General features: G+C 48.6%; 3 protein-coding genes and 3 long non-coding RNA genes across 12 annotated transcripts; 3 read left to right on the top strand and 3 right to left on the bottom strand.

Annotated features, from left to right (window-relative positions):
* Positions 1-5639: 5639 nt before the first annotated feature.
* INKA2 (inka box actin regulator 2) lies at positions 5640-19004 on the bottom strand. The gene is made up of 2 exons (XM_019956830.2): positions 18783-19004; positions 5640-6974 (listed from the first exon to the last, which is right to left on the bottom strand). The coding sequence occupies exons 1-2, from the start codon at positions 18816-18818 to the stop codon at positions 6126-6128; spliced, it is 885 nt and encodes a 294-aa protein (XP_019812389.2). The 5' UTR covers positions 18819-19004; the 3' UTR covers positions 5640-6125.
* On the top strand, positions 18347-31546 carry LOC109555930 (uncharacterized). 6 transcript variants are annotated; one of them, XR_011565758.1, is made up of 6 exons: positions 22732-23041; positions 24394-24487; positions 25946-27864; positions 28106-28162; positions 29415-29465; positions 30551-31546. It is a non-coding gene; the product is annotated as an uncharacterized lncRNA (long non-coding RNA). The 6 variants fall into 6 exon arrangements; XR_002180324.2 differs by lacking the exons at positions 22732-23041; positions 28106-28162; positions 29415-29465 and adding exons at positions 18347-18723; positions 20199-20355; XR_011565757.1 differs by lacking the exons at positions 28106-28162; positions 29415-29465 and adding an exon at positions 23167-23518.
* LOC139182170 (uncharacterized) lies at positions 20347-22769 on the bottom strand. Its single transcript, XR_011565759.1, has 4 exons — positions 22659-22769; positions 22280-22452; positions 22006-22099; positions 20347-20866 (listed from the first exon to the last, which is right to left on the bottom strand). It is a non-coding gene; the product is annotated as an uncharacterized lncRNA (long non-coding RNA).
* A 2192-nt stretch (positions 31547-33738) lies between the features above and the next one.
* On the top strand, positions 33739-44397 carry DDX20 (DEAD-box helicase 20). The gene is made up of 11 exons (XM_019956829.2): positions 33739-34211; positions 34847-34941; positions 35587-35755; positions 36350-36464; positions 36587-36729; positions 36870-37008; positions 37107-37165; positions 38449-38531; positions 38856-38961; positions 39083-39184; positions 42865-44397. Exons 1-11 carry the CDS (start codon positions 33911-33913, stop codon positions 44028-44030), a joined length of 2478 nt encoding a protein of 825 aa, XP_019812388.1. The 5' UTR covers positions 33739-33910; the 3' UTR covers positions 44031-44397.
* A 3739-nt stretch (positions 44398-48136) lies between these two features.
* KCND3 (potassium voltage-gated channel subfamily D member 3) lies at positions 48137-279709 on the bottom strand. 2 transcript variants are annotated; one of them, XM_019956828.2, is made up of 8 exons: positions 279434-279709; positions 271373-272550; positions 66750-66912; positions 58117-58218; positions 57696-57785; positions 56134-56190; positions 54508-54755; positions 48137-53593 (listed from the first exon to the last, which is right to left on the bottom strand). In XM_019956828.2, exons 2-8 carry the CDS (start codon positions 272476-272478, stop codon positions 53392-53394), a joined length of 1968 nt encoding a protein of 655 aa, XP_019812387.1. In that variant the 5' UTR covers positions 272479-272550; positions 279434-279709; the 3' UTR covers positions 48137-53391. The 2 variants fall into 2 exon arrangements, with proteins under 2 accessions (XP_019812387.1, XP_070642020.1); XM_070785919.1 differs by lacking the exon at positions 56134-56190.
* On the top strand, positions 90821-111356 carry LOC139182169 (uncharacterized). Its single transcript, XR_011565754.1, has 3 exons — positions 90821-90966; positions 102333-102421; positions 111262-111356. It is a non-coding gene; the product is annotated as an uncharacterized lncRNA (long non-coding RNA).
* Positions 279710-287188: the final 7479 nt, after the last annotated feature.

Genomic DNA, 287188 nt, shown 5'->3' with positions numbered 1-287188 from the left:
GCACAGGAGATGCCCTTTAAACTAGCGTGAAAGATGAATAACAAGTCAGCCAGTCTGAGGCAGTGGGTAAGGTAACAACAGGTCAAAGACCTAAAGGCATAAAAAAGCCCAAGCTTGGAACAAAGTGCTCACCTCCCTGGAGCATCAAGTGGGGGGATGAGAAGTGCACAGAAATAAGGCTAAGCAAGTCCGTTGGGGCCTGTAGGGCAGGGCTGGGCCTGTGAACGACCACAGGAGACAGGCCAAGTGAGGATGAAGTCACAGGATCCCAACGCTTCCTTCAGATCCCAGGCAGCGTTTCCTCCCAGCTGTGTGCTCCAGCACCCCCACCTTCCCACCCCACCCCCCCCACACACACACACCCTGCCCTGTCAGCAGCAGGAGGTGAGGAAGGGGGCTGAGGGAGGCACAGGAGGAAGGGGAGAGCAGCCAGGGGAGTGACATGTGCAAAGCGGAGGAAGCAAGAAAACAAAACCTGATTCTTCCCTTGGATGGGGACACCCACCCCCGCAAACCAGGTGCCATCTGCTCTGCCCAAACGCCCTCTCCCTGGCCAGTGGGAGGAACTCGAGGGCAGGACCAAGGGCCCGGGTGGTGGTTGGGAAAAGGCAGAGGTGCAGAGCATGCAGGAGGTTGTTCTGGGCAATGATTTCTGGAACAGGGTGGTTATCTTGAGGGGTGGGCCAAAGAACAGGCAGATGGGGAATGGAATCTGTGGAGAGGAAGCCAGGGAGCGTGGCCACTGTGGCCTGAGACCTGTGGTTCAGAGATCCCGCTCCCTCCTTGGCCCTGGGCCCAGCTTGGCCCACAAGAAGGCCAAGTGGGAGGTGCAGTCATGGTCCCTTGTCAGATTATTCTGGCCCCAAGCACTGTGTGGAGGAATAGGTGCCCAAGAAAGTCTCCCTCCCACTTTGTTCCTTGGAGACCTTTCTCTGACCAGTAACAAAGATGCTTTCACAGAGTTATGGGGGCGGAGTGTGGGGTAAGGACACTTAGAGGGCCAGGAAGAAAGAGGAAGACTCCAGTGGGGGACAAGAATGTGGACTCTGTTTTAGGGATGTTGGAGAGACTGACTGAATTGTGATGCCCTTGTGTGCATGTATGTGTGCGTGTCCTGGGCTTGGGGGCTGTATTGAATACATCTGGGGCTTGGTGGTGGTGGGTGGAGGGAAGTGCCGGAACTGATTGAAGGGCACAGGGAGAGGAGCAGGAAATAGGTCCTCTGTCAACCTCAGAGGGAACCTGGGAACGAGGTTTCATCATCCTGTTTGTTTTAAATGCTGGGTAGAGGAGTCAGGGCTTCCCTGGTGGCTCAGTGGTAAAGGATCTAACTGCCAGTGTAGGAGACTCGGGTTTGATCCGTGGATCAGGAAGATCCATCCCCTGGAGAAGAATACCCGCTTCAGTATTCTTGCCTGGGAAATCCCATGGACAGAGGAGGCTGGAGGGCTACAGTCCTTGGGGTCACAAAAGAGTCAGACATGATTTAGCAACTAACAACAACGAGGGGAGTCGGGCATCCTGATAATAGTAGGAAGAGGGGACTGCAGTCTGGGGTCCTGGACCCCTGCTTTGTTCTCTGCCAGGCCCTTCTAGGCCAGCACCCTTCCCCTGGTGGCACCAGCCTGAGCTTCTCATGATGGGTAGGACTCGAGGAAGCCTCCCTCTCACCCTGTCAGAGGTAGTGGATTCTCGGAAGGCAGCCACAGCCAGGACTGTGAAACCCTCAGGGGGGTGGGGGTAGGGGGGAAGCAGAGCTGTGGGGCCAGGCAGGGACTCTGGCAACTAAGACCTTAAAGAGCACACAGATGGGGGCCTGACTTCCTCAAACCATCAGAACTTGGCGCGTTCACCTCTCTAGTCCTTGCCAGGAATTCGAGGGCCCTGAGGGTTTACAGTGAGGGAGAGCTGGGGTGTGGAGGGGGTGAGTGCACCCTCCAGCTCGGCCTCAGGCAGTGGGGGGTTTTCAGGCACCATTTCTGAGCTCAGCCTGTGCTGGGTACCCACTCTGTACCCAGCCTCCACCCCACCCCAACACACACACACACGCACACATATCCTTCCACGGAAAAGTGTAAATTGTTTGCTGTTTGGCCAACAGCCCATCTGGGTAACATTTTTACAATGTACAACATGTTTGCACTTAGGTCTTCTCTGATCCTTGCTATAATCCCGTGGGGTAATAGGGCCAGAAGAGGAGACCAGGGCTCAGACAAGGCTGTTTCCTATCTTTCAGCTTTTTTACCCTGTTTCACATGGTCAGTGCCTGAAGTGAAGGTCGGTCATCTGATACATAGCTGCTCTGCTCAGGGTTCTAGACCTGGAGGTGCCTCACGCCCTCACATCTCCCAGCAGCCCTGCATGATCTGTTTCACACTGAGGACAGTGAGGCTCAGGGAGGTCAGGCAACCCCATCGAGCTTACCCAGTGACGAGCTTACCCAGTGACGAGCTTACCCAGTGACGGGCAGACAGTCTCCTAGCCCTGCTCCCCAGAGAGACAGGCTGTGCTTCTGTCTCATGGAGACGCTATAGGAAATGTTGCTGTGACTTGGCAAAGATGAAGGGTCCCCCTTTCTCAGGGATGTGTGGTGGGGACAGAGCTGAACGAGGCCTCTAGTCCTCAGGGCAAGTTTGAGTTCAGATCTCACCCTGAGGGGTGGTGCAGGGGAAGTGCTGGAGGGAGGGAGACCTTCTGGGAAAGAAGGGTCCCAGGCCTAAAGAGATGGGAAGACGAAGGAGACCAATCAGCCCTCTGGCCACACCAGCAGGGCCTCTTTTAGCTCCTGCTTGTGGTCAGGGATAACCTATAGACACACTCTGGTCCCAGGGCCACAGAGTGGCCATGTGGGGCCCCGAGCAGATGCCTGAGCCAGTCAGGGGACCCCTACACCTGCCCAGGGAAGTGAGCCAGGTGTGAGGCAGGCCCCATGCCAGGGAGGGTATTAAATGAGTTTCCAACTAATTTGCATGTCCTAATTTCCCATAAAATGAGCCCCAGGGGCAGCATTAAGCTGTCAGTTTCTACTTCCTTCCACTACTGCCACAAGGGTGCACACGGCCCCCCACATTCCTGTATCGCTTAGGCTCCACGAGTTCCCATTTACCTGTCCCCTCACTATCAGTAAAACACAGTCTCCATCATTTCCCCAGCAGGAGCCCAGAAGGGGAGGGAGAAAGAAAAACAATGGGGCAGCAGGGGGACACAAATGAATCGACCCTAGTCTTTCATCAGCAAAGCACGGGATGGGGTGCGAGCTACATGAGCCCTGTCAAGACCCAGGCGAAATTCCGCCACAGGCAGCCAGCATTCCATTTATTCTCCATGCGTGGATAATGCGGGGAGGACGGGTTTTGTTGTTGTTCCTCTTGACTTGGCTTTGGAGTAAATACGGGCAGTTTGTGGGGCGGTGTGAAAGCTCTAGCCTGCAAGTCAGTTGGAACTGCTTCAATCCCAGCTCTGGCACCTGGACCCTGGGCAAGTCGCTCACCTTCTCTGAGCCTTCTCCGTGTAGAGTCAAGAGTAACAGCAGCCACTTCCTGAATGTGGTCAGAAGGAAATAAGAGCATGAAGATGCCAGTGCCCAGCACTTGTGAATTTGTGGCAGCAAATGTCACTAACTGCTTTGTCCTGGTCCAAGTTACACTGAGTTTTCATTCCCTCGGATCCTTTCTGGCTCACTGATGGGTTATGAGTTGCTTCTTCCTGCTGGATCCCTTGAGTCAGGAATACTGGGTCCTTGTCATTGGTCTGTTGTTAGTTCCGACTGCAGTACCTGGCATGGGGAGCTGTTGAAAAAGTTTTGTTCAGTTGGTCTGCATTGCAGTGACTGGTCTACAAAGCAGATGAATGGCCAAGAAGTGACTTGGTTTCCTGTATGATCATAGCTGAATCAGAGCTGGTACCTTCTTGAGTAACTGCTGGGTAGCTTCTGCCCCAGGCTTTCGTGATAGCTCAGATGGTAAAGACAGCTCTGCCTTCAGTGTGGGAGACCTGGGTTCGATCCCTGGGGAGGGAAGATCCTCTGAAGAAAGGAAATGGCTCCCCACTCCAGTATTCTTGCCTGGAGAATTCCAAGGACAGAGGAGCCTGGTGAACTATACAGTCCATGGAGTTGCCAAGAGTCGGACGCGACTGAGCGCCTAAGCACACAGCAAAATTTCTCCTTCACCTAGCAGCCCATCTCTCCCTATCTCAGGACTTAACAAATCAGTAGGTGGAATCTCTACACACACACCACCCTCCACCGCCCAAGGCAGCCACGGCCAATGAGCCTTCACCTAGGTTGGATTTCGGATCTCTGTGGAGACAGAAAGGATGGGTGGGGGCTTGCTCCTTCAGAAGGGGCTGGCTTGGCTGGCAAACTCCAAGGATAAGAGAGGAGAGGACAGAGGTTTTGGATCCAGTCGGCCCTGTTTCGAATTCTGGTTCTTTCATTTGTTGGTAATATGATACGGGCAGCTTACATGACTCCTGAGAGCCTCCATTGAATGACCAGGTATTAACAATACCTTCTAGGGTTATTTTGAAGTTTGAACTGATGTGCACCACTGCCTGGCAAATAGCCAGCTCTAAAAAAAAAGGGGGAGGGAGAGGGAGAAGCACTTTTCCTCTTGTAGCCTCCACCACCCAGAACTATACATCTACCATGTGATTGCGTGGGAATTTGAGGGTGACCCTAACCACCTCCTAAATAGAGCTGTGGGGCTGCTCATGCTAAGCCCCCTCCCTCCATCTCTCCCCTGGGGGTCCAGGATTCAGGAAGAGCCTTTTTTTCCTCCACAGTTTGCTATTAAATGCTCTGAGGGCAGGAAGGCGTCTTGCCTCTAATTGCAGCTGTCACCCCCACCCCCATCAGGCAGAGGGGAGTTCAGCCAGGAGAAGGCAAAGGAGGAGGAAGGGAGTGCCCTCCTGGGCAGGCTCGGCCCAAACAGGGACCCACATTGTCTTTTCCCAGCCCGTGGGTGTTCCCCACCCGAGTGGGCGGGCCCTGGATCTGGCAGCAGGCTCTCCGGGCCACGTGCCCAGCGAGGCTTTAGGTGCAGCCTCGGTGCTAGAGCGGAGCCCCTGCCCCTCCACCGTGGATTATTCTGGATGAGCGGAAGATGAAGCCCGAGTGTGCATTTCTTCTTGGCTCACCCTCACCTCGCCGGTGAATTTACAGTTTCCGGTGCCCTGGGTGAGGGTTGTGCCCCGGGAACAGGGTGTTGCGGGAGGAGTATGTGGGGTTCTAGAGCCCAGCATCTGCTCTTTAGTCAGCCACTGCCTGCAGCCCATCCTTGGATGGGATAGCATATCCAGGCTTGCTTCCTCATCTGGAAATTGGGAATATTACCTGCCTTTCTTGCCCATTTACAAGGGAGATCATAGATATGAAAAGGATTCCAAACATTTAGCGCGCCATACAAATACTGGCTTTCTTTCCTGTGCTTGTGGAAAGGCGTGGGCTTCCCCATGCACTCCTTATACACACACTCCTTATTCAGCTGTGGCCCAGGGTCTGGAGATGGGGTGAAATCTCAAAGGCAACAGAAGGCGGTGGGGTGGGAATTTGCCACTCTGCTCCCACTCCCAGCAGGGCTGGGCTTCAATACCTGTGCCTGGAGCAGTGCTTTGCCAAGGAAGCACACAAGCCTGGGGACACGAGAAACAAGGTCTTTATTGGCGGCATCTCTGGGGAACCTGAGGCCCCAGTGCCAGATCCATGCAGAATGTTCAAGTGAGGTCTTTGGGAATGTCAGACGGATTTCCTGGTCTCCTCCCTCAGGCCCTCCCCTGCTGTTACCTCCAGCCCGGTTGCAACACACACACACACACACACACACACACACACACACACACACACACACACACACACACACACACACACACACACACACACTGTCTCTCTCTCTCTCTCTCTCTCTCTCTCTCTCTCTCTCTCTCTGTCTAGGAGCTCTGCCCTCCCCTGCCAGCCAGCGCCTGCTATGGCCTCTCCCAACTACAGGCCTGTCAACCCAGCTCCAGACCCTTTTGCTTCTTCTTCATCCTTTCTTGCGGGAAGGGACCCCGCCTGGCCTCTTTCCCAGGGGCCCAGCACTGGGACCTGGCCCTTTTGGGTTCAGTCATATTTCTGTCTCTAGGATTCAGACCCAAACAGCTGTGTTAATATCAAAGCCAGAGGGCGAGGATTCCAGGGCCTTGGGGCAGCCGGTGGAAGCATTCTCTCCTCTTCTGGGCTCCGAGGCACCTGGGAAGGGGCAATGTCCAGAGCCCTTGGAGTGGCTCCGCTTCTTGACCTTCTGGGAGCGTCCAGCTCGGGGCTCAGAGGCCGTGGGTGTCACCCAGCCTGGTTTCTCCTTCAGCAGCCGGTCGCGGTCAGGCCTCACGCTACGTAAGAACTTCCTGAAGATGTTTGCTGTCAGGGCGAACCTGCGGCCCAGCTCCCGAGGCTGGCCCCTCCCTCCTTTGGGCTCTCCCGCCTCCCCTGTCTCACCCTTCTCGCCACCCTTCTCCAGTTCTGGCAAGTCCAGCCAGTTGCCCACCAAGTCCGCAAAAACGTTGTCGCCTAACACCAGAGGCTGTCGATTCCGGCCCCGGGACATCAACGTGGAGGTCCAGTCATCAGGTTCTGCCAGCTCTGGCCCCTGCTGGGCAGAGGGCTGGGGCTCTGGCAGCGGTGTCCTGGGCGGGGTGGCCAGCTCCCTCCCACACACACTCCTATGCGATGGAAACTTGCCGCTGCTGGTGCTGCCAAGAGAAGCTTGGTTGGAGGGGGAGCAGGCCCCAGGTCTGACAGGACCTCTGCTGCCCTCCCACTGAGGGGGCTCGAGCTGTGTCCGGGGGCTTTCGGGAGAACCTGGGGCAGGACCCCCTCCAGAGATCTCCAGCTGCTCCAGGGCCGTCTGTACCTGCAGGAGCTTCAGTTCTTGCAGCGCCCCCATCATACAGTTCATCTGATCCTGCAAGCCATCACCCACTTCCTTCATGGACATCTGCAGGGGAGAGAGCACAGGGCCCATGAGCCAGGGCAAGGGTTGCTCCCCAAACATACACCTCCAGGGTCACTCCAGCCTGCCGCTGACCCCGCCTCTGTATGGCCTACATAGTGCAGATCAGGACTGGGAGAGGAGGAGTTTTAACACAGATAAGGCTGGATTAAGGAAATAATATTGATGGCAGCTGACTTGCTAAGACAGGCACTGTCCTAAGCTACATATAGGTATACACATATGCATATGTATAAATTAATCAAAATTTAATCTCTCCAACTACTCCATGAAAAGTCAAAGTATTCGTCGCTCAGTCATGTCTGATTCTTTGCGACCCCACGGACTGTAGTCTGCCAGGATCCTCTGTCCACGTGATTCTCCGGGCAAGAATACTGGAGTGGGTTGCCATTTCCTCCTCCGGGGAATCTTCCCAACCCAGGGATTGAATCCAGGTCTCCTGCACTGCAGGCAGATTCTTTATTGTCTGAGCCACCGGGAAGCCCACTCTGTGAAAGTGAAATCGTTCAGTCGTGTCCGACTCTTTGCGACCCCATGGACTGTAGCCCACCAGGCTCCTCTGTCCATGGGATTTTTCCAAGCAAGAGTACTGGAGTGGGTTGTCATTTCCTTCTCCAGGGGATCTTCCCAACCCAGGGATCGAACTTGGGTCTCCCATATTGCAGGCAGACGCTTTACCGTCTGAGCCAGTAGTGACTAATACTGTTCTATTTTACAGATGAGGAAACTGAGGCACATAAGTAACTTGCTCAAGATGACATAGATAGTAAGAGGTGGGGCCGAGATCAGTTTGAGGGTACAAAAACTTCTGTGTCCATCTGTGTCCTCTGTGTCTCTGCCTGCTTCTCTTTAGCCTCCACAAGATGAGGATGACGATGACAATAACAGTTTGTGAGCAGTTACTGTGAACAGGACTTGAGCTAAGTATTTTGTGCACACCATCTCGTTTCATCTTTATATAAGCCCTAGGAAGTTGGTATTATAATTCTCATGTTAACAGATCCATTAACCACAATGCAGTGTGAAGTAACTTGCCCAAGGTCACCCAGCTCATGTTGCTGGGATTCAAACCCAGGACATCTTACTCCCAATGCTAGAGTCCTAACCACCAAGCACCACCTCAGGAGGGCTAGGCAGTGGAAGAGGGTTGAGAGGAATGTTAGGGGAAGAGGATGAGCTCAGAGAGTAGGCCTGGGGTTTCATTTTACTGCTGTTCACATTTGGCTGGTCAGGAGAGAGATAAGGAGCCAGGAAGCTTCTGTTTGCTGAGACCCCTGCCCAGCTCTGGGGCTTCCCAAGGGGCACAGTGGTAAAGAAACTACCTGCTAATGCAGGAGACAAGGGTTCAGTCCCTGGATCGGGAAGATCCCCTGGAGAAGGAATGGCAACCCACTCCAGAATTCTTGCCTGGAAGATTCCATGGACAGAGGAGCCTGGTGGGCTGCAGGACATGGAGTCACAAAGGGCTAGACACAACTGGGCAACTGAGCACGCACGCATGCTGCTCAGCTCTGCCTGGCCCTTCTCGCCCTTCCAAACACCTGTTCTCTCTCAGCTGCTCTGACTTAGCTCCAGCGCTCTTCCTGTCTTCTTGGCCCAACTGGCTACACTGCCCTCGCCAAGAGTGGGGACAGGGTCCCCAGCCCCGTTGTGGGTGTCTAAGGCCAGAGCCCCAGGTGCCAGCTGGAAGGGGCTGAGAGACTGACTTGGGTGAGGGCCCAGTTTGGAGGCTGGGCAGGGGATGTTGCGTCTGATAACATTCACAAGGTTCCCGTCCCCGGGGCCCAAGCTGCCTTGGTCCTGCCAGCTCCCTCTCCAGATCTGCTCAAGTTACAACAGCAAACCTCATGTGAGGGGACCATCTGTTTCTTAAGCCCCCTGGAGACCCACAGGGATCATTTTACCTCCTGGCCTTGTCCTAAGGCAAAAGGCCCAGCCCATGGGGTGCAGGGCTGGAGGGGCTCAGAGCGGGGGTGCAGAGGCTCTGCAGCACTGATCCTCTTGGGCTTTGGGGTCAGACCCGCTCCTGCCAACTTTGGCTTTGGTAGGGGTTTGGGGCCCTGGCCAGGCTTCCCTGGTGGCCAGGCTCTCCAGAGCCAGCAGTGCTAACGGACAGTGGAAGACTGACCGACCGTCCCTGAAGCCAAGGAGGCCTTGGCTGAGTAAAGAACTTCCCACACTCAGCACCTTGCCCAAGAAAGAGCAAGAAGTGGTGGTCAGGCCTGACAGCCTGGGGTCTGCCAGGCTGCTGGGCAAGCATGCTCCATCTGAGTGGTGGCAGCAGTAGCTAGAGACACAGCCTGTGGTGTGCCCGCATGTGCAGGCAGCCCCTTGCTCTGTCTCCTGCAGCTGCCACCTTCCTGACTCCTTCCTTTGGGGGCAGCTTGGCTACAACTGGAAGACCCAGAGCAGAGTCAGGAGACTCTAAGCCCTGAACCAAACTCCTCAGGGTCCCTTCCTGGCAAACTTCTGCTCTGACTCTTCTATTTTTGTCCCCTCCCTTGTACACTCACCCCAACCTGGAGCCTTGGGGTCAAGTTTGGCTTTTCCACCCCGGCTTCTGTCCCCGGATGCCGCACATCTGTCCTTCTACTCTCTGCAGTGCAGCAGGAGCCTCCTCGCCGGCCTTCTGGCCACCAAACCACAGACATCCAACCCTCAGAAGCATAATCTGCTCCCATATACACCCCAAGCTCTCGTCAGAACCTCTTCCATGATACTTAAAATGCTCACCCCTCTCAGAACTGCCCCAGCTCTTCTGTGCATGTAAGTGGTGTGTCGTTCATGAAACATTCATTGAGCATCTACTTCTTGGGGGCAGAGACTGAGGTCTGCACATCAGTGTGTTACCCCAGAACCCAGCCAGCACCGCTGCACTTGCTACATATCCATAAAATGGACACAGAGTACCCCGAAGTCACCCCTCCTGGACTGCTTGCTATCCTCTGACGATCAGTCACTACCCAGGGAGAAAGAGTCAGGGACGCTTCTCAAGGTTTCATTTCACCAAGAGGCACGGAGTCGGAGCTCGAAGGTTTCCTTCCAGAAGGCTGAACACAATCCAGATCAGAGGTGGTGGGAGGAATGAAATGACCCCATTCAATTTCTTCCAGTATGGAAAAATCCTTAAGAAATAACTCTGACATTTTGTACCTTTTTTTCCAGTGACAATGAATGTGTGGGTAATGTATGAACTCAGGGCTGCCCATTAAAAAGAGGCCCCATTTAAGTAAATAAGAGCTGAAGTTACAGCCCTATGGAGATCTTGGGTACTGGAGACAGACAGAACAGGGTTCAAATCCCAGCTCTGCCATGTAATCTGGGAAGGCTCTTTAAAGTCTGTCTTTTAATTTCTGAGCTCCTTCCTGGCCCAGCTTTGAACAGATGACATGATGTAATGTGTGTTTGTATGTGGCTGTTTTCTTAGTTTAAGACTTCCCAAGAACTTCCGCCCATTTCTTCCTCAGTGAACCTTAACACAGAGTAGGGACAAAATTCTGTCCATCTAACTGGCCCAATCAGGGAGAAACGTCTTGTCCGGTCCCTTCTCCCACCCTGGCCCCACACAGAGGAAGGAGAGGGGAAGGAAAAGGAAGCCTCAGCACCCCCCTGCCCACTGTCCAGCCGGATTCAGTCAGCTGGGCATGGAACGCTGACACTGGAGGGCAAGAGGCAGCTGTCAGGGGGCTGAGAATGGAAGAAAGAAGGCCGAGTCTGGGAAACAGGGAGGCCAGGGGGTGTTGGGGAGGTCAGAGCATCCGCTGGGGCCTGACTGGGAGGTGAGCTGCCGTTCCCTGCAGCCCCAGGGGAGTGATGTCACCCAAGCAAAAAGAGCCAGAGGGCAGGCTGCTGTCTTCCCCAGAGCGTGGGACATGATCAGATCCCAGGGTGTCTCTTGCCGAAGAGCGACAAGAGAGAGCGGTGCTGGGTGGCTGTAAAGGAAAGGGGCCGAGTCTGAGAGAATCCTGAGCTAGAAATGAACAGTCAGTCCCCATCTCCAGGCTGCAGGTGCTGAGCTCCTCTCTGGCTTTCTGTTGCCGAATCACACCCGACTTCCCCAGGGCTCAGCCAAAGAAGTCACATGCATGTGTGGACCCAGTCGTGCCCAACTCTTTGTGACCCCTTGGACTGTAGCCCACCAGGCTCCTCTGTCCATGGGATTCTCCAGGCAAGAGTACTGGAGTGGGGTGCCATTTCCTCCTCCAGGGGATCTTTCTGACCCAGGGATCAAACCTGGGTCTCTTGCATTTCCTGCATTGGCAGGCGGATTCTTTACCACTATGACACCCTGGGAACCCCTGGAAAAGTTGCAAGAGGGTCTAATTAGTTCTGATTGGTGGGAATGGCTTGAGTGGGAATGGCTCTAACAATCACTATTCTCTTTCTCCACCCCAGCTCACACACACTCATACATGCCTATACACACGTGTATGCACACGTGCACAGAGGTAGCCTGCTCCCCCACCCGGCACAATACCCATGACAAGTGTATCCTGTGTGAATCCTTTCTGAGAAAGGTCTCACTGCCTCCTCGCATCCATACCACCCCACAGTCCATCTCCCGTCCCCAGCACTTCCTCTAAAAATTTCTTTCTTGTCAAACTTTAGTCTCTCCCGCTGCAGTCTAAACTGGCCCTGGCTTCCTCCCTGTGTCAGAGGTGGATGCCTGCAGGGAACCCCGGTGTGTGCAAGGAGCCCCATGCTGTCCTGTGGGGACCTGGGTGCTCCAGCTGACTGACTCGGCCACTCAACATGACGTGGACTCACCAACCTTCTGTGCTCTGGTCTGAGTGTAAAATGATAACCCCTCACGTGCGTGCAGCACTTGCTCTGTCTTCTATGTGACCGTGACCACAATTACTAGGAGGCTGTCGAGGCAGGTGGTGTTACCCCCACCTAACGGATTAGGAAACTTGGGATCTGGGAGGTTTGTTTTCTCCCTCAGTGTTTGCCCGAACACAATCCCCTAGACTTTACGTCATGATTTCATCATATCTATAAATGACCTAGGCTCCTATTTAATACTTTAATCTGTTCATGTGAATAAATGTTTTTATATGGAAATTTATATGAAACGTATATCACTTTCCATAAATAGATGGTAACACTTTCTCTATTCAAAACTAAGTTTTTCATCTGAGTATCTCCTGATTATCTTGACCACCTCCAGTGGAAACACTGATCCATAGATTGAGGTTCCGAGGTGGATTAGGGGGAGGACTGGGATGCCACGCCTGGCCTGAGCTTTCCATGTCATCATAATCCCTGAGTTTGCAGCCTCGTGGGATTGTTGTGAGAAGAAACCAGGACTGTCAGTGTGATATGTGAGGGCAATTTTATCATCATACAGGGAGGAAGAGCATGAAGTCTTGGAGGGACTCCAAGACCCAATTCAGTTCATTTTCAGGAAGGCATCTCTTTACTGACTCATCTGAAAGGGGAAAAGAGGAACTGCCTGCCTGGGGCTGAAGGGGAAGATGCTGCTGGGAGGCCAGACCCCACCATCCCGGCCCTCCAGCCCCGAGCGCTCAATGCGGTAGTGTGGTGTCAGCTGTCCATGGACAGCTCCCCCCACTCCTTGGCACTTGCTGGGCCTTTTGTGGTGTGGGAGGAGTGAGGATGGGAAAATGTGACACCAGCATCCTCGGCAACCTTCCCAAGCCCTCTCCTAGGCCCCTGACTGATCCCACAGCTGTGCCCTGCATCTATCCATCTCACGCCCTCTCCCAGCTCAGCCAGAATCCTTTGACACAGGCTCCAGCTCTGCCCATAGACCTGGCAGTGTGCCCTGCTTCGCTCCCCCCACCCCCATTACTCACAAGATCCCCACACAGTTCCTTTCAACCCCTCTGGAAGCTAGAAGAGGGTTCAGGGCCGGAAACGGGAAAAGCCCCACTTTTGCCAAGTGGCCCATTCTGCAGCTCAGTGAATAGGGACCTTCACAACCCCCTGCTCTTGGCTGGAACTCTCAACAGGAAGGTAAAGCAGAAACTGTGCCAAGAGCTGGAGGAGGGAGGGGTGTGAAATGCATGAGCCCACTTTCCAAATGAACAATCTACTGGGGGGCCATGTGCCTGGGCAAGAGGCAGACAGACTGAGAGACGAGCCAGTCTCGCCCCTGTAGGGAGCTCAGCTCCCAGCCTCACTTTTCCCCTGTCCAGCTTTAGCCCCTCTCCACTGCAGCCAATCAACCCAATTCCTTGGGCATCCAAGGAAACCCAAAAAGCTATCTTCCTTTTCTCCTTTCTGGTTTGGGTCTTCATACTCTACTGCGTGGTCTTGTAGTAACCTTCTAACTTATCTTCCTGCCTCAATTTCCTCCCTCTCCTGCCATTTCCACCCCCTACCACCTCCTAGATCCCAAGGTACATCTCTAATTACTCTAATCATGCTGCTCTGTAACACATATGGAAAAGATCAGACCCTTTAGCACGGCATTCAACCCCCCGACCCCTACCACCACTACCACAGTCTGCTCTCAACAGCTCTTTCAGCCCTGTTGCCTTTATTTCTCTACATATACCCTATTTTCTAGCCAAACTCATGTGAGTCTTCAAACCTCCCCTTTAGACAGTCTTCAAACACCCCTATGCTTTCCATCTCTGCATCTTTTGGTCACATCACTTCATCCTCTGCCTGAAATGCTGTTTTTTCTCCTGTTCCTGTCCCTATTTATCCCTCAAGGTCTGATTCAAATGTCACCTCTTCCATGAAGCCTTCCCTGATCCACTAGCTGGAGGGACTCTCTCTCTCTCAGAGCACTGAATGCATGCCTCTCATCAAGCACGTATCCTCTATTTCTGTGCAAGAGATCTGCATGCATATGCTAGCTCTGAGTGTGAGATCTGCAGCCAGACTGGCTGGGTTTGAGTCCTAGCTCTGCCACCTATCAGCCCTATACTGTGGCCAAGTCACTTCACCTCTCCATGTCTCATTTATCGAATGGGAATAACAGAACTCCAACTTCTCAGGGTTGCTCTGGCAACTGACATAATACATGAGCTATCTGGCATATTATATCAAAAACTGCGAATCGATATTAACAGTTGATAATTATATTAACAGTAACCTCATATATGCAGATGACACCACCCTTATGGCAGAAAGTGAAAGTGGAGAGTGAAAAAGTTGGCTTAAAGCTCAACATTCAGAAAACGAAGATCATGGCATCTGGTCCCATCACTTCATGGGAAATAGATGGGGAAACCGTGGAAACAGTGTCAGACTTTATTTTTTGGGGCTCCAAAATCACTGCAGATGGTGACTGCAGCCATGAAATTAAAAGACGCTCACTCCTTGGAAGAAAAGTTATGACCAACCTAGATAGCATATTGAAAAGCAGAGACATTACTTTGCCAACAAAGGTCCGTCTAGTCAAGGCTATGGTTTTTCCAGTGGTCATGTATGGATATGAGAGTTGGACTGTGAAGAAAGCTGAGCGCTGAAGAATTGATGCTTTTGAGCTGTGGTGTTGGAGAAGACTCTTGAGAGTCCCTTGGACTGCAAGGAGATCCAACCAGTCCATTCTGAAGGAGATCAGCCCTGGGATTTCTTTGGAAGGACTGATGCTAAAACTGAAACTCCAGTACTTTGGCCACCTCATGCAAAGATCTGACTCATTGGAAAAGACTCTGATGCTGGGAGGGATTGGGGGCAGGAGGAGAAGGGGACGACAGAGGATGAGATGGCTGGATGGCATCACTGACTCGATGGACATGAGTTTGAGTGAACTCCAGGAGTTGGTGATGGACAGAGAGGCCTGGCATGCTGGGATTCATGGGGTCACAAAGAGTCGGACACGACTGAGTGACTGAACTGAATATGTTATTATTATCACTCCTATTAAACTCTAAGTTCTCAGAAGGCAAGATCAGTGTCTGTTTATATTTGTAGCCACATTACTAGTGCCTGGCAAAGTACTTTAAACATAGTATGAACTCAGTAAGTGTGTTCTGAGAATGAAAGACACATGCACACCAGTCTGATTAGTTCATCACTGTGCGTTTACCAAGTGCCTACAACACATCAGGTACTGTGTTATATGCTAGGGACATACAGTTGGGGAGGCACTTGACATAATCTTCACAGTAGCTGTATGCAGTAGGTATACTGTTTTTATTTTTATCATTATTTTATCTTAATTCCTTGGGATCTTAATTCCTTGACCAGGGATTGAATGCATACCCACTGCAGTAGAAGCACAAAGTTTTAACCACTGGACCACAGAGAAGTCCCTAAAGTAGGTATTTTTTAAAATAAAAGAAATTTTACAGATGAGAAAGCCAAGGCACAGAGATGTCAAGTAATCTTCTAGGGTCACACAGAGCCAGGATTTGAGTTCAGTTGGACCTGGAGACCCCAAACCCTGTGCTCCACGCTCTTCCCACTGAGCACACCACCCCACATAATCTAGTCCAAAGTCGTCTCACCCTAGATCTAACCATCAAGGGCGATCACACTATGAGATCCTTTGCAGAAACTGTTTTCTGCCTCAGGAAGTTTGCTCTTTTGCCTCAAGGGCTGAAGGCTGTTCCTAAATGTATCTGCTCTATCACCTTCTTATCTCCTCCTTATTCTGCCTTTACGCTCTGGTCCTCCTCCATGTACCAGAACCTCCTAAACTTGTGGCCGCTAGTGGCCAAACAACTGTCTTCTAGGAACAGGTTTTCCTAGAAAGACTTTTCTGGCCCGAGAGTCGTCTCCCTGCTGCTTCGCCATGCTTTGGCTAGGACTGACATTCCAGAAGCTGACTTTATCAACTTCCTCCTCCTCTTCCAGGAAGTCTTCCCAGCCTGACTATACTTGACTCGCCCATTATGCACTCTATTTGCTCTTCTACACTGATCTGAACTCATGAGCGACACCCTGTGAGCATCTTTTATCTGCTTCCTCTGTGTGCCTGTGTCTACCCCATTTGTTGGATGCCCTCAAGGGAGCAGCGTATAAGGAACAGCTGGTTTCAAGGCCCGTGTTCAGGCAGGGCCTCTCTTTGGCTGCTGGAGTGGGGAGAGATATATTCCCTACTGAATAGTTACAGCCTGACCCTCTCATCCTAATGAAGAAGTGTGTCAGCTGCTGCTACTCTCCTGCTACATTTCAGCCCTGAAACCAGATCCCCATCCTCTTCCAAACAGGGGGAAAGGGCTAGTCCTCTGGACATCAACCTAACTAAGCCAGGATCCCCCAGTCCTCAGCCTCCCTCCAGTGCTCACTTGTTACAATGCAAATTTTCTGCCTCAGAAAATTTGGAAATTCTGCTACTTCAGTTTTGCAGAAACAGACTCTTCTTGTCTAGATCTTCCGGGCCAAGGGCAGGGCCAGGATGCAAGAGAGGAGCTCAGAACAGCCTCGACAAAGATAATTTCACAATTTATTCTTCATGTTTCCTTTTCCAGCAGCTTTAACCCACAGCGTCTTCAGGACATATGTTTCTTAAAGGGGATTTAATGGCATAAATGAATGTAGAACTTGACTAGTATTACGTGAGTGCCGTTCTTGGGCACACACTAAGTTAAGGCAAAGCCAAGCAACACACAGTCCCTCCTGGATGGGAGGGGAAGATTCTGTCTGAGATGAACACACACTTTAAGCTCATCACACATACTAACTATAAGCCTTTCCTGCGCCATCACAGACCTTCCTAACCCAGCCACGACCCAGCTGCATTGAATTCAAACCCCCAAATCCTTAGAGGAGCCAAAAGGCTGAGCCTGAGCTAACAGCTTCATTTTCTCCTTCACTCCCATTGGGAAAACAGAGGAACTGCAATTTGGCTTTGTTACCTAAGCCCTGGGCTGAGGCGTCAGGGAGTGAACAAGACTCTGATAGCTCTGCCTGTCACTCTACTTGGTCTCCTTTCTGGGCAAACTGGCACTGGGGAGGGGGCGGAACACCATGGGTGGAGGAGGGTGCAGAGCTCTCCCATCTGAGTGTCATTCTGGGCCCCAGGCCAGGCATTTGGCTTTCTCTCCAAGAGAGGCAAAGGCTGAAGCTGCTCAGACAAAGGGCCAAATGAAAGCTAATGGGGAGTTGGGTGACTTTAGCCTCTCCCCTTCCTCCTCCCGGAGACTGGGGCTCAAGTCCTTGGCAGGAGAGGGTGCAAATCAAGACCTGGAGCTCAGCTCTGTTCAGATTCCTGTTGCCTCTTTTATTCTCCTGGCATCCACAGGCTGTCTTCCTCCCCTCACCACCTCCCACCTAGGGTGCTGTAAAAAATGCAAATCAGTGGGATTTTAAAATTCAAGCCCATGCCAGGAACACCCACAAACCCTCTATTAAGGCAGATCCTGAGGTGGGTGGTGTGGTCCCAGATTCCAAGCAAAAAAGAGAGGATTCTGCTAGATTCTTTTCTTGACTTGAGTCTTGGACTTCAGACATCCTCTTGGTGATCTTGACCTTTCTCTCTGGTACTGGACAAATGAATGGGAAAAGTCAGAACTGTGTATGTGTGGGCTGGGACCAGCCATTCCAAACTGACATGGAAAGCATGAGAAAATGAACATGAGAAGGGACATGATGGAGACTCTTCTGTCCCTCATCTAAGAAGCAATCCTCTGGGTAAAGTTCCCATCCGAGTGTCAGCACAAAAAGGGCTTCAGGAGGAAGTCCCAGAGAAATGGAGTGGGACAGACAGAGTGCCTGGGCCACTTGACCATGAAGAATCAAAAGGGACCCCTCCTACCCAAGCTGGCCCCTGATACAACTGCCAAGCTCCCTCCTCAGTGTGGAGAGTGGGAGAGGCTGTCCTGGACTCTGGAGAGTACGAGCTGACACTTTCTGGATCCAGGTCTGTTGTCGTGAGCCTGGATGACCCTGGCTCTGAAGAGTAAGAAGAAAAGGGACGGGAGAAAAGAGACCGAAAAAAGGTCGACTCCAAGAGAAACGGACTAAAAGGGACAAAAAGAGACGGAGGCAAAGCCCCCGGAGAGCCTGCTTGACAGGGAGGGCGTGGGGGCCCAGGTGCGGGGACGTCTGTAATATCTATCTGAATTCTGGTGGTGGAAAGAACAAGAGAGGTGGCAGGTGTGAGGGGGTGGGATAGAAAGTCGGTGAGAAGCAACGTGCCGCCCCACAACGGAGTTTCAGCGGGGCGCCCCTCTCCCCACTTGCGCGATTTCCATCCCCGCTCCCCACTCCCCCAGACGGTGCCACTTCTCCCAGCCCCCGCAGCCAGTCCTCTGCACGCTCGCTCCGCACTCCCCAGGCCCAGACCTGACATCTGGCTGGGCCTCCGCTCTCCCGCTCGCGAGCTGCCAGGCGGCGCCCCTCCTCCCGCGCCGGGCCCTCCCCCGCGGGTCCAGCTGCCAGCCCCCTCCCCGCTGGCAGGCAAGCCCAGGCAGACAGCCGGCCGGGCCTGCCCCCGCAGCCGCGCCAGCCCTGCCAAGCCCGGCCGCCAGGGCTGGGGGGTGGGGGTGGGGGCGGCGGAGCCAGCTCCCCTCGAGCAAGCAGTCCCCGGCCGACCTCCTGCCCCGGACAGGGTTGGGGCCGCGCACCCTCCTCCCGGCTCCCCGCGGCCCCGTGCGGCTCCCGCAGCCGGGCATCCGCGTCCCGGGTGCGCCCTCTTTGCTCCCTCGGGATCTCAGGACGCACTTCAGTCGGTCCCTCTCACTGGTTCCTGACTACCTCCCTCTCACACAAGTTTGCTCGCGGCCCTTTTCCCTCAGGACAGGTCCTGTCCTCCGCCTGCTAGCCGCGTCCCCTTCTCTCCTCTCAGGACCTCCTCCGCCCCAGCCAGGTAAGTAGCAGTCGGGGCGGAGCAGCCTTCCCGCACCCCGGCGCCCGTTCCGCTCTTACCAGCTCCTGTTTGAGGCGGCGTAAATAGCAGTCCATTTCCCTGTTCTTCTACCTCATGCGCCCATTGGCCGGGCTAGGCTCCACGAGAGTGTCCCGGGGTGGGATCACTGGTCCCACTGAACCCCCGCTCCGAACACCCTGAGCTCCGCGCCTCTCGCAGCGCTGAGCGGAGGCTCCGCTCCCAGGTCTGGACTTCGAGCCACTTCCCCTCCGCTAGCTGCGCGCGGTCCGTGCTGGGGGCGGAGGGAAAAGTGGGACAGCCTATGAGAACTTAGGGGGACGCCTTCAGCCAATGAGGAGAGCGCACAGGGGGCGCGGGCTGGGCAACCGTGGGTGGACCCTGGGGCGGGTGTGTGCACTAGGCGGAGACCTCCGCTCCTGGGGGCCTAAGCTAGCACAGGCGACGCCTACCTGGCCCTGGCCTGCGCAGCGGAGGGGGATATCGTCACGCCAGACTGTACCAACGTCCCCCAACAAATTACGTGACCCTCCCCCCAACAGAGAGCGCCCCGTCTTAGGGATGGGCATTGGGTACCAGTCTCGAAAGAAGCTGAGTGTCTCAGTGTCAATCCAGTTTCCCAAACTCTGATCAGAAAAGCAAGACCCTCCACCCCAAATGCCACTCAGCAGCTCTTTTGAATTCTGAACTGTTCAAAAAAATGGACTTGGGAAGTGTGGGCCTACCTGACCTCCTAGTGAAGGGTCCTCCCCTTCCACTCCTCACTCGGGGGCGGAGGAGCGGCCGCTCGGTCCATTTACGTATTTAACACGAAGCAAAGTAGGCTCTACTTAGTACTCCGGATAGGGTTGGAGGTCTGCGTGCGGATACTGAATAAGACGCGCAAGCTCTCTAGCCTTAAGAACAAACATGGGGCGGCGGGACGGAATGGAATAAGACAAACAGGTTTAAAAAAAAAAAAAAGGCACTGCGATTTCAGGTAATGATTCTTTATGAAAACATAAAATAGGGTCATGGGATAGGGGCTGCTTTCAATAGGATGGGCAGGGGTGGAGGAGCAAGCCTTGCTCTCTCCCAGTTATCCTACTTCTTGCTCTGGCCACTTGCGAAGCTCTCTGTTAAGTCGGAGAAGGGAGAGGAAACTCAAAGATGCCACGATTCTATTCAATAGACGCGGCCCATGCACCGGAGCTGTGAGAGCTCCAGCCACTCCCTGGGCGGTGGAGGTGCCACAGATGAATCGGAGAAGGGCCCGCAGGCAGACCCGGGCGCTACTCCCAGCGGAACCCTGGACTCCCAACACCAGGCTCCGTGCGTGTTGGGGCTGCGGTTTCTACCCTGTGCCCAGGCACCGTGCCACCCGGCCTGGCCCGGGTGTGTGTGTGTTATTGGGGGGGAGAGGGGCGTGTTGCAGGGCACGAGAATAATTAGCTCAATTAGAGACGTGTTGTTTCAAGGTAATTAACGCGGAAAGTGTGCCCCAGGCAGAATTTAGGAGTCTCCGAGTGAGACAACCGTGTGAAGACGCGAGAAACGGAGCAAAGAGAGAAGGCACAAGCTTCCGCCATTCCGATCCTTGCCAACAAGAGCGCCACTTCTGCTTACTATGGAGAGGTGAGAGAGAAAGAGGAGGGAGGTTAGCCAGGAACATCCTTAGAAGTGGAAGACTGCGGAGTCCAGTGGGATGGCCTCCACTTAACCCCGGGTTCTTAGTTACAGTGGACCTTATCTAGGGTTCTCGGCCTAGCCCCGAGTGCCCCCTTTGGATGAAGCTGGGCAGCGGTAGCCGCTGGCTAGAGAAAAGGAAGAAGAGGCACAGGCGGGTCAAAACTCGGTCCGAAGCCTGTGTCTCGGTGGCATCGCCAAGCTCAGATGCCCGCGCTCCCTTCACTGAGGTCGCTACCCAGGATCCCGCGTGAATCTGAGAAGCCGACCGCCGCGGGATGGAGCTGAGAATCTGCTGCCGCGTTTCCAACGCCGGCTGGGAGAGTCCCGAAAATACATTTCCTTCCTCTCTCCCAGGTTGGCCACAGCGAGCGGCCAGAATGGCCCCGCTGGTCCGCTCAGCGTCGCAGCGCCGGCTCCGGCTTCCTTGCAGTTGTGAGTCGAGATACCCCAGGGGGCCCTTTGGAAAAAACCCGAGGAGAGTTCAGAGTGGGAGTCACCTTCAAGGACGGAGCTGAGTACTCCAGCCCAGCTGAACTGGTTCTGAAGTTGAATCCTCTGGGACTGCCGATTAACATTTAGTCCAAGGGGGAAACTTTATGCGGGGGAGAGTGGGAAAGGGGGAGAAACACCACAAATGGTTCTCCAACCCAGAGGGGTGTGCTTTGCTTTCCAGCACCCAACACAGCGGCAACTATGGGAAGCATGGAGTTTGTGCTAGTGGTTGAAATAGTCTTGAGAATCAAGTTTCAGGTCTGATTTTTCTCCATCCCTGTGACCTCATGGATTGGAATCCTCTTGGAAGTTAGTAGGAGGGTGGCTATGGTTAAAACTCCAAGAGATGCAGGCTGATCTTTTGGCAAGAATTCAGGACTGGGTAGTTAGGCCCTCTAGACTATGGACATGAACTTGGGCAAACTTCTGGAGATGGTGAAGGACAGGGAGGCCTGGTGCTACAGTGGGGTTGCAAGGAATCGGAGGAGACTGGGCGAACTGAACAACAACAGCAAACTGTTGACAGCACAGTATGATCTTGAACAAATGCTTTCCTTTGGCCTTAGTTTCCCTCCTGCTAAGTGCTAAGTCACTTCAGTCATGTCCGACTCCGTGCGACCCCATAGATGGCAGCCCACCAGGCTCCGCTGTCCCTGGGATTCTCCAGGCAAGGACACTGGAGTGGGTTGCCATTTCCTTCTCCATAGTTTCCCTTATTTATAGTTTAAACATGTGAATTTAAAACTTTTACATTCATTACAAAACTCTATTTTGATCATCTGTGGTCACAGCAAGAGGAATCCATCTTAGAGATGAAGAATATATTGTTAGCAAAGCCAAAGATTGCACACCACCCACTTTTAAGGTCGAAGCTATGGCTAGACAAAAAAAAAAAAAAAAAATGATGACCATAATCTCACTGCAGTACTCAGAAGTTGCAGGCAAGTCAGAAGTGCTAGTACTGTGGTTCCCACAGGACTCTGGAGGACAATCACTGTCAAGCTCTGGAGTGCTTTTATGATCCTGGTACATTGCAGCCTTCTTGCTCCCCTGTCCCTGAGAAGAACAGCATTACACCAGAGTGCAGGGCTATCTCTGTCTTACCTGATTTCTGAAATGATAGATCTGTCACCTGAGCAGAGCAGGAGACAGGAGTAGGAAAAAGCACTGCCCTCCACTTTTCTTTTTCTTTTTCCTCCTAAGTAGTAGAGAATAAAGCCTGTTGCCATGGTTGTGTAAACAGAGATAAATATTCCTGGGCTGAGGCTGGGGGGTGGGGGATAGGGGACATGATTCATTTTTGTTGAAGAGGAATCAAATGGTTCAGCCTCCTCCCTCCTGCCCCCCAAAACTCAGCCTGGGGGGAAGGTGAGATTACCTCATTTGAAAATAAAGAATAAATCAAAGGTGTTGAGATTGGATGTGAAGGCACTTTCTCAAAGCCGTCCAGAGCTGGGGTGGAACCCTCAGAAGGTATCTCAGTTTTGCCCCCTGCTGGTGGGGATAAGTACTTTTCTTGAGGGAGCGAGTTGCAGCTCCTGGAGACAGTTCCTAAGGGTGTAAAAAACTCCTGTGTTTGCCCAGCCTTTCAGGGAAGGGGGTCTCCTCTGCCCCACTGCCAGAGCCTGAAGGTCCTGGCACTGATGACTGAACTCAAAGGGATAGGTAGAACCTGTTGTGTCCCAACAGAGCTCAGATCCTAAACTAAACAATGGAAACACTGCCATTCTTCTGGCTCCAGATCCTATGGTCCCCACCTGGACGTCTCCACCCACCAAGTCCTAGCCTGCTCTGGATGAGGCACTGCTGAGTGAGGCTGTGCCTATCTCATCTCCACTGGCAACAGAAGAGCTAGGGAGCTCATCCTAATGTGAAGAAGGGCCACACGCAGTCTACAAACCTCATTATGACGTCACCCTCCCAAGGGTGGGGTCTGTGTCCCCATTGCGTTCAAGCCTCCGCCCCTTGTGGCTTGCCAGCACCAGTATCCCAATCCTCCTCCCCAGTCCCCCCATGCCTCCTGAGCATCAACAGGAAAGGCTGACCCTAGAGATAAATGTGCTGTTGGAATGTGTTCAGATATCACTGCGGAACTGTTTCTGTCCAGGCAGAGGACCTCTCCTGGCAGGCAGGCCCGGAGGTGCTGAGCAGAGACTGTGTGTCTGGTGTGAATGCTCGGATGGTGGGGGAGGAACTGGACAGAGGCCTAACTCTTCGTAAAATGAACCTCTCAGTTTTCATGACATCTTCCTCTGTCCACCCTAGACAGAAGCCTCTTCAATTCCAACACCAGGGGAGACAGCAGAGAGACGAAGTGGCCTGTATGTTGGGAGCTCTCTAGGTTCCAAAAGAAAGATTCACTTTGAGATTTAAGTAAAAACTCTTTTGGGTGGCAGAATCAAAGACTCTAGTCATAAGGAGCTCCTTAGCATTTAGTGTCTTCAAACATAGAGTATCATTCTCCCTGCCTACAGACAGAGCAACTGAGGCCCAAAGAGATTCATCTTTATGGTGATATAATAAAGTCTCCCTATTTCCAAGGTAACCGTTTCCTACTGCCCTCCTCTGCAGAAAGCAGGAGACAAGGGGATTACTGGGATGATGAGCCACTGAAGGAGTGAGTCCTGGTACTTCCCCATCTGCAGAAAAGCCATCACTCTTACACAGAGTGCTAACTTAGATGCCACTCCCACAGTCATCACTTCTTTACAAATTCCCTGGGCTCTGAGACCAGGTTCTCAGTTTTACAGGCAGTGAAATTTTGAGGGAGGAACACAGGAAGGTGTTGGAGGAAGCAGTAGTGGGATAGTAGTTTGAGAAAACTCCCACGAATGAATGGATTATGTCACCTGAACAATTCAGAAGGAATTGTAAGTGCAAAATTAGACTAGTCTGAATACTGAGCAGTTAGTCAATGGACTGCTCCCTACCTCTATTTGGAATTATTTTCAGTTATGGGCCTGTGCTTATGGCGCCTAAGTGATGGTCTCATTTCTGTGGGGAAGTAAACATTTCCATTTTGCAAACACTGGCTGGAAAAGCAAATATTTTCCAACTGCAAAGAACACCTGAAGAACGTCAGGGCAGAGCCAAGGGAAGTACTTATGGAATTTGTGCAAACTAACGCTGGTTGATGCAAACTGGGAAGGAAAGTGACCAGCTCCCTGCACTCTCTGGGGGATATTCTGACATGTCTGACTCCCTGGAGGCCCAGCGCTGACTTCCCTATAATTTCATATGGCCTGCAACTCTGGGTGAAAGTTTTATTACACACGACTTGGCCCTCTCCACCAGTTTCTGGAAGTTGTAAGCAAGGACCAGGCATTGGCCCCTTTCCAGGGGGAGATTTGTCAGCAAGAGAGAAAGAAGTCTACTGGCTTCTCCCCCTGAGGCCATGGGGTGAGGAGAAGAAGAGGTCACGTTTCAGGTTTGGCTTACCGAGCATTTGTTTCCACCAGGCTGGCTCCTAAGCCTCTCCTTGGTCTTTTGCAGGTGCTGGAGAACTGTCTTCACCCTGACCAGACATCATCCTGGGCGTCCGGTTGAAATTTCAGCCTTGAGATCCTGGGGGGAACCAGTGCCAAAGGTGACAGCTGCTTCTGTGAGGGGTTCTGCTTGGCCAGAGAGGCTGGGCCATCTCCTAGGGGTTCATGGGGATGCGGGTGGGGTGGGCAGGGACTCAGTCTGTACCAAGAAACAGCCTCTAGTCCCCTGAGTGGAAAGGCAATGAGGCCAAGAAACACTGCCATCACTTAAATGAAGATGCTAATGGGAGAATAGGAGCTGAACATGCAAAGGAGTTTGGGTTTTTTTTTATTGCCCTCCCTCCTCCCTGCATTTGGACAGGTTTTCTTTGCTGTGATTATTCTTCATGAATCATCATCCATAGAAAGTGACTGAGGCAATGGAGAGTGAATAATGAATCCCCTAAATGGTCTTTTGTGTCTCTGCCTGGAGGGTTTTGGAAATAACTTGCATGTTAATCTCTCTGACTTAGAATCATAGAATTGGGGAGCTGAAAAGGATCTTATAGATAATCAGAGAATTGTGACCTTGTGGAAAGACCCAAAATCAAGCTCAATGGGTCCGAATCTCCAGTCTATCACTAAAAATAGAGCTAGCTACCATTTGTTGAAGGCCTTCCTTGTGTCAGGCACTCATCTGTTCTTCCCAAGCCCTAGGAAGCAGGACTTCTATTGCTCCATTCCGCAGATGAGGAAGGGAATGGGGAGCCAGAACTCCCCTCAGGTCACGCAGAGGCTCTGGCTTCAGTTCAGAACCCATGCTCTCTCATCACTCCACTGCCTCACTGTGTGGCCTCGGACAAGTAATTTAACCTCTTTGGGTCTCAGTTTTCTCCTCTGTGACCTCTAAAGTTTGAGAGTCTGCATTTCCCACACAAGCATATGATTTTACACACCAGGAGAGTGCAGCACAGAAATGTTGAGTGATTTGCCCTAGGTCACCCAGCTTGCTGATAGCAAAATTCAGCATAGGAACCCAGGTCCTGTGATCTTCCCTCTTCTTCCCCGACTCTCCCCTCCCCACCCCACCCAAGACCTCTTTTCCTTCCATCACACTTTGGCAGGTATTTCTAGAGGAATCCAACTCCTTGCCTTGGATATCTATGATTTCCGATGGATAGGTTGGAGGTGTTAGATTTGGATGTGGCCAGGAGGAGGTGATGGCATCCCACTCCAGTACTCTTGCCTGGAAAATCCCATGGACGGAGGAGCCTGGTAGGGCGTAGTCCATGGGGTCGAGAAGAGTCAGGCACGACTGAGCGACTTCACTTTCACTTTTCACTTTCATGCATTGGAGAAGGAAATGGCAACCCACTCCAGTGTTCTTGCCTGGAGAATCCCAGGGACAGGGGAGCCTGGTGGGCTGCCGTCTATGGGGTCGCACAGAGTCGGACACGACTGAAGCGACTTAGCAGCAGCAGCAGCAGTCATAATACCAATGATGAATTCAGGAGGCTGGTGATAATTTGTTGGAGTACCTTTGACCTATCTGCCCACCTGCTCTTCGCTATCTTTTTCAGGTCAAGAGTGGTGATGAAAATCATGTGATAACCATGAGAGAAGAGCACAGTGAGGCCTTATCTGGTGTGGCCCATGCACACTCTCCCCTAGTGGGTACTATTGCCAGTTGTCTATCCTCATCAAATAAATGATGTGCCCTCTCTCCTCCAGTTTCCTCTATGGTGGCAGTGGTTGAAAGTCTGCTCCTCTCTCCCCTTCCCTCTGTCCTTTGTTCTCCCTGTCCCAGGTTCTAATCATTAACTGCTGTGTGATGAGCCTGCTTTGGAGGAGGTAGGGATCCAGGGCATCTATGGTAATCACTATGCACCATCTTTGCCAGCATCCCCATCCCAGTGTCTTCCCCACCGAAAATAGATTGGAGAGGGGCGCAGGTGTCAATAAACAAATCATTAGGGTGCATCGGACGTGAGAACAGGGACATCCTGGCTGAGGCATTACTTGGTTCGCAATGGCACTGGGTGGCTCACACACTCTGAAATGAGCTGTCACCCACTGGTGAGTGGAAAATTAGCTTTGGCAGGTGAGGAACTGGGTGACAGTGAGGAAGCCAGCAGGGTATCAGTGTTATCCGTCTCCTATTGCTGTGTACTACTGTTGCTAACATTATATTTATTTCCCACTCTCCACCCCCCAACTTGTAATTAAGGTGGAATGGAAATGACTCAGAAGGGCTTGGGCTGGTGGGAGAGTGATATGAGCACCTTAGGATGGCCTGGTGACCTTTGAAGCCAGCTGTGTGCTTTGCAGGTGGGCTGCACCAAGCCAGGTGGGGACTGGCATTTTCCTGATGGCCCATGAAGCAAGCTGTGTGGTTTATGTTTCTCTGATGGGTGGAAAAAGAGCTGGTGGTCCAGGGATTGAGTCCTGGGAAATTCTGCCATATGGCGTACGTTGGGCCGAGCGGGCCGAGACGGGCAGGCGGGAGACCTGGGGTCCTTGGACTGGCTCTGCTGCTTGTCTCTGCCTACTAGTTGGCTCTGTAATCCCCCTCAACCTCAGTTTCTCTGGCTACAAAGTGAGGAAAATTATCTCACTCTGTCTGCTTGCTGTGCAGATAAAGTGGGTAGAGGCCCTTTGAAATGTCAAGAACACTGTTCCAAATGTGAGGCCTGACTGCCAAGGGAATTCTCAGAGCCTCCTGGGAGGCAGCAGTCTGCCGGTGCGCCACTTTCGCAGCCTGTGCTCAGACAGGTACTTCAGCCTCTCACATCCGTAAATCTCATCTCCTATCTATAGTCAGCAAATAAGGGAAAGGACAGGCCTTGCTCTGCCACCATCTGATGTTCTTCCCAGCCCTGGCCTCCCCTGCCCCCACCCGAGGCGATGATTCCCCTGCCCTCCCTCATCTGCTCCCGACCTGTCAGTTTAATTTAACGATGTTGCAGGAGAGGTTTGATTTAATCAAACCAGTTGCTGTATCCATTCTGCTCAGAGGTCCCTCAGTGTCACCACTGAGGCTCAGATTAGACGGTGACAATTACTCCTTCTTCCCTGGTTATGGCCTCCCCCTTCCTTTCTCTCCCTGGGGAGAACAAGGAGGCAGATCAGTCTCCTGGGACCTAAGAATAGATGCGGAAAGATCAAAGGAGGGAAGCGGACTGGCCTCAGAGAGCCCCTCTCGTGCCTTACATGGCCTTGTTTAAGGCTGAGCAACAGCCCGAGGGATGGGGGGAGCAGAGAATGTGAGCAGAGCTGCTTGGAAAGGCTCAGGGCTGTCTGAGGACGCAGCTGAGCCATCCTCGCTGCCATCAAGGGTGGCCTCGGAGATAAAACCAAGCTCCCTTATTGTCAGGGAACTGGATGGAGGGCGGGCGAAGAGGTAAGGTACTCTCTGCACGCTCCAGACCACGAGAATTTCTTTCCAGTTTCTCAGCTGGGATTCTGGGGTCTCCAGAGCTGGGAAACAACAGTAAAAAAGGTGAGGCACCATCCATTGAGTTTTTGTGACTTTGCCCTTGGTGTGAAAGCAGCAGTGACAGAAGGAGGCTGTGTGGATGTGGGGTACCAGTGGTGTGTGGGGGTGTGTTGTGTACCTGAGTGTCTGTGGCTGGGGAGTCAGGCATGGGGGCCCTGGTGCAAGTAGTTCAGGTTTAGGGAGTTTGGAATTCTGGAACAAATCTCTCTTGCCACTTAACTCTTGCCTTTCCCTCCTTCTCCAGGAAGCAGGTGCTCGGCACCTCTTGCTCTCTTGAGCAGCTCATTGAAGAGAAACAAAGGTGCCTCGAAGGGGACCTCTCTTGGGGGTGATGAAAATCTTTTTTCCCTTCTGCTCATTTGTGTCACATTCTTCCATTGGGCCGGGCGACTGACAGGTGCATCCTTCCCCAGGCCCCTTTCAGAGTCCCCTCCCTGCTGTTTGTGTCTCACCCAGATATCCAGCAGACACCGCCTTTACAGGAGCTAAATATGATTAGTAGAAACCCTTCCTGACAGCTCCAAAGAGAAGCCCTCAAATGCATATTCTATTGAGTGCATCTCATCGCTGCTGACAGTCACTTTATCAATTAAATTCCACCTTCCCAGTCTTCAGAGACGCCACCAACCTCCCTACCTAATAAATCATAGACCCCAGTTATCGTTAAATGTCCCATCAGTCTCTAATAAACCCCTTGCCAACAGGGGCAGGTTATTTATTATGCTGCCTGGACAAAAATGAATTGGGCCCCGTTCTCAGAAGAGCAAACGTGATGCCTTTCTCCCTAAAGACTGAGGCTGTGGTATTAAATGGGGCAATTCATCAATGTGGGCCTTGAGCAGAGGGGAGTCTGGTCGAGAGAGAGAGAGAGAGAGGATGCCTGGGGTCCTTTACTGAAAGCCAGGGAGGCAGGCCCCCGTGGTGGGAGGTGGCTGTGAAGAGAGTGGGAACCCGGGCCTTTGCTGCTTCTCCCCTGCTCCTCATACCTGTCTGAAAACACTAAGGATTTGGTCACCCCACAGGCCAAGGGGCACATGTGAAAATAGTTATTCTCCACATCAAAAGTTCGCTACGTAGGATCCAACAAGGTCATGAAACAAAAATTCTGTCCAGAAGGCCAGATGCTGTTACTTAATAAACTTGACATAACTTAAAGTTATGGATGGTACTAGTCCACTGAGTAGATGAACTGAAGAATACAGGAGGAAGGGTTCCCTTTGCCTGGAAGAGAGAACCAGAAAACACGTGCTCAGTCACTGTTTGTGGGCTAAGCAGCACATAGGTAAGCACTGACTCTCAAAAAGGGGCGTTTAACACCTAAAAGACCCTGTTAGGTGTGAGAAACAGTGTGTAGAGTGGGCCTTGTAGTTACTGCCTCATGTTAGATCCCAAACTGAGAGGATGCTCGATGGTCTGCAAGTGACAATCCAAACTCCTCAGCTTTGTCATCAAGCCCTAGCCTGTATTTCCAATTGCATTTCTCTCTGTTGTGACCTAACACTATCCCACTCTGGGCAAGCATAACATTAATTTGATATTCCTTGTGGTGGCAGGCAAGGCCCTCTACACTCTGGGACCAATACATCTCTGCAACCTTATTCCTGGTAATTGCTGCCATACTTGCCTCCGTTCACGCTGAAGCTCATACCTTCCCTAACTGCTGTGGTTTCTCATGCTTCCACGCCTTTGCACAAACTGTTCCTTCTGCCCAGAATATCTTTCTACGTTGTCTGCCTGGTGAGCTTTCTTTCCACCCCCACTGCCTGATTGAATTCTTATCTATCCTCCAGGATCAGCTCAGAAAATCAGCCCCCAGTGCTTCAAGGCACTAGGACTTTGTCTCCTGGTGCTGCTGTCATGGCAGAAGGACTCGACTCTAGGGAGTAGGAAAAGAGCGATCTGGGCATGGAGGTTTTCTTCTAGTTCTGTGCACGCTTTAAACCACTTTGATTTGAGGTGGGGAGAGAAGATCATAGAGTAAAAAGCTGCTGGTCTCTGAATACCAAAAGCTGTTTTTCTCCATTTCTCAGAAGTTCTCACTGTCTCCCACATGACAGCCACACTTTGAGCAGCTAAGGCTCTGAAAAATGTCAGTGCTGCATATAATTGTACAGCACCTTGTGCTACTTGTATATTTCCTCCTTGGTCAGTGCTGTCTGTTTGCACGTATCTTTCTGCTTGAGGGCAAGTGCTCTGTTTATTTTGTCCCATCTTTGTATCTCCAGCATTTGGCTGATTTACAAATCAGCCTTTAGATTTAGGCCTTTAGATTTCTGTTGCAAGAATGAATAGAGATGTTTGCAGATTGAATGCAAATAATAAGGTTGCCTACCCTTTGTTGCTCTGAGGATCAAATGAGAAAAAGTGGCTATAAAAATCTTAGTTCTTGAAATATACACATTACCGTGTGTAAAATAGTGGGAAGTTGCTGTGTAACAAGGGAGCTCAGCCCAATGCTCTGTGATGGCCTAGAGGGGTGGAATGGGGTAGAGGGGTGGGAGGGAGGTTCAAGAGGGAGGGGATATATGTATGCTTATGGCTGATTCACACTGTTGTATGGCAGAAGCCAACACAACACTGTAAAGCAATTATCCTCCAATTAAAAATAAATCTAAGGACTTCCCTGGTGGTACAGTGGGGAGGAATCTGCCTACCAGTGCAGGTGACGCGGATTCAATCTCTGGTCCAGGAACATTCCGCAGGCTGTGGAGCAACTAAGCCCTTGTGCCACAACTATTGAGCCTGTGCTCTACAGTTGCTACTACCGATCCCCTGTGCTGCCAGTACTGTGAGCCCTAGAGCCTGTGCTCTGCAACGAGAGAAGCCACAGCAACGAGAAACCTGTGCACCGCAACTGGAGAAACCCCCTCGTGCAAAGAACCCATGGAACAAAAAATAATAAATAATTAAAAAGTGCTATTAAAAAAAAAACTTAGTTCCTTCCTTTTTTTCCCACATAGTCCCATGGATCCTCACACCCAGGTGGGCCACCTTATACTCCTGTCTTTATTTACATTATTTACCTTTCCTCTGGGTGCAGAAACTTCCACTGTGAAATGATTGTCTGGGACTGTTTGTTTGAACCTCAAAATCCATTCAGGGTCGATATCTTACTCCCACTTCTTCAGTTCACAGGAATCTATCCCTCCACTAGCTTCCAGGTATATAACATAAGGAAAGACTTTCCAGGTAGACAAAACTGCATAAAAGGAGGCTGGGGTCCCATTGTGATTTTATCCTGGGAGAGGCCAGGAGGTAGACAACAGTCCAACTTTTTTCTGTGTATGTTACTCTCATACCTCCTGATTATTAAATGGTCTCTTACCTTTGTGTTTTATTTTTATGGCACTAAACATTATGAATAACAGCATTCTTCCAATTTTTTAACTACTGAAGAAAAAAATGTATTGATTTGTTGGCAATGGCACCCCACTCCAGAACTCTTGCCTGGAAAATCCCATGGGCAGAGGAGCCTGGTAGGCTGCAGTCCATGGGGTCACGAAGAGTCGGACACGACTGAGTGACTTCACTTTCACTTTTCACTTTCATGCATTGGAGAAGGAAATGGCAACCCACTCCAGTGTTTTTGCCTGGAGAATCCCAGGGACGGGGGAGCCTGGTGGGCTGCCGTCTATGGGGTCGCACAGAGTCGGACGCGACTGAAGCGACTTAGCAGCAGCAGCAGCAGCATAGCAATATAATTTATGCCTAGTAATATAACTGCAATATTTGTGTCCATAAGACTTTGTAAACAACAAATGTAATGACAATGCCTATAAAACTATAAATGTTCTTTTCTGGAAAAATAGTCTTTGTATTTCTTTTGGGATGAGAGCTAATTCTTCATTGGTGATTGGTGTGAGTTCTACACAGCTGCTGCTGAGCATGAAAATTCAGCTTAGATTTTTGAGCAGGAAAAGGTCTGTCATTCAATGTTTATTAGGTCCACCAAGGGCCTGGTGCTGGATTGGACAGCCTAGAGTAAGAAGATTTCCATCCTTGAGAAACTCATAGTTTATTTAGTGTGAAGGACAGATATGTAAATAAACAAACAGAACAAGGTAAGAACTGGACTGGAATCACTTATAGTGAGAAGTGGGACCCTGGGATGGGAAATAAAAAAGGTGGTCAAAAGGCGTAGGATCAGAAGCTGGACCCAAACAACCTAATATATCTACTTAAGAAAGGTCACTCCAGGGCCTGTGGGGTAGGTGCCTGGGAGAGAGAAGAAACTCTGAGCAAGGGCACCACTCAGGAGGCTGTTGAAGTAGGATGATAAAGGGACCTAAAATAGGACAGAGCTATGGAGACTGGAGAAGAGATATGGATGAGATATTCGGAGGCAAAATTACCTGCCCTTGTAACTGTTAGAAAGGGGAGGGACTTCCCTGGCAGTCCAGGGATTAGGATTCGCCACTTTCACTGCTGGCCTAGTATTCAAGGGGTTCACTCCCTGGTTGATCCCGAACTTTGCACCATGTGGTCAAGAAAAAAAAAAGAAAGGGGAAGTATAGTGCAGGATGCAGTCAAGAATAATTCTGAGGTTTGGGATTCAAGGATTAGGTGAATGAAAGAGGTAGGGTACTAGGAGGAAGTCTGAAACCTTTACTGCTCACTCCCAAGGCCCCCTTCTTTCATAGGAACAGTTGATACTTTGTTAGCGTTTTATAAATTTCTAAGAAAAATGCATCTGAGGACCCCTTCCCAATGAGATTACCAAGCCAAAGTCCTCCTACCTCTTTTGGAATCTGAATCATCACTGTGTGTGTGTGTGTGTGTGTGTGTGAGAGAGAGAGAGAGAGAGAGAGAGAGAGAAGGGAAATGTAAACTGGTGAGAGATAATGACCAGAATTATGGTATCAGGACAAAGGCAAAAGTTGGGGTTAGATGCAGGATTATCTTTAGATTTGGAATTGTAAGATTAGGTTCCAGAAACACTTACATTGGAGGTTATGATTCAGACTTCGTTATAGGAACTCATTTGTTCAATAAATATTGAGCACTTACTCTGGGTCGGATTGCTTTTTTCCAACAAGGGATATTGAAGAGAACAAGAGAGATTAGATCTCTGTCCTCATAGAGTCGGGGAGACAGACAATAAACACGATTTCAGCTAGTGATAAGTACTATGAAGAAAAATAAACCAGAACATGGTAATAGAGTGATGAGAAAAGCTGGGGAGCTGCCAGGATGAGGGAGCTATCTCAGGGTGTTCAGGAAAGTCTTCTTTGAAAAGGTTATATTTGAGCTGAGACCTAAAGTTGTTCTTGAAATGGTGTTGGGGAGGGATAGGAGCAACGCGCAGAAAACATTAAATTTGAGCTTAGACATCGAAGTGGATGGAGGTGTTGAGACGGGAGATAGAGGTACAAGTGTGGAGTTCAGAGGTCGGAGGTGGAGATTCGAATGTGGGAGCTGTCAGTGCAGTTGCTGGTTCCTATCCGATTTCTTTTATCAGGGCTAACTGTGTGCCAGGTACTGTGCTAGGGGTTGGGGACACAAAGAGGAAACCACACAGACATATACTACGCAACGTGGTCAATCGTCTCGCTGTACTCCGGGCGCTCTCCGAGAGCGCAGGTCAAGGCAGCGAGTTGGGGCGGGACAGGGTGGGGATCGGGAGGGAGCGACCGCGGACTCAAGGCCCGGAGGCGGGGAGCTTGACGCACAGACCGCATCACAAAGCCAGCTTTGTGAGGCAGCCAACTCTGGGCGCTGGGCGGGGCGGACCCGCCCACAGAGGGCCTTGGGGCGGGGCGGGGCGGGGCGGTGCTCCCATCGCTAGCGCGGCGCCCTCTACAGGTCGCAGGCGGCGATACGCTGGTAACCTCTGTTTTCCTCTCCTCCCTTTTCCCGCCATCCTCTGGTCACATTTTTTGTTGTTGTTGTAGTTGTTTCTGAGTGTTTCTAAGCCTTCAACTTCCCCTCCTTTTCGAGGCCTGGCGTGTCAGTGTCTTCGCGGGAAGAGTGCCAATAAAGTTTTTCCTCTTCTCGCTCTCAGGCTCTCAGCCTCGCCCCAAGTACCGCGAGATCCGGCGGCGCGGCTACCATGGCGGCGGCGTTTGAAGCCCCAGCGGCCTTAGAGACCGTGGAGACGGCTATGCCGGCGGAGCGTGTGGCCACGCATTTCTCGGCCCCGGAGCCAGCCTCCCGGCCGGTGCGGACCCTGCGGACGGCTCACGACATCAGCGGCCCGCGGACCCGCACTGGGGACGTGCTGCTGGCAGAGCCAGCAGACTTCGAGTCGCTGCTGCTGTCGCGCCCGGTGCTGGAGGGCCTTCGGGCGGTTGGCTTCGAGCGGCCGTCGCCCGTGCAGCTGAAGGCCATCCCTCTGGGGCGATGTGGACTCGGTGAGGGAGGGGGCACTAGCGGAGCCAGGAGGGCCGAAGGTGGGGGATGCTGGGGGCTGTCGAGCCATGGCGAAGGCCGGGAAGGGCCCAGGGCGGCTGCCTGCAGGGTCACGACACCGCATTCCGCGAGCCTCTATTTCCTACACTGTCAAACGGAGGCGCAGTACTGAATTTGGAGATATTTAAGGTCCATTCCATTCTGACAAATGATTCTATGTTTGAGAAAAGCAAACAGTAAGGATCTCGGATAAGATCATCCTGGATTAGGGTAGGCCCTAAATCCAGTGACTAAAGCCAGAAATTGTAGTTACACAGCTTCGCGCCAAGAAATATCAGAGCCATCAGAAGCTGGAAGAGACAGGGAAGAATTGTATTGAGACCATAGAGCCTTTGGAGGGAATGTGACCCTACTGATACTTTGATTTCATACTTCAAACCTCTGGTTCTTAAGCCTAAAGAAGAAAAGAAATGGTAGGGGTTCAGGGAGGAGGCCTGTTTCTGGATATGGCTTCATGCTTTTTTAAGAGTTAAGGGTAAAAACCAAAGTGCCAACGATGTGATCTCTGGAGACCCTTCTAGTTCTGGGATTCGTACCTAAGTTTCTTCAGTCCTAGCTAACTTTTTTTTCTTCTCAGATTTAATTGTTCAGGCTAAGTCTGGAACTGGGAAAACCTGTGTCTTCTCCACCATTGCTTTGGACTCTCTTGTTCTTGAGAACCTAAGTACCCAGGTGAGTTTAGCTCAGATGACCCAAAGGAGGGTATGTTATGTAGATTTTACTACACGTCAGATGAAATACCAGTGGCTCCTCAGAGATAGAAGTGAAGTTGGTGAATGATTCCCTTGAGGCATAGATGACAAGTATACGGGGAAAGTAGACATTGAGGCTATTGAGTGGTGGAGGTATGGATGGGATAGTGACCAAATAGAAGTTTAGAGATTTCTGTTATTACTACATGTTAAATAAAACAAGTCTGCCATGTGTATCAATTTTGTCATTTCTTGAGAATACAAATAGGGATTTTTTTTTATGCTTTTATTTGCTCACCAGATTATGGTGAGGTTTAGCATTTTGCCTGATTTGTGGTAATGAGGTAATTGGCTGTTGTCGTAACTAGGTGGTTCTTAACAGTGACTGTATTATACTGATCTCCCATTTTCTAGATTCAGAGTGTGTCTAAGATGGCCTTACCCAAATTAACAGGAGATTTGGGTTTGGGGATCATTTCTTCAACAAAGATATGTTAAAGATAGTATGATTTGCCCATGTTATCTGTAAACAATTATGCCAGGCACTGGGGATATCTTTTTGAGTCCTACCTTATATATTTATTCTGCTGACTTGTTAAAGGTATATTTTATGTTTTGTTTTTAGATTTTGATCTTGGCTCCTACAAGAGAAATTGCTGTACAGATACATTCTGTTATCACAGCCATTGGAATAAAAATGGAAGGGTTAGAATGTCATGTGTTTATTGGAGGGACTCCATTATCTCAAGACAAAACCAGACTTAAAAAGTGTCATATTGCTGTTGGTTCTCCTGGTAAGATATCAGCACCTTTTAATTACTAGGCTTTTAAGTAACTGAGCACTTTAATATAACAATAAGAATATGGCAGTCTTTGATAACTATGGTAATTATTTTGAGTATTAAAGATGAAGAACATTAGATTAGTGAGATATAAACACATGACTGGATTACCAACAGAATGTATAAAATCTCCATTCCTAAGGATAAGTATGGGATAGGCCTTTGAAAAGAAGAGTACTGAGATGACTTTCAGGAAGCCCTTCTAAGCCATGGATTGGGATTATTCTTTGCTTCCGTATTGTCTTTCAGTCATGAATCACTCAGAATCACAATCTAGCATTCAGTGCCTTACAGCTCTTAATAGGAATAGTGTTTATTTTCCATACATATTGGTGGTGAAATGTGAGGGAAGAGTAACAGATTTAGGCAGGATCAGAACTCAAGATTTCTAATTTGTGGGGTTTAGTGTGTAAATAGAGAATAGTGAGGGTTGGCTCAGATCAGCAGTTCCACCTGTTAAGTAGAGTAACAGAATTGGTTGAAATTTCCACAAATTGGTGAATTGTGAATATTTGAATATGTTTTGTTTTGTTTTCTGGAATTTAGGCAGAATTAAACAACTGATAGAACTTGACTACTTGAATCCAGGCAGTATACGTCTCTTTATTCTTGATGAAGCAGATAAGCTCTTAGAAGAAGGCAGCTTCCAAGAGCAAATAAAGTAAGAAAAATAAGTAACTTGATTATTAAAATGGTGCTCCAAAGTATCTGTCTTTGGCTTTTCTAAGTGGTGATTACCATCTGAATAGTTTTCAGAGTGTGTGTTTTTCTTTTATTTTGCAGTTGGATTTATTCTTCCTTGCCTGCAAGTAAACAGATGTTGGCAGTGTCAGCTACTTACCCTGAATTTTTGGCTAATGCTTTGACAAAGTACATGAGGGAGCCCACTTTTGTAAGACTAAATTCCAGTGATCCGAGCCTAATAGGTGTGTATAGATATTGGATTTGTTACTTACTGGGTTTGTTCATGATATTCTGGAGCTTTCTTTTGTTTAGTTGTCTATTGCTTTCATATTTGCTTTATTTAGCAAATAGGTTTGTTTTAACAGAAGACTCTTCTTTATAGGTTTGAAGCAGTATTATAAGATTGTCAATTCATACCCTTTGGCCCATAAGATTTTTGAGGAAAAGACTCAACATTTACAGGAACTGTTCAGCAAAATTCCATTTAATCAAGCCTTAGTCTTTTCTAACTTACACAGCAGGTACTGTACCTTAAAAGTCATCTGGGGAACTTATGAAATACAAAGATAGGTGTGGGCAGTATTTGTAAAATTATAACCCTCTGTGTTATTTTTCATAGAGCACAACACTTGGCTGATATCCTTTCTTCTAAAGGCTTTCCTGCCGAGTACATTTCAGGTAACTTCATCTCTTAACTTTAATCTTTGTTGAGTATCCTGACTTGAAGCTTCTCCCAAGTCAGAAGAGATACCACTTTATGAGTTGACTTGTTAATGTGGGGTTATACTGAGTCTTTAGAGTAAACGGAATTTCAGGTTTATTTTTCACTGAGATTTGGTTATACCAATATCCTTGTTTTTTTAAGAAGTAACATGGTTTATAATATAGTAGAAAACTTGAGTTATATACACAAATAACTGATTTTATAGAAACAAAGTCTTTTTTTTGTCTTAAGATAATCATGTTAAAATTGCTAAGAATTGCTGACTGAATTGACTTTTATGGTCTCTTGGAAGGCAAAACTGATTGATTTTCATTTATTTATTTATGACTGTGGTGGGTCTTCATTGCTGTGAAGGCTTTTTCTCTAGTGTCAGCGACTGGGCTTTTCACTGCAGTGGCTTCTCTTGTTGTGGAGCATGGACTCTAGGCTCGCAGGCTTCAGTAGTTGTGATGCATGGGTTTAGTTGCTCCACAGCATGAAGGATCTTTCCAAACCAGGGATTGAATCCATGTCTCCTGCGTTGGCAGGCAGATTCTTTATCACTGAACTACTACCAAGGAAGACTCAGAACTGATTGATTTTTGACACAAAGGTGAATTATTACTGCTGACCTAGGAATGGAAGATTTAAAGGAATTTTTGATCAGTGAGAGCCTTTTTAGAGCTTTGGTTGCTATCTCAGCTTAGTTTTTAACCTGTTAGTATAGGCTTGTTTGGTAATGATATATCTCGTGGACCAATATTTGGACTGTAGATCACACTTCAATACCAAATTGATAAGCAGCTGATTAAAGCAATTTTATTTTGCTAAGAATTGTTAAACCTTATATGTAACTTTTAGATATAATGTTATATCTGCAGGCATAGCCTAAGTCACCGTTTAAAAATGAATTTTTAGGGACTTCCCTGGTAGTCCAGTGGTTAAGACTCTGTGTTCCCACTGCAGGGAGGCATGAGTTTAATCTCAGGTTGGAAAACTAAGATCCCCACATACTGCAGCTAGGCCAAAAAATAAAAATAAGAAAAAAATTAAAATTGAATTTTGAGTTGATTGCCTAACTATATTTTAAAAGATTCTGACTTTAGGTCATAACCTAGATTTCCATATAATGACAGAATTAACTTTGGTTGTTACATTTTTTAACTGTTAAGACTGGGTATTACTATTTCTGCTTTTTGTGGATTTGATAAATGTATATTAGCTTGTTTTATGTGACTTTATTTCTGGATCTTTTTAGGCAACATGGATCAGAATCGGCGTCTTGATGCTATGGCTAAACTGAAGCAGTTTCATTGCAGAGTCCTCATTTCCACAGATCTGGTAAATTTCCTGTTCAGTTTGGGTGACTAATCCATCTGGACATATGTTATCAAATGTACAGATTTCAACTATTACTTTAGGTGGGTGTATCTGACAGGAATACCAGAAGATAATCATATTCCAGTGCTGGGGAATATGTTTTCCTAAAACTGTCTTTTGTGTTTTTAATATTTATTCTTGAAGGCAGTTATTTATTAGAAACAAATTTTCCTTTGCTCCTAAATATCCTCCTGTTCTTAATTTGGCTCTTGGTTACACTAGAATAATGGTGTGTCCATGCAGTCGTTACTGCAAACAAGCACTTGTTCTTTTCTTCAATTCAAGACTTCCCGTGGAATTGATGCTGAGAAGGTGAACCTAGTTGTAAACCTGGATGTACCATTGGACTGCGAGACATATATGCATCGAATTGGCAGAGCTGGCCGTTTTGGTAAAAAGAAAAAAATTGAGATGCTTTCTTTAAGGGGAGGAAGCTATACTGTGGCAAGTGGACTTGGAATGTCATTTATATGAAAACTGACTTACTACTTAACATTCTTTCGGTGCTTTAGGAACTTTGGGACTGACAGTGACCTACTGCTGCAGGGGAGAAGAAGAAAACATGATGATGAAAATTGCCCAGAAATGTACTATCAATCTTCTGCCTTTACCAGGTATATTTTATCTGTTTCATTTGCTGTTGAAATAATAATGGTAATGATGATAGGCCTAATAAAAATAATAGCAAACATAGAGTATTTATGATGTGTAATGTTCTAAGTATTTATAAATATTTATGTATGTTAACTCATCTAATGCTCACCACAATCCTTTGAGTTATGTGCTATTATTATCTACCTTTTGTAGAAGAGGATATTGAGACAGAGAGAGGTTAACTATTTGCCTAAGGTCTTAAAGTTAATAAGTAGCAGGGAGAAAATTGTAAGCTAACAATATATTTTTCACATGAAAAGTGAAAAATATATTTCTGTTGTATTAACTCCATAGTTTATAGCCTTCAAATTTGATTTTATTCTTTTATATCAAGGATGTATCTTACCTTTTATGTTGTGGTGAAGATAATTCTTCTCATGTTCTCCTTTGTTATTATGAGGAAGTATCTTTAATTTGAACACTTCTGAAAATGTTTAAGTATTTTCTTTTGATTATAATGAATCATTTATCAAGCTTCTTTTTAAAAGTGCCATCTTGGAAACAATGCATGTTTTGAAACTATTAATGATTTCTTGAAAACTTTTTTTAAAAACCCTAAACTCTTGTGTGGAAATATGATTTATATGCTGTACGGCTGACCCTTGAATAACATGGGAGTTGGAGGTGCTGAGCCTCTGCGCAGCATAAGTCCCTGTATAACTCAGAGTCAGCCCTCCATATCTGTATTTCCACATTCACTGATTCGGCCAACAGCAGACTGTGTAGTACTGTCATATATACTGGAAGAAGTCTGTGTATGACTGGACCTTCAAACCCTCAGTTCAAACCTGTGTTATTCAAAGGTCAACTGTATATGTTAATGTATGCATGTTAGTGTGTTCAGTTCAGTTTAGTCGCTCAGTCGTGTCCGACTCTTTGTGACCCCATGGACTGCAGCATGCCAGGCCTCACTGTCCATCACCAGCTCCTGGAGTTTACTCAGACTCATGTCCATTGAGTTGGTGAAGTCATCCAGCCATCTCATCCTCTGTCATCCTCTTCTCCTCCCGCCTGCAATCTTTCCCATCATCAGGGTCTTCAAATGAGTCAGTTCTTTGCATCAGGTGGGCAAAGTATTGGAGTTTCAGCTTCAACATCAATCCTTCAAATGAATATTCAGGACTGATTTCCTTTAGGATGGACTGGTTGGATCTCCTTGCTGTCCAAGGGACTGTCAAGAGTCTTCTCCAACATCACAGTTCAAAAGCATCAATTCTTTGGTGCTCAGCCTTCTTTATAGTCCAACTCTCACATCCATACATGACTACTGGAAAAACCATAGCCTTGACTAGATGGACCTTTGTTGGCAAAGTAATGCCACTGCTTTTAAATATGCTGTCTAGGTTGGTTATAGCTTTTCTTCCAAGGAGCAAGCATCTTTTAATTTCATGGCTGCAGTCGCCATCCACAGTGATTTTGGAGCCCCCCAAAATAAAGTCAGCCACTGTTTCCACTGTTTCCCCATCTATTTCCCATGAAGTGATGGGACCAGATGCCATGATCTTCATTTTCTGAATGTTGAGCTTTAAGCCAACTTTTTCACTCTCCTCTTTCACTTTCATCAAAGGCTCTTCAGTTCCTCTTTGCTTTCTGCCATAAGGGTGGTGTCATCTCCATATCTGAGGTTATTGATATTTCTCCTGACAGTCTTGATTCCAGCTTGTGCTTCATCCAGCCCAGTGTTTCTCATGATGTACTCTGCATGTAAGTTAAATAAGCAGGGTGACAATATACAGCCTTGATGTACTCCTTTTGCTATTTGGAACCAGTCTATTGTTCCATGTCCAGTTCTAACTGTTGCTTCCTGACCTGCATACAGATTTCCCAAGAGACAGGCATATATATATATATATAAAAGCAGGTGTGTATATACACACACACACACACACAAACACACACACATACACACACATCAATCAGTTCAGTCTCTCAGTTCTGTCCGACTCTGTGATCCCATGGATTGCAGCATGCCAGGCTTCCTTGTCCATCACCAATTCCCGGAGCCTACTCAAACTCATGTCCAATGCGTCAGTGATGCCATCCAACCATCTCATCCTCTGTTATCTCCTCCTCCATATATTATATAGATACATATCTATATAATATTGTATATATTATACAATATTGTATATTGTATATATATATTGTATATATATATATACAATATAGATATTGTATAGTTATATAAACATATATATAAGTGATCTTCTAGAAAATGGGATATGTTATTGAATAAATATGGCAGTGAATATTTACCAATATATTTCACTCCTTTAGTGATTTTTACAAAGCTAGATTAAGCACAGGTCTAGGAGTACTGTGAATTTTAGTAGTTCTGGCTTTGTGATAATTCATTTTATGATCTTTTTACAGATTTTTAAAATTACTCTAAGCTTATGTCTGGGTTTACAAAGTATTTGTTTTTAGAGTAGATGGTCTTTAGGTTCTCTGAGACTATATTTTGTTAATTCTCTCTATAAGTATTGATAATCTTTGTAATTATAAATACAGAAAAAAATTGAAGATTGACATATGAGGAGTAGGCCTTGTGGTAGGATTCAGTATCATAACATCTAGTGATAAAAAGTTGTCTTTGGTTACTGGAAAATGACATGTATTTGGATCTTTATGAAGTGTTAACAGAGCCCTGAAATTGTGAGAAAATGATACTCATGGTGTTAGATCTGTATTGGACTAGACACTTGTGTGACCACAGACTGTTCAGGTGAGTATCCAGGAGCAGGATTAGGAGGGAAATTGACCTGAATGATATATCTCTGCAAGCAAGGGATATCATCTTAGCAGGAATCTGAGTTTAGTCAGAGTTTCTATTCAATGAAGAATCAAGAGCCCCAGCTGAAGAATCCAGATCTGAGGGAATGAGTAGTGGGTACACATACATGGAACAGCACCAGCAGTGACAGGTGAGCTCTTTGTAAAGCTGAGGCTCTGTGTACTTGCTCTAAGATGAAAATTGGTCACACTTTGGAAAGACCTGAGTGTAGGTAGAAGCAAATTGTCACACCTGGCTGGAAGAGGAAATTCAGAGGGTTGGAACCAGTACATTTTTTTAGATTTACAAGTGCCATTGATATCACAGGTCTTTTCACAGTCATCTGTCTTTTTTCCCCTGTGGAGGTTTTTTCCCTCCACCATTGAGGGAGTTGATTTTTCCCTGGTAGAATATAATATAGGGTGGCAGATTTACTTGGGTGCAGAGTTGCGGTTGTAATATTTCCCAGTTGGTAAGCTTTAGGGAGCATGGTCTGTTTTCTAATACCTTTGTTTTGCTGCTATGAGTCGTGAGATCACAGGCAGAAGTTGGTGAGAGGGAGATGACGAGGGGTAGGAGAACTGCTACAGAGGCACCTTACTCCTAGAATCAGCTCTTTTCACTGAGAGGTTAGAGGGTGATACTGCTAATGAGTATGGGATGGTCTTGTATATTTGTCACCAAAATTCTTTCCTCTGAGGATTACTTAGGTCTTTTAAAATACTAATATATTAAGCTTCTTAGTATATTGTTAGTGTATTTTGTTTCTTAACTCTTTTGACCATGGAAAGCTTTATTTAAACCATTCAGAAAATGCTGGTCTAAAGCAACTTGAGAATTTAATACTTTTTAATTCCTTTTATGTAGATCCTATTCCTCCTGATCTGATGGAAGAATGTTTGGATTGGGATGTGGAGGTTGAAGCTGCCATGCATACATATGGTTTAGCAAGTGTACCTACCCAGCCTCTAAAAAAGCATATTCAAAAAATAGAGAGAACCTTTCAAACTCAGAAAGCTCATGGTAAACACATGGCTTCATCTAGGAATACTTCTATATCTACAGTATCAGTGAAATCAAAAAGTAATACCAAACAAAAACTTCCTGTGAAAAGCCATTCAGAGTGTGGAATCGTAGAAAAAGTCATATCACCAAAAGAACTGGGCTGTGCAGTACAACCGGAAGAGCAAATGAAGAATTCTGTTCAGACCTCTATTGAAAACCCTACTAACAGTCAGCACCAAGTCAAAGAAGCTTCTGTGTCACTCCCCAAAATTCCTTGTCTGTCTTCCTTTAAAACCCATTTGCCGTGTATTTTGACTTTTGCAGAATTGGTGGAGGATTATGAACACTATATTAAAGAGGGTTTAGAGAAACCTGTGGAAATCATCAGACACTACACAGGTCCTGGGGATCAGTCTGTGAATCCTCAAAATGGTTTTGTGAAAAACAGGATTACTGAAGAGAGAGTGCAGATATTGGCAAGTAGCAGCCAGTCTGGAGACTCCGAGAGTGACAGTGATTCTTACAGCTCAAGGACTTCTTCCCAGAGCAAAGGAAATAAGTCATACTTGGAAGTTTCTTCTGATACTCAGCTGAAAGACTCAGAATCTATTCCTATGGATGGCCATATCTCTTTGGAACAGCCTCTGAATGGAAATGACACCCCTAGCCTAGTAGAGTATCAAGAATCAACTGAAATCCAAGTAAAGACAAGGCATAAGGAGGGCGCTAACCATAACCAGAGAGCTAAGCAGAGCCGGAGAAACCTTCCCAGGCGATCTTCCTATCGATTGCAGACAGAACCCCAGGAAGATGGTTGGTATGACTGCCAGAGGGAAACACATCCAAGTTTTTCTGATACATATCAGGACTATGAGGAGTACTGGAGAGCTTACTATAGGGCATGGCAGGAATACTATGCTGCTGCTTCTCAGTCGTATTATTGGAATGCTCAGAGGCATCCAAGTTGGATGGCAGCCTATCAGATGAATACCGTTTATCTACAAGAAATGATGCACAGCACCCAGTGACAGTAGGCTGTCCCTCACACCATCTGGGCATATCAAGTGATTGCCATCCTCCTTGACCTATCGGGGAGTGGTGTATAGTGGCATTTTTTGAGGAACTGGAGAAGTCTTGAGGCTTTCTGCTGGGACATATCTATTTTTCAGGTTGTTTTGACCTAAATCAACCTGATGTAGGTCAAGTGTATTATCTTTTTAAAGATCTTTTTAAAGAAACTTCCTGGATTAGATTCCTGAAAGAAAATTTGGGGGATGTAAAGCTAAAGGTCCCAGGGTGCCATTTTCTATAAGCCGTTCTGAAAAGAAACACTGAAAAAGACTTATACCACTGCTTACTTTAAAAGAAATAAAAACCTTGAGATTTGAAAGGTAATGCTGGTTTATGTTGTGGAGTTCTTTCCAAAAGTCTTGGGCTGCATTTCCATAGAGGTGTGTTCTTACAGAAATTTGTAGCATGGTAGATAGAAAACTGCTTCTCCTTTTGGGAATAAACATTGATTTAGACTTTCCCAAGGTCCTTGATTTGATGCTATTTGCTTCCAGTGAAAAAAGAAATTCAGCCAAGTGTGCTGACATGTTTATTGTTCATCTTTTGATGATGATGTCTTATTTTTAAGATTATGGGAGCTGTCTGTGTTTTTGATATGCATTAAATAGCTAAGGATCAGTGGCTGTCTTTTGTTTCTCAGGAAAAGGAGCAGCTCTTCATCTTTGTTGATTTTTGGATCCTTCTATGAATCTGATGAAAGCTATAGATTTGTCCCAAAAAGTTTCTCATTCTGTAAACAATTTTTTTTCAAAGGGTTCATAGACCTTTTGAAGCCCATCTCTGGGACCCAGATTAATAGCTGCCTTATTCTGCTAGTTAGTAGGCTAAGGGAAGTTTCTAGCATTTTTCTGAAATTCTGTGTCTATAAATTATGATTTAGAAAAATGTAATTAGAAGTTACATATTCTTTAATTTCTTTATAGCATCCCTTTTATGAATTCATTTTTGGTTCCAAATCCTTTCTGTGAAAGGGATTTGTAGTGAGAGAACCACCTATGAACAGAGATATGTATTTACTTTTTAAAAGGGAAGCTCTCCTTTCCTGTGTACATACTTGTCTAGGCAGTATTAACATTTTCCCCCGGGGCTGTCAGCAAACATCTGCAGCCATTGTCATTAACTGTCCAGCACTCACATAACACAGCCCTAATGGTTTAACTTAGATTCCTGTCATTTTGGGTTGGGCAGTGATAGGCTTTACTTATACATACCAGTACTGTACATGTATTACCAAGTTAGAGTGAATTAACACTGTAAATAGCAAATCCATAATTAGGTCCAGCATGTCATTAAGATGACTTTAATTACACGTTTAAGATCCTGTTGTTACATAATTGAGCTTAGCTCTTTTTTTTTTTCCCTACCCTTTTCCCCCACAGTACAGCCAAGTTCACAGTTTATCATTGCTAGGGGATTTTAATTAGGATACTTCTGTATCTTAATTAGAAATTAGGATACCCATTAGTCTTGAAATTAATTGGATTCTCTTTTAGGGTTGTCTTTTTTGTGTTTGCTTTTTTTTTAAAAAAAAAAAAAAGGAAAATAAGCTGGAGGTAAGCATATACCATAACACATGAAGATACTGATTTCATTTTTCATAAGCATTTTCCTTGGAACATTTCAGCAGTTACCTTTCCCAGATAAGAGGTGTAGTTATTGTGCTGGCTGTGGAAGGAATCTGCTGAAATTATCAGTCTAGGTGCACATCCCCCTAATCTGTTAGGAGCTGTAGGTAGGTTTTAGGCAGATTTACTTGAGAATGTTTTGTGGTGTAGTGGAAGGAGTGTTTGTCTTAGTTGACTCTCTGCTACCAACTTTTTTACCTTGTACTAGTCATTTAACCCAGAGAAGGCACTGGCACCCCACTCCAGTACTCTTGCCTAGAAAATCCCATGGACGGAGGAGCCTGGTAGACTGCAGTCCATGGGGTCGCTAGAGTCGGACACGACTGAGCGACTTGACTTTCACTTCACTTTCATGCATTGGAGAAGGAAATGGCAACCCACTCCAGTGTTCTTGCCTGGAGAATCCCAGGGACGGGAAGCCTGGTGGGCTGCCGTCTATGGGGTCGCACAGAGTCGGACACAACTAAAGCGACGTAGCAGCAGCAGCAGCAGTCATTTAACCTCTCAAAGTCCAATAGTCTCACCAGTAAAAGGAGACAGTTAGACCAAAAGATTTTTAGGGTCCCTTCCAGCTCTAAGATTTAACTGGTACATGACTAATAAGATAATTTCTAGAGAAAAGGAATATCTTTTTATGAGTATAGAGAGCCTTTATACATTTACATACATGACTACTATGAATTGGTTTAATGTCTGACTTCTAGAATACTAAATCCATACATTTATATAGCTGTTCAAGTTAGACATAAATTAGGCTAGCAGCATTAACATGTAGAGAAGTGTTTGGGAAACCTGTTGCTTTGGATGATTCTGACTTAAAGAATATAACTTTGGGTAATTAAAAGTAATCTTTAAAAGTAGTGTAAATATTGCAGTAATAATTGCTAACCTTTTAAACCTAACCTAACCTTAAAAAGGGCTTCCTTGGTGGCTCAGGCCATAAAGACTCCCTGAAGTGTGGGAGACCTGGGTTTGATCCCTGGGTTGAGAAGTTCCCCTGGAGAAGGGAATGGCAACCCATTTTAGTATTCTTGCCTTGAGAATTCGATGGACATAGGAGGCTAGCAGGCTACAGTTCCTGGGGTCACAAAGAGTTGGACATCATGACTAAGCTACTAACACGATCACTAACCTTAAAAAAATGGTTTAAAGGTAAGAGCCCTTGAACACTAAAAATAATTGAACAGAAATTATGATACTTAATGGATCAACTTGTATGAGTCAAGGGAGTAGTTTAAAGTCTTAGGTATTTTTCCCCTCCCTCAAATATAAATAACCCTATCTTAATCTTAAAAAATAAAATTATATTTTTGATAGTCATAACTGACATTGGAACTGCATTACCAGGTTCTCTCATTTTGACAGAATATGTTTATTGCTTTGTGTCTGTGAACAAGCATGTATACCCCAGTTAACATGTGCTTTTTTCATGAAAAAGCACATATTGCTCACCATGCATTTGATTTCATTATTCTGCTCCAGATTGTTTGAACTGTGGATCTGTAGTGACACCTAGTGGATGATAAAGCTATGAACATTAGTGATAGAAAAGAATTTCACAGCCAACTCAGGGCCTTCTGGCATCACACATTTGCTTTACATTTACACACAGCAAACCTTATATTTGCTTTAACCTTACAATTTTCATCGATGGCTGTTGTGGGGAAATCAAAAGAACTCCCATTGTTCTTGCCACATTATGGTGAAATGTGAAAATGCCAGTTCTCACTACCTAAACCAGAATTACTAAGAAGAGATCTTCAAGATATCTAACCCAGTCCCCTCATTTTTAAGATGAGGAAACAAACTGAAGCCAAGAGAGAAGAGACTGGGAGCTTCCCTGGCAGTCCAGTGGTTAAAGACATCTGTGCTTCCACTGCCAGGAACAAGGGTTCAATCCCTGGTCAGGGAACTAAGAATCCTGTAAGCTGCGGGGTGTGACCACATGCACACACACAAACACTAATGTGAAGTCATATAAATGATAGAACCTGAACATGTGCTCTGTCCTCTAATATCCGAGCTTTTTGCTATACACTATATAGCGTTTAATTTTGAGTTTTCCTTTTAGTTTGAGACGTTGGTTTAGATGGTAGATATTCAGTGTATTCTCAGCAGAACCAGTACGGATACATAAAAGCCTATTTTTCTTTCAGTAATGCAGGGCTGAGTCTCAAAATAGAGCTGTTGACAAATGCAATCAAATGCTTTCCCTGTTAGTGAACATCCATGACTAAAGTATACAAGCAGGCAAGAACCATCTCGGATGTCATAAAGGAGTTGCTCGCATTGAGGGAGGATGGGGAAGGGAAGATGAGACCAGAGCTTAAGCACCCTTCTGAGATTCTGTGACTTTCTGGCGAGGGAGAAAGTCTCTGTTCAAATTACCCTTATTTTCTAATGTAGAGCAGGAGAATACAGGTATTAAACAGTCATAATCATTTTGTGGCACGTTGTTTAATCCAGATTGGATACATCGGGTACAGCAGTGGCACATGACTCAATACTGTAAATGATACACATTTTAACATACGCACTACAGTTTCAAAAGAAGACAACAGGAAACTCAAGAGTTGGTTTGTTTTTTGTTGTTGTTTCCATAGAAAGATTTCACATGTTTATCTTTCTGCAGTTTTGTACAGTATTTCTTCTTTGCCATTGTGATGTTGGTAAGCAAAGCCCATTTATTATATGAAAATAGAAAAGAACACACGTGATGTTTTTCACGATAACATTAATGGGGGAGGGTGACCTCTAAGGAAAACATTACATTGGAATGTCTGATTATCAAAAATATACCATCCCTCCCACCACCCAGGTTTGTAAAATAGTCTATTGGTCCAAGGAGCCCCCCAGGACTTGGGTCAGTGCCCTACACTGGTTAGTGTGACATCATCCAGTGTAGTTGAGAAACCTGCTAAGAGAAATTCATTCCCACACTTGATGAGAAAAACATAGAACATTCTGAATTGAAAACAAGACTCAAAAGGAACCCCTTTAAAGCTGTTTCTTTTTCTGATCCACTTTCTCTTAGTTCTAATGATGCTCATCATGATGCTGTTTGGGCTCCAAGGGTGACAGGTCATAACATTTTTCCTTCACTCATTTTAAAGCTTTGCAGAGATTTCATAAGGAACTCAGGGAAAGTAGTCTTTTGGGTCCCTGTTATGGTTACCATGCCAACTAGATGAGAAGGGAAACTAATATTGCCTTAGATTAACAGCGTTAGGATGTTTATGCCTTGTATTTCTCTGGTAATTGAAGTGAGGGAGCCTGGATCACTAGAATTCATTAATAGCCTAAACATCTAGGTTTAGATCAATTCTAAAAAGTGACATGATCCTGAGCTGCAGGAATCATCGTTTGAAAACTGGGTCAGGTCTTCAAGCATATCCATAAATTGATGCTTGTTAATTGTGAATCAGCATTAACTGGCCATTTTAATTTTTGTTCAAATTTTTTATTTTTCTTACTTTCACTTTTCCACTTGCTGACTTTATCCTCCTGTATGATCGTAGACTCACGTGTTCAACTATCATTGAGAATACCTAGTCTTTTGAACAGGATTCTATGCAACTGGTCTTGAGCTTGACACTGGTAATAAAAGGAGGGGATGAAGGAGGAATAGTACAGTGTGTGCTTCTGGAGGTCCTGGCTCAGGATGGTTCTGAAAGTCCAAGTATTAAACATATAAGCAAGCCTCAGAGTAATACAGCATAATGTCAAGGGAAAAGTCCCAGGGCAAGATGTCTAAGCTCTGGATTGCGATCTTAGTTCTGCCACTAGCTTGCCATGTGAATTTGAATGTCACTCAGCTTCTTTCTGCCTGTTTTCCCCTCTGTGAATTAAAGATTTAGTTCTTGACGTACTACCACCAGAGGTTGTAGAAAGGATTAAAGACTACATAAAGTATGCTTTAAAATGTCCTAGCCCTCTCTTCATTAAGGGCATTGGAAAGACAGAATTGGACTGAAAAAACCTGACTGTACACTTACTCACCTGCTTTTGACAGAATTGATAGTCCTTAGCTGATTCTATCTAGTGGATGGTAGTTTCCAAGGTATGGGTTATACTGGTACAGTCAGGTGGTTTCAAAGGGCTTGTGTCCAAGTAATAATTGGCATTCACACATGACTATGTCTGTAGTTATAGCAAGTAATCTCTGATGGGTCTTCTCTGAGCATTGTTGCTGAGAGGCAATGTGTGTAATGGAAAAAGCATTGGACGAATATTCAAGGGACTTGGGTTCTGACTCCAGCCCTGTCATTAAATGACCTCATGACCTTGAGCAGGTCACTTAATTTCTCTGGGCATCAGCCTATACTGTAAAATGACTTAGATAGTCTCTAATCTCTTCTAGTTTGATATACTCTTAATTCCGTGTTTTCTAAGTTTCCATTCATTTGAATGTAGCGTATTGGTTTGCTTTTAACCCTCCCTAATGTTAAGTAGGATCGAATGGGTAGTTTTGTGAATCTTCTATTATGCTGAAGTGATTCATGAAAGAACTATGAAAGCTCAAGCCATTTCCCCAGAAAGCCATGGTCCCCTGGAAACCCTGATAATATCCCATTTCTTCAGTCACTGGCCATTAAGTTAGACATTAAACTGACGTGGCACATTTGGCCTTTTTGTTTACTTACAAATACCCTTTAGCAGTATTGGCCCTTCTGGCTGTATTCCGTTGTGTAGACAAGCCATTTTCTTGAGTGAAGTGGATTTCTCATCTTTGGCTAAGACTACATTGAGGGATGGAGCTGAAGGGGTTAGTCTAATGGTCCTTTGAAATCCAGGTGAAATCCTTCCAGGAGCAAATCCACCCCACTGAGACAACCCAAGCTTTTTATCAGCTGTGAAGTGAAGTCGCTTAGTCATGTCCGACTCCTTGTGACCCCATGGACTATAGCCTACCAGTCTCCTCCGTCCATGGAATTTTCCAGACAAGAGTACTGGAGTGGGTTGCCATTTCCTTCTCCAGGGGATCTTCCCAACCCAGGGATTGAACCCCGGTCTCCTGCACTGCAGGCAGAGGCTTTACCATCTGAGCCACCAGGGAAGCCCCAGTGGTCATTTAGGACCTGGTATAATGTGAGATTTGGAAATGAAGTTTAAGGAATACAAAACATTCAGTTCATTAGGGTCAAAAAACAACAGGAAATTATTTGGGACATGATTTTTAAAATTTCTCCATTAATTTTTATGGGAACCACTAATATGCTCCCCCAGTACACTACCAAACAGGTCCCAGGTTGGAGCAGTCATTATTCTAACCCTGTGATGATCTGTTCTTAAACACAGTTCATTCACATGTATATGTAACCATGCTCCTATTTACCTCTTTATCCTTTACCCCATTCAGTTCTCATGATACATACTTAGAAACTTTAGACCTTCCTAACTTTGTTCCATTATCCATTCTTTCAAGAGAAAAGTTTCTTTTCTAGTCCTTGGCCTGCCATTTAAATGGAGTCCAGCCCAGTCCTCTGCCTTCCCTAATGAGACATATGTATGACATGAATGGGTTGAAGAACTTATTCCCGAGTGTGTTTAGGTTGTTGTGTGTTTGTGTATACACACGAATTCCTCTGTAGTTGTAAAGCCTTTCTGCCTACTTCTACCATGAGCTCAGAGGGCCAGAACCACCCCATTCTCGGGTTAGGGGGAAATCAGAGAAAGGACCCAGTCAGTGACCAATGAGGACAGCGTGAAGTAGAAGGCTCCCTCTCCTCTGCCCTTCTGCTCACCTTCTGGTTAGGTGTCACCTCACAACCCTTTGACTTTCTCCTTCTGCAGGGTCAATAGAGCTGGGGTCATAGGGAAGCCAATGAAGGTAATTTTTAGGTTCCAGGCTAGTGAAACTCCTCTGGATGCCTCTGGTGGGCAGAAAAATTCTCGGCCCATGATTAAACAGCTAATCACTAAGTTGCTGAATGGATAAAGAGTTCTTGAGGAACTCCTATATCTCAGAATCCAGGCTAGAGAGACTGCAATAGGCTAGCTAGGGTTTGGGAAGGGTGGTAAGGGCTTTGTCACTCACCCCAAGGCCCACCTGCTCTGCTAAAAGCAGTGAAAATTGATTGGATTCCAGAAATAGTGTTCCCAGCCCCACGTGGCTACAAACCACTTGCACAGAAATGTGTCTGGGTTTTCCGGAAATAATTACTTCCTCACTTTCAGGGGGGTGATCAGGCTTCTACCCCATTTCAGTTATCTTCAGGGACAGCTGGCCTAAAGACTCTTCGGACCCCAAGGCATCATTCAGACCAGGTAAGTATATCATCTGTGATCTCTCACTTGCTTTCACTCTGGAGAATCCTTCATGAGGCACCCAGGCTTAACCTTCTGCAGCCTCTGTGGGAGTTGCCTCAGGTATGAGATAAGTCAGAGCTTGGTCCCCATACCACTGCCTTCTCGGCAGTTAACTGCTCATGGAGCCTTTTGGCAGAGCTCTGGATGGGCTTTATGGTGGGTCCTGAAAGAAGGGTGCAGAGCAAGGTGCCACAGGGGCCGGCTGCTGCTGGGAGCCCTGGGTTCTTCTGTTCTCTCTCCACTGGCACAGGCCGAAATTTCCTGTGCCTCTCCAGTGTTGGCTGTTTCCTTTTTCAAGATCCCAATGTGATAAATCTGGTCATTCCCTTTCTTCTCCAGAAATGCAAACTTCAAACACCAATGGTTCCAATCACAAGGGAAGCACTCTGCTCTTTAAGGTAGATGTCCCTCATCCCTAAATGCCCATTTTTGCTCTGTTCTGTTCTCTTCCACCACTGCATTCACATAAATAGAACTCCCGGGCATGAGTCTGTGGTTGCTTGGCAGTGGAGAAGGCCTTCTTTAACATGTCTCAGGATCACCGGGGTCCGTGTCGAGACAGATGGCTAGACACAGAGAAAAACACCCAGGGGGTGAAGCAGAGAGGTACAGAGACAAAGCAGACAGGGACAGACAGAGGGTGAGTGTTGCTGTGTGGTCACTTGGCAGCTCTGTGCAGGTCAGCTGGGCAGTGGGGCCCAGACTCATTTGACCTCATCTACCTGGGGGAACGAAGAGAGAACTCAGCAGTAACTGACTTCTTAGCCTAAAAGCTTTTGCTATAAAAGGAGAGAGAGAAAAAAACAAAAACAAAAACCCTCACAAAATGCAGTTTTGGTTCAAAGGTATTGGGTCCATGGAGAAAAACATTTCACAAAACTCCGTTGGTGTTTTTGTTTTCCACCTTTTCCCATGAATAAATATTATCCATTAAGAGCCTTGAAAAAGGTGCTTAAATACACAGTGTTATATTTTCTTCCTGTTTTGCATGTGACAACTCGGCCTCTGTGCTGCTCTTGGTCTTGTATTTTCTTCACTGGGGTCTCCAGAAACATCTGTTATTTGGTCTGAGGCTCCCCCCCCTCCGGGCCCTGGCCTGGCTCACAGCCTGTACCCCCACATCCCATCCCTACCCCCACCCATCCTCCCTTCCTCTGGCCCCAGCAAGATGCGGTAGCTCAGGGCTGTGTCCACGCCAGCAGCAGTGAACCTCACGTGCCCCTTCGCTGCCTCCTTCTCTTCCAGGCACAAGTTTCAGTGCTAGGGGTGCAACAGGGCAGGCAGGAATAGTGGGGAAGGGGGAGGGAGTGGTCCCAGTGGCCACCCACCAACATGCCAGCCCCCTTCACTCCCACTACCTGCACTGGCCCTCCGTCCAGTGGTTTTACAAGGCAGAGACCTTGACAACATTGCTGGCTATGGAAGGAATGTTCGTGTTGGGGCCCGGGCTGGCAGGGGGTGGCCGACTTTCACCTTCTGGGGTTAGTGCTGGGGGAGTGGGGATGCTGATGATGGCTGTGGTGATCTGGGATGTTTTGCAGTTTGGTCTCAGTCCGTCATCTGCTTTCAAATTAAGGCTGGAACGACTGGGATAAAAAAAAGAGTGAGTTGATGATGGTTCATCTTGCTAGTGTCCCAAAGCTTCTGTGACTCTCTACATGTCTAGCTTATAGTAACTAGGAGGTGGTTTGGGTGTCCCTCTATCTCTGCTTTTGGTATTTGGCCTGTAATTATCCATTCTGATGATTATTCCTCAACTACCCCAAATTGCAAAAGTCATGCATATTGGGTTTTGGAATTCAGAGTATACATTTTCCCCTCCATTGTACTATTTCCTGTCATTTGTTTAACTTGATTTTACTTCCCCTGAATTCTTTGCAATTCATTGGAGGTAGTGGGAAGTGGCTTAAATATAAGCAGAATCACTTTGTGATGCACAAACAGCCTGGGATAAGCCATGTCTAATACAATTGTGAAAATTACTTTCTTGAGAAAACAGTCATTCTCTCCACCAGGGAGGTCATTTTTGGATTTTTGTTGTGACTTGTTTCTCATATCTAACCACCACCCCACCCTCCCCCCGCCCCAACCACCACTGGGCCTAAACATGCTATAGTGTCCTAAGCATAGGAGGGACTTCTGGGCTAACTTGCAAGTATGAGAAGGAAGGTGGGGGAGGCCCTTGTATTAGATATGGGGGAGGGAGGGCCAAAGACCCCAGGGTTCTCCTAACGTGGAGATGGCATCACTCTATGAAAGTGAAAGTGAAAGTCTCTCAGTCGTGTCCGATTCCTTGCGACTCCACAGACTATACAGTCCATGGATTTCTCCAGGCCAGAATACTGGAGTGGGTAGCCTTTTCCTTCTCCAGGGGATCTTCCCAACCCAGGGATCAAACCCAGGTCTCCCACATTGCAGGCAGATTCTTTATCAGCTGAGCCACAGGGAAGCCCAGGGAGTGCCTAAAAGCCTCAGGGAGCGATGGACGGGAGCCACCCACCTGGTAGTGAGGGAGGGCTGCTCACTGCCCTGGATGTGGATCGTGCTGAGCTCTTGCATGCTGCGCAGGCGGGTGGCCGGCAAGTTGGAATTGGGCAGGTGTGTGGTTTTCTTACTACGACGGGAGCAGCAGGTGGTCGTGAGGCCCGGGTGGCTGGACAATGAAGGACTCCGTGTGGATGGGTAGTTCTGCATTGAACTCTCCATGCAGTTCTGCTCAAACATCTGCTCATCTATGAACTCGTGGTTCTGTGGGAAGCAGAGGGAGAACAGGTAAGAGAGATAGGAAGTGGGGGCGGGAGGGGGATGAGCTCCAGCACTCTGCCTCTGTTCTGGGCCTTGAGAGGAGGGTGCCCAGCTGCCTGGAGCACCAAGAAGCATTCCGGACCCGGGGGTGTCCCACAGGCATCGAAGGAAGGAAGGAAGAGATTCCCATGGGCGGCCCTGGTCAGCAGACTGAAGGGCGGACACTGCAGTCATGAAATCACAATGTTTCCTGTACTTCATCTACGGCTTTGGCTGAAGGGATATAGAGGGATGTGGAGGAATTTTGTGGCATCCTCAGAGCTGAAGCAAAGACTTGCCGGACTTTGTAGGCTTTGACAGGATTGCCCCCGCAGGGGCAGCAGGCAGGGAGTCCCTGACTGTGAGTAGTGGGTGTGCTAGGTTGTCTTTTTCTGGCTTTACTGGGTGAGGTCCTTATGAATCCTGGGTAAGCATGAGACACAAGATTTTAAAGGCATTGAATTATTCACAGAATTTGGAGAGCTTTGCTCTTGAAGGCCAATGGGGTCACAATGTCAGAGTTATCGTTTCTTTTGATGATTGATTTTTTCCCACCTGGTTATGGGTTGAAGTGAAAGTCAGTTAGTCGTGTCCAACTCTTTGTGACCCCATGGACTGTAGCCTGCTACGTCCATGGGATTCTCCAGGCAAGAATACTGGAGTGGGTTGCCATTCTCTTCTCCAGAGGATCTTTCCAACCCAGGGTTTGAACCTGGATCTCCTACGTTGCAGGCAGACTCTGTACCGACTGAGCTGCCAGGGAAGCTGGTTATGGAGTATGGCTCCTTAATACACCTAAAGGCACAGGATTCCCTAGGTCAAGTGTCAGCATGGGGAGGGGATGCTAACAGACTGTCAGTGGAGGCCATCAGGATAGGGTGGAGTGCAACACAGGATGACTATAATGTGGTTGTTTGGCCAAGGTGACTAAACATCTATGGCATGAACAGCCTGGCCAAGGCTGCCAGAGTGAGGAGAAGTAGCATGAGAACAGAGTTCAGAGAGAGAGAGACCAGCCCCGACATTCGATACCAGCAGTTCCCATGGAGTTGGGGGGTGGGGGCATATACAGACGTGGCACATGGACACTCACAGGATACCAACACTAGTTCCATGTCCCACCACCCCTCCAAGCCCCTGGGGAGGTCAAAAAAGGGAATCAGAAAGGCACAAGAAAACTGGAAGCCTGAGCTGGTCCTGGGTGTGACAGCAGAGGTGGAGTAAGCCCCAGAAGAATCAACAGCGCATGCAGAGAACCAGACCAGGGGGTAAAAAGAGGAGACTCCACAGACTCAGAGGAATCAGAGAGAGAAACATCAATCAAAGTTTTAAAAAGTTATACCTTGATGGTGGAGGTTCGTACAGATAACAGGGGATCATCCACAAGATAGGACAACCCCTACAGGACAACATGCCAACAGAAGATAAAAACACCATTGATTGTACATTCCAGCATTCCCAAGCTCAGTTCTGACATTCAGTCTCTCAATCCCAGCATTTCACCCTCGCTCGCTCCCCACATTCTTCCTCCTTTGTCCCAGCATTCCACCCCTGGAGTCCAACATTCCTCCCCTAAAACCCAGCATTCCATCTTTTAATCCCAATATCCCCCCACCCCCAATCCGACATTCTTTCCCCCAAATTCGGCATTCCACCCCTTCAATGCCAGCATTCCATCCCTCAATTCCAAGATCTCATTTCTTCAATGCCAACATTCCATCCCTTCAAACCCAGTATTAAATTTCACCCATATCCTTTCAACTTACACATTCCACCCAGCACATGCAACTTGGAAAGGGCAGTTGGGTCCAGGCCTATTTCTTTGGCAAGCTCTGAATCTTTGAGAAAAATTCTAGATATGCATATACAGTTCTTGACTCTATGAAATATTGGATAAATCCTGGAAACTAGGGTTTTCAGAGTACCTTCCCACCTTGGAAGTCCTCATTGGGTTCAACTGCCATCCAATGTCTCCCTTTGTCTCATCTAAGAGTCATCTAATATCTGTTCCCCCCACATCTGGGAGGCCAAGATATGGAATATAGAGAATTAGAAAGTTCCCTCTTTAGTGTGCTGAGCCCTGACTTTGGGCTTTTTGGGGAGGGAGATCCTAGAAAGAAACAGCAAAGTTTCCCTTTGTCCCTCTTTGGTTGTCCAGCCTGACTTCTCCTCCCTCCCCACTATTTCTAACACTTTTGCCAAGGGTCCAGGGTTGGCCCCACTGCCCTTCCTTTCAGCCTGTTGGTGAGGCACAAGCATCATTCCACATTCCAGCTGGGGTACCCTAAGCCATGACTCTATTTTAACAATAAGCCTTTCAGAATCTGAATTCCCTGAGAATCGCAGGGTGGCTAAGACGGGGTGGCACTGGTAAAATCCCTGGCTAGAGCAACATATGCACTGCCTCTTTCATTCACTGTCTCCTGTTTCAAGTGGAGTGGAGGGAGCAGAGGGACCCACAAGTTCCATCCGTCTAGCCCCAGGGTTGGGACAGAAGTTGACATTCTTCTCTGCTGTCTTGTAGCAATCTATTATAAATTCAGCCCTACTTTTGAAGAGTGATGCCCATCAGAACTGAGAAACTATAGACATAGCCCTTAGGCCTCAGTAACTAAGAAATGGGCCATGGGGATGGGGATAGAGGGGTTGTGTGAGAAGTCCAGGGGAATGGCCTCCTCTGTGCCACTGCAGGACAGAGCTGGCCTCCGACCCTTGGGGTCTTCCTTCTGAGGGTTGGTAGAGACCTCATTGCTACTCTTTTGATCTAAGGGGACAGACTTTGACTTCTGAAGCTTGGCCCAAGGTGAGGATGTGGGCACAGAGTTCACACTCGGTAAGTTCTGACCTTAGACAAGGGTCAGGGGTCGGGGATGAGAAAGGAGGTGGCACTGGGCTGGGACTCACAGTGGTTTTTTCCAGGCAGTGCAGCAGGTGATGGTGCTGGCTCTCGATGAGTGAGGTTGTCTTGCCCATGTTCTCCTCTTCTGGGGTGCCCTAGGAAGAAAAGATGAGAGACTGAGTGTAAAGCTGGTGGCTCTCCTTCTCTCCATCTCCTTCATTTCTCCACAGAAGGGAGGAGGGACCAGAAAAATCTGGATGAACCAAATTTTAGGGTCACCCTAGAACATGTTAGCCTTTGGCTAGGGGCACCTAAGCTAAAGCTGGCTTAGGGATACAATGATAACCCTAAGGAAGAGGTATGTGGAGAGGGCTGCTACTGGGGGAAAGTCTGGGGCTTTGGGGCAGAAGTGCTGGTGCCCCTGGGAGGAGAAACCAAGTTCATCCTCCCTTCCACCTCCCGGCCCCAGGTCCTCTGGGCACCTACCAGAAGCTCCAGCGCTTCGTTGAGGAGTCCGTTGCGCTTGCTGTGCAGGTAGGCGTTGGAGCTGCCAGTTTTGGCCACACGGATCCTGGCCAGGCGGGCCTTCTGTGATTGACAGAGATGATAAAAGAGTGAGGGGGACTATTACTCATCAAAGTCCTCCCTCCTTCCCCCAAATTTCATGACCTCTATCCACTCAGTATTGCATCAGGGTATTTCTCATCGCCAGACTGCAGGCCCTTGCAAGGAGCACATGTTAGAGCTCCCTGATTCTCCCCTAGGTTCCAGTGCTTCTCCCTACATTCAGCAGGTTCCCAAATACCAGTTAATTAGGAGAAAATCAGGGAGTGTGTACATGTGGCCTTCAACTCCTCCCCATCTTTCTATTTTTTCCTTAGCATTCATTACTAAGGTAGTATATGTTTTATATAGTTATCTTGTTACTGTCTCTCTCCCCCACCAGAATGTTAAGCTCCTCAAGGTCTGGTTATACATGTGGAATCTAGAAAAATGGTACAGATAAACCTATTTGCAAAGCAGAAATAAAGACACAGACGTAGAGAACAAACGTATGGACCTCAAGCAGGGAAACAAGAGGGTGGGATGAATTGGGAGATTTAGGAGTGACATGTGTACACTGCTGTGCCTGGAATAGATAACTAGTAAGAGCCTGTGGGGGCTTCCCAGATGGTGCTAGTAGGAAAGAACCCGCCTCCAATACAGGCAACATAGAGGGTTCTATCCCTGGGTCGGGGAGAGCCCCTGGAGGAGGGTACGGCAACCCATTCTGATACTCTCGCCTGGAGAATCCCATGGACAGAGGAGCCTGGTGGGCTACAGTCCATAGGGTCACAAAGAGTCAGACATGACTGAAGCGACTTAGCACGCATGCATACAAGAGCCTATGGTACAGAGTGGGGAACTCTACTCAGTGCAATGTGGTGACCTAGATGGGAGGGGCATTCATAAGGGAGAGGAAATGTGTATACAAATGGGTGATTCACTACACTCTACAGCAGAAACTAGTTACAATGTTGTAAAGCAACTATACCCCAATAAATAAAAAAACAAAGTCCTCGAAGGTAGCGGTTTTTGTTTTGTTCACTGGTATCTCTCCAGTGCCTAGCAAGTTGTAAATCAATAGATGAATTTACAATTTCATGTCTGTCTTTGGGGTATGTCTCTATATGTCTGTTTTGTCGTGCATGTCTATGGGAATGAATGTAGATTCATGTATGTGTGACAAGGGGCCCAATGTGGGTGACAGAGGGGAAGACGGAACATATTTCCATACACCACCCTGGCTTGAGCTATGTTAGTTGCTCAGTCGTGTTTGACTCTTTGCAACCCCATGGACTGTAGCCTGCTGGGCTCTTCTGTCCCTGGAAGTCTCCAGGCAAGAATACTGCAGTGGGTAGCCATTCCCTTCTTCAAAGGATCTTCCTGACCCAGGGATCAAACCTGGGTCTCCCCCATTACAGACAGATTCCTTACTGTCTGAGCTGCCAGGGAAGCCCCGGCCTTAGCTATGGCACCAGAAATCTCCTCAGCTCCATCCTGGGAGGCCTGTAGCAGTATCCCACAGGAAGACTGCATGGGACCTCAGCCATGCATGCTCATCTCTCCTGCTTGCAGAAGCCATGGGAGAGGCGGGACATGCTGCATAGGTTGGCTTCTTGTCTCCTTCCCAATAAACATAATCGGTGTCACCATGACAGCAGCACTATCGCGGAGTGAGGCCTAACAGGAAAGAGGCTTCGGGAGGGAGAAGGGATGGGTAGAGGGCTTCCTGCTGGTTTAAAAACATGCAGCTTCACGTTTGGGCTCTTGTGGATCTAGACCCAGCTCCAGGAAGCAGAGGAGCCCACGTGGACTAACAGCCCTCTTTTAGGCCAGAGGGGTCCTTCCTCCTGCCTCAGGGAAAATCCACACTTAACTTCAGCATAGACTCTGAACAGAGGCGTCCTTGAAAAATTGTGGTGATTTTCATTTCTTGTCGCCTTCTCCCCAGCATGGGCAAGTGTCCTCCCCAAGTGCCCTGCTGGTCTGGCTCATCTGTTGGGGGCCAGAGTGAGGTACTCTGCCCATGACAAAGGTCATAAGGAAGGAGGCTCGACGTACGCAAAGGCGGGATCGAGCCTCAGGAGTCCCCCTGGAAATCCTCGAGCATCTACCCCCATAACCAGAGCCTGCCTACTTTGCTACTTTGTGCTCTCACCTACACCTCTGACTTTACGGGGGGCTGTCCCCCACCACCTCTTTCGGAGAAGGAGTTGACTTAGAGCTCCAGTTAATAAAAACTCCTGGGTGTGACAAGAGTGTTTTAACCTACAAACTCCTCTGAAGGTTCTCTGGCCTGCCTGACAGGCTTGTCCGGCCACATGTGATCGCTCACAGCCTCCCAACCGTGAGAGGCACAAGATGCTTTAAACCTTCTAAAAACAGGTTCCTTAGAAAAGTTAGAAAACTATTAGTATAAGTATAATGGGCTGATTAGAAATTGTATTGGTGAAGGGTTTTTCATTTGTTGAGCCAATGTTTGTTGCTAAGTCTCCACATCCCCTGCCCTTACACATGTTAATGAGTATATAGAAGACATAAGTATTAACCTTTGATATTAATCACGTTAGACCTTAGGCTAAGTAAATTCTTTCCTTAACTAAAACCCACTACACCCTCACCCCATAGGAATGTAACTTTATTTGGGTGGCGTCTGTTTTAAGAATAATCACCTCTGGAGAAATAAGTGTCCTGGTTGACTGACCGTTGTCACAAGGAGAGGGTCGTAAATTGTCAGCAGGCCCCCCTGGCCAGAAGATGATGTAACACCCCTAAGACCTCTGTATACATTTGTATGAAGCACCTGACTTTAATAAAAGTCAGGACTGCTGTCCCCACGTGACTTTTGTATAACATCTCAGTGTATAAAAACAGACTCTGGAAAATAAAGAATTGGGATCAGTTTCTCGAAATACTGGTCTCCCCATGTCGCTCTCTCTCTCATTCTGGCTGAGTCTCCATCTGGAGCGCGGAACCCGCCATGCTTACTAATTATGCCTGGGCTTCTAAGATCCGACTGGGGAGGCCTCAGTGTCTCCTCTCCTTCGGGAGAACAGAAGGACGCCTGTGGCCTACGTAAGTGGTGCAAACTTCTTGTCTTGAAGTTTTATTGGTCTCCTGCGTAAACCAAGCCACTCAGCCTCTTTTCTCCACTGAATTTTCCTACTGAGCTATCCTTATTCTATTACTCTTTATATCTTTAATTAATATCTAATTGAAGCTATTGTATCCTGACCCTCGCTGACGCCGTCCCCGCTTCGAATACCCTGGATCAGCTGGGGCTGGACCCCAGCACTCATCCACTAAAAGGAGGCCAGGGACTTGGCTTCTGGCTCTCAACAGAAGCGCAAAGAACACATGATACCTATCGTGTTCTGGGAAACCCCACTGTGGCCAGGATGTCCTTGCAGGGACAAGTCAGCGACCTTCCCTGGTTTCTAAATATGGGGAAGAGGTCAGCACTTGAGCCTGGAAGATCTGCCTGTATATCTGAGAAAGAACTCTCCTCTAGATCGAGAATGAAAAGAGGAAGCTGGGAGAGAAAGGGTGGTAAGCAAGCCCCTCATTCCTCCTCTCTCTGAGCAAAGAACATACATTCAAGTTGCAGGACAGTTCTCCTCCCAGGGATGCAGCTCCACCTCTCCCCTCCATTCCATGTCTGCATTCACACAAGTCCTCCATCATTTGAGGATGTGCTGTTATTGTTTGGGGTGAGTGCTGGGTGTTGAGAGCTGCATATGGAAATCCAATTGTGTCAAGCTCATTATAGCCTTATATAATTTGATTGCACCACTTAGAGCCAGACCTTTCTTGTATCTGGGCTCTGTCTTCATTACTTTCTTGAGATGAAAGATTCTCCTGCTCTCCTCTGTGGCACTTCTTTTAATCTTATCTTACCCTGGGCTCTATTAAGGCAACAGATTGTCATATCAAATGCACTATATCGTTTAATCATTTCTCACACAGGATAAAGAGGTCTGCAATGTATTCACAGAACCCTACCCAGCACATGTAATTTGGTGAGGACTTTTGGCTTGACTTTGAGCTCCTGAGGGCCAGAGTCTGTGGTTTATGCACATTTTCATCTTAAGCACCTAGCACAGAGCTTTGCACTGAATGTTTGCTCAAGTGAGGCTTGTGATGGCCCAGGAAGGAAGATGATCCTACACAGTTGGCCAGAAATCCACGTTAAAAAAGCCACTGTGATGCACTCAGTCCTTGTGTGGGCTGGTTAGCCTCCCTCTCTTCTATGGCCAGAAGTACAGTGTAAGAGTTAAAGGAATGTGGATATCATCTAGGCTGTTTTAAAGACAAAGAAATGAAAAAAAAAAAAAAAAGATAAAGACAAAGAAATGGAGGATGTGAGGGGAAGGGACTTTTTCAGGGCAAGACTTCAGCTCAGATCTTCCAACCTTCAGGCCAATGCTGCTTCCATAACATCCCTCTTCTTCCCTACATTTAAGCTCCATTCGGGCAAGTTTTAACCTGATGAACAAAGCCCAAAACTTGCATTTTCAACAGCTGTGGAGATTCCAGGTTTGGAGGAGAGGTCAGGATGGAGGATTCTGCCACCCTGGGGACAGTTCCTGGTACAGGCTAATAAGCCCAAGAATTCTGGGGGCCCCTAGGAGCCTTTCACGATGAAGCACTTCCTGGCTGGCTGGCTGCCAGGTGTCCTTGGAGCGTGAGTATCGACATCTCTGCCCTGGGAGAGGCAGAGGAAGGAGAAAGGGAGAGAACTGGAAAAGCCGAAAGAGACCATGGGCAATTGCACTCTTAAGCATTCATCTCAGAGAAAAGAAAAGTTTTATTCGCACACAAACCTGCAAGTGGCTGTTAACAGCAGCTTTACTTGTAATAACTCAATGTCCCTCAACATGCAAATTGGTAATCATAACTGGGATGCACCCATACCAGGGAATACTACTCAGGAAGGAAAAGGAACAGACTACTAATTCACCTGACTTGGGTGAATCTCGAGGAAATTACAACAAAATGGGAAAAGCCAGTCTCCAAAGGTTACCTACTATATAAGCCCATTGATATACCATTTAAAAGATGAAAACATTTTATAAAGGGAGGACAGATAAATGGCTTCCAGGGTTTAGAGACAGGGTGGAGGGGTATTGGGGGGAGTGGTTGTAAGAGATACAGTGGAAGGGATCCTTGTGGTGTTGAAACTGTGTTGTATCTTGACTGAGGTGGGGGATGTGTGATCTTGCATAGGTGATAAAACGGTATCAAACATCACACAGAGGCACACATGGGCACAAGCAAAACCGGGCAAGTCTGAACAGGCTTGGTGGGTTGTAGCTATGTCAATGCCCATGCATTGGATATGGTAATTTTATAGCTACATGTGTACCTATAATTATTTCAATGAAAATCCCCACTCAGATGTCCCCCTCTCTCTGTCCACTGCCTCCTTACTCGATCTCCAGCTCACCTGGCTTAGAGGAGCCAGTCTCTGTAGCAAAGAGTCATGGAATCATTTCAGCAATAAGTAAGTAAATAAGTAAGTGATAGTCACTCAGTCATGCCCGACTCTTTGCGACCCCATGAACTGCAGCCCACCAGGCTCCGCTGTCCATGAGATTTTCCAGGCCAAGGATACTGGAGTGGGTTGCCATTTCCTTCTCCAGGAGATCTTCCCAACCCAGGGATTGAACCCGGGTCTCCTGCACTGCAGGCAGATTCTTTACCAACTGAGCTACAAAGGAGGCCCTAATCCCAAGCAAATCAGTCATAATGGGAAAGGATGACAAGTTTTTGGTCCTTTCCTTTCCACCCGAGGCACATGGGCTAGTGCTTACCCTCATGACTCCTGAGTATGTGGTCTCATCAGCTCCCCTGACCTCCTTCCTGGCCCATCTCTCCACTCCCCACTGTCCTCTGACCTGCCTGCCTTACCTCACTACTGTGGTAGACCTGGGGCTGGAAGCAAGCAGTATGCTTGTGTTGTCTTTTTTCCCTTCTCACAAGAAGCCCAAGGTGAAAAAGACAGAGCTGAGTGGACCATGAGGAGGGACAGTATCCAGGCAACATGAAAACACTATGAATATTTACTTTGATTCACTCCCTCTTTGAGGGAGAGCAAAGAGGGAGTGGGAGGAGGGAAGCAGAGGGAGGAACTCTTGTCCTGGGGGGCTAGAAGGAGGAAGACGCCCAAGCTGATTCCTCGTGTATCTTAATCACATGGGATGAACTCTGTGAAGTTGTGTGGAGAAATGGCTCCCACAGCATTCTTTGCAGAGGGCAAAATGACAGCGGACGTGATGCTCTAAGAAGCAGGTAAGGGCATGAGCACAGAAGGGAAGGGAGTGCAGGGGTGGGTGAAGCCCTGCTCGAGTAGGGCTGCTGTGGGCTGATGTGAGAGCTGAGGATTCCAGGAACATTTACTGCTCTTCAAAAACCCTGTGTCAGCCCTGGAGGGTATGGTAGGCAGTGGGGGATGGGGTTGCCATTGCTATAGGACCCCTGGCCCTTCAGGGCTTTGCTGCTGCTGCTGCTAAGTCGCTTCAGTTGTGTCCGACTCTGTGCGACCCCTTAGACGGCAACCCACAAGGCTCCCCTGTCCCTGGGATTCTCCAGGCAAGAACACTGGAGTGGGTTGCCATTTCCTTCTCCAATGCATGGAAGTGAAAAGTGAAAGTGAAGTTGCTCAGTCGTGTCTGACTCTTAGCAATCCTATGGACTGCAGCCTACCAGGCTCCTCTGTCCGTGGGATTTTCCAGGCAAGAGTACAGGAGTGGATTGCCATTGCCTTCTCCGCTTCAGGGCTTTAGGCTCTTTGATTTGGAAAGGAGATCCCAGTTTCTTCCTGCCCCTTTTTAAGGACAGCATAATGAATGTAGATATTGTTTCACACTTGCCAGGTGACTTGAATGGGGAAAGAGATAAGACTTCTATTTTGGGGCTGGCTCGCAGGGGATGGGGGTGGGGAAGCCCTGACCTTGAGTAAAGAGGTAGAAACTGGTGCTGGAAGGGATGGAGAGGACTGCAGATCAACCCAAGGCAGGCTGACAACATCACAGACCCCAGTCAGGATAAGTCAAAGTATGTCACTCCACAGGCAGAGGGAGACAGTAGGGCAAGGAGATGACCACCGGGGCACACAAAAGGGGAGATGTTGGAAGTGGGGACAAACTGGATTTATTACATAACTATGTGATATATATTATCAAGTATGGTGGTGGTTTAGTCGCTAAGTTGTGTCTAACTCTTGCTATCTCATAGACTATAGCCTGCCAGACCCCTTTGTCCATGGGATTTTCCCAGGCAAGAATACTGGAGTGGGTTGCCTGGATTGTCATCTCCTTCTCCAGTGGATCTTCCCAACCCAGAGGTCAAACGTGGGTCTCCTGCATTACATGTAGATTCTTGACCAGTGAGACACCAGGGAAACCCCCATTAAGTATTTTTGCATGCAAATTATTATACATTTCAGAGCTAACTTTCATGAACTTTGAGACTTCGTTTCAGTCAGCATACACAGACGTGTTCTGAAATTCTGGATCCCTCTGATATGTCAAGGATGCTCTGCCACTGGGGAGTTATCTCTGCAAAAGCAAGGCCAGGAGAGAGGCTCACATGGTGAGGAAGTAACCCAGCTGCACAGCATGGGGCCTGGCACAGAGTAGGTGCTCAGTAAACATGTGTGGAATGAATGAATGAAGAAAGAATACAATAAGGACATAATGTTTCAGACCTCCCTAAGCAACTCTTTCAGGTCCCCCTGTTCCATTGTATCCAGAAAGGCTTTGACAGTACCCTCCTGGAGGTTGAGATGCTGCTGAAGGGGAAGTATTTCAGCCTAGATCAGAAGAGAAAGGAAAAACTGCTCCCTGGGTCCAAGAACCTTCACCAGCCAAAAACACAGGTGAACTGGCTCAGAGGGTGAGGTGGAGGCCCGTCAGGAAAGGAGGCTTCTCTCTGGGCACCAAAACCTTCAGGCATTTTTCCTCATCCTGTTTGCCCTGCCCGGCCTCCCTAAGGCGTGCTCACTGGACATCGCTGGAAACCTTTCCAGGACCCATGCTTAGTCTCCCGACTGTCAAGGGCAGTTCTATGCCCTATCCTACAATACCCTGAGGTGACTAAAGCCCGCTGTGCAATTTGTCCCTGAACTCAATGGCCTCAGAATGTTCTCCTTTCAGAGTATTCATTTTTCTTTTTAGCAAATTTATTTTTGTCACTCTATTTGGTATAGGCTATTACAGGGTACTGAAAAGCGATCATGCTCCCCAGCAAGCTCTTGGCTGTGGAAGGGAGGAGCCCAGGCACTGCCCAGTGTTAGTAGCTGTGGTCTAGGAGGGGTGGACAGGGCCCAAGGAAACTGCACAGAATATTCACAAGGAGAACATTGGCTTGTGGGTAATTGAGAGTTTGCGGCCTTGCGCACCTGACCGTGGTTGGCGTGCAGGACACTGGTAGGTGGGAAGGCACCTAGGCTTGCTTACCTTCCAAAGCCAGAGGCCATCTGTACAGGGATTCTCCCAGGAGCTCAGTGTGACAGAGACACAAGGCCAAGGGCACCCTCTCGGTGTGGCCTACCCCCTGCCAGGTCTGAGGCTTACCTTCTGTGCCCTGCGTTTATCTGCTCTCTGATTCTGGTGGTAAATCCGGCTGAAGTTGGAAACGATCACAGGGACCGGCAGGGCAATGACGAGGACACCGCTCAGCGAGCAGATGGAACCGAAGATCTTTCCTGCAATCGTCTTGGGCACCATGTCTCCATATCTGCAAGACGAAGACAAGCAGGTGTAAGGAGGAGGGGGCATTTGGGAAACAATCAGGCTCCCCTGCTAATCATTCACCCATTTATTCATTCATTCATCGGACAGTTCTTTAGGTGCCTGCTATGTGTCAGGTACTATGATACCCTCTGCGAGTGAACAAAACAGACAAGGTCCGTATGTTCACAGAGCCAGCCTCCTTCCAGGGGAAGACCATAACACTTAAGTGAATATATAAAAATACTGTAACTTCTGGCTCTTTCCAGGGAGAGAATAGAGATAGTGCAGTTCAGGGTTGAGGGAGAGTGGTCAGAAAGGCCTCCCTGAGGAGGTAACATTTAAGCTAAGACCTGAAGGTAAAGAATCCAGTCGTGCCACACACTTGGGGCAGAGCGTACCAGGCAGAGGGAACAGACTGGACGGAGGCCCTGAGGCAGGAAGGGGCTTGCCCTGTCCTAGAAACAGTGAAAGGGCCATCAGGACCGGCACACAGGGCAGGTGGGGAGTTCTACAAAAGGAGACTGAGGCAGCAGGTGGGGGCCAGGCAGGGCCGACCATGCGGGGTCCATCCCAAGTGCAAAGAGGAGCCATGGACAAGCTTCAAGCAGAACAACACGATTTCTCTTATGGTAATAAAAATAACAAAGAGTAAACCGCCTTCTATTTATGTGAAAACTTATAATTTACAAAGCACATTTATACATTTGACTCACAGAAGCTCCACGAACCCTGTGAACTTGGAACCCCGATCATCACTGGGCAGATGCAGGAATCGAGGCTCAGAGGCATGAAGTGGATTGCTCGTGTTTGGGTACAGCTGGGAGCAAAACCCACACCTCCTGCTTTCTCCTCTTTTCACCTCATCCCACTGTCTTAAAGGGGTCTATGAGTTCCAAAACTCAGCCCCTTAAACTGTGAAGCCACTTTGGGACAGTGCCAGCCCCTCTCAGAGCTCAGAGAAACTCTCCTAAGTACTTCACACCTTGGCAGCCACCCCCTGGGACCGGCTTGGCCTGGCTCCTACTCAGCCCCAGGCAAACAGGCCAGAGCCTTCTCCTCCAATCAATAAGATATGCTCAGCTGCAGTTAAGTGTTTAGCCTCTTCTTTATTGAGATCATTTAAAGGCCACGTTAAGTAAAGAACTGTGACAACTCCTTTGGCCAAAGCCAGAACCACAACCTCTCCCCACCTCTGTGCCCTCTGGGTGTCCGAAGCAGAAACAGCCTTAGGGTGACCTGGAATTGTTGCTACTGAAATTGTGAGGCTCCAAGTCACTTGTCCTGAAGGACCCAGGTGTCCTGGGGTCCAGAAAGACTGTGGAAGGCGATGGGGGAGCCATTGCAGAACTGTGAAGTTCTCACCCCTAACCCTAAGGGCTTGGTCAAAGGTGTGCCATGGTTGACACATACTTGGATGAATGACCACATTTAAGCTTCTCAACACCCTTCTTCCTTCTTCTTCAGTGTCGAGGCCCTTTGTTCTGGCTCAAGCTGTCTCAGTCACACCACTGAGAGCTCCTTTGGAAGCACTGATGCTAGGTTTGCCTTCTCTGCCAAGATGCTCAGGAGTGGCTTCCAGTGAAGCGGTCCAGATCCTGGCTCTGATAAGACTCCCCTAGCTCCGCCTGAAATCACAGGGTGACCTTGGGGGAATGTGACTATGGGCCTCAGTTTCCTTGTCTCAAAAATGAAGATAATAACTAACCTAGGTCATAATTCTATTGTGACATAATTCTATTGTATTTTTTGTTGTTGTTTAGTTGGTGAGTCGTGTCTGACTCTTTTGTGACCCCATAGACTGTAGCCTGGCAGGCTCCTCTGTCCATAGCATTTCCCAGGCAAGAATATCGGAGTAGGTTGCCAGTTCCTTCTCCAGGGGATCTTCCTGACTCAGAGATTGAACACATGTCTCCTGCATGGTAGGCAGATTCCTAACCACTGGGCCACCTGGGAAGCCCCACTGTGACGTGTACAGCTCTACAAACAATAAGTACTTTTACTTTTACTTAGGCATTCTAAAAACCATGGTCTCTGTTACTGATGAGCTGATTGTTCCAAGTTCTAACCATCCAAGTGATGAAGAAATTCTTAGATAACATGATTGAAAGGTGGACATTGGGTACGTGACCATGGGTGAAAATGAGGCATGGTAGGAGTTTGTAAGAACAGTGTCAGGAAGGCTACATTTCAGTGATTGAGGTTGTGAAAAGTGCTAAGAACAACAGGGAGGTTGTTTTCGCCACTGGAAGGAAAGTTACTCATCTGCTGGGCAGATGGTCTGCTGGAAACAGACGATAGAGAGAAAGCTGACCAATGCAACTCCCATGCACTTTCTGCCTTCTCCATGAAGAAGAACCTGCTTTATCTTGGGAAGGCAGGGACAAATGTGGAAAAAAAGTATCCAGAGCTTGAAGCAGGGGAGAGGAGAGCAGGCAAGTGGCCAGCTGTCTTCAGTGGCTTCCCATCACAGGCCCACCTGGATCCTAACCCAGGAGACAGGAGGAATGTGCAGATGGTGTTATAGAACCACTGCTCATGGTGGCTGAGAAATCATGATGTTGCAGAGAAATACCAGGAGGCTAAAGTATCAGTATCTTTAAAGAAGGGGAAAGGAGGTCTAAGGAACCACAGACCAGCAGGCTTGGCATCCATGGATTCTGTCAACCAGTTGCTGGCAGAATTTGAGAGTGGATTATTAAGCAGACAGCTTTCGAGCACTTGGAAAATAAGCTGCATTGGTTCACTAAGCACATATCTTGCCAGATGACCCTTATCTCCTGTTTGGAGAGGGTTAACCGGCTACAGACGTACTGCATCGTGACTGCAGCAAGGTGTGTTCCTGCCCAGTTCTCTACACACTGGGTGAGCTGGAGGCATGGGGAGGGGACAGCAGCGTGGCTAGCAGGCGCTAAGCAACCGTCTTGAGTCTTCCGGCCCTTCTCAAAGATGACCAACAACGGTCCCAGGACAACAAAGGAAGTTCCTGGTTTTCATGTTAGAAGGGTGTCCTTCAGTGAGAGAGTAATAAGCAAATGAAATGAAGATGGGATCTAAATTCAGGTCTCCTTTGGTGCATTCCAGAATTTTTTACCAACTCATTTCAGGCCAGAAGGAGGCAGTGTGGCCTAATGATTGAGAGAGGAAACTGGCTTCAGATCTGGGGTTGAACTAGAGCCAAATGTTACTTCCTAAATAGTTAAATGTCCTTGGGGAAGTTACGTAACCTGAGCCTCTACCAATATAAATGGGTTTTATAAACCTAACTTACAAGGTTGTTGTGAAAATTAATGAGATAATTCAGAAGAAGCCCTCGATGCTTTATCTGGGTAAATGTAAATTCTCTATGAATAGCCAGTGCGGAGGGCATCCAATATTTCATCTGCTAATATCTTACTCACTCCTAGGAACTGAACCCTTCCCCTCCCCATTATGACATAAACTCTGTTCAGAAGAACAGGGTCTCAGAGGAGCTGCTATATTATTACAAGCCTTCCCCAATATCCCTGCTTCCACTGGGAAGCTTTTTAGAGCATTTTCAACACCTCTAATAGAAACTTAGTACTCATCTTGCAGTAATCATTCCACACTCCACCCTTTAGCCCTGCTGCTGCTGCTGCTAAGTCGCTTCAGTCGTGTCCAACTCTGTGTGACCCCATAGACGGCAGCCCATCGGGCTCCACCGTCCCTGGGATACTCCAGGCAGGAACACTGGAGTGGGTTGCCATTTCCTTCTCCAATGCATGAAAGTGAAAAGTGAACGTGAAGTCACTGTCATGTCCGACTCTTAGCGATCCCATGGACTGCAGCCTAGCAGGCTCCTCCGTCCATGGGATTTTCCAGGCAAGAGTACTGGAGTGGGGTGCCTTTGCCCTTCAGCCCTAGGCAACCACTAATCTACTTTTTGCCTCCATGGATTTCCTTATTTTGGACATGTGGTTACTATGTTTAGCAGTTGGAGGAATTGTACCATTTTACATCCCCACTACCAATAAATCAGTGTTCCAATTTCTCCATATCTTCACCAATACTTGTTACCCTTTGTCTTTTGATTCTAGCTGCCCTAGTGGGTGTGATGTGGTATCTCATGGTTTTTTCCTTTTTTACCCATTTTTTAAAATGGTAAAGTTAATTTACAATGAGGTATAGTTAAGGTTGGGCTTCCCTAGTGGCTCAGACAGTAAAGCGTCTTGTCTGCAATGCAGGAGACCCAGGTTCAATCCCTGGGTTGGGAAGATCCCCTGGAGAAGGAAATGGTAGCCCACTCCAGTATTCTTGCCTGGAAAATCCCATGGACCGTGGAGCCTGGTAGGCTACCGTCCATGGGGTCACGAAGAGTCAGACACGACTAAGCGACTTCACTTCACTCACATAGTTCAAGTATAGTTAATTTACAATGTTGTATTAGTTTCAGATGTATAACAAAGTGATTCAATTATATGTGTGTGTGTGTGTGTGTGTGTATATATAAAACATACATATTTCTTTTCAGATTCTTTTCTCTTATAGGATATTACAAGATATTGAATGTAGTTCTCTGTATTATGCAGTAGGTCCTTGTTTTTTTAATCTATTTTATGCATAGTAGTATGTATATGTTAATCCCAAACTCCTAGTTTGTCTTTTCCTCTTCACCCTCCACTATCTTCTCTATTAACCATAAGTTTGCTTTCCATGTCTGGGAGTCTATTTCTGTTTTATTAATAAATTCTTTTGTATCATTTTTTAGATTCCACATATAAGTGGTATTACATGATATTTGTCTTTCTCTGTTTGACTTACTTCACTTACTATGTTGATCTCTAGGTCCATCTGTGTTGCTGCCAGTGACATTATTTCATTCATTTTTATGACTGAATATATATATATATATTTCATTATATATATATACACACACCACATCTTCTTTACCCATTCATCTATCAATGGACACTTAGGTTGCTTCCATGCCTTGGCTATTGTGAATAGTTCTGCTATGGACACTGGAGTGTGTGCATCTTTTTGAATTAGCGTTTTCTCCAGATACATGCCCAGGAGTGAAATTGCAGGATCACATGGTAACCCTCGTTTTAGTCTCTCACTGTGAGTTTGATTGGCATTTATACTGTTGGCTGATGGTGTTGGTCAACTTTTTCCCTCCCCTGGATTTTTACCCTTGAGACTAGATCAATCTCTTTCAAAGAAGTTGAAACTCAACTTAAAAAGCTCTGGAGTTATTGGCTGCTTTCTGTGTGTATGTGGTGTGTATATGTATATGCTTTCTGCCATGGGGAAAAGCCAGATTGTAGTTAGAAATGAAGCAGGCTGACAGTTGAAAGGGATGAGAGATGAAAAGGGAAATCTGGTGGAGGTCTGAGTTCCTGTTCTAATTCTTGGAGAGGATCAGCTTTACTTTTGCCTTTCCTGTAGTTAAGTTGTGCAAGCCTTCTTTTGACTCTGCACACCAGCAAATTATTGCTTTTGTTTAACCTTCTTCCATTTGGATCCTGAGACAATGACAATGATGATGATGCTGATGTGGTTAGGAAAGTGAAAGTGAAAAGTCACCCAGTTGTGTTCGACTCTTTGTGACCCCATGGATTCAGTCCATGGGATTCTCCAGGCCAGAAAACTGGAGTGGGTAAGCTGGTCCCTTCTCCAGGGGATCTTCCCAACTCAGTGATCGAACCCAGGTCTCCTGTATTGCAGGAGGATTCTTTACCAGCTGAGCCACTAGGGAAGCCCAAGAACACTGGAGTGGGTAGCTGATCTCTTCTCCAGCGAATCTTCCTGACCCAGGAATTGAACAGGGGTCTCCTGCTTTGCAGGTGGATTCTTTACCAGCTGAGCTACCAGGGTTGATTATTTTTAATCAAGCCATTTGAATTTCTAAATGACAGCACTACTATGAATTGAGGTCTTTAGGAGTCAAAAGGATTTTTAGCAGATTGCAATCATGGGTGAAATCATCCAGATTAATTTCAACAAAGATAAATGACAACACCAGCATTTTGGTTCAAATAATCAATGACTTGTATAGCTGATGAGAGAGAGCAGCTTAAAAGCCATCCAAGTTAAAAATCACTGAGGGAATTGACTTTAACACAGCCACCAGTATAAACACAGCGGCTAAAGACCCAATGCTGCCTTGAGCTGGACTGAAGGGAATGCACTGACCACAAAAAAGGAGTGGGTGCTCGGTTTCTGCTCCTTGGTGCAGACTGCTTCTCGGCTGCTGTGTGGAGTTCTGGGCAGTACATATTCTATAGGGCATTGATTAACTGGGTCATGTCCAGAAAGGAGAGGGAGAGATGATAAATTTTCTGGAATTCATAGGGGAAACAATCAAAGAAATGGGATCGTTTGGCTTCAAGAAGTAGGGATGGAGAATGGAAAGATGAGAGGGAACAGTGTTCTGGGGCATATATTAGGAACTTTGGCATCACTGGATCACACGAAAGCCCCACCAAGTAAGGTTAACCCTCCTTAGAGATGAGAGGACAGTGAACTGTTCAAGGTCTTCAGGTAGTCAGAGGCAAGACTGCCTGGGTTAAAACCCAGGCTGGTCTGTATACATTGTCCTGCTCTGTCCGTCAGATCCTGCTTCTCCAGGGGAGCGGATGAGGCTGTTGAGGGGGAGGGGGTGGTGGCGGGAGAAGCTCTGAAGAGTCAGCTGGAGCCTACCCGCTTCTCAGCCATCTCTGCTCCCTCAGAGGTAGCGGCATCGCATGGTGGTTAAAAGTGTAGACTCTGAGCAGCAGCCTATCTGGGGCAAGTCCTGGTTCTACCACTTGTGAGCTGGGTGAATTTTGTGCAAATTACTTTATCTTGTTTCCTGGGACTGATAATATAATAGTACCTACTTCACAGGGCTGTTGTGAGGGATTAGATGAGTTACCATTTGTAAAAGGCTCGATTCTGGCACATATTAAGAACTTTATAAACATTTATTAAATAAACCCTGGGTCCAGGCCACTGTGGTTTCTAGACTGAACTTCTGTGAAAGCCCCTTAATCAGACACCTCACTTAAGCTTTGTTCTCCTTTAATTCACAAAGAACTATAGTCTTAAAATGCACATCTAAGTGTGTCATTCCCTTGCTCAAATCACTTCAATAAATGTTGATCGAATGTGTGAGTTAATGAAGAAAACATTCCTTGCAATATGGTTGCAAAGATGAAATTCCTGTTACATAGTAAACACTCATTATGTAACAGCTATTAGGACTGTAATGATCCTGATGGGCAGTGGCCTTTGTCCCGCCTGCAGACCCTCCTGGGGCCCCCTGGGCAGGAACACTGAGGTGCTGGAGCTGATAGTGATTCTCTAAGTCCTTATGGCCATGATGGCCTATTTTCTCTGTGGAATTTCGAGGAAGGAAAGGGTGAAGAAAGAAAAAAACAGAAAATGTCGTGGCCTAGAAAAAATTTTTCTAAGCCATAGCCTTATTTTCTTTCTGTCTTTCAGGCAAATAAGGACTCCCCTCCTCCACCCCCCACCCTGGCTCTGAGGGTGGAGAAAAAAAAGGGACAAGAAAAGCTTCTCCTGGAGGGGACACATCAGATACAGGGGGAGCTGTGGTGCTCACCCCAGACTTAGGACCCTCACACAGCCTTCAGCTGGGGCCAAGGTGGAGCCAGCGGTCTGCCACTGACCTGGTGGGGCTCTGGGCTTGCTGCTTCCCCCCGCAGTACATCCTCGGTAATCCACAGTGATGTCTGGGCTGTGGCAAGAGCAGGGAAGCTTACCCTCCTAATATGGAAGGCTAATTAATTTGTATTAGGGCTTAGGGATAATTAAACTTTTTATCTGAACTTAAGCTGCGAAAACCACCCGCCTTGTACAATTAATTGCTGCCTTCATTTCCTCCTCCAGGAGCCGAGAGATAAGTGCAAGCCAAGCTCCCCTGTCTGATTCTGCCTTCCTCTCAGGTAGGGGCAAGGCTGCCCATCTTGTGGGGAGTCTGTTCTTTCCTGGAGGCCAGGCCACTGCCCATCCTGGCCGCGGGGAGCTCAGTTGAGGAGGCACATCCTTGATGAGTTTCTGCCGGAGGAAGTCTCCATCTCACAGTAACACCCACTGCTACACCTACCTTCTCCACCAGGATGACCCTGAACTTGGCTTCTGCCTCTGTTCACCTGTGCTGGGTGCAGATGGGGGATGAAAGCTGTCCTGGGGGCTGGAGTCAGGCTGAGGACAGGGGATAGAGCAGGGTGGGCTCCAGTGTGAGTTCCAGGCACTTATACCCCTGGGGCTGCCTCCCTGTCCGGAGGTGAAGGACACTGGCAGGCAACCCTGGAAGACACTAATGACACAGCCTGGCTGATAAGCTCTCCCCTTGACAAACATCTGGTCAGCCTCTTTTCAAGTCCAAATCCCTGCCTGTGGAGCAGCACAGCTGTAACTTTTTTATTTGGCTCTTAAATCATGTCAGGTCCTGCAAATCCATGATCTCATTTGTTCCTCCCAGCAGCCCTAAGCAATAGATGCAACGATCACTCTCATTTTATAGATGAGGAAACTGAGGCACAGAGTGATGAAGTAATATGCTGGTAGTCATTTAGCCAGGGGCTTCCCAGGTGGTGCTAGTGATAAAGAATCTGCCTGCCAATGCAGAAGATCTAAGAGGTGCGGGTTCGATCCCTCAGTTGGGAAGATCCTCTGGAGGAAGGCACGGCAACCCACTCCAGTATTCTTGCCTAGAGAATCCCATGGACAGAGGAGCCGGTGGGCTAGTCCATAGGGTTGCAAAGAGTCGGACATGACTGAAGCAACAGAAAACACACAGTGGTAAAGAACCCGCCTGCCAATGCAAGAGACTTAAGAGGCCTGGGTGCCATCCCTGGGTTGGGAAGATCCCCTGGAAGAGGGCATGGAAACCCCACTCCAGTATTCTTGCCTGGAGAGTCCCATGGACTGAGGAGCCTGGTGGGCTACAGTCCATGGGGTCGAAGAGTCGGACATGACTGAAGCAACTTAGCATGCACGTACGCATTTAGCTAGCCGGTTGCAGAACCGGGACATGGATCAAGCCTCTCCCCCTCCCACTATCCTCCCCACCCCCCACCACTACAAGTTACTACAGCCCAAAGTCGCAGTCCTTGAGGAGTCAACATGGCAGTCAGCGGTCCAGTTGGAGAGTAAGGGTGGGACTTTAGAGGTGACCAGATCCAGGGCATGGGCCTAACCATACCATGCCCTGTGCCACCGATTCTTGAGGAAGGGGACTTGGGAAATGACATGAAAGCCCCATATTACTCCTCCTTCCAACCGCGTGTCCCTCCTCCCCCAGAATAAAACCACCACCTCTCTGATTATGACCCTACGGCTCAGCACTCTCCTGGGCTCACCTGCCAAATGAGCCCCAGCGGCAAGCCCAGAGCCAAAAGGATGGGCTGGCATTTTGGAACCTTGAGGTTCCTCTGAAGACCTCGGGGAAGTGGGGTGGGGGTGTGGATGCAGAGAGGAGGGCTGAGGCTTGGAGCAGCAGGCTTCAGTAACAGTTTAGTTTTACTTAGCATCAATATGTGCCATTCAATCTTCGTAACAACCTTATAAAGTATAATTAGACTCCTTTTTGAGATGAGGAAACTGGAGCTCAGAGAGATTAAGTTAACATGCTGAAAGGATCATCAGCCAATCCAAGCCAGTATTCCAAATCGGGCTGGTCTGACTGCAGAGCACCCTCTTCCTTACTATGCCTATTGCAGGAGAAGAGAGGTAAGTCAAAGGACTTGGCTAGTTCACATGAAAAAATAACTTCAAGAAAATGGAGACACTTTCAAGGTGGTGTGAGCCCAGAACCCTGCTGGGACACTCTCGGGTGCCAAGGGAGGTATTTCTGGGTTCTGCCAGCAAAGAATCCCAGGAAAGGGGTGTGTGTGACCTCTCCAGGCCTTGCTGTGATGGGTCTGCCCTGCAGGGTCATGGCCAGTCACGGCTGCAGGCTCCTGACCACTGCGGAGGCTGTGGTGATAACCTCCTTGTCTTACCACCTCAACAGCAATTGCGCTGGGGTGACAAAGTTGTTCTTCTAAGTCAGCCTTCTCAAACTTCAGTGTGCATTGGAATTGCCTACAAGGCTCGTTAAAACATAGACCGCTGGGTCCCAGCCTCACACTTCTGACTCTGTAGGTGTAGAATATGACCTGAGAATCTACATTCTAAGCAAGCTCCTAAGTGACACTCATGCTGGTGATCCAGGGCCAAGTTTAGAGAACCGCTGCTCTAAACCATCGTCTCTCCGGAGATCACAGACCTGTCAGAACTAGAAAGTGGTGGCAGAACCAGACTCAGACCAGTCACTGCACCTTTACGCCTTCCTTAATAAACCTCTCAAGATGGCTGCTTTTGCCATTGGCATAAGTGTCCTCTGAGCACATCTCTCTCTGCATCCCTGGTGCCTGGCATGTTGTGTGATGCACAGTAGGGACTCAACACATAAGAGTGAATAAGAGGTAAAACAACCCCTCTGGTGTGTATTCCATGGACTGTCGGGGACTCCCGGACTTGATCCTTCTGGAATCAGATTGCAAGCTCCAGGAGGGTGGCGGCTGCTCCCTCAGTACCTGTAAACATGCCCAGCACATGGTGAGCACTCACATATCTATTGAATGGGTGGATGGGCTATGAACAGATTAGTAATAGAACCGCTGACCTCAGGGAGCCCTTTGGCTGCAAAATCTCTAAATCCTGGATAAAATACACTTTTGATGCATTGCTGAGTTCACTTGAAGCCGGGGAAATGTATTTTACCCCCAGTAGAAAGGATCAAAACAAAAGGGAAAATCACAGCTGGGAGGAGGGTGCAGTGGCAGAGGGAGGAGCACTGATGCTCTGAGGACGTGTGCCAATAAGACCTGGCGATCAGCGACCCGCCACCGGGAAACCGAGCCTTGGGCCAGTGACAGAGGGAACTCAGAGTGTTCAAGTGAACCCAGCTCTGCACGTGGGCTGAAGTGCTCCCCAAATGGTAGAACTAGCTGGCTTACGGGCAAACAAAATTTAAATCCTGTCCTGAGAAAAGCTTCTTTAATCCAGGCCTTTAGGATTCCTGCAGATTAAGATCACGTAAATATGAGTTTGTGTTAAAAAAAAAATCATAAGGAAGCAAACAACCATGAGTGAGAGTCAAAGGAGGAGAAAAACCCCATAGATTTAGCCCCCTCCCTCCCACCCCAAAAACTTCAGATACTGGAATTGATAAATGCAGAAGAGTTACACATGGAAATGACTTTTTTTCAAAATAAAGGATGGAATCACAAAGATGAACTACAATAGAACACTATCAGAAATGACAGATACGAGAAAGAACCAAATGGAGCTTCAAGAAGTGAAAAAGCGAAATGCCAAAATTAACTATGTCTGAACACAGTGCCTTAATCCAACTGGTTGTCCCTGATGGGCTCAGCTTCTGGAGTAGACCTCCTCTCCTCAAGCTTATCCTCGAAGACCTTCATGCTGTCACTTGGTCAAAAGGCCCTTGTACCCCGGTCTATTCCTGGACAGTAAAGACCAAGGAGAGGCTGGCAGCAGCCTCGTCACCAAAAGAGGCGATCGCTGTGGTCTATCATGGTGCTGAGTGAGGCTTGGTTCCTGTACAGACACAATCCATTTTGCTCACACAGCTCCCAGGAAAGACACACTAACTCAGATGAGAATACACAGGATAAGCAGACAGCAAACCGGTGTTATCACCAGATGGGAATGGTGCCAGCCACCTTTGTATAAAAACCAGGGAAGGAGATATAATCACATTCACTATAGGTCTCCTGTCAATGGGAAAATATTCAAATGAAAATTGGAATTTGGTTATTTCTTGTGGCATTTCCTAAATCCCCAGTCAGTGGTTCCCTGAACTGGGAGTGGGCTTTCTCTGAGTATGTGCTGCAAGGGCATTTACTCTTTGGAAGGAAGAAGCTGAGGGCTGAGGCCCCACCCCACCCTGACTGAACCTAGGCCTGGGACGAGCCTTGTCAGACTTAGAGGGGGCCCATGCCCTGACTCGGGGTGCCTGTGGGCCAGGAGTCATGTCAGCATGGCCAGAGTTCCAGTCCCAATCTTGACAGGCATGCTCTCCCGGAAATTAGGCCTTGCTCATCCATCCTCCCTGGTCTCAGCGCCCCAGAGACTCGTCCCCATTTACCCCCTCTGCACCCTTGGGAGCAGAGGTTGATAAGAAAGAGCAGCACATGCATCTGGTCAAACCATGGTGCTCCCTCAGAGACCCTGTCCCGCAGGCTCATGCCATCTGCTTCTCTTTCTCCACATGGCCATCCAACAGCCTTTCTCCCTGGGGCAGTTTCTCAGCCTTCTGCCACCCTGGACTGTGGTTCTCCCCCACAAAGGGGAGCCCTAGCACAATAAACCTTTGGTTGGCACCGGGGTGGGCTAGTATGGCAGAAAGTTGGGCTGACCTTGGGAGAAAGCGGGGTAACAAAGAGCAGGGGAGAGGTGGGGGTGTGGCTGAGTCAGACTCCAGCTGGCCCTCCTAAAGAGGGTAAGCGCTCAGGTCAAAGTCCACAGAGGTGGTGACATGCCAGGATAAAGAAGCTGTGGTGGGTACTTGGTGAAGCAGACAAATTATTTTTGGGGGCCTGCACCAGGCAGTAGGTGGGAATCTTAGTTCCCCAACCAGGGTTTGAACCTGTGCCTCCTGCAGTGGAAGCATGGAGTCCTAACCACCAGACCGCTGGGGAAGTCCCAAAGCAGACAAATGCTCGAGCATAGAGTATCTGCGATTGTGCAGAACTTCTCTGAAGGTCCAGTCTTTTTTGGTTTGTTTTTAGGACAGCATATGGGATCTTGTCTTCCCTGACCAGGGATGGAACCTGCGTCCCCTGCAGTGGAAACACAGACTTAACCACTGGACTAGGGAAGTCCCTGAAGGCCCAGTCTCGTCTCTGCCAGCAGACCTCTGATTCTTTCCCCTATAGCTCCATCTGGCATGGTGGCAGGGGTAGTGACCGGGGAGGATTGGGGACTGCAGGACTGAGGGAAATTTAAGCCCCAGGCCAGGTCAGATTGAGGTGCTGAGTGATTTAGCCACTTGCCCCTGTATAACCATCACCAGGCTTCCCTACTCATCATAGCACTCTGCCCTCTGTGACCCATTGGGTAAATCTATTCTATTTCAACTGCCCTTCCCAAGTCTTATCTGGCCCTCCTCCCCGCTACCCTGTACTGTCTAATAGCACCTTCTTTCATCTTGGGTGTTCTCCCTTCACCTTTTCACCCATCCCCACCCTCTGAAGACCAGGAGACATTGTCTCCCATTAAGCCTCATCTGAACCACACATCTTTCTGCTCGTTAGATGGGAAACTCCATGAGAGCAGGCCTGGCAGTATCTGGACACACACAGCTGGTGTCTCACCAACCTGACATCACCATCTCGTAGATCGGGTTTTCCTTCTGTGTTAGCACAGTACTTCTGCCTGGTGGACACGCGGTGGACTGTTCAAAGGTACTTTTGGGAGTCGTGGACTAAATTCAGTCATCATTTCTAGGGCAACTTTCACCTTGAACCTGTGTGTGTGTGTGTGTGTGTGTGTGTGTGTGTGTGTCGTGTGTGTTAGTCGCTCAGTCATGTCCGACTTTTTGCAACCCTATGGACAGTAGCCCTCCAGGCTCCCCTGTCCACCACGGGATTCTCCAGACCAGAATACTGGAGTGGGTAGCCATTTCCTCCTCCAGGGGATCTTCCTGACCCAGAGATCGAACGCAGGTCTCCTTCATTGCAGGCAGATTCTTTGCCATCTGAGTCAAATTCAGTCATTTCTAAGGCAACTTTCCCCTCGAGCCTGTACCAGGACTAAATTCTTGTGTCCTCAAGACATCTCATCTGAGGTGCTTGAAATCCTGCTCCATGGCTTGAGGCTAATTTACATTTCCACTGAGCTATAGAAAACCCAGAAGCATTCTTCCACATTTTACATGCTGCCAGCTCCAGGCTCAGAGCTTCTGGGTTTGGTTCAGTTTGGTGCATTCACTGAGCCTTGATCACCCGCCTTGAAGTATGTGTTTTGCTTTGGAAGGTGGAAATGAGCCACAGGCTGGACTCTGCCTCATCTGATGGCACCCCCTCAGCCCCCTGCCACCCTGGAAACCTGACTGGGGAAGGGAATAGTGAGGAGGCCCTCAGCAAGGTGGCCTGTGACACCTGCCCGGCGGGGAGCCTGGGCCCTCTGGACTCAATCTCTGGTCTCTGGGCCTTTGCCTCACTCTGTCTCTCTCTCTCTGTCTTACCCTCATGTCTATGAGAGGCTTCTGGTGTGTGACACCCTTGAACAGCATCCCCACGGCACACCCTGGCCCGTTTGCTCTCTGCTTCTAGCCCCATGTCCCCATATAAGCTGGTGACAGCAGAGGCCTCACCTGCCTGGGTTGCCTCTGCTCCTTCAGTGAGAGTGAGCACAGTGGCTGCCAGGGCGTAGGGTTCCTGACACATTTTATGAAGAAATGGCCATTTAGCTGATTCTCTTTCAGTCTCTGCCTCTTTTGGATCCTCGTGTCCAAGCCGTTCCAAACCAGCCTTTTCCGGGCTGAGATCTGCTAGCATCAGTCACGATAGTTTTGAAATGATTAGAGGTGGTACTCAGGGCAGCTGGTGGGGTGTGTGTGTAAAATAGCATTTCCCACATACAACCAGACCCCAAATAGACATATCACTTTCCCCTCGCCCCTTCAGAGAACCATTCTGACATTCGCCAGCACACATACACTCACACCAGGTCAGAGATGGAAGAAACCTTAAAAACCATCTGTTTCACGCATACTGAAATATTTATGGGTGAAATGACACATATCTGGAAAGTGCTTTAAAATACTCCAGGAAAAAAGACCGAGTGAGGAGAAGCAAGATAGAGCCAGGTAGCTAGTGGCATGAAGTTTCATTTACCATGCTCTCCTTTGTGTAAATGCTTCAAATTATCCATAATAAAAAGCTGGGGGTGGGGGTGAAGACAAATAATTTAAAAAGAACCGTCTACTCCAAACCCCTCACTTTCAGAGTTATCTGAAGCCACTGCTCATTTTTCACCTATGACAACCAGTCCTGCAAAATCCCTTGTTGTTTATTTAATTTTGTTTCTTTTGTGTGAGGCTCCTGCTGCCAACCAGATTCTTGTTCCTTGAGGGCAGGGCTATTTTGCTATTTTATATCCTCCTGCGGAGCTTCCTTGATGACTCAGTTGGTAAAGAATCTGCAGGCAATGCAGGATACCAGGGTTTGATCCCTAGGTTGGGAAGATGCCCTGGAGAAGGAAACGGCAACCTACTTCAGTAATCTTGCCTGGAGAATCCCATGGACAGAGGAGGCTGGTGAGCTACAGTCCATGGGGTTGCAAAGAGTCAGACACGACTAAGCAACTAAATCACCACCACCATGGAGCTTAAGGGCTGGAACATATGGGAAAGCATTAAATAAATACTCTTTGGAGGGAGCTGCCTGGTCCTTGACTGTGGACTGAGACCTTCTTTCCCATCCCCATGTCCATGGCATTTCACTCCTTCTCCGCCTCACCCATCCCAGATACTCTCTGGCTTTTGCCAAGGTTATAGGTGATGCTCTGGTCAAGAGCGCCCCCGTTTCCTAGTTAATCAGAGCCTTCCTTCAGCACTGGCAGCCCACTCTTCTTGTTACTATCTAATTCAGTTAAATCTGAATGGAGGAAGGCAGGTGGGCTTGGGGTTGCTACAGGGCTGGCAGGACCCGTCTCCCAGGCTCCTCCCAAATTCCCACATGACCACACACATTACACGATAATGGAGCCCCTGTACTCTGGACCCTCCTTTATAACATTTCTGCCCTCTCTCCTTCAATTAACCTCCAGAGCTGTGGGCTCCCCGTTGCTGCAGCGTGCTGGGAAGGGAACACGTCAGGTCAGTCCCACGGCTCCACATGGCCTCCACGACGCTGTCAGCCCCCTCGGGAGACACAACGGCTGCTCCAAGGGAAGGTGATGTAATATAACTTGTTCTAATGTGTGGACGCTTAGCGTGTGCCCGGTACTGGTCCAAGTAATTTTCAAATCTTCGTCTATTTAATTCTCCCAACAACCCCAGGAGACAGGGTCTATGGTTATCCCCATTTTGCAGATTAGGAAACTAACCGCTCAGAGAGGTTGAGAAATAATCCCCAAATCACACAGGTAATAATACAGCAAGTGTTTGAGCCCAGGCCGTCCGCCTCCAGAGCCTGTACTCTTGACCACGACCTCTCAGCGAGGGGGGAATGCTGGGCCCAGAAGTTCAGGCCCAGGTGTCTAGGCTTCTCAGCTACCTCCCTGTGCTCCTTCCCCAGCCTTGGTCCTTCCAGGGCCCCGTGCACAGCTGCTGGTGGGTAAGCTTGCCGCAGAGGATGGTATATCCAACTGAGGGCAGAGGGCTTCTTGGCTACAAAGCAGAACCGGTGGCATGAGGAGAGGGTGGCCTAAGCTGTCAGGCAGGGCTTATTGATGTGCTGTTTCTTCATCAAAGGGTCCCTTTAAAAATGACTCAATCGACTATTAATCTTGGTGAAACATCAACCCCAACAGGGAGAAAAACAGTTAGAAAATCTGCAAGAAGAGAAGGCTTGCGTTTCAGCCTCAGTCCACTGGTGAGGTGACACCTGGGGAGACTGCAGGAGCACGTCTTCCAGGGCCATGACCTGGGTGCGCACCCAGCACCAGGCTCGGTTCCCCCCACCCCTTCCCAGCCCACCCTCACCGGCTCCCAGCTGGTGGGACCCCACTGAGCCCCGGCACAGCCAGAGGACACACACCTGTGTGTGTTCATGAGCCTCCTGTGCGGATGGCATGAAAATCAAATTTAGAAATATTGTCAAGTGCAAAAAGAAAGTCCTGGAGGGGCATAAATCTCTCCCCTCTCACCTGCAGCCTCGTTTGGCAGAGACCCTAAACTTTAGGGAAGAAGCAGACTTGACTTGAGAGCAAGGTCAGAGTTAGGAGGGCAGGGAGGTGGACGGCTCGAGCCTGCTGTTGGCTTGGCTTGGGGAAAGTGACTGGAGAAAATTCCCTTGTGCTGCAGAGAGGCAGCAACTGGCCTGTGGGGGAGGGAACGTAATTACAGAATGTGTTTATGTTTTCATAAACTCAGAGATCCCGAACCAAGGTGTTCTAGAGGGGCTGCTGAGTGACTTCCTGGTGGCAGGAAGAGGACAAGGAGGGCAGGACAAGAAGAGAGAGGAATGGGAGTTAGCAAGTGCTGTGTAGGTCCCGTCAGGTCAGGCGGAGTCTGAGAGCCCTGGGCTGGCCTAGCTCCCAGGTCCTTCCACGAGCGGCAGTCTCGGGGATCATCTGCTTCAACGGGGGCTCCCAGCTGCTGGGACACTCACCTGCTCTCCGTACATTCCAGCTCCAGTGGGGAGCATCTGTGTCCCCTGGAGCAGGGCCACTCAAGGGAGCACATCTGTCTCAACAGGGACTCCCGCTCCAGCAGAGGGCACCTGCTCAGCACGGCTTGCCCTTTCCATCTGAGGACTTTAAAACATTTTTTTATTTATGTATTTTTTGGCTGTGCTGGGTCTTTGTTGCTGTGCACAGGCTTTCTCTAGTTGTGGCGAGTGGGGGATACTCATTGCAGTGGCTTATTGCAGTGCGCGGACTCTAGAGCGCAGACTCAGTAGTTGTGGTGCATGGGCTTAATTGCTTCAAGGCAAGTGGATCTTCCCTGACCACGTGTGTCCCCTGCAATGACAGGCAAATTCTTAACCTCTGGGCCACCAGGGAAGTCCTGAGAGTTATTCTTTTGACACTGAAGGTCTGCTTTGCAGATACCTCTGCTTGTGATACTCACTGCCCAGCTCTCCCAGTTTCCTCTGATTTCTTGCATGTGCCTTTCACGGACGCTTCAAACAGCTTTCCTGTTCCTCTTCCCATTCCTAAGCATGGTAGGGTGGGAAAACTATGGGCTGTGGACTTGGGACAGTCTTGATTCAACCCTTGCATCCTCCACTTGGGAACCACTGATTTGGGCAAAGTTTCTAGCCCTCACTTTCTCATCTATAAAAGGGGAATGTCCATATCTACTCACCTCACTGAATCACTGTAAGGACAAATGAGATAAGGACATCTACTTGCAGTAATGGAAAGCTAATTGATTTGAGTAAACCCTTCTGCTGAGGACAAATAAAAAGCTGGATGAAACACAACAAACATTTTCTTAGGATCTCCAAAGAGGTACCAATGTGATGAGGAATCACTGGGCCACAGTCTCTGATGAAGTGAGAGTTCAGACAGGTATAGTCCAGCACACCCTTGCTTTTGAAAAATAAATTAATCTAGAAGCAACAATGACACAAAGGAGCCCCAGTTTCTGCAGTCCCCACCCCATCCCCAGCGTGGGAGGCATGAGTAAGTACTCTCTACCTCTCTCAGAGGTGGGGTCCTGAGGGGCCTCACGCTCAAGGTAAAAATGAATTGGAAGTAAACATTCTGTCTTATGGATGTGCAGCCTTGAATTTGGGCTAAGGAATTCAGAGGAAGGTGGCCCTGGACTGGTAGCATCCTGGGTCTCTGGCAGAAGCCTGAGATAACCCCTTCATGTCTGCCTTTCATGGGAGCAACAGGGAGAGAGACGCCTTGAATAAACCCACCCTCGTCTGGGCTACCTCAGACTCCTGGCCTCAAGGATATAAGCACACCAGGGCCAGTGGCCTGTCTCCCCCTCAACAGGCTGTGACTTAAGGAAGCAGGACTGGAAAGGCTCTGGGAGAGAAAGAGAAGACAGGGCTTTGGGGACTTGGCTGTGTTGGGTCTGAGGGAGGTTGCTGCAGAAGCCACGCAGGGGCCTGCATGTGGGAGGCCTGGGACGTGCCTTGGGTAGGGGCTGAGGAGAAATGTGCTTTGATTAGTAAAGAGCCCAAGGGGACTACAGCATCCAATGCCCTGGCCTCAATCTTCTGTTTCAACAGCAGAAAATTATCTTCCTAGAGTTAGAACAAACTGTGTCACACTTCCTCTGGTGCGTGTGTGTTTTGCACGCACATGCACTGACCTCCTCATTTGCTCAAGGGTTCTCCAAGAGTAAGGGCCCATGTCTCAGTTAGAACAATATTGCTACAGTAATCAAGATAGAATGGTACTGGCATAAAAACAGAAATATAGATCAATGGCATGGGATAGAAAGCCCAGAGACAAATCCATGCAAGTGGCCACATAAAAATATACAATGGAGAAAAGACAGGCTCTTCAATAGATGGTGCTGGGAAAACTGCTACATGTCAAAGAATGAAATTAGAACACTCCCTAACACCATACACAAAAGTAAACTCAAAATAAAGACCTAAATGTAAGACTGGACACTATAAAACTTTTAGAGGAAAACATAATCAGAACACTCTTTGACATAAATCACAGCAAGATCTTTTTTGATCCACCTCCCAGAGTAATGAAAATAAAAACAAAAATAAACAAATGGGACCTAATTAAATTTAAAAGCTTTTGCACAGCAAAGGAGACCATAAACAAGATGAAAAGACAACCCTCAGAATGGGAGAAAATATTTGCAAAGGAGGCAACTGACAAGGGATTCATCTCCAAAATATACAAACAGCTCAATATCAAAAAAACAAACAACCCGATCAAAAAATGGGCAGAAGACCTAAACGGATATTTCTCCAAGGAAGACGTACAGATGACCAAGAGGGACATGAAAGATGTTCAACATCATGAATTATTATTGAGAAATGCAAATCAAAACTATAATGAGGGAGGGATCACCTCACACTGGTCAGATGGCTATGATCAAAAAGTCTGCAAACAATAAACGCTGAAGAGAGTGTGGAGAAAGGGGAACCTTCCTACACTGTTGATCAGAATATGAATTGGTCCAGCCACTATGGAGAATAGTATGAAGGTTCCTTAAAAAACTAAAAATAGAACTATCATATGACCCAGCAATCCCACTAGAAAATCATATTCTCCCAAAAAAGACACTGGACCCCAGTGTTCATTGCAGCACTATTTACAATAGCCAGGACACGGAAGCAAACTCAATGTCCATCGATGAATGGATAAAGAAGATATGATATGTACTACAAAATGGAGTATTACTCAGCCACTAAAAGGAATGAAATTGGCTCATTTGTAGAGATGTCGTTTGTAGAGATGTAATGGACTTAGAGATGTAATTGACTTATGTCTCTGAACTAAGTCAGAGAAAAAGAAATATCATATATTAACACATATATGTGGAATTAAAAAAAATGATACAGATGAACCTACTTGCAAAGCAGAAACAGACACAGACATAGAGATCAAACGTATGGACACCAAAACGGGAAAGGGGAAGTGGGATGAATTGGGGGATTGGGATTCCATGCATACACTGCTATGCATGGAATAGATAACCAGTGAGAGCCTGCTGTATAGCGCGGGGAACTCTACTTGATGCTCCATGGTGACCTAGATGGAAAATTCCATCTAGGGAGGGGTTATATGTATACATATGGCTGATTTGCTTCGTTGTACAGCAGAAACTAGCACAACATTGTGAAGCAACTATCCCCCAATAAACAAAACCCCGAAAAACAACGATGATTGATGGTCTTTGTGTGTCAGGCACTGGGCTGCGTGCCGGGAGCACAAAGATGATCACGATAAGGCCCCCACCCTGCACTTGGGTTGCTCATGGGCCCTGGGGAGATGCAGGCACTCGATGGTGAGCTGCTGTGTGCGGCCTGCTTTCTGGGTCTCTGTATTCACTGACTGGTATCTGGTTGGGCCAAAATGCTTTCCCAAGCCCCTCCTGGGTTCCAAAGGCAGCACCGGAAATTTCAAGCAAGAAGCCACTTCCTGGTCCAGCATTACCCAGTGTGGACAGGATATTACTGAGATCGAGGATGGATGAGCTGCTCTGGTTCTTGCCTGCCTCTCTGCCCCTGATCATGGAGCAGAAGATAACTGGGAGGTCAGCACAGGAGGGACCTCCTGAATTGATTTGTGGCTCTGTCTTGAATAAACCGGGTGAGTGGTGTCTTTTGTTTCCCCCTCTAGCTTTTATTTCCCTTTTCTGATTCAGGGCTGGGTTGGGTGCCTGGACTCAGTGACTGTCTCTTCCTGTTCTCTGTCCAGAATGGACTTCACCTTGCTGGGGGAGAGCAGGCCCCTCATGCTGAGACCAAACACCTTGAAAGGAAGCAGTTCCCGTTGCCCTGAGACCCATGGGGCAGAGAAAGGAACTGTGCTCTGGGGCTCCATCCACCCACTTTGCCCGAAGGCTGTATCCAGCCATCCACATCAGGCACAGGCTGACAGACCCTGAATTTCTCTCACAGCATCCTTCCTGGCTGGAGAGAAGGCAGGTGTCTGAGAACTGTCCCTTCTCTTCTCCATAATGATCTACAGCCAATTAGCTGTACCCATGAAGGTGGAGAATGCCTCTTTCTATCCCCAGAGCTAACAGCAAATCCAATGTTTCCTGCAGACATCTCTGTGAAGGGCGAGGTTGGGGTAACCCTCCAGGACCCCGTGAGCTGGTTTGCAGCTGTCAGCCCAAGGCTTTAATAACAGAAAAGACAAAGGAACACTCCACTGAGTGACTTAAAATAAGAGTAAAACTTGGCCATATCTTTTCCAGACTGTGTCTGGTTTTTGTGTGTGTGTGTGTGTGTGTGTGTGTGTGTATGTATGTGTACAAAGAACAGGGGCTCTCCCTGGGGTATAACAAATTGGGGACTTTGCTGCGAAGGGCTGTGGCAGCTGTAAGAGCAGGCAAGCTAATGACGGGGCTAAAATAATTGGTCTCAGCCTGTGCTCTCCCTCCAGCCTACACCTACGTGGGCCTCAGGCAGGCTGATGCGCACCTTCCCAACACCACAATCAATAGTCAATTTAAACAGATTTTATCTGTATAAAACTGTCGAGTAAGGGGAGAGGGCATCTGGACAGCACGATTCATGGAGGAGGGGTCCTGGCTCTCACTGCCCTGTGAATTTCAGCAATCTGTGCTTTACGTTTCCTCCTTTGCTCAGTAAGTTTGGTGACCCGTGTGCTATTTGGACACAGGAGAAAAAGAGGATTCACGCTCGTGGAGTGGGACAACAGTGTGCTGCATTCCAGGCGTGTGTTTTATATACATTGTTCCACTGGCAGCGTATGGTGAGGGTCAAAAGGAGATGTCAAGGAACTTGGACAAAACCAGGTAACACTATACAAATATAGAAGCCAATGTATTTTTGGCTGCCTTGACCCAGACAGCTCTAACTGTACCTGGGATATAGAAGGTGCTCAGAAAACAGGCTAAAGAACCCTGGGTTATCTGGGTGGTGTCTGTCCTTATCTGGGTACTGGGCTCAGCTAAGGCAGAATGGATGAGTGATGGGAGATGGAAGGATGGAAGGGTAGCAGATCCACTGGGTTTGGGCATGTGTTTCTGGGTCCCTGGGTAAAGGCCATTATGGAACTCCCGAGTCAAATGCACTCTTAGGACCATCCCCTTTGGGGGTCGATGTTCTGTGCCTCTGTCCACTCCATTAGCTCCAAGCAGTCAGTTTTGGCTGCAAAGGACTAAGGATTGATTGTTTTCAGAAATCATTCAGCTCCATTAAGGTATGACTAAAGTTTCTATTTCAAACTTCCCCTGGAAAGATGTTAATCACCGGGAAGAGGTGAGTAACTGATATTTTTCCTTGAGTCTGGGGTCTAGAGAATTTAGACTTGGACATCTCTTTACCTTCTTCCCACCTACCTGTTCCCAGGCCCAGCACAGAGTGATTCCAAGGGACCAAGAGGCAGTTGGTGCAGTGTGGGGATTAAGAACAGGCAGGAACCGCTCTGGCTGTTACCTGCGGTGTCACATGGGCCAGTCTCTGAGGTTTGGTCTTCTCATTTGACAACTGGGGACAATGTTAATTCCTGGGCAGGGTGATATTCCTGAAGTGCTGACACCCACTAAATGCTCCCTGAGCAGTAGCTGTGCTGGCCAGGGAGGGCAGGGTGGGAAGAGGATGTCAGGACTGGCTCCCTGGCTCTGCTGGTACCACTGGGGGAGCCAGTTTTCACACAGCAGGGTCAGCTACTAAGTTGGTTTTGTCCCTATGCCACACTCTGCAACAGGCATTCTGGAAAATGCAGACATGCCAGTGCGGGTCCCTGGGCGCCCACGACTGTCCACATAGAGCAGTCAGGGCTTAAGTGCTGAGGGTCCGGGTTAAGGAGCTTTCCTCCAAGGTGAGCTGGGGTAGGATCCCTGCGTGAAATAGGCAAGCTATCAAAAATAAGGGCAGTACTTGCTAGTACTTGAGTGCTGACTGTAAGCTAGCACTGTGGTAGCACTTTCTTCCCTTGGACCGTTTACAGTTTAATCTGCCCGAGGGCTCAGTGAAGTAGGTTCTCTTATTCCCACTTCTCAGGTGGTGACACCAGGACTCATTTGTATAACAGCTTCACTGAGGTCACCCAGTTCATATGCAGTAGACCTGGGCCCCACACCCAGTTCTGCGTCACACCAGTATCTGAACCAAAGCCCCATACATCGGCTGCTGGGTGCAGGCTGATAGGAGGCGAGCCTCATACCCTGCGGAACTCACACCTGCACTCCCACTCTTTGGATTTCTTTTGCTTGGCCCCTGGGGCATTCAGACAGGTGTCCTCCCAGCATCCTCTGCCCTCAGCCCCCACCAGGAGAGGCCTTGACGCTTAGAACCAGAGAAGCAGGAACAGCTGGTTCAGCTTCCCAGGTGAAGAAACGGGGTGGAGTGGGCACCCCTAGGCAGGTGAATAACCTCAGGCTCCTGGGAATCTGGCTAGAGAAGAGCAGGGGGGCGTAGCTGAAGGCCCACCAGCTGGGAGTGCCCTCTGCATGGAGTAGGTATGGGGGAGAGATCACTCAGGGTCCCAGGGTGCCCCCAGATCACCCTCTGAACCCTAGCGAGGATGAGAAGCCAGCAGTTTCAATGCCAGCCTTATCAGACCACAGTTCTTCAAATTAATGCACAATCCAATTTATTTTCCCTCTAGGAAATTACGTATTTTTAAAAAATACATGAAGAGTCGGAAAGGAGCCATGGCAACGAGGAGGCTGAGCATCAGAGACGAGGCCATGCCTTTTCTCCTGCAGCTGAGGCACCTGATCTTCCAGGTCAGTACCTCAGCCTGTGCCGTCTTCACATCATGGCGTAATGCACAGTGCGAATATTTGTCCAGGTCCCTGGGGTTAGCAGGGGCTGTTGCCTGTAGCCAGGGTGAGCATCCCGAGGCTCCAGCGAGGGCAGAGGGGCCCATGCCTTGCACACCTGTGCCAGGTGAGGGGGCTCTGCTCTGGGCATCTCCCCTAGCCAGGTGCTGCTCTGTAGCTGAGTCAAAGGGTGCAGATGGTTCAGAAGACACAGGTGAGTGCTTGCTAGGATTCACCCACAATAATCCTGTGGCAAATGGGATTTCTCTCCCATTTTATAGATGAGGAAACTGAGGCCCAGAAGCATTCAGTGACTTGCTCAAGGTAACAATAACCATATTGAGTGAGTGCATATGCTTTTGTCATGCTCCGTGCTGAATGCGTTGTACATATCATCTCCCTCTGTTGAGGGCCCCTACCCTACCTGCATGCTGTAAGTTGTCTGAGTGTTTACCGAATTTGCTGAACACACCAGTCTCTCATCAGATGAGGAGCACTGATGATGTACTTGGCCCAGGGGTAGGTCTCCAGTATAGAGGTAAACAAAGAAGTGGGCCTGCCCTTGGGGAGCCCACTATCTGAGACAGATCTGTAGCATCTGACATGAATAGGCTTCATTCACATATGTCTCATGCCAGGCATTGTCTGGACACTGGGCAGAGAAAGATGTAGCAGTGTCATCATGCCAGTCCTAGGGATGTGCTGACTAGTGGACGAGCCCAAATATCACCCAATCGATTACACTGCAGCAGGGTAAGCTTCAAAATAGAGGCCCCACCGACCCAAGTGGGGCCTGGAGGAGGTGACCCCTGCATTTTCTGGGGAAACCTGGGAGAGCATTGCAGATTCCACAGTGATAAGAGAAAACAACATTTATTGGGCCTCCACTATTGAACATCCATGGGAATAAGACATGGGTGTGTCTTAAGGACAAGAACTGGGTCTGCCCATGGAGCCTGAGTTCTGCATACTGTGCGTGCTGCGTGAGGGATTAGCGAATGATGAGTAATTGAGGTGCTTCTGTCATCTTCTTATTTTCTTATCTCGCCCTAATCTGGCTTTACCAAATGCTCAGAGAAGATAACTTATTACTAGAGAAACCCCTATTGCTGGGATAAAGATCTGCTTTGGGAGCTGGGGGGTTATTGCCAGAGAATGGATGCTAACATTCAGGTCCTGTTTCTTCCAATGTACTGCTGGTGGAGGGGACCCAGGCCCAGCTGCCAAGATGCTGGCTGAATTTCCCCTCATAGTTATCTACCTCTGTAGCTCTTGGCTTTGCTGTCTAAGCCATGTACATATTTATCTTCTCTGCATAAGTCCCTAGGATGTGTCTGCTTAGCCATAATGCCCAATGCCCTAGTATTTGATCAAATAGTGGAAGACCTGACTATATTCGCACCCTGACTCATGTGGTGGTGCCTTTATTCCCAAAAACACAAAGCAGTGGGCAGACTTTTGGTCAGTTTAGCTTCCTCCTGCTTCTGAGAGGAGCCGTCAACTTTCTCTCTTTGGCAGAAGGGACAGCTTAGGCCCAAGGGTGAATCTGAACCCTTAAGGCCTCGGTGGCAGAACAGGGCCAGAGTCTGAGGGGGTGGGGTTCCAGACTGCATTCGGGGAAATGATCCTACCTGCGGTGTGCCAGCTCCAGCTCTCTGTGTGCCAAGCTGCCCTTCAGACCAGCCCCTTGGCCCCTTGGCCAATTTCAGGAATCTGATAGCACAGTGATGCTCCCTCTCTTTCCTCCTTTCCCCTCTTCTTCCTTCCCCTTCCTTCCTCTTCTTTTTGGTCTGTCATTTTGACTAGTTCATAAGCCCCACTCTTTAGAGATGTCAGGCAGAAGGTGAGAAGAAATTTCTGGGCTCTCCTGGATATTCACACATAGAAAAGTCTTCCTCCTTAGAATCCTGCCCAGCCCCTCCTCTACTGCCAGCAGCCCCTCCCAGGACCCAGGGAGAAAGAGAGGGAAAACAAGGCAGGCTGGGATTACAATGGGAATAAAAGCAGCTCACCTTTCTGAGCTTTTCATGAATGATCTCCCTTAATCCTCATGACAGTCTAGGAGGCAGGTGTTATCAGACTCCCATTCTATAGATGAGGAAGTTGAGGCAGAGAGAGTTTAAATGACTTGCCTCAGCCCCATAGCTCAATGCAATGAGGCCAAGATGTGAACCCCAGAGCCTGTACTTGGCCGTTGCTACCTCCTTGGGAAGGGGGCAAGTCCTGAGAATACCTTCTGATGACATCTCCAGCTGTTGGCTGGCCATACTGACTCTGGGGAGGGTTTCCCACATGCCCGCCTGCTAGCGGCCTCTCCCCTCTCTCGTGGGCATACGTGTCTCATTCATGAAACACATCAGATTGAAAAGGGCCACCCCAAGACCTGCCCTGCCCTCAAGAACTTGAGGGAGGTAAGGATGATTAGAGTGGAATTAACTCAGATCCTATTGTTTCTTCCAACAAAGCCCTATATGTGCTTATATAGAGGTTCATCCATTCATTCCACAGACATTTTCAGAGCTTGAAGAGTGACTTGGCTTTTTGCTAGGGACTGCAGGACAGAGAAGAGGCTGCCATGGTTCTCTAGGTTGTTGTCACCTTATGGGTCTCCACCAACATCCAAACATACCCACCTTTACACCCAAACCTGAGGAAAAACAGGGGAACTCTGGGTAGGAGGGCCTCTGTTGTACCTTCGTTGGTTCATGTACTAGTCTCCATAGTTCTATGTTGTAAGTATTATTAGCCCCATTTTACAGATGAGAAAACAAAGACTTAAAGCAAAAGGCCAAGTAACTGGTCCCAACTCATATAATTACCCACTTGGTGACACTAAACTGCAGCCTGAAAGATTCCAAAGCTTACAAAAGGTCTTCCAAAGCTTTTCACCTCCCTGTCGCCCACAGAAGGTGAAAATAACCACACATCACAACTACATGCCATCACACCTGCAAACATACAAGTGGAAGCATCTGGTCTCAGGGATGCTTGTACAGCCTGCAAAGTCACACACACACACACACACACACACACACAGCACGTTCCTCATGTCCACACACACAGTTCATGCACAAATAAACATTTTTCCCTCTAACTTTTGAACTGTGAACACTCCAACTAGTCAATAAGCACATGGAAAAGAATCCAGCTTCATTATACACTAAAAAATGTGAATTAAGGCAGCAAGGAAATACTATCATTTTAGCCCATCGAATCAGCAAAAATTAGGAAAAAAATGAGAAAATAGTCCCAAAGAAGATGCATTGAAATGGGCACTTTCATATACTGCCCATTGGTACATCTCTTTTGGAAAGTGACTTGGCAGTATCCATCAAGAGATACAGAAGTGTCCAGGACCATTGGTCCAGTAATTTCATCTGAGTGTCATTCAGAAGTAAATGCATAAAAATGTTCAACTCTGCATTGTTCATAATAGCACAGACTTGATACTGACCCAATGGCTTACACTAAGGGATTGGCCATTGAGCTAGGCAAAGGGAACAACGGAAGCTATACATAAAAATACAGAAATGTTAAGAGTGGTTGGGTTTGAGCAACCAGAAGTCACAGTTACTTTTTTCCTCCTACCTTATCCACCTTCTTTCTTCTCAGGCAGAGAGAGGTGGAGGGTCTCCAACAGCTGAAAGGCTGAGCAAGAAACAACCCAGTGTTTTAGCACGGAGGGGTTTTCACCCTTCTGGGACCTCTTCTGTTTTTCTACTAATTTATCAAATATGCAATGGCCAGGCTTTCATATCCCTTAGAGACTGGGCTAAAACCCAAGGGCAACAGGACTGATGTTCTCCAAATTTTCTGGGTGCAGGTGAGAATGTGCATTTTTCCCCTAAGCTTGCCTTCTGGCTCCAAGCCCCAGGCTGGTTGTTCTGAGCAGCCTCCTTGACCCTCCCCCGGGTCTGCAGGGCAGATCTGGGCCTCGTTCAGCCTTCCAGGCTCACACGGGCAGGTGCACAGGCCTCGGGCTCTGTCCCATTTTGAGGAGATCTCAGGGCAGGGCCCTTGATGCTGGGCCCAGGGGAGGCCCAGCCCCACACCTCAGCTACCTAAGAAGACCCTCGGAAAGATAGAAGGCCCTGCCTCACTTTTCCTCTCATCTCTGAGAGGCCCAACTCAAGAAGAGAAGCAATTTGGGGTTCTCATTTGAACATGGGCAGGCCTTCTTCAATTTCAGGGGAGCTCACACATCCCCATGTGTGGCCACACATAAGCACACACCGTCTTTCACTGGCACACACACATGCGTGCACACACGGGTACACACACATTGCCCCTCCACCTTCGTGTGCTTAGATTCTGCCTGGATGGCGGCCATGAAAAGGGTCTCACACGTCTCACCCCTGAGGATCCAGGAGGAAAAAAGTACAGCGCAGCTAGAATTCAGCTTAGAGATATGCAACAAACAAAAAAATTCCCCAAGCCCAACAGGGATAAAAAGCTCATTAATGTCTCTGTTCCCCTACTCATTAAGCAAGAGCGCACTCATAAATATTCACAGAATTCTAAAGTAAGACCGAGGTGAAAGTTAAGTTAATGTGCAGCAATTAAGCCTGCTCACAGCTCTTGAGCAGCCTGACTGGGCTCTGGCCTCCCTCAAACTGCCAGTCTCCCAGCGGGGAGCAGAAGGGGCAGGGCAGGGGGCAGACGCTGAGTGATGAGCCCTCCCCACTCCCACCTCCGTGTACCCTCTTGCTAAGAGAGTAAAACTCAAATGTTCTCGCTAAAAAAGAAAAGATGAAGGCCCTGCTGGTGTCTTCTTATTAATAGATGAGAGCACTCCTCTGGTGGGAGGGTCTTAAAAATCACCAAGTGTCCATCACTTGGTCACCCTGTTTTTTTTTTTTTTAAATTTCAGTGTTATTGAGGTATAATTGACAAATAAAACATATTTATCTTCTCTTTTTGTGAGAACATTTGAGTTTTACTCTCTCAGCAGGGCCTTTGTATGAGCTGCTTTCACAAATAAATTTTACAAATAAAATTGCAAGATATTTGAAGTGTAGATCATGATGACTTGATACATGCATATACTTCTGAAAGGATGCCCCTCATCTAGTTAATTAACATATCCATCACCTCATATATTTACCTCTTCTTTTTTAGTGGGAATATTTGAGCTCTACTTCCTTAGAAAATTTCACTTATACAATACAGCATTATGAACTACAGTCACCATGTTTTATATTAGCTCCTCTGAAAGTTTGTACCCTTTTATTAACCTCTCCCTATTTCCCCTACCCTGCAACCTGGCAACCTCCATTCAACTCTCTATTTCTTGGTTGTTTTATTTTTTTTACTTTTTTTTTTTAGGTTCCACATGTAAGTGATGCCATGCATGACTTATCATTCTCTGGCTTATTTAACTGGGCCAACCACTAACAATGGGGTAACCAGTGTGTGACCTGTCCGAGTGGCCACACCAAGTGACTGAGTCCCAGAGCACATCCTACAATTCACCTTCAGCCTTTAGCCAGGACCAGGAAGGCTGTCACCTCCTGCAGGCATTTCCTCCAGGTTCTGCCCTGATCACTGCCTGCTCCAGGGCTTTCTGACTCTGCTCACTGCAGCCAGATTAATTTTCTTAAATGCAGGTTTAATTGCCTTCCTCCTTCCAAAAAACATTCATGGGCTCCCCATTGACTATGAATTAAGTGCAAACTCCTCGTGTTCTGTGGTCCAAATGCTCCTTTACAATCTTAATTACCATTACTCTTCACTCATTTCCCAAGTTCCAGCCAAATGGAACTCGAAGCTCTTCTTCAAACACACTTTACACTTTCCTGCTTCCAAGGCTTGTTTGTGGAGCTCCTACTTCCTGGGTTTCCTTCCCCTGCAGCTTTGACCTGTCAAAATCCTAGCCATGTTTCCCAGGCTTACTTCATACCATCTCTTCTATTAAACTACTCCTGTTTCCCACACTCTGATCTAGTCTCCCTCCAGGGTATTTTGCTATGTTCCAGTTGTGTGTATGTGTGAAGTTGCCTCAGTCGTATCCGACTCTTTTGTGACCCTCTGGACTGTAGGCTGCCAAGCTCCTCTGTCCATAGCATTCTCCAGGCAAGAATAATGGAGATTCTGTATTGGACTGGATTCTATACTGGATTGTCATGCCCTCCTCCAGGAGATCTGCCTGACCCGGGAATCCAACCTGCATCTCATTGTCTCCTACATTGGCAGGTGGGTTCTTCACTGCTAATGCCACCTGGGAAGCCCTATGCTCCAGTTATGTCTCTGCAGTTAGGCTAAAAATAATAATGAGGATAAGAGTTAGAATAGTATTAGTTCCTACTTACTGAGTGCCTACTGAGTGCTAGCTGCCTTGCACATATTATACCCTGCAAGGTAAACAGTGTTACCCCATTTCACAGGTGGTAACACTGAGGCTCTGAAAGGGTAAGAAGATCAACTTTGACTGGCTCTATGAAGTTTTTGTGGTTTCTTTTTTGCTCCATTATTTCACTCCTACTGTTGGAAGCTCCCTGGGTTGAACTGTGTCTTGTTACAAACATATATATAGAAATCCTAACCCCTGGAACCTGTGGAAGTGCCCTGATCAGGAAGAGGGTCTTTGTGGATGTAATCAAGTTCAGATGGGGCCATATTGCATTAGAGTGGCCTTTAACCCAATGACTAGTGTCCTTATAAGAGGGAGATGTGAACACACACAGAGGGAAGATGGCCATGTAAGGATGCAGGCGGAGATTGCAGTAATGCACGTACAAGTCAAGAACTGCGGGCAACCAGACAAGCCAGCAGAGAGGCAGAGGGCAGGTTCTTCCTCAGAGCCTCTGAAAAGGAACCAGCCCACCGACATCTTGGTTTCTGACTTCCAGCCTCCAGAACTGCAAGGGAATACATTTTGGTCATCCTAAGCATGGAGTTGGTGGTACTTTGTTACAGCAGCCCTAGGAAACAGATTTGTTCTTGTTGCTGTTCAGTCGCTAAGTTGTGTCCGACTCTGTGACCTCATGGACTGCAGCACGCCAGGCTTCTCTGTCCTTAACTATCTTCCGGAATTTGCTCAAATTCATGTCCACTGAGTTGCTGGTACTATAAATATAACACCTCCCTCCAAGGGCAGGATCTGTCCGCATTGTCCTTTCAGGTGCCTAGGGAGGCCTGTGGAGAGGAATGGAGATCTCCCTTCCTTGTGTGCAGAGGTTCCAGGGCTGGGAACAGATCCAGCTTTAGAGGTCTGGAGAGGCCAGTTACCTTACAGCTAGTTGGTAGTGGAGTTGTCCAGGACAGGAGCCCATGGCCTCAGCATCTGGGCAACGGGGCGCCTGGTGTGGACCTGTCTGTACGTGTGAGTTCAGCCCCGCCCGGGGCCTGAAAGTACATTTGGGTTTCTTTGGAGCCCTCATCTGTGGGCCTTTTAGAATGTCCTGGGTCTGTGGTGGTGCTGGCAAGAGGACTTGGGGAGGTCTTTCACCTGTCTGCTCAGGAAGCTGAGGGTGGCCCGCTCCAGGGTCCACCTGGGCCTTAGGATCACTTTGGGATTCCGGGTTTCCAGGGGGCAGCCTGAAGGCTGTGGGACTCAGGACACCTGGAGGTACCCAGTGATGAGCTGCAAGCCCCTCCCATTCCTCCACACCAGCTGGAGGCCCAGCCAGCATCCTCTCCTCCTGCAGTGCTAGTAGCCGGGTACCCCAGGTGCCCCTCACCCTGGGCTCCTGTGCCCTCTGTCAGCAGACAGTGGGCTCCTGGATAGAGAGCCAGGAGCAGTCACTGGGCCAGGGAGCATGCTACAGCCCCACTGCTGTGGGACGTGGTGAGCACAGCTAGCTCTGAGGGGTGTGTGTGTGTGCTGACGTCACAGAAGTCAGGAAGTGGGGTTCATCTCTTCGTTGTTTATCCCACCTTCTGGGACTGTGAGTGGTGGGGGTTCGGATTCTTGTCAGGAATTATAAGCTATACGCTGAGATTTTCCCCGCTATGCCCTTGACAGTGTGCCCTGATGAAATTGTACTTCTACTCTCCTCTTTGTGTGTCTTCTTTCATTTTTTTGAAGTTAAAAATTATATTCTCTTTATTCTAAGATGTACATGACTTTTACATTTTAATATTTCTGAAATAGTGTCATGATCTAGAATTAAGGTATACCTTTTTGTTGTTAGCTTCCCTTGTGGCTCAGATGGTAAAGAATCTGCCTGCAATGTGGGAGCCCTGGGTTCGATCCCTGTGTTGGGAAGATCCCCTGGGGAAGGGAAAGGCCACCCACTCCAGTATTCTGGCCTGGAGAATTCCATGGACTATATAGTCCATGGGGTCACAGAGAGTCGGACTCAACTGAGTGACTTTCACTTTCACTTTCTTTTTCTTGTTATGTAAGCAATTTATTACTGGGGTTAAATATAAATAACGTAAAATTCACCATTTTGACCATTTTTAGGTGTGTCTAGTTCAGTGGCATTAAATGCATTTACACTTTATAACTGTCACACCATCCATCTCCAGAACTTTCTAGTCTTCCCAAACTTAAATGATGCCTATTAAACACTAATTCCCCATTCCCTCCTCCCCATAGTCCCTGGCAGCCACCATTCAGCTTTCTGTCTCTATGAATTCGATTACTCTAAGTACCTCATATGAGTGGAATCATATAGTATTTGTCTTTTCTGTGTCTGGCTTAATCCCTTGGCATAGCATCCTCAAGGTCCATTTATACTGTAGCATGGGACAAAGTTTCCTTCCTTTATAAAGGCTGAATAATATTCCATTGTGTGTACCACATTTTGTCTACCCGTTCATCTGTGGGTGGATATTTGGGTTGCTTCTACCTTTTGGCTGTTGTGAATAACGCTGCTATGAGGGCTGCTGCTGCTAAGTCGCTTCAGTCGTGTCCAACTCTGCGTGACCCCATGGACGGCAGCCCACCAGGCTCCCCCGTCCCCGGGATTCTCCAGGCAAGAACACTGGAGTGGCTTGCTACTATGAGTATGGGTGTACAAACATCTGTTTGAGTCTCTGCTTCCAATTCTTTTGAGTATATACCCAGAAATGGAATTGCTGGATCATTTGGGAGTTTATGTTAATTTTTTTTTGTAGAAGCAATTTCCTCTGTATAATCAGAAATAGGGACATGAGAAGTGGAGAAGGGGAAAAGAACTAATATCTTGTGAATGCACTTTGTGCTAAGAATTTCATGTCATCTTTTCTAAACTTCACAACAAGCCTTTGAGTGAGATACCATTTCCACTTTGTAGATGGGAAAGCCAAGACACAGCCCCCTGTGGCAGGTCATGTGGTTTTTAAGTGTGGAGCAGCCATCTGCACCCAGACAGATGGTGGCGGGGCCCAGCCTGGGGGCTGAGCTGTGGGTGGAATCACAGGAGTCGGGGGTCCCACTGCTCCATGGTCTCTCTCCTTCTTTCCCAGTACCACCAAGTAGGCTGCTGGGGAGATGGTGAACTTTCTTCAGAGAACCCAGAGCGTCCTGCGGGTTGGGCAGGGGAATGTGTGAGTTTGTTGGGAGAATCCCTACCCGAAGCAAGCAGTGGTACGTGTGTCCTCCTTCAGTCTTCTTATCTAAATCTCCCTGCTCCTTTAAATGGGGTCTCACATTTCACAGTGGCCAAAGTCCCCACTGTCCCACTGTTCCCCCTCCGTTGAAGCTACTCTGGTCCCCAGCACAGCATGGCCTTCGCGTCACATCCCAGCCCGTAGATCAGGCCTGATGCTTCTAAGGCATCCAGAGATTGAGCTCATTTAAAGATTGATCCACTCCTTCTCTTTGTTCCCATTTTGAGCTTTGGTTCTTTTTTAATGGTGCTAGTTTTACGCTTTCCAATCTGAAGAACATTTTCCTTGATGGGAAAAGCAAAAGAAAAATAGAAGCTGCATAACGCATTTCATTGTGGGGCGCTTTTGCCCTGCAAAGCACTTCGTGACTAGCAGCTCATTTGGTCCTCCTGTGCGACCCTCACAGTGAAGCGGGGTGGGGTTATGAGCTGGTCAGTGAGGCTGAATGACTCACACAAGGTCCCTCAGCTAGTTAGCAGCCCAGGCAAGACCGGGAGGTACCAACCCACGGCCCGAGATCTTAGGGGAAGTTGATTATACAAGCACGAATAATCCCAATCAGGAGGCATCTAAAGCCACTAATGTAGCCACGCTGGGGACTCTCTGTACAAATTCACATTTGAAAACTGAAACAAAAGGAAAAGGCTGCTTTAGTTGTGAATAGACAAAGCCAGCACTGGGGAGCAGCGTGGCCCCCAGAGAAGGATGTGGAAGATGCTGGCTTCCTAGGGAAAGTGCAGAGGCGCACTAAAAACGTTTTTAGCTGTGCTGCTAGCATGATCCCATGCCCTTCCCAACTCAAAGGAAAAATAGAGTCCAACAAACATAACAAAACCAAACAAGAAATGACGATCACAGCAAAGAACAAGACAGGGTCAATCTGCTGCTTAGAGGAAAGTGGAGAGAGACACTGACCTCGAGGAGACAGCTCTGTGGAAGGCAGGGGAGCGCCGAGCGGGGGCTCCTAGCTGATGGGGGCTGAGGGGAGGTGTCCAGGCTTCGGCAGCCGTTGGCCAGCCGGGTGACTCATAGCCAGCCACCCCGCTTTCCTGCCCCCTCGTGTTCCAGATGCCCAAGTGTTTACCACACTCCACTCCTCCTTCTCCTGCCCTGGCTGTTCTGCTCTGTCCACACACCACCTGCATTATTAAATGCCAGCCAGATGCTGTTGTCTGCTGAAGGTACAGAGCTTGCAGCTTGCACGTGCTTTGTTAGGAAGAGAGATTCACAACAACACTCATCTAACGAGACTAATCTAAGTCATCAAACTAAGGCTTTCTCCTTGGTATGATCGGAAAGATGGACAGAAAACTGAAAAAAAAGCTTAAAAAAATAATTCTGCATCTGTATATACGCCACCAAAATTGCCTCAAGCTTCATTTAGAGTCATTTTGAGGGGTGCCAGTGGTCCAGGCACCACACAATGGGAAACAGTAGAGTACAGTGGGGGTCACTAGTGCCCCAAAACTCTTATGAGTTTTTGACCTATGAGTCTGTGGTCCAGGATCCTCCTCCTTTTCTAGCACAACAGCCCACTGTGTTCAGTTTTTCCTGTCAACTCTCACGTGCTTCCTCACTGTGTGTGCATTCCTGGCAGTATATGGTTTAAGTTCTTTGGGTGGATCACAGCACTTCCCGCAGGCCAGACCCACTTGAAGATTTAAGGTGTAAGGTGACACTGGCCACATGACTGCACTTGTGTGTTGCATTTGTCTTCAATTATGTAACTTTCTTTCTAGTCTTTTCATATTTACTGAACTTTTAAAGTTTCTTTTTTTTTTTCATAATGAAAGTCATGTGTGTTCATTGAAGGAAATCTAACCACCAAGCAGAAATGCAGAAAGAACTAACTGTCCATCGTTCCATTACCCAAAGACACCACGTAAGTATGTTGTTTTCTACCAGTATTTCTTGCTGCTGTTTTAGAAATCTGTGCAATTTTGTCTCCTGCATTTTCCCACACCGCCATGAACTCATCATAAACATGATCCTGGGGACTTCCCTGGTGGTCCACTGGCTAGGACACCAGGCTCCCGATGCAGGGGACCCGGTTAACTCCCTGGTTGGGGAACCAGATCCCACATGTTGCAATTAAGAGTTCGAATGTTGCAACTAAAGATCTTATGGGTTGCAACTAAGACTCAGCACAGTCAAATAAATAAATAAATATTTTTGAAAACATCATTCTATATGGTTGCATTTCAATCACTTCTAACTTTTGCTCTTACAAATAACACTATTAATAACTGTTAATACCACTATTAATACCTTCTGAATTAGCACTATTTCCACAGGATAGATCTAAGAAGTGACTATCCCACCTGCAATGTTTGAATGGGACTATTTGCTGCACACTTAGCAGATTTGGATACTCATTTAAAAAACTAGAAACGTTTGCAAATTTGCAAGGCAAAAATAGCTATCTTGTCTGAATTTTCATTTTGATTACAAGTAAGATTAAAGAATTTTCATCGTTTGGAAAGCTGGCTTTATTTCTTCTTTAGTGAATTGTTTTCTCATCCTTGGCTCACTTTCCCATTGTGCTTTGGGGGTTTTATTATTGATATGTTTGAACTCTTTATATGTTAAAGATATTAACCATTTATCCAATATTTGCCGCAACTGTATTTTTCCCAGTTGGACTTTTAAAACTCCAGGTTCATTAGAGGTATCTCATGTAGCCACACTGATTTTTTTAGATGCCCTATTTTCTTCCTAGTTAGAATTACATGTGATTTTTATTGTTATAATTCTATTCTTAGAGTCTCTCATTCCTTGTGAGATATGTTTTCTTCTAGCAGCCATGGGACCGTAATAACGTTACTCCTGACTTCCCAGGTCTAGGATATGTGTTTGCTGTGACCTGGCATGCTTGCCCATTGCATGCACTGCCCCTCTCTTGATCCCTTGTTAGCACACAGAGACGTTTGGGTCTCAGGCCCTCAGGCATGATGTAGGGTTTTTACTCTTTCTCTTGTTAATGTTTGTTTGAATCAGAAGGTTGCTCACAGGTGGGTTATTTTGTTCATGAATTCTGAACAAAATAGTTTCTGAAAGGTTCCTAAAGCTGAATAATTCATTCAGGGTTTTCATAGGACATGGCAAAGTCCTTACTCATGGGAGATATGGATTTCCTATAATAATAATAACAGCTCACACTGAAGATGTTTTAGTTGCTCACTCATGTCTGACTCAGTGACCCCATAGAATGTAACCCGTCAGGCTCCTCTGTCCATGGAAATCTCCAGGCAAGAATACTGGAGTGGGGTGCCATTCCCTTCTCCAGGGGACCTTCCTGACCCAGGGATTGGTCTCCTATATTGCAGGCAGATTCTTTACCATCTGAGCCACCAGGGAAGCCCATCATTGAACGATCATTTCAAATAGGCCACTCATTCTAAGCACTTCACATGAATTATCTGGTTTAATCTCCAACAATCCTACGAGGATGGCACTATTATTATTGCCAGATTTCAGATGAGAAAACTAAGGCACAGATTGAGTAATTTGCCCAAATGAGGAGCAGAATGGGGAGACATGCGCACATAGTGTGCGCTCCTAGGAGAGCAGATGTGCATGCCGATAGCAGTGGGAATTTCCCTGAGTGGAGTGGGTGAGATATGAGGAAACAGGAAGTGTCCAAAGGGGAGAGAAGGCAACAGGGGCTGAGCCGACCAGAGTGAGTACCCTGTGTACTCTCCTGCTGCGCTCCTTGACGCTCTTGTGGTCACAATGCAGGAATCCTATTTGAATAGGAATCTCAGCACTCCCCAGGGGGCCCAGGACACTGAGCAGGCAGAATTTCATACCTGCTGACTTTGCAAGTCAAGTACTGGGGTTCCTAAGCCCAGTGAGGGCCCAGAACAGATAACTGCAGTGATTACAATGGCAATAGCTCACTTGAAGTGAACACTTAGTACATGCCAAGCACTGAGCTAACAACTATGTATGCATCAGCTTACGCACTCCTGATACCAATCCTAGGAGGCTGGAGCTATTAATATTACTATACCCATTATTTATGTATTTATTTTGGCTGTGCTGGGTCTCTGTTGCTGTGTGGGCTATTTTCTAGTTGGAGTGCGCTGACTTCTCACTGCAGTGGCTTCTCTTGTGGAGCATGGGCTCTAGGCCCATGGGTTTCAGTAGCTGCAGCAGGCAGGCTCAGCAGTTGTGGTGCATGGACTTAAGTTGCTCTGTGCCATGGCATGTGGAATTTTTCCCAGACCAGGGATCAAACTCATGTCCCCTGCATTGGCAGGTGGATTCTTATCTAACTGTACCACCAGGGACGTCCATTATACCCATTTTGTATATGAGGAAACAGACTCAGAGAGATTACAAAGCTTTCGTTAGAAGAGCCTGCATGACTCCAAAGTCTATATATTGTCCCACTCCCCTCTGACACCCCCTCCCCCAGGTGGGTGGTGTTGGTCTCATCTAGCTCCTCCCTCCCTCCTGCTCCAGACACCCTGATGATCAGCCAGGGCTGAGGGGAGGAAGACGAAATGGAGCTTCACTGGTCCAGCAGGAGACCCTGCCATTCTTTCTCTAGAGCCCTGGGATAGAGAGCGAGTAAGAAAGAAGGTTTGCAGCTTCCGGGTTGTTCTATTCCATCTCCGTCCTCTTCTGCTCAGGGGCTTCTCCAAAGGGAGAAGCTCTGCCCCTCCACTGCAAGAAGCGTGGCCTGATGGGGCACATCTGGGCATGGGAAGCCCAGTGACCAGGGTTCCAGCCACTTTTGCTGGGTTCAGGGCTGTGTTCAATGCTGGCATCAAGATCAGACAAAGGCTTTTTCCTTCCTTCACAGAGCCTGACATTCACACAATGTTCCGGGGCTCTGTGAACAAAGCTGGGACCCAGCTTTTCCTTCCATCTACCTGTGGCTGTCTCATAATAACTGTCTTGCTTTATGGGCTTCTGTTTCGGCTTTGAGCTTGTTACTGCTCTTGTACGAAGAGACAAAGAAGAGTGCGTGTATACTCTTCAGCTCCATCTCCCGTTGGTCACAATGTGAACCCTCTCTCCTGGTTGAGCCTGCTCTCTCCCTGTCTCCTCAAGGAACACATGCCCTCTGTGGGCCTCAGGTGCTGCCAGCTGCTGCCTTGACAAGCCCTCTGGTTGGAAGGCTCGGAGGTATTTATTTAGGTCCCCGAGAAGGCTCGGTAGTCCCTAGTTCACAGGCCTTTCCAGGGAGGATGGATTTTCACTGTTACTTCTGGGGGAGCCCTGGGATCTGTTAGGTGCCGCAAGCCTGGTAGGCTGGGGTTTGGAGGGAGCCCACCTGCAAACTCCGCTCAGCTTTCTGTCCTCTGATTTGGACACTCGGCTTTGCCTTTTGCTGTTCGCACCACCCTCTTTGCCTCCGCTTCCCCCCACAACCCCCTCCCCCCTCCCCACCACCCCCAACCCCCACCCCGGCCTTCACCACACCAGTCACTGCTGGGGTCTTTCTCTGAACAAATGAGGTGCCCAGAACCAACGCACCACCTCCTAGCTGCCTTCCAGCCTTGTGATGCTTACAGCCCTCTGCAGCCTTGCTCACACCCCAAGCAGTGCTCCCTTTGGCCTTGATGCTGGGTCTGTCGGGGCCATTTCCCCAGCCCTGGTGCTTGGCAGTCTTTCTTCCCCAGTAAACTCATTAGGTTGAGGTCTCAGCACTCATTCAGGAATCACCCTAGACACCAAGGTGAAGAAGACAAATCAATATATTTCCCACTTCCACTTTAGTCAGGAGCAAGTCACGTGAACAAATGGTTGCACCACTGTGTGAGGAGCACTAGAATGCAGTCAGACGAGGAAGACTGGGAACTGAGGGAGAAGGTGACCAACCGCATCTCTGGTGTGCTTTTGTGTGTGATCAGAGGTGGAGTGGGTGGGAAGACCTAAAATGAAAGTGGGTGCTTGGGCAGTTCTTGAAGGATGAGTAGGAATCCTCTAGGTGGACAAGCTTCTGCTGAGTGTAGAAGGGGGCAGTGAAACTGGGCTTTCCAGACAGAGCAGAGTGGACGAGTGAGGCAGCAGTTTAGGAATGCCGTGGGTAATAGGGGTGTACAGGGTAAGAGAGGATGAGTTGGGCAAACCACGAAGCCATGGTAGGTGAGGGCTGAGCCAGGGGAGCTCCTAAGGTCAACAGCATCATCAGCGAGGCAGAGAACAGTCTTCAGGAGTGGAGAGACGACGTGTCTGCCTTAAGATGTGAAATTTGAGGCAGGTGCGAGAACAGGTAGACACGTTACTGTCCCTTGGCTGTCGTCTCTCCTGACTTTGAGCACTGTCCCTGTGTGACATTATCCGCTCACCACCAGAATAAGTGACAGCTCTTACATTTCAGTCCCTGTCCAGTCCTCCGTTCTGAGATCAGACTCATATAATCCAACAGCTCATTCAACATCACCTAAATGAACCCCCTCTCCCCAGCACTCCAGTCTCAGCATGCTGTGAACTGAGCTGATGAACCAAAGGTAAGTGCTACTCCTCGGATGTGCCGACGGACGTGCCGTCTCAGGGGCAGTGCCCCCTGACTGCCTGAGTTAGCATGCAGGGCAGCATCCTAGACTCCCCACAGTAGGAACATGGCTTAGCATGTCTTTGATGTCAAGCCTGCTCATTTACGCTCCCTCCCCTAATCTCTACTGCTGCTCCCCTGGTCCCCATCATCTCTTCCCTGGACTATAATTACAACTGTCTGCACTCCCCTCCCCTCAGTCCAACTCTCTACCAGTCCATCCTCTATTGCCAGCAGGGTGGATCTCAGTCTATATTTATTTATTTCTGCTTCCCCACTAGAATATAAGTTCCATGAAGGCAGAAACCTTCTCTGTTCACTGTTCCCAGCACCTGGCATATAATAGGAGCTCAATAAATATCAGTTGAACATATGACTAAATGAATCTTAACATTCAAATCTGATCCCTTCATTCCTCCAGACTCCAGTGTGGCTCCTTAGAGGGCTAAAGACAAGAGCCCATTTCTTAGTGTAGCATGCATTATTGCTCGGGTCTGGCCCCAGTTTAGTTCTTAAGCCTCTTGGACTTACTCATGACTCTGTATCTGCCTACATTCCAACTGTGATCACTTCCTTGCAGTTCCTTGAGCATCTCTGAAGCCAGCAGTTTTCAAATTACAGTCTGCAGAGTCCTGTGGGTCGGGTCTTGAGACTCAGAGAGTCAGTGACTATATGGGTAGAGGAGCATTCGGAGTGCAAGAATGAACAATAGATTTTAGTTGTAAATGTGATATGAAAAGCACATTGTATGGTTCAGATTCCACAATGCAACCAACCCACTACCTGCAGGGGGTGTAATGGTAAAGAATCCGTCTGCTAATGCAGGAGACGCACGTGATGCGGGTTTGATTCCTGGGTGGGGAAGATCCCCTGGAGGAGGAAATGGTAACCCACTCCAGTATTCCTGCCTGGGAAATTTCATGGGCAGAGGCGCCTAGCGGGCTGCAATCTATGGGGCTGCAAAGAATCAGATACGACTTGGTGACTGAGCACGAACACATGCACAAAAAATAATATCCGCTACCTGACAAGGCTACAAAAGTACTTCCTGCCTTTCCAACTCCTCATCTTTGTGACAGGGCTGGGACTAACGTGCGGTTCCTAAAGCTCCTAGAATGCCAGATTTAAGGAGGCCCACACTCTCAGGGCCCACCCTGTGCTGGCATGACCTTGGATGAGGGTACGGACTTAAATCTTCTGCCCTAGGTGCCTTGCTTGTCCTGACCCCAGTCCTGGCAGTAAATGCTGTGTGGGTCTGGGTTTTCTTCAGATACCTCAGCTAAAACCTCATAGAACAACAGATTGAAAGCAGAGATAGATGAGAGAATCCAGCTGTTTTCTATTAAGGCAGGCCTTAAAGAGATTTGCAACAAGGTAAAATAATGCCACTCTTCTCACTGGTTTTATTTTGGAAAATACAGCTATTTTTATAAGATTATGTTAACATGCAATGGAATTATTATTTTTAAATAAATTAATGAATGGATATTTTAAATACTCAAAAAATTCCAGTTTTAATTTCTAATACCATATACATCCCACAAAAATAAAGTGCTTTGGGAGTCTCAATAATTTTTCTGAGATCAGAAAGTTTGAGAACTGCTCTATTAAACTAGAAGATGTGGGGAATCACTCTTTTTATATAAAGGTAAACACGGTTTGCATGAATTTTATAATTAAACAGAACTTCAGACAAATTGAGGTAGATCAATTCAGGCAGCACTCCTCCTGGCCTTAAAGTCTGTAATCCCTTTTTCTTTTAATGTGAAATCGAAAAAAAGTGAAAGTGTTAGTTGCTCAGTTGTGTCCAACTCTCTGTGGCCCCGTGGACTGTAGCCATGAGGCTTCGAACTCTGAGACTAGCCTGGGTTGCTGAGTGACAGTACGGATCAGATTTGGCAATTCTTTTTCTGGGTTTGTTTTTTTTCTTTCTGGAGACTTTCTAATTTCCTGAAAAATTTCTAGGGAGGGTTTGGCCAATCAAAGGTATCTTTAATAAACATTAATGGAATTCTCCAATTATCTCTTCTATAATTTTATATCTCTTCCTTCTCTAAACTGTTTTCATCTTTTCTGAAAATGTCTCCTAAAGGTCAGGGCAGCTTGAATTATTTTCAAGACCAGTGCAGGGAAAGGTGAACATGGAGGGGGTCCCCAGGTCCTGCTTGACTTAGACTCACAACTCCTTCATCTGAAAGTTCAATTTTCAGTTTAGATCGAGTTTCTCTCCGTGTGTCTCCCCCAGCTCCCCCTCTCCTGCCCCCCCAATGTTGTGGCAGAGTAACAAATGTGATGCTGGAGATAACTGGGCGGAAGAGAAAGGTAGTTCTAATGAATAAATACACCTTTGGTAAACCTTCCCACCAACATGCCTTCGTAACTAAAAACAGCCACTCTATTCCCCATGGTTGCTGTGAAAGTCGACAGGCTTTGGTATTTCTATGGGAGCCATCTCTCTTCCCTCACCAGCAAACAGACATTATACCAGGTCCAGGAAATAATTAAAGTTTCAGGGGCGGCTGGGAGGCAAGAGGGGAGAGAGCCAGCAAAGCATTAGGACCAAACACTGGCAGTGTTATCAAGCTGGCCGTGGTCCCTAGTTCCTGGTGGCAGCCGAGCTTCCGCATTCATTCATTTTCATGGAGATAGAGAAGAAATGGAGGCTTTGCTTTTTGCCAGTTTTGACACCTCTCTGCTTTGCACATTAACAGGCTTGCCGTTTGACACCATGTCTGATCCATCCACTGCTCTGCAGAGGTGTCAGGCAAACTTGCTGGAGATACTAAAGCCCAATTATGGCGCCCAGTTTACACTTGGATCTTGACAGATGCTGGAAACCTTTTAGACTCTGGGATGATTAGTGCAGACCTTTCTCTTGCTTGCAAGCAGCCCGGAACACTTGCACCTGTTTGGTCGGCATCCAGTGCGTCCCTAATGAGTGGCCTTCCCCAGCACGGCCCAGAGGGGCGGCAAAGGCTCAGTGACAAGGAGCCGGAGGCCCACAAAGGAAAGGTGACTTGCCTGAAATTATACGTCAAGCCTGTAACAAGTCTTCAGCTCCTTAGGAATCATGCTCAAAATGAGAAATTCAGACAGGTCGAAGCAAGAGCATCAAGCCAGCCAGAATTTGTTGGATGAGGAAGAGAATGAATTAAGGGTACTGCTGTCCAAATATTGATGGTGTTGATTTCTGGAATAATTACTCTGCCTTCTGCTGCCCATACACAAAGGCCAGGAGTCTCAGACGGAGTCTCTCAATGTCACTTTCTTTATGAATTTCCTAATCCAGGGGGACATCTCCCTAAATATAGAACTGATAAATGGTACATACATAGATGTTCAGGGAAGGTGGTTTTGGGCAGTTGTAGCTAAAAACCTTTAAGAACAAACTAATCTGACTAAAGCTGAAAAAGAAAGAGTGAAGAAAACCCAATAAGAAGTGGCACTGATTGGGGCTTATTTCAGGAGGAAAATGGACTGTCCAGGGTATGGGTGAAGGGCCCAAACACACAGGCTAAGAGTGGGAAGAAGGCTGGTTTCCCATAGTTAAGAATACATCCTTGACAACACAGGAAGTACGGCTCTGAGTTATCTGAGATGGCCACTTGGGTGAGCCTCACTCCACTCATGCAATTTCACATGGGACCAGACCAAGGAGTTAAGCCATGGAGAGGTTTAGGTATGTTCATCCAGCTCTCTTCCTGTTTCTGGGACCACCTGAAAGTCAGAAGAGGAAAATGCCTGGGAACAGAAGTAGCCTCTGATGCCCGCTAGAACTTGCAGACACTCCTATGAGGGGCAGGTGTCTCTAAATACTACAACAGAAATGAATTCTAATCCTGTTGCTCAGACTCAGATTTACTGCTCCTTCTATTAAAAAGAGCTTGAAAAACAAAACCCAAGAGCTTAAAACCAGAACTCGAGTCTTATCAAACTTAAAAGATATTTTCCCCAGCTTAGGCTTCCCTGGTGGCTCAGAGGTTAAAGTGTCTGCCTGCAATGCAGGAGACCTGGGTTCGATCCCTGGGTCGGGAAGATCCCTTGGAGAAGGAAATGGCAACCCACTCTAGTATTCTTGCCTGGAGAATCCCATGGACGGAGGAGCCTGGTGGGCTACAGTCCACGGGGTCGCAAAGAGTCGGAGCGACTTCGCTTTCACTTTCCCCAGCTTAACATACTCATCTCAGGTCTCTCTGGCTTGCTTTCACTTGCAGGTTGTTATGGTCCTCAGTCTCTACTCTCCCTACTGACTGAGAATGTGATCTGAAGCTTAGAAAGGAATTCCGATCACCTCATCTGATCTTTTATCCAAAATAGAACCTCTCAACAGCAAGCTTGATGGGAGGCCATCCAGTCTTTGAACTCTGGTCACAATGAAGAACTTGATTACTTTTCCGTGCAATTAGATTATCAGAGACACCAACCATGAGAGAGTCTTCCTCAAGATGAAGCCAAAATCTGCTTCCCTCTGACTTGTATGAAAAAGTGAAAGTGATAGTCGCTCAGCCGTGTCTGACTCTTGGTGACTCCATTGACTGTAACTCGCCAGGCTCTCTGTCCATGGAATTCTCCAGGGAAGAATGCTGGAGTGGGTTGCCATTTCCTTCTCCAGGGGATCTTCCCAACCCAGGGATCGAACCTGGGTCTCCTGAATTGCAAGCAGACTCTTTTACTGTCTGAGCCACCAGGGATGCCCCTAACTAGCATGTGTGCATGCTCAGTCGCTTCAGTCATGTATGAATCTTTGTGACTCTATGGACTACAGCCTACCAGGCTCTTCTGTCCATGGAATTCTCTAGGCAAGAATACCGGAGTGGGTTGCCATGCCCTCTTCCAGGGGATCTTCCCAACCCAGGGATTGAATCCACGTCTCCTGCATTGCCAGTGGATTCTTTACCGCTGAGCCACTGGGGAAGCCCCTAACTAGGATACCTGGGTCCTAATTCTGCTTTCTGAGGATACATGAAGCAAGTTTCTTATTTATTTTTTATATGACAGCTCTGCAGGTATTTGAAGACAACCAGCAGATCCCTCTGCATCTTCCTTCAATTTTCCTAGCAGGTCATGGCTCAGGCCCCTCACTAGCCAGATTGCTCAACTGTGGACATGCTTTAGTCTGTCAATATCTTTCTTGAAATGTGGGGACTTGTTCTGAGTACAGATAATTCAACTCATCTGCATCCAGTGAGTTTGAACCACCCTGGAGAGACAGACAGCAACCTGGATCCCAGTGACTTGGAGGGCTCTCCGTCAGCTAAGAGTTAAGCTAGCGCTGTTTTTTGGAAAAACTCCAGGCTGATTATCCTCCAAAGCAACCTGCAGAGGTGGAGGCAGTGCTGGCAGGAGGTCTGGAAGGGAAGCAGCCAAGCCTAATGGGGGGGGGGCGGGGGCGGGGGTTTAACTCTTGACCTTTGGACACTCTGCATCTTCTGCTTGGCCCCTGCTGGGAGCTGTGCTTCTTGGCAGTGGTTGGGTGGGGAACTGTGTGTCTGGGTGATCCATTTTAGTTGTTGATTTTATAAAAAATATTCAGAAAATCAGTGTCTGTGTCATTTTATGTAAATCCAGATCCATCTGTCATTGTCTATTGTACCTCCAGGCACTGTAGGAAAATTTTTTAATACATTGTTGTTTTTCTCCAAAGGCATGTGGTAATATCTTTAGAAATCTCTTGTGTAAGGAGATTTTTTTTTTTTTTTTTTTTGGTATAATGCATGGCTTCATGCCCTGAAAGTTGTTGAAATTCACATGGGTAGATTCAGGACAAGCCTTCTGGTCATCTGAGATATGTGACAAGTCAACAGGAATCCCAAGGGACCAAATCATTGCATTCCTTTTGCTGTGTCCTTGTCTGGGCACTGCCAGCTTGGGCCTCTTGCCTTCTCTCTCTCTCTCTCTTTTTCTCCTAAAGCATAATTACTGCTGGGTAGTTCTGCCGAGACTTCATGTCTCTCTCATCCATCCAATTCTCTTTCCCAGTAATCTGACACCCTTTGGGCCCCAGCTTTACCCAGAACCTTCTTGACAATTAAGAGCTCCACAAAAAGTGGTTCTAATAGATGATTATTCTCAGTCTGCCCTCCAGTGATGTGGATTCCATTGTCATTCTCTCTCAAGTTTATCTCCCATGGGAATGGCTCTTCCCCTCTGAACCCCTAGAGCCACCAAGGGCAGCCACCATTTCACCTGAGAGGCCCTATGGATGGGGTACTCAGAGTACCAGCACTTCCCCAGCCCGGCTGGAGGGGCAGAATAGCAGTCACTGCTGGCTAAATGCTGACTGTGTGTTGGCCCAGGCATGCACGTGATCCCACAGAAACCCTGTGAGATTCATATTGATGATTTCTATTTTATACAAGAGGACACTGAGGTTCACAGAAGTTGGGTAAATTTCCAAAGCTTGTGTATTCTCTCTGAGCTAACCAGGCTCCTCTCTCTATGGGGATTCTCCAGACAAGAACACTGGAGTGGGTTGCCATTCTCTCCTCCAGGGGATCTTCCCAACCCAGGGATCGAATCCTGCATTGCAGGCAGGTGGATTCTTTACTGTCTGAGCCACCAGGGGAGACCAAGAATCCTGGAGTGGGTAGCCTAACCCTTCTCCAGGGGATCTGCCCAACCCAGGAATCGAACTGGGGTCTCCTACATTGCAGGAGGATTCTTTTACCAGCTGAGCTACCAGGGAAGCCTGAACAAGCACAATAGGAAATATACAAATGTCTAGGTATCAATGTAGTTTAATAGAAGCACATGCTTATCAACAACAGTTGCTTTTTTCCCAGGGTACTTCCATATTTATTAATTGATTTATCCTCTCAGTCTCCCTGCAAAATTGACCAAAAGATGCCCTTATCAATACTCTGAGGATAAGGAAGCAAAAATCCAGACAGGCTTAAGGACATACTTAGGGCTTCAATGAATGAATGACAAAGATTGTCACTTCTTCCTGGTGGCCTTTTCTCTGAATTGAAGCAATAACTCTCAGGTCCAGTCTTTTCTCCAAGGTAAATCATGAGTTCCCTGTGACTCCCCCAGCTATTCTCTGAGATGCTGAAGACCCCTTTGAAATAAGGATCTGAAGTAAGGTAAGGGGCTCATAGTGCCCACATCAGACCCTTTGCCCACAAAGATCAACTTCCTATTGTGGACCAGGGGTTAGGGCCACCCAATGGCTCTATCAGGTTATTACCATTAATTGCCCATTTTGCAGATGAGGAAACAGAACTGGAGAGGTTAAATGACTTTACGAGGTTCCTACAGCTAGCAGGTGGCAGAGCCTGGGCTTGAACCCAGGAAATCTGGGCTCCAAGCTGAGACTCCTCTTGTGGTCTGAGCAGTGGAGTCCTGCCAGGCTGCCTGATCTGGACTCTGAGATGTTAGATCAGCACCGGATCACTCTTCCTTTCACAATCACATTGCCCAGAGCTATGTATTAAGATTTGGTCCTTCAAAAGCCCAAGATGTCTTTCCCAAAAGCTGTATTTAATTTGGATGTCCCCCAAGACACACTTACATAATAAGTCACTTTTATGCTAAATGTAGGAGTTTATACTCTTACCCATTATATTTTTTAATCTTACTCATTATATTTTTTAAATAAACTTAAAAAATTTTGGAATAGTTTTAGATTTACAGAAAAATGGTGAAATCAGTACACACAGAGACCCAGTTTCCTCTATTATTAGCATCTTACATGTTAATATGGTAGATTTTCCCACAATGAATGAATATTATTGATATATTATTATCTAAAGACCACACTGTATTCAGAGTTCCTTAGTTTTTACTTAGGATCCCATCTAGAATATCACATTACATTTAGTTGTTAGGTCCTGTTAGGCTCCTCTGGACCATGAAAGCTTCTCAGAATGTCTTTGTTTTTGACAATCTTGACCGTTTTGAAGTGTACTGGCCAGGTAGTTCATAGAAGGTCCCTTGATTGGGATTTGCCTAGTATTTTTCTCACAATGAGACTGGAGTTATAGGTTTTTGGGAGAAAGACCAAAGAGAGAAAGTGTCATTCTCATCACATCACACCACATTGAGGAGTCCTATTATACTAGTAACGTGATTTATCAATGTTGCTGTTGACCTCAGTCACCTGGCTGAGGTCACTTGCCGGGCTTCTCTGCTCTCAGAGTTACTCTCCGCATTCCTTCCTGCTGTTCTTTTGGAAAGAGGTGACTATGCACAGCCTGCCCGGAAGGAGTGGAGGGTTATGTACCACCACCTTGAGGGTGGAGTATCTACAGAAACTGCTTACTATTCTTGTGCATGTCTCCATTACATTTTTGCACTTTTATTTTTATTGAAGTATAGATGATTTATAATGTTATGTTAGTTTTAGGTGTATAGCAAGATGATTCAGTTATATGTGTATATACATATATATTCTTTTGCAGATTCTTTTCCATTATAGGTTATTACAAGAACTGAATACAGTTCCCTGTGCTATACAGTAGATCCTTGTTGCCTATTTTGTATATAGTGGGGTATATCTATTAATCCTAAACTCCTTATTTACTCCTTCTCCCCTCCCTTTGGTAACCATAAGTTTGTTTTATTTGTCCATGAGTCTATGGCTGATTTGTAAATAAGTTTATTTTTATCATTTTTTAGATTCCACATATAAGTGATGTCATATTACATTTGTCTTTGTCTGACTTGCTTCACTTAATATGATAATCCCTAGGTCCACAAGTTGCTGTAAAGGGCATTTTTTACTTAACTGGCTGAGTAATATTCCATTATGTGTATATAGCACATTTTCTCCATTTCTCTGTTGATGGACATTTGGCTTGCTCCCATGTCTTGACCACTGTAAATAGTGCTGCTATTAACATCGTGGTGCATGGATCTTTTCAAATTAGAGTTTTCATCTTTTCTGGACATGCCCAAGAGTAGGACTGCTGGATCATATGGTAACTCTGTTTTTAGTTTTCTGTTACATTTTAGTCAGTGTAAGCCCATCATTTCGGTTGGTGGAGACCTCTTTGGATCCCATCTGATAATTTAACTTTCCCCGGTAGGTAGTATCTATGTATCTATCTAGCATGACTCCTGGGTAACTTGTACAAACATTGGGCAGACCACCTTTTAAGAGATTCTCTTGACACCTAGGGAGAATGATTGGCATTTTCAGGGGAGGTTTTTGAAGTCATATCATTATATTATTGTTCAGATCTACATTTAATCCACAATGTGATAAGGAATGGCTTTATTAAATGTTTTTCTGAAATCAAACTGCATGACAGTTATCTTCCTCTAATAGTCTAGAAAAAAATACCTATTAAAAATCATTTTAATTTTATGATTTATTTACGGTGATCCCATGCTGGCTCTTGGGTCTCTCTTTGTTTTCTAAGTGCCCCCAAGCAATCTACTTTTCACTCTATTCTTGTACAATGTCATCAGTTTGATATCAGGCTGATCAGTCCAGAACTCCTAGAATCTTGTTTTGAGAACAGTGAGTTGCCTCCAGTCTCCGAGCATCTTCTCTGTTCTATGTGGTTCTTAAACAGTTACCAGCAACGTTTCTGTCACTGTATCTGCAAGTTCTCAGTCCCAGGACATCCAGCATCTGGGTCTGGAGTCTTGGCCTCATTTAATGATGAGAGATGCTCTTCCTGACACATCATATCAAAAATTGCTCCCATTAGTAACAAAGATGGGAGAAAAACAAGAGGCAGGCATTTCTTTTTTATGTCTTCTCCAGGGGCCACATAGGCATATGTGTGGTATTCCTCTCCCACTCTTCTGTGCCAGCCCAATTCCCTTCTGTTAGATATTTCTTTCCAACAAAGTTAATGTGATATCATCTCCCCCAAGGAGCAGTCCTTTACCTTGTTCATTTTCCTGCTTCAGGCATTACTTAAAATTAACAAAAACTGCTAAAAGCCAATCTTTATTGAAGGGTTTGATAGTCAGAAAAGGAGAGCCAGGGCATTACAAGCAGAGAATAATGATAATAGTAATGATGGTGAAGATGTATGGAACCAAATCTGCCTGGTACCAGGCCAAGCACTTGACAGGTTTTATAGAATTTATTAGTTACAATAACCCTTTGGGACTAGATAACATCCCCCACTTTACATATAAGGAAACTGAGGCTTGGTGAGGTTAAAGAGCTTGTCTAAGGTCACAAAGCTGAGATTCAAGCAAGGTGGGTCTTATTCCTGAACACTTCCTCTTAGCACAATAACTACAGAAATATTCAAAGTGCCTTCTTATTGTCTGGATTTTTTTTAAAGGTCTATTCTGGGTGTAGACTTCTAGACACCCCGCTTTCAGGGTGTAGGGCCCTCTGGTGCCCTCCCTTGTTACACAGCCTTCCCATCTTCCCTACATCCTTTCCAATCCATAACTTCTCAGAAGCATTCCCTGCACTGTCGTCGTTCCCTTGACGTTAGAGCTTCTTATCATGAGGTCTCTGATGTCTCCTAAGGTTACACACAAAATGATGGCTAGACGTGCTTTTTAAGAAAATCCTTTATTATTTATTGTGGTTGTGCTGGGTCTTCACTGCTTCAAGGGCATTTCTCTAGTCGTGGGGTGTGGCAACTACTCTTTAGGTGTGATGCTCGGGCTTCTCATTGCGGTGACTTATCTTATGGAGCATGGGCTCTAGGCAGCACAGGCTCAGTAGCTGTGGTGCACGGTTTCAGTTGCTCTGTGGTATGTGGGATCTTCCCGGATCAGGGATCAAACCCATGTCTCTTGCCTTGGTAGGTGGATTCTTTAACCACTGAGCCACCAGGGAAGCCCTAGATGTGCTTTCTGTAGATTCTCAGAGTGATTTATTATCCACCCCTTCATTCAAAAATGTATGTCTTTGCTTTTAATGTTTCTTTTTTATTCTTAGAGTTGGTTTGTGTTGTAATACAGACATTTCATTTCTGTAATCTCCCTTTGGCATCCCTGGCCATGGAACTGAACTGACTGTTCCACTGCATTCCCTAGACGTGCCCTTTATAAAACCTCAGGCTTATGTCTGAAATTGCTGGTGCTCCCTTCCCTGGTGATCAGTCATGCTGAGATGATACAGCCATCTCCTCCAGCTCTCCATCCCTGTTGCTTTTGTTCACCAAACAAGTAATTCCACCTCTACAAGTTGCCAGGCACGGCTCGAGGCAGAGGGGACGAAACAAAGTCCTTGTCTGTGGGGAACCAGCACTCTTCACAGCAACAAGTAACTCTGGGCATCACAGCTCTGTCTAGACTCAGTTCCCCTATTTGCCTGTTCTACCTTTTAAGGGATAAAATTATTAGCGGTCAAGTAAAAAATTAATCAGTTCTTCTGCTTTTAGCAGAATGATATTTGCAGTCGTCTAATTAGTCAGAAGGTCCATCGTTATTTCTTTTACGTCCTGTGCTTTTGGGGAATTGTGCCTGGGTCGCCTCTGGCAGGCAGTTCATGGCCTGTTCTCACTGAAATCCTCTCACCTGGGTCACCCCTCTGGCTTACAGGTTTCAGACACACAGGTACCACCTTTTTGGCATGCAGTATTTCCCTCTCCCTGTCTTGTCAGAACTCAACCTTGCTCTACGTTCCAGGCATGCATTCCATCCATCAGGCTGGAGGACCACCGGACTACAAGTTAATGTGACTTCCCCTCTGAGTGTTACTATATAGGTGTCAGAGAATTTCAAGGACTCCCAGATGGTGCCGTGGCAAAGAATATGTCTGCCAGTACAGGTGACACAAGAGCTGTGGCTTTGATCCCTGGGTTGAGAAGATCCCCTGAGTAGGAAATGGCAACCTACTCCAGTATTCTTGCCTGGAAAATTCACGCACAGGGGAAACTGGAAGGCTCCAGTCCACGGGGACACAAAGAGCTGGACACGACTAACCACACACACACACACACACACACACACACACACACACACCAGAGGACCTCGTTGCCCCTGACTCTTCAGCAGCCACTTTCTGAGGCTTCCTGGGCCCCTCTTTCTCTAGAATCAGTGTACTCAATTTCCTCTCCATGCAAGTGTGGGCAGGTTAAATTCTCAGGGGTTTCTTCATTTCTATAGCAAGATTAATACTATTTATCTCTTGAGGCTGACGTGGAGTGTGAATGAGACAGTGGTAAGGAACTATGCTGCCAGATGCAAAATGAGGCCCCCACGTATGGGCGCATCCTATGTCAGCCGCCTGGCTGTTCTGGATCCCTCATGCCTGACTTCCTTCAGGGTACTTGGCTTTTTCTGGGCATTTTACTCCCTCTGCTTTCAATTTGAAGTAGTATTTCAGTGTCTGCTTGTTTGGGGGCTCTTTAGGAGAGAAGAAAGAACTGAGAAGTATGCCCTAAAGTGGTCAGGGTGGCAGCGGGCTGTACCCAAAATGCCCTGAGAACCAGGGCTTAACTCCTGTCTCAGATATGTCCCTTTCCAACAGCTCCTGGTTTCCAGCCCCCTGCATCTAGGCCAGTGCACTCTGGGGCTTTCCACCGTGAAGACACATCCCGGAGAGAGGGAGGGCAGCTGGGAGGCAAAGCACCTGAGAAGCCACAGGGGCATCAGTCTGGGCCCCAAATGCCAGCCAGAAAGGGGCCCTGGCATCCTGGGTTAGCGATTGCTCCTGCTAAGCTGGGCACCCTCAGGGGACTCAGGGCTCAGCAGAAGTGGTGAGGGTGAGCCAATGCTGAGCTCCAACTAGCCCTCAGCTATCCAGACTTCCCACCCACCCCCAGGGGCCCTTCCCTGGCCAGATGACTACCTGATCTTCAGTTCAGCTGCCCCATTTTAGTGTCCCTCCAAGGGATAGGCTTTGGGGCAGGAGAGAAGCCCTGCAGAAGCTAGGGACCAAGAAGGGGAACCAGGTACCATTATCCATGCGGAGGTCCACAAGGCCCTGATCAGGGAGTCAATGCCATTGAGAGGTGTCCAGGCTGCAAAAGACCCAATCAGTCTGGGGAAAAAAATTCAGAGTAGCTCTAGATAACTGCACAGCAGGGGCAGAAAGTGATTCAAAGAAGGATCTTCACTCTGGACAGTAACCATCAGGGGCTCCAAGCAGCAGCCGGTTAAAGCCATGAATCTCTGACAGCCACCTCCATCAATAGGGCTGGTCTGTCTGGCCCTCCCAGCGCAGATGTGTGCAGGGGTTGAGAACACGTGGCAGACACAATGAACCAAGGGGCACTGTCAGAGAAGAGAAAAAGTGGGGAGAAATAATACAAGCCCCAGAATTCTGCTCAGGAATAAGAAATGCCAGGTCTCTCAGCACCACGTCCCACCCCCTCAGCTTTTGGTCCTTGGATCCCGGCAATCGCCGTGATCAGTTATGGGACAGAGAACAGCAGTATCGCATCTTGAGGGCCAAGATTATGTTATGTTCATTTCTGGCATCCTTAGCATCTTTATAGGCATGCAGTCCACCTGTGGCTAAGTGAATGACTTTATTACATTGTCTGGGTTGAGCTCAACTGGGAGCCTCTTTATTGCTTTCATTGTCCTTTACCCTCCGAGTTACAGATTTGTTCCCAATTCCTACAGGAAACTCAAGCTGAGTTCAGAAAAATGCTAGCTGGGGTTTGCGGAGCATTCTGTTCTGCAGAGTCCAAACAGCTCCTGGAATTTGGGGTTCCCATAGCAAAGCCTTTGGAGGCCCTGCCAGAGCCCTGGACGCAGGACCTGTGATTCCAGGAGACCCCAGTCCCATTGGAGCCCCCACTGCGTGGATTTCCTGGCCTGGAAAATGTGGATGAGGAAAGGGCTGTGTGTCCCCCTGGCTTCTGCTCATGAGCGGCAGGAGAAGGCACCGTCCCCACTACTAAGTCCAGATGGTGTTGGGCCCCAAGCCCTCTGTTTTCAGAAAGTGGGGCAGGGCTCAGGGGCCCACAAGGGAGCTAAAAATACAGCCAGTCTGTCTCTGCTCCCTCGGTGGGGGTCTGGGCGGCCACTGGGGATGGATGAACTGCGGTCCTCCTTGCCCGGGGGACATCTCGCTTTGTTTGGCCCTGGGGAGTCAGTAAGGCACCTTATGCCCAGCATTTGAGGGTTCTCTGATCAAGCCATTGGTGCCAGGCTGGGAGGCAAGGAAGAAGGTAATGATGGGGACAAAACGAATCCTACTGAGAAACTAGAACTATGGTTGCAAAAAGCCGAGGCCCCTCAAATCAGCCGCTGCGTTTCCCCCCACACTGTGTCACCACCGCTCTTTTGGCTCCATACTGCAGTATTAGTTACTGAAAAGCCAAGAGTTACTTGACAGACCAGATAGCAATCATTCTACGCGGGCATATAATGGGCCGTGGGCGTGGAGCTGGGGGGGTGGGCGGGTCTCATGCTCTCAGGGTCTACAGTAGACTCTGAGAATGACACCAAACACCCCCTTCTCCCCTTTCTCTACCTTCTAGCCCTCCATATGGCCCCTGAGAGGCACACACAGGCTGGGCAGGCGCTTCTCAGGGACAGGAAGCGGCAATGTCAAAAGGAAGAAAATGGGTACAGGTGGAAGCATCTCCCAGGATGGGAGCAAGGCATTCAGGCATTCATTCAGTCACTCTCAACCAGCCCACATTTTAAAGAAAAGAAAAGAAAGTGAAGTTGCCCAGTTGTGTCCGACTCTTTGCGACCCCATGGACTGTAGCCTACCAGGCTTCTCTGTCCATGGGATTTTCCAGGCAAGAATACTGGAGTGGGTTGCCATTGCCTTCTCCACATTTTAAAACGACCCAGTAACTATGCCAGGTGGGTAGGAAAATGGGACAAAGGCAAACCAGGCCCAGGTTCTGCCTTCATGGTCACCATATCCCTGCAGACTGCTCTAGGAAGAGATGCTCTTTTTTATAGGAGATGGGAGCCCCTCCCTTGTGACTGGGGCCATTTCAAAATTATTCCTCTTTTAATTTTAAAAAACAATCCTTCTTCATTGATACTAGACACACACACTTCTATCCTTTAATTGTTGCTTTTGTTTAGTCACCCAGTCATGTCCGACTCTTTTGCAACCCCATTGGACTGCAGTCTCTCAGGCTCCTCCGTCCATGGGATTCTCCAGGCAAGAATACTGGAGTGAGTTGCCATTTCCTTCTGCAGGGGATCTTCCCAACCCAGGGCTCAAACTTGCCTCTCCTGCATTGGTAGGCAGATACTTTACCACTGAGCCACCTGGGGAGCGTCATCCTTTCATTGGTCTCTGTCATTTATCACCTTTCTGCTCCCTGAACACCATGGCATAGGCTTTCATTCCAGTCCAAGCCCTGCCATCATCCCAGGTTAACAGCATCCATAGGGATGCCCCAACAACAGTGTTCCTCCCAGTTCCTAACTGGGACCTATGTGCCCTCAGGAAACACGTTTTTCATTCCCCACACAGCTTTTTCACAAGGTCACCCTTTCTTCAAGCCTCCTTTACCCATCCTTTCATTGAAGATCTTGCCTCCAACAGTCCAGAGATAATGGTGCCAGCTGCCCACTTGGCACACCCAACCCCCAAGTGATCTGTGTCCCCACACATCTTCATCTCTCTCCTCCGCCTCATGCTAGAAGGCAGCCTTCCTTGTGTCAGGGTGACTCCCGCCAGTAAACCCAGCACCTCATCCCCTCCTGCCTCCTCAAGGACTCTGTTCCATCAATTATGCCTTTATCCGACATCTTCAACCTCTCCATCTCTACCATTCTCTCTCGAGCTCAAGGCTCTGCTCTTTAAAGTTGAACACATCTCTCCTGACTTTGCACGGCACTGTGGCCACTGTCTCTTTCTTCTGCAGCCCAGCTTCTTAAAAGCTGTCTACACATGTTCCTTCTACGTCTTCCTTTTATACTATAATCCTTGCCATTTATGGTGAAAGACAACCACCAAGGCCACCCATGGCCTCCACAGCTAAATGCAGCAAGCTTTCTTCCTCTCTGAGCCTTCCAACCTCACAGCAGCATCTACTGCTGTTGGAGGCTCCATCCTTGTTGAAATTCAATTCTCCCTCAGCTTCTGAGATGCAGGAGACCCAGTTTAATTCCTGGGTTGGGGAGATATGCTGGAGAAGAGATAGGCTACCCATGCCAGTATTCTTGGGCTTACCTGGTGGCTCAGCTGGTAAAGAATCCGCTTGCAATGTGGGAAACCTGGGTTCAATCCCGGGGTTGGGAAGATCCCCTGAAGAAGGGAACAGCTATCCATTTCAGTATTCTGGCCTGGAGAATTCCATGGACTGTATAGTCCATGGGGTCACAAAGAGCTGGACGTGACTGAGCGACTTTCACTTTCTTTCAGCTTCTGGGAAATAAATCTCTCCTGGTTTTCCTCCTGACTTTCTAATCATGTCTCAGATGCCTTCCTGGGTTCCTCCCCTCCCCCAGCAACTTAAAGGCTGGTGCTTCCAGGTTTTTCTGGATTCTTCTCTCCTACTCCAGCCCCTCCTGGCAAGGTGGAGATGATGCCAAGGTTGGAACCGTTAGCCCAGATCTTCCTTGCAGGCTAGGTGTGGCACGCCCAGCTTCCTACGTGGTATCGCCTCTCACCTTGTTCAGTTGTAAGTCGTGTCTGACTCTGTGACCCCATGGACTTCAGTACAACAGGCTTCCTCCCTCTCTTTCACTGTCTTTGGAGTTTGCTCAAGTTCATGTCCATTGAGTCGGTAATGCTATCTAACCATCTCAACCTCTGTTGCCCCCTTCTGCTTTTACCTTCGATCTTGCCCATCATCAGGGTCTTTTCTAATGAGTTGGCTCTTCTCATTAGGTGGCCAAAGTATTGGAGCTTCCACTTCAGCAACAGTCCTTCCAGTGAATATTCAGGGTTGATTTCCTTTAAGATTGACTAGTTTTATCTCCTTGCTGTCCAAGAGTCTGTCAAGAGTCTTCTCCAGCATCACAGTTTGAAAGCTTCATCTCCTCTCATTTCTGACACCTCAAATCCAGCATATCCCAAACGGACTTCACCATCTCTGTGTCCTCCCTGCACCCCCCACCCCACATCTCTTGTTCTCAAGCTCAAGGAATGATTCTATTCCAGGGACCCAAGCTAGAGACCAAGTCATCCCTGGCTTGGTACTGCTTATGACTGCCTTACATATTAACTCTATGTAATGCTCACAATCACCCTGGGAGGTGATGCTATTATGATACCTCATTCAGAGGCAAAGAAAATGAGATACAGAGAGATTAAGTAATTTACCCAAGGTCATATAGCTAATAAGTGGCTGAGCTTGGATTTGAACCCAGAGATCCTGGTGCCAGAATCCTCACCCTCACTCACTAACTCCACAGCCTCTCTGTAACCAAAGTCTATAGATTCTGCTTCCTTAATAACTCAACGTCACTAACCATCTGGACCTCTACCTCCCAAATGTCTGGTCTGCCTCAGGCTTGTTCCCTATAATCCATGCCTCAGTGGGTCTCCCCATCCTTCCGGATAAAATCTGAATCCTTGAGTGGGCTAGCAAAGCCCCGTTTTCATGTCTCCAGGACCCGCACACTAGAATTATGGTGACTATGTAATTTATCACCCCAGCTGGGATTGTCTGAGAAGGAACAGGGACTATTTATAATTAAGTTGAGCCAATAGGTGTAAACCAGGACAGTCCCAGGCAGACTAGGATACATGGTCACCCTAACTATCATCCATTCCGATGGAAATATTGGCTGTTCTCCTAACACACTGGGTTCTTTCACCCCTGGGCCTCTGAACACACAGTTCCCTTCACCAGACAAAGACCATTTATCCTCTTCCAGGAGCCGTTCCCTGATGTCACGTCCCCAGGTTACATAAGACACCTTTCCGTCATGCGTCCATCATATGCTCTGCTGCTGCTGCTAATAAAAGAATGGGAGCCAGTGTCACCTGGGCTGAGGAGTGGGGTGAGGGACACATTGTTGTTCGGTCGCTAAGTCGTGTCCGACTCTCTGTGACTCCATGGACTATAGCATGCCAGGTTCCTCTGTCCAAGAGATTTTTCAGGCAAGAATACTGCAGTGGGTTGCCATTTCCTTCTCCAGGGGGACACATTAGCAGAGTGGTTAAACATATGGGTAAGGGAGTCAAGTGGCTGGGGGTCAGGTCTCAGCTCACTGTGTGATCCCTTTTAAGTTATCTAACCTCTCCATGGCTTCATCTTGTCAGAAGCTTTCATGGGACTTGTATGAGACAGTGCACATGAAATTTGCCTGAAAGTGAAGGTGATAGTCGCTCAGTCGTGCCTGACTCTTTGCAACCCCATGGACTGTAGCCCACCAGGCACCTCTGTTCAAGGAATTCTCCAGGCTAGAATACTGGAGAGGGTAGCCATTCCCTTATCCAGGCCATCTTCCCAACCCAGGGCTCGAACCCAGGTCTCCTGCATTGCAGGCGGATTCTTTACCAGCTGAGCTACCAGGGAAGCCATATCACATAGCAAACACCTGTCACATAGCAAATGTCCATTAAGCATGGCTACAATTGTTTACTGAGAATTCGCTATGTGCCAGGCATGGGCGATCACTTCATATGCAGCTCAGCTCATGTGCTGTCTGCCACAATGGTTCTGCAGAGTGGGGCTTGTTACCATCTTAATCTTACAACTGGGGAGATGAGTCTCAATGAAGTTCCTTGCCTGAGGTAATGAGGCAGCTCTGGCAAGTGCTGGCCTCCAGTTCGTGCCCAGGTCCCCTGGACCCACAGTACAGGAAGTACCTGTGCTGTCCCAGTTGGTCTCCCTCGCTAGGTTGAGGGCAGAGATGGAATCTGTGGCCCATATTCTCAGCCGCCCCATCCCGCACGTGTCTCCTGAGGAAAGGGAGAAGGCATCTACAGGTGACCAGGAGAAGGCATGCTCGTGCTGAAATGAAACACCGAAGGGGAGGCGTGTCATCAGGAGGAGCGGTCCGGGGACCATAAGAGCTGAGGTGGGACGGATGCCTTCCACCAGCCCAGGGCCATCTTCTTATGGGACCTGGGGTTTTTTCCCTCCTAGAATTTAGGTTTTAAAAATAAATCTACTGGGAGGAGGAAGGAAAAGGGTGTGTGAGTGTGTTTGTGTGTGTATTCATGTTTTGCTGCAATTCGGGCTCTACTGTGTCTTATCCAAGGTAAAAGCTGCCAAAAGACAATAAAACTCCTTCAACCATTTCCATGTTCTTTTCTGCAATTAAGCTGCAGGAAGGACAGCTCAGAACGCCATGTGTCTTAGATGCCCATTTACAGTAATTCAGCAACAGTGAAGTTGTGTGTGTGTGTGTGTTTATAGAGGATGATCCAGGTGGAGGCTGGCATATCAGTGCCCATTCCTGAGGCTAAGCAGCAGCAAATTAGCAAAAAAATATTCCTACCAGGCCTCACACTGCTAAAGAGTAAATATAATTATCCTTAATCAATACAGGCCCTTCAGCACTAGCTAATGGCTGTCCTGAGCTTAATTGTTCGCAGCAGCTGGGGAGTGGGGACAGAGTCCTCCCACTTCCCTCGAGCAGGATAAAGTATCTGGGAGCTGTGGGCAGGACCCCAGGGCGTGAGGAGGGGAAGTGGAGGTAGAGAGAGGCCAGGGGAAGCTCATGTGGTTCGCCCCAGATGGACTGAGTGGCTGCCCTGGCATGGCATCCACATGGCCCCCAGCGCCTTGAGAGCCCTTGCCCTGTCCTCCTCCCACCTGTGAAGCCCTCCTCAGGCCCACAGCTCCCCTGCTGCCATCTTAACACCCTTAGTGTGCTGCGTGAGGGCACTGGTTACAGACCGGGGCACGCCTGGCCTCATGCCCAGTCTTGTCCTCTGTGACTTCACCTCCTAGCAGAGTGGGCTCCATCAGGGGTAGGGGGCCCGTCCTGTGGGTCCTGGGTAGGGAGAGGCTGTCTGAGTCTCAGCACTGAGGTCACAGCTTGTGCCAGTGCAGACTGCCTTGTAGATTTCTGGGGTTCCTGACCCAGGGCTCTCGGAGGAGTGAGGCAGTGGGTGGGAGGGGTGGTGGTAATGGTGAGGCTAAGTCAAACGGAGACTCCGCAGAATAAGGCCTTTGCAGGTTGCCTGCTTCCCCCCCTGCGCTGAGTCCCTTCCAGCCCCGACTCCCTGGATGTGGATCTTGGCCCTGAGGTGATTCCCTGCTGCCTGTCAGCAGAACTGCAGGAAACAGGCTCACACACCCTCAAACCCAACTCAGAGGCCTCACAAACCCTAGATTTCCATCCCCTGGGTGCTACACAAGCCCAGGAGACTGGTGCCCAAATTGCCACATACCCTTGCTCACAGGTGTGGCCCTGGGGCTGGCCTGGCATTCCCTTCTTAGTTCTGAGAACTTGGCGGAGTCCCTGTGCCTTTGATGCCTCAGCTTCTGTCTGTAAGACGTGGATCGTAAGACTGGTGGGGTGAGGGTGGGCTGAGGGTGAGGATGAGATGAGGGAAGCATACATACGTGTGGGATCGTCAGTGTGAGTGTGGATGGCACCAGGAGCCCAAGAAGTACTTCCCCCGGGAGGCGCTGGCTGCCCGTGGCTCTCCATGCTCCAGCCTGACCCCTGAGTCCATCTCCAGTTCTGGCCTCCAACCCCTCCCTCCATCTCCTTCCCTCCTCTCCCCCACCCACCACGCCTCTCCATGGCTCCCTGCTCCTCAAGCAGAGGCCACAGGAAGGACAGATGCACACTCCCCTCCTGCCTGTGTCTATTCCTGGCCAGGCGCAGGCGGTCCTCGGAGACTGATGTCCTATTGATCGGGCCAGAACACTGTCTAGACGAGGCAGACCTCCCGAAGTGGACACTGGCCGCAATATCACCCAAACTCCTCGATGACTCTTGGCACATACACCCCCCTCCCCTGGGCAGGCCAAGCAGAAGACCAAAGCTGTGAGCTGGCGAGTTGCCCAGCACCCAGCCTCCAGCCCCTAGCGTGAGTGTGGGAGGGGCCGAGCGGTGAGCACGTGGCTTAGAGTCCCATCCCAGCTCATCTTCCTCTCATCACCCCTGACAGGGGTGGGGGCACTCTTGCTCCCTGAGGACTCATGGAACCTCTCTTCTTAGCAAGGAACTCCCAACTTTAGGCCTGGTCAGGGGGACCCGAGCACTTCTCTTGCGGGTGGTGCAATCTGCTGGGCAGTCCAGGCCAATCTCTGGGAATGACTCTGTTTCTAGGTGAGAGGTAGAGGAATCCGAGGTTAACTGTCGAGGAGGCCGTGTCTTCTCCTGTGCCGGTCCTGTCTGAGAGGCCGCCATCTGTGTGCTGCCTCTGCGGGGGTGGGGAGCAGGAGGAGGGACTTTTTCTAATTCACAAGATGATGCCATTTGGCCTGGCTGGGCACTGCTCAACCCAGAGGCTCTCACAGCATGGTGACTACTTCCTGGCTTGGACTTACTTCCTCTGTGACTAAGCGCTTTTTTGGGTCCCTCTGTCCAATCTTTTGGGGACCAGATTCCCTGTCTGGTGCTCCAGCCTCCACGCTGCCTGTGTGTATGCTCAGTCCCTTCAGTCATGTCCAACTCTCTGACCCCAACTGTAGCCTGCCAGGCTCCTCTGTCTGTGGGATTCTCTAGGCAAGAATACTGGAGTGGGTTGCTGTGCCCTCCTCCAGGGGATCTTCCCAACCCAGGGACTGAACCCATGTCTGTTAGGTCTCCTGCATTGGCAGGTGGGTTCTTTACCACTAGCACCACTGGGGAAGCCCCCAGGCTCCTCTTACAGGAAGCCTGACCCTGCCTGTCTCCTCATCCTGAGCCTTTCTCTCTCTCATCAGACCTTCCTCACAGTTGCCAGAACCTCCTGGATGACTGCACTTGCCTTTTTGAAAGCAAACGAGAGTCAGCTTTCCTAGGGAACCTACCAGAGAGCCTGCTACCTCACTGGTCATCCCACCAGGTTCCTTCCTGCTCAATCTCAGCACCTTTTCCTCTCATCTTTTCCTTTGTGGGGCTAGAAAATATCGGATTCTCCTCCAGCCAATCTCTGCCCAAGAATGTCATCTTTTCTGGTCTAGTCCTAACAGGCTCAGTCTGGAATTCTAAATCTGCTGGCCCCTCAGTAGGCCTATTCCCTGCTCCCTGATTAGAGAAGCCCAAATTGCCTGAGTGCTAAAAATAGCATCTTCATCAGTGACTAAACAACCCAACAAACAGCAGCCCCACTCTCCCCTGCCCAGTTTGCTTGGGGACACGTGTTCTGAGCTTCTGCTCTTTCAGGAATCCTTGGGGACTGCAGCACTATCTGGGGAGCCCTCACAGCCAACCCACAGGCATCACTTCCCCTTGGAACATACCCCTCATATGAAAGGAAGGCTAGTGGAGGGAGGAAGACTTGATCAATGAGTCTCTGGGCACTTTAAATGCACCAGCCCTGGGTCGTGGCCAGGGCACACTGAATGGAGCATGCAAGGAACCATGTGCCAACGGGCCCTCAGAAGACTCTGATGTGACTGGTTCAGTCACTGGTCACTGGGAGCCACAGCACTAGGTGGCTTTTCCATGTTTATTTTCAAAGAATAGGAAGTCCAGAGATGGGGGAAATGACCAGTGATGATGTTACTGGGGGCAGAAGAAGACTGGCTCCACGTTCCAATGCCCCCATGACACATACACATAATGTTCAAGCCACAGTAACTAAGACAAAACTGGGTTTCTGTCTCACGTGCAGAGAAGCCTGCATAGTAGGGTTTATTCTCCATGATGGTCATCTGGCACATAGGAGGCTAGTCTTCAATGTTGGGATGCCTGTGTATTCTCTCATTTGTATTCCTACTTAGTTTATATATATATATATATATTTCAATTTTTTTGTCACGCCATATGTGGCATGTGGGATCTTAGTTCTCTGATCAGGGATTGAACCCTTACCCCCTACAGTGGAAGTGCAGAGTCCTGACCACTGGGCTGCCAGGGAAGTCCTGAGCACCTATATTGTTGAACTGCTTACTTCCTCAAAATCATTCCCTTTGACTTTATAACCCACTGCTTTTAACCTGGAAACTCCTAATCACCCTTCAAAACCCAACTTTGACACAACCATCCCTAGAAAGTCTTCCCTGAGCTGCTATTCCATCCACTCCATGTAAAAAATTGCTCCTCTGTCTCTATACCTTGGAAAGGCTCTCCTTGTGATAGATCTATTCCATTGACTTACAACGTATTTTGTTTGTCTGTCTCCCCTCTGAAACAGGGCAGCAATGATGCCTAATCATCTATGTATCTTCTGAGTCTAGCACAGGCTCTGTTATAGAGTAGGTGCTCAGATGAATGCAGTGAATCTTTCCACTTGGAGTGCAGACTCCTTGAATCTAGGAACCACACATTTTCTACAAGTCAGCATAATGCTTAGTGCAGAAGTATACACATACTTCTGTGGAACAAAGGAAACATTATTGCTCTGGTTCTGCCCCCAAACTCATCTGTACTCAATGAAAATCTCAACAATCTCACCACTGACTCCTGGCAAATTTAGTCGCTCCCTTCCCTGTGTTCAAACGTCTGTAAACATGCCTGCATTATGGTATTTATCCCACTGTATTGAAACCATTTGTTTACATATTTGTCTTCCCCACTAGACATGAGCTCCTTGGGGACTGAGTGTGTTTCTCATTTTTCTTTATATTCCCGTCCCAGCTCAGTGTCTGCATATGGAGTGAGTCACCACCAGGAGTGGGGCTGTGGCTATGGGGGACCAGGAGTGGTTCCCAGCGTGATAGAGACCCTGGAATGAGACTGATATGGCTCTGGCTCCTCACAGGACAGCCTTGACAAGAGCCACTGTCCCTAGTTGAGGGCAGTAAAGTGCTAAGCAAGTTTAGAAAGATGGCCAGTTCCTTGGCTTGCCTCTTGTCCCTGCTCCTAAGTCCTCCAAAACACATGATCCATCAATCTTTATAGCTGTCGCGTCTGGATAAGTGACTGTGGAGGTCACAGGACAGATGGGCCCCAAGTTCAGGTTTCTCTCTTGGAGGATTAATGGAGCATCCCTTTGTCCTCTTGCCATCGGAAGTATCTCACCTCAATAGTAATCAGATGCCCACTTTGTCTGAGTCCCTGTTCCAGGTGCTGAAAGCAATTCTGGAAAGACAGCCTGAGTGGTCAGCGGCTGTCACAGTTGGAGGAAGGAGAAGATGAGGGTGAAGGCTAGTCCAGCAAGGAAAGTTCCAGAAACAATAAATTTCAGATGTCAGAAAAACAGCTTCAACACCTGCAGGGCAGCCCAAAGCTCTGAAGCCGGGCTGCTGGCAGCCCTTCCTGCAAGCTGGCAAGGTCCTCACTCTGCACTGGGCCTCTGGCTTCTGCTTCTAGCCCAGGGCTGGGCTCTGTCCTCAGCACCTCGCTTTAGGGTAATCATTTTAATAGATATGAACTGGGGGCCTCTTGCCTGCGAGTGAAACTGAAATCGAATCCATAATCCAGACAGAGGGGAGCGCAGCTGCAGTGGGTTAATTACGCGCACGCGGAGCATATGGCGCACCGCGCACCTCCAGACCAGCAGGCGGAGAGCGCTCTCTGGGACGCAATTAGCTCCTGCGCATGCATAAAATATGAGCCGGGGCCTCCAAGAGAAAACTAAAATTGCTGAAGTCATAACCTCAAACCAGTGTGATTACAATCACTGAGTCGCGCCACTTAGGTGTAAGCAAAGTTTGCTCAACAGCTTACACGCAGGTGGGCTTGCAGTGTGGTGGCTGTCCATCTTCTTCCTGCCTGGCACTTCCGCCATATCTGCATCCTTTGTTTTCCCACAGCATCCTTTCCTTCCCCAGGTCCTAGGAACCACTCCACTTAACTCGGGTCCTTCAGGGGGATTGTTACACGGGTAGGGCATGACTCAGGATAATACTAACAGTGTGAATGTGCCAAATCTGACACTACATGTGTTACCTACTAATCCTCCCAGCGATGCTATGGGGTAGATATTATTAGCCCCACTTTTCAGATGCAGAAATTGAGGCTAAGGGAGTGAAATAAGTTGTCAAAGCCATCCGCCCAGCCTGACTCGAGAACTTCCCATTCTGCTCTGTGGAGGACTCAGAAGAACCAGGCTTGAGTCCCGGCATTCCAGCACTTTAGGCAAATCATTTCATCTTTCCTCTCTGGAAGAGTATGATAATAAAACTTACCTTCAAGGTTGTTCTGATGTGGGGATTAAATGAAATCATTTATGTGAAGGGGACAGGCAAGAAGCCTCAATCAAGGTCTTGTAGATAGGAATGCATAGTGATTAGGAACCAGGCTGTGAGAATCAGCGCTATGGGGTGGGGCATGGGGGCGGTGAATTTCCACTTCTTCCTCAATGAGCCTGGCTTCCTTTACAGCTTTGCTCTAATGGCTCCTTGTCCAGGGCCTTCCTTGACCACCTGGATTTGAATTTACCGCTCCCACCAGGGACACTCCATACCCTCATTGTCTGCTGTATTTTTCTGGTAACATTCGCCACCTTTTTACATACTATCTTTTATACTGTGTTAACTCCCATTTCCCCCATCCCTGCTCCCCACCAGAGTGCAAGCCCCATGAGGGCAGGGGGGTGTTTATCTGTTTTGTTCATTGTTGTATTTCCACCACCAGGAACACTGCTCGACACCTAGTAGGGGCTCTATAAATATTTGGTGAATGAATAAACAAATGATTAACTTCAGTAATCCTGTTTCCTCATCTGTAAACTACCACCCTCTTAGATGGTTGTGAAGATTCTTTCACATCAATTTCATTTTATTTATTTAATTGAAGTATTGTTTTATACATATATATAAACTTCCAGATGTTCAAGCTGGAGTTAGAAAAGGCAGAGGAACCAGAGATCAAATTGCCAACATCCGCTGGATCATCAAAAAAGCAAGAGAGTTCCATAAAAACATCTACTTCTGCTTTATTGATTATGCCAAAGCTTTTGACTGTGTGGATTACAACAAACTGTGGAAAATTCTTCAAGAGATGGGAATACCAGACCACCTGACCTGCCTCCTGGGAAATCTGTATGCGGGTCAAGAAGCAACAGTTAGAACTGGACATGGAACAACAGACTGGTTCCAAATCAGGAAAGGAGTATGTCAAGGTGTGTATTGTCACCCTGCTTATTTAACTTATATGCAGAGTACATCATGTGAAATTCCAGACTGGATGAAGCACAAGCTGGAATCAAGATTGCAGGGAGAAATACCAATAACCTCAGATATGCAGATGACACCACCCTTATGGCAGAAAGTGAAGAGGAACTAAAAAGCCTCTTGATGAAAGTGAAAGTGGAGAGTGAAAAAGTTGGCTTAAAGCTCAACAGTTAGAAAACTAAAATCATGGCATCTGGTCACATCACTTCATGGCAAATAGATGGAGAAACAATGGAAACAGTGAGAGACTTTATTTTGGGGGGCTCCAAAATCACTGCAGATGGTGACTGCAGCCATGAAATTAAAAGACGTTTGCCCCTTGGAAGGAAAGTTATGACCAACCTAGACAGCATATTAAAAAGCAGAGATATTACTTTGCCAACAAAGGCCTGTCTAGTCAAAGCTATGGTTTTTCCAGTCATAATGTATGGATGTGAGAGTTGGGACTATAAAGAAGGCTGAATGCTGAAGAATTGATGCTTTTGAACTGTGATGCTGGAGAAGACTCTCGAGAGTCCCTTGGACTGCAAGGAGATCCAACCAGTCCACCCTAAAGGAAATCAGTCCTGAATATTCATTGGAAGGACTGATGCTGAAGCTGAAACTCCAATACTTTGGCCATCTGATGAGAAGAACTGACTCATTTGAAAAGACCCTGATGCTAGGAAAGACTGAAGGCAGGAGAAGGGAATGACAGAGGATGAGATGGCTGGATGGCATCACTGACTCCATGGACATGAGTTTGAGTAAGCTTCAGGAGTTAGATGGACAGGGAAGTCTGGTGTGCTACAGTCTATGGGGTTGCAAAGAGTCAGACATGACTGAGTGACTGAACTGAACTGAACTGATATATATATATATATATATACACACATATATATGTGTGCATGTGTGCTTAGTCGCTCAATGTGTCCAACTCTTCGAAACCCCATGGACTGTAGCCAGGTTCCTTTGTCCATGGGGATTTTCCAGGCAAGAATACTGGAGTGGGTTGCCATGCCCTCCTCCAGGGGATCTTCTCAATTGAGGATTCTAACCCAGCTCTCCTGCATTGCAGGGGGATTCTTTACCATCTGAGCCACCAGGGAAGCCCAGGTATACATATACACACATATATATTTTTCACATTCTTTTCCATTTGGTTTATTATAGGACATTGAATATAGTTCCCTTTACTATACAGTAAGACCTTGTTCGTTATCTATTTATATATAGTAGTTTGTATCTGCTAATCTCAAACTTCTACTTTATCCCTCCCCACCTCCTTTCCCCTTTGGTGATGGCTGTGAGGATTACCTGACATAGCTTCTAGGGTGCTTAACACAGAGCTTGACATTTGGTACCTTCTCTAGACATGATGGTTATGAGATGAAACTGTTTACTTTCTGTCACCATTGTAACTTCAGTGCTCAAGAGAGTGATTGGTACAAGATAAATGTTCACTAAACATCTGTTGAATGGATTCTTACTGTTTGAAGTTCTTTGAATCTGAAAAGATGTAGAGGCCTCTTAGAGCCTGAGGCCCCCGATGTTCCCTACTCTAAAGGACAGCTTGTGGTTCCCAGAGGCTTAGGGCTGAGGATGGGATATTGCTCAGAGCGTGGCCACATGTCAGAGCTGGCACCCGGCAGCTGACTGTATTTGGGAGCCTTGTTGGCTGGAGTTGGGTTGCCAAATAAAATACAGGATGTCCAGTTAAATGTGAATGTCAGATAAACAGAGATAATTTATTAGTATGGGTATGTCACAGTATTTTGGTCATCTGATGTGAACAGACAACTCACTGGAAAAGTCCCTGATGCTGGGAAAGATCGAGGGCAGAAGAAGAGGGCATCAGAGAATGAGATGGCTGGGCGGCATCACTGATGCAACAAACATGGTGGTAGCGGTTTAGTTGCTAAGTTGTGTCTTATTATTGCAACCCCACAGACTGTAGCCTGCCAGGCTCCTCTGTCCCTGGGATTCTCCAGGCAAGAATACTGAAGTGGGTTGCCATTTCCTTCTCCATGCAATGAACACGAACTTGGGCAAACTCCGGAGATGGGGAGGGACAGGGAGGCCTGGCGTGCTTCAGTCTGTGGGGTTATGTGGGGTCACAAAGAGTCGGATACAACTGGGTGACTGAACTACAACAACAACAATGTCCCATGCAATATTTGGGACACACTTGAACTGAAAATGCAGAGTTCCAAAGAACAGCAAGAAGAGATAAGAAAGCCTTCCTCAGCGATCAATGCAAAGAAATAGAGGAAAACAACAGAACGGGAAAGACTAGAGATCTCTTCAAGAAAATTAGAGATACCAAGGGAATATTTCATGCAAAGATGGGCTCAATAAAGGACAGAAATGGTATGGACCTAACAGAAGCAGAAGATATCAAGAAGAGGTGGCAAGAATACACAGAAGAACTGTACAAAAAAGATCTTCACGTCCCAGATACTCACGATGGTGTGATCACTGACCTAGAGCCAGACATCCTGGAATGTGAAGTCAAGTGGGCCTTAGAAAGCATTACTACAAAGAAGGCTAGTGGAGGTGATGGAATTCCAGTTGAGCTATTTCAAATCCTGAAAGATGATGCTGTGAAAGTGCTGCACTCAATATGCCAGCAAATTTGGAAAACCCAGCAGTGGCCACAGGACTGGAAAAGGTCAGTTTTCATTCCAATCCCAAAGAAAGGCAATGCCAAAGAATGCTCAAACTACCACACAATTGCACTCATCTCACACGCTAGTAAAGTAATGCTCAAAATTCTCCAAGCTAGGCTTCAGCAATGTGTGAACCAAGAACTTCCTGATGTTCAAGCTGGTTTTAGAAAAGGCAGAGGGACCAGAGATCAAATTGCCAACATTCGCTGGATCATGGAAAAAGCAAGAGAGTTCCAGAAAAACATCTATTTCTGCTTTATTGACTATGCCAAAGCCTTTGACTGTGTGGATCACAAGAAACTGTGGAAAATTCTGAAAGAGATGGGAATACCAGACCACCTGACCTGCCTCTTGAGAAATCTGTATGCAGGTCAGGAAGCAACAGTTAGAACTGGACATGGAAGAACAGACTGGTTCCAAATAGGAAAAGGAGTATGTCAAGGCTGTATACTGTCACCCTGCTTATTTAACTTATATGCAGAGTACATCATGAGAAACGCTGGACTAGAAGAAGCACAAGCTGGAATCAAGATTGCTGGGAGAAATATCAATAACCTCAGATATGCAGATGACACCACCCTTATGGCAGAAAGTGAAGAGAAACTAAAAAGCCTCTTGATAAAAGTGAAAGTGGAGAGTGAAAAAGTTGGCTTAAAGCTCAACATTCAGAAAATGAAGATCATGGCATCTGGTCCCACCACTTCATGGGAAATAGATGGGGAAACAGTGGAAACAGTGTCAGACTTTATTTTTCTGGGCTCCAAAATCACTACAGATGGTGACTGCAGCCATGAAATTAAAAAACGCTTACTCCTTGGAAGGAAAGTTATGACCAACCTAGATAGCATATTCAAAAGCAGAGACATTACTTTGCCAACAAAGGTCCATCTAGTCAAGGCTATGGTTTTTCCTGTGGTCATGTATGGATGTGAGAGTTGGACTGTGAAGAAGGCTGAGCGCCGAAGAATTGATGCTTTTGAACTGTGGTGTTGGAGAAGACTCTTGAGAGTCCCTTGGACTTCAAGGAGATCCAACCAGTCCATTCTGAAAGAGATCAGCCCTGGGATTTCTTTGAAAGGAATGATGCTAAAGCTGAAACTCCAGTACTTTGGCCACCTCATGCGAAGAGTTGACTCATTGGAAAAGACTCTGATGCTGGGAGGGATTGGGGACAGGAGGAGAAGGGGGACGACAGAGGATGAGATGGCTGGATGGCATCACTGACTCGATGGACATGAGTCTGAGTGAACTCCGGGAGTTGGTGATGGACAGGGAGGCCTGGCGTGCTGCGATTCATGGGGTCGCAAAGAGTCAGACATGACTGAGTGACTGAACTGAACTGAAAAATTATGCTTTATCCTTAATTTTCACTTGCTCATCCTTAGCTGAGGGTGTGTTTCCATGACCCTCTGAGAAAATGGAGGTATCAGGAAGATTCCCCTTGGAGACAATCATATCTCCTCCTTGGCTATGGCTGGTGTGCTTAGGTAGGGGCTTCATGAGCTCAGAGGTAGAGAGAGAGGCAGGAGAAGGGGTCAGAGGGACTCGGAAAGGGTGATGCTGACCTCTGTCATTGGGAGGACCATATACCTCAGCTCAGACCTTTTCTTTGGGGAATGGATGTGAAAGGGTGAGCATTCAGGTCTCTCCCTGGATACCTGCTCTTAGGTGCTATTGGCTACGCCTTTTCCATCTGCAAATGCCTCCATCCATTCATCTCAGAGTAGGTATCTCCTCCACCTCAGAGATGAGGAAATTAAGGCCTCAAGCCACTGGAAGCACTGCCTGTGTTACCCAGCTAGTTAGCTGCTGAACTGGGCTTGGACCCCAGCCTCCTGTCGGAGGAGGAGTGAAACCACAGCACACTGTCCAGTCTGTGCCATGACTGAGCTCTGAAGCACCTGGATAATCCCACCAGCATTTCTCAGAAGCCTGTTATATACCTGACACCACGTCACAGGCAGAGGCAGGTGCTTGCAGCTCTGTGGTGTGGGCAGTCCTCCAGCCTTGGTTCCCACCCTGCTGTGCCTAGACTCCATGCTGGCCTGGTGGGCTGCCCTCATTACCTCTGGGGGCCACTGTGTGAAGCTGAGGTCCTTAGGCCTATGGGGGAAGGTAGGCTGAGGTCAAACCTAGACTGAAATCTCACACCAGAGATGCCACCCCCCTCTGCCTCTCCCTTGCCTATCACTATACTCTGGGTTTCCAAGGCCTGGGCTGCTCCCCATCCTTGCCCCAGTGTGTCCCTTTGGCAGCCTCAAGGCCTCTCCCATTCACTGTGTCCTTCTCATCCAGGCAAGTCCACCTGTCTCTCTCTTGAGGGTTAGAGTTCCTGATGCCCGTTATCCAAAAGCTAGCTAATCTCACCCACCCTCCCAGGGTCAGGGAGACATGTTCTAGCAAGTGAGACCCAAGGCGACTCTAATCATCAGTCTATAATTACTTTTCACACCCCAGCTGCATCTTGACGGTCCTCTTTGAGCAAAGAGTCTGTGCCTTAGGCTAATGATCACATACCAGGCAGATGTGGGAGGGCCGTGGAGGGAATATACAAGATCAAGGAGGCTGTTGGTACCTTCTTCCAGACTGCTGGAATTTGGGGGAGCTTTGAGGTATGTATCCCTGTGGTTGAGGCAGCATCAGCATCCTTCTCTCCAGCTGGGTCCAAAAGGATCACGCATCTCACCTTGTACCTTTTCTGATCTTCTTCCATATCCCCACTGCTGAGAGATGGCAGCTCAAATGAGGGGAAGCAGGAAGGCCACTAAAGGGTCTCCCTACACATGCATGGGCCAGGTCTGCTGAAACCACGGCAGTAGCAGAGTGCAGCTGGAGCAAGAAAGCAGGGATGTCACCAACTGAAACGATGAAGGGAGGAAGCAGCACCAAAACTGGGGGAGAGGGGCCTGCAGAAAGGGCTCCCTTGAGAGGAGCTCTGGCCTGCGGTTGTGGCCAGCAGGGGACATTTTCACTTTACCCTCCTTCTTCCCTCCAAGCTGTTGCCAGGACTCCCCGTCGGCAACCCCAGCTGGAAGCAGAAGGCAAGGAGGGGAGGATGGGAGCAGACCAGGAGGGAGACCACTGTCCCACCCTTTCAGGATGAATAACTAAGGGGATGTTTCTTCTCTTTCCATCCCACCCAGGAGAAGAAACAGGAGGGAGCAGAGCAGAGGGTGTCTGTTCCCCTAGAGTCTGTGAGGGAACTGATGTGGTGTGGGTAGATGGGTTTACAAGTTCCAGGGAAATAAACACATGTGTTGGTCGTAGAAGCCTCAGGACCTTGAACTGTGTGTGTGACCTTGGTCACTTACCCACTTTAAGCCTGTGACTTATCTGTAAAGTGTGATGCTGACTACGCTGGCCCACCGTGAGGTTTACCGAGGATAATGTGAGCAAAAACCCTCAGCACAGTGTGGGCCTGCAGTAGATGTGCAATAAGCATAACTGGAGCTAAATGTCTGCAGAAGGTTGCCCGATGACCCGTGCTTGCCCTCCTGTCCTGGGCCTCCTCGCTGCCATCTCGCCCAGCCTCCTTCCATGCAGTCCCCTCTGACACATGTGGATCTGAGTCTCTCCCAGCCTGGGGTCAGCTCCAGGAAACTGGCTGCCAGCCCTACTTGCCAATTTCCACAGCAACACTCGTCAGCACTGAGCCCATCCCAGCTTCCATCTCTGTTTGCTTATGAGTATTGGCTCCATGCCCCCGAGGGACTGCTGTGCATGGAGGCAAGCATGAAGGGGCAGGGGGCCAGGCTGTGGCAGAGGAGGGAGGGGAGGCCCCCCCGCCCAGGGTCTGGTTCCTATTACTCTGGGTGGGCAGCTAAGCAGGGCAGGAATGAGGTGGCCCTCCCTGCCTGGGAGAAACCAGCAGCTGCCTGTCTACCTTGTTAACTGGAACACAATTAGGCAGTTAGGAGTCGGAGGATGTCTCATGTTTATTCATGTACCTTCCACACACTGTCTTTCTGTGTCGGTCACAGTTCCCGGGGCGCTTTGCGGCCACTCCCCCTTCTTTAACTTCCTCTGCCTCCAAGTAGTTCCTGGGCAAGCATCCTGTGCCATCTCCCATCAACTCATTTACAAATTGTAAATGAACATCTGTATAATGTCTTACAGTTTACCAAGCACTTTCCACATCCATTACTCCGTGTAAGTCTCACAGCCGCCCTGCGCAGTTTCTATTATTATCAGTATCCCCATTTTACAGATGCTCCACTCTGCCCGGGGCTCCACGCCCCCAGCAGAGAGGGGAGGCTGTCTGCTGGCGCAGCCCTGGGCCTCCACGGGGTCTCTGCAGGCACCCAGGAGGAGAAGAGAGCCGATGGCACTATTCCTCACCTCACTGGGCGCCTGGGCTGGTTTTGCTGACCCAGGTAGTGTGGATGCGAGACAAAGTGTTCCTGTGGACTGATGCGGGCCCATCATCCTCCCCTCTCCTGGCTGAGCTCTGGGGGGTTCCTTTGCCAACAGTGCAGCAGGGAAAAGTAAATACCCATCCCTTACTGCAGGGGGCTGGGGACATGTGGCAATCCTCCATTGAGGAACAGTGTGGCAATTGTTGCCTCCTCAGCAAACCTCTACCTCTGACAGCTGCTTGGACCCCCCGGGCTCCAGGGCACTCCAACTGCCTTCTCTGCTCTGCTCCATTCAGGGTACCCAGAGCTTGCCCCCCTTTTCAGGGGAAGGGCCGCCCCGGCTCCAGGGGAATTCATTTATCCACACATGCCTTCTTCTGGAGGCTTTCTCTGAGCACCCTATCTATAGAGCCCCCTCCCTGACTCTCCATCTACTTACAAAATTTTTCTTAATAGCACATATTCACCCTGACAATCTAAGACTTTCATTTCTTTACTCTCTGTTGCTTCCACCTAGAATGTAAGTTTCTTAAGGAAAAAGAGTATTAATACTGAGAACCTGAATGTATAAATGAAAGAATTATACTGAACCTTTGGGAAAAGTAAAAGTACTAGTCGCTCAGTCGTGTCTGACTCATTGAGACCCCATGGACTGTAGCACGCCAAGCTCCTCTGCCCATGGAGTTCTCCAAGCCAGAATACTGGAGTGGGTTGTCATTCCGTTCTCCAGGGGATCTTCCTGGTCCAGGGATCGAACCTGGCTCTCGCACACTGCAGGCAGATTCTTTACCGTCTGAGCCACCAGGGAAGCCCCAACCCTTGGGAAGATTCAGTTCATATTTATGAGCACCTACTATGCACCAGGCACTTTGTTGGTTCTTTTTTTTAAACTTTCGATTCTTACAATGATGTCAGGAGATAACTTTTGGTATCCCCATTTTAGTGATAAGGAAACTGATGCTCAGAAGGGCTCCAAGACTTGCCCGGAGTCGCATCCTGGCTGCCCTGGTCCTCATCACAATGAGAGGCACCATCACACATGTGGCTGCCCAAGCTTGTGAATCAGAGTCCTGCTTCCTTCCCCTCTTCACCCTTTCCCATCCCACAGCACACACATATCATCAAGTCATACCAGTTCCACCACTGGAGTATTTCTTGACTCCATCTAATCCCTTTTCTCTTTCCAGTTTCCAAAGCCAACTCACAATCATCTCTCAGAGCTGCCTTACCTTGATCCTTCAAGGCCTCAGTGTTTTTCTCTGCAAAATGGGGGTAAGTTCCACCAACTCTAAGCCAAAGTCCTTCCAAAGGCCTCCCAAGTAGGTTGATAACAGTCCTGGTTTATGTCTGGCATTATGCTATTTGCATAATGTTCTCTCCCTCCATAAAAAGAACCTAAAAATTAACCTTTACATTGGTATATAAAGACAAATATAATTCAGGCTGGATTTATTGTTATATATTCATTATCATCATATTCTTTTTTTCTCATGATTAAAAAAAATAAAATGAAAACATTTTCATGGGCCCCTGAAAGTCTGGTGCGTTCCAGGTCCTATGCTTGTTGTGCCTGATGGATGGGTTGGTTCTTTTGACTTTGGCTCCAAAAGTTCCACATCCCAGGAAACCTCTCAGTCCTGGGCAAACTGGGACAGTTGGTGGCTCTGCTGGGAGACCCCCAACCCTGCACGATCTGGCTCCCCACTGCCTCTCTGACCTCAGTGTCTACTTCTGTGGCTGGTTCTACTCCAGACACACTGATTGCTCTGTTGGTGCTTGGTCAACCTGGGCACACTCCTGCCTCAGAGCGTTTGTACTTACCCCTCCCTCCGCCTGACATAAACACTTGGCTAATTTCATCAAGATCTGTGCCCAAGTGTCACCTTGTCAGTGTAACCCTCTGTGACCACCAGGGCACAGGCCTCTCATGGCCTCCCTTCCTCCCTCCTTTTCATGTCCATATGTTCCTCCACACAGCAGTCAAAGTGACCTTTCAACAAAGAAAATGGATCATGTCTGTCTCCTAACAACAACAAAGAAATGTTTCTTGGTTCTTGCTGCATTCAGAAGATGCAGGTTCCCTCGCCTCACCTACAGGGCCCTGATGAGCTGATGCTATACTCCAGGCTTCCATGGGGAGACATTCTGGAGCTATAGTGCTAACCCTTCTGCAGTTTTTCTCCCAAGGACCTCCCAGTGCACAGCTGCACTGACCACCTTGTGAGAAGCTCTTTGGGGCACCTGAGCCTCAGTTTTACCTCATCTGAGAAGAGAGGAGACCTCAGCATGCCAAAGGAAGGCTTGGGATTGGTGCAAATGGGAAGGACATAGATGGATGGATGGAATGACTCTGAAAAGTAAAATCTGGGCTTTCACTCTCTCCCAAGCCCAGAGGAGACCTCAGCATGCCAAAGGAAGGCTTGGGATTGGTGCAAATGGGAAGGACATAGAAGGATGGATGGAATGACTCTGAAAAGTAAAATCTGGGCTTTCACTCTCGCCCAAGCCCAGCTGGAAGCTCTGGGGAGACCTCGAAAGATACTGGGCCCCACTTGGCCAGGGCAGTAGTGACAGGATTTTACTTGGAAATTTTCAGCTTCTTTTACCTTTGGGCATTGCCAGAGGCTGGGCAGTACTTTCCAGAAGCCACAGAACAGAGAATTGACAGGCTGCAGTGAGGAAGCCTTGTGCCTCCCTGCATGCAGCATACTACGCTTTCCCTCCATGATGGAAACAGAGGGTCAGGAGGTCCTCCTACCATAAAGCCCTTTGTCCTCGTGAGCGCTGAGCCCTACTTCAACAACAAAAATGAGTATTTTAATATCAAACCTTTATCCCGTGCCAATCATCCTCAGCACTTTAATGCCTAAGGTGATTTATTCTCACAATAGCCCTTGGAAGGAGTATTATTTGGTGAGATGAAGGTTTGGAGCTCCTATCTGCCTGACCCTAAGATGCCAGAGTGGTAGGAGGTGTGGGAAGGCTTTTCTCCTCTCCAACTCTTTTTGGAGCAGAAGTCCCTGCATTATCTGGGAAAGCATCCTAAGGCCGATCAGGGCCAATCCTGTGGAGATCATCTCATTGGTGCTATTCTGCTATAGATACAGCTGGAGTTGACACAGTTCTGCCATCTTAGGTACCACCAACAGTAGCGGTGCCTGGAGTATGGTGGTCATTAAAAAATACGTGGTGAATAAATGAATTTATTGAGCATCTACTTAGTACCAGCGCTCGAGAAGGTAATTTGCATGCCTTGTCTCATGTAAACCACACCAAAACCCCAAGTAGTATTGTGAATTCTATTTAACAGATGAGGAAATAGCAGCTCAGAGAGAATAAGTAGCTTAACTGAGGCCAAACAACTAATAAATGTTGAAGCTGGGATTTGTCCCCAGGACTGTTTGACTTGCCTCTAACAGCTTAGGTGCTTGATTAATACTGCTAGGTGGCAAATGAAAACTGGGCTGCTGACAGCTCTTCCTGGGATAAAAACACTAACATCGTGCACCGTGCCCTGGGAAGAGCTGTTCTGGTGGCGGAAGAGAATCTGAAGCGTCGCTACTGCTTGGCTTCTCAGCCCTCCCTGCCCCCCAGCCCTCTGGCTTGGCATTAGCCCTATCCATGCTGCTAATGGATGACCCACGCTCCCGAGTTCCCTCCCAGCCCTGCCCCCCCTTGAGCCGCAGCTGTGAAATCATAGTGACAGATCCAGTTTAGTTCCCTGGATGCGCCTGTGATTATGCCTGCCTCGGCGGGGAGGTCACCGGTTCTCTGTCCTTGCCCTGTGACAAACAAGCTCTCCTTTCTCATGCAGGTTGGTCCGAGACACCACCTCCTCCATCAAGGCTTCCTGGATTGACTAGAAGTCAGCTGTTAGCTGACGGAAGTCCTTCCATCCACTCATTGAAAGCTCTGGACCCAGATCTCAGCCAGCATCTGCCCCTGTCTTCTTGGATTATTGATGGGACATTTCTGTGAAGGTTTAGGTCCCAGCAAGGAAGTCTCCTTATTGATCTTGAGGGAGGCCCTCATTCAAGCATGAGCTGTCTGGCAGAGTGAATTTCACCAGCTCCTATTTCCAAAGGGCTCATGGGGTAAACCCAGTGGTCAAGGTTGCTTTGAACAAAGTGAAGGGGCAGAAGGGAGTGGGGAGGAGTGAGAGAGACAGAGACAAAGAGAAAGAGAGAGTGGGAGGCTGATGGCACAGAGGCACAGATAACTATTGGTGGTGGGGGGTTGCGGTGTAAAAGTTTCCTTTAAAAAGAGAGAAGGAACGTTTCCCAGGGGAGGTTCTGCTGAGGGTCCCTGGAAAACCCCAGAACACCAGAGTCCGCACCCCGGCTTCTGGTGAAGATGTGCCCTAACTCTAGGCTCAGAGGTTTCGGCACATGGAGATTTGGGGATTATGTGTAGACTTGGGGGGGTCTTCCAGACTTTGGTTATGCAAATTACTTTCCCAGCCTCAGTGCAGTCTCAGAAACTTGGAATAATAAGGTTTTGAAGATCATGTTAAAAGCCTTTTCATTTTACAGATTAGAAAACCGAGGCCCAGAGTCTTGCTGCAGGCACACAGGGGGCCCCTCCTTGCAGGCAGCTCCTGCCTTCCCGTGTTCATGGAGGGAGGCCAGCGGCAGAAGGGGGCCGCAGGGACAGGACAGAATGCGTCGTTCCTCTCCTTCCTCACTTCTCGAGGCAGTATTTCCAGGCTGGCAGAGCAGGGTGGGGTGCAGGGAAGGCTCGGCAGGAAGGGGGGCCTGCAGGGCCGGGGCAGACACCAGTGACAAGAGCAATTTATTTCCTGGGCGCAGATTAGACGGCAACTGAGAAATTCTCCCTCCGTCATCCATCAGCGGGCCGCCTCCGGCAGCCTCCATAGGGTCAGGACATTTGTCTTGACTGCACGGCTCTGCTGCTTTATTTGGGCTCCTGTGGCTCAAGCCATGCCAAAGACCCCCAAACCAGCACAAGGAATCAAACTTAAAGATCGTCCACAGAGCTAGGACCTTACAAACTGCACCTGTCTGCTCCCACCCTGGGCTGCACAGACTCCTGGAAGGACATGATGTATTTCCTCGTGGCCTGTGGGAAACAAGGGGGCTTCTCTTAGTGCACTGCACTGTCTGGGAAGGGAGCAGCCCTCAGAGAGTCTGATCAGGTGTGTGGGATCATTGGGGTTTTTCCAGCCTTCTTTGACAGGAGGATGTTGGCTAAAAGAAGGCCTCCATCATAACCACTCAGCTCTGCCACTGTCAGGCAGAGGCAACCATGGACAATATATAAATGAAGAGAGCGGCCACATTCCAACAAATCTTTATTTATAAAACACAGGTGACTGGCCATATGCTAATGGCTCAAACCCTTAGGAATTTGGGGAAACTTCCCCTTCTTAATAGGATATGTCTACTAAGTAACTTCAACCGTATCCAACTCTTTGTAACCTTATGAACTGAGCCCACTAGTCTCTGTCTGTGGGATTCTCCAGGCAAGAATACTGGAGTGGGTTGCCATTTCCTACTTTGGGGAATCTTCCTGACCCAGGGATCAAACTCATGTCTCTTACATCTCCTGAGATGGTAGGCAAGTTCTTTGCCGCTAGCACCACCTAGGATAAGATATATCAACTAATAATTATCATGATAAATTTTACAGTGAAAAGCTGTAAATCAAGCAATGAGGCCATGGTGTTTACCCTAAATTCCAATACAGGGAGCCTGTACGTTGTCTCATCGTCTCAGAAGCCAAAGGGGTCTGCTTTTTCATGATCTGGGGCTATTATCTCTTACAACGTCCTTAATCAGTGTTGGACAGGAGTGTGTAGGAGTTAGGACAACAGGCTCTGGAATCATCAATCCTAATTCTACTACTAACTATATGATCTTAACTTCACTTGTCTCAGTTTTCTCATCTGTACAATGGGGATAATAACAATTCACCCTCGTAGGGTCATTGTGGAACTGAATGAATTATTATAGGTAAAGCATGATGCCTGACTGGTGGTGAGTCCTCAGATGTTGCCAGATCCTAGAAGTGATCCAGATCCTTCACTAAACACTGCCCAGGGCTGGCTGATCTTGGGTGACGTGAGAGGTTGAGGTGTGAGGACACTGTTCCTTTAGATGGGCAAAAGGTGACCATCCCCGTCCAGGTACCTTGGCATCAGGCATCTGAGATTTCTCTTTCACCTTTGTCTATTTGTATTAGAATAGAATTATATCAAGGAGAAGAAGAAAAAGGACATGGAAACTGCATCTGTTGAGTTGCTACAGTGGGTTGTCCAGGATTAAGTGCCTCACACTTTTATATCATAAAATCCACACAATGATCTTGCAAGGTAGACCTTAGTGTTCTCATTTTACAGACAAAGAAAATTAAGTTCCAGAAAGGTATGTGACATGCTCAAGGTCAGCCAGATTGCCTAATTACAAGTTCATTCTTTCATCAAATATTGCTTTTTCACCAACTGTGTGTTGGACAGACATAACTTGTGAAACAGAGATAAAACCAGCTCATGGTCTAGATGGGGGAGATGAGAATTTAAATCAGTCATTTTAAGGTGGGATTGATTACAAAGGAAAGTTTGGGGGAGCGGGAAGTCTTCACCAAGGAGGAGGCACTCAAACTGAGTCTTGAATGGGAGTCTACCAAGAGGACAGGAGAAATAACATCATATGCAAACACACAGGCATTAAATAACATGGTGCTTTTGAGGCCATTCATTGCCCTGGAGGGTTGCACGGAGAAGCAGGTAGCAAAGTGATTGGAGAGTCAAGTTGCAAGGGGTTAGGAGAGGCCCTTATGAATCATGATGAAGAGTTTGAACTTGGTTCTGTATGCAATGGGGAGACATCTATTATAAAGGGTCTTCAGTGGGGCATCAATAGAACCAAATTCTGTTTTGGAAATAAAAAATGAAGGTTGGTCTGGAAGGTGAATGAGGCAGGAAATAGGAAGGTCATCTGAAAGACAACCAAAATAATCCAGGGGAAAAATGATGAAAGGGTTAACTAAAAACTGGCAGTGGGTCTAGGGAGGAGAAGATTGGTTTGAGAGATATTGAGGAGATAAGGTTGGCTGGATTTGATTGACATTAAAGGTGAAGTGGAGAAGAAAGAATGGAGTCTAGGGTGGTTTGGAGCTTTGGGTGATGATAGGAATGGGTCCAACCTTGACTGATATGGGAAAAAGAAGGGCAAAAGGATTTTACAGAAAGAGTTCCACTTTAGACAGGCCAAGACTGGCTAGTGTGGGAGTTAGTTGTGGTGGAGGGTGTGGGAGTCAGATGACTGGATTGGGGAGAAGGGGACATACATTCTTCTCTAATCCCACGTGAGCATCACTGATAAGAGCTGAGAAAGAATACCTTCATTGGGCCCAGATAACCAATTTTGGGAGAACAGCAGAGGGTATCTAGAGGTTTCTGTGGTGCACAGACTCTCTAGTTGTGGTGCTCAGGTTCAGTAGTTGCGGTGGGAGGGCTTAGTTGCTGTGCGGCATATGGGATCTTAGTTTCCCAGCCAGGGATCAAACCTGCATCCCTTACATTGCAAGACAGAGTCTTAACCATACTTAACCACTAGATCACCAAGAAGTCCCTTATTTATATGTTTTCAATTATAAAAATCCTTCATTTTCTAGAAGCAAATTAGTTTTTTGACAAAATACTTTTGACCATTTTATTTTAAACATTTAAAAATAGGTTTTCTGTTTTAGAGCAGTTTTAGGCTCACAGCAAAATTGAGAAGATACCGTTTTAGTTTTCCTTGTTGGTCCTCTAATTTTGTTTGTGTCTTCAAACACACACACACACACACACACACACACACACACACAGTGATTGAAAAGCTGAGCAATGCTATTTCAGGTCAAACACAAGGTGTGATTCTAATGTATTAAGGCTGACTTTCCTATTTAATTCCTAAATTGGTTCTCATGGTTATTTCCAAAGAGGTACCCTACAACCAGTCAGCAATGCCAGCACCATTGAATTAAGTATGCAGCCTCCCAAGGCAACCCTTAAGCCCTTTGAAGGGCACTGCAATCTTTTAAATGCACATCGTGGAAAGATTCCTACTTGTGCTTATTTTTTAAAAACTGTATTAAAGTCCTGGCTCTGCCACTTAGTCATCTGTGTGACCTTGGATAAGTTACCTAGCTTCTCTGTGCCTGGTTCCTTCATCTGTAGAAAGGGGATGGTAATGAGCCAACACAAGTAAACTCTGCTTGGAATAGCGCCTGGCCCATTGGAAGCGTGCAGTAGATGGTCACTTTCAACTGTCCTACAGCACAACCTCTTGCCCTTCATCTTCCAGGAACATCCCCAGGTAGAAAACCCAGTGAGTTAAGGCATGTTAGGTAGTTTGGTCCAAAGTCTGGGGTAAGGTAGGTGTTCAGAGCATGTCTTTTGATCTAACTAGGACTAAACATAGCCCTTCAGGGCTTCCCTGGTGGCTCAGTGGTAAAGAATCTGCCTGCCAGCACAGAAGTAGGTTTGATCTCTTGGTTATGAAGATCCCCTAGAGAAGGGAATGGCGACCCATTCCAGTATTCCTGCCTGAAGAATTCCATGGACAGAGGAGCCTGGTGGGCTACAGTCCATGGGTCACAGAATCAGACATGATGGAACACACACCCACAAACACAGCCCTTTAGGAACTGGCAGGCTTGCATTAGGATTTGCTGAAAACAGAGAACCCTCTTGGATAGATTTCTAAGATCATGTTTTGGATATTTTCTAAATATGTAGAGCATCCCAATCCTGGGTCATAACTGGGTGAGACTGTGAAGTTGGAATGCAAGCAAGACTTAGGGTCCTCAGAATACCCCTGTCCCCTATGGGAACACCCCTCACGGCCATTTCCATGCAGAGGGGATGGTGGAAGGATGGGGTCTGTGCTCTCAACTGGAACTCTTCTCATCATATGGGAAAGCAGGACTTGCTAAAGTGTTAGTTTTTGAGATTTAGTCCTCCCTCTCGTGAGGTAATATGCACCTTTAAGAGTCAAAAAAAAAAAATTTCAAAATCCCTCAAAGAACAGATTTGCCAGAGACAGCATTGCAGGCACCTTGATAAAGGTGAATAGGAGCATTCTGGAAATTTTGTAAGGAACTTTGAAGAAACCCCTTCTGAGCACAGTGAAGACCCTGTTTTAGTGGTAAGAGCGCAGGTTATGATGCAAAATAGACCTCAGTGTCAGTTCAGGCTTTCATATACAAACAGTGTAACCTTGAGAAAGCTATTCATTGCTTTGCCCCCCAGGGCCTCATCTGTCAAATGGGGGTAATCCCAGCATCCATGTCTGTGGGCTGTTAATAGACCTCCATGAGTAAGGTCTGTAAAGCACTCAGCAGAGGGTCTGGTGTAGGAAGCTCTCTGTAAGTTGTGGCTTTTGTTATTTTAAGTGTCTGATTGTAACAACATCTATCATTTATTGAAACTTTACTATAGGCCAAGGGCTTCCCAGGTGGGGCTAGTGGAAAAGAACCTGCCTGCCAATGCAGGAGTTGTAAGAGACGCGGGTTTGATCTCTGGGTCGGGAGGATCCTCTGGAGGAGGGCACAGCAACCCACTCAAGTATTCTTGCCTGGACAATTCCATGGACAGAGGAGGCTGGTGGGCTACAGTCCACAGGGTTGCAAAGAGCTGGACATGACTGAAGTCACTTAGCATGCACGCAAGCACGCATATACCAAACATTCTGCTAAAGTGCTTAATGAACATTATTTTATTTAAACTCTGCAATAACCCTTTAAGGTATCATTCCCATTTTACAGTTTAGGAGACTGAGGCCAGAGAATTTAGGTAGTTTTATTCCAGACCAAACATTAAGCAGGGAGCCAGGATTTAAGCCCAGGATGCCTTAACTCTAAAACCCATGCTTTTAAGCCCCATGCTATTCCCATCCATAAGCCGCCGATTCACCCACAAGCCCTGGCACAGCACAGACACCAGCTGTACCTGACTGAACTCAGAGCCTTACTTTCTCTCTTTTCTGTCTTTCCTTTTCCTTCTTATAATCTTTTCTCTCAAAAAGGTCCATTTAGCATTCACAGAGTGCAGACCTTTTAAAGTGAGCTCATGAGACAGAAATAATGCAAGCTGTAAGAATGATTAGACAGAAGCAGAGTTTCCAGAGCCCCTGGCCAGCCTCTAGGAGCCCTAACCCTCATTTTAAATTTGCCCACCAGCCTGGACTCTCTCCTTTTGCCACAGTGACGCCCCACCCTCTTCCATCCACAGTGTCACTGCAGGATTTCAGATGAGCTGGGGCTATGGCCATATTATGTATACGAGTCCACATGTTCTTCCAGGGGTCTTGTAATCCTTGTTTACAAGCTGAAAACAGGGAAATAGAAGCTAAGACTAAAAATGAACAAGGATCATTGAGTGGTCAGGAAGCAGAGATGGGACCAGAGCTCAAATTTTATGAAGCTAAGTCTTGTCCTGACTGCTCGCAGGTCTCTTTCACCTTGGTCCACAATCCGCGGGATGGTTCTTGTGAGGACCTGTCTGCACACAACGTTGGCCGAGCAGGACAGTGAACAGAGAGCTCCAAGCTCAAGGCTCTAAGAAATGCATGGCCCTGTGTCCTCAGCCAGGAAGGAACAGAGGAGTGAAAACAACCTAGTAACCATCTCCCGTGTGCTGAACCCTGTGCCGGGCAGTTCCACTTAAACCATGTCATGAATAATCCTGCAGGGAGCTACTGTGAGTCTGCTCTTACAGACGAGAAAATCGGAATTCAGAGATTAACCTACAGCCAGTAACCGATGGATCTCAGTTTGCAATTCACATCTGACAAAGTCTGTACTTATTTTGGAAACTTCCTTTCCAAAGAATGAAAACACACACAGGCACACACGTATACACAGAGACAGACACACACACACACAGAGACATGCGTAGATACACAGACACACACACAGGCACACACTCACACACAGACACACACACAGGCACACACTTACACACACACAGGCACACAGTCACACACAGACACACACACACAGGCACACACTCACACACAGACACACACACACACAGGCACACACTCACACACAGACACACACACAGGCACATACACACAGACACACACTCACATACACAGACACACACTCACACAGACACACACACACAGGCACACAGGCACATACACACAGACACACACTCACATACACAGACACACACTCACAGACACACAGGCACACACATAGACACACACAGACACACACTCACACACACACAGACACAGACTCACACAGGGTCAGGAACTGAAATAAAGTGCTTGTATCAAATCAGCATCAAGGATAATTGTATACAGTGTGTTGCTGGGGCAAATGGGATGGGAAGCAAAAGGATGAGCTGAGACGCGTACTGGTAAAATAATAATGGATAAAAATTTTGAGCACTTGCTATGTATTAAGCACTATTCTAAGTGCTTTCTTTGTGTTAGCTCATGTGAGCCTCACAAAGATCCTATGAAGGAGTATGATTATTATTCCCATTTTAAAGATGAGGGAACTGAAGCACAGAGAAGCCATTTGGTGAAGGCTACAGTTGAGCTATTTCAAATCCTGGAAGATGGTGCTGTGAAAGTGCTGCACTCAATATGCCAGCAATTTGGAAAATTCAGCAGTGGCCACAGGACTGGAAAAGGTCAGTTTTCATTCCAATCCCAAAGAAAGGCAGTGCCAAAGAATGCTCAAACTACCACACAATTGCACTCATCTCACACGCTAGTAAAGTAATGCTCAAAATTCTCTAAGCCAGGCTTCAGCAATACGTGAACCATGAACCTCCAGATGTTCAAGTTGGTTTTAGAAAAGGCAGAGGAACCAGAGATCAAATTGCCAACATTCGCTGGATCATGGAAAAAGCAAGAGAGTTCCAGAAAAACATCTATTTCTGCTTTATTGACTATGCCAAAGCCTTTGACTGTGTGGATCACAAGAAACTGTGGAAAATTCTGAAAGAGATGGGAATACCAGACCACCTGACCTGCCTCTTGAGAAACCTGTATGCAGGTCAGGAAGCAACAGTTAGAACTGGACATGGAACAACAGACTGGTTCCAAATAGGAAAAGGAGTATGTCAAGGCTGTATATTGTCACCCTGCTTATTTAATTTATATGCAGAGTACATCATGAGAAACGCTGGGCTGGAAGAAGCACAAGCTGGAATCAAGATTGCCGGGAGAAATATCAGTAACCTCAGATATGCAGATGACACCACCCTTATGGCAGAAAGTGAAGAAGAACTAAAGAGCCTCTTGATGAAAGTGAAAGAGGAGAGTGAAAAAGTTGGCTTAAAGCTCAACATTCAAAAAACGAAGATCATGGCATCTGGTCCCATCACTTCATGGGAAATAGATGGGGAAACAGTGGAAACAGTGTCAGACTTTATTTTTTGGGGCTCCAAAATCACTACAGATGGTGACTGCAGCCATGAAATTAAAAGACGCTTATTCCTTGGAAGGAATGTTATGACCAACCTAGATAGCATATTGAAAAGCAGAGACATTACTTTGCCAACAAAGGTCCGTCTAGTCAAGGCTATGGTTTTTCCAGTGGTCATGTATGGATGTGAGAGTTGGACTGTGAAGAAGGCTGAGCGCCGAAGAATTGATGCTTTTGAACTGTGGTGTTGGAGAAGACTCTTGAGAGTCCCTTGGACTGCAAGGAGATCCAACCAGTCCATTCTGAAAGAGATCAGCCCTGGGTGTTCTTTGGAAGGAATGATGATAAAGCTGAAACTCCAGTACTTTGGCCACCTCATGCGAAGAGTTGACTCATTGGAAAAGACTCTGATGCTGGGAGGGATTGGGGGCAGGAGGAAAAGGGGACGACAGAGGCTGAGATGGCTGGATGTCATCACTGACTCGACGGACATGAGTTTGGGTGAACTCCGGGAGTTGGTGATGGACAGGGAGGCCTGGCGTGCTGCGATTCATGGGGTCCCAAAGAGTCGGACACGACTGAGCAACTGAACTGAACTGAACAGACCTGGGAATAGGGGTGCCAATTATTTACCTACTGCTACATCCTCAGCCATTTCCCCTTCTCTGATCGAAGCTGGACTCTGTGGCCTCCCTTGATAACTGACTTTCTATGAGGCACACTGGCGGCAGGTATTAGGAGGAGACTGGAAAGCAGGCAGAAGGGAGGAGGGCACTTCTCTCCTGTTTCTTTTCTGCTCCTATTGGTGTAGCCCCAACAGTGGCTCCTGACTCCAGCCATTAAGTCTCTGGGGCATTTCAGAACCAGCCTCTTGGGGACCAGCAGCAGCCAGGGGCACTCTCAACCCAGAGGTTTGAGCACCAGATCTTCTGGGCTCCAGGTTCTGGTAACTCTTCCCTCTTGCCCTCTCAATCCTAGAGATGACAGCTATTTCCTGCCTTTATTACCTCTGGGTCACTTCAGTGTTCCCCTCATTCCCTTCCAGCTCTCCTACCAATTCCCTGTATTAAATCTCCTCTATTTGAAATACCTGAGGTGGCTTCTTTTTTCCCTACTGGGCCCTGACTGCTATAGTACTTGGATCTGGAGCTTGTTTCCAGAGCAGGTTCTCTTAACTACTAGTGTCTTACCTGCCACTTGGTAGCTGTGGGAATTTCAAACCCTAGCTGGCAGGATCACAGAAGTCACTTTTATGATTTCATTTTTTTTTTTTTAACCAGATGCTAAATTTACTTCTCAGAAAACAAGCGTCTAAAATCTCCTATCAGACCATAGTCATAGGCTTCTCTGTAAAGATCCTCAGCTATGGGAATTTTGGTTGAGGGGCTCTGGGCATGGTGGACTTTGAGAGTTGCCAGCCTGATTTTGGCTCCCCTCGTTCTGGGGCCAGACACTAATGTCACTCTGCCACAGACTCAGACTGAGTCGGCATTAAGGGGAGAGATGGTCGCTTTGACACTGAAGGAAATTACTGGGGCTTGAATTAGAGGGCCAGCTGGTGTCAGGAGCATTTTGAAGACATGGGTATCAGGCACTCAAAGAGGCACTACTTGGAGAGCCCTCAGCTGTGACCCCTTGTTAAGAGGGCTTCGACTGGGGGACAGGGTGGGGCGATACCACATCCAGGATTTGGAATGGCAGCCATGTATAAGTCAATGAGTATAATGCTACAGGGTCTCTTGCATAAGATGGTGCATGGGATTGCATTTAGTGAAAGAAAAGAAAAACACAAAAAGAGGAAAGAGGTGGTCTCCATCCAACCACTTAAGCATTTTTCCAATCATCAATACACCAATTTATTCATTCATTTAACAAACAGCTATTGGGCTACTATCCTATGCAAAGTGTATATGGACTGGGAGATAGAGCTGAATCAGACGTGGATCCCATCCTGAAGGAACACAGTCGCATACATACAAATGAGTCCTGTTCTGAGAGTGTGTTCATGAGTCCAATTTGTTTGTAAGTCCAACAAAGTTAGTCTATGTACTCAGCTAACACAGTAGTGTACTGTAATAGGGTTATGATACTTTTCACACAAATAAATAAAAACAAGAAAACAAAAGGTAAAGAAAACAGTTTAAATCTTACAGTACAGTACCTTGAAAAGTATAGTAGCACAGTACAATAGCTGGCCTACAGAGGCTGGCACAGTGAACAGACAAGAAGAGTTACTGACTGGAGGAGGGAGAGGAGGTAGGAGATGGTAGAGCTGAAGGATCATCAGCAATAAGAGGCGGAGTAAGAGAGGTGCAATCTCACTCATGCCTGATGTTGATGGCACAGGTTTTGGTTCCTTCCTGGAACCAGATGCATGCGCACATCTTTTGAAAGTTTGCAACTTGAAGGTTCACATGGAGGGGACTTACTGTATAATCTCCAATAGAGCAGATCAGAAGAAGAAAAGGTACCATCTAGCAGGAGCAACTGTGGCTTCATGAAGGAAGCAGCAACTGAGATGGGGAGGAAAGTGTGGGGGCATACATGAACATGTTGAGAGATCCAGTGAGTCATAGAGAAGGTTTTGTGAAGAGATGTCACAGCAGCAAGATCATAAAGAGAGCTGAGACTGTATCATGAAAGGTCTTGGGTCTCAGTTTTGTTCTGTTGGTAGTAAGGAGGAACTGCATGTTTTCAAGCAGGATATGAGATGATGAAAGTTGGTTCATAGATGAGTGTTCTAGAAGCAGTATAAAATGGACTGTGATTGAGACACTAGTTAAGAAGTTGCCATGATAGTCAAGGCAATGAAGGCACAAGGAAGGAGTGAATCGTGGGAGAAGCAGATAAAATGCAGACAAGGAAATGCAGTTCAGAGCAAGATGGTAGGACCTGGCAAGAGACGGGGAGGAATCAAGCTTGAGGGCTGAAGAGGACAGCATGGAAAAAAGGACAAAGTTAAAGGGGTCAGTCTATGAGTTCATCTCTGGACACACCGGAATTTGAGGGGTTGGAGGGAAGTAAGGCTGAAATGTTCAATGAAAGTGAAAGTTGCTCAGTCGTGTCTGACTCTTTGTGACCTTGTGGACTATACAGTCCATGGACTTCTCTAAGCCAGAATACTGGAGTGGGTAGCCTTTCCCTTCTTCAGGGGAACTTCCCAACCCAGGGACTAAACCTGAAATTCAGGTCTCCTGAATTTCAGGCGGATTCTTTACCAGCTGAGCCACAAGGGAAGCCAAAGAATACTGGAGTGGGTAGCTTATTCCTTATCCAGTGGATCTTTCCAACTCAGGAATCAAACTGGTGTCTCCTGCATTGCAGACAGATTCTTTACCAACCAGCCTCCCTGAGCTATCAGGGAAGCCCAAAATGTTTAGTATGTAGTTGAAAAAGATGGGCAGTATGGAGTTCAGGAGAGAAGTTAGGTATGGATAGGAAATTAATTGGAGTACCATATGTCTTCACCAAGGTTAGCAGATCAAGCTCTGAAATTGGATATGATCTTCTAAGGAAAGACTATCAAAAAGAGCAAAAAAGAGCCATTTTTGAGTAAAATCCAAGTTTGTAAAGTGGGAGAAAGGAGGAACCAAGGAAGCAATGGCCAGAAGAGAAGGACAATAGGAGGGAGTGGCTGGAGAGAAGACAAGGAGAGGGGTGAAGCAACAGGGAAAGGAGAACAGAAGGCCAAATGCTCCCAAAGGCCAGGAGAGGAGGAACAGGAAAAGGCCACTGGACTCGGGGGGCTGAGAAGTGATCACGACTATCGGGGTGGAGTTGGGTGGAGTGAAGGAAAGAGCTCGATTAAAAAGAGCCAGAAAGAGTCATTATAAAGATACTGGTTAAAAAAAAATGAAAACTTGCATTTGATGTCTACTAAGGGACTTAGCTGCAGCAGCAGCAGCAGTAAGGGCCAAACACTTTCTAAACACTTTGAAAAGTGAAGTGAAAGTGAAGCTCGATCAGTCATTTATGACTCTTTGCAACCTCATGGACTTTGTAGTTCATGGAATTCTCCAGGCCAGAATACTGGAGTGGGTAGCCTTTTCCTTCTCCAGGGGATCTTCCCAACCCACAGATCAAACCCAGGTCTCCCACATTGCAGGCAGGTTCTTTACCAGCTGAGCGACAAGGGAAGCCCTCTAAACACTTTACCTGAATGAATTAATTTAATCTTCACAGCTACTCTATGAGGTCACTAATATTATTAACTCCCTCTTTACAGATAAGGGAACCAGGGCACTGAAGAAAACAAGAAAAAAGGAAAAAACTGTAGATTTCCAAAGTGCAGAACCCCAGTCCTGCAGGAAGCACCACATAAAAGGGCTCTGAGGTTAAGTAAATTTGGCGTTTCCTCTTTAGGAATGCAGACGAGTTTATTAAAGTCTGAGAAGCCCTTCACTGAAGATACTTGTTTGGTTTTGTGAAATCCAATGTTTTCTAGATTTATCTGACCTACAAACCTTTTGGAGAAGGAAATGGCAACCCACTCCCGTATTCTTGACTGGAGAATTCCATGGACAGAGGACCTGGTGGGCTGCAGTCTATGTGGTCACAAAGAGTCAGAAGCAACTTAGCACGCATCCACAATTCTTTTACCATTATCATTCTATGGAATAATGTTCTACACTTTGGGGAATGCTAGACTGAAGACTCTTATTATATGATGTCATGGACAGAAACTTGAGGAGGTTGGGGCATCCTGTTTTTCTTTTTTGAGCGGGATGGGTGTTTGTTTTTTTGTGATAGGGGAGCAAAATTTTAGGGTGAGCTAAAGGAAGTGAGGGTGAGAGATAATGGGAAACAAGGAATTGTAGTGCCGGACAATAAATCAACAACACATTCATAGAGCTTTGAGCTGGGATTCTTGGAAAAGAGACCACAAAGAGAGCATATTATGACTAACTGCACTTCAGAAAATTGGCCTGTCCACTCCTGTGAACCCACTGACCACACTCACAGCTTCATTAGGGGAGATGCTCCCATAGTTTTTAGGGACGAATTTAAATTATTCTGAATCCTCCTCTTCATTCATTGTTTCACTAATTCATTCAAAAAACACAGATTGAACTTCCTCTGGGCCAGGAGCGTGTCAGGCATGGCTCTTCCTCTGATGTTCTCTCTTCCCAACTCTCAACTCTTGGTTCTGCAGTCTGGATTTTGGTCCTGCCTCTGAGCATTTGGCGGAGAAGGCAATGGCACCCCACTCCAGTACTCTTGCCTGGAAAATCCCATGGACGGAGGAGCCTGGTAGGCTGCAGTCCATGGGTCGCTAAGAGTTGGACATGACTGAGCATCTTCACTTTCACTTTTCACTTTCACACACTGGAGAAGGAAATGGCAACCCACTCCAGTGTTCTTGCCTGGAGAATCCCAGGGACGGCGGAGCCTGGTGGGCTGCGGTCTATGGGGTCGCACAGAGTCGGACACGACTGAAGTGACTTAGCAGCAGCAGCAGCAGCTGAGCATTTGGACTTGAAGCTGTGCTTGTTTCTCCCCGAGTTTGAAGATCATTTTCCCCACTGTGTATTGTGCGCTGTGCTGAGTTGCTTCAGATGTGTCCGACTCTTTGACACCCCATGGGCTGTAGCCTGCCAGGCTCCTCTGTCCAGTGGGATTCTCCAGCCAAGAATACTGGAGTGGGTTGCCATTTCCTACTCCAGGGGATTTTCCCAACCTAGGGATCGAACGTGCCTCTTTTATGTCTCCCGCATTGGCAGGTGGGCTCTTTACCACTTGCATCACCTGGGAAGCCGTTTCTGCACTCGTTTCCGGTTTATCCCTCTTTGCTCCCAGTGTCTCATGAAGCTTCATGTAAGAAAGCTGATCTAGTCCTGGGCCATCCACCCTGACACTGTCCCCTTGTGCAGTGTCCCAGTTAGTCCTGCCCTGATACGTTCTTGCCCTCTGCCAGGAGCTGTGTGTGTTAGGAGGTAGGGCTCTCAAAGGATGCGAGTACTCAGATGAGACTAGAGCCTGTCCTCAAAGAGACATAAGCAGGCAGAGGTAGCAGCGCTCTCCTAAGGAGGGCCTGCCTAGTAGCAAGGGCTTCCCTGGTGGCCCAGACAGTAAAGAATCTGCATGCAATGCAGGAGACCCAGGCTTGATCCCTGGGTCCAGAAGATCCCCTGGAGAAGGGAATGGATACTCAGTCCAGTATTCTTGCCTAGAGAATCCCATGGATAGAGAAGCCTGGTGGACAACAGTCCATGGGGTCTCAAAGCATTGGATATGACTGAGCCTAGTACCATAGAAAGCAGGCATATGTGATATGACAGGTGGCAAGAATTACTAGGTAAAGACTTCTGAAGGAAAGAGTCTTAATCAGTAGCCCTACTCAGGGACAGGAGATTGTGGGCAGAAGGCAGTCTAGCTTAGAAATCCTGCTTTATGAATAAGAAACTGCCTGTTTGTCCTAGATCCATTTCATAGGGACGGAAATGCTGCTCCCTCCACCTGGGAAGACAGGCTCAATGTATTTTAATGTGCAGCTGCTGCCCCAGCCCAGGGTCCCCATTAGTCCAGGGCATCTGGCTGGAGAGGTCTCTTTTAAACAGATGCTTATTATAGACTTGTTCTGAGCACTTACCAAGCCTTCTCTTTCCCAGCTGCCAAATGCCCATTTCCAAGTTATTGAAATTCACTGGGAAGTATGGTTAATATGAGAATATAGATTAGCCCCCTTGCCACTGACGCAAAGCTGCCTGCTTGGCAGCCTCCGGTATTCAAGATTCATGAAATATCTGGCAGGAGCAGGGGAAAAACGGAGACTGGACGGGGATTGGGGTGGGAGAGTAGGTTTAATTCTTGAGCTACTAATGAATCTGATTGCAGCCAACACTCCATTATACCCAGGTGGATTACATACCGGGCCGATTGTCTGTAGAAAGCGTTAAATCCCTTGAGATTTTTGCCATTGTTCCACACACCCAAAAAGCTTCCCAGCAGGCTGACCCAGCCATTAATTGGCTTGTACTCTCAGCCGGTTAGCTCATTGCCATACTGGCTGAAGCAAAACATAATTAAGAAGGCAAACACACAGTAAGATATGTACGCTTTCCATATATTATACCATACATCTGAAGTCAAGCATCCTGAGTTTTCAGTTATCCATTGCTTGGAGTTAATCACCCCGCTGCTCTCCCCACTCCATCAGCATGAACCAGTGAGGAGGAGCCGCAGCCCACGAGGCTTTTTTTTTTCTCAGATGTTTGAACAAACATCTGAGAACACACACGTTCGAGTGTGTTGTTCTTTCAGAATCATCACCTGGAGACTGAACCACTGCCTGGTTTAAGACACTTATGGAAGTTCTTTTGTGGGAGGGGAATCGCCTTTGCAGCTTCTTGCCCATTCTTTAACATGCTGTCTTCTCCCAAGGGGGCAGATCTCCATCTTGGGAGGGCAGGATTGATTTTAGTGACAGCAGGAAGCATTCTGGAGCAAAATGTAGTGAGTCAAGTACAATCTTCTAGTTCTTACTCATAAACATTTGTTTTCCCATTTTCCTTTTTTTTTCCCCCCAGGAAAGTAGTTTAAGGTAAACTCTGCATTTGTGAGCATTGCCTAAGCAAGGGGTGAGTGCAACAGTGCTCCCTGAACAAAATGAGCACGAGAAACCCTACACCCCAGCGATGACACAGGGACCTTTCTTTCCTTCTCCTGAGCACAGAGCTCTCAGTCAGGCACTCGCTGACAGCCATATGGCACACCACCACTTTTTAAATAGCCCCCAGGGCCTCTCCTTCGTGAGCTGCTGAAACATCAGCTTCAAACATCTTGCTGCAGACCAGCTTCCCTCGCCAGGCAACCAACATCTTACCAACCTCCCAGGGCCATTCAACAACCTGTGCCAGGAAAGGCAAATTTGTGTAAATGTCAATGTCTAAGGTAATCAGCAGGATGAAACCATGGCAACAGCCTTTAGAGAGTGAGCCAAAGGTCCCAGAGACATTCTGGTTCCCAAGAGGCAATGTGGGCTTGCAGTGACCCAAGGCTGGACACTTTTCAAAGGAAGGTGTCAAAGCCATCCAAGAGATGTGGCTATAGTGTGTGGATCCCCAAAAGGATCTCTCAGGGGAGGTCAAGCCTCCTACTTGGATTTAGGACTTCTGATATTTTGGTTAAAAAGTAAACTCAGGGGTTCCCCTGGTGGCTCAGTGGTAAAGGATCTGCCTGCAAATGCAGGAGACAGGGATTTGATCCCTGATCTGGGAAGCCCCCACATATCGTGAAGGAACGAAGCCTGTGCACCACAACTATTGAGCCTGTGCTCTAGAGTTCAGGAGCCACAACTACTGAGCTCATGCGCTGCAACAACTGAAGCCTGTGAGCCCCAGAGCCCATGCTCCACAACAGGAGAAGCCACCACAATGAAACGCCAGTGCATTGTAACTGGAGAGAGGCCCATGCAGCAATGAAGACCCAGCACAGCCAAAAAGAAAATAAATAAATAAATAAAAATTCAAAAATTCAAACATTTATGTTTGTAGTCAGAGGGAGTGCTAGGCCAGGTGAGAGGAGCTGAGCAGTCTTGGGGTAAGTCTTGTAAGTCTGGTAAGTCTTGGGGACTTACAAGTCTTATATGCTTGTAAGTCTGCTTTTAATATATCAAGTGAGAGACACTCTAGATCCACCGTCAGGTCTCTAGCAAGACAGGTAAGCTGTTTCTAAGACCTTGCTCCGTATCCCTAAACGCACCTTTTTACCTTTGAAATATCCAGGTTCGAGGTACGACTTTGGGAACAGGCCACTCTGTGCCAATCAAAGAGAGAGGTTCAGAAAGTCAGACCCCAAGGGGAGGGGAGGCCACAGATCAGGGATAATTCTCCGTGGAAGCCACAGTCTGCTGTATTCCTTCCGCGATCCGCAATCTTTGCTGGCACCAGTCCCTGGAGATTCTCCCTGACACCGGGGAGCAGTGAATTCTCCGGCTGTCCCTAGCTTCTCCTCCCCCAGGGATGCTCTACAACCAACTCTGACAATTTCCACGACTTCATTCCCTGGATGTGGAGCCTCCAGATTCAAAGAAACTAGAATCCCATTCTTTCCTCTAAGGAAAACCATTAGACCTGCACTTAGCAACCACCAGGAGGGTATTTTTAGCTCTCTGGCAGAAGGGTAATGTACAAAATGTAATCATCTCGGCCTTGAAGTTCCTCGCAGCCCCATTCAACATAAAATTGTGGCTGATGGATGCTCATAGAGGAAGCAGAGAAACAGGGCCGATGGGCTTGCCTGCTGTTTGCCTTCTCTTCAGGATGTTGTAGGTACCGGGGGTGGCAGGAAGGCTCAGGAACACACAGATTCAGGCAGTTCTCTATTCAACTGGCAGGGAAACCAGCCCCCCGCTGGTGTCCCGTTCTTCCTCAGGTCCAGTCGATAGCCCATGGATTAGAGCTGCTAAGCTGACATTTCCAAGTGCACCAGTCGCCCTTCTCCTGACTTGTTCTGTGCCCTCGGGCAAGTCCCTTTACCAGTCTGAGCCTCAGTTTCCATACCTGCAAAATGGTCCTTTTCGGCCAGGGCATTCCATACTTACAGGAGCCACTACATAGAACTGATTCAGATAAGCCACGTGACTGGGGAGAAGCCCAGAGCCATCACACTGTGTATTTGCTGAGAGCATACGAGGTATCCCACGCTACTTCTCTGGCCCTGACCCAGTAAGTGGCTAACCCACTTCCTAGGCTCTCTTTAGACAAATTTTAATCCCATGATGCAGCCCCACTCTATCTGGCACTTCTGTTTATAGGCTCCTTGCCCTGACTTCAGCTGGAGGAACCCCAGGAACTGTGAGTGGATTTGAACTCCAGCTCAAGCAAAACAAAACCAGGCAGGTTCAGTCTGCTCCAAAATACTCACTGGACTTATTCTGAGGTCAAAGAAAGGTGATTTCAGGAATGAGACCTAGGGACAGAGACAGAGTTTGTTCTCCCTCTTGTGACCATGCTTTTCCCAGGGCAGGAGAGGCAAGAAGAGGGAAGAAGGAAGAAGATTTGGAGCTGTGTTTCCTGCCTGGAAGTGGGGGAGGAAATAAAGATGAGGCGAGTCATTCCCTAGTCCTGACTCGCCCAGCAAGCCTGGCTCCCAGGTCTCCTCACCATCTTTCTGTCTCCAGGTAGGATGGCTCCATACCTACATGGACTGATTGGGATCCTATCTCAGAGCTCCATCATTCACTCATTCATTCATTCATTCAAATGCATCTAGAAAAGAACCTTCTATGTGCCAGGCAGTGTGCTCACCTGCCAAGTTGTCTTGTTTAGAGTATCACTGACATCTGGTGGAGTTGGGAAGAGGTTGCCCTAAGTCTCCATTTTGCCTATATCCAAAAAATGCTTGAAACTGCATCAAACTAGTGTCCCCAACACTTTAGCTCTGGGCACTTATGTGCACACACTGGAGAAGTCGGGGTGGAGCCTGGGGATAGGGAACCAAGGAGAAGATGCTTTGAGTTGCCTGTACCAAGGAAATATATCATGCACTTCTGATGTGATCATAATCAGTGAGGAAGCCCCAAGAAGACAATGCAGGACTCCAGGGCTGGAAGCGGCATGGAGGGAGTGGGAGATCATGAGGAAGACACAGATATTGCTCATCTTGTGTTTTAGAGATCCACAGCCACTCTTCAATTAGCCACACCAGGAGAGAGGTGTGATAATGGAGGATCTTATGGACGATCCCCAAACTCACTCAACCCAGGGCTGTTGACCCTCAGCCTCATGACACGCAGTGGGGCAGTGGGAAAGAGTTATTGACTTTTTTCTTACAGTAAGTTCATTCCCCCAGGGCACACATTTGACTGTGCAGGGAGCCAGGCTAGAACTTGAAATTTGCTGTAGATATTCCACTAGGAGAAAATCGATTTTCCAAATCTCGGGAAGCAAAAGGAAGCTGATGTATATTAATAATAACTAACATGTACTGGGGCCCTACCAAGAAGTTTTTCTTTCTTTTATTGAAGTATAGTTGATTGTCGTGTTTCTGGCGAATAGCAAAGTGATTCGGTTATATTTAGATGTATACATATGTACACATGGGGCTTCCCAGGGGGTGCCAGTGGTAAAGTGGTAAAGAACCTGCCGGCCAATGCAGGAGACATAAGAGACGCTGGTTCGATCCCTGGGTCAGGGGATCCCCTGGAGGAGTGCATGGCAACCCACTCCAGTCCTCTTGGCTGGAGAATCCCATGGAGGAGCCTGGAGAGCTACGGTCCATGGGGTCACAAAGAGCCCGACATGACTGAGCACACACAGTACATTACATACGTACATATGTTCTTTTTCAGATTCTTTTCCGTTATTGTTTATTATAAGATATTGAGTATACTTTCCTATGCTATACAGTAGGACCTTGTTGTTTATTTTATATACATAATTTATATCTGCTAATCCCAAATTCCTAATTTATCCCTCATACCCTTTTCCCCTCTGTTAACATTTGGTAAGTTTGTTTACTCTGTCTGTGCGTCTGTTTGTTCACTTATATAATTTTTTAGATTCCACATATAAGTGATATCATATGATATTTGTCTTTCTCTGTCTGACTTAACTTGGTATGATCATCTCTAGGTCCATCCACGTTGCTACCAAAAGAGCCAGACATTTTTTAAGCCATATGTATATTCATCTATAAATAGAAGAATTCATCTAATTCTCACAAGAACAGTCTTATGAAGTGGGTGTTATTATTCTCTCTCTCTCTTTTTTTTCAAATAAGTAAGCTGACCCAAGGAAACGCTAAGTGACTTGCCCAAGGTCACGCCGCTGGTAGATGGAAGACAAGGTGTTCTGGGACAAAAGCTTCCATATGAACCTCAGTGCTATCTCGCCTCTGGTTACTGGAAAGGGAAGTTTGTACTCATGTCCTCTGGCTGGTCGCCCACTGCCAACTTTCAGACTAGCAGGCAGAGAAGCACGGACATGAAACCTCTTCCTGCCTCTTTGTCGAATTCCATTTCCCAGAGTGTGAAATGAGCTTCCCTCCTGCCAGCCACAATATGGCCTTATTTTGCCTAATAAGATACAAGGTTTGCTAGTCAGCATGAGCTCAGATGCTGAGCAAAGGGGAGACACAGGGACACTGCTTCCACTCCACCACCTGCCCATTCAGGGTGCCCAGGACTGACGCCTGAGGTGACAGGACTCACGCGTGGGCCCTTCTCCCTGTCCCTGGCTTCTCTGGTTTTATGGGGTCCTGGGAGGAAAAGAAGAAGCTGAGGGATGAAGAGAGGCACTCCCACTGTCATATACTGATGCTTGAACCTGCACAGCTGGCTGCTGAGGGCGACAGATGTAGGACACCAGCAGAAAGGGCAGCCTCATTAGTGGAGTTAATAGGAAGCTCTAGGCACTCTCCCCACATTCCTGCCGCCTAGAGTAACAGTTGGAGGGCAAGGGGTGGAGAAGGCAGGGGTGTCCCAGTGGTTAATTTTGTGTGTCTATTTAACTGGGCCACAGGGTGCCCAGAGATTTGGTCAAACATTATTCTGGGTAAGTCTGTAGGGATGTTCTTGGATGAGATTAATATGTGGTTGGCAGAATGAGTAAAGCAGATTGCCCTCCCTAATGTGGGTAGGCTTGATCCAAATCAGTGGAATACCTGAATAGGTACAAAAAGGTTGACCTTTCCACAAATTACGGCAAAACTCCTACCTGATGGCTTGAACTGGGACATGGGTCTTTTTTTTTTAGCCTTTGGATTCCAAATGAAACATCAGTTCTACTATTTGAACTTGTACCTTTGGCTGTCCTGGTCCTTGGGTCTTCCGACTCAGATTGGAACTACACATCCACTCTCCTGGGTCTCCAGCTCGCCAATTGCAGATTTCAGCCTCTATAACTGTGTGCATGTGTGCAAAGTCACTTTAGTCATATCTGATTCTGTGACCCCATAGACTGTAGCCCGCCAGGCTCCTCTGTCCATGGGATTCTCCAGGCAAGAATACTGGAGTGGGTTGCCATGCCTTTCTCCAGGGGATCTTCCTGACCAGGGATTGAACCCACATCTCTTATGTCTCCTGTATTGGCAGGCAGGTTCTTTACCACTAGTGAAACCTGGGAAACCCATAACTATGTGAGCCAATTTCTTATATGAAACATGTATCTCCTATTGGTTCTGTTTCTCCTGAGAGCTCTAATACAAGCACCATAAACATTCATTGATGGGGAGCTGGCTTGGAGTGTGATGGGTTGGGTTTCTATCTGTGAGGGAAGGTTCTGGGTCAAGGTATTTGTATGCTGGCCTCTCAGCTTCTGGGAGTTACTCTTATGACCACTCTCAGATGCTGCCTTGAGCAGGAAACTCAGCATGAAGGCACTTCTCTGGCCAAATACTCCTAGATATGGCCTGTTCTTCAAAAATTTAAATGAAAGTCCATGAGCAGAGCTTTTCATTCTTCCCCAGCTCTGTATGTGTTATAGGGCTGAGAAGAACCATATGGTGTGAGAGTTTGAACATGATTTATCTCAGCCTTGCAAAGAGAAGCTTGCTTGGGTGTCCAGATGCAAGTATAGTGTTGGGAAGACAATGGTTGAATTCAAGGGGGCTGTCTTTATTAGTTTCCTCCTCCAAGAGGAAGGGCTCTTATCTGGGTGTGTGGTCTCTGCACTGCTTCAGGGTCTCTGAGGTAAGTACCTCCACAAGTTTCACCACTCATTTATTCCACTGTTGGCTCCTCCAGAAGATTCCAAATACTTTAATTCTAAGGGAGGCCAATGTTTCCGCAATGCAGACTTGAGGAGGGGAATCTGGGGGCAGGCTGGTAAGGCAGGGTGGCAGTGAAGGGTAGCATTTACACTAGAGCTAAGCTGTCTGGGTCAGTCCCAGCTCTGACATTACCACCTGTGAGATCTTGGGAGAGTTACTTAAGCTCCTTGTACCTCAGCTGGCTTCCCTGGTGGCTCAGAGGTTAAGAATCTGCCTACAATGAGGGAGACCAGGGTTCGATCCCTGGGTCAGGAAGACTCCCCTGGAGAAGGAAATGGTACCTCAGTTTCTTCACCTGAAACCTGAGATGATGATAGTGGAGACCATTGTTACAGTTGCTGTAAGGATTAAATGATTAAATGTACATGTGTATGTATGTGTGTGTGTGTGTATCTTAATAAATTAGCTGCCTGTAATAGCACTATCTATTATTAGATACTTATGGTGGTGGTGGTAATTTAGTAGCTAAGTGTCCAACACTTGCAACCCCATGGACTGTAGCTCACCAGCCTCCTCTGTCCATGGAATTCTCCAGGCGAGAATACTGGAGTGGGTAGAGATTTCCTTCTCCAGGGGATCTTCCCAACCCAAGGATCGAACCCAGGTCTACTGCATTTCAGGTGGATTCTTTACTGACAGACCCACCAGGGGAGTATTAGACATTTATAGGTTGGTAGAGAAGGTGATGGCACCCCACTCCAGTACTCTTGCCTGGAGAATCCCATGGACGGAGGAGCCTGGTAGGCTCCAGTCCATGGGGTCGCTAGGAGTTGGACATGACTGAGTGACTTCACTTTCACTTTCATGCATTGGAGAAGGAAATGGCAACCCACTCCAGTGTTCTTGCCTGGAGAATCCTAGGGATGGCGGAGCCTGGTGGGCTGCCGTCTATGGGGTCGCACAGAGTTGGACACAACTGAAGCGACTTAGCAGCAGCAGCAGAATAAAATCTACCCTTCTTTGTATCCCCCTCTAAGACTAGAACTTGCCTAGTATTCAAAGAATTATCTGTGTGACAATAACACAGGGAGATGTTAAACATTCTGCTTTCAGATATTAGCTACTGCCAGGACCCCAGCCCAATCTGGACTCGAGGGAGGGACACTTGAGACATGGTCTTGATCAAGCTTATCTACTCTCACCAGGTTAAAAGTTGGCAACCACTACTGTCAGAGGGGCAACTGAGGACGTGGGGACCGAGGAGTGTTTGCCAGCCTGGGTGCAGTCTACACAGGGCACCTGTGGGATCTGAGGTGAGAACTCAGTGGCCCCAGGCTCACCCAGCTAAGGTCTCAGGTAGATGGAGGGCACCTAACTCCTCTGGGAAATGGACTGGGTGAGAGGTGCTCAGAATGGTAACAAAGTTTTGAAGTTTCCTGCTAGGACTTCTTTGCTAATGCTATAGAAATGCCGTGTAGGAGCACAATGTCTTAAGCAATAAAGGAGGAGGAGAAAAAATAATCCGGAGAGAAATCAGCTTGCGGTTCATTTAAACCTTATTGAAATTTCTACTGTGGAAACATTTAAATATCATAGTTACTGCCGTGTGTCTTCGCTCCTGCTATTCCCGGGTGGATGTTTCATTGCACATTTGGTTGGTGAGCAGAACAATAAAGCTGCTTGGAAATTGCTTTCCCACTGCTAGGTAATTACAACAGGTTTTTATTCCAAATGTAAAGAATGAACTGTTATTTTTTTAATAAAGGGAGTGCTCGGTTGGTCCCGGCCCCCTCAGCCCTCCTGCCTCCAGCTGTACTGGCCCTTTGCTCCCACATCCTCCACTGCATCCTTCTCTCTCTCCCTCCTTGCTCCTAAGAGGCAGCTGGAAGCAGCTCCCCAGCTGCTGGCTCCTCTGTCTCCCCGCCCAGGAGCCTTGCGTGTCACTGTTTAGAGAAAGAAATGGCCCCCTCCAGGTGTCTGTCAAGAACATTAAATATTTAGCCTGACTCCATCCAGACCAGCAAACATACTCCTGTCTCCCTTTCCTACCCGCCGTGACACATCTCCCCACCTCCATCCCATCTCTCTTTTTTTAATCCCAAGCAAGTGAGCCGGGATTAACTCGGCATTTGTCAGTTCTGTCTGAGCACAGGCGTGAGCTCATCGACTCTCCCACCAGACCGAGCAGAGAAAGTGTCTTTTTTGCTCTCAGAGGCACCGTGTGGCCTGGCAGCCAAGTGAGCACCCGGCCAAGGCTGTGGCGTCTCCAGTTCCTACCACCTGCCCACACATAGCTTCTCTCCTTCGCTCTCTCAAGCGTATTGCAGGTCGGCCTCCCCAGTCACCTGACGCGTTTCTTTCTTTCCTAACCCCCTCTGACTCTGGCTACTTGTCCTGGGAAAACAAATTCTCTTTCTGCTGTCACCTCTGATGTCACCAGGAGGGAGGAATCGTGGGGGCAGCCTCTATAGCTCACGTGACCCAGCAGCAGTCCAGGGTGGCCTCCGCAGCTGGCAGAGGAGGTCAGCTTTGTGGCTCCAAGTGCCCCTTCCCCTCTCTGGGCCTCAGTTACCCTCTCTGGAAGATGAGAGACATGGAGGAGATATCTTTGCATCCCTTTGAACTATGATACCCCAGGACTTGACACTTTGATCATATGCATTTTGATCCACTGTCTGCTGTTTTGCCCTATCCATCCCCACGTGTCCTGCCCTGAGCCTGAACCTCTTTGGCTGGAACCAGACAGAAGCCCTGCACTAGCCTCAAGCTGCCTGGCTCCAAGGGGCAAATGTCTGTTAGATGAAGGTTTATTCTAGTGAGTGGAAGGTGGTGAGGCTGTCACTGGTGCCCTGGTGGACTGATAGGACTGGAGACCCACTAGCTTCAGAGGGAGGCAGGCTGGTGGGTGGGCTCATCAGGACGAACAAGGTACTGCTTTGGAGCTGACTCTGACCTTTGGGGAAGCCACTTAGTCTCTCCAAGCTTTGGTTTCTACATCATTTTAATGGGTGACATAATCCATACCCCCAATTTAGGAGCATCAGTGTTTTGTTGTTATTTAGTCACTCAGTCATGTCTGACTCTTTGTGACTCCACGGACTGCAGCACGCCAGGCTTCCCTGTCCTTCACCATCTCCCGGAGTTTGCTCAAACTCATATGCATTGATTTGGTGATGCTATCCAACCACTGCAACCTCTGCCACCCCCTTCTCCTCCTGCCCTCAATCTTTCCCAACATCAGGGTCTTCTCCAATGAGTTGGATCTTCGCAATTAGGTGGCCAAAGTATTAGAGTTTCAGTGAGGAAATGAAAAAAAAAGGTCTTTGGAAAGGAAAAGAAGCCAGATGACCAATGGGGAAATTGAGAAATGGGGAACTCCACATATGTCTAGAAGAAGTGACCAGCTATCCACACTGGAGGGAGGCAGGGCCTCCAGAATCCAGTTCACAGTCCATCAGGCCAGATCCCTTCACTGCTGGAGGTCAGGGTGAGTGAGGAGGGAGACGTCTCCTGCCAGCCTCCCTCTGCCCCTGCCCAGAACTGTGGGGAAGAAAGCACTGCTGGATCCAGGGCCAAGCAGGAGCCTGGGAGGAAAGGTGTGTTGTCTCCCTGAGTCTGGAGTGTACACAGTGTGACAATGCCAGAAGGCGCCAGGCAGGGCCCCCGGCACCCCCCAGGTGCCTGGAGGCTGGTTTCTGAGGTGTGGCCAGGGAAGGGGTGGGGGGATGGGAGGAGAGCAGCGGCTGTGCTGGGGGCGGACAAAGGGAGAAGACAAAGATTATTTTAAACCTGTATTAATCACTGCTCCAAACAGGGACTGGGGGTGGGAGCGCAGCTGTCACAGGGAGGCTGGTGAGGGTGGTGGAAGAGAGTCCGGCGGGGAGGGGCCAGAACTCCCCACTCTCTCCAGGACCTCAGCCCAGCCCAGCTGTGAGCCTGGGGCCTTGCTGAGTCTCTGGGACTTGCTCAGAGTCCAGAGTAAAAACACGGCAAAAACTAAACCACATCCCAGCTTTCTGGGCCAACTGGCCTCGCTGCCTCTAGCCACCCTCCTCACCAGCCTACCCTCCACATTGGAGCTCAGGGTTGACCTAAAACTCTGTCCTGTCACTCTCGAAAGCTGGAAATGGTTTCCTCTTGCCCCCCAAACTGGCCTCTTCTTTGACCTGGCATGCAAGGCCCTTGGGGACTGGCCCACATGGACCTTCCAGCCCCAAGACCAAGCTCCGAGCCACAGGTCCAACACTGATGGTCCATTAAGCGCTTACTGTGTGCCTGGCACTGAGCTAAGTGCTTTCACATGTTACTCACTGAAGATCACATCCACCTTGCGGGTTACTTCTTACAGATGAATCTGAGGCTTAGAGAGCTTAGATGACTTGATCAAGGTCTGTCTGCTATCCCAAGCTTATGTTCTTAACTTCCTGGAGAGTTCCACAAATATTCATGATTCCCTTCTTAGCTCAGCTCTTATCTCACCCTTGGAGGTCTCACCCAAGAGAAGTCTTCTTGGTCCTTTTGCCCTAGGGAACAGCCTCCTCATTCCTCAGGGCTCAACTCAAATGCTGCCTATTTTAAGAAGTCTCCCTGGTTAAAACTCAAGCATGGGTTGAGCAAGCATCTGAACAGTTTAGGTAGGTCCTATTATCTCTAAATACAGAAGCTTAGAGAAAGGAAGCGAAGCATTCATGTTTGCAGAGCTACTGAGTGACAGAGGAGGGATTCAAAATCAGGTCTTCCACTGGCCCCAAGTTCAGTGTTCTTTACAATCCTTTCAATGACTTCAGGGGCTCTTCATTTATGTGTCCACGGTCCTTTGTGCCTTTTTTAGTGCTTATCAGATTCTGCATGCCACGTATCTGTACTAGGATATTAGTGTATTCAATAATAACTACAACATTGGCTTCTTATTATGTGCACGAGGCATTTCAGATGCTTTTTCTCATTTTGTTTTCATGACCACAAGATAGCTATTGCTGCTCCATCCTTCTAGAGGGGACACAGACACTTGGAGGCATTAAGAATTAGGTCTAATTAACACAATCTCACCGTCTCCGTGGGGTTCACATGCAGATCTGTTCAACATTCATGCTTTTGCACTACACAGGCAGCTTCTTGTCAGTTCCTCAGGAGCCGAGTTCACGCTTTCTTGATCCCTCAATGAATAGTGCCCTAACAGCATTTTGGTTATAGAAGGAGCTCAGTGAATATGTAGGTGGAGCACTGCTGGCTGACAGCTCTGCTGGACACCGACAACTCCTTTAATACTTTAGTTCAATCCTCTTTAGACTTGGTCTTCTAAAGAGGTATGAGAAATGTTTTATTTACTTTTTCATTTGTCAAGGTTTTTGATATTCATCTGGGGACATGTTACCTCCCTAAGTGGGAAATGGGCACCTTTAAAGAGAGAAAGACATTTCCATATGACTTTCTAACTTGCCACAGATTCTGTGTCATTCCAGGCTGGGACGGGAGGTATGGGAGGGACAGAAGGCAGAAGTCATCATCAGGAACATGAGCAGTCCTGGGAAACTGGACAGAAATCACTAGAGAGGAAACTCCTATACAGACATATCTCCATGGAGCAGGGCATCCCAGGAGGAACTTGCTCCCTAAGAGAGAAGCAGCCCCTCAAATCTGGGGACTCTCAATGTGAGACTGGAGAGTCTAAATGAGTTTTCATTCAACCAGGGAATTCTGTCTTGCCAAAAATAAATTTATGTTAATATAAATTTTGGAAAGTGGTGATCATGAAGAATCAGCAAGAATTTGTCAAAACCAGAAGCAGTCAAATCAATCTTTAGAAAAAAATTTTTTTTAAATTTTGATAAGGATTTAGATCTAGATTCATTAGAAAAGACCTTGATGCTGGGAAAGATTGAAGGTTAAAAGAGAAGGGGGCAGCAGAGGATGAGATAGTTAGATAACATCACCGACTCAACAGACATGATTTTGAGCAAACTCTGGGAGATAGGGGAGGACAGGGGAGCCTGGTGTGCTACAGTCCATGGGGTCGCAAAGAGTCAGATACGACTTAGCGATTAAATAATAACAATGAAAGGATATAAGTGTGCATCTAGTATTAAAGAACTAGGATGCTGTTTTAAAACTTGACAACAGAGAGGAATGATTCTGAAGTGGCATCGGTTACAAGGTTCTAGATCAGGATTTCTCAACGTCAGCTCGTTGACATTTAGAACTGCTAATTCTTTACTGTGTGTGTGTGAGGCGGGGGAAAAGGGGGCTACTCTGCACACTGTTGGATGTTCAGCTTCACCCTGGCCCCCACCCACTGGATGCCAGTAGAAGGCCCTTCTCCCCCAGTTCATACACTCAGTTGTGACAACCAAGAACATCTCCAGACATCGCTAAATGTCTCCTAGGGAAAAACCTTTCCTAGTGAAGAACCACTGTTCTAGACTGATAAATCAGGAAGCTTCTATATGCCCAGTTCTTTAGTGAGGCATTCAATATATTTGTGCATTATCCTTGAGAAGAAGAAGGAGAAATAGGCTGAGGATCCGTCTAATTAGTTGTACCACTAGAAGACTGTGCATGGCAGGGTTGATTTATGGATGGGCATCAACTTGGTACAGACTTCCAGGTTCCACACATTTCTGTCAACAACTTGGATGAAGGCATTGATGACATACTTACTTTATATACACATATCACAAGTCTGGTAGATGTGAAACTATGTCAGATAAGGGACTTATGCTGCAAAAGGATCCCAGACATTGTTAGGCGAAAAAAGCAAGCTTTAGAGCAGAGTGCTCCATATGCTACTGTTTGTTCAAAAAGCGGGTGAAATACAAGAACCAGTGTTGGTACTGGCTTGTAACTGCACAAGAAAAGCCTGGAAGGGTGCGTAAGAAACTAAGAACGTGCTCAGTCTCTATGTAGGGAGAGAGAAGGTTAGCAGATGGTTTGGCCTAGGAACTTTTCAGTTTACTCTGTTATATTTTTTGATTTCTAAATGCAGAAGTGTATTATCTATTCAAATAGTGATATTAAAAATAGATCTTCAACCTAAGGTAGGGGTCAGATAAATACAATGCAACTGAAGAGACACAACCTCCACCCTGCATTAGTTCAAAAATTAATTTGGCAAGTATGATGAGGGTGGGCTTAAGAAGTTCCTCTGAAAATCAGGAGCTTTTTGTTGGTCACAGGCTGCCAAGTCAATCAATCAACAAAGAGACACTAATGAAGCTTTGACTGTTGATGACATCGAGGTCAAGGGCATTATAGTCCCATTTGCAACCTGGGCAGGTCAGGGCAACTTCGTAGTCGCACCTTCACTTCCATATGGTGTATTTTTGGGAAAGCATTGATGAGTATGTACAAAGGACAGTGACCTAGATGGCAAGGGGCCTGGAAAGCATGAGAAGTATGAGGACTAGGTGATGAAACTAGGGATGTTTAAATTGGAGAAAAGATTTAGAAGGTACATGAAAGCTGTCCTCAAACATGGAAAGGGTTATCCCATGCAAGAGGGATTAAGAGTCTTTTGTGTAGTTCTAGACTGCACAACCAGGCCCTCTTCAATTTGCTGGGAGGCCTATTTCAGTTCAGAACTGTGCAAAGGATGCCTTGTGAGTTAATAATAAAATAGCTAACACTTACTGAGCATGCACAAAGCATCAGGCCCTGTGATAAGCACTTTCCTTGTGTTACCTCCCTGACTTTTCACAACATTCTGACAAAGGTTTTTTTTTTTTTTTTTTGTCATCCTTTTAATGAAGAGGGAAATGGAGACCCAGAGAAGTTAAGTAAGTGCTGATGTGACACAACCAGTAGATGGTGTCACTGTGTGACCCCCCCAACGCACACATCCTTGACCACTAAGCCTACTGCCAGGGAGCTGTTTATCACAACCAGCATTCAACAGAAATGTAAACACTACCTCGGCATGGTGTGATGGAGAATTCCTGCAGCATTTAGCAGAGACCTCTTCCCTGCCTAACACATTGTAGTCCTTGAAGGAAGTTCTGTGCATGTGAGAATGCCAGGGATGGGGGCGGGGCAGGGGGTGGTGGGCATGTGGAAAGAGAGACCAGCAGGCTCCTGGGGGCAAAATTGAGGTTTTGGGCTGGGGTGGTGTCAGTTAGAAGTCAGGGATAAGAGCCAAGGAGAAACTGTGTGTCTGTGCATGTGCGCTCAGCCATGTTCGACCCTTTGCAACCCCACGATTGTGGCCTGCTAGGCTCCTCTCTGTTCATGGGATTCTCCAGGCAAGAATACTGGAGTGGGTTACCATTTCCTACTCCAGAGGATCTTCCTGACCCAGGTCTCGAACCTGCATCTACTGCATTGGCAGAAGGATTCTTTACCAATGGCCCCACCTGGGAAGCACAAGGAGAAACACTGCCTAGGCAATAAAGACTTGGTTCTTCTGTCCAAGGAGGCTGAGAAGCACTTATAAACCATGAGCTTATGCTTTCCATTATGTTTTCCAGTTTACAAAGCCCCCTCACAGACATGAGGTCATCTGAATGTTCAAAGACCTTCTAACCTTCTACTAAAATACCCTTCTGGCAGGTGGGGGTGAGGAGGGATGGGAAGGCTGTCTGCAGAGACAGAAGGAGAAAATGATAAACGTAGAGAACAATATAATGGCGGTCATGCTAGAGAAAGAGTTAGAGAGGAAGGGGAGAGACGAGGCGGAAAGTACATCTTCCCAAGATCATTTGGGCCCAGTCAGACCTGCTTGCTGCCTTCAAGTACCTAATATTTCCAACTGAAACAAAACCCCCTAAGATAAAGGTCCACTCAAGTGTTCCATCATCTCTCTTTCCTAGGGTAGCAGGAGTGAACACTCACTGGTCGGGAAAAGGAAGAGCCAGAAAGGAAGCCAGATTTAAAACTGGCCAAATCAAAGCAAATAAACCAGAGGCTGGCCCTAAGTTTTATAAAGTTATCTGACATGCTGGCTGTAAAAGAGAGAGATGGGCAGGACTTAAATCTGACAAGGAATCGCTTTGGAGTGCCCTGGGAAGGAAAATTCATGGTCAGTGGGGAGGAACTGAAGAGAAGGATTTGTAATTTGGAGGGAGCTTTCCCAGGGAACCAACCTCATACTTCAGATTGAATGGCAGGGACAGCTCTGGTGAAAGGGGAAAAGTCCCAGGTACTGGCAAAGGCCATGGGCCACCCGACAAGTCCACCCCAGGCAGGTAGACTAGAGCTTTGGCAAGGAGGGCAGGGACTGACAGTAGGCTCTGCTCAGGCTACATACCAAGGTCATGGACAGAAATCCTATCTGTAGGGCGAGAGGGAAGATACGCAGGAATTCTCAGTGGATCTGATGAGGGGAGGCAGAGAACTGTCCCCCACCCCCACCAAAGGCCAGAGACCAAGAGAAGAAGCCAGAATAGGAGGTGGGTGGTGATGACAGGAGGGCAAGGGGAGGATTCAGAGGGAGAGTAAAACAGAAAGAGAGGCTGTGAAGAAGAGATGGGATGGTAATGAAATGGAATGTGTGTGCCCGATCGTGTCCATCTCTTTGCAACCCCATGGACTATAGCCCACCAGGCTCCTCTGTACATGGGATTCTCCAGGCAAGATTACTGGAGGGGGTTGCCATATCCTTCTCCAGGGGATCTTTCTGACCCAGGGATTGAAACCATATCTCCTGCATTGGTAGATGGATTTTTTACCACTGCACTGCCTGGGAAAACCATGAGGTGGGATGAGGTGAGATGCAGGAGGAGGGCAAAGATTAGAGAGAGAGACAGAGGCAAGAGACACACAGAGAGAAAAATGCGGAAAATGAGGGAGATAGAGAGAAACTCAGAGATACAGACAGAAAACTGAGCAGAGGGCTGGAGAGAGAAGGGGCGAGGGAGAAGCAGAATGGAAAGAGGCAAACACACGTAGAGAAAGAAGCGAAGAAACCAGCAGAGAGACTGAGGAACCCGGGAGGCTGTCAGCTGCAGGACGGAAGGCCGCCCGCTGACTTGCGTCCCCTGGAAACCCAGTTCCTATCACTGGCGGGGAGCAAGCTTGCTGGCACAGGTCTTTTCTCTGGTTATGGCTCTCAGGGAAGTGGGAGGCATACAGAGGTGAGCCCTTTAGGCCAGGGCTGTGTGCTTATCTTCATGTAACGGGTCTGTCTGGGTAAACAGTGACGCGGCTGCTGGACTGGAGTTTGCTTGGCTCTGAGTACTGCTGCGCCGCCTGGGCCAGGTCACAGGTGTCACCCCCTACAGGAATGGGGGTCTGCTAGGAGAAGGCAATGGTGCCCCACTCCAGTACTCTTGCCTGGAAAATCCCATAGATGGATGAGCCTGGTAGGCTGCAGTCCATGGGATCGCTAAGAGTCGGACATGACTGAGCAGCTTCACTTTCACTTTTCACTTGCATGCATTGGAGAAGGCAATGGCAGCCCACTCCAGTGTTCTTGCCTGGAGAATCCCAGGGATGGGGGAGCCTGGTGGTCCTGCCGTCTATGGGGTCGCACAGAGTCGGACATGGCTGAAGCAACTTAGCAGCAGCAGGAGATATGGGGCAGACAGCACAGCCTTGCCAGTGGGTCTGCCCTGTGGACAGACTGCTGGCCCTTGACCCCGCTCTACGAGCGAAGGAGGACCTGACGGCACCCTGGTAACCATCTGTCCCCGGCCTGGAAGCCTTCGCCCAGACAATCACCAAATAGGAGTCCACAGAGTGTGGTTCTGGCAGGTTCTGACCTAGTTGCTCAGAATATCCCTGAACAAGACAAAGATTGTGATTCCCGTGGAGCTCACCTTCCAGTGAGGGTCGGTTTACCTCAATAAGTAAAGTTTGCCATATGTTACAAGGTGAAAAGTGCTATGGAGGAAAAACAGCAGAGAAAGAGGAAGTGGGAAGCCTGGGCAGGTGACTCTGAGGGAGCAGGTTGTGAGGGCAGCTGGGAGGGTAAGCCTTTCAGCCGTGGAAACATCCAAAGGCAAAGTCCTAAGGTGGGAGTGTTCCTGAGGAGCTGAGGGACAGGAAACAGCATGATAGGCAGGAAGAGTCCCAGAAGAGGAGCTGTATGAACTCTGAGAGGCAACAGGGGAAGGTCTTGGAGAATCCCATAGAAGCTTTGCCTCTGGATGAAACAGGGAGCCCTCAGAAGATTGTGAGAAGAGGAAAACAGGCTCTGACTTAAGTCTTAAAAGGGTGGCATTGGCCACTGTGATAAGAGTAGATAAGTGGTCAGGGGTACAAGTAGGGGACCAGCTAGGAGGACATTATATAATCCATGGAGGATGGTGGCATGCATTAGCATGGCAGGAGGGGAGATGGAAAGAAGTGGTCAGCTCCTGTGTGGGCTCTGAAGGAAGACGAGTCAGCAAGATTTCTTGACAGATGGAAAGTGGGGTGTGAGACAAACAGAACAGTCAAGGAAGATGCTAAGGCTCTTGGCTTGAGCACCTGCAAGGATGGGGCTCTCTGTCAATAAAGACACATGGGTGAAGCAGGTATAGGGAGGGAGGGGGCAGGAAATCAGTTCAGTTGGACAGGTTGAATTTGAGACATCTATCATATACCCGCATGGAGATGTGAAGAACCCAGATGGATAAATAAGCCTGGAGTTAGAGAAAAGGTCTGCACAGGAATTACAAACATAGGAGTCTTAGCATGTAGAGTATTTACAGCCAGGAGACTAGATGAGATGATCAGGGAGTGAGTGAGTGTAGATGCAGAAAAGGATTAAGGACCCAGCTGTGGCTCTCCCACATGCACAGGTTAGGGAGAAGAAGAGAAGCAGGTAAAGGAGACTGAGAGGGAGTGAAACCGAGGTGAGAGAACTGGGCTAGAGTGCTGTCCAGGAAGCCTGGGGAAGACAGCATGACAAGGAGCATAGTGATCAACTGTGCTAAATGCTGCTGTCTCATGACATCAGGAAAGATGAAGGGTGAGAAATGACCATGGGATCTGGCAATGTGGAGGCCACAGGTGACTGGACAGGAAGAGTTTCAGGACAGTAGGGCTTGAGAATTCCTGAGTGAGGTTGTTTTCAAGGGATGTGATCAGAGGTAGGTATGGAGCAGAGTGATTAAGAGCACATATCTGGGCCCCAGGCCACCAGGGTTCGAGTCCCAGCTCTACCTCTTTCTGGCTGTGTGATGTTAGGCTAATTATTTAACCTCTCTTTGCTTCCTTTTCCCAATCTGAGGCCACCTACCTCAGAGGGCTAATAGGAGGATTAAATCAGTTAGTATTCATAAGGTACCAGGCACAAGGGCAGCACAATGAATGTTTATCAAGTTAAAAAGAAAAGAAGAAAGAGAATGGGAGGAGATGAATCAGAACATTCCTTCAGGGAGTTCTGCTGAAAAGAGAAGCAAAGAAATGGAGAGGGTTTGTTAGCAGGGAGGTGGGGGGAAAAGGAAGGTATTTTAAGAAGGAAGAAATAACAGGATGTCTGAATACCGATGAGAATGGTCCATTAGAGAAGAGCATTCAGAGATTCAGAAGAAAGGGGGAGACTTGCTGGAAGAATGTTCTGCAGGAGGGATGGGACTGAGCTTCAAATGCATGAGCTCCACACAGCACCCTTATCTCCCTCAAGGCATCCCCACCAACACCTCCTTGGGGAACCATTCCTGACACTCCTGCTCATATCGCACGCACGCCCGACACTCGCTGCCCCTTCCTCTGCTCTACTGTCCCCCATGGCATTGTCACCATCGAACTTATTACTTCAGTTACTTCTGTTTTACCTGTCCGTCAGCTAGCGTGTAAACTCCCTGAATGCAGGCAGTCTTTTCTGTCTTATTGACAATTATATCTCCAGAGTCTAGAACAGGACCTGATGCAGAGTAAGCGCTCCATAAATATTTACCAAAGGAACAGATGAATTGAAGGTGTACTTTGGGAGCTCTTTGCCCATCAGGAAAGAATACAAACCCCTTCTTCATTTGTGCTGAGTGTTCTCAGTCACTCAGTCATGTCCGACTCTTGCAACCCCATGGACCGTAGCTCCTCTATCCATGGAATTTTCTAGGCAAGGACACTGGAGCAGGTTGCCATTTCCTACTCCAGGGGATCTTCCCAACCCAGGAATCAAACCCAGAGCTCTTGCATCTCCTGCACTGGCAGGTGGATTTTTTCTACCACTGTGCCACTTGGAAAGCCTTCTTCATTTATTCTGCATGTAATTTCTGAACATCTACTATATTCCAGGAATGGTATTCAATTTTAGGGAATCAGAAGTGAGTCAGACGCTCTCTTTGTCCTCATTGAGTCAACTTTCTTGTGTGTGTGCACAGGTGAATGTGAGTGTATGCTGAAGAAGCCTAAGAAATAAAAGGCCATTTCAAAGCTGTGTGAGCAGCCTTATAAGAGAGGGACATCCAGGGTTCCATGGCTTTGGGCACCTGAGACAAGGAAAAGCTTCCTGGAGAAGGGGCTCCAAACTGGAAGAATGAACCAGAGTCAGCTAAGTGGGATGAAGAGGGTGGGCTCCAGGGTTTCAAGTTGGAGAAGCAACAATCACCAGCAAAGCCCTGGCAGTGGAAACAAGTATCTAAAGCTCCCCTCAGCCCTCATGGCCTCCACGAAGTCCGCCTGGGCCCTTGACTTCCCTCTGCTCCTGCCCTGACAGCACCTGTTGTATCATTTCTTGGGCATTGCTCCAACCTGTGAGCCTACCATCCAAAGTGTGAGTCTCAGGACTTCAGGCAGGTGGTTTGCCTTTGGCCTGAAGGGCCATGGTGCCTTTGGAACACTGTACACACAGGCAGAGCTCAGGAGTCATCACAAAAGAACCCCCAAGGGCCTTCCACAGGCCGGGTGTGGTTCTGGGCACTCGGGAGGCAGCTGTGAGCAGGATAGACCAGGCAGGCCCCGCTTCCTGGAACTTACATTGTATTTGGGGAGATTATACAATAAATAAATAAACAAGCACATAAGTAGAAGATAATAGAGTATCACAAAGAGAATAACAGTGGGTAGGTGGGCGGGGGCTCCTCTACACCATCATCAGGGAAGGTGTTTCTGACATTTAAGCCGAGACTGAATGATAATTATCTACTGAATCAACTACTGAAGAGAAGCAGAACAGGCAGGAAGACCTCTTGAAAACCACATTTTAGGGAAGTATGGATTTGAACCAGGGAGTCCACAGGCTGAGAGAACATGGCAAAGTCTCCTCTAAAATAAAAGAGGAGGTGAGGTTTTCTGGAGGAGGTGAGGTTTTCTCAGGCCTTAGTGTGAATGGTGATTCTTAAATTTATAAACATGGTTAATCAGGTTGACTTTTAGCTTAACCGATGATGGAAAAGGAGGGCTCTGTGTCAATGGATGCTTGTTGAGTAGCCACTCTGGGCCAAGCTGGATGAAAACAGGAAGATGGCCAAAGAAGACAATCCCAGCCCTCTGAGGTTGCAATCCTACACAGAGACAGGCAAATAAATAAATACAACACTGTGACGAGGGCTGCGGCAGACCCACAAGCACAGGGAGGATCTGGACACCGAGGCCTGAGGAGCCTGGGACTCGGCAAGGGGCGGGGCAGACAAGCGGAGTCTAAGTGGGCGGGGCAGACAAGCGGAGTCTCAGCCCCGGCCACTGGCCTCTGCCAGCAGCCTTCTCATTCGGCGCCCCGCCCCGCTCACTCCCTGTAATCCACCCTTCACACACCCCTCAGAGTTAACTGTTAAAGCATAAACCAGATCCCTTCGCCCTCTGCTTAGAACCCTCCAGAGGCTTTCCGTAGCCCTTCCCTTGGCCTTCTGGTGAGTGAGGACCCTGTGGTCTGTGGCTGGCTGCCTCCTCAGGTCAGGGCTTGCTCACTGCTCCCCGCTCCCCTCCGCTCCACAATGGGACTGTGTCCTGCCTTTAAGACATGCCAAGACCATTCCCAATTTTGGCCTCTGCTGGGCTGTGTGTTCTCTTTCTGCCTGGAAGGTTCTTCCCTGGATCTTTGCGAGCGGACTCTTCGCCTCAGGACCCCACCCCTCAGCTACAAGGGGTGGCACCTGGATACTAAAGCTGTCTCTCCCCCCACCTCCTTCACAGCACCTGCTTGAGGTTATCTTAGTCATTTGTGTTTATCTGTTTACATGTTTGTGTGTCCCCCCTCCACCCATCACCAGGACGCAGGGGCAGAAAATGGGCCTTATTTATGGTTCTGCTCCCAGATGCCCACACAGTACCTGGCACATAGTAAACACACGGACGGACTCTCTCCTCAGGAGCCAAGGATGGCAGGAATCGGCATGTCACCAGACTGGGCTGCACGGTGGCAACATGGGGAGCTCCTGGCTGGGGTTCGTGGAGGCTGCCCAGGCAAAGGGCTGGCGGGGGGTCACCAGGCCAGGAGCCACCTGGGTGCTGAGTGAGTGGAGAGGGAAATGCCCTCTGGCTGAGGCTGGGCACTCATGGCATGGCCTGGACTGGCCCGACCTTTCTGAGGATTTCTTTCTCCTAAACAATTTCCAGAAACTCCTCCTCCACAGCACAACAGAGCAGCCGGGCCTGCACAGGTCATGGTGAGGGTGGGGGTGGGGGCCTTGGAGACCTCAGTTCACGATGTGTTCCTTGACTAAGAGACATAGCAGCGGTGTGGTATGGCGTGGCGGGGGTGCAGGGTGCAGGGGCGGGGGGAGAGGAAGAGGAAGGGGAGGGAGAGGAGAGAGAGGAAGCGGGAGCAGAGAGGGGAAGAGGAAAATGAGGAGGAAGAGGAAGAAAGGGGCAGAGAAGAAGAGGGAAGACAAGGAGGGGGAGGGGAGGACGGGGATTCTGTCTCAGCTGTAGACCAGGCCTGGGGACCTCACCTCCTTTCCTTTGAGGGTCACGGCTGGGAGGACACACCTCTGACCTTCCCTTGGCCTCACAGAGCAAAGGGCACACCTACTGGGGAGGTGGAGGAAGGGGTAATAAAAATTAAATTAAAAAAAAATTTTTTTTAAGTTGGAAGAACAAATTATTTGGAGACGAAGCAAAAAATATCTGTGACACACCGAGCACTGTTTTAATGACAGCCCGTGTAGGAGGACAGTTTAGTCATATTTTTTCATTTTCTCTTCCCCGGGGAGCCGCGTTCCAGTGATCAAGCCCTGATATCAAATTGGCATGTTCCCTGAATCAGTCACTTTTCCTCTCGGATTATTCAGCGGCACCGTGAGTCAGGGGGCTGCCGAGTAACCCCTTCTCCATATGCTCAGGATGCTCTAGTGCCCTCCTCGCTTGGGGGAGGGGAGAGGCTGAATGGGGAGCAGGCCGCCTGGTGGGTGAGCAGGAAGCTGGGGGTGGGGGGCGGGTGGAGAAGCTGTCAGCTCCCTCCACTCCCCGAAACTCCAGAGAACTCCCAGGGGTGAGGATGAGCCTGGTCCCCCACCTGGGGTCACAGCCAGGGTGGAAAAGGGTTTCTTCGAAGACAGCTTGGTGAGATGCCAGGAGGAAGGAGTTCATGAAGCAGGGCTGCCAGCCCCTCAGGCACGAGCACTTCCAGGACGAAAGATAAAAATAAGGAGGATAATTTTAAGTGACTGCCACGGGGAGTGCTGACGGCGGGCAACACGCCTCCCGCCACGCCATTCGTCTACCTCACGACAGCCCTAGAGGCAGGCGCTTCCACCCCCAGGACTCTGGGCGAGACAGGAGCTGGAGGCACTCCACCAAGGGTATAGCTGCTCTGGGTCAGGGCCGAATTGGAACCCAGGTCTGCGGGATTCCAGAGCCCAGCCACTTTCCTGCACAGCGAGGTGGTCAAGCCCTTGGTCCTGCTCTGTGTGGGGTGTGGGGAAAAATCCAAGACAGGGACTCTGGGAGGGGACCTATTCGTGGTGCTTTACCCAGAAGATTTCCACTCTCTTTAGCTGCTGGTGGCTCAGAAGGTAAAGAATCCACCTGCAATGTGGGAGACCTGGGTTCGATCCCTGGGTTAGGAAGATCCCCTGCAGGAGGGCATGGCAACCCACTCCAGTATTCTTGCCTAGAGAATCCCCATGAACAGAGGAGCCTGGCGGCCTACAGTCCATAGCGTCGCAAAGAGTCGGATATGACTGAGCGACTAAGCACACATATGAAGGTATGCTCACAGCATTGATCCTTCTTCGGTATTTGCCCTCCAACTCAGGGAGACTTTATTAAGTCCTTGCCAGCATCTGGTACTTATGGGGTTTCTTTGTTTTTTGTTTTGCTTAGTTTTTTTCTGTTTTTTTTTCTTGCACAGCATGTGGGATCTTAGTCCCTGGTAGGATGCCTGGACCTCAGTCCCAAATGTCCTGTTAGACTTTGCCCCTGGTTTTGCGACTTCCTCCTCTGTAGCGGTGGGAGTCCCTGGTGCTATATGTGGGGTAGTCAGCACACAGGCCTCATCTGTGTGTGTACAGGCGGGTGGGTGTGCGGTGGGGGCTTGTGTATCTGCCCATGTGAATGTGGGGGCCCATCTGGAAGCAGAGGGGTGGGATCATGTGGGCCTGGACATGCAGGTCCAGGAGGTGGGCAATGGGATGGGACAAAGATAGATGGGCGCATGTGCAGGTGTCTGGGCCCATCATCTGTGAAGGGGTGACAGAGGTTGGGTGTAGGCTCAGGCTTGTAGGTTTAGGTGCATACATGGAGAGGAGGGGACAGGAGTGAAAGGGCATTGGGTTCTGGTTCCCAGAATCAGGTCTCAAGACAGAGAAATGCACCTAGAATTTTATTTCCATAGTAATCTGAAGGAGAAAATACATTTTGTCTCCAAATATGCCTGAGACTGCCAAATACTCTGGGGCATCCATCAGAGGTCCTCTGTCTCCAAATGCAGCTCTCCTTCCATAAAACATATTCTTTCTCCCGACTCAGCCTCATCAGTCCTTGGGCATTGCACAAGATCAGCCGTGAGGCCAGACTGCCTGGGTTTGTATCTCAGCCCCACGCTTTACCCGTGGCCCTTGGTATCTTATTTATCCTCCCTGGCTCTGTTTCCTCATCTGTTAAATAGAGTTCACAATAGCACACCTCAGGGGGTGGTGAGGATGAATAAATTAATCCACTTGGAGCACTTAGACAGTGAAGGACAATAGCTGTTTTAACTCTTAACATCTTAGTTTTTGGGGCTTCCCTGGTGGCCCCCTGGGTCAGGAAGATCCCCTGGAGAAGGAAATGGTAACCCACTCCAGTATTCTTGCCTGGAGAATCCCATGAACGGAGAAGCCCAGTAGGCTATAGTCCACGGGTCGCAAAGAGTTGGACACGACTGAGCAACTTCACCATACTATCACTATACACTATCTTAGTCTTTACCCTTGGGGTGGGAAATAAAAATGAATTTTAAAAAGCTCAGCCACCTGCTCCGAGAAGACTTCCTTGAATCCACTGAGCTCCGCCTACCCTATCTTTAGAAGAGAGGTACTTATTCTTGTGAGAACAAAATAAAGCAGGAGGATAAAGGCCAAAGTCTAGTTCACAGGATGCCCTCTGCAAATGGTAGACCGTCTCCCTTCCATCCTTTGCCTCCTTTCCTTGCTTTCTGATAAGCATCCATTTGAAAAGGCCTTTATGTTTTGTTTCATAGCCTGAGGCTAGGACTGGGCTGGGGGAGGACAGGGAAGCCATGCCCTCTCCCTCTGGCTCCAAGTGACAGGAGTGACCTGTCTGCAGAAAGGCCTACCAGATTCCACACCAACTGCATGCCTAGCCCTAATGCGTGCAGCTTCCGGCTCCCTCTCCAACCACAGTGGATCCACCATGGCAGGAGACTGAATTCCATAGCTGTACTGACCTGGGATCAAAACCATTCCCAAGAAAAAGAAATGCAAAAAGGCAAAATGGTTGTCTGAGGAGACCTTACAAATAACTGAGAAAAGAAAAGAAGTGAAAGGCAAAGGAGAAAAGGAAAGATATACCCATTTGAATGCAGAGTTCCCCAAAATAGCAAGGAGAGATAAGAAAGCCTTTTAAAATGATCAATGCAAACTGACAGAGGAAAACAATAGAATCAATGGAGAGCTCGTCAAGAAAATTAGACATCAAGGGAACATTTCATGCAAAGATGGGCACAATAAAGGACAGAAACGGTATGAACCTAACAGAAGCAGAAGATTTTAAGAAGAGGTGGCAAGAATATACAGAAGAACTATACAAAAATGATCTTCATGATCCAAATAACCATGATGCTGTGATCACTCACCTAGAGCCAGACATCCTGGAGTGCGAAGTCAAGTGGGCCTTAGGAAGCATTACTACAAACAAAGCTAGTGGAGGTGATGGAATTTCAGCTGAGCTATTTCAAATCCCAAAAGATGCTGCTGCTAAAGTGCTGCACTCCATATGCAGCAAATTTGAAAAACTCAGCAGTGGCCACAGGACTGGAAAAGGACAGTTTTTGTTCCAATCCCAAAGTAAGGCAATGCCAAAGAATGCTCAAACTACCACACAATTGCATCCATTTCTCACCCTAGCAAAGCAATGCTCAAAATTCTCCAAGCTAGGTTTCAACAGTACATGAACCAAGAACTTCCGGATGTTCAAGCTGAATTTAGAAAAGGCAAAGGAACCAGAGATCAAATTGCCAACATCTGTAGGATCATAGAAAAAGCAAGAGAATTCCAGAAAAACACCTACTTCTGCTTTATTGACTATGCCAAAGCCTTTAACTGTGTGAATCACAACAAACTGTGGAAAATTCTGAAACAGATGGGAATACCAGACCACCAGACCTGCCTCCTGAGAAATCTGTATGCAGGTCAAGAAGTAACAGTTAGAACTGTACATGGAACAATGGACTGGTTCCAAATTAGGAAAGGAGTACGTCAAGGTTGTATATTGTCACCCTGCTTATTTAACTTATATGCAGAATACCTCAGGTGAAATGCTGGGCTGGATGAAGCACAAGCTGGAATCAAGATTGCCCGGAGAAATATCAATAACCTCAGATATGCAGATGACACCACCCTTATGGCAGAAAGTGAAGAGGAACTGAAGAGCCTCTTGATGAAAGTGAAAGAAAAGAGTGAAAAAACTGGCTTAAAATTTAACATTCAAAAAACGAAGATTATGGCATCTGGTCCCATCACTTCATGGCAAATAGATGGTGAAACAATGGAAGCAGTGAGAGACTTTATTTTGGGGGGCTCCAAAATCACTGCAAATAGATGGTGACTGCAGCCATGAAATTAAAAGCTGCTTGCTCCTTGGAAGAAGAGCTATGACCAACCTAGACAGAATATTAAAAAGCAGAGACATTACTTTGTCAACAAAGGTCCATCTAGTCAAAGCTATGGTTTTTCCAGTAGTCATGTATGAATGTCCATTGGTTGGACTATAATGAAAGCTGAGTGCTGAAGAATTGATGCTTTTGAACTGTGGTATTGGAAAAGACTCTTGAGAGTCCATTGGACAGCAAGGAGATCAAACCAGTCAATCCTAAAGGAAATCAGTCCTTAATATTCATTGGAAGGACTGATACTGAAGCTGAAGCTCCAATATTTTGGCCACCTGATATGAACAGGTGACTCATTAGAAAAAACCTTGATGCTGGGAAAGGTTGAAGGCAGGAGGAGAAGGGGACGACAGAGTACAAGATGGTTGGATGGCATCACTGACCAATTGACATGAGTTTGAGCAAACTCTGGGAGATGGTAAAGGACAGGGAAGCCTGGCTTGCTGAAATCCATGGGGCCACAAAGAGTCAGACACGACTAAGCGACTGAGCAACAACAACTGACCTGGGAAGAATGTGCGCACACTTGTGCACACATGAGTGCACAAAACAGAACAGAGAAACTGAAAGAGCCTGATATCCCATGGGAGCCACCTGCCTATGTGAGTGAGCACTTAGGTGTGGGTGTGCCCTGGGATAAGGTGGGGCAGGAGTGTTTATGAAGGAGAGTCTGGGGCTACTTCACAGCTTTCATAGGATCCCTGGGGAGACGCCCCCATCCATGCAGTGCCTCCCATTGGCCTGGAGCAGGGGATGGTCAGGGCCATCAGCAACGCTGCTGGGCCCCTCACCCATGACTCCCAAGTCTCTCCCCAGAGACCTCCCCACCCATGCCTTCTCTTCCCTTCCACAGGCTTTCTTTCATTTGTCTGTGTCACCTCTGGCAGGAAAAGAGAGCCTCTTTATGTCCCCTTGAAAGCCCAATGCTGCTCTGTCTGGAGGAGGGTGTTGGGACAGTTCCCCAACACAGTCCCCCCTCCCCATCTGAGAGTGCATTGCAAGGACCGCAGGCAAGTACTTTTACCAGCCAAACACTCATTTTCATAAGGCACCTTCCATTTCTAGAGGAACCAGAGAGCAACCCCTACCCTGCAAAGAGTTACACACTTGAGTTTTGATCAGGGGCACCATTTCCCTGAGGCTTCCCTGGTGACTCAGATGGTAAAGAATCCACCATGGTGCAGGAGACCTGGGTTTGATCCCTGGGTTGGATCCCTGGGTTGGGAATATCCCCTGGAGGAGGGAATGGCTACTGACTCCAGTATTCTTGCCTGGTGAATTCCATGGACAGAGGAGCCTGGCAGGCTACAGTCCACGGGGTCACAAAGAGTCAGATACAACTGAGCAACTAACAGTAACTAATTAACCATTTCTCTGACTCAGTAAAGAAAAAAGGTGATTCAGATGCAGTTTTGCCACTTATTAGCCTGGTGATCACAGGCAAGTCATCGAGAGTCCCTGAATCCATTTCCTCATCTGTAAATCGGGGAAAATAAAACCGTATTTATCTTGTACACCACTGGATGCCTGCTGCTGCTGCTAAGTCACTTCAGTCGTGTCCGACTCTGTGCGACCCCATAGACGGCAGCCCACCAGGCTCCCCCGTCCCTGGGATTCTCCAGGCAAGACACTGGAGTGGGTTGCCATTTCCTTCTCCAAAGCAGGAAAGTGAAAAGTGAAAGTGAAGTCGCTCAGTCGTGTTCGACCCTCAGCAACCCCATGGACTGCAGCCTTCCAGGATCCTCCATCCATGGGATTTTCCAGGCAAGAGTTCTGGAGTGGGGTGCCATTGTCTTCTCCAACTGGATGCCTAGTGCCTTGCAAACAGTGAATGCTCAAAAAGTACTGGCCGACTAGATGAATAAATGAATATAAAAGGATTGTTACTGGGATTAAATGAGAAGAGGGAAGTAAAGCATTTATCACAGTGATGCCATATATTAAGCATGTGATATTAAGTAGTTCTTAGCTATCATCTAGGAGCCAAATCTTATCATTCAGTCAGATTGGTTCCCAGAGCTAATATAAAATCAGGTAATTAAGGCTAACTAGTGACATGCCACAAAGAATTTTGGCAGCTGCCCCTGGAGTCCAAAGGGTGATACACTGTATTCCAGCCCATTTACTTTACAAGTTTGTACCCAGCCCAGAATGGGTGAGATTCTTTGCAAGATATATAATTAAGTCAAGCTCCCCTTTTCCAGGAGTTACTTTCTAGTTGGAGAGGCAAGATCAACACTTATTAGCATAAATGTCTTCCTGTCTTAGCCAAAGACCTAGACTGCATTCTAAGGCCAGCGCCAAACTGTCATTCATTTCTACAACAAATATTCATAGCTCACTTGCTGTGCAGTGGCAGGCCCCTAGTTAGGCACTGGGGAACCTGAGATAAATACGATGAATTAGAGGAGCAGTTCCCAGACTAGGGAAGGAGATGTCATAGAAATTGGTCAGAACAATAAATGCTAAACCAGAGCACAGAAACTGTGTGTGTGTGTGTGTGTGTGTGTCAGAGAGTGGGATGGGGGAGGAGGATGCTCTTTTCCAATACTTCTGGGGAAGGGGTTAGAAACAATGCTTTCTCTTTACTGGGAGACGTGCTTATACAGACCCAGGTCAAACTTTCTGACTGGGGCTCCCAAAGCCCAGCCTGAGCTCACCTTGATCAGAGGCTGGAGAACCAGGCTCTCCATTCAGGTTCCCTATTTGGACCCAGAAAGCAGCATCTCCCACTGTGGCCCTTACTCCTCAGGTTGCAGGGGGTCCTGTGCCCTATGAGAATCCCTGAGTATCAGCACTGTCAGCGAACTTAGAGACCATCCAAATGAAGGTGGAACCCCAAAGAAACCGAGGACCCCAAACCACTCCATTGTTGTTGTTTAGTCAATAAGTCGTGTCTGACTCTTTGCAACCCCATAGACTGTAGCCCTCCAGGCTCCTCTATCCATGGGATTCTCCAGGAAAGAATACTGGAGTGGGTTGTCATTTCCTCCTCCAGGGTGTCTTCCCAACCCAGGATCAAACCCAAGTCTCCTGCACTGGCAGGCGGACCGCTGAGCCACCAAGGAAGCCCAAAGCACTCCATTAGGAAATGACAAAGCTGAGTAAGATTCCATGTGTCCTGATGCCTCAGCCAGCGCTGGACTTTCTAAAGCACTTAGATACTTGAAAGTGAAAGTGAAGTCGCTTAGCCGTATCAGACTCTCTGTGACCCCATGGACTGTAGACTGCCAGGATCCTCCATCCATGGGATTTTCCAGGCAAGAGTACTGGAGTGGGTTGCCATTTCCTTCTCCAGGGGATCTTCCCGGTCCAGGGATCGAACCCAGGTCTCCTCCCACATTGCCCGCAGACTCTTTACCATCTGAACCACAAGGGAAGCTCAAGATGAAGCCCCAAGGGAAGCCACAAGATGCTTGAGGATTCAGAATCTCCCAGAGCCCCCACCTGGCCCTACTCAGGAGCCTAAGGTGTCCAATGGCACCTGTCAGGTGCAGCAGGCATTGAGGAGTGGTGGATCCCTGCTCCCAGTGTCTGGCCAGGGCACCCGAATCAGGCACAGGGTGCATGCTAGCGGTGAGGGGGAGGATGGTCCCAGAGCAGATCCAGGACTCTGGGTCTCTAATATGCATGCACCTTGCACTGTAAGTCAATGAATCTAGGGTGCAGGGAATAAAGAGTTGGAAGAAAGAGCAGATGAGGAATGAGTGACTTAAGAAAACACCTGTTTCCAATAGCAACTGCCCTGCGCTTCGACAGGGCCCTGCAGCAATTGAGAGCAATTTTGTGGGAAAAAAGTCACCTTAGGACAAAGATTGAGTGCAGACAGCAGACAATGAAGTGTGGCTAAAATTCACAGACCCCAGGTAGGACCCTGGACTGAGCATTGCACTCCTGTTCAGACACAAGCTGACAGCACTCCTCCCCGCCTCCTCCCCCTCTGTCATTACAGCAGTTTGTGGATGTGCCTGTTTGTGCTCACTGAGCACCTGCATAAGGCTGCCGAAGGCAGGACCATGTGTAATTCACAGCTAGTGGTTCAGAGTCCAGGGGCCAGGAGATCCTCTGGATTCGAGCCTAAGGTTTGCCAGCTGCTTTCTTGTGTTATACCCCTGGGGGAGTTTAACCTCTCTGATGCTTAGTTTTTCATCTACAAAATGGGGTTAACACTTTAAGGCTGTCATGAGGCGTGAATGAAAGGCACTGGTGTCAAGCACCTAGTACACTGCCTGGACTCCACTGCTGCTGCTAAGTCGCTTCAGTCGTGTCCAACTCTGTGCGATCCTATAGACCGCAGCCCACCAGGCTCCGCCATCCCTGGGATTCTCCAGGCAAGAACACTGGAGTGGGTTGCCATTTCCTTCTCCAATGCATGAAAGTGAAAAGTGAAAGTGAAGTCGCTCAGTCGTGTCCAACTCTTCTCGACCCCATGGACTGCAAGCCCACCAGGCTCCACCGTCCACTGGATTTTCCAGGCAAGACTACTGGAGTGGGTTGCCATTGCCTTCTCCATCTGGACTCGACTAGTGCTCAGCAAATAACATAATTATCTTCATATAAGCTTCACATACATCCCGGCCCATTTTCAATGCACTTTAGACAGTAGCATACATAGTGCTACTACATAATAAATTTATTAAAGATACATAACTGCTTATACATGGAAATATGGATTCATAATAAACATATTCACATATATGTTTAAATGCTTATACACATATAATTGGGCTTCTCTGGTGGCTCAGACTATAAAGAACCTGCCAGCAATGCAGGAGACCTGTGTTTGATCCCTGGGTTGGAAAGATCCCCTGCAGGAGGGCATGGCAACCCACTCCAGTATTCTTGCCTGGAGAATCCCTATGGACAGAGGAGCCTGAGGAGCTAGACATACTTAAGTACAGACTGCAGAAGCTCGGAAACTGATCTCTGAAGGTCAGAAGGAATTCTGGTACTCGATATGCCTTGGGGGTGGGCAGGGCTGTCTGCAGAGGGAGGTAGGACCCTTTCTCTTTGGCTTCAGGCTGTGACATACACTCAGACTTGTTCACTGTCTCTGAGTGTCTGGTGACCATCAGACCAGGGCTACATTCATGAATGTAGGGCGAGGAGGAAGATGTTCCACACATCCCAGTTCACTTAAAAGCCCAGCTGCCTGGGGGCGGCATGCATTCGGTACATCCCCGGCCAACTGTGATTCATGCCTCTGAAGGCCCTTCTCTTCAAGGCTCAGAGTGACAGAGTGAAGGCTCCAGGGGAAAAGCCATTGATTTCTGATATGTCTTTTAAGTTGATCGTTAAGCAACAGGGTTATTTGTAATTGATATCATATTCAAGCAAAACATGAACAATGATGACTAGTACATGAGCTTGGGCAAACTCTGGGAGATGGTGAGGGACAGAAAGGCCTGGCGTGATGCAGTCCATGGGGTAGTAAAGACTTGGACACGACTGAGAGACTGGAGAGCAAAACAATGAACTTGGTATGGAATACCTCACCTGGCATCACTAACATCCCTGAAGATGCCAGGTCGGCTAGATACTGCCCACACAAGTATGGGGGAGGGCTGGGGGAGGGAAGGTGCAAGGTCTGAACCAGGTGGGTTTCTGCTGTAGTCCCGGTTCCCCAGGCCCCCTGACTGATCCTCCCTCAGACCCTGCACTAGTTCACACGACACTCATTTGCACTGATCTCCAGCATCTGATCTCCAGGCCTGTCCTCCAGTTCTTTTCACTGTGTTCCTGGGAGCTCAGGAACCTCAAGGGATCAGAGCCTCAATCTCTCCTGTGCTCATCTCCCTACAAGGCCCCAGGCGGAGGGAGCTTACTTCAGGCCGCTGAATGGGCCACAGCTTGAGCAGCCGAAGCAAAGCAAAGCGAGGGACATGCAATTACCTGGTGAGTTCAGGCAAATAAACAATTTGTCAGTGCTCTGGCTCCCCTACTGTGCTGCATCCCTTTCATGAGTCTTGGAGAGCTTTGGAGGAGAGAAGGGGATCTTAGAGCAAACCCCCAGGCCACCAGGCCATGAGCTGGAATTTCCAGTGACCCAATTTCCTCCTGTACCCCCTCCCACACAAAAGCCCCTCCAAAGGGCCATGATCTAGCTCAGTCGTGTCTGACTGACTCTGTGCAACCCCATGGACTGTAGCCCTCCAGGCTCCTCTGTCCAAAGGATTCTCCAGGCAAGAATACTGGAGTGGGTTGCCATTTCTTACTCCAGGGGATCTTCCGACCTATGGATCAAACCTGCATCTCCTGCATTGGTAGGCAGGTTCTTTACCCCCAGCGCCACGTGGGAGCATGATCTAGGGCCCTGGGCAAATACTCAGGTGTTCTGCCTTTGCCCCGGGCAGCACCTCAGGGGCCAAACTGCTCAGCAACCCAGAGAATCCCTTTCTCTGATGTTTTTGTTCCAATGCCTGCCCTGGCCACCCCTCCTCTAATATCCAGTGGGTCCAGGGATGGGCGTGTAGATCGCTGGATGGAGATGTTTGGGGCCAGTTTCCCCTGTTGCTCTAAATCAACTTAGCTTTGTTGTTCTCTTCCCTCTTGCTTTCCTTTTTATCTATTTTTTAAAAAACCCTCTCAAAACACAACCCCACACAGAGTGTGCCTAATTGAGGAATGTTAAACCTTCCCATGCTGGGCTGGAAGTCAGCCTCTTTCAAAGCTGTCCACCGGGATGTACCAGAGTGGGAGCTAAATATAGAAAGGGCTCCCTCCTCCTCCAGCCTCCCTCATCCTCTGTGGGCCCCAGCACAGGCGAGAATCGATGCTGTGCTTGGTGGCCACAGGTCATCTGACAGCCACCCCTGCTTACAGACCCTTATCCGCACCCGCCGCCAATTGGCTCTGATGGAGCCCTGACATACCGAAGACAGGAAGTCACCGTGGTGACCTCACACAGCGTAGGGGGAGGGGATGGGGGCTTGGCTGTGGGAGGCAGACTTGGGACACACACTCAGCCCACCCTTGTGGCCTTGTCCCTCTGCCTTGGCAGCTCAGGCCGGCAGCTGTGTGTCCGCGCCACCTGCAGAGAGGGCTGCCCTGTTGGCGACAGAGGGGAGAAGGGCAGCGTTATTCATGCCGGAAGTTCACGGCATTCTCAGGGACCTCTGCCGTGTGCCTCCCCAGAACACCGAGAATGGATGAATCAGTCCCGGTTCATCAGAGCCTTTCATGCTAAACTAGCCCAAATGACTGATTTAGAAACTGCGTGGTCTCGTTCTTTCAGTGTATTTCTGAAGCAGGCACACTCCAGAGCGGCCCGGGGCCTTCATTCTCCCCATCCGCGTCCTTTGATTAAGCATCTGTGGCCACGTGGTGCGGGGGGCTGGGGGCTTTACCCGAGGAGACATGGAGCAGGATACACCGATGTAGAAACCTGTACCCGGAACACTCAGGCAGCAGGAAAATCACAAAACCAGCAATACCACTCGATCTCTGTTGATCTTCACAACCCAGTGGTGAATTGCTGTAATTCTATTTGATGTGAGGACGGAGGGAACCAGCGCCTTTCACAAGGACTCCTAGCAGTGACAGAATGGACACATTCAAGTTTTCTTGTTCCAGAACTGGGTACAGACATCCTGTGTTTCCCAAACTTCTGTGCACCTGAAGCATCAGAAATGCCAGAGGAGATTGTTAAATGCAGACCCCTGGGCCTCACCTTGACCTGGAGATCCTGCCTCAGGAGGCAGAGGGGGTGTGCGTCGGTCCCCAGGTGACTGTGCTGTGCAGCCCTCTGGGAGTCACACAGGAAACTGGCAGTGCTTCAAGAGCCCCGGCCTCAAGTCAGATTCCAGGTCTGCTGAAAGGAACCAGAGATGCCCTGGCCTCGGCCCAGGCCCTTAAAGCTGACTCCATCACAGGGAGGCTGGCGTGTCACCCACTTCAGAAAGCTCCCTGGCCAACGCTCATAAACAGCCAGAGTGGAGGAGCACTTTTCGAGGCCCCCTGGCTTTACAGATGAGGACCCCGAAGCTCCGTCGTGAGTTGTCCGCAGTTGTTACTGTGCATACTCTGCTAAGTCGCTTCAGTCATGTCCGACTCTTTGCAACCGTGTGGACTGTAGCCCGCCAGGCTCCCCTGTCCATGGGATTCTCCAGGCAAGAATACTGGAATGGATTGCCATTCGCATCTCCAGGGGATCTTCCTGACCCAGGGATCAAACCTGCATCTCTTATGTCTCCAACGTTGGCAGGTGGGTTCTTTACCATCAGCACCACCTGGGAAGCCCAGAGAACCAGGGGAAAGCCAGGTTTCTCTCCACTCCAAGTTCTGTGTTCTCAGGGCTGTGAGCCGGAAGTGGCCATGGGAGTCCTGTACTCAAGTGGCCATGTCTGGGGCAGATTGTACTTCTCCTTTCCTAGACTCATTAGTTTAAGAGAGAACTGTCAAGCTAGATGAGCAGGTGATGACAAGACATGGAAGTCCCTGCTCTGAAGTGCATGTGGGGTCTGGAGCCCACCCTATCAGTTCCTCTGAGCCGGCACCTGTGTTGGTGAGCACACCTGAATGCCTGTACTGCTCAGGACACGGCACACACCCAGCAGGCACCCCGCCATGCAGTAAGGCCCACAGGCAGTACCAACCTGTCCAGACCACTCTGGAAGGGAGAGCCTCAGCCTCTCTGACCTTACCTGACTTAACGTCAGCATCCCTTATTTGGCAGTTGGTCATTTACTGGTGGCTTGTGACACTTGGCATATCACTGTAACCTGAACAAACATCCATCTTTTCCAGACTTATCAAACCAAGCTCGTGATTTGGTTTGTGAAAGTTGTCCCAGCCTTGACCTGGTTCTCTCTCAGGATGCTGTTCCATGCACCTTGTTTCTCGGCCCTGCCCCGGACTCTAAATAGTCCCTCATCCGAGCTGCTGGGATTGGGGCATATGAGATCCTGCTGACCATTCATTCCTTCCTTATTCCAGATCTACCTGTGCTCAGGGCATCCAGCTCCTTCATCCAGTCTGACCAAGGCCATCAAGATGGATCCAAAGGGAGCTAGAGAATCAGCTGCCTACTTAACTGCCAGGCACCTGTGCTTCTAAAGCCCCTAGTCCTGCCATTCTCCCCAATAACCCCAGAGCTTGTCAACCCCCAACCATGATGCTTTTCTTCCCTCTGAACTTCTGCTTCCTCTGACCTGTGTGTGTTAGTTACTCAGTCATGCCCAACTCTGCGACCCCATGAACTGTAGCCCACCAGGCTCCTCAGTCCATGGAATTCTCCAGACAAGAATACTGGAGTTGGTTGCCATTCCCTTCTCCAGGCCCGACCCAGGGATCAAACCTGGCTCTCCTGCATTGCAGGAGACAGATTCTTTACTGCCTGAGCCACCAGGGAAGCCACTGACCTACCACCTGAAATGTTCACTCCCAACTCCATCTAACATCTCCCTGTCCTTCAGGGCAGTTTAGTTTATCTGTGGGTTGACATCCTCGACTCGTTCCCTCTCTGCTCTCCCTCTCCCCGATGCTGGCTCCTGTTCCCTTGTACTCAGCCATCTGTCATGGTACCCACCACACTTCACAGTGGTCAGTAAAGACTTACGAACGGAATCTTTCTCTACAAGGGAACAAGCTTGCAAAATAAACAAAACACATGTGAAAAGGCCCTTTGGTCCAGCATGCTGGGATTCTCCTTTCTGGTTGTTGGGCTTGGAAGAAAAGCACCCCACATCCTACGTTTGGCAGCCTCTAAGACGACCCCCAGCGGCCCCTGCCTCCTTTTGTTGACACTTCGTGTACCTCCTTTATGCATGGGTTAGACTTGATGAGACTCGCTTCTAACTAACAGAACAGAAGTGACAAGATCTCACTTCCAAGGTTATAAACAGGCTATGCTATCCATCTTGGGTTTTCTCTCTCTCTCTCAGATCATTTGTCTTGGGGGAACCAGTTGCCATGTCCAGAGGCAGGACACATGGTAAGGGACTGAGATGGGCCAGTAACTGCCTGAGTCAGATTTCAGATGCCTGCAGCTCTGGCTGACTGTCAGCCCATGAGTCCTGCGGCCAGAGGCACTCAACTAAGCTGTATCTGCATCCTTGACCCACAGGGAATGTGAGATAATAAATGTTTACTGTTTTAAGTGGCTAAGTTTTGGGGTCCCTGATGTGCAGCAATAGATAACCAGTACATGTCCTTGGTATTCCTCTCATGTGCACATACACTGTGGGCTTGGCAAGGGTAAGGATGCCTAACTGGGTTCAGGGTGGGCCAGTGGACCGAAGGTGGGGGAGCTCGGATCCCTGGCCTCTAGGGACCCGGCGCTCAGACACAGAGATCTGACGAAGACAAGTAGGTGTGGGTGCTCTGCCCATCCTGCTTACATCCCGGTTCCTCCACCTACCTCTCTAACCACTCTAGCACTCACTGGATTCTGCCCCTCCATGATGCCTCTGGCACACACTGCCTGTCTTAGTATTTCATTGTCATTCTACTTGAAATCCACTCCTTCATTTATTGCACACGTGGAATATCTACCATGGACTGTGTACTGTTCACAGCACAGGGGACTCCACAGTGCCCAGGGAACATGACATTGTCTTACCTACACTGTTCCTTTCAAAACCCTCGGCTGCCCTGAAAGCACCTTAAGGCAGGACACGCTCTCTGCATTTTTAAACTCTCCACGGCACCCAGCCCAGTTCAGCACTCTGTAAATACCTGATGATTCAGGAGGAGAAAATGAAGAATTGTCTGCCAGAAGCATTTTAAAGGTGTATGTTTGTGTTCGATGGCACAGAAGAATGGATAGCTGAGAGTTTTAGGTCTCCTGTACTCCCTTCTTCCTTTAGCATAATAGATCAAGGTTTGACTGACATTTATTTAGCACCTATTGCATGCACAGAAATCAGCGGAGGGATGCTCTCTGACACAATAGCTTATTTAATCCTCAAAAATATTTGCCTGTGAGGCAAATATAATTCCCATGTTACTACTACTACTACTACTACTAAGTCGCTTCAGTCGTGTCCGATTCTGTGCGACCCCAGAGACAGCAGCCCACCAGGCTCCCCTGTCCCTGGGATTCTCCAGGCAAGAACACTGGAGTGGGTTGCCATTCCCTTCTCCAATGCATGAAAGTAAAAAGTGAAAGTAAGTCGCTCAGTTGTGTCCGACTCTTAGCGACCCCATGGACTGCAGCCTACCAGGCTCCTCCGTCCATGGGATTTTCCAGGCAAGAGTACTGGAGTGGGGTGCCATCGCACTACACGGAAGCAAATTCTTTTCTGTGCCCAGATGCGTGGAAGACTGCAGAACCTTAGTGACACCATGGTCAAAGCCACCCACTGCCCCCAACCCCAGAAAGAAAAGGAAAAGTTGTATTGTCAAGACCTTCAAAGATGAGAGTAGGTGAAGTGCTGGCTCTGCTAACACACAACTGCCTTGAAGGATTTGCCAGTGAGCAGCTGTGCAGCCTCTGCTGTTAACATCCCTCAGCCCAGTTTTCCCCTTTAGGAGATGGGTATCAAAACATCACATCCCTCACAGGGTTGTTGTGAGGATTAAATGAGGTTACGCAGGGCTAAGTTCTCAACTAGTGTTATTACGAGTACTCACAGACGCTCAGTGCCATCAAGGATGTGGCCACTGCAGCGTCTGCTGTCTCTCCATCTTAGGTTCTAGCTTCTGGTGAATGAGCATAGCAGGATGAATTTTCAGTGATCCACGAGTCACAGGCACAGACTTTCACCACAAAAAGTTCCCAAACCCTCCCTAAGAATCATTTTCTCCTGGGAAGAGAGGAGGTTGACAGTGTGGCATTCCTCTTGACAATGATTATTGACTCTACACCATGAACTGAAAGAAGGCATGTCTGCTCAGTCATGTCTGATTCTTTGCAACCCCATGGACTGTAGCCCGCCAGGCTCCTCTGTCCATGGAATTTCCCAGGCAGGACTGCTGGAGTGAGTTGCCATTTCCTACTCCAGAGGATCTTCTCCACCTAGGGATCCCCCCTTGTGAAGGTCTATGATGAGGAACAAACCTTGCTTTAAAAGTGAAGCACAGCATCCTACCCGGATGCCTCTGCGAGGGCTTGCAGGACATCTCTGAAGGCTCAGATCAAGAAGTCTCCAGCTCATACTCCTGTCCCAATGCCCAGTGCCCAACTCCAAGCCTCTGGGGCTTTCTGATCAAGACTGGGGAAGACAGCCAGCCAGAGAAGGCAGCTGAGGTCGACTGGGGCAATTAATCCTAAAGGTCACTGGAGTCTGTCCTGTCGGGGAGCAGGAATCCAATTACCCACAGTGACAGCAGCTTGGTCCCTGGGGAGACACTTGTCTGCAGGGTGGCCTGACAACCTGTCCACTTGAAAACTTCCTGACAAGCAGTCTCCCACCCCCTCCACATCCTCCATGAGCCCCAGCTGGGCACAGACCTCAGCTGACCAGAACATCACCCAGGTCACAGTGCTGAACTTACAAAGCAAAGGAGTTGAATTCTAGGAGGCTGGATCAGGACCAGCCTGGGGGTCTTCTGAGAAGAACCCATTTTCCCTGCAGAAACAAAGACCAGAAGAACTGGTCATCTTTCCAGGCTGAGCTGGACCTTTATAAAACAACAAAAGCAAACGTAGGAGGGAAAGAGAGGGACAGAGAGAATCCAAATGAGTTTATCTGGCCATAAAATAAAAATGCAAAATTATGCAGATGTGGAAATGGCATATAATTTTCAATCACTAGCTCTGTCATCATCTGAAAGTTCTGGATAAGGGGACCACTGAGAGAGAATTCTGGCTCTCTTTGCATTCTCTGGCTCCACTTTCCCCCAAAATGTAGGGTATTTGGAGGAAGGTGTGGTATGCCAGATGATCTTTTTTTCTGTTTATGTGGCCTAACTCAGATCAAGATGGGGTCTTACTTGTCCGGGATTTACACACTAGACAAAAGCAAAGAAAAAGTCAAATCTTTTGCATGGACACCGCTGGAGAAAGGAATTTGATTTTTTAAAATGCAGATTGGCTTCCTGGCTTGAAAGTGCATGATTAAAATGATACGTTTCAATTCAGGAGCCAGACAGCAGATCTGAACAACAGCTGCTGCTTACACACAGGAGTATATGCAAGGTGCATGCAAAGGAAGCTGAAGAAGTATCCTGGGACTTGGAGATCCCAGGACATGATAATCATCTTGGGCCATTCAGGTGGTATTACATAAACACCACCTGGGTATAAGGGAAACTAACTTCTCTCTCCCTCCTGGGGAGTGCTTCATTCAGTCCAAGATTGGTCAATCAATTATTAATTTTATTTAACAACATATACTGAGTACAAACTCTGTATATCAGGTGCTGTTCTAGGTGCCTAGTACACAGCAGTGACAAGACAGGCAAGGTACTTGACCCCCAAGGAGCTGATAGTTTAGTGGAGACTGCTGTTGTTCAGTCACTAAGTTGTGTCCAACTCTTTGCGACCCTGTGAACTGCAGCACACCAGGCTCCTCTGTCTTCCACTGTCTCCAGAAGTCTGCTCAAATTCATGTCCATTGAGTTCATGATGCTATCTAACAGTCTCATTCTCTTCTTGCCCTCTTCTCCTTTTGCCTTCAATCTTTCCCAGCATCATGGTCTTTTCTGACCTGGACTCAAATCTGGGATCTGTCACCTAAGCATAATGTTATCTTGGGAAAGTTGTTAAATTTCTCTGTGTCTCAGATTCCTTATCTTTTTATTTTAGTTTAATTTTATTTTATATTGGAGTATATACAATGTTGTGTTAGTTTCAGGTATCCAGCAAAAGTGATTAGTTATACATTTACAATATCCCTTCTTTTTCAGATTTCTTCCCCCTCTAGGTTATTACAGAATATTGAGTAGAGTTCCCTGTGCTATACAAAAGGTCCTTGTTGGTTATCTATCTTATAAATAGTAGTGTGTATATGTTAATCCCAAACTCCGAATTAATCCCTCCTCTCTACCTTTCTCCTTTGGTAACCATAAGTCCTTATCTTTAAAACAGGCATAATGAAGGTACATACTGCCTCTTGTGCTTTCAGCCATAATAGAGTGACAGCGACTGGATTTACCTTCCTATCTTAAACAGCTAGAAAATCATATAAAATATACGAATCAAATAATTTCAGACATTGGGCAACAGGCAGTACAGGATTCTCTGAGAGAAAAGAACCAAACAGGGGTGGGGTTAGGGCTATAATTTCCCCACCTCACTGCCTGAATGCAATTCTTAGGTTGCAGTCCAGGGAATGGGAACCCAGACAGAGGCCAGTCCCTCAGAGTCTAAGGAGACTGAGGCAGCTAGAGCTTTCCAAGCAGAAAGAGCTCTAGAAATATGAAAAGGATCCTCTTAAATCTTGGGCTAAATACTGACTTGCACATGCAGGGACTCAAACTCCATGAGGCTAGGGAAAGAATCATCACAAAAAAATCAGGCCAAACAATTTCCAGCTGAATGGGGCTGGATAGTGTTTGTGTTTCCACGAGTTAGAGTGAACAGACCATTTAATAAATGCACAAGGTGTTGGATAGGGTCCTCAGAAAGTGTTGAGCTCTGGACTCATCCTAAGTGAAGTACAAGGGAAAGTCGCTCATTCGTGTCCGACTCTTTGTGACCCCATGGACTATATAAACAGTCCGTGGAATTCTCCAGACCAGAATACTGGAGTGGGTTGCTTTTCCCTTCTCCGGGGGATCTTCCCAGTCCAGGGATTGAAACCAGGTCTCCTGCATTGCAAGTGGATTCTTTACCAGCTGAGCCACAAGGGAAGTGCAAGAATACTGGAATGGGTAGCCTAGCCCTTCACCAGCAGATCTTCCCAACCCAGGAACTGAACCAGGGTCTTCTGCATTGCAGGCTGATTCTTTACCAACTGAGCTCCTAAGAGAGTTTAAAAACAAGCTTTGGAAGGATCAAACTGATCACAAGTGACTAAACTACACGCCAGAATAAAGTCCAACACCATTTAAAGAACACAAAAAGAGAAGAAAAGAATCACTCAATGAAGTAAAATTCACAATGTCTGGAAACTAATAAACAAGCCATTAAAATCTCAGGCAACCAAAAAAGCAGAAAAAATGATCAATAACCAGGAGAAAAACTGATCAGCAGAAAATGACTCAGAAATGACAGAGATGATGAAATAGCATACAAGAATATTAAAACGACTCTAACAAATGTACTGCACATGCTTAGGAATGTTTAAGAAAATATGAACATGCTGAGGATAAAATTGGAAGATATAAAAATGACACAATGAAATTCCTAAAAATGAAAAAATACAATACTAAAATGAAAAATATAATTAATGAGATTAACAGCCAGACACATCAGAAAGTCAGTGAATTTGAAGACATAGCAATATAAATTATCCAAAATAAAGCAAAGAGAGAAAAATGACTAAAAAAAAAAAGAACATAACATCAGTGACCCATAGGACAACATTAAGTGATCTATCAGATCAGATCAGTCGCTCAGTCGTGTTCGACTCTTTGCGACCCCGTGAATCGCAGCATGCCAGGCCTCTCTGTCCATCACCAACTCCCGGAGTTCACTCAGACTCATGTCCATCGAGTCAGTGATGCCATCTAACATATATGTAAATAGAATCCCTCCAGAAAGAAAGGGAGTACAGAAAAAATATTTGAAGAACTGGTCAAAAAATTTTTAAATGTCATGCAACCTGTAAACTCACTGATCCAAGAGGCTCATTGATCTCACAGCAGAGTACATGTAAAAAAACAACAAACAAACAAAAAAACTACACCAAGGCACAGCATAACCACAATGCTGAAAACCAATGATAAAGAGAATAATAAAGGCAAAGTAGCAGACCTCTTGTCATGGAGATGCAAACAAGAAGACAGTGACAACTGTAAGCACTGAAAAGAAAAACTGTCAACCTAGAATTTTATATTCAGCAAAAATATCCTTCAAAATGAAAGCAGAATAAATGCTTTTCAGATTAAAGCTGAGCCAATTCATTGCCAGCAATCCTGCCTATAAGAAATGTTAAAGGAAGTTCCTCAGGATAAATGAAAATGATACTGGAGGGAAATTTGGATCTGCACAAGGGAATGAAAAGCACTGAGGATAGTACATATGTGGGTAAATTGAAATACATTTTTGCTCATCTTGAAATCTCTTTAAAAATTTTGCCTGTTTAGAGCAAAAATTTTTCACTGTATTACGGAATTTATAAAATGTAGAAGTAAAATGTATGGCAATGACATCACAAAGGACAAGGGTCAGAAAATCAAATACAGAGCCATAAGATTCTTTACACTATATGTCAGGTGGTATATTATTTTAAGATAGACTTTGATATGTTAAAATCAATAAAATCTATTTATATTTACAATAAAATATATTATAAACCATAAAGCAATTACTAAAAATAAAACAGTGATATGGCTAGTAAACCAGCACTGGAGATACAATGGAATCATAAAAGTACTCAATTAATACACAATAAGGCAGAGAAAGAAGAAAACAGAAATGAAGTACAGATGGGACAATTAGAAAATAAATAGCAAGATACCATATTGAAATTCAACCAAATCAATAATTACATCAAATAAAAATGGTCTACAAACTTTCATTAAAAAACAGAGACTGTCATATTGGATTAAAAAAATCAAGACAACTGTGTGCTATCTATAAGAAACACAGGTTAAACATGAAGACACAGGTTGGTTAAAGGTAAAAGGATAGAAAAAATATACCAAGCAAACACTGATCAAAACAAAACTGGGGTGATGAGATCACACAAAGTAGACTTTAGAACAGGGACTATTACCAGAGATAAAGAGGGATCCTTTATAATGATAATAGAGTAAATTCATCAAAACGATATAACAACCCTTCAAAATAGATGATAAAAGCAAAAATTGATACATAAAAGGTGAAATAGATAAATCCTCGACTGTAATTGGAAATTAAAACATTCTTCTCTCAGTAATTGATAGAAAAAGTAGAGAAAGTCAGTAGGGATGTAAAAGACTAAATCCCATCAACCTTAATTTAGATGTAATTTAGAACACTCCACCCAATGACAGCACAATACACACTGCCTTCAGATACACGCACACAACTTACCAAGACAGACCATATTCCGGGCCCCAAAACAAACCTCAATATACTGTAAAGGACTGAAATCATAGAAAGTCTTTTCCTTGGCATAATAGAATTAAACTAGAAACTTAAGAAGGAAAATCTTCAAATATTAGGAAATTAAACAATACACTTCTAAATAACCCATAGGCCAAAGAAAAAAAATCATAAGGGAAATTAGAAAATTCTGAACTGAATAAAAATGAACACAACACACCAAACTGTGGTATGCAGTAGCTAAAGCAGTGCTTAGAGGGAAACTTATAACATTAAATGTTTATGCTTAAAAAAAAAAGAGAGAAAAGTCTCAAATTAATGATCTGATCTAAGCTTCCACATAAGAATCTAGAGGGAAAACAGACAATTAAAACCAAAGTAAACAGAAAAAAGAAAACAGTAAAGAAAAGAACATAAATCAATGAAATAGAAAACAATAGCAAAAATAGTTTGCATGAAACTAAAAGCTCTTTCTTTACAAAGATGAATATAATTGAAAAAACATCAGACTGATGAGGACTAAAAGAAATCATCAATATTAGGCCCAAAAGACTGAACGTTACTACAGCTTCTGCATACTTGGAAAAGATACGAGAATATTATAAATAACTTCATGCCCCCAAATTAAAAAATTTAGATGAAATAGAAAAATTCCTTGAAAGACATCAACTAACAGATTCTCAAAACTCAGTTAAGAAGAAAAAGATAAACTGAATAGACTTTTATATCTATTAAATAAATCAAATTCTTAATTTAAAATATTCACACAAATAAAATTTCAGGTACAGATGGCTTCACTGACAAATTCTACCAAACATTTGGGAAAGAAATAATATCAATTCTATACAAACTCTTCAGTGTAATTCACCATATCAATAGACTAAAAAAGGAAGCCCATATGATCATCTCAATAGGTACATAAAGAACTTTTAACATAATACCCATTTATGATTTTTTTTAAACTCTCAGCAAATGTCCTCAACTGGGGGAAAAAAAAAAAAGCACCTATAAGAAACCTACAGTAACATCATACTTAACTGTGAAAGACTGGATCCTGGTCTTAATGCGGAAGACTGGATGTCCTTAAACTGTAACAAGGCAAGGATGTCTGCTTTCACCATTTCTATTCAATGCTTCATTCAACACTGTATTGAAAGTCCAAGCTAAGTACAATAAGGCGAGAACAAGAAATACAAAAGCAACTAAACTGGAAATGAAATAACACTGTCTTTATTCACAGACTGCAGGCTCATCTACATAAAAGTACCCACTTCCTAGGGAAGTTGTCATGATTGAGTTAATCTATGCAGAGTGCTTAGAATAGCTCCTGGCACCTAAGAAATGCTCAGTAAATGTTCACTGTTATTGTTAATTCAAATGATGACAGAGCAGAACTGAGGCCAGATGATGGGGTCTAACCTGGTTGAAGGAGGGGTTGTGAGAAAATGCCTGGTTGCCTCGGAGGCAGCAGACACACACACGTGGGGGGCTGGGGAGGTCCCTGCAGGAGAGGGAAGAGAGGAGCCCTCATACTGGTGTTTCTCTTCACAAAGGCCTCTGGGATGCAAAAGTGTTAGTTGCTCGGACATGTACAACTCTTTGCCACCCCATGGACCAGCCCACTAGGCTCTGTCTATGGAATTCTCCAGGCAAGAATACTGGAGTGTGTTACCATTTCCTTCTCCAGAGATCTTCCTGACCCAGGGTTCAAACTGGGGTCTCCTGCATTACAAGCAGATTCTTTACTGTCTGAGCCACCAGGGAAGTTGTGGGACGCAAAGTCTTATTTAATCCTTTAATGACCTTGGGAAGGGACATGGCAGGTGAATCCTCTTCCTCTTAAGGATGAGGGAGCTGAAAACCGAGGTGGAGAAAAGCAGAGCCAGACCACTGCACCTCCTTCCTTCCTTTCTGCCTGACAAGCCACATCACAGGGTGCTTTCTGCTGCTGCAGAGGGTGTCTGAGTGTTGATAAACCCGGGTGGCACGTTTATGAGAAGGCTGGTCTGGGACACAACAGGTTTACTGGAGTCCTGAGATTATTTTTCTGTGGATGGGTTATACCCTCAAGATTTTGCCACCTCATGTTAAAATGGTTTTTGCATTTCAAGTGGCTGTATGTGCAGAAGGCATCACCGGGGAAGGGCAGCTGAAGGGTGGAAAGGGAAGCTGTCTAAGGTAGGAGAGATGATCAACCAAATGGGAGCATATAATGTTGAGCAGCACTAGCCCCCGAGCTGGAGCTCAAGGAATCACTGGACCATAAGGCCCCATTCATTCATTCATCAAAAATTTCCTGAACAGCCCCTAAGTGTGGGCACTGTTTCAGATAGATGCAGGGGAGGGAACAGTAAACAAAACAGATCCTTTGCCCTCAATATTCTTGCATTAGATGGGGGAGACAGACAGTAGATGAATGTACAGATAATGAATAAGATAAGTGTAGGGAATGACAGGGGAGAAGGGCATAGCAACCCATTCCAGTATTCTTGCCTGGAGAATCCCATGGACAGAGGAGCCTGGTGGGCTACAGTTCATGGAGTCACAGAGTCGGACACGACCGAGCGACTTCACTTTCGCGCATTGGAGAAGGAAATGGCAACCCACTCCAGTGTTCTTGCCTGGAGAATCCCAGGGACGGGGGAGCCTGGTGGGCGGCCGTCTATGGGGTCGCACAGAGTTGGACACGACTGAAGCGACTTCGCAGCAGCAGCAGCAGCGACAGGGAATGACAGGGGAGAGGGCATAGCAACCCACTCCAGTATTCTTGCCTGGAGAATCCCATGGACGGAGGAACCTGGTGAGCTACAGTTCATGGAGTCACAGAGTCAGACATGACTGAAGTGACTTAGCACAACACTAGGTGCTACGAATTAAGTGAAAGAGGGCAATGGGCCAAATACAGGCTGATGGTGGGCTCACTGGTGGGTGGTGCTCAGGGATGACTTCTCCAAGGATGTGATATTTGCCTGAATGATGGACAAGACCTGAATGAGGAGAAGAGGCAGCCCTGTACCAATCTGGGGAAAGCAGAAGCAACTGCCAGAGCAAAGGACCTGAGGCAAGAATGAGACTGTCGTGTACAAGGACAAGAGAGAGGCCAGAGGGGCTAAAGCCTGGAGAACCAGGGGACATGGGAGGGGATGGGTTAGGAGAGGAGGCGGGGGTCTCATCAGACGAGGCCTGGAAGGCCACAGTAAAGGTTTAGATATTATTCCAAGTGTCTCATTTTGTCACTCACCACAGTGGCTCTCATCCTGGTTAGACGATGTCCCTGGAGCGGGCTGGGAATATTGACACATTATCAAATACAGTCTCACAGCTTAAAGTTCTTCTAGTCAAACCTCTGCTGGAGTCCCCTTCGCCACAGTCTTGTGGAAGGATTAACCCAGCCAGAGCTGGTGCCCTCTGCCTCCTGAGATGGCATCTTTGAACTGTTAGGACACAAATGGATTTGAAACAAGAGCCACTCGTTGCCCTGGAATGTAGGCAGTGTCTGAATGACACTGCCTTGAAGGAGCCACCCTGAATGGAGGGTGATGGAGAATATTTCAAGGTTCAAATGAGGTGCTCAGGGTGGGTCTATACCACCATCCCCTCTCTCTGCTTCCCACTCCTTCTTGGGAGCAGGGAACCGAGAGGACAGCTCTGCCCCCAGGCCACTGGACCGATGCCGATGTGATGCTCCAGGGAGGGTGAGGGAGCAGAGGGCCCCGCCACCCCTGCCAACTGGGAACAAAAGCAGAGGCCTTTGCTCCCCTTCGGTGCTCCATCTGGGAAAGGTCACCTGGGCCTGGACTCATAACCGTGGGCAATAACAGACCCTGGGAAAGGGCAGCCTGTGCAGCTGCGTGGGCACCATCTGCACTTGTGAGAGGTGGGGGGTGGGGAGGGAGACAGGGGCTGGTGAGGGGAGGAGAGGTCGTCTTCCCACTGCCCGACCTCACACATTCCTTCAGCATCTCTGGGAAATAATCACACTCCCCACACCGAAGAAACACAGTCAACAGATTCTGGTTTCCTAGATACGCCAGTGGCTTCTAAAAATAGCCAGGCAATGACAAAGCAAATTGGCATATGGACTGCAAATAATTCCAGTACCAGCTTGCTTGGCAGTGCTCGAGCCTACCCGTGCTGGGCGCTCCCTCCTCTTCCCTCTCCTGTTTCTGAAACAGTCTCTGGTTGCTGAACACCCCAGCCCAAGTGTGAGCTGGAGGGGCCATCGGAGCCCCCCGAGTGGGTCCTGTTTGGGGCTGGTGTGTTCTGCTTGGCAACTGCTACTTGACTCCCATGCATCGGTGCCCTCTGCCACTCCATCCTCACACGGAAGACCCACCCCATTGCCACCTGCAGCTGTGTGTGTGCCCCGACCCCCTCCCAGGCAGCAGACCCTTCTGTCTTTGTGACCACATGTGGCTGTCCTGGCACTTCTATCCCAGGGCTCCTCATCTAGGGGAGAGGTCACAGTCCAGACACCTCTGATTCTGACCCCATCCTTCTTCTGGCCCCAGGAGGGAGACTGGAAAGCATCTTCTTATCTAAGCACCTTTATTCCCCAAAGCCTGCATGTTGATGATGCCTACTCATTGCCAGGCCCCGCGTTCACATACCCAGCAGCCAGAATTCCAGGAGGGAAAAGACAGGATCCATGTCCCCAGGAACAAGGGAAAACTAACACGACTAAGCTCCTGCTCTGTGCCACTCTGCTGAGTGCTCTTCACAAGCTGTCTCATTTATTTCTTGTTCAGCCTTTATCATGACTCCACGATGTGAGGAGTCTTATCATCTTCTTATCTCTATTCTTATTCTTAATGCTGTGAACCAATTGAGGAAACAGGCTCAGATGGATTGAGTAAGTTGCCCAAGGCTACAGCTAAAAAAAATTTCCCTGGTATTTGCTTTTATTTTTTTAAAGACTTCCTTTGTATTACAGCCCTATGGCACAAAGGCCTCCATGCGTGCGTTGGTGCTAAGGCGCTTCAGTCATGTCTGACTCTTTGTGACCCCATGGACCATAGCCTGCCAGCCTCCTCTGTCCATGGGATTCTCCAGGCAAGAATACTGGAGTGGGTTGCCATTACCTTCTCCAGGGGATCTTCCCAACCCAGGGATTGAACCCACATCTCTTACATCTCCTGCATTGGCAGGCAGGTTCTTTACCACTAGTGCCACTTGGGAAGCCCTTCATCCCTACCATTAAAACACAACATATCCTCAAGATCATTCAAAGGAGCTCAGTGAGGACTAGGCAGGTACCAGACCCCATCTCACCTGGTTCCAGAGACTCTGATTAAAAAACCATTTACAGAGTTAAGGGCAGGATTACTTGGACCAACAAGGGATGCTGAGGTACTTGGGGACTAGCAATGGCCAGAGGCTGTCACTATTCCCAGGGCCAAGGGACAGGGAGTATTTATTGACTATGCCAAAGCCTTTGACTGTGTGGATCACAATAAACTGTGGAAAATTCTGAAAGAGATGGGAATACCAGACCACCTGATCTGCCTCTTGAGAAACCTATACGCAGGTCAGGAAGCAACAGTTAGAACCGGACATGGAACAACAGACTGGTTCCAAATAGGAAAAGGAGTACGTCAAGGCTGTATATTGTCACCCTGCTTATTTAACTTATATGCAGAGTACATCATGAGAAACGCTGGACTGGAAGAAGCACAAGCTGGAATCAAGATTGCCGGGAGAAATATCAATCACCTCAGATACGCAGATGACACCACCCTTATGGCAGAAAGTGAAGAAGAACTAAAAAGCCCCTTGATGAAAGTGAAAGTGGAGAGTGACAAAGTTGGCTTAAACCTCAACATTCAGAAAATGAAGATCATGGCATCCCGTCCCATCACTTCATGGGAAATAGGTGGGGAAACAGTGGAAACAGTGTCAGACTTTATTTTTTGGGGCTCCAATATCACTGCAGATGGTAACTGCAGCCATGAAATTAAAAGACGCTTACTCCTTGGAAGGAAAGTTATGACCAACCTAGATAGCATATTCAAAAGCAGAGACGTTACTTTGCCAACAAAAGTCCATCTAGTCAAGGCTATGGTTTTTCCAGTGGTCATGTATGGATGTGAGAGTTGGACTGTGAAGAAGGCTGAGCGCCTAAGAATTGATGCTTTTGAACTGTGGTGTTGGAGAAGACTCTTGAGAGTCCCTTGGACTGCAAGGAGATCCAACCGGTCCATTCTGAAGGAGATCAGTCCTGGGATTTCTTTGGAAGGAATGATGCTAAACCTGAAACTCCAGTACTTTGGCCACCTCATACGAAGAGCTGACTCATTGGAAAAGACTCTGATGCTGGGAGGGATTGGGGGCAGGAGGAGAAGGGGACGACAGAGGATGAGATGGCTGGATGGCATCACTGACTCGATGGACGTGAGTCTGAGTGAACGCTGGGAGTTGGTGATGGACAGGGAGGCCTGGCATGCTTCGATTCATGGGGTCGCAAAGAGTCGGACACGACTGAGCGACTGAACTGAACTGAAGGGACAGGGGAGCGAGCATGCAGAGCTGAGCTCTGGCTGAGCTGAGCAGGGGCTGCCTGGTGCACGCACTAATCGTGGAGTGGTGCCCAGAGCAGTGAGGAAGCAGAGGGAATATCCCAACCTCTCTGTGCTCCCACCTGCAGCCCTCCTGGTCTGGGTAGTAACTTAACTGGATGCCACGTGTCAAGGAAGCATGGGGGGTGGTGGGGGAGGTGCAGCCCAGGGCACAGAGCAGGCTGAGAAGGGTGTGGAATCAATCTTCGGGGAACAAACAGAACAAACCACGCATGAAAGAACCATTCAGGACAAACTCAGGCTTGACGCTCAGAGCTCATCAAGCCAGAGAGCAGACAAGGTGGGGAAGTTAGGAGCTGTGTGGCCTAAAAGGAGAAGAACAAAGAAAAGGTAAGCAGGAGAGCTGGGAAACATGAACTGCGGTCTGGGTCTCTTTGGATAAACTCCTTCATCTTGCTAATAATTTAAACATTAATAATAAAAATCATTTGACTGCAAAAAACTACCATTTAATCCACAGTTTATACCTGGTTCATATTTAATTTATTCATCTCTGTCTCCCTTGGGCCTAGCACAGGCTCCATTACTTAGTTTATTGAATGAATGAAAGATCTTTCCCAAAGTTGCCCCAAAAAGATTTGATTCTGAAAATACAACCTCTGCCATGGGACGTGTAGCACTCAGCACGCACACACACACACACACACACACACACACACACACCACACACCCCTAGTCAATTACAAGGGTGGTGGTTTAATCACTCAGTTGTGTCCAACTCTTGTGACCCCATGGACTGCAACCCACCAGGTTCCTCTGTCCATGGGATTTTTCAGGCAAGAATATTGGAGTAGATTGCCATTTCCTTCTCCAGGGAGTCAATTATGAAGGAATGAACTCTTAATAATAGAGTTCTCATCAACTGATTGTTAACATAAATCATCCAGGACTTGACATGCATTATCTCATGTAATCCTCCCAACAACACAGTGAGGTAGGTCATTTTACAGGTGAAGAAACTTGGGCAAGGAGAGCATGCCAGTCCTATACCTTTTGGCCCTCAGAGCCATGCCTTGCATCCTGTATCAACTGGTTTCCAGCTGGATTCAGCCAATGGGAGGCCCTGGCAGGAGACTAGAGGGTGAGAGGAAGCCAGGAGTCAGGGTATTTCTCTCTTCCTCCTCTGCTATGTGCTCCGCAGATAGGGCACCACAACCTCCCTGTGCTGAAGCCAAGGGCTCCCGTACAGCCTCCCTCCAAGAGTGGTGGCTTCCTGGTAATCTCTGGTTACCTCTGGCCCAGTCTGGCTCCTCCCTCTCCATCACCTGGTCACCAGGTCCCTCCATTAAATCCCCCTCTGTTTCCTCGGTTTGCACTTGGGTTCTGATAAGCCAAGTATGGAACACTGTTCAAGGCCACACAGGTAGGAGATGGCACAGTGAGAATTCAAGCCCCAGTTTCTGATTAAAATGCTCCTCACCACTCATATCTGCCACATATTAATGAAGAAATCACTTTAGTCTTAACTTCTCACTATACTGAAGTCCAGAGAGGGTGAGTGACTTGCCCAAGGTAACACAGCTGGTTAATGGCAACGTAAAGATTCAGAGGAGTACATGTCTCCCAAATGTTCCCAGTGATGTTTTCTGTCTATGGCACCATCAACTCCCTAAAGTGTCTGAGGCCTTGGATAGGAGGAGTTACTGTTTATTTTCAGAGCTGGCTTTTCCTTCATGCATTAGACCTAAAAGAGCATCCTTGTTTTGCCTCTTCCAGAGCTGTTAGGATGATCAACAGGATAAACCAGGGCTCTGAGCTCCTGGAGAGATAATGTAGATGCCTAAATATAAGGTTTTATGGTGGTCATGATAGCGGGAAAGTGCTGTGGGTAAGCAATGATTAAAAAAAAATTTAAGTTACTGCAACAGCCATGGGTGTTCTGGTCTCAAGGCAGCTGAAAAACTCATTCTGTAGACATTTCTGTCTCCAACTATTTGTTGCCTTGAAGCCCCAAAGTGCTTCTAGGCAGCCCTAATTTGCCGGAGATGAACACAGAGGAGGTGATGCCATTACGAAGCCATGGCCACAGGCGGCATCTTTAATTCATGAGCAGGGTGGCACTGGCAGGAGGAAAGGAAGAACAGCCTTGAGTCTCTGCCTTGAGGTCAAGTAAAATTGAGATTCCAGCCACTTCCAGCACAGCTAAGTGGTTTTCAATTTGTGTTTTGAGGAGAGGTGATGTGGTGGCTGGGAGAGGAGAGATTATGCTGACCAGCCAGCCCCACCACCCACCACTGTGCTAAGAGCTCAGTTAAAGATTCCACAGCAGTTATTCAGTACTTCTATTCATTCATCCAACAAATGTTTGCTGAGTGTATGTAGAACACTACTAACAGTGAGTTCTTCTGAGTCAGAAAGTCTAGGTTATTGGCTGTATGATTTTGGCAAAGATACTTAACTTTGTATCTTTGTAACAAAGATACTTAAGTATCTCTGTGCCTTTGTGCTGTGCTTAGTCACTCAGTTGTATCTCACTCTTTGCCACTGACCCCACGGAATGTAGCCCACCAGGCTCCTCTGTCCATGGGGATTCTCCAGAATACTGGAGTGGGTTGCCATGCCCTCCTCCAGGGGATCTCCCAAACCCGGGGACTGAACCCAGAGAGCTCCTACATTGCAGGTGGATTCTTTACCATCTGAGCCACAGGGGGATAATAACAGCATTTATCTTATGGACGGTTAGGAGCATTAGTTAAGCTGGAACACACAAGGACTCAAAACAGTATCCAGCAGGCATACAGGAAGAATTTGCTAGATACATTTTGGCTCTGAAGTCAGATCTGGCTGTAAGTTCTGTTTTTAGCTCTTAGAAGCTATGTGGCTTCAGGCAAGTTACCTGACCTCTCGGAACTACAATTTTCTCATCTATAGAGAAGCACAATCCCTGTTTTATATGGAAATTGTGAGGATTCAATGAGATACTGATGTAAAGTATTCAATCAATGCTTATTCAGTGTCTCCTCTGTAAGAAACAGAGACAGAGGTAATGGCCTTATCTTTAAGGCTTATATCTTAGATAGGCACACACTCAGGTCTGATCATCCCCGAATGAAATAGGGACCACAAGTCAACAGGCCTGGCTCCAATCAGGCCCTGCCCACATTAACTAGGTGACCACTAAGAAACTGCCTGACCTCTCAACCTCAGTTTCCCCACCGGCAGGATAAGGGGTTAGAATGTATGGCCTCTAGGTCCCCTTAAAGCTCAGCCATCCCAAGAATCAAGGCTCCAGGACTCCCCAGACCTCTGGCCCAGAGCCCGTCTTGAGAACCAACATGGCAGCCGGCAGAGTGGTCTCAGGGGGATAGATGTGGGCGCGTGAAGCCAAACCTGATGTCAAACACTCAGTGTATGTTCCAAGGTGGTTTTCTGTCTGCTTCCTGTCCCAGCCCAGGCACCACCATCTGATTCCACAGATTCCAACTTTAAAGGCTGAGTCCTTTAAAGTTAGGATGCGCCGCCCTGACCACTCCCCCAGATCGTTCCATATTCTTCCCTCTTTCTGAGCCCTGCCCTCCCAGGCTGCCTTCCTCTGATTCTCCAACAAACTCCAGGCGGCCATCCAACTGAAGCTTCCAGGCCAGGATCTTGATGTGTCATCAGCCCTCAGCTGGCATCCAAGCTGGGTGGCCAGGTTGGTGGGAGTGAGTGTGTGTGTGTGTGTGTGTGTGTGTGTGTGTGTGACCTGTCCACTTTCATATCCAGGATTCTAATCTCCGGCGCTATAACACCTGGGTCAATATCTTGGAAACGTATTTCTGTACTTCCAGTGAAAGAGGCTGTGCATGTTTTCTGTGTCAGTGAAAAACCAGTGGGGGCCTTAATACCTCCTCAGAAGCTCCGAACTCCTCAGTGGGGATGCTGGGCTTGTTTCGCAGGTGGGTACATGCCCCCTCCTTACTCTGCTCCTCCTCCTGAAGGCAGTGAGGGGCGGAGGTGCTGCTATGAGGACCACTGGGTAGTGCTCGTACCTTCACTGATCTTGTCTCCACATTCTGGGCCACCCCACATGTCCAGAGTCAGCATGAAAGGTTCAGGTGATGCTTCAGACCTCACAGATGCTTCAGAGCTCTGGGGCTGCGAGGCAGAGGCCCAGAGTTCAAGATTTCAAACCACAGAGGGATTCATGAGCTGTTGCTGGGACACGTCCATAGGCAAGGACCACCAGCATAGCCCTAACCAAGCTTCAAGTGGCAGGTGGGAAGTCACTGGAAATGGTTCCCTGACCACGGAGGGCTGTGCACCCCGCCTCCCTCCCTTCGTCCTTCCCTGCTCCCACACCTGTTCCACAAACAGTCACCAAGCCCCAAGTGCCTGGCAGTGAGCCTGGGGCTGTAGAAACAGAGGTGAATAACATAAGCACCTCCCTCTGTGGAGCTGGCTGCCTAGAAGAGAGGATTATGGACATATAAACAAATAATTACAATAGTGCGTGCTAAGTGCTATCATGAAGCAATAAATGTGATGCTTAGGGAGCACGGAAGATTCTGGGAAACATTAGGCCCTGTGGATCAGTCAGTTAAGATAGGTGGAGACCAGAGTTCAATCAGGCTGCACCGATTGTCCAAAAGCATTGCCAGTTCACACTTCAGCACCAGAGATTTTCCTTTCTGCCTGTTAACATGTGTGTAGGAAACCAAGCCTCTGGCTGGAAGCTCAGCCCTGGGGCTGCTGCCCAGTGGCCCAGTCATCCCAGGAGAGCAGCCAAGAGCCTCCTGTGCTTAGAAAATGTCACCCTGTGAGGACTCTGCCAGCCCAGAGAGCCAGGGCAAGGGTGCCCTCAGACCATCTCAGTTTAGGAGGAAAAGCTGGGCTGCCATGGCTCTGAGCTATTTCAGGACACCATGCACTTGAGAAATAACAGCCTGACCTGTCTTCCTCCCTGACACAGGCTCCCTTGCACCTGACTCTTTGATTTCCCTGGAGGGGAAAACATATTTTTTCTGGCCATGACCCTGAGAGGGACAACAGTATCTTCTTTCCTGACCGTTGTCTCCTACTGGGAGAGGAGCCAGACCCGGCACACAGATGCACTTGGCACCTGAACACTTCCGAGGCAGAGGTACACGGAGGCAGGTCAGGTTTCTTGAAACCGAGACCTTCACTGATCTTGTCTCCACATCCTGGACCACCCTAATGTCCAGAGTCAGCATGAAAGGTTCAGGTGATGCTTCAGACCTCACATCAAATGCCCCCTTGATTCAGAGCAAGGAAGGCACTGACCAGCCTCACTTCCAGGCCCATGCCCCTTGCTACTTAGGTTGTACAAGCCCTTCCCTCGCTGCACTGGCATTTGGCACCCACAGAATGTGTGCCCACAGCGTGCCGGATACTGAGATGTGGGGAACAAGAGCAGTTGCACACAGCATCTCAGCTCTGGCAGTGTTGGCTGGTCGCTCTGGGGGATGAAGCTGTCTCACCCTTCACAGTGGCAGGCTTCAAACTAGGGGTCTCAGTGATGTTCTGGTGCTCAGAACGGGAGGCTGGAGGGCCCACCTGCTCAAGAGGGGGTGCTTCAACCATAGTCCGGAGGCCAGATTGCAGACCCAGGTCCAGCCTGTATAAGGGGCCCCCAGCAGAGAAAACCCCGGCCAGGCCACCCTTCCCCTGCCTGGGCTCATCCCACACTCCTCCAACAGGTCAGTTGGCTATGTCACCAGAAGGAGGGACTAGGCACCGAAAGTCTTGACTACGTGTCTTGATAATAACAGCTGACACACGCCAGGCTTACTCTGTGCAGGGCACGGTGCCGAGAGCTTTTATAGGGGTTAACTCATTCAAAGCTCACACAGCAGCATGATGAGTTGCTATTACTTCCCCTACAGCATAGAGGAGGCACCGAGAGGCTCTGAAGCTCGCTCAAGGTCACTGAGTCAGTAAGTGGGTGGGTCAGGATTTAAGTCCTGGGAATATGAATTCAGACCCTGTGCTCTTACCCACTACATACATTACTCACTCCGATTCCTCATTTTACACTGGAGACATCACAGTGGCTTGCTTGCTTTTTTTTAACCAGCAGTTTTAGTGGTAAATAGGGGAGACTCTGGAGTCAGACACCAGCAGACACAGGTTCTTACTGTGTGACCTTTGGAAGGTCAGTAAACCTCGCTGGGTCTCTGTTTCATCATCTGCAAAAGGGATAGGAACACCTGCCTTAAAGGAAGTAAAACTGGAGCAATGCACTTATTAGTGTACCGGGTCCTTGACCAGTAAGCACTCCCACAACGTCAACAATTATCATTTCACAAATGTGTTTCCTTAGCCTTACACGGGTGATCTGCCCAATACTTGCTCAGTCACAAGCTATGTGACCTTGGGCTGGTGGCTTGGCACTGGTTTTCCATCTGTAAGTCCCTGGAGCAGTACAACGCATTCCCCAGCAAACTCAGGCTGGGCCACGGGGAGAAAGCGGCTTCCAGGGGCCTGGGATTTGAAACAGTCTCATGGAGAATCCACATAGTAAACATGCACACACACACACACACACATATATATGCAGATGCATAAAGATTATGACATTCCCTGTCCTTTTGTCTAGCTTGGTACCCCTAGTGCTCACACCCAGCTCTTCTTAATCCCTCTCCCTGTTTAATTTTTCTCCATGGCACTTAGCACTGATACACTGTGTATTTGATTCACGTTTATTAACTATCTCCCCCTCCTGTATTGTAAGCTGTAAGAGGGCAGGGACCTTGCCTGTCTTGTTCCCTGCTGGATTGCTAGCTCCTGGGATATGGCCTGGCATGTGAGGTGCTCAGTAATGTAAACGTGTGCTCGTTGAAAGAAAGGATGAATGGGAGACATCCAACTCCTGGTCCCTTCTCTCCACCAAGGTCTCCACATGTCCACGGCTAAGTTTCAGGGAAGACACCCACGTTTATAGAAAAGGCCATAAAAATCGCTAATAAATGGCGTTATTTAGTGCTGACATGTACCCTGCCCTGGGCTGAGCACTTTACATGTATTAACTACATTAAGTCATTTAACCCATATCACAGTCTAACTGTCTCCAGTTTATAGGGCAGAAAAGTGAGGCACAGCTAATTAGGGAATTAAGCTCAAGAGGTCTAGTTTCAGGACCCACACTCCTCATCTCTTTGCTCCCAAGCCTCCTAAAGTTTCACTGCTAGCTCCTCTCACAGCTCCAACTTCCCTTTCTTTCCATTACTTCGCAGTTGCAAACATCTCACTCAAAGGCGTTTCTAAGCATGCCTTCATTCATTCAAGAGACCTGCTGAAAGTTCCAGGCACTGACTCTCCTAATAGAGAAAGGAGTCCCTTCCCACCTGGGCACCCAGAGACTCTCAGGGTCAATGAGTTGTGTTCTTCTCTTGTCATAAAGTCCAGGGTTTGCAGAGTGCCTGGCTGGGTGGTTTGTCAGAGCCTCATATTAGAACCTGAGGCAGGCAGGGGTGGCTAACGGGGTGTGGCCTGGATATGATCTGAAAAAAGGAAGTATCCTCCTCATTTGGGATGAAAAGGACAGGGCCTGGACATCCTTCTGCCTGTCTTATCCTTGTCTCCAATTCTAATACCTTCCCTCCTCCCAGCTGATCACAAAAATGCCTTCTTTGCCTAATTATTACATATACTAATTATTTTCATTTACATGCCTAGCTTACCATTAATGTCTAATTATTGTGTAACTCTGAAACAATTATGCATACCATTAAGAATGTATTAGGGTAACTCTGCAGCAAATTTTATTTAATGTCAATACCAAATGGTTCTTGCGTGACCAGTCTCCAATTTGTGGTTCCCATAGCAGAAAGTTCCCTAAAATGAGTTGGGGCAGGGGGACATTTGGGTGGGTCCCACTGCTCTGTGATGGTGCATAAACAATAACAAGAGTAACAGGAGTAGGGGTAGTTGTAAAAGTTACAATCTGCTGAGCAGTTATAAGCCAGACAACAGACACTGTTTAGCACTTGATACTAAAGAATCTGTCTGCAATGCAGGAGACCGGGTTCAATCCCTGGGTCAGGAAGATCCCCTGGAGAAGGAATGGCAACCCACTCCAGTATTCTTGCCTGGAGAATCCCACAGACAGAGAAGCCTGGTGGGCTGCAGTCTGTGGGGTCACAAAGAGTTGGATACGACTGAGCGACTAACACTTTCACTTCTCACTTTTTCATACATTATATTATTTAAACTTCAAGACCTTTCTTTTTTAAAGATGAGGCAAATAATTCATTCATGGTCAGACAGCTGGGAAGTAGCAGGTCTGGGTTCAAAACCAGATGTGTGTGGTCCAGAGCCTGATCTTTTGTTACCTGCACAGGTGGTAAAGGCCCAGGGAGAGCCCTGGGGGGACCTGGGAAACCAGTCAGTCTACTCACCTCATTCTCCCAAAGAGAAAAATGAGTGGGGCAGGGGCTTGGCCAGCCAGGCCAGACCTGGACAAGGCCCCAGTCCTTCCGATGTTCGGCTTTCCCTCTGCTGCTCTAGGAGGAAGGTGCCCTGGAGACAGAAGCAGCCTCTCTGAGTCCTGTTCATCACTGGGGGCTGATGCAGGCTCACCACTGGATCATCACCCTGGCCAAGAACAGTGTTCGCTCTAATTCTTGAGAGCTGACCTGCTTTAGGAAGTGTTCCGCCTGGAAGGTGCCTGGTCTCCTCCCCCTCCAGCTCCTCTTTTCCAAACATGCATCTCCCTTCACTCCATTTATACTTCCTCAAAAGCAACAAATAGCATTTAGTGAGTACTTACTGAAGGCAGACTTAGCAGCAGGTACTGTAGGCTGGTTATTACACTAAGTGCTTTATGTCTATTTTCTTATTTAATTGTCACAATACCTCTTTGGGATAGAAACTGTCATTATCTCCCCATTTTCCTCTAAGGGCCCCGAGGCCCAGAGAGGTTAGGTGATGCCCTCAGTCACACAGCTAGCGATGCTAGCGCACAGACCCAGGGCCAGGTGTATCCGATTCCAAAGCCTGCTCTCTTAGGTCAGCTCACAGCATAATCTCTTAATATCAACCTGCTGGCTGCCAGATTGGCCTTACACTCTTCTTTGCTAGGCAGCCAAAGCAAACAGCCAAGTATTTTGAGCCCAAAGATTCAAAGTGGCTCCAAAGCTGACTTCCTTCCTCTTCCAGAGTTTTGGTCTCTGCCAAGAGTATGGACATTTCAGGAACCAGACTAGATTCTAAGAAGTGTTTTTAGAAGACACCTGCAGGGTCTCTGATTCTGGGAACCAGGAGACGGAGCTCCATAGACTCTGAAGTGTCTTCTTATTTTTGCCTATTGTTAGAATTATCAACAGGCAGGGAAGAAGAGCAAGGAAACAGCATTCCAATTAGAGCTGGAAGCATTCACAGTTCTAAATAGCACTCCTCAGCTCTCAGGCCTTCTGACCTCTGACCTCAGACCTCAGGCCAGCCACCAGGACTTTTCCCATTCCTGCAGTCAGTTCCAACACTTCTGAGGACTCTCCCCTCCTCAGGAGTCGTGGAGGACTGATGGGACGGGCAGTCTTCTACAGTGGGGCTGCAAGGGAGCCCACAGGCTGTGGAGGTTGGGTTGGGTGCCTCTTCCCTCTGTCTCCACTGTGGAAGGCTGCTGATTCTGCTCTCACTCTGGGTCTTGCCTCCAGACCTCGGCATTTCCACCCACAGGAACCCACATCCACAGGAAGGGTGCAACACTTGATCACCTGCTCTCAGAAACCCATCCCTGAAATGGGCATTCTTCCCGCTTTAGGCGAGAGGTCACAGAAGTACTGAGAGCAGGGCTGGAGTGGGATTGGCAGCCAGTGTTGTGCAGTGTGGCGGATTCAATGACAGGTAGGGTCACTTCTTCCCAGTGAGCAGAGGGAGAGAACACTGGGGCAGACTTTCCAGGGTGAAATGTGGACAGCAGTGCCTATGTTCATTTCGCCCTCTTTCCCTTTCCTCCCTGCCCTCCCCTCATCCATCTATCCAGCAAACATACACTGAACGCTTACCAAATGCCAGGCCCTGTGCTGGGTACCAGAGATGCAGATATAAATGATACCTCTGCCCTAGGGGAGCAAAAGTTCATCAGAAGAGAGACACAGTGAGCCAGAAATTATAATAGTGCTCTAAGCACTACAGCAGGAATGTCGAGGCCAGACCATGGGGACATATGGTGACCTACGTGACCCAGTCCCTCTTACCTTCCTGACTTCCCTTCCTCCCTCTCTCTAAGTACACTGGCCTCACTGATGATGCTCAGACAACCCAGGCCTGGTCCTGATTGCACTTCTGCCCCCTCTGCCGGGAATGTTCCTCCTCCCAGACACCTGCATGGCTTACCCCCTCACTTTTTACTAATTACTGCTTCCTCTCAAGGGGCCTTTCCTGCCTGCCACATGGAAGACTGCCAGACCCCTACCTCTCTCTTCCATCTAATCCAACTGTAGTTTCCTCCATCCAGCTCTGACCACCACCTAAATGGATTTTTTTTTTTTTTTGCTTATGTATCTCTAGGTTTTCAACTCTTCCTAGAATATAAGCTCCATGAGGGTAGGAATTTTATTCTACTTTTTTTGGTGACTAGAATAGTGCCCATCACATAGAAGCTCAACAGGTAACAGGTAATTGAATGAATGGCCCAGTGGGAGGGGCTTATGATGCCCAGGTGATGGAGCCCAGGATGCCTGTCTCCTCCCCCTGAGGCTCAGCTGGCTGGGATCCCCCTGCCCTTAAAGATCTCCAGGACAGCCTCTCCCCAGGTACCTTCTCTATTGCACAGACACACGGAATAATCGGTGCTTAAAGCTCAGCCTTCCTGGAGAGCAGCAGCGGTGAAACTGTCTCCAAGCAGTGAGCAGGTTGAGGGGGTCCACTCCCCTATGGCTAGAAAAGGCATGCCACGACTGGTCCAGGGACAAATTCACCGCCCTGATTGAGGCTGAGATGAGTTCTCACTGTCTGGATGGCATGTGCAGACATGGAGCAGGAAGCCCCAAGGCAGAGCAGGCAGCAGGCAGGGGCCAGCTGGGAATACCATTGCTGTAAGGGGAAACTTCTCAGAAGAGGGGCTGAATCTTGCTCACAGGCCCTGCTGACTGTCCTGGCCCCTAGGCTCAGGGCTGCCCCCCATAAACCTCATGATACTCCCTACACAGCTCTTCCTGGGAGCAATGTCACAGCGGGCTGTAGCAGCTTTCCCTCTCTGGCTTCCAGTGCTGGGGGGTCAGGGGGAGAAGCACACAGCCTGGGGCCAGGGGAGGAAAGCTCAGCTCACAGACGAGACTGATTCAGAGGAGAGATAACAAGCCTGTGATGGCATCAGGGTTAACAGAGCCTTCTGCGATCTTGGAATCCAACAGGCTCCCGGCAGCTGCATTAAAATCTAAACAGTCTTTCCTGTGGATTTTTCCGATTAATGCAAATTTGTTTTGCTTTGCAAATTGAAAATCAGTTGCAAGCACCTGGTGTAAGAATTCCAGCGGGGAGTGGAGAACCCTAAGAGGAAGCCAAACCATTCCCCAACCTTGCCCACCCCTGGTCTCTAGGCAGTCAGGCCTCCTCCGGGTTCTCACTGGGTTCCAACCCCCCAGCTCCTCAGTACAGGGCTCTCGTGGAGCAAGACTGACTACACCCCAGTGGTTTCCAGATGCTGGGACTCCCAGGCCTCTTTCTTTCCTCAACAATGGACAGTGATAGGTACAATCAGGGAAGTCATTCTAGCCCATTGTAAGCAGCCCGCCTCGGCATCTCCTGGTTGGGGGGGTGGCAAGTGGGGGGCGGGGTGGCACCATCATTATGATTACCACAGCTGCATTATTTCATCTTTCAGCACAGGAACTGGCAGGGTGCCTTGGAGATGCACATCATGGTTGAAATGGCTCATGTCTAGTGCCTGTCCCAGTTGCATGGCTACCTAGCTCAGAGCGAGTGCCTTCTCCCATCGGCACCAGAAAGCAAGGGGAACTATTGGGGTCTCCCAGGGAAAGCAGGGTGACAAGGAAGATGCTGCTGGCATCCCAGAGGTGCCTCTCCCTGCAGAGCCTGGCCCATCAGCTTGCGCCTGGCTACCTGTCATAGCCAAGCTCTGGAGCTAAGCAGACAGGAACAGCCCTCTCCCGCCGGTCCCCTCCTCCCCCAGCCGCACATTGTTCATTCAGCTCTGAGATAAGTCGGGAGGGAGGGCAGTTATGAACGGGCCCCATTATGCTCCCCCTTCCTCTGCTACGCAATTTAAAGGCAGGAGACAGAGAGAAACGCTCTGGAAATCCAAATTAAAATGTATTCCTGCAGCAATCCCGCACCCAATTAAAGTAACCCAGAGCCTATTGTCCTTTGCTAAATTTAGAAAACGCTCAGGTGTGTCTGATCCTACTCTGCACAGATATTTTTAATACAGATTTAATCATATTTTGGGTTAAGAGAAGAAGCTAATTAGGTAGGCAGATTTAGAAAGGCTGCCGGAATGCGGGACAAAGAGAGGTGATTTGATGCAATTCACTGTTTTTTTTTTTTTTTTTTAACAGTGAGTTGTGTTAGGCTTGGGTTTTGGATTCACAGCAGATAAGCTTGAAAGCCGAGGTGACAACAAACAGGAGTGCTCCCCACGTTAGTAGTCAATGGATGCTGGGGCAGGGTGGGCGGACCGTGAAAGAGGGTCTCATCCTCTCTCTGCCTCCACTGACAGCTGAACCCAAACATATCAGGGGCAGAGGGCCTCCACTGTTTAACGGGGCACCTAAACTGGCATTCTCCATCCGTAGGTAGAAAGCACCACTCAGGTTTCTCTGCAGGAAGGCACAGGCTGCCAGCAGCTGGGTGAGTGCTAGTGGCAGAGATAACTGAATCAGTGACCAAGCAGATGAGCCTTGAAATCTACCAGCCACAGACCTGAGCGAAGGGCTTTGGGTTCCTGCCCACCTTGTTCTGGGGGCCCTTGCCTACCTGCTCTGGTACTCAGCTGTGGGCTGGGGCTCCACCCCCAACCCAGTAAAGGATCTCCACAAAGCATCACAGACTGCACCCAAGTGTAACAAAGAAACAAGAGTCTCAGCTTGACTCCATGCTGACTCATCATGTGATCCAGTAAATGATACAAAAACACCTCTGAGCCTCAATTTCTCCTCCAGTAACATGGGGTCTGGGGGCTTCTCAGGTGGCGCTAGTGTTAAAGAAACCCCCCTGCCAATGCAGGAGAGGTAAAGGATGAAGGTTTGATCCCTGGGTTGGGAAGATCCCCTGGAGGAGGGCATGGCAACCCACTTCAGTATTCTTGCCTGGAAAATCCCCATGGACAGAGGAGCCTGGTGGGCTACAGTCCATAGGGCCACAAAGAGTCAGACATAACTGAAGCAACTTAACACGCACACACACCCAACATGGGGTCTTGGGTCTCTTCCTTCACTTAATAGGATGACAAAGATCCAATGAGACCTGGGTTTGGCATGCTGGACCGTGACAGGGAGATGGCCATGGCAGGGCACGTGCCCAGTCAAGGAAGGTCATGATACTAGGGGTTCATTTTGTTTTAACCAAAGTGTGAGTGTGTTGTGGGGTGTGGGTCTGTATCCAGGGCCAACCCCAGCCCTCATCCTGAAGATGGAAGCTGAGCCCAGCATACTGTTGCTGAGCTTTCTGACTTCCTGTTGAACACACTGTCAAGCTAAAAGGCAAAGACAAGACTATCCACAGTATGCTAGCCCTCATGTAGGAAAGAAATGGAAGGAAGAAGGTATACGGGCATCCAGTTCATTGGTGCAAGGGGAGTACAGACACTTTAGACTGTTCACCTACAAGAGGTGGATGAGGAAAAGGGGGAAAGGCGAAGGGATGGGAACAGAGGCGGAGATGAGGAGGCGGGACACCCCTCTGAGAATAACTTTCCGTTTGGCTCTAACTCCTTAGTGATGCTTCACGGAGCCTTCTGCTGCTGCTAAGTCGCTTCAGTCGTGTCCGACTCTGTGCGACCCCATAGACGGCAGCCCGCCAGACTCCCCCGTCCCTGGGATTCTCCAGGCAAGAACACTGGAGTGGGTTGCCATTTCCTTCTCCAAAGCATGAAAGTGAAAAGTGAAAGTGAAGTCGCTCAGTCGTGTCCAACTCTTGGCGATCCCATTGACTGCAGCCTACCAGGCTCCTCCGTCCATGGGATTCTCCAGGCAAGAGTACTGGAGTGGGGTGCCATCGCCTTCTCCGTCATGGAGCCTTCACACACACCCCCAAATGAATAAGTAGCCTAAGAGGATGTGGAGGGATCCCCCACCAAAACCCACTAACACAGCCCCCCTTCCTCAAGGAATAGGTCCCACAGCAAGGAGAACCTATTATTTTCACCTTTGCTTAACTGAAAGCAAAGATCAGCCTAGAGGTTAGGTTCAAATTTCACTGTAACACTTACAGGCTGTGTGACCTGGTGGCTCAATCAGTAAAGAATCTGGCTGCAATACAGGAGACCCGGGTTCTATCCCTGGGTCGGGCAGATCCCCTGGAAAAGGAAATGGCAACCCACTCCAGAATTCTTGCCTGGAGAATTCCACGGACAGAGGTGTCTGGCAGGCTATAGACCATGGGGTCGTAAAGAGTCGGACATGACTGCATGACTAATGCTAGGTCCAAATTTTACTATACCACTCACAGGCTGTGTGACTCTAAATAAGTCGTTTAACCTCTCTGGACTTTGGTTTCCTCAGCTGTAAAATGGGGTAAAATGGTAACTACCTCACATAGTTCTTATGACGGTATGTGTCAGCATAAGAGATGGGCTGAGGACAGTGCCTTACAGGGGGATTTGCCACTGTGATTACCACAATTTCAAGGTTTGATGGTTAGAGGCAGTCACACCTTCTGCTTATGGGATAAGAGCTCCCTGCCTCCCCCTAGGACATCTCTCCAGCACTGTGAATGGGTGAGCCTGACACGGATGTTCCCGTGGAGGGCTCACCAAAGTAGCAGGACCGCTGAGCTCTGAATGCTGCTGCTCTGGGACTATAGTCCTTTCCTACTGCTGTTGGAACTAATCAGCACAGACTCAGTGGCTTAAACAACACAGCTGTCTCCCCTTACAGTTCTGGAGGTAAGAAGCCTGAAATGGGTCTCACTGGGTGAAAATCCTTGGCTTACAGTCCCCTCCTCCTCCTCAAAGGCGGCAACAGAGAGTAAGTCCTCATGTGACATCACTCTGACTTCATTTGCCTCCCTCTTCCATTTTTAAGGACCCTGGGACTTAACCAGAATAAGCCTGGACACTCTCCCTTTCTTACGGTCAGCTGATTAACCACCTGCTGTAAATCCCATCTGCTGCCTTAATCCCCTTTATAACATATTCACAGGTTCTGGGGATTAGGACATGGACATCACTGGGCTGTTATTTTGTCTACGGCAAGGACCAGCTCCTGATCCGCTCCACCCTCTACGCTTGTGCTCAAGGCTTGGTCTCTTGGGTTTGTTTGTTTTTTCACCATTTTAACTGACAGCTCAGTGGCACTAAGTACATTCACATGGTTGTACAACTGTCACCACCACCCATTATCCAGAACATTTTTCTTCTTGCAAAACTGAAACTCTGTACCCATTAAACAATAACTATCCATGATTCTGCCTTTTTTTCCCCTCTATGAATTTGACAACTTTAGGTACTTGTTTCACTTAGCACCGTGCCCTCAAAGTTCATCTTTGTTGTCACACGTTGGCCTCTTGCTTTTGTAACAGCTCCTACTCCTGGTTCTACTCGTCCACCCCAAAGCTGTCTCCTCTAGGAGTGGCATTTCTGGCTAAAAGTTTGCAAGTAAGTGTTTCAGAGATTTAAGAAGACCACAGTGCAGTGTGGTGTGATGGTGCTGACTGTGGTTCAGAGTGCTGTTCTGGGATCGCAGGGCACTGGGTTCCAATCCATGCCCAGCTCTTCATTAGCTACGTGACTTCCAATCACCAGCCAGCACTCCTGGAGCTCCAAAGATGTGCCAATTACTGTGGAGGCACACGGGGCTTAGAAGCTGCTCAGCACAGTGCCCATAAGTGTTCAGTGAATGCTAGTTCAAAAAGGGAGTCAAGAGAGGGGCAGAGTCAAGTGGCAAACCCCTAAGGTTCCACATGAACTTCTCATTAGGAGCCTTAGGGAGCTGTGGTCAGGAGTTCTGAATCCTGGCAGAAGAGAATACACAAAATTATAGCAGTGTTTCCTAAGATGTCAGGAGAGGCTGTGCTTGGGAAAAACTTCAAAAGGTATGCCAGAGAGCAGAATCAAGTCAAGAGTGACATGCACGTGGGAAAGGAGGCAGGGAGGCCAAGGTTCACCTTTCAAAGCTGATTTAAAAACAAACAAACAAAAAAACTCCTCCTCCAGGAAGCCTTCCAGGATTAAATCCAAAAAAACTCTATTAACTTTCATAGATTCCTCTCCATACAGCAAGAGGCAGCTGCCCTGACCACCCAAGACTAGGGAGCCCCAGTCCTGAAAACCACAGTCAACAGTGACAGTTATGTCATCAGAGAGGTGTGGATCCTTCAAGTCTCTTTCAATTTGGCTCTGATGTTTATGACACATGTATGGTTTTTTTTACAGGCAAGTTTACCCTTTTGATTATATACTGAAGCCAGCTACTAAGATGAATTTTTATTCTGGACCACATTCTCCTGGACATGTGGGGAGCTGGCCAGGGCCAAATGGGCTACAGAGTATCCCCCCATGGCAGCAGAGAGTGGGTAACACCAGTGAAAAAAGGCTGAGTGAGGAGGGAGAGCAGATTCTGAGGTCAGGGCTGCCCTAGCTGGTCCTGAAAGCTGCTGTGTGGACCTGCCAGGGGGTGCTGGGTGGGACAAGAGGAGGCAGCAGATATCTTGGTCTCTGCTCACTCCACTCCCTGCCACTCAGAGAGGCGGGCAAGGCTGGGGAGTGGTGAGAACAGCCTGGAGGTGCCCTGGACCACTTTCTCTAGGTGGAAGCATCTTTTGTCCTGGTGAGAACATCCCATAATCACAGCTATCTTCCCAAGTAACCAGTGCTTTTTAGCCCTGTAATTGGGCCACTGCTGGGGAGAGAGGGCGGTTTAGAAGTGACTCGAGGAACACAGGAGGGAGGGCTATTTTCCTGGCATTGCAAGGCTGACTCCCACCCATCCCCCATGACTCCCCAGCCCCCATACCCATTCCATCCATCTCTGGCCTGGTGAGAGGCATCTGACTCAAAGGCTTTGCCCGGGCACATGTTTTATTTTCCTTAGAAGCTAGGGTCTGCCAAGGGATCAGGGCGGCTGATGACCAACCACATCAGGGAAACCAGATCTCGGGAGATGCTGTCCCCAACAGAGCCACTGCCTCAGGCAAAGGATGACTGGACAAACCAGGTGGACGAAACTGTCTAACCCCCAGGGAACAATCCCAAACGGCTACCCTACCAGACTTGTATGTGTTCTGGAAATGCCAATATCATTCTTAGAAAGAAAGAGGGATATGAATCTGCCAAAAAATGTGCACATGAGTGTGTTTGTGCACGAATGTGTGCATGAATGTGTGTGTGTCTGCCCTGGGCCTCGTGTGGACACTGCAGGCAGAGGTGCAGTTGGACACATGGGCTCTGGACTCAGGGTCTGTGTCCTTGTTTGGTCAATTTTGATGAACTTGGTTCACCAAACATTGATCGACTTGGACAAGTGCCTCAACCTGCTATGCAGATATGTTAATAGCATCTAACTTATGCAACCACTGTATTTATTAAATAAGCTAATATGTAGAGAACACTTAATGCATGGTATATGAGTCTCACTCAATAAATGTTGCTCTTTTTATTTTTGTTTATTTATCCAGGTCAGCTGGCTGAAAAGGGTCACTTCTTCCTGACTGCAAACTGAGGCAAGCAGGCAGCCTTGGAGGTCTCCAGACTTAAGCCAAATCCAACCATACATTTGGCATAGACACAAGACCTGTGCTTTTAAGTTGATTCTCCAGTGCATAAGAAGGACCTTCAGTGAAACACCATCCCTAGAGTCCATGTACTGGGACCCTTTTACATACTCGACCACCCTATAACAAGATCTTTCAGATACGTCATCAGCCAGAACCTTTAAAACTGGTCCAACCCATTCATCTTACCATGGCTTGACTGCAGGGAGACGGCTGAGTTGACTGTAGAGCCCACAGCTTTAGCTTTTGGATTATTTGTGCAACCACCTGTTTCCCTTACTCCCAGGTAATTGAATTGCCTGTTTTCACTCATTTATGTAGCAAGATACCTACATAAACGAAATCATTTTAATATCTTCTCTTTATTTGGTTGTAATTGCTTGGAGAGAGAAAAAAAACACGTCCTTTCCTCCTGGGAGATGTGAGTCTTTAGTATGATGGATACAACGAGTGGAGGATTTTAGAGATACAATTGGTGGTAATAATAATGAAATACTAAATAATAATTATATCGGCAACAATACTAATGATGATAATGATGAAGCTGGGAGGACTGCTGTCTTTTGCTGGACACTTACACGTGCCAGGCACCGGACTCTGACCTTTGTTGGCACTAGCTCATCTAATTAGGGCACAGGAGCAGAACTGCCTCTTTGCTGCACACTGATGGGCAAACTTTGCCCATCCAGGTGTGCGGAAGAGGTGTGTCCAGAAGGCCTGGCTGAAGAACCAGAGAGCACGTGCACGTCCTCCTGGAACCCCAACCTCATCCCAATCCACAGGGAGAACAGCGAGCCTGCCCTTGGCACAGAACACCCCCAATCCACTTTTCAAATTACCCAGACACACACATGCCCCCTATGTAATTATCCCAACAAATGTGCTAAAGGAAAATAAACTCTGCAAGACTGCCTTACAAAAATAGCAAAATGCACAGCACAGGCCTGCTCTGTATAATTCATGCAGGAAACATGGAAACATCTTATCCTGATAAATTGTGCTTTCTGTGAATTTGCTGATTATACACACACACACACACACACACACATGCTTGCACGCAAGCACAGACTGCCTCTGCAAAGCTTGTATTTGATAAGAAGATGAGGATAGCCCAAGACTGAAGACTGGCTGTGCCCTGGGGAAGCTGTCAGTTGAGGGCCCAGAACCTGAGTGGCTAGATGGGTGACCACTTTCTGGCAGCCTGGGCATGTCTTCCAGTTCAGGCTTTTCAGGTCCATGACTTTAGCAAGTCCCTGTTACATGCCCATACTGGGGGAGCAAAGGGATCACAGAGAGGAGTAGGAGTCTAGTGGAGGAAGCAGGCCCCTGAACAGATGAAAACAGGACCAGATATGCATGATCATGGTGCTGAACTGGAGGATGAGGTGGGCTTCTTGAAGGATGGGTAAGAGTCTTGAAGGATGAGGGTGGCGCCCAGGGGAGGAGAATGGGTGTGGCATTCTAGGTAGAGGGAACAGCTGGAGCAAAGGCTCTGGACACCAGGAAGTGGAGGGTGGACCATGAGCTTGGCATCATGGAGTCATGCAATGGGACAGACAGGAGCTGGAGCTGGAGTGCTAAGGGGCAGGCAGAAAGGAAGAGAAGGCCCCAGCCATCATGCCAGGTGACCTCCCCACTTGGCCACTGCATAAGGCCTGCTCGGATGTCCCCTACTCAAGGAGATCCTCCCTATGCCACACCTCGACTAGATTACAGCTCTCGCCAAAACCCTTGGCCCTCCTTCCCTTTCCATCATGGTGCTTCTAGTTCCACCTGGAGCCATAGAAATTATCCTGTGATATTTGGGTCACTGTCTCCCCAACTAGACACTGTGGGCTTTCTCTTCACCCAGTGCCTTGTGCAGTTGCTGGTACTTATGAGTCACTCAATAAATGCTTATTAAATGAATGAACGGGTAATGAATGGTTATTGCAACCCATTGTGGGATGGCTGGGTGGGGGTGAGATTGGGGACCAGCTGGGAGACTAATGGAATAACTTTGCCTGAAAGATGATAAGGGTCTGAAGCAGAGAGCAGGGAGTGAACAAGTCAACCTGGTGGCAAGGCAAGACCAATAGGCAGGCGTTGCTGGATCTGGGTGTTGGGGGAGAAGCTATCTGCATAAGTCCTAGGCTGGGCTCGCTTCCTGGATAGGGCAGGTGCTGGGCCATTGGCCCAGATGAGGAACAGGGAGAAGGAGCAGGACTGAGGAGAGAAGGGGTGGGTGGATTACATCACGGTCACAGTGAGTCTGAGTTCCCAGATGCTCAGGGCATCCTTTTCCTGGAAATAAGTCCTGTGATGCCTCTGGCCACCTCTGGCACCCCCTCCCCAGGCAGCATTAGCATCCACGCTGACCCTGCTGAAGCCAGAGCAGTCCCTGCGCTTTTCCATTCCATCAGCCCCACCCGGGGTCACCAGACTCCCTGGGGAAGGCGGGTGCAGGCCTGGCCGACAAAGACTGCTGGTCTTAACAGGAGGATGAAAAGGATGTCTGCTGTATAAATGGAATTCAAGCAGACTCCCTGGACAGGCTGGCTGGCTGGCTGTTCCACACCAGTGCTCATCACTTTCAGAAACTTTCTCCTTTGTTATAATCAGTCTGTGCCTGGAGGTGGAGATGGGACTAACGCTGCAACCATCTGTGGGACACACGAGGCAACAGCAGGGTGGAGCTGTTTCTAGCTCCCTCTCCAGCTAGATTCCCAGGAAAATTCAAGGAGAAGGGTGTGTGTGTGCTCAATCATTGACTCTTTGTGACCCCATAGACTGTAACTCAACAGGCTCCTCTGTCCATGGGATTCTCCAGGCAAGAATACTGGAATGGGTTGCCATTTCCTTCTCCAGGGGATCTTCTTGACCCAGGGAGCAAACCAGTATCTCCTGCATTGCAGGCAGATTCTTTACTCATGAGCCACTGGGGAAGCCCAGTGGCTTCTAGAACCTGGGGTGTGACTCCCAGCCTGGAAATGAGTCAGCAGCCTCACTCTCCATGCCCTGGGCCTGCCTGAATACAAACACACACGCACACGCAGCAGAGATGCTGAGATGGAGGGCTGAGATAGGGGTCTAGAGCAATCGCCTCACCCCACTCAGCCTGCTCACCCCGTCGAGTCAGTATTTCTGAAGTTCCACATTAATCATGCTGCCCTCCTACTCAACAACCTTCAATGGCTCCTTATTGCCTTTGGGATGAAGCTGAAGTCCAAAGCCCAGGGTTCAAAGCACCCTTCAGGCTGACCTCTACCCACCTTCCCAACCTTTCAATTTACTCCCTACCTCCCTGCATGAGAGGACTTCACGGCAGCCCAGTTGGTCTCCTCACTGCCTTGAGGTCTCAGAAAAAGACAGAATCATAAATGGTTAGGGTTGCAAGGAACCCTCCATTTGACAGACAAGGACCCAAGAAGGTAAGTGATTTGCCTCCAACTAGGGTGTGTGCTGGAGAAGGCAATGGCACCCCACTCCAGTGCTCCTGCCTGGAAAATCCCATGGATGGAGGAGCCTGGTAGGCTGCAGTCCATGGGGTCGCTAAGAGTCGGACACGACTGAGTGACTTCCCTTTCACTTTTCACTTTCATGCATTGGAGAAGGAAATGGCAACCCACTCCAGTGTTCTTGCCTGGAGAATCCCAGGGACAGCGGAGCCTGGTGGGCTGCGGTCTATGGGGTTGCACAGAGTCGGACACGACTGAAGCGACTTAGCAGCAGCAGCAGCAGCAGGGTGTGTGCTGAGTCTAAAGAGGCTTGTTCATTCATTCATTCAACATGTACTATACGCCCATTCCCTGACAGCCACTATCCTGGTTCACATAAAATTTGGAACCCACCCTTAGCCATTTATTTAGTAGATGTTTTCAAGGCATCTTCTATGTGCCAGGCTGGGCACGGGATGCAACGGCAAACAGTACAGAGAAGTCCCGCATCCTTGGAGAGTTGAGGAACTACACAATCAATAAAGATGTATGACAGGCGGTGATGAGTGCTGTGGAAAAGGACAGCTAAGGGACAGGGACAGAGAGTGATGGCAGAGAGGCACATTTTACTGAGGATGCTTGCAGAAGTGGGTGTTTGAGCAGAAAGCTGAAACTACTGAGAATTCCCTGAGGGAAGAGTGGTCCAGGGAGAGGAAGCGGCGATCAGAGAGGCCCTGAAGCAGGAGAACCTCCACTAGCTGGGAGCTGAGCAGGGAGTGAAGAGCAACACCAACAACCTCAGAGGAGAAGTGGGAGCATTCCAGTTGGGGTAAGGACTTTGGTGCTTACTCTAAGTGGGATGAGATTCTGAGCAGCAGAGAGGTGTGAGCTGACTTGGATGGAGGAAGGAAGAGTCAGACAGATGAAATGCAGAGTGACAAGAGCACAGCAGCAGTGGGGCAGGACCAGGCAAGTTTCCCCAACCAGCTTCCAAGTAGGATGGGCAGGTGTTTAGGCAAGAGAAGTGCGTGTGTGTGTGTGTGTGTGTGTGTGTGCACGTGCGCGTGTGTGCACATGCATGTACATGTGTGTGATTAGTAGGGGAGAAAGAAAAGGAGAAGAGAATAATAACTAAAAATAATAGCCAAGAATTATTAAGGACTCAGTACACACCAGGAACTGCTAAGCATCAATTCATATAAAACTCCATTCTCCCATTTTACAGAAGACAAAATCAAGGCACAGAGAAATGAACCTGTTGAAGACCATGCTACTAGTAATGATCAAATGGCACAGAAATGCAGGCAGTCTGGCTGCAGAGCCTGTGTTGCTAACCCCCACGTGATATACCAGAGTGGGAAGTGTTCCAGGTGGAAATGAGAGGGGCAAGGCAGTGGTGGGGGACAGGCATCTGGAGCAAGGAGGGCTCTGGCACTTTCCCTCGTTTGAACAATGTCCCAGAGTTATGGAAGCTCAGGCCAGGGCATGGGCAGATGGGCTGTGTGTGGGTGGAAGTGGTCATGGCTCAGTCCCAGGTAGGGGGACCTAGAGCCTGAAGGGGCTCCCAACTGCAAGCCTTTAGATCTTGGCTACTCAAAGTGGCCTCCAGATCATCAGAAGTGGCATCGCCAGGGAACTTACTAGAAATGCAGAACCTAAGCCCCTCACCCAGACCTCGGATTCAGAATCTGTGTTTCAGCAAGATCTTCAGGAGATTTATTGCAGACCCAGTAATATCAGTGAAGCCCTGCTCTGATCTCAGGAGAAACATGGTTTCAAGAAATCCTTCTCCGATAGCCCCCTGGCCCACATGATCTCAACCTACAATCTTATTCTCTCAAACCAGCTTCAAATCCTCTTTCACAGCACTGACCACACTGTCATTCAATCGTTCTCAAAGTCACATCGTAAATCACCTTCGGGAAGTGAAATACTCGCAGGGTCAGCTGCTCCCCAGCCCTGGACAATGACGTCAGAACCCAGGTACTAGGTCTGCAGCATTTTCTGTTGCTCTTTGCTGTTGTTTGTTTGTTTTAAAAATATTTACCTATTTGGTTGTAGCAGGTGTTAGTGGCAGCGCTCAGGATTTCCCATCTTCATTGCTGCAGGCAGAATCTTCCGTTGTGGCATAGGAAATCTTAGTTGTGACACGCGGGATCTAGTTCTCCTGACCAGGGTTTGAACCCTCGCCCCTTGCGTTGGAAGCGCAGAGTCTTAACCACTGGACCACCAGGGAATCCCCGGTATTTGTTTTTTTAACGTCCCCTCAGCCCCAACTCCACAGTGTCTCCATCTTACCATCCAGTCTTTGAACCCTTGATGTAACCAAACATTCCATGTCTCTCTCCTTTGATAAAAGTCCCAGGAGACTTTTTACAGGATTACATCTGTCTAAGTTACTGCTGTTCTCAGCTTCTAGAACTCCGCCTGGCACAAGGAAAGCAGGAAGGAGGAGGGGAAGGAGTGGGGAAGGGCAACCCCATCTGACAAACTTACCTACGAAGAGCAGCGCCTGCTGCTATTTCTGATATAAAAGGAAAGCGGAGTCGCTGCCGAGATGCTGACCAACTTCACTCATAAAACCCGACCCATGTGTCTCCCCATCTTACTCGCTATGGAGGCCACCCAGGGAAGGAAGCAGCCCAGCTGGGTGTCGGCTCAGCCTGTCACCAGAGGGCATGGTTAAAGATGAAGAGTGCCGTGGAAACGGGGAGAGGAGGCCTGGTGCTGCTGTCTGTGGGGTTCTCTCCGAGGCCCCTTCTTCTAACCACCCTCACACGCAGTGGGGAGACAGAGGTCCTCTGTGTAAGATGACTTGGGAGCCCCTGGGCCCAAACCCTGACCCACCTCCCAAGGGCTGGGTCATGGCTCCAGATCCACTCAGGTTTCTATATGGAAACAAATCAGGACCTTGTTTGACCCCAGAGTACACATTATTTTCCTCTCTCGCTAGAGCAAACTTCTCTCCCATCCCTTCTGGAGAGGTTCATTTAATAGCGTGTGAAATGAAATGTCAACAAGAATTAGAACAAATGGCATGGTAATCCCCAGCAGATGACGGGCAGCCAGGGGCAGGCTAGCTCCGATGGCCTCGAGCCACAGGGACCAGCCTGGGGGACCCCAGCCCCAGCTCCGGGAGCGGGGACTTCTAGGCACACCACCTCCCTGCTTGCGGCTGGAATACAGTCTTTGAGCTCTGACAGCAGATTAAAAACTGCCTTTGACATTGGAAACAGATTTCCTCTGACACACAATTAGCAAGGACAAGTGTTCCCTGGGGCGGGACCCGAGAGCCCCATTAGTCAGCCCATCAGGGGTCATGTGGATGGGGGGCTATCCGGACCAGAGCCTAGACCTGCTGCCAGGAATCATCAGTTCACTTTGCCTGGCATTGGCCCGCTGCTCTTCACGACCCCAGCATCTGTCGGCTCGCCTGCCCAGGGGGCTCAAAGGTGTGGGAGAAAAGTGCCTCTGCCCTCTGCTCACCTGCACCACAAAGGGCACAAGTCAGGCTCATTTAATTTGACCATGGAAACAATGGCTGCTGATTGGATGCTTACCCCAAGCTGGGTCCTAGGCTTAGAATGTTGCGTACGTTATTCTTTTTAATCGGTTCATTCATTCACATGTATTTACTGTCTACTATGTGAAAGGCGCTGTTCTAGGCACAGCAGTGGACAAATCCCTGCACCTGGGGAGTTTACATCTGTGTGGGCTCAGGGGAGGAAGATGAATAAGGGAAAGGTAAATCAGGGGCTTTCTCTGAAATCTGGGGAAGGCTCTCTGTACTCACAGAGGCACAGTCATCAGGAAGACAGGTTCAAGAGCTCCAGGCTCTGTACATGTCCTTGCGGGACAGCTCTGGATGTGCCTAAATAGTCCCTCCAGGATCCCCATGGGATTGAGCCCAAATTGACCCCAGGAAAACCAGCTCACAAACCTCCATCACCGTCCCTTCTCCCTTCCTTTCTCGATCACACCTGCCCTCTGCAGTTGCTGCCCACATGCTGTGGTACCCAGGTCTTAGGCTGTGTTTTCAGGGGACCCAAGTTTAGACAAGATAATATATAGTAGTGAGGAAACGAAGCAGGGAAGGGAGGGGAGATTCCATTTTAAGTCAGAAAAGATCATCAGCATCTCCATCTTTCTAGATGCAGAAACAAGGCTCTGGCCTCAGCTTTCTTAAGTCGGCTGCAAGGTGGTAGAGCTGGGCCTTCCTGCCTTCTTTCTTGGGTGGAGGTGTGTGCTCTTAAGACCAACTCTGCCAGCTGGAGAAGAGACGGGAGGCACCTCTCAGGAGACTAGGGCAGGAAAACTTTGAGCAGGGATGGGATGCCAGCAGTTGGGAAGAAAGAAGAGCTGGGCAGGGTGCCCTGGGATGGGGAATGAGTGTTGAACATGGGGGAGTGGGGGTCACATTTCAGACTGGCCGGAGGGGAGGCTATTCTACCGGAGAAGGGAGTGGTGAGAAAGCTGTGCCCCAAAGTGGGCTCAGACTCAGCAGAGGATCCTGGTTGAATCCCGGTCCATAAGAATGATAGCAAACAGGGCAGAGGCACCCTGACTCCTGTTTCCACTCAGCTCTTCTCCATGGAGACACCACCATGCCCACTTAACCCACAAGTATGGCCCCAGCACCTCTCCAGCACACAGCACTGGCAGGGAGGCTATAAAGCTGGAGGAAACCTAGATACTGGTTCATGGAGTACTCTCATTTTTCAAGGGAGGCAGCTGAGGCCCAGAGAGGGAAAGCGATTTGTCCAAAGTCACACTGTCAGACAGGAGCAAGGGCCCAACATTTACTCCAGGGCTGTGATGTCCTTTCTTTCTCCAGAGAGGGGTTATATTTGCATGACATGGTGCCTGCTCGAGGCTCCTATGGGCTAGAACCTGGAGGAAGGAGGCTGGTGAGAGCAAGGGGCCATCCAGATGCCTCCACGGCACTTAGAGATGCAGCAGAATTAACAAAGTGCTATCACTCTGCCCATGAAGCAGGCCAGGCAGGCATCACTCACCCCACTTCACAGGGGAAGAGTCAGAGACTCAGGAATTCTACCCAGGCTGGGAAAGGCATGGCCAGGGTCCAAATTTGGGAACTCTTGATTCCAAGTTGCAAGCTCTTTCCAATTACTCTGAGCTAAGCCCAACCGGGGCCTCACAGTGATTACCTTTCATTAGCTTCAGAAAAGCCTCTGCTTTGGCGAGTTTCATAAAGGACTAAATCTGTCAGGAAAACATAAAGACAGGGCCCTCATCCATCTTCTCGACAACTATTTATTAGACTTATTATTATGTAAATACAAAAGAGGAGGGGAAAACTACATTAAAAATCCAATCTGGCTGCCTCTGCAGGCAGGGGGGAGATGGCAAGGGAGGTAGAAGGAGGACTGGGTCCGGCTGTCCCCTGCGGAGGCCCTCCGGGCGGCCTGGCCCAGTGGGTGCCTGGGGGATGGGAAGGTGGGACGCAGAGAAGTAACTGCTGCACCACTCGACACAGGCCATTGTCATTCCACTCGTGGTAAATGAAAGGGTGGGACATAATGAAAAAGCCGAACGTGGCCCTTGATGACAGCAGCAGGAGAGCAGCTTAGTTGGGCCCCAAGAGGCCCTTCCCCAGGGGCCCAAGGCACAGGGGGAGCCCAGCCACTCCTCCTTGGCACCCGTGCCTGGCCCCTGGGGCCGCTCAGTGGCATCTGTGAGGGCACATGCGTGGCAGCCCCGTCATGGATCTGCTCATGAGTTGTCCCTGCCACCCTTTGTTGCCAGTGTCGGTTCACTGGTCTTTGTGTATCCCCCACAGAGTCTGGCATACATAAGGAATCCAGTCAGTGTTCCTTCTTGAACATGTGAATACATTCCCTGGAGGCGACTGTGCTCCAAGGAGAGGGAAAGGAAATCAAATATGGGCATTTCAGCTTTTACCACTGCAGGAGGCCTGGGGTGAGCCCCACAGCATAGGGAATAGCAGCTCCAGGCTCCACAGTGCCCCGAAGCCCACCTCGACCTGGACCCCAGCCTGCCTTTGCCGCTCCACCTGAGTGCTGTGACAACAGGGCTGAGTATACATCCCAGTGCCAGCATTGCAGCAACACACAGTAGGTCTTCAACAGGGGAAGGAAGGCAGGAAGGAGCAGAGGTGGGCTGAGTCCTGAATCACAGCCCCCTAAAACACACACTGGGCACCCCTGATGGCAGCAGGTGTTGGCCTGCAGGGCACCGCCAACAGCACACGATACACAGCAGGGTCACCGCTGGCCTTTCTGCACCAATCAGAATGAGGCAGCTGCCACCAGAGTGGGCACCTGTCCCTGTCTGCACCCCGGGCACAGGGGCTCAACCATTTGTAGTAGTCGTCCTGTGTGGTTCAAGTGACACAGGAGGCATTTCTGGGGGGAACACGCAGAAGACAGGTCCACACTGGATTACTGGAGCAGTCTAGAAAACACAGTTCAACCTTCAAGGTCAGGGGCATAAGCCATGGGTCCTCAGTTATCTCCCACTAATGAAACCCTGCCAGTTCTGACTGTCGTACTGAGAAACTGACATTCATAAGCCACTCCCTTTCATCTTCACAGCTATCTCATGAAGCAGGCACTGTTAATACTCATTCACAGATGAGCCAACTGAGGCTCAGGGAAGGTTGAAAGCATGCCAAAGTCACGACTGGTAAATCCTAAGCTGGAACTTGAGCCCAGGTGGTCTGAGGGCCCTGGCAGCCTTGCTGGTTGACCCAGGGAGGCTGTTTGTACAAAAACAGCTCAGGCCTCAGCCATATCTTAACCTCATCCCTTCTTCAATTCCTCATAACTCTGAGGTTCCAGAGTCCTTGCCTGGACTGGCTTTTGCATTCAAGTAGCAATGGCACCCCACTGCAGTACTCTTGCCTGGAAAATCCCATGGATGGAGGAGCCTGGTAGGCTCCAGTCCATGGGGTCGCTAAGTCAGGCACGACTGAGCGACTTCACTTTGACTTCACTTTCATTTATTGGAGAAGGAAATGGCAACCCACTCCAGTATTCTTGCCTGGAGAATCCCAGGGACAGAGGAGCCTAGTGGGCTGCCGTCTATGGGGTCGCACAGAGTCGGACACAACTGAAGCGACTTAGCAGCAGCAGCAGCAGCTCGGCAGCTGTTTGTCTTGATGGGTAAGAACCTTGAATGAGGTCCCGGGTACTGACCAGTGGTGGGGGTTTAAAACGACATCTGCTAAGAAGTCACCTTTCTGCATTGCCTGATGCCTGCACCAAAAGGGTCCCTCGAGGGCTTAGAGTACTGGCTCCACGGCCTCCCACCATATGGTCAAGAGCATGAATTCTAGTGTCAGCTGGGCTGGGCTTGAGTCCTGGCTCCATCACTTTACTAACTGACCTTGTAGTCTTGGGCAAGCCTCAGTTTCCTCATGTGAGTAAAGTAATATTACCCACCTCACTCGGTATTGTGAGGATTAAATGAGCTAATGTGTACACAGCCCCAGGCCAGTGCTTGGCACATAGTAGGTACTCAATATATAGTAGCTATTCTCTCTTTTGTAATTTTATTTATTTTTGACTGTGCTGGATCTTCAGTGCTGTGCAGGCTTTTCTCTAGTTGCAGCGAGCAGAGACTACTCTCTAGTCGTGATGTGCAGGCTTATCATTGAGATGACTTCTCTTGATGCAAAGCACCAGCTCTAGGCTGTGCGGGCTTCAGTTGTTGCAACATGCGGATTCAGTAGTTGGCTCTCGGGCTCTAGCGCACAGGTTCAATAGTTGTGGTACACAGGCTTAATGGCTGGGCATGTGAACTTCTCAGATCTGGGACTGAACCCCTGTCTCCTGCATTAGCAGGTGGATTCTTTACCACTGAGCCACCAGGGGAGTCCAGTAGCCATTATTCTTAAAAAATTATCAGCTCAGCTGCCCCATGGAGTCTTGTGTGTTATGGGGGCAATAGCAGACTTATGCCCAGTGCAGTGGGGTCACCAGAGATGAAGGGATGTGTGTGTGAGAGAGAAGGGAGGGGAGAGTCTTGGAGAAGGTCAAGAAGAGCTTCCAAATCCCCTGTGTGAGCTGGTGTTCAGGTGGTAGACAAGGAGGAAGGTGTTCCAGAGAAAGTGAACAGGGCAGAGAGCCACATATCCCAGGGGCTGAGCACAGACAGGGCTGGGAGCTGCTTGGCGCTCTCCATGGTACTTGCTGAGTAAACAAGATGGGAGACATGCTGTCTGCATCCTTCTCCCCTTCAGTGGGAGAAGCCAGCCAGACTCTTGTTGACAACAGGTTGAGGCCACCAGCCCAGGCCTGCTGGGGCTCCCCATCCGGGCCCCAGGACCATCTGGTTTAACGCATGCTGTTTCCTCCTTCTCTAACTTCCTTGTAATACTCCCCCAGAGACTTGTAGGTCATTATTAAATACTAAGAAGTGAGAATTCAGAAGGTTGCGCTGCTCTTCATATTTGCAAAGGACTTATCCACATCCCGTCAGAGCTGTTCTTTGTCCCTACACCCCATCCTGCATGGGAAACGAGTCATGGGGGACCCAATGGATGGGCAAGGCGAAGCAGACAGCTGTTTACTGGCAGATTCATAATTCAGTTAACCAGTCAATAACAAGTACATAAGGTAGGACTGTATGAATCTGGAACTCTGTCAGGCTCCATAGATATAATGTCAAATTGAGGGCGAGACCAAGCAGGACTGAGGCTGAGTTGCAGGTAAGTGACGTGCCTTGCCCGGTTTCTGTGTTCTGGATAACCAGTTAGCCATTTGTTAATTTATTCAACATGTGAGTGACTGCCAGGTGTCATGAACTGTTCTAGGTGCTGGGGATTTGGCAGTGAAAAAAACAAGGTTCCTGCCCTCATGGAGCTCATGTTCCAGCAGGGGAGACACACAATGCATAAATAAAACATTTGTCCAGCATGTTGAAGTTTATAATACACTTTTTCCAACATGCGTCAATCCTCCCTTCAGTCCTGTGATGACTGTATTTTTGTTATTTTCATTTAATAGATAAAGAAATGAAGACTCAGAGAGGTTAAGTGACTTGTCCTAAATCACACAGCTAGTAATCAGTGAGACTAGGATTCAAACCCCAGTTTTTAGACACATGAGCTCATGTGTTCTTTAGGCAATACTCTGTCAGGACAATGGTATTACCAGAGGAGCTAAAGGGAGAAGGGGTATTTCTAGTGGGAGCTTTCCTTCATCTGTCTGGAACTTCCAAGGGGGGTGCTGAGGTTCAGAGGAACTCTGCATATTCCCATAATGGTTGACAAATAACCTACGGTAGACCAGATGTCTAAGAATTCACAGGGACTGTGAATTTGTGGCTTGGAGTCATGCTTGTTATTTGGTTAGTTTTTTATTTATTTACTTGTATTATTTTGTTATGCTTTGTATTCCTCGTCTTGTCTACTATGACATTTCTCCAGTGGGGGCTGTGTATGTATGCATGGGAGGGGCAGGTAAGCGGACAGGGAGAAGTGAGGAATGCTAGGCCTGAACTCACTGGAACCTTGTTCCGCCACCCCTCATTCCTTCCACTGACATCAAGCAGGTTCCCAGGGTGCCCCAGTGTCAAGACTGCACAATGTAAGGCCCGTCCACAAGCTCTGGGGAGGCTGCCCACCAGACTCACTGGACATACACATTTGCCTGTGGCCCTGCCACGTGTCTGGCCTGTGCCCTCCCTCGCCTGCTCAGCCTCTACAGAAAGATCTATTTCCAGGCACTGCACTGGTTCTGGGCATGGGGCTCCCCTGCCAGAGATATGCTGTTCCCATCTGTAAATGGCTTCAGTGCCTGGAAAAGTGGCCACAGACGAGTGCTTAGCAGCAAACAGATCACTCCCCACTGAGTCGGTGATTCACCAGGGCAGAGGACCAGCCTCCAGGCACAGGGAGGCAGTAGCCGTGGGAGGTGCCGGGAAGGGGCATGGGACTCTGGCCCACACTTAGGACAGATTTATTTCTTCTCCTGTCCATAGCCTGTCGGGCTATTCTGCTAGTTCTTCAACTTATTTTATTTTTTTCCCCCGAAGGCTGGAGAGAGTTTCCAGCCCAGCTATACAGGGCATTTCCCCAGAGAGGCTTAGAAACCCTCGGACCAATTAGTTGGAAACCTGTGACTAGGGTCTTTTTTACTCTCCCTTCTCAGCAAGCAGACCTCTCTCCTCTGGGAATGGGCCTCCCTACGGCAGGTGCAGGAGAAGAGGGAGGGTGGGTTGAGAGGAAGGGAACGGGGGGAGCAATGAGGGAAAGAGTTTCTGGAAGGGGAGAGCAGGAGGAGGGGAGCAAACAGAGAAGAAAGGCAAGCACACACAGAGAAGAAAACAGAAAGGAGTGGGGTTCGTGCTGTTCCAGTGATCTGTGCCTTGGGGCCTTAATGTCACATTGCGATGCAAGCAGAAAATCAGTAACAAGCATTTCTGGGCCTTGTCTCGGTCATCCAGCACTATGGGAGAGGCACAAGTGTGAAATGCTGCCTTCACCCCGGAGGGGCTTACGGTTATGCGAAAGGGTCGGTCTGATCATCACACGTTCAAGGTCCAACCTGATACAAATAAAAACACTGTCATCTGGGAGTGAAAAATCTGGTGACAGTTCTGACTCCATCGCTCACAGTGGGGTGAGTCTGGGCGTGTGCTGGGCCTCCCTGTGCTGCGGTTTCCCGTCTATAGAGTGGAGATGATACTACCTGTCTCGATGACTCTACACGGCCGTGTTGCTGTTGTTGTTCAGTCACTATGTCCGATGTTCTGTGACCCCATGGACTGCAGCCTGCCAGGTTCCTCTGCCCGTAGGATTCTCCAGGCAAGAATACTGGATTGGGGTGCCATTTCCTTCTCCAGGGGGTATTCCCGACTCAGGGATTGAATCCATGTCTCCTGCTTGGCAGGCATATTCTTTATCACTTTGAGTCACCAGGGAAGCCCCTACATGGCCATGGGATCCCTCAAAGAAAACACTCTGAGTGAAAATAAATAGTAAATTCTAAAGCTGGTCAGAAATGCAGGAAACAGAGCAATCAAGGGCTAGATACTGAGTCACTGAGGCCACTCAGAGGACAGTCAGAGTCCTGGCGGCCAGAGCATTAGGCTGGGCTGGGAAGCAGAAAGTCTTCGAAGAGAACATGGAGACTGGTGAGAGGCGGGCAGAGGACACCAGAAGACAGGTGCGGGGTGCGGATATACTTGCATTTGTGGGGTGATTAACAAACAGTTCTCTGTTTGGTTCCTTCGCTTGTTCTCTCTGCCCTCCTCCTTCTCCTACTCCTGGCATTTTAAAGTGATTCCTTCTCCCTAAAACAGGCTATCTTCCTACCCTTCTATTTGATGAAATTTTATTAATACTTCAGGTCTTTTTTAGATGTCATTCCCTCCAAAAAAGTCTCCCTGATTGCCAAGAATAAGTGCTCCAATATGCCTTGTTATTGTCATTTTTTAGTCACTATATCCGACTCTTTGCAACCCCATGGACTATAGCCTGTCAGGCTCCTCTGTCCATGGGATTCTCCAGGCAGGAATACTGAATGGGTTGCTATTTCCTTCTCCAGGGGATCTTCCTGAGCCAAGGATCAAATTCAAGTCTTCTGTGTTGGCAGGCAGGTTCTTTACCACTGAGCCACCAGGGAAGCATTCCAACATACCTTAGGTTAGTGTTTTCTAAACAGTTTTACTAGCACCCAAAATAAGAAACATATTTTATATCACCAGACACACAAGCAGGTCAATATACAAAATGGAAACAAAAGTTTTAAAGAAATAACACTTTCCCTCATTGTGGCTGTGATCCCATAATATCGTTCTGTGATATTTTTCTTCTACTCTATTTAATTTTTTAAAAATTGCTGGTCATGACCCACTGAGTTAATTTTATAACCCACTAATGGACTGATCACCCGCTATTGACAACACTGACTGCCTGCTGCTCCCCCGTCACCACATTCATGCCTCAGATCACCATGAACATCTGCAGCCCCCAGCTGACTGCAAAACCCCTGAAGACAGGCATTTCTCATGCTCTGTGCTCTCTCTTCGGAGAAGGCAATGGCAACCGACTCCAGTACTCTTGTTTGGACAATCCCATGGACCGAGGAGCCTGGTAGGCTGCGGTCCATGGGATTGCTAAGAGTCAGACACAACTGAACGTCTTCATTTTCAGTTTTCACTTTCATACATTGGAGAAGGAAATGGCAACACACTCCAGTGTTCTTGCCTGGAGGATCCCAGGACAGGGGAGCCTGGTGGGCTGCTGTCTATGGGGTCGCACAGAGTCGGACACGACTGAAGTGACTTAGCAGCAGCAGCAGCATGCTCTCTCTTAGACCCAGCCCTGAGCTCCCTGCCTAGTGCCCAGGAGGTGCTTTAAAAACACTGAATGGATTAGTTATTGGATGGAGGGGTGTCTGGCTGGAGCAGAAGAAAATAAAATAAGACTGGAACAGAATGAGGGCCTTGAAAAGCAGGTGGATAAAGGCGAAATTTAAGAGAACATGTGAGGGCAGAAGTCCCAGGCTGGAGAGGGGGAGGTGCTGGCTGCAGGGACTCACCCTTGAGGGTGTTTGAAGGCAGAGGTAACCAGGCTTTAAGGCAGAGAGCTCTAGAGGTGGCAGAGAAGAAGTGGCAAACAGGAGCCCAAGTCTCTGGCCTGGAGACAAGATGCCTTGTGATGGCTGTCCTGCCCGATCACTACAGCTTAGTAAAGACCCACAGTCACAGCCAATGCAGGGGACACAAGAGATATGGGTTTGATCCTTGGGTCTGGAAGATTCCCTGGAGTAGGGAATGGCAACCCACTCCAGTATTCTTGCCAAGAAAATTCGAAGGACAGAGGAACCTGGTGAGCTGCAGTTCATGGGGTCGAAGAGTCAGACACAACTGAGCACCCACACGTGCACGCATGGTCACAGCTTGCATTTCTTGACCACCTACTATGCCCAGGCACTGCACGGGATGCTTTGCATACCTTCACTGTTTACAACCACAGACCTCAGTAACCCACCCAAGGTCTCACAGCTGGTAAACAGCCTAGCCAGGATTCAAGCGGGATCAGTCCAAGTCCACGGTCCATACACTTTCCCACGTCCCACCCTGTCCACACCTCAGTCCTCACCTCTGCCTCCTATCCATCAGCTTCTATGGCCGACACAGTCCGTGAGATCCCAATTTGTTTAGAACTGGGAATCACATGTAACCATGTGAGTAGAGAGAAGTAGATCATGTGTGTGGCAGAGGGTTGGGTGGGTGTCATGGAGATGGCATGTGCTGACCACCTGAAATGTGGGAATGTCCAAGGGATAAGGAGAACGACATTCATTCATTCATTCACTCATTCAACAAACATATGTCATGTGCCTACTCTGTGCCAGGCACTGGCCAAGGTGCTAAAGGTACATGTAAAACGAAGTTCCCTGCCTTTGTGGAGTTCACATTCTAGAGGAAAGGGGCTGTAGGGACTTCCCTGGTGGCCCAGTGGTTAAGACTCCACGCTTGCACTGCAGGGGCTGGTGTAATGTTATGGTGGATTTCTTTCATCTCGGCCTCAGACAAGGCTCTGCAGCTCCAGGGACGTGCAAGACCAGCATGCAGGATCCAAGCTGTCCACTCGCCCCAGCCGTGGCTGAGGCAGAGAGAGCAAGAACAAGAACAGGGCTGCCGGAGACAGAAGAGGAGCACTGAAGAGGGGACCCGGTACACTCAGCCTGCTCCCCATACAGGCTAAGTCAAGAGTGAGGGGCTTAAAGGGGTCCTCTTGGGGAGGTTTACTTGGGTCCTTTGCACTTGGGAGACACAGGAAATTGACATGTACTTCGTGCCTGAATAACCTACAGGTAAAGTGATGGACATGCTCACTGGCAGTTTGGATGATGGAGCAAAGGAAGGTGGCCTCATTGTTATCCTGGGTTTCCAGGCAAAGGAGCACTTCCTGTGGGTGGGAGTGGAGCCCAGCGGGGACAGAGTCAGCCTGAAGGGCAGCGGGCCCCACAGGGAAGTGGAGGGCCCCCCACCAAGCCTGCATCAGTGAGGGCATCACACACAAGAGGGGAACTGAGGGTGCTTCCCTGTGACTGTGGGCAAGGGTCTCTTAAGAACCCCAAAAGTGCTGCCCAAGGGAGAAAAGTCAGTATTACACATCTGTAGAGCCCGGAGAAACTCGAGGAAGAACTTCCACGCCCAGCTTTCTGGTCCACCCTGTCCAACTGCTTCAACCTGGGAGGAGAGAAGGAAAGGCCCCGGCAGGGTTTTCCTCTGCCCTCCAGATCCACTGGCCACTGTTCCCCAGCTCCAACAGGAGCCCCCCCTCCTTGGACTTAATCAGCAGGCACCCCACTGTCCAGCAGAAGGAACTGTGGGCTACCAAGCCTGGGGGGTGCCAGCCCCTCTGCTTCTGCTCACTGGTGCCCACTCCCCTCAGGCGGCCCCATCCACACAGCTCCTTCTCTTACTTCTGGTAACTTCTTGCCCTGTCACCTGCAGGTCCTGCCAACGCCTTTGGGAAGAGTCCTTTAACGAAACTCCCCTCAACTTTCCAGCTTTTGAGAACCGTTTGCTTCCTGTTGGACCGGGACTGACAGAGAAGGGAAAGAGGGAAAAACCAGCCACACCACCCACGCTGTTTCCACCAGCAGCAGGCAGAGCCAGGGCGGGAGGCGAATTCACTGGGTGGGCTTCTAAGGTGTGACAATTGGACTGAGCTGGACACAGTCATGACAGAAGTGAAGCTGTTTGTGTTGCCCAGAAATGACCTAGAAAGTCATGGCACCTGGCCCAGATTTCCCCCAGGGTGGCAGAAGAATAGACTCCACTGCACAGATTCACGGGGACAGTGGAGACAGAGTAAGCATGCTTTCTCAACACACAGGGCCTGCCCTTGGTCAAGGCCCAACTATGCTCCCAAGCACCGGAGCTGGAATTCCAGTCTAGGTGGTGTGACTCCAGAACCTGTGCTCTAACCACTCTCCTGTACAGTTTCCTGGAAGGCTGGTCCTCATCCATGTGAGATTCTCTTTAATTTTCAGTGATTATGACAAACCCAGACAGTGTATTAAAAAGCAGAGATATCCCTTTGCTGACAAAGGTTCGTATAGTCAAAGCTATGGCTTTTCCAGTAGCCATGTATGGATGTGAACTGGACCATAAAGAAGGCTGGGCACCAAAGAACTGATGCTTTCAAACTATGGTGCTAGAGAGAAGACTCTTGAGAATCCCTTGGACAGCAAGGAGAGCAAACCAGTCAATCCTAAAGGAAATCAGTCCTGAATATTCACTGGAAGGACTGATGCTGAAGCTTAAGCTCCAATGTTTTGGCCACCTGACGTGAAGAGCCAATTAGAAGAGACTCTGAAGCTGGGAAAGATTGAGGGCCTGAGGAGAAGGGGATGACAGAGGATGAGATGGTTGGATGGCATCACTGACTCAACGGACATGAGTTTGAACAAACTGGGAGATGGTGAAGGACAGGGAAGCCTGGCGTGCTGCAGTCCACGGGGTCACAGAGTCACACACAACAGAGTGACTGAACAACAAGCCAAGCAGGAAAACTTAGGCATCTCCAGCTCCTTCTTTTAGAATTCTATCCCTAGCTTCTGGGTTTCTAATCTAAGTCCATCATCCGGTGTATTTCCTTTGATTTCTCTGGAGATGAAACTGAACTTTGGGCCAAAGACTCTGAGCCAGAGTACATGTATAGACTGTCTATGGGCTGGATCCCCTCCTCCCGACCAACTGCTGAATATCTGCCATTCTGCCTTTGATGTCAACCTGGACAGCAGAGTCTGGTGGTGGCCCTGAGGTTGTCCTCAGCTTCTGGTCAGGATGCTCCTGAGTGATTTGAACACTAACTTTCTCAAGTCCAGGCCTTTCTCCCTTCTACCTAGACTCCCTATACCCCCTTCATGTCCCATGTTGTGACCCTCCAAGGCCTTCCCTAAATACCATCCACTCTGAGAATCTTCCCCAGTGGCTCAGTGGTGAAGAATCTACCTGCAGTGTAGGAGACGCAGGAGATGTGGATTCGATCCCAGGGTCAGGAAAATACCCTGGAGCAGGAAATGGAAACCCATGCCAATGTTCTTGCCTGGGAAATCCATGGACAGAAAAGCCTGGTGGGCTACAGTTCACGGGGTTGCAAAAGAGTCGGGCACAACTTAGCAACTAAACAACCACCAAGAATCCTCCACACCCCAGAAGGGGAAGTCACCTCCTCCTCAGTGATCTCCTCCGCAGGAACTGGCCACACTTCTATTACCACTGTCACACTGCATCATAATGCTGTCTACATGGGCATCTCCCTCAAGAGAACGTTCATCTGTGTCTAAGGGTTTTCACATCTTTAGTGTCTGGTATGAGGCCTGACATGTGAAGGCTCAACAAAGGTTTTGAGAATCAATGAATCAATGAGAGAATGAATTCTTTTAGCTTTTGAATCAAATGGACTAAAGAGCCAACACTTATGAAACACCCTAGAGGTGGCCAGCACTGTGCTAGGCACCACAGGAGGTTACCTCAAGGATAAAGGAACCATTCCTGCCCTTGAGAAACCATCTGGCTGGGGAGACAAAGGTAATTAACACACAAGGAGTACTAGCATGGTGGTAACAGGGACTAGCGCTTATGGAGTGCTTGCCAAGTGCCAGGCTCTTCCAAGAGAGTTGTTGTCATTATTTAGTCACTCAGTCGTGTCTGACATTTTTGTGACCCCTTGGACTGGAACCTGCCAGGCTCCTCTGTCCATGGGATTCTCCAGGCAAGAATACTGGAGTGGGTAGCTATTTCCTCCTCTAGGGGATATTCTCCACCCAGGGAATGAACCTGCATCTCCTGCATTGCAGGCAGATTCTTTACCAATAAGCTACCTGGGAAGCCCTCCAAGTGAGTTACTAGGTGGTAACTCAACTTAGCTCTCGTAACTACCCTATGAAGAAGTTGCTGTTATTATCTCTAATTTACAGATGAGGCAGGAACTACAGCTGCAGCCCCTCAGCTAGGAGGGGTATGCTGATCCTGACCAGAGTATTCAACATACTGCAAAGACTGCAGAAGTAAAGAGAAGAGGGACAAGCTTGCGGGCTGGAGTAGTCAAGGAACATTTTGAAAGATTGGCAGGATCTGAGCTGAGTCATGAGTCCCTGTCTCCCAAACGTTTTCTCCGGCCCTGCTGGGGTCCAGGACCCTCACCCCCATGCATCTGGAGCCCTGGGGAAGACCACTGCTCATTAGATGACTTTGTGAGGGCACTGATGGCATCGGCACTCCTGGGGCAGCCGATGCCCCAGCTCCCGCCAGACACCTCCCCAGTTCTGGAGCCAAGGGGGCAGGAACCCACAGCAGCCGCTGATTAATTTCCACTGACAAGAGGTTGCGTCTTCGGCAAGCACGGTATTAAATAGCTCCTTTTGATCATAATTAAGTTTCTCTCGGGCTGATGCTATAAATAGCCATGCCCTATTGATTGGAGGGTCTGGGCTGTGAGCTCAGCATCCTCCGGGAGCCTTTCCAGGCTTGGCCTGGGCTCTCGAGTCCCACTTTTCTCTTCCTGACATGCAGCATTCCTAATTTCAAGGGCAGGTGCAGCCAAACACCAGGCTTGGGTTCGGCTCATTTTTCCAACTCTCCTCCCCCCTCCCACTGCCATTCCAGCTCAAGCCAGGGTTGACTCATTGGGTTATGTGGCTTCCCAGGTAGAGGCCTCCATGAGCAGGACACCTGGTGTCTCCTCCTGGATTCTCAGATCCTGGGCTTTCCTCTCTGTCTGCAATGAGGATAATGTCTCTGACACCTCTCTGCTCTCCCTGGACACCTCCCTAATACACCAACAGGGAAACTGAGGCCCAGACAAGTGAACATCCCACTCAGAGTCTCTAGAGGAAAAAACAAAGTCACAACTAGAGCTGTCTCTTTCTCTTCTTAAAATAAAACCAATCTTGTCTGTGAGCAGGGAAACCTGGAGCTGTGTCCTGGGTGCGTGCGTGCTAAGTCGCTTCAGTTGTGTTGGACTCTTTGCAACCCCATGTACTGTAGCCCTCCAGGCTGTCTATGAGATTCTGGCAAGAAAACTCAGGTGGGTTGCCATTCCCTTCTCCAGGGGATCTTTCCGACCCAAGGATTGAACTCACATCTCTTATGCCTCCTGCATTGGCAGGTGAGCTCTTTATCACTAGTGCCACCTGCACTCAATGCTATGTCTAAGACAGGATGAGAGGAGGGGCTTAGGGCCTTCAAAGCCCAGGGTGGCATTAGGAAGGGTGGCAACCAGAACAAAGCAGATTGATTGCAATGCTGACCAAGACATACTGGTGAAAAAAGTGCCAGAAGAACTATCTTTTCCCCAACTAGATGCCCACTAGGGGCACTTCCCAGAAAGCAACTAGGTTCTTTCGCCAGGACTCCTCCAATGCCCGAGAGCCTCCCACAGCCGCTAACACACACACACTGTTGCTGCTTAGCCGAGTCTGTAATTCCATGGTGCTTGGTGCAGTTTTGTTCTGCCCACTCTAGGAACATAATGTGCTGGGAATGAGACTATGCTGCTGCTAAGTCGCTTCAGTCATGTCCAACTCTGTGCAACCCCATAGACGGCAGCCCACCAGGCTCCCCCGTCCCTGGGATTCTCCAGGCAAGAACACTGGAGTGGGTTGCCATTTCCTTCTCCAATGCATGAAAGTAAAAAGTGAAAGTGAAGTCGCTAAGTCATGTCCGACTCTTTGCGACCCCATGGACTGCAGCCCACCAGGCTCCTTCGTCCATGGAATTTTCCAGGCAAGAGTACTGGAGTGGGCTGCCATTGCCTTCTCTGGAATGAGACTATGGTAGACAGGAAAAGTCTGGTTGAAATTGCCAGGCTTTGCATGATCCCACTTCTGCCACCAAGTAGTGCTGAAGTCCTGGGCAAGTAGCTTCACTATGCCTTAGTTTTTCTCACCTATGAAATAAGTGGGTGGAATGAAATGACCTTTCAGCTCCCAGTGCTATAATATTGATAGGATAATTCTAAGTACAAAAAGGGTATGTACACACGTGAACTTAGCTTATGCTAAGTTTTCATTTTAAAGCAAGATGTTGCTCAAGTCCCCAAAGAAAGAGGGCATCTGCAGAGGGCAAGTGCTGGTGTTGGGCTCCTGTCCTCCATAACTATGGGACAAGATCTGTTCCATCTTTTATTCTTATAAATAAGATTGGAACACAGCCATGCTCATTCATTTACCTATTGTCTATGGCTACTTTTGTGCTACGACAGCAGAGTTGAGTAGCTTGAACAGAGGATGTATGACCCACAAAGCCTAAAATATTTATTTATTTTCTGTTTCCTTACACAATAAGTTTGCCAGTTTCTGCTAAGGCAAGTCAGTGAGTGGGGAAGAGGGAAAAAAGGACTCTCTCAGTGGAGCTCGGAATATAAACCTGGGGAGACCATGGGCAGACCCTGCGTACTCCCCACTGTCCTGCAAATCAGCTTATAGCAAGCAGGTCACTTGTATTTTTCCACGGCACATGGATAAGGACCCTTGAATCCTTGGGAGCTCTGCCCAGTGACCTGGCAGTCTGGTGAGAGGCTGTCCCCAAACCACCCAGCACACATAAACACAGAGACACCCATGTGTGTGGACGTGCACACATACACACACTCACACAGCTGGGGTGGGTAGGTTAGGGCAGGGAGATACTTTCATCCCAAGCATGTGACAAGGACAGAGTCCTAATCCACCTTGTACAGAGGCATCCAACCCAACCAGGCTATTCTCATCCCTGCCAGGGTCCCACATCAATCTGCTCCAGAAACCTCCCCAGTCCCTGGCAGAGCCCTAAGCAGAGACCAGGGTAGGAAAGAGCCTGGGGCACAATCTGCGGTGCCCAGGAGCAGAGTCGGTCCCAGGAAAGAGTGGGGAAAGCTGGTCACCAGCAAATAGAGCAGACTGGATGCCCCAAGAGCTCCACTTAGCAATGCGATGTGTGAACGGAGCAATGAGCTGCCAGAGAACTGGGTAGCAGGAAGTGGCTGGAGCTGGAGGAGGGGCACAGAGGTATGTAGTAGAATCAGCAGTGATGAAAGGAAAACACACTGCCTTTTAGCCTGCACTCTCTGTGCTCCCCCCCAGATTGTCCAGGCTTCGGCTGCTCAGTTTGGGATTTGGGGGCATTCCCCATTCTTCTATACCCTCTGGAGCTGGCAGGCCCCTCTGTCTAGCTGTGCCCTAACAGCCAGCACTGCAAGGCAACCCTTGATCTCCACCCCAGAGCCTCCAGCATCCATCTGGCAGGCTGTGGGGGGCTTTGATGGTCTCTTCCTCACCATGAAGCTGATCTGGTTTTTGAGGGCGATGAGGGGGAAACAAAACCTCCCGATTAATTCTCACATGGCGGCCGCCTGAGGCTATATGCCGTGTTCTCCAGCTCTGCCATTATGCATCTTGCTTGTAATTGCTTTAGAATGACACTCATCATGCTCTATTTTATCAACCAATGACAGACCAATAGAGGAGAAGGGAAACACACTTACACACTCGCACTTACAGAGGAAGCCAGACTACATAACAGACAGAGCGATTGTGCCGAAATTTAAAAGCTGGACTCTGTCCACTTGTCTAAATAGACTACATTGCGTTCACTGTGACTGCTTCCGAGTATCAAAGGTAGGTGAGGTTGCCAGTGGTGGATGGGCTGACACAAGCTTCTAGAAGCACTTTGCCACGCTTGCCCCACTCCCTCTAAACTTTTCACAAAACCCTCAGCCTTCTTGGCTTTAATTACTCAAGGAATGAAGATTTCTTTCCTGGATCAAAAAACTATAAACAGAGAGGGAGAGAGAGACATTTCTCTGTATTTAAACACTCCACCGTGAGCACCCTAAGGTGAACAGCCCTCCGTTTCTGCCTTCCTGGGTCTTCCTGTGACTCCCTTTGATCTAGGAGGCTCACCCCATCCCCCACGTTGCCCCCTCAGCAGTCAGGGCCTCCCTCATTCCTAAAGGTCACAAGGGAGGGAAGCTCCCAGGGGCCTCCATGAATGAGCTGCAGACTTGCTAACTTCACTCACTGCCGCCTGCTTCCTGGGACCACTGGAGTAGGAATACATATAGTCTCTCCCTGCCCTCCACTGTGAAGCTGGGTAAGCCCAAGAGGCCAGCAACTGTGACAAATGAACTGCAGCATCTTCAGTGCCAACACTGTCCCAGACAGATGCTCTGTGGCAGGTATGGAGTAGAACACTGAACGCCCTGAGGGGGCAGAAATGGTTGGGTGTGAGGGCCCCACAGTCCCAGGGTCCCACAGTCCCAGCAACATCCCCCTTATCTATGCATGCATGTGTGCTGAGTTGTTTCAGTTGTGCCCAACTCCTGGTGACCCCGTGAACTGCAGCCCGCCAGGCTCCTCTCTCCATGAGATTCTCCAGGAGTCGGTTGCCATTTCCTCCTTTAGGAGGTCTTTCCAAATTAGGGATCGAATCCTCATCTCTTACATCTCCTGCATTGGCAGGCTCCCTCATCCGCCTTGGACCAACCCTTCCATTCCCACTGCTGGGACCGGCAGCCTCTTCCCAAGCCGGCTTCTCAGTAGATCCTAAACAAATTCTCTAGCATCCTGCAGTCCCTAGCTAATTAGGGTTTGAAATCTGGGCCCAGAGAATAGAGAAAATATCCCCAAGCTGAAGATCCATTTTGCTGAAGCTGCTGATCCTCAGGGCACTTGCGAAAGCTCCACTCAGGAAGCCAGAGGGGGATAGTTCATGGTCCTAGGTTACCTTCCAAACAGAGAAACAGGAACCTCGATGAGGTGGGGACATGATAGGAGCAAAAGACCAGCCCAGGCGAGGCACCCCTCCCTTCCCTCCCTACAGGACCAGTCAGAGCATGGACCTCAGTCCCCTCCCCAGCCTAGAGAGCTTTCAGGTAAAAACACTGGAAGATGCTTGGGAAAACCTGGGCACAGAGGTGGGGTGGGGGAGAAATCCCACGTTGACCCCCCGGCTGAGCCAGGGGGAGAGGCATCCAGCACCAGCGTGCAAAACCCCTTAGCTCCAGGGGAGACGCGGGCTCTCCAACCCCTTCTCACAGGAAGACGGGAATGAGCTTACATCCCTGAGGACCGGGAGAGAACAGAACACTCTGTTTCCAGAGCACTCTCCCATCAGCTCTCATCTCTCTATTTCTTAATGAGGAGCCTGAGGGGAGTCCGGGCCTCGGCTGTGGAGCAGGTTAGGGAGTAATAGGGGGAAACCCCATTCAAATTCATGCTTCCCACTCTAGGGAAGCTTCCAGCTCATGCCTTGCCTCCCCTCTTCCCACCAGAGCAGTGGGGCATCAGTCTGGGAGTCTGAGGAGGGGGCCAGGATAGGGCAGCCTGGACTCTGTGCCCTTATCCTGGGGAGGAGGGAGGTGCCATGGAGGGCGATGCTTGCTCAGCCCTGGGGACCTGGACCTGGACCTACAGCCCGACCTACTTTGCAGCTCGCTGGCCCACCTGCCAGGGGCCAGCAGCCAGGATCTTGGCTGGCCGCAGAAGGCCTGTCCACCTGCACTCAGCACATGTGCAGTGGGTGTCCTCAGTCAGCCCTCCGACAGCAAACACTGACACCAGGGAGCCCACTGTACTCCGAGCCGCCCAGTCACCCCCGGCAGACTCAGCTGGTGCGATGTTTCCTGGTCTTTGTTGAATGTGTCCAATTTCCTGACCAGCTCCCTGGTAAATAATCATTTCCTCGTTCACTCCAGGCAGCTCCAAGCTAGAGAAGGGCGGAGGCTGCCTTGCTGGGGATGCTCTTTCTTTGGTTTCGTTGGTGTCTGAGAGCCAGGGTTGACCTCTGCTCAGAGCAGGGGGCACAGGCTGCTTGGTAAAGACCCATCTTGTCCTCAGCAGCAGCCAGCAGTCACTGAGCTCCCTCCTTGCTGCCACGTTGGATGCTGTCTCTGCGTCTTCTCTCCCCAACCCTTAAGGCTGAAACTCTGCATTAAGGCAAGGAGACGGGATGAGAATCCAGTGGGATGCTGATCTAGGGAGGTGGGTATTTTAAGGGAAGTCAGAGGGAGACATTAAAGACCTCTCAGCATGAAGGCAAGGGCATAGGCCAGGAAAGAAATTGATGGGGTTCCAGGCCGCCTTTGGTTGCTGCTTGGCCGACACTGGGGCTGTGATCTCACCTTCATGGTGTCTAAGGCACAGGGGTCCACAGAGCCCTCCTCGCCTGCGTGGGTGTGCACACAGAGCCGAGCCCTTGGGCAGCTCCAGCCCCACTTCTGTTCTCCCTGAAGCTCCCGCCCTGAGTTTTCCTGGCCCGAGCTGCTGGCACACCATCTGGTACTCCTGGGCGAGCCAAGCGTTATTTACCAGCGACAGCTCTGTTCATCTGGCCGTCCCTGCCCAGGAGCAAGGGCAGAAAGAGACCCTCCAAGTGCCGGTGGTGGTTCACGCTGGCCACTCACACGTGCTGGGCACTGGCCCAGGCACTGCATAAACGTCATTAGTTTTCAACCTCACAGGAATCCTCGTTTGCCTAAAGGAGAAACTGAGGCTCACAGGGGGACTTCTGTTTGGTCGTGCCCTAAGAAAGTGGCCGAGCATTCAACAAAGACCGGGAAACATTGTGTCATCTGAGCCTGAGGAGGGAGACAGGACTGCTCAGAGCTCAAAGGGCTTGCTGGCATTAGGAGCAGCTGGCATTAGGACCCCGACAGCCTCAGGTGGGTAGAGGTGAGACTAAGGAGGCTAGACGTTCCTAGCCAGGGGGCCATGGCACACAGGTGGGCAAGAATGGATTACAGGTATGCAGGCAGGTGCAGATCTCCGCAGCCTCCAGGGCAGCCAGGTGAGGCTGGGAGAGCAGAGCCGCTGGTGAGCAGCTCCGCCTGCCTCCAGCAGCCTGGCCAGCTCCAGAGGAGCAAGATCAAAGGCATGGCCAGGTGACCCCACTGGGAGGCACAGATCTAAAGGAAAAGACTCTAAAATCTGGAGTGAGTAAGGAGGCACAAATTAAGAGAGGCTTTTCTGAGACAGAACTGATGTTCATACTGTCAAAATTCTTGCTCTGACTAGGAGGTAGACACAAAGGTCGGGTGGAGAACGGGACAGATTCTTGCTCTTGCAAAGTCAGGAAAAGGAGGGGCTCTGATACTCCGGGATGGACCGGGTGGGCCTACACTGCTGAGAGAGGAGGCCCTCGTGCTGGGTCCTAGAGAGGGCCACTTCCTTCACCTTTCTCCCCATCACCCAAAGAGCATGGGCCTGAGCTCTGCCAAGGAGCATAATTACAGGTGTCATGGCAATTTATCTGATTCATTTCATGTGCCCGGTGACTACATGTGGTGAGCTTTTCATCACCTCAAGAACAGGCACACACAGTCAGCACAACAGGAATATTTGTTGAATGAATAAAGGAAATGGGCAATAGTGGATTCAAATTAGCATCTGCAGTGGAAAGCCTGTGCTCCCCACAAACCCCACCCCAACACATTTTTTGTGTAAACAGGACTACAAATCCAAGGACTGCTGACTTGCTCTGGTTCAGGTTTAATTTTAAACAATTAACACAAAGAAAAAAAAGATATTTAACTCATTTTTTACAATGTAGTCACAACCCCCCCACCCATTAAAATAAAGGTACCCTTATAAGTTCCATTAAATAACGCTGCCATACTAATGAGAGGCATTCATATTTATAGGCATAAGGGAGTTTTATGGATGCTGCCTGAAAGATGACAAGATGTTTTTTCTTTGCATGTTTGATGTATTTTATAATTTTTTAAAGTAATGATCTAACATCTTCACTTATATGAGGTCCCCGGAGTACACAAATTCAGAGAGATAAGAGCCCCATCAATTCTCTGTGGATTCTCCAGGTATAGAGTTGCTTTTCAGGGGAAATCTGTAGGTGCTTGGGGGCCTCATCTAAGAACCAGAAGACCCAGCCCTGGTCCAGGATGATGCTTCTGGTGAGAGGAAGGGTCACCTTTCAGCAGGCCAACCTGAGAACAAGGACCTGGAGATTTTCTCCTGCCCACAATGGCCCAGGGTTACACTGGGAACCCCCTCCTCCCTCCCCACCCCTCACTTCCAGCAGTCTTTCACAGAAACACACACACACACACACAATGAGCATAGAGCCTGTTTCTCCTCCGCCTTTCACTGTTTCCTTGAAACTCTTTCCCTTTCCAGCCCTCCGAGCCCCGCTACTTTCTCACGTCATTTGCACACTCCTGGGAGTTCTATCTCTTCCGTAACATCTCCAGGTCAAACAGATCTGATGATCCTCTTGGCTCAGCCCTACCTGTACAGGAAGTGTCCCAGAGCTACAGATTCCACTCCAAGTTGGGGCACATCCTCTGGGCTTCTCTGGTGGCTCAGATGGTAAAGAATCTCTCCGCAATGCAGGAGACTCGGCTTTGATCCCTGGGTCAGAAAGATCCCCTGAAGCAGGGAATAGCAACCCGCTCCAGCGTTCTTGCCTGGAGAATCCAATGGACAGAGGAGCCTGTGGGCTAGTCCATAGGGCCGCAAAGAGTCAGCCACGACTGACAACTACTATACTGTCCCTCGCTTCATGCTGTGAAACACACAGACCTTGCACCTGATTCAGTGTCTAGTCCTGCTTGGTTTAAAGTTATTTAAACAACACACACAGGTTGTTTGAGCCACCCATGTTCAGGTGCTTCTCACTCTGAGTAAACTGGCAGGGCATGACAGGGCAGCGACATGCCAGAATCTGAGCACTGAGCCCCTTCTTTTTCCAGGTGCTCTGCTGGAAGCTGGGGCGGGGACCATGGTGCCTGACTCTAAGGAGCAAGGGCTGGCTGTGCTTTCAGAAGGTGGTGACGGGAGGGAGAGAGCCTCCTGAGATGACTCACTAACCCGGCCCATTTCCACTGAATTTCCTTTCCGCGCCCATACCCTGCTACCGGACCTTCAGTCCTCATCCTCTCCGCACTTTGGAAAGCCAGTGGTGAGATGCCCAGAGCCAGAGACAACCCACACGCTCACCCTCTCCCCAGTCCTCTGTGATCATTTAATGGTTGGTTTCATTCAAATAACTCAAAGTAATGTAAGCCACGCTGCCCACACAGATGCTAATAGCAATGTTGAGATTCTCCTGCGTTCCTCTGGGGAGCTCATGTTCTTAAATAATGGGAGTGGAGAAGAGAAGGGCCATTTACTGACCAAAGGGATAACAGCGGGAAAGAAGATGGGGATGGGGTGGGGCATGGAGAAACCCTGGGTGGGGTGTCAGTAGAGATGGGGAGTGGGGGACCAGGGACAGGATGGGGACTCCATGCACCCCAGAACTTGCCCATTCATGCTGTGCAGGCTCCCCAAGGGCCTAAAGAGCAACTGGTTCATCTGGGAACCTCCACTCTTCCCCAGGGCTTGGATTTGCCAGAGCCGCACTTGAGCCATCCCAAGTCCATGCCAGGACACATGTCCCAGGGTCTTCTTGCCTCCAAGTCCCCTAATGACTTCCCTGATCATAATTATACTTGCCTTCCACAACTGTTTCCTAACAGGACCTTTTGGGTTCTCAAAAGCCCTCATCCTTCTAAGGTGTAGAGGAAATAGGCTTGAATTGAATACATGAGAGGAAGGTTGTGATCACTGACCCTCTCCAAAATGGAATCACTGCAGCCCAAAGGGTAAATTCCCATCCCTGAATGTTCAGGCAGATTCGTTGCCATCTGCTGGGGAGGTTGCTGAAGGGAGTCCAGCTCTGAAGGGTGATAGCAAAGTAGGATTCATGGGGCTTACGTAGCTCTCTGCAGATCCCACGGTTAACATCTATCTTTCCCTCATCCAGCTAATCTGGCCTATCCAAGGAGCTGAATTCACAATTCCCTGGTCTCTCCAAACATAGTGCTGTGTGGCTGAGAGCTGCTGACCCGAATCTGAGCCATGCCGGCTTACCATCAGGAACCCTGGAGCCCTCTGGGGGAGTCTCTGAGCAGAACCTCCCAGGTCCCTCTGCAGACTTGCAGTTCTGATGGTCACTTTGGCCAAGGACTCTTTTCACTTGGACCTCTTTAGAGATGAAGAAATGGAAATGGGATGGTTCCCAGTGCCCCACCATCTAGAGGCTAGTTCCCCAGGCTGTGATCATCCAGGCTACTGGGCTAATGATCAGATTTCCTCTGAAGAGGGAGAGACTGACAGCTTGTGAAACTGACTTGGAAGTGAGAATTCACTAAATCCAGCCCTTCATCATTGAGAAGAGGATTCTGAGGACCAGAAGTGACTTGTCCAAAATCATACAGCCTGCTGAAGCTGACCCTAAAACCCACATCTCCTGACTCGTCGTTCAGTGGTCTTCCCATTGTCCTAAGGAGCCCAACCCCAGTAGAAGGGTGCAGTTAACCCACATGAGCCAGAGTAAAACACCTAAATCAGAGTGTGGACACAGCAGCCCCTGCTCCTCAGATGAGAAGCTGAGCTTACATGGAAATATTAAGAAAGTCAAACACTGTGTGGAAGTGGGCATAACACTTCATCTCTTTCTCAGCCCTGCCCAAACTGGGACTGTGCCGGCCAGGCTGCAGGGAAATGCTTTATTAATCAACACAACAGACTTTTGCTGGCCAGAAGAGATGTTTCTGCTGAAGAGGGGAGGGTGAGGAGGGGAAGGGGCTTTGGCTCAGAAGACAGGGATGCAAACCCTCAGGTACCGAAGTCTCAGGAGAACTTCTAGCAGCTTCTGGAAGCAGAAGAGAAACAGGCCAGGGAAGAAGGGAAAAAAGAAAAGAAAACAAAACAAAACAAATGTAGGGTTGCATGCAGCAAACTGCTCTTCTCCATCTCTGGGGCAGAAATGGCATGAAAAAGGCTGAATGAGTCTAACACCCCAATGTCAGGAGAGCCAGCAGAGGGGAGCGGGAGGGTCAGAGCTCATGGAGGAAGAGTCACACCTGGCACTGTGAGCCCTCCAGGTGGGCAGAAGCAAGGCGGCACCTATGACCTCCAGGGAGGATGTGCCCAGGAGACTCCTTATCCCACCCCCGACCTGTTTCATCTTCCAGCCACAGATCACCATGAGGGCCTATAGCTGAGGAGGCCAGAGGACTGGGCAGCCTGTGCTCAGTCAGCAGGTTCAGACAGGACCCCCCATCAGAGCTGCTTCCTTCTATTCTAAAAACATGAGGACTGGCATCCAGCTCTGCTGAGCTGAGCTGTGGTCTCTCTGGTGGGCTGGGATAGGGCCAGTAAAAGGCTGAGTTATGCCCCATGGCCTGCCATGGATGTGGGGCTGGCGGAGGTTGCCAACTTCTAGACACAGGACATGGGTAACAGAGCCACCAGGGACCAGGATCTCCGCAGAGTGGGAGAAGGCATAAGACTTTCAGACTTTTATTCTGAAAGATATTTACATAGGATATTTACACATTATGCATATTTACAACTTTACTTCTCCCTTCAATTTTTCTCCTTTTGTACAAACTCTACTATAACACTAAAATCTCCCACTTCCTCCTTTTTTTGTCTTCTCTCCTTTTCACCAATAAGTTCACTGCCTACTGCTGAATTCTGGCCCCATGCACGTGCTATCCCTTCTCTGTTGGACCAGACCAGCTTGGGTCCCTTAGATCCTGCTGGCCCCTTCTCCATGACTCTGATCTTTCCTTCATCGCCATCCTCCATCCACTCTTCACCACCAAGACCTATGCCAACAAGCACGAGAGCCTTTGGTGCCAGCACATTAGGAGGCTGGGAGGCACTGTTTCTTCCTCCCAGTCCCCAAAGCCTCTAGTGAAAATCTGGGTGGTTAATGACGGGTTAAGAGCAGACACTCGTTATACTGCACACAGAGCTCCAGCTTCTCCAGACACCAGCCATAGGCTCTGAGCGGGCTTTGGTTTTCTCAGTAACCTCACTCTCCTTTGGTTAAAAAGGGCTACATGAGGAAATCCATGTAAATGATTTATAGTCAGCACCAAACCCGGAACATCATAAAAGTTTGATAATATCAATTTTAGCTATTATTACTGTGGTTGTTGATGGTGATGAGGGACAGTGGTCCCTCACGTGTCAGGGTGAATCTGCTGCTACCTATTCAGTCTCCTCACCTTCCAGATAACAACCCTAAAGAGACTCGGACACAGCTCTTGAATCCTCATTTCTGTCCCAGGCCAGCCTCTCCCCGACTCCTAACCGTGGATGGAGCTCTCACTTTGGGAGACACTAGAGACACTGCGCCTTTACTCTCAAGGTGGGGTTCCTCATCTCTTCCTGGGTCAGGCTGATGGCCTCATTCCATTTCTCCTTACGAGCTTTATCACTTTTTTCCTACTTTTTAATTCAACTTTTCATTCTCATTTTATACATTGATTTGTCTCTCATCATCTGCTCCTACTAGAATTCCAGTCCCTCAGAATTTGCCTGTTCTGTTCATAAATACATCCTTAGCCCCAGCACACTGCCTGGCACATAGAGACCCACAATATTTACTGAATAAATGATAGAGTGAAGGAATGCATTTAACATTTCCACCACAATCTTCCAAGGACCAGCTTAAACATCACCTCTTTCAAGAAGTCTTCCCTGATTCCTGCCTCCTCCACTTTCCCTCCACTTTTCTGCCCTTTACTCAGAACTCTCACCTTATTAAATCCAGAAATATAGTTCTATGTGCACAAAAGACCCATGTTACTAGGCTGAGGCTTCTTACGAAGCAAAGACTCTAAACGAAATCAGAAGACCTTGTTTTGAATCTAGTAATGCTGCTACAGCGTGGGAGCTCAGGCAAGTTGCCTACACTCTCAACATCTCCTGCATGCATGCTAAGTCACTCAGTCATGCCCAACTATTTGCAACCCCATGGACTCTAGCTCTGTCCATGGGATTGTCCAGGCAAGAATACTGGAGTGGGCTGTCATGCTCTCCTCCAGGGGATCTTCCCGATGCAGGGATCAAACCCCTGTCTCCTGTATCTCCTGCCTTGGCAGGTGGGTTCTTTACTGCTAGTGCCACCTGGGCATCCCATATATAGGAAGCAAATTGAACACCCTCCTCCTAGGACTTAGTCCTCATCCCCTTTCTTTGGAACCCCTCATAGCAACTAGGACTGTGCTTTGCTCACAAAGATAGCTCAGTGCAAATTTGCTGAATTACTGAACCATCATTTTCCCCAGGTGCTTACCAAGAGCCCAAGAGAGATGTCTCCAAGACAGGGCAGGCCAGAGGACGTGCCCAGTGATGTCAGGAGTACGTCTGACGTTTCGCTCTAAGGAGGAGGGAATGAGTGGGACAAGCACTGTCTCTAGTGCTTAGAAACTCTGCCCAGGGGTCTGACGCTGCAAGGCCTGACAGTGTCACACCTGTGGAGGCTGTGCCATACAGACTCAGCACCCTCCGTGGCTGGGCAAGGGATGTTTGCTGGTCTGTGACTATTTAGACCCCAATCTCCCATCCACAAGCCAATGTAAGGGTTCTGTTCTTATTATATTTTAGCAAAGCTCATAAACCAATTTTGATTTCCTGGGTCAGTGCTGTTTATTTAATTATCATGGTAGGAGACTAAAAAGAAAACCTTGTTTTACTCAGAAAACCAATATGACCTTTTAGCTCCAGCAGAAACCTGGTACGAAAGGGAGCTTCTGCAGACCAAGGAGAGAGGCATGGGCCAAGCTGCACACAGTGGGCACCCGTACTCCTACGGGGGGCAGGTGCAGAGAATCAGGGCCCAGGGCAGGAAGGGGTTCCAGGTCCTCTCTTCATCCTTCCCTTCGTGTTTTCTTGGGCCATCTCACCTATTTTCCCTGCTTCAGATGATGATTTCAGAACCTGCTGCTTTAGCCCCCTTCTCCCTGTTCAGTTGCAGACCCACCTTTCCATCCGCCTGCCAGCTACTTCAAGGACACTCAGGGTTACCAGCAAACACTGCTGACCCACAGTCAAGCTCACGGTCTCTATCTTGCCCTTGACCTCCAGCCAACCTGTTCCTCCTGAATGTTTGTCTACTTGTCCACTCGTATGGTTCCAGAGTTACTTTGGACTTCACCTCCTCCTGGACGTTTATCTCTCCTTTTCCACCATGACTGCCCTAGGTCAGGCCTTCTTTACTTCTTCCCTGGATCTGTCTCCTGGCTAATGTCACAGTGTCCAAGGGCTCCCATCTAACATTCATCCAGAAGACACCTTCCTAGTCCGTGTGTCACAGGGACACATTTAGTGACTCCCTAATGTCTACCAAATAAATCCCTTAGCCTAATATTTTAGACCCTCATGTCTCTAGCAAACCTTTTGTTCCTGCTCACCTCCAGCCACACTCCGCATATACCCTAAACTAGCAAACCAGCACATTAGCTAAACTCTCCAAGTACCATACTCGTTTGCAATTTACTTGGAATTTCTGTTTCCACATATCAAAATCCTGCCTACTATTGTTGATTCAGCTGAAATGTCACCTCTCCATTAAGCTAATCACTCATTCATTGGCAAATACTTGTTAAGCTTTTCTTCTGTGTCAAACACTTTTTAATCATTTCAGGCCATGCCTTATCCTCTCTTGTACACTCAGAAACATATTCCAATCCTCTACTCTACTGTAAACTTCTTGGGGACAGTACTGAGGTGTCATTTCCATATCCCCAATACTGCCTAATAGGGTGCTTCACAGATAATAGGTGCTCAGTAATGTCTGTCGAACTGAATCGAGGTTTATGCTGTCCATGGTTTTGATATCATTTAGTTTAGTTGGACTCTCCTACGGTTTTTTTTTTTCTGTTTAAGTATGCGTGACCAGGAAGAAGTAAAAATAAACTAATGATACTTCTCAGCAGCTCCAAGCCTGTAATTATGGTTAACTCTCAGTTATCCACGCCATTGGAAAAGCAGCTTGGAGAGAATCCCACACCAGAAGCACAAAAACATGATTTCCATCAGTCTTTGACATGTATTGTATGATTTTCAAGGAGCTGATTTGCCTTGTTAATTTTGTTTGGCTGATCGGGTTGCTATTTGCGTTTATAGTCTTTGAATAATTGGCTGGGTAGCAGGGATGGAAGGGGAAGTGGAGGGCTGTGCTGGGGGTAGGAAGTCGGTTCAGAAGGAAATATCAGCTCTATACAACTTCAGAGGCAAGACTGGATGAAGTGACCATCACAGGCACTTGGGGTTTGTTGGCACGGCTCAGGGTTTGGCCAGTTTCTCTCAGATGAGTGCAAATGTAGAGCTGTCCCTGACCACTACCAGCCCACCCTGGGTCCAGAGTTGGATTTTGCTTAAAGATGATGTAAGTAAGTAAAGGTTCTGGGATGGAGGGAGGGCTGTGCTTCCAGTCTTGTTGGTAACAGGAGGGTGCCTCGCTGAGCTACTGGGAACCACTGGATGCAAATCAAAGAAAATGAGATTTGCAATTTTGCATCGATAGCTAGATAATGCAAGGGGGAAAGTTCCCCTCTTCTTCTTCTGAAGCAAACAAATATCACATGTGGTGATTCAGCAGCTGCATTCGTTGGGGAAAATTGATGCACATTTCATGTGTCAGGGAGCTGAATCCCAGAGAATGGAGCCAGCCTCCCAGAAAATGGTTTCTTTATATAGTTCCATCCATTTATTGTTTGATTGGACTTTCTGTATATTAAATTCAAGCTGTTCTGCCGCTCTTGGGTATTATGATGTGTTGGCTCGGTGGGAAATAATGAAGGTGATGGGATTTTACAGCATCGCATTACAAAGGAGGCGTCCCCAGTCCCATCCATCTCTCCATCAACTAGCTTGTGTGTGAGGTGGCACTTATATTAAAACGATTTTTCTGATTCAGTTTAATGACACTCATTCGAGTCCTGACACCCGGAATATGATTACATGAGCTAGATGCAATCTCCCTCCATCTAGCCATGGTCAGCAAAGGCTGAGTTCTCCTCCTTCCCCAGCCCCTCCCTTCCCACTTAGCCATCATTTGCATTGAGCTGGGTGGAGGGAAGTGGGGCTGGGGCGGGGGAGAAGGAAAAGGCTTACATTTTGGTCTGAGAAAAGCAGGCTGGGCAGAGGCAGGAGCACTGGCCTTGCCCTAGGGGTCACAATACATGTAAGTCTTTTGGCTGAGAACTTCGGATGCTTGAAGCGATTGTGGTAACTCCTTCATCCTCATCCCAAACAAGTCCCCTTTCAAAGCTGGCTTGAATTCACTACTATAGACTCCAAAAGAGATTGCTAAAAGCCTGGTTCTCACTTGCCAGAAAAGAAGAACTGACTTGGTCATCACAAAGGATGGACACTTAAGATGTGAGTAGATTGTCCATTTCCTGGAGGACAGTGGGAGAGGGACTCACAGACAAGTCTCTGCTCCTCTTCCTGCCTGGGAGAAGCTTCCAGCCACAAAGGTGTGTGGCCAAGAGCCCTGTGGGGACTGGGACAGGTGCTCCCTCCTGTGAGAGGAGGGTGAGAGAAACAAAAATCCCCCTGTGGTTACCAAGGGGTTCTGCCCCTCCCCTGGGGAGAGAGAGGGCCAGGCTGCCTTTTATTTACACTATTTTCAGGCAGAATAATTGCTGCTCCTCAGGAAGAATCATGTTTTTGTTTACACGTGTGTTTAAAGAGGGAAACCCAAACAAAACCAAACAGAGAGAGAGATTGATTTTAAGAGATTCCAGAAGAGAGCTGTGAAATGGGCATCAGCATGGAAATTCCCTCCAAAAATTGCTGTGATTTGAACAGCCGGATCGGAAGACGAATCTAATGTGGTGACCCTGGGGTGAAGAACCCCAAAGGCTGACATTCCACCTGTGGGAATTCATTTCTTCCTCCCCTGCAGCCCCAAAGTGCTCCCCCTGCCTGTGTCAGCAGCTACCAGAGCTGCTGCCTTTGAGACTGGCTGGTCCTTTTCAGTTTCTGAGCCAAGACTGCCCACACAGTGGTGAGCACCTTGGCAGGTGCTGGGGAAATTCTGCCTGGGTTGAAGGCAACTTCAGTCAAGTGCAGATGCTCCTGCTGATTGTCAGTCCAGCCCTGTTCTCAGATGGCCATGCTCTAGCTCAGCCTCAGAGGTCTGCCATCCGGTGCCGGAGTCTAGGAGCCACCCTGCAGGCCCTTTACGTATGCCTCTTCTTGTGAAATGCTTCTCCCAGCAGTGGAAGCCGTTAGGTCTCTGTCTTCCAGGCCAGTCCTCGGCCATGGGAGCTGGTGAAGCTTTCAGCTGGCAGGCTGGCCGCAGGACCAGCAAGGGTGTCCTGTGGCCTTGACTTTTGAACGTATGCAGAATCTCTCACTTCTCCCCTTTCCGATGCCACTACTAGATCCCAGCCACCCTCCTCTCTTGCTCAGATTGCTGTGGTAGCTTCTCTTCTTCAATGTATGCACTACCCATTGCCCAGATCCTTTCAAGTGAGTCAGATCTTTTCAAAACTCTCCAATGACTTCCCATTCCAAGCATATTCGTAAAAGGCAGAGGGCCAAGTCTCTGTGGTGACCACAGTGATTACGCGGGCCCTGCATGGGCTGCTTTGTGCTACCTGTCCCTGCTCTTGGGGCTGGACCATCAGCGCCTTCTAGCCCTTCCAAGAAAAGCGCACCAAGGCCCCTCCTGCCTGATGGCCTTTGTGTTTGTTGTTCCCTCTGCCTGGAATGTTCTTCCCCAAGAAACCCACATTCCAGGTTCTGCTCAAATTCAGCCTTAACTGAGAGGCTTGTCTTGACCTCCCCACATAAAATAGCAGCTCTCCCTTGCTGCATCCCCTCTCACACTTGGCATCCCCAATTTATCACATCATGCTTTATTTTTCTCTGCAGCATGCATTACTTCCTGATTGCCTATATGTAGGTATGTATCCATCTATCTCTTTACTGTCTGGTTTTCTCCACTAGAATGTAAGCCCCACAAGATCAGGGGCTGTTTCCTTTGCTGCTGTATCCCCAGGGCCTAATAGCTACTCAAGTATCTGTTGAATAAATAACTGAATGGAAGGAAATGTGATGGGTAGGGGGGGCTTATCTATGGCACCCTTTCTGCTCCTCGCTGGCCATGGAGTCTGGGCAAGGAGCCTGGCAAAGCAGCCAATACTGAAATACATGGGTTGAAACCTCCCTTGCAAGAAAGCCCCAACCCTGCTAGGCTGACATCAGAACTAGAGAATTCCCTGCTTGGCCTCCTCATTTCCACCCACCCACAAACATCCTGTTAGACAGGACCATATCACTAACAGTGAGATAGCGCTTTCACTGGTTCTTACAATGGGTAGGAGATAGTTAACAAGTGAGAAAATTGAAGATGGGTAAGCCAGAGTACACAGCTGTTTGGTTGAACAGATAGATACTGAAGCCTAGTACATGTCAGGTCCTGTGCTAGATATAGATCATAAAGTGATCTTTGAAGCAGATACCTGCCCTTGAGAAACTCATATTCTGGGGAAAAGACATAAAAACAAAGTTAATGACATGTGGCAACTGGCAAGAAAGATGCATGGCAGAGCACGTGGGAAGCCTTCCTGGAGGAGACAATGTGGGCTGTTTTGTAGGATGACAGGAGTTAGCCAGACAGAGCAGAGTGAGGGGTAGTCTCTGGAGGGATGGGAAGAATGTGAATAAAAGCCTCTTTTCTGACCCTGCTCTTCCCACCCTCTCTTGTTTTGGTTCAAAACAAGAGAAATGAGTCTCATTCATTCTGTCTGTACTTTACATAGGGCTGATGAGCAATCATGGTGCCTGTGCATTCTCAGAGCCTATGATGCTGGCTGACATGCAGTAGACACTCAGTAAATGTTGAATGAATGAATGATTCCTTGTTGGGATGCAGGTCTCCACTCTCTCTTAGGAATTTCAGCACCAGAGAACTATTGGTTAAGAAATGTCAAACCAAGAGAAGATCCTGAGGTCATTTATTCCCAGTAATTACCCTATAATCAGATCCCCCAGGCAGGGACCCACCACCATCTAGATGGGCACTGTTTGGCCAACACCCCACTCCAAGGCCCTTGGAAGGTGGGAGGAGGGTTGGTGGACTCCCCAGAGGCAGTGGATGATGGTACAGCCAGAATTTCAGGAACTGAAGGGTTAACGAAACCCACCTCTGGTTGGTTCCACTGGGGGTGCCTGATCAAGCACCCCATTCTGTGGAGTGCCCATATTGATCTCCCAGGCCTGGCTCCCAGTCTCTGAAACCTCAGGCAGGCCCCTTCCAGGATTAGACTTTAAAGGGAAATGCAAATTACCTGGAGGCTGCTTTGTGCTTGGAAGAAGTAAAAATCGATTCTGTTTTCGTTAAAGTGATTTTTGGACACTGTCAAAAGCTCTCTCATCTCAGAGCACGGGGTGACAGATAGGCTGCCGGTCTCAATTACATAACCAAGCCAACCAGGCGGCATCGGGCCATCTCATTAGAGTGACACTGCTCCATGCCCTTCCCAAGCCCAATTCCCCCTCCCTAAGATGTCCAAGAGCACTTTATCCCTTCCAGGCCTGGAGCTGGCCCTCGATGGCCCTTGTGGATGCTTGTTCACAAAGCTTCCTTCCCCTCTGCCCCAAGCCCCACGTGAGCTTCACCCATGGACTGGCTCAGGCAGTCTGCCCAGTGGTGATGTCAAGCAAAGTCAAACAAAATGAAGAGGGAAAATCTGCTTTGAAAAAGTCTATGATAATAATACATTCCCAAACTAGAGGTGCTGGTCTTATTTAATATTGGGAGCGCTGTGTTATCCCTTCCCTCTGTTAACTGCGATAATTGAGGATTTATTTTATTTATAGCATCAATTATGAGCACAGAAATTAATCCTTTAGTGGTGAACTTGGAAGCTCAACTGTCAAGGGGGCACCAGGGAACCCTGGCCTGGGCAAAGGTGTCTTCCCCACCAGCATGGGAGGTGGCCAAGGAAAGCCATCCTCCAGCATTGGTGGCGGCTGGGTTGTTATTGTTCTGTGTGCTCAAGATATTCTGAGAAATTAAATAAATGGGAATAATTGGCTCCAGGAGATCCCTCCCTGGAGGACACCTGAGTAACTCATCAGCGGGTCCTAGGAAAGCAGGCAGAGCCAGGAAGAGCAAACTCCTTCACGCAACACATCGACCCTCGACTAGTCAGTCAGCAAAGGCACACAGACTGTAAATAGGAAGCCTGGGAAGGTTTGGGTGGGAAGGGTCTGGAAACAGGAAGAAGTAGGTGTCTGCCAGGGACTGTTGGGAGCAACCAGAGAGAATGTGGAATGTGGCAGAACACTGGCCCTCGGCATTGCATGACCACTTGGGGTTCAAACACCAGCAAAGAGTAAGCAAAGACAGGCTTTCTGGAATGATCCAACAAGCTTACAAGTAGCCAATGAATGTGCTCAGGACAGAGAGCAGCCAGATGAGAGGAACAGTTTCCAGGATAGGGTGGGTAAGACCTCCAATAAGAGCAAGAAGACCCTCCACAGCGTCGCAGATCATCCCAGCGAGGGGGGACCACACATCAGGTGATTGCTGCCCTGCTCCCTCCCTGGGGCCAGGGCTGGGGGAGATACAAATCTTGGTCCACCCTAGAGAAAGTACAGGTGGGTCTGGAAGGGACTGAGGACATTATCAGACCAAGCACATGGAAAAGAAGCCCCATTCTCATTGACTCACCCATTTAAGAGTTTTGCCAAATACCTGTTGTTTAGAGTCAAGCAGCGAGCCGGGCGATGGTTCTCACCGCCAACTCCGGTCAAAATCAAGCAGCCCGATCCACCTGACACTGGTCAGGGTGGACAGGAAGAAAAAGCCTGCTTTCCCATCACTTAACGGAGGTTAAGCAAGACATGACTAAAGGCTTCATTTTTGCTTGTGAGTTTTTCCTCCCTAAGGCTAGACATCTTGCTGCTTGAGGAAGGGAAGGGTGAGGAGCTTGCAGGGCCCGAAGTCGGGGCCGGGGAGGGGAGGGTAGTCTGGGTCTTCCTACGCAGGAGTCCTCACTCTCTGGCAGTCCTCTTGCTCTGCCCCTCCCTCACCTCCCAAAAGAAAATGTGAGGCCATGACTGTCCACCCCCTGACGCTAGACTTGACCTTGATCTACACAGCGAAGGCTAAAGGAAATCACTGGTCTCCCCAGTGACAGTAAATAGATTTTGCAGTGAAAGCAGCCATTAATTTCCCAGGCAGAACTTAAACTGGCCAGAAGAAAATGTTTTATATATTCATAAATTCCCTGTGTGCCTAGTGAGGTGCCTGTAGTCCTCACCACGCTGACACTTTCTTAAATAGAGATAGGACTAGAATAGATTATGACACCCTGAGGCCATTAAAAAGAAAAGCTCTGAAGGGCTGATTTCCACCTACAGGCCCTGATGTTAAGGGAACAAGTAGAGTGGGAAATGAAAAGAGAAAGGGCCCTGGAGACAACCAGCCTGGTATTTGAAAAGCGGCGCTGCCCCTCAGCAGCTATGTGACTACAGATATTTACTTAACCTCTCTGAGCCTCGCCTGCTGCATCTTCAAAGTTGTGTGGAATTTTTCCTACCTTGCAAGGCTGTTGTGAAGACTTAAAGAGATAACATATGCAAAGTGCTCAGCACACTGCTGACACATAGTAGACACACATATGCTGTTATGCTAATAATAAAAAGTAACAGGCAGGTGGCCGTTCAAGTTTCCATTGATCTCTGAAATGGCCCCATTTTAACTCTGACACTCATCCGTCTGCCCTGTTTTCTCCCCATGGCAGTCCTGAGGCATCACTGGTGTCATGAGTCCCATCAAGGGGCACTTAAGGGTTTTGGACAGTCAGAATGTAGCCATGGAGGTCCTGGCCATGGAAAAGTCCCCTTCAGGAAAGCAAAGGGATGGCCAGGTTAGCAGAGAAACAGCAAATGTGCCTCCTTCTCCTAACACAGGGCCAGCTCTCCAGCCCATCTTATCCCTAAATATCCCACGAGGCCAGGAAGCCACATCTACTCCCTGAGTCAAGAGAGACAAGGTCAAATGACCAGACATCCTTGCCCACTTTGGGTGGGAGCAGTTAGTGGGAGCCTGCATGTGTGTTGAAGAGGAAGGAAAGGGCAAGGTGGCCTCTGCCCGATGAATGGAATGCCCCCTGTCAAATGTGGCCTTCACAAATGGACAGCAACACCCCTCGCTCTCCCCCTTGCTCCTCCCTTCTGTGTGGCAGAATGACAAATGTAATCATTTTAAAAGGTCCTGTCACCTGCTCAGTCATTCCCAATAAGCACTATGGAAAAACCGATACCAGCGCCACAGGGTTTCAGCCAGGGGGAAAAAAAAAAAAAAATCGAATCACCAGGACGCCACCAACTGAATTGTCAAACACCAAATAAAAAGCTTCATGAATTCTCCATCAGCAATATAACGCTTCCTGGCCTAAGCAAATACAGCCCCAGTGTATGAATTGTGAAGGGATTTTGCTTGAGCCTCAATGACTTCCCACAGCTGAAGCAGCAGCCCCTAAGAAATACACATCTCCATGAAGCTGCCTTCGCTGGCTCTAATCCTGTTAGGGTGAAGACTGTAATCTGCTTCCTGAGTGAGACCCCCCCCCCCAATCCTCTGATGGAAAGCTTCATATCCCAGCACCATAAATATATTTTGGTGATCTCAACAGGAGAGGGGACCCTGGGGAGATGGAAGAGACAGAGTCACCCGTGACCTCACTGAGCACCTTTCCCTCCCACTGATGATATTGTTGTTACTGTGTCTGACCACATGATCCATCAGACCATCTCACCATCACCCAGGTAGGCTGAAGGATCATTCATTCTCACAGAGTCAGACTAAGAAAGCAAAACTACTGCTTCTTCAGTGAGAAAAAAAAAAAACAAATCAGGTGCCCCACTTTGCAGAAAACCCAAGTTCAGAGTCACTTAGAGAAAGTCTACTCAGAGCTCCTGAGCCCTTGAGCATTTGTGGCAGCAAAAAAGAAAAATAAGGCAGAAGAGAAAACAGCCTGCAAATATACTACAAAGGAGAAATGCAGGGAGGCTCCAAAAAGAGAGTTCTAGGGTCTTCTGTTAATGGAAATCTGTACCCTCTTGACCACTCTCATTGAACTTCTTATAGCATTCTTCCTTCCTGCTGCCCTCTTTTCCTCTTCAAGGCAGCCCTTGCAAGCTCAGGTGCATATAAGAATACAGCAGTCTCCACTCACTCCTCCCCCACCACACACACATACACAGAATGCATGGCTGAAAAAAGACATGGTGACAATTTTCCGTGTTTTGTAAAATATATACCCTACTCCTAAAAGAAAACTCAATTCAGAGCATTCATCAGCCCCAAACAAATCATTTTGGTGCCTTCCACTTCTGATTAGCAACTTCCCTTGCTCCTACAACTTGGGGAAGTGACGCCAACCTTCTGTGTCCAGCTCTGATACCATCCACAGTGTCCCCGTCAATCCAACCTCCGCCCTTCTCCAGGACAACAGCTCCGACTTACCCCAGTGTTGTCATGGTGACGATGGTGTACCAAAACGAGGCGGGGATGCTTGTGAACTTGCTGGCGGAGGAGCCCTTCTCGGCGTAAAACATCACAGTGGCAAAGATGATGATGGCCATGGTGAGGGAGAAGAGGAGGAAGCCGAGCTCCGAGGCACAGCTCTTCAGGGTGTAGCCCAGGATCCGCAAGCCCTGGGAGTGGCGCGAGAACTTGAAGATCCTGAAGACGCGGAAGACCCGGAGCGTGACGAAGGCGCCTGACACGTCCTCGTTGTTGGTCATGACGAGGCCGATGTAATAGGGCATGATGGCCACCACGTCGATGATACTCATCACGCTGCGGATGAAGCGGTAGCGGCTGGGCGCCGCGAAAAGCCGGAGGAGGTACTCCACCGTGAAGATCATGACGCAGGCTGTGTCCAGGCAAAAGAAGGCCACGGAGTAGCGCTCGCCGCACGGCAGCTCCTTGCTCCCGGGCACCGTGCCGCACGGCACCGTCTCCACCACGTTGGTGATGACCGAGACGGCGATGAAGAAGCCAGTCACGTAGTAGAAGACCAAGGCCAGTGTGCTGGTGTGCGGGTTCTCGAAGGCCCGCCACATGGTCTGGCGGAAGCTGAGCGAGGGCATGGACTCCTGGTTGTTCTCCGAGTCGTTGTCGTCCATGAGCCGCTCGGCGTTCTCCCTCTTGCGGTCCTTGTACTCCTCGTAGCAGCAGTCACCGATGATCTCGGGCAGAATGCCGTAGAAAGCCAGCTCGTCGTCGTAGGCGGAGATGCACTCGTAGCGCGGGTAGTGCAGTTTGCCAGTGCGGTAGAAGTTGAGGACGCAGCGGAACACTTCTGGGTCTCGGTCGAAGAAGTACTCCTTGGTGTCCTCGTTGAAGAAGAACTCCTTCTCCGTGCTGCCCAGCAGTGTGTCTGGGTAGCGCTCCAGCGTGGTCCGCCACGTCTGGAACCTCCGCCCGCTCACATTGAGGACAATCAGTTCATCCTGCCGCTTGTTCTTGTCGGCCGGGGCTAGGGGCATGGGGCAGTTGGCCACTGGCATCCACCCGATGGCCGCAGCCCGCGCGAAGGGCAGCCAGGCTGCGACTCCGGCCGCCATGGTGACTCCAGCTCCTGGGCGGCCACTGCTCTGCCACGCGGCACACCAGCTTGGAAGTTAGTTCAGCAACCCCTGGAGACAGAAGGAGAAAGCAGAGAACCCGTGAGTCCCCTGTCTGCCCCTGGAGGGTAGATGGGATACAGGGAAGGGTCATCAGGAAGTGAAACAGCAAACGTCTGGAAGGGAAATGAATGGAACTGAAGTCCCCACCAAAGAGAGGAGACTTGATTCACACCCGGTCTTGCAGCAATGTGGGATCACCAGATGTTGTTGACTGCCTGACAAATTGTCAAGTTCCAAGAGGGCTCAGGAGCACTTGGAGGGAAAACCTCTTTAGCAGAAAGATCTGAGAAGATGTGGGTAATAATCAGCTCCAAAAGGTTATGGTGTTATTACGAATTTAAATTGGGAGAGGGTAAACGAGTTCTCATTAAATGAATTTAAAAGTGGGATAAACATGCTAATTTTTATTTCTCTCTTCACCCACAAGGGCAATCAGGAATGGGGCATGGAGGGGGGAGATCAGGGAAACACATTCTTTCCACTCCTCACTGGTGAGGAGGCTGGGGCTGCCTAGGACTCTGGAAAATTCTCTGAGATGCCAGAACTTGGTGGAGTTCTGTCCCCAAGTTCCATGGCGAAGGCTGACCCTGGTGGCGTGCTACCCTCTGGGACATTCAGCTGGGACATTTGGCAACCTCATGTCCAGTCACGCTCTCAGAGCCATAATAGAAAGATGTGGGAGAGGCTGGGAGGCTAGGGTTCCTCCCCCACCTTGTAAAGGACTCTTGGATTCTTGGTTCACCTGCCTTCCAAGCATTGTCCTTCTTCCTCCCAGAGGAAGCTGATCCACACTTACTGCCATCTCCAGACTCCTCGCCTCCCGTCTCCATCTGCCCACCATCCCTAACTCCCTCAGGTTATATAACAATACCCTTTCCCATGCCAGCCTCTTTCACCTGGCCCCACTCCACCCTCAGAGGTTCTTCCAGAGCTGGGCCACCTCGGCCCTTCACTCACCGCTCTCTGAACCGGGCTGTGTACACACTTCCCCATCACCTGCATGGATGGAGGGAACAGTGGCATGGAGAATTATATTTGGCTTTGGGAAACAGATTTACCTTCTCGAGTCTGGCTTTTTAAAGACGGTAGTGAAATGAGTCTGCAATCCCCAAATGTATACCATCTGTGGGGAGACACGTGGTGACACAGAAACACACGGAACAGCAACAGGGAATTGTTTGGGGTTGACACGCTCATTTTCCCAGATCCTAAACTGATCTCACAGAGCCAATCCTGACTCAGAATTCTTTGGACCCTCTGGAATTCAGCTGGTTTAAATAAATGAGGCAGAAGCTGAGTCTCGTAGGGAGATTTGATCTCATCTTTCCTTGTAACCCTGTTTGCTTCTCCTGACTCCCAACTCTGCCAAGTTTTCCAGATTTCTCCCTCCTCTCATTCCTGAGCCACCCCTGGACTCTGCCACCTGGAGATCTCTGAAACTGGACAGGTGGAAGCTGGGTCTACCACCTTGCAAAAAGCTGGTCTTCACCTTTTGCTCACAGCATCCTTAACCCCCAGCCTGTCACCTTGGCCATCTTCCTTACTACTGCACCCAAAGATGCAAATAATTGCCAAATAATGAGACAGCAGGTCTCTGCCCGCATAAGGCCTCGCTTCCCTGAGTCCTCTTTCCCATTTGTCTGTTTGTCTCTCATTCCTCCAACCCCCATTTCTCCTGTTCCAAGTAAATCCATCCTGCTCAGGTTAATTTCCCTAAAGCAAGATCTTCCCATTGCCTACCAAATCAAGTCTGAACTCTTTGGACTGGCATTCTGGCATTTTCACAAATGGATCCTGGTTTATCATTCCAGCCCCATGTCCAGGCACCTATCCTAGATCCTAGATGGGCTCATGCATAGTCCTTGGGGGTCTGTCTGTGGGCACTCTTCCTTCTGTTGGGACTATGCTTCCCCTTCACCCAGCTCTCCTATTAGAATCTCCCCTGTGCCTTGCTCTCTCTCTGATGCGTCTTCCTCTCCCCACGCTGAAAGTCTCTCCTCCTTTGGGCTCTTGGCACTCTGTTTGCTCCTCTTCCCTAGCACCTATCATCCTCTCGCCTGGGTTACAGACACTCTCCACGAGTCTTATCATCATGGCCAACAGTAATTGAGCGCTGACTTTATGCCAGGCACTGCACTGTCTCCAATGGATCAGCTCATGTAATCCTCCCAGCAACCCTAGGAAAAAGAGGTCTGAAATTCAGCAGTTGGCCAGCTGGAAGGGGGAAGGACAGGGACAACAGCCCTGGACAGGCAGTCTGACCCCACACCACATGCCCTGAGATCCTGCTTCTCAAGGTCTTCCTGTAAGAAGAATATTACGTGATGTTTACTGAGGGCTGACTGCCAGCCAGCACAGTGTCACATGCTTACATGGCATGGACCACTTCAATCCACCCTAGCAACACCCACAGGGGGCAGACGCCACCATTGTCCGCATTTTGCAGATGAGGAAAATGAAGCATGAGGAGGTATAACTGGCTGAAGGATGTAATGATTAGGCAGGGAGATTTAAACCTGGGCCGTCTCAATGTGGAGTTCGAGGGGATAGCCAGGCCTCTTCCCTGCTTTCCCCATCCCACACGAAGCTCCTTAAGGGTAAAGGCCATGATGCTTCTATCTTTACATGACAAGTCAGGAGGTAACATAGTAGGTGCCCAACCTACCGATGATCCCCAAAGGTGGGCACAATAAAGGACAGGTGGGAATCCAGATTATATAGATGCCAATTGTAATCCATCGATTTTATTCCACACCATCAGGGCTTTTAAGGCTGGGCATTCTCTCTCCACTCAGTAAACTCTGAAGACAGATCTAAATAAAATGAACCCAATTTAAGTGCCTCTGACTCACTGTAGCTCTGTGTTTTCCCAAGGAGCCGACCTCTACCTCAGTTTCCCCTCTGCGTGCTAAGGAGCATGTTCACAGGACTTTCTGCTTCCTCAGAAAGGGAGGTTGATTCAGGTGCCACAGAAGACATCGGGAATGACAGTGACATTCCCTCTAAATGTCACCAGTCAGAGAATAGAAAAACAGCGCGGGCCTGATGAGCTCTTGATTACGGGAACTGAGGAAAGAACAGGGGGATCATTTACCCACGGCAATGAGTAATCCACATACCGCTGACAGAAGACTGGGGAACACATCCCATGTATTTTATATCTTTCTTCAAGAAATGTACCCTTTTAACTCCCTGTATTTCCTTTAGGCTACTAGGAGAATCTGTAGTCCCTAAGCACACACTTAGCCAGGTTTTCTGAGGAGCAAGAGAAGTTTGGGAAGAAAGCCTGCAGTTTAAAGACTGGTCACAAGATAATTCCAATTCAGATTTAGCTAACATTTATTGATCACTGACTATGCAGTAGGCACTGATTTAAGCACTTTTTGCAGCAACAGTTAATTAATCCCACAAAAATCCTATGACATGGGCATTTATGCTGACAAGCTTCAGGAAAGGAGCTGAGACTCCTTCAAAGTGACTATGTTCTGTGTATATAGGAGGTGACGATTTTCCAATAGGCTACTGATCAGTTGGTGCTAGTAGTAAAGAACCGGCCTGCTGGTGCAGGAGACATGAGAGACACTGGTTCGATCCCTGAGTGGGGAAGAGCCCCTGGAGGAGGAAATGGCAACCCACTCCAGTATTCCTGCCTGGAGAATCCCATGGACAGAGGAGCCTGGCAGGCTGCAATCCATAGGGTTGCAAAGAGACACAACTGAAGTGACATAGCATGGCAGCATGGCATGGCAGCTCACTGCCAAATGACTTCCTTAACCTAGGTGTAACCAAATACCGAAGGTCCTTTGGGAGAGAGCAGGATGCAGGCTCTGCCCACCCTGTCCCCAGGCAGCAGAAAGCATGGGGTCTGGAAGGCCCAGCACTCCCGTTCTAATTCTCACCTGAACTTGTGAAAGCAAGCCATCATTATCCTCTGGGCCTCACAAGCCTCGTCTGTCAAACGAGATAACTGGACAAGAAAGTGACAAGGAGATCTCTAGCACAAACAATCCTTGATTCTACTGGATCCAGGACATCAAGCCTGTAGCTCAGGTCTCACCAAGAGCTCTTCCTCATGGTGTCCCCTGCAAAGCAAGCAGTAGAGCCTCTGGGTTTGTTGCTGAGGGGACAGAGTTAATCTGAGCCTCCTTTTAACAGAGGCACTTCTGGGAATTTCTGATGAGGCTGGTGCCCAGAAAGGGCCACACAACCTGCATTGCTTAGAACTCAAGGCAATCAAAGGCCCAGTTCATTCATAGAACCCCTGGCTACACCCCTGGAGGGAAAAGGGGCCTGGGCTCCAGACCCTGGGCCCTGGACCTCTGACTCTTAACATCCTTGCTTTATCCCAGGATGGAGCTAAGAAAGGTAGGAACTTGGGGGATTCCTGTGGCAAAGAGTAAGAGACCACAGAACCAGCAGGTACCCCTCTAATACTCTGCTTGGGCCAGGTATGCAGTTGTATACCCTGAGAGAGTGGAGCCCTCCCACTTCCATTCTGCCAGTGCTGTTTCACCCTGACTCCCAAGCCTCACTCCCTGGTACCTGCTGCTGCCAAGCTGAATCCCATCACTTTACCCTCCCCTCCTCATACCGATCTCCTCTTCTCCAAAGTCTCTGGGTATTTTACAAACTACTCTCAGATGAATAATTGAGAACTGGGGAAGGAAGAACAGTCCCTCTCTATCTATCATAAAAGCCTCTGGTCCCACAGTCAAACTTTTATCCCATGTATTAAACCAGGACAATCTTCCCAAAGAAGGCCAGGCTGTCTCCGAAGCTTCAAGCCCTGTCCCCTTGGTAAAAGGTACCAAAATGGGAGGAATCACCCTATTGTTACTTCTGTGTGTGAGAGAGAGAGTTTGTTTGGAAGTGGAGGAAAAGTGTCCCATGCCTGTGGCCATGCCAGCCATCCCCTCCATACAACCCTGCAGGCTTTACCCAGCTCAAGCAGGGCTTCTCCAAGACTCTCACCACAACACTCGCCCCCTGACAGGCACCAACGCCTCCTGGAGCCGACCTGGGTATGAATTCTTGCAACAGGCACCACAGTGCGGCCCCATTTCCAGCCAATAGCACTGCACAGGCCTCAAATGCCAAGGTTTTACTAGGACGTGGACGCCTTACAAATGAAAAATCTGAAGCTATTTTTGTTTTTGGCAGAAGAGTTTGACAGTGGGAAAGATGGGGGTGGGGGGAGGATGAGGAAGAGACATTTGAAACAGGTGAGTGCTGAAATGACACAGGCGGGGAAGAAAAAAATCCTAGAAAAGGGAAACGTTCCCCCTGCTGTAAACAGGCAGCCCTGTTAGCCAGCTTCTGTGGCAGAGATAGAGGGCCCAACGTGCGCAAAGTGAGCAGACCACCTGTCCTGGGGACTGACACTTAACCCAAGCACAGGCACAAGGCAATGAAAACAGCATGTCACCAAGGGCTACCCTTCAGTGACCTCGACAGACTACTGGGTATGGAGAATCTCTTGAAACTTTTACTTTCCATCATTTTTCACTCAGCCCAGAATGGAGCCAGTCTGGGAGCCGAGGGTCCTGACAACCTAGAGGGCATTCTCCTGTGCCCCCAGGGTTTGGGTAAGCAGCCGTGAAATTGGTAGGGTGCCGAGATAGGGATCCTTGGGATGCAGGCCTGGGACACACACAGAGATCCTCTTCTCCCGCAGTGCCTCTCCTAGGCTGGCCAGGGCACTTTTCTGAACTCTTGATTTTTTTCTCCAGCCTCTTCAACAGTGAAAGGGAGCAAGCCGCTAATCGTACTTCCTCTGGGGGTCCCTTGTGTACTTGCATTTTGTTGCTTTCCAGTAGAGACAGGGGAAAATAAACACGTCTATTCCAGCCCCTGTGCCAACATGTCCACATGGGAAAAAGGTACACATGCTTTGCGTGCAATTCCTGCTGGCCCAGGCCCCCTTTCTACAGACATTAAATATCCGGGTTCCCTTGAAGTGATGGTAAATAAGGCATAAATTTAACCATCTCTGTTACATTCATGCAAAATACCATCACGAACCACATAGAACCAGGTCTTGAAAAGATTGCCTAGTACCTAGGATCGGGAGAAAGTTCAGGCGCCCTCTCCCAAGAAATATAACCGAGCCTTCTCTTCGCTATAAGATTCCAGGTTCAGAACCTCTGCCTGTTGCTGACATATCACCGCTGCCCGGGATAAAAGCAGAACATCTTGGACTCGATTCAAATGTCAACACTAAGCAAGTGCAGGAATTTAGTTGATTCTAGGTAACTTCTCTGCCCAGTCCCTTCCGCACCTCATTCCTAGTGTAAACATCTCGCAAAGTGAGTCTTTCCAACGGCCTCCCCCCCGGCCACTCTGGCGCCTGGTGTTGCTCAGAGACCCTTCCCAGAGCTCGCCGAGGGCAAGCGGCGTCGGGCAGGACCAGATGTGCGGGCCTCCAGGCTATGGGAGGCACACCGCCCGATCGCCCGGCTGAAGAACTTTGTAAAGCGCCCCAAACTGCTCCCCGCTTCCACCCTCAGCCATTTCTCTCCTTCTCCCCTCAGAAGGAGCGAGGGACCGAGCGAGCCGCCGCCACCTGCCGCCGGATCCCGGGGCGCTGCCTCTGGCACCCCGGAGGGAAGGCAGGCCAATGGAAGGAGGGCAGAGGTTCACACCCCCACCTCCAAACCTCACAGCGCCTAGCTGCCCGGAGGTGGCTCCGCAGCCCGCGGGAACCGACGCCTCCGGGCCGGCTGCCTTGCTCCCCCACGGCGCCAGCCCCACCCCCAATCCTTCCGGCGCCCCAGCGCCCACCCACCCGGGTGCGGGAGTGGGAGGGTGCCGCGTGGGCAGCCGGAGCAACAGGCGTGGGAGCAGCGCTGAGCGCGCTTCCTGGCTCCAAAAGGCTCGGTCGCGTCCCTCTTACCTTCAGCGAAGCAAGCCCCGGGCCCCGCACCCCGCGCCCCGCGCGCGCTAGGAAGCTGCCGCCGGGAGCCGGGGGCCGCGGAGGCGCAGAGCACCCAGCAGCGCGGGGAAGCGCCCAGCGGCCGCCGCTCGCACCGCTCCTCCTCGCGAGCCAAGTCTCTCCTTCCCTTCTTCGCTCCGTCCGTTCGTGCGTCCGTCTGTCCGTGGGGCCCTCCCTCCCCAGTCGCCGCCGCCGCGGCCGCCGTCGCTCCAGCCCCGGCTCGGCAGCGCGTCCCCTCCCCGCCTCGCCGCTCCGCTCGCGGGCTCGCGGGCTCGCGGGCTCCCTCGCTCGCGCCCTGCCCCCGCCGCTGCCGGCGCCGCGCGGAGCGGAGCCCGGCGGGCCACCGGCTGCCTGGCGAGGTCCCTCTCCCGAAGGGGGAGGCGATGGGGGCGCGGCGCGGGCGGGGCGGAGAGGAGAGTCCGGGGGAGGCGGCGAGGCTGCGCCCTTGCCTCCCGACAGATCCCCGGCGACCGAGCGGCTCCAGGCCGGGCCCGAGAGCGCGGAGGGAGAGACGAGGAGGACCCGGAGGCTCGCCGCGGGAGGGTGCCCAGGGCGAGGGCGTGCTAGGGGGAGTGACTCCCCGCGCGAGGGTGTGTGTGTGTGCTGTGTGTGTGTGTATGTGTGTGTAGAGGGGCGCGCGCGTGAGCCAGGGTGGGGGGCAGGGAGACAAGGCAGAGCCTGGTGCGTCTCCCCGGGCCAGTGGAGGAATCCTAGGATGTGTCTGGAGGTGGCGGAGTGTGCCGACGCGGGTGTGGGCGCGTGTGCCAGCGAGGGTGGGCACGGGGGTGAGCGTGGCAAGGTGAGCTCGGCCTGGGCGTGGAGGCGGAGCGGGGAGTAGGCGTGAGTGTGAGCTCGGAGGCGTGTGTGCTGGGGACTCGGGGAGAGGTGACAGGGAGCGTCAGTGTGTGCGCGCGTGGGGTGTGTGTGGACCCAGCTGGGTGTCTGTTTCTCGCCGACTGTCCACGCGGCATCAGCACTTGCCTGCGGCCGAGCCCTGCCACCTGGGGAGGTGGAGCCCGTCACCGCGCAAGCTTCGTAGCTCGCCGCGGCCGTGAGCTTGATGTGCCGGGGCTGGAGAGGTCCCGGGGGGACACACAATGCCCTTGCCCCACGTAAGAGCCGCTCTTCTTCCGGAGCGCAAGGGGCACGACCCGAAGGTAGGGATTCGCCCTCCTATCCTTCCACGTGGACTCAGTACCTAGACCCCAAAGTCTGGACTTGGGAGCGTGAACTCTCAACCCGAGTCCGCTCGGTCCCTCGATCCCTCTCCGGAGCCCAAGGATCCCAACTGCCCGGTGGCTCGGCCCAGGATGGGGAGCGTGCAGTCGGCAAGTGCCCAAGAGGTCGGGCGGATGGAGCCCCAGAGCATCCCAAGAGAGTGGTATATGGCCCAGACTCCCACACTCTCGGCCTGCGTTCGCAGAGGGTTCAGTACGCTCGAACGGTGTCAACCCAAGCGGCTCCAGCTGTCCCCGCGTCCAGAATTCCGAGATCTCGGCCTGGATGCCCGGAATCGCCTGGCGCTCCGGAGGCGAGGCAGCTCCGTGCCTCAGCAGGGACCGAAACGCAGAGCTTGAGCGACCACAGTTTTGGGTGTGAAACAGAGACCGAGGGAAAAGCAGAGTGCGGTGAAGGGGCGGGCGTGCTTGAAGGGGGCTGGGAAAGAACCTCTCTGAGTCCGAACGAGGCTTCTGGCTTTTATGAGAACCCTTAGCCCTGTTCTAGATTAAGAGGTGGGGTGAGTCATGGTGGCCTGAGCCCCAGCGGGCTCCTGGCTGGCTCGGAAGCCCTCATTCACCCATTCGTTCCACTCCCCGAAAAGCCCCCTTCAGCTTAGCTTGTCTGTCTGAAAGGTGTACAGTTAGCCCTTGAAGAGCTGGGCGTAGGCTCTATTAGCATTTGCCAGGAGCCCCAGGAGCGGTGTGGGATTTGCATAGTGATTTGCATACAGTAATAATGATTAACAACAGTGCCACTCCCTGGCAGACGGGGGGAAGAATTCGGGGAAGGCCCTGGCTCTACTCCCACCTCCCTCCTCCCATCCCTGGATAAGAGCTAATTTTCTCACAACTGCTGTGACCCCTGAGAGTTCTCAAACTCTGGGTGAGCAGGTCTGGGGAGGGGCAGTTTCCTTCAGCCTTGTCCAATTTGGGAGAGTTAAAACTCAGTGCTTTTTTTCTTAGGGCTTCCCAGGTGGCGCTAGTGGTAAAGACCCCTCCTGCCAATGTGAGAGACGTAAGAGATTGGGGTTTAATTCCTGGGTCAGAAAGATCCCCGGTATTCAGTCCTGGAGAATCCCATAGACAGAGGAGCCTGGTAGGCTACAGTCCAGGGTTGGGAAGAGTCGGACAGGATTGAAGCAACTTAGCACAAACACATTTTATTTCTGCCCGGGTTTGAACTCTTGTGCATTCCCATCTTTGTTTTGCATCTTGCAGGTAGCTTAGGGGCTGGGTCTGCCCCAAAGCTTGGAGGTTTCCAAGAACAGTTAGCTGGGAGCATCTTCCTCCTCCAGAGAGATATACTTGTGGGACAACTGTGCTCTCCTGTGCCTGGTCAGCCTTGTTTGAAGACAGGACATTGATTCAGGACACCCCCCGCCCCCTGCCCCACCTTGCCCTGCAACACACACACACCTCTGGATCCATTCCTCCCGGGTTCACATCTCATCATTTAAGGGAAGTAGCTGTAGACTGTATTCTCCTTTCTGTTGAGAAGATCTAGAGGAAAATATAAAAGACAGATTTCTAGTCTAGGCCAGTGTGGTTGTTACTTACCAGCTCTTCTCACAACCAGGTGACCTGGAAAATGAGAGAGAGAGAGAGAGAGCAAGTGATGGGCAGAAGGGAGGCCCCTTGACTCCGGCAGCTGAAGGAGCCATTGCCTGGAGATGCTTCCCTTGCCTGGGCTCCATGCCCTCCATTGCATCTTTCCAGCACTGCCTGGTCTCGCCCTTCCCCTCTCTCCCTCTGGCCTGGCCAGGATACTCACTTGCATTTCCCCCATGACACGGCCGCTTTTCCTTTAACTCTCAGCTTCTATTTAAAAAGCTAATTTGGGAGCTTGTCGATGCTCCCAATTCAGATATTCTAAATAGGAACTGAAAGTTAGGAGCTGCCAGGGCACTAGAATTCCTTCCTTTGCCACCAGCACAGCTAAGGCATTTGTTCAGTCAATCAGCTGGCCATGGCTGTGTGTGTGTGTGTGTGTGTGTGTGTGTGTGTGAGAGAGAGAGAGAGAGAGAGAAAGAGAGCGCACGCACATATGAGTTCAGGGCGTATTTCCAGCTATCTTTTCTGTTTAAAGATGGTGCTCCTATGGACGACTGTGATCTGTGTGTCCTTTCCAAGCTGTGCACACATGAGGATTCTTCTTTAGTCCCTTCACTCTGGCTGCTATTTGCAGAGCTTGTCACTGTGTGGACTGTGGGGGTAAGAGGCTGCCCCACCAAGTCTGCAGCCTCCAAGTTTGCTGACTTGCTGGAGCTGGTGTCTGCTTGGGGATTTCCCAGGGCTGCTCTGCTCAGGTTTGCTCTTAGAAACTGTGCCGTTGAGTGTCCATAAGGGTTGCTTCTCGGAGAAGGCAATGGCACGCCACTCCAGTACTCTTGCCTGGAAAATCCCATGGATGGAGGGGCCTGGTGGGCTGCAGTCCATGGGGTCGCTAGGAGTCGGACACGACTGAGCAACTTCACTTTCACTTTTCACTTTCATGCATTGGAGAAGGAAATGGCAACCCACTCCAGTGTTCTTGCCTGGAGAATCCCAGGGACGGGGGAGCCTGTTGGGCTGCTGTCTATAGGGTCGCAGAGTCGGACACAACTGAAGCGACTTAGCAGCAGCAGCAGCAGCAAGGGTTGCTTCTACCCTCATTGCTTGCGGCTGGACTACTTCACCAATCTTCCCCTTGACAAGGCAGGAATTTGGAGGGTGGAACTGCACCTCTGAGGGTTGCTGGCTTTCTATATTCAGGGTGCTGTGTATCTTGGAGGTAAATAAACAGACTTTGAAGTCAGACTGCCTGAGTTTGACCCTGCCTCCGCTGTTTACCTGCTGTGTGATCTTGGGGAAGCTCCTGAACTTCTGTGCCTTGATTTCCTCATCTCTAAAATAGTAATGTGCCCACATGCTAAGTCATTTCAGGAAATGCGGGAGATGTAAGAGACGCGGGTTTGATCCCTGGGTCAGGAAGATTCCATGGAGGAGGGCATTGGCAGTAGGGTTCTTTACCACTAGCGCCACCTGGAAAGCACAAAATAGAAATACATAGAACTATCTACCTTACAGGATCTGGGGAAGATGAACAGTTCTCACAGTTAAAGCACTTAGAAGGGCGCCCCGAACATAGAAAGGGAAATATAACTGGTGTTTATCTTTGCTGTTCAGGGAAGGACTGGTGCCCGCAGGAAGTGTGAGGAAATCTGCCTGGAGAGGAAGGTAGAGGGACAAGACATACACAAAACAGACAGACACACACCTCTGTGCATACAATGATAACAATGCCAGGCCATGGCTGGGGGTGGGTTCCGCTCACCTGGATGAAGTGGTTGTTTTTCAGCCCCAAAGAGGGAGACCTCTGATGAGGAATAAAGGAAGTGCCACAGGAATAGGGGTACGCCAGGGGCTGGATCATGTCAGAAGCCCATGGAGCATGTCCCGGGGGAATTTTATGCTGGGGGAGCAAGTAAGGATGCTAGATGCTCACGTGGATGCAGCTTTATGAAGGCAAAGTTGCAGGGAGGGACTGCAGTAGGGGCCCCTTAGTAGGGGCCCTTCATTTTCACTGAGTCTCCTTTGGGCTTGGGAGTCCTCTGGCTCTGAACCTGCCATTGCCTCCTGTCCCTTATTCCCACAGCTGGGCATAGGAGCATTTACTCAGGGCCATCAGAATGTATTTACTCCAGTCCCTGAGCAGCTAGTCAATGTACAGAGGTTAAGTGGCTTCTTCCAGGGTCCCACAGCTGGGGATTGAGGAAGCCACTAACAGGAGTATATGTGTGCTAAGTCGCTTCAGTCATGTCTGACTCTTTGCAGCCCCATGGACTATAGCCCACCAGGCTCCTCTGTCCATGGGATTCTCCAGGCATGAATACTGGGGTGGGTTGCAATGCCCTCTTCCAGGGGATCCTGCTGCTCCAGGGATCGAACCCACGTTTTCGGTATCTCCAGCATTGGCAAGTGGGTTCTTTACCACTTGTGCCACCTGGGAAGCCCCGCTAACAGGAGGGGGAGCTCTAAATGCCCAGGCCTGGGAAGGCCATCCAAGGGGTCCAAAGCAGCACTGAAAGTCCTTGGATTGTATCAGGCTTAACATATCAGCCTTAAGTTGAGGAGCCAACATGTTCTGGACTCCTTGCAAGGTCTGTGCCATAGATATTACTGCCTGTGTCCCCTTCTTATGAGGAGGACACAGGGACTGGATGGAAAAAAAAAATACTACTCATCTGTTCAGTTTTTGCTGGTGACCATTTGAAGGAGGGTGGGTAGAGGCTGAAGGTACAGATTATAGGTGCAGGGACTGTTTCTTCTTCCCTGGTGATTCCTTCTGCTTCTGTGCTGATGTTTCCCAGGGCTCTGTCCTTTGTCTTCTCTGCTTCTTCATTTGCCCTTTTCCCTGGAGGGTTGATGGGAGTCCCTGATTTCAAGCTCATTCAGGTGCTGACTGTTCCTTCCTGAACTCTCCCTGACCACTAATTATGTACCACGGATCTCTATCCTTGTACACAGGCACTCCTCTGTGTCATCTCGCCACTCCCCTTCAATCTTCTCCAAAAGATCATTTCCTCTAAAACGCCCCGTTCAATTGTGTCATATCCTGCACTTCATTTCTGGCCTTACCTTCTTCCACTCACACATGTTTTTCTTTCCATCATAAAGCCCTGTTCTCTCCTACTTGACCAAATCACATCTTTTCACACTCTGATGCCTTTGTACATGCTGTCCTGTCTTCCAGAAATGCCATATTTCCTATTTTCTACTGTTTTCCTAGCAAACTTCCACTCAGTCCCAGACCTTCAATACCCAGCCCAAAGGTCACATAAGGCATATTGATTCATTTCAGATCCACACCTCAGGAGGAACTAACCATTCCCCACTTGGGCTCCCACAGTCCTTCCTGAATACCTCGGATATAGTTATTACCTTGGTTGTTTGCATAGCAGCCTCCTTCTCTGACTTTAAGCTGTTTAAGGAAGGACCACATCTTAGCCATCTCTAAACATGCTAGCTCAATGCTCAGCACATTACAAATGCTCAAGAACTTTGCATTAGGAATTTATTTTAACTTTCTTTCTCATAGCTCCCTTGATTTTACATAACTGAGAATATGCAATAAATTTTTCAACTGGTCAGTCTCCAGGTTCCATCTGATTGAGCTTAAGCATTGTCGTGAAGCCAGAGAGAAGGGATGAGGGTGTTCGATATTTGGCTGATCCTAGATGAAAAGAGCCCCAAAGCCCCCCTCCTCCAGCCTTTTCAGATCTACAAAGAGAACCTCAGTCAATGCTGCCTGCAGAGACCTTGCCAGTGTTCTGCTCTTGAACAAGATTGGTTTTTAGGGAAGTCTTTTCTTTCCTTTCTGGCAGAATGTCAATCACATCTCCAGAATATCACCTCCTTGGGAACAGCCAGGATGCGGTCAGTTGGAAATGTACCTGGTTGCCTGCAGCTGTGACTGTGCTCGCCATAAAACCCTGCAAGACAGCTCGTCAAAAACCCATTAGCCAAAACGTAGGCTTGACACAAAGAGATGCCAAGACCAAAGCTTGTTCAACTTTAAGTATAAAATTGTGTGTAAACCACATAGGAAACCCAGGACAGTGGAAGGGAGAACATGGGCTCAAGATAAACCTGGCTTCAAATCTTGACTCTAATTTACAAGCTGTGTGGCCTTGGGCAAGCTGCTTTACTTCTCTGATCCTCAGTTACCTCACCTGTAAAATGGATTATAGTGATTATCTTGACTCAGGGTTCATGAGGTTTGAGTTAGATAATGCATATAACATGTTTCATCAATTCAGTTCAGTTCAGTTCAGTCGCTTAGTCGTGTCTGACTATTTGTGACCCCATGGACTGCAGCACGCCAGGCTTCCCTGTCCATTACCAACTCCTGGAGCTTACTCAAACTCATGTCCATTGCGTCAGTGATGCCATCCAACCATCTCATCCTCTGTCATCCCCTTCTCCTCCTGCCTTCAATCTTTTCCAGTATCAGGGTCTTTTCCAATGAGTTGGTTCTTCACATCAGGTGGCCAAAGTATTGGAATTTCAACTTCAGCTTCAGTCCTTCCAATGAATATTCAGGACTGATTTCCTTTAGGATTTACTGGTTGGATCTCCTTGCAGTCCAAGGGACTCTCAAGAGTCTTCTCCAACACCACAGTTCAAAAGCATCAATTCTTCAGCACTTAGCCTTCTTTCTAGTCCAACTCACATCCATACATGACTACTGGAATAACCACAGCTTTGACTAGATGGACCTTTGTTGGTAAAGTAATGTGTCTGCTTTTTAATATGCTGTCTAGGTTGGTCATAGCTTTTTTCCCAAGGAGCAAGCAGCTTTTAATTTCATGACTGCAGTCATCCTCTGCAATGCTTTTGTTTCATATGCATTTATAAATAAAATATTGGATGGTATCATAAGTTTGCAATTGACTTTACCCTAGCATTTCTTTTTAATTCATTTATTTTTAATTGAAGGATAATTACAATATTGTGT

This window comes from Bos indicus, chromosome 3 (genome assembly GCF_029378745.1).
Source record: "Bos indicus isolate NIAB-ARS_2022 breed Sahiwal x Tharparkar chromosome 3, NIAB-ARS_B.indTharparkar_mat_pri_1.0, whole genome shotgun sequence".
Lineage (NCBI taxonomy): Eukaryota > Metazoa > Chordata > Mammalia > Artiodactyla > Bovidae > Bos > Bos indicus.
The sequence above is the reverse complement of the archived record's forward strand: the minus strand, read 5'-3'. Positions and strand labels throughout refer to the sequence as shown.

Bases quoted from the DNA above. Each gene is read 5' to 3' on its own strand.
- DDX20 (XM_019956829.2), top strand. From the start codon at position 33,911: ATGGCGGCGGCGTTTGAAGCCCCAGCGGCCTTAGAGACCGTGGAGACG. The intron at 35,756-36,349 runs GTAAGATATCAG...TCTGGAATTTAG, and splicing joins TATTGCTGTTGGTTCTCCTG to GCAGAATTAAACAACTGATA. The intron at 37,166-38,448 runs GTAACTTCATCT...GGATCTTTTTAG, and splicing joins TCCTGCCGAGTACATTTCAG to GCAACATGGATCAGAATCGG.
- KCND3 (XM_019956828.2), bottom strand. From the start codon at position 272,478: ATGGCGGCCGGAGTCGCAGCCTGGCTGCCCTTCGCGCGGGCTGCGGCC. The intron at 58,219-66,749 runs GTAAGCCTCAGA...TGTCAATCACAG, and splicing joins ATAAACGCAGGGCACAGAAG to AAGGCCCGCCTGGCCAGGAT. The intron at 56,191-57,695 runs GTGAGTCCCAGC...GTTGTCCTGTAG, and splicing joins ACTGCCTGGAAAAAACCACT to GGGTTGTCCTATCTTGTGGA.
- INKA2 (XM_019956830.2), bottom strand. From the start codon at position 18,818: ATGGACTGCTATTTACGCCGCCTCAAACAGGAGCTG. The intron at 6,975-18,782 runs GTAAGAGCGGAA...TCTCCCCTGCAG, and splicing joins GCCGCCTCAAACAGGAGCTG to ATGTCCATGAAGGAAGTGGG.